Genomic DNA, 288,358 nt, shown 5'->3' with positions numbered 1-288,358 from the left:
TCTGGGGCATACTGTAACTTTAAACTGATGGTGACCTTAAGAAAATTAATTTTATTCTCATTTGACTTGGTATGTATTTGTAAGTCAAAGTAAAATCTTGTACCTTCAAAAGGGAACCAGTTACCTACTTTACATGTGAGGTCTGTTGTATTGTTTAAAAACATGTCTTGGGTTCTGAAAGGGAAGGGTAGTTCTTTGGATGTGCTTTACTTGAGCCTTTTTTTCCCTCCCTAAGCACTACCTTTCCCCCTCAAATAACTTTTCTAATTAAAGATGCAAGTTATTACATAAGGAAATACATTATATTTACCTCCTTCCAATCTCACTAGAATGACAACAAGGTAAAAGCAAGATAATTCTAAGCACTACAAGTACTTAGGAGCTGTTATTGTAGCTAATAAACACAAATACATGTTTTGCAGTCTTGCTCTTAATGCCTCCTTATAATTACTGGAACACAGATGGCAGGTCAGCTTACCTTTGATAAGGACAGACACTTTACAGTTGCAGCTGTAAACTTGTATTTGTATCCCCCTTTCAGATATATAACAAAGTAAAAACAGGAGATCAGCTCAAAGTGGAGCATGTGGTTAGTGTTCTTGAGAAACAGTATCCTTATGTGGAAATCAACAGCATTCTGGGAATTGATTCTGCCTATGATCAAAACAGAAAGGTAAGAATTCAGGAATTAGAGGGGTTTTCACTTTCTTTGCTTCAACAGTTTTAGAAATACAGTTATGTACAATTTCTTGATCCAGTTCTCTTACAAGCCATGTACCTGCTTCGTTGTTACATTGAGTGACTTGTAGTAATACTTCAGTAATTATGTTCAGCACAAAGCTTTATATACTGTAATACATATTTTTAAAAATCTGTATGTATAGCACTAGAACCGAGTAGAAACATTCTTAAAAAATGAAAACCTTCTACCCTGTCTTACATTACAACTGTATTTGCTTCCATATGCAAAGTCAGGTTTTCTGTTGTGCATTTTTTTGTTACTACCAGAAAGTGCTCATTGGAATTAATCTGTTTACAGTCTGAGCTTATGGAATATTTTGCACTACTGTATTATGAAGTAACTTTTTTTTCCTTTGAAACTCTGAAAGACAAGGCCATCTTGTACATATAAGATACAGAAAATGTCTTATACACTGCATAAAATTAGTATTCTAAATATGATATGAAGGTTAGAAGGACATCTCGGTGTCTTTAGCATAGACTTGTGGATATTGCAAGCAGATGTTGTCAACCCTTGTGGTAATGGGCTGATGTGGTAAAGCTACTTCTTTCCCTGTATTTAGGCAGCAAGAGGTTACTATGAGCAAACGGGTGTAGGTCCTCTCCCTGTTGTGTTGTTCAATGGAATGCCTTTTCAAAAAGATCAGCTGGATCCTGATGATCTGGAAACTGTGACAATGCACAAAATCCTGGAAACGACAAGCATCTTCCAGCGAGCTGTGTACCTGGTAGGTGCAGAGCTGAGCTCTGACTTTAGAGAGAAACAACAATGGGAAAAACTTAACTCAAAAGACCCTGAATAAATACTATATAAGACAGCTTAACTTGCGTCAGTTCTTGGTTTGGGTTTCTGTTGGTGGATGTGGGTATTTGTTTGGGGTGTGTGTGTGTTTTACCTTATTAAGGCAAATAAACGTGAAATAACTAATACTACTTTTTTTCTTCTTCCTTCAGGGTGAATTATCTAATGACCAAGATGTGGTTGAATACATCATGAACCAGCCTAATGTTGTTCCAAGAATTAACTCAAGAATTTTAATGTCTGACAGAGAGTACCTAGATTTGACAGGAATGAGTAAGGGATGCTTTTAATTGCATTAAACCTGATAGATCCAATTTAAATACTTCTGCTGTCCCAATGGAAAGCTCTAGTGGCAAAGTATTAACAACACCCCAAGTGATGTTCTAGCCCTGGGTGAGGAGAGATGTTACGTACAACAGCAACATTAATGTCTACGGATTTATCAAAACAGGATCTTGGTTTGATTTTATATAAACCTTTAGGGGAATATGACTCATGAGGCTGAGAAATTAGCAATGCTAGTAAAAGCCAAGTACAGTAATATGATGTATACAGCAACAGCTTGGTTCTTATTTCTAACCTTCTTTTGAGCAGAGATTGACAGTCATCTTTGCAATTAAGATTTAGAATTTGTCATGTCTAAATGTATTAACACCTGGTGGTTTGACTCTGCAGAATACTGACAGCATAGCAAAACCACTTCTAAAATTACTTTTTTTGAGCTGCTTGAAAAGTAGTAACACAGTGGACTTTAAATGTATATTATTTACATAAATTAACTTCAACTAAGTGAGACTTAAACAGTTCTTTCAGTTGACTTCTGCATATTCTGCATATCAAATACGCCATGTAGCTAATGTAACTTAGGAGACAAAAAGGTAACCTATGAGACAACAGAAATATATTCTTCAGCTTAACAGTGGAAATGAAACATAAAAAGCAAAATTGCAAGGAACAAAATGGGATGTGGTCTTAATGTTCAAGTAATAGTAGTGATTTTTCTTTAATTTTACAGGGAATAGTTGCTTTGGCATCTAATACTTTTTCTCTTCCTCAGGTAACTTTTATGTAGATGACTTTGCTCGATTTACCACATTGGACTCCAAAGATAAGACATCTGCTGTTGCAAACAGCATGACCTACTTAACAAAGAAAGGTAACATCTGCAGTGGATTATGAACCTAAATCTAATTTTATGTGTGTTTCCCAGCATGAGTACAGTTCTCAACACACATGTTGAGCTTTGGTCAGGTCTGTGGGTAATGGTACAATCCAAGTGTTAAAGAGAAAGATTTAATTTTTTTCTTATAAGGGTGAAACAAGAATGTTCTCTGCTTTAAACACAGCCCAGCCTTCAATGAATAATGAAGTCCTACCCAACCTGCTCTTGCTATATTGCACATGACTGCCAGAAATGCAGCAGCATAAGCTCTGATCCTGCAGTGACACAGACTAGAAAACACAAAAGGGATTGTAACTCTCCATCCCATATCTCAAAATTACTTAATGTTGCATGGATTCAGAAGAAAATTGTTACTGCCCATTATATGACAACACCCAGTGTGGTCTGTGCTAGTTTTTTTGCTCCAGTGCATGTACTGCTTGTTTTCAGTGACAACATTGTTCTACTGCAGTTATACAGTCTTGTGCTAAATCTCATCTGTACTTCTCAATGTGCAAAATGCATGCACAGACATAATACAGAACTTAATCAGGCCTTCCCTGTATCCATTTCAGTTAGGTATCACAAATAAGCTGCTGTCATTTGAACCGATTTCTCTTGTTCCTACCTGCTGTCTTTACTAGACTCTCAGAAGTTTCACCAGTACTGTCTCCAGCCATTGCCACCTGCATGCACTGCCTTAGACGTTCCCATTGCTCCTTCTGTCTCCTGATTGCCTGCAGTTCATGTTCAGTCACTTTGATCTGAACAAGTCTCTTGTTTTCCCTTTGTAGGTTATTAGTTAAACCTACACTCCTGCATTCTCATGTGAAAGTCTGCATGGCTTGACAGTTCTGGGTCACTGCCTCTTTGGTCACTTAAGATATTTAATAACTGGTATCTGACTACAGCAATTCCGTAGCACATTTATTTTCTAAAAAAATAGGAAAGTTATACATGCTGTTGGCTCAGCAGCAGTACTGAAACAGCACCATTTGGATAGCTTTTAAAGAGGGAAGAGAACATAAATGGGTAACATTCAAGTTGTCATAGCATGGCAGTTTTGCAAAGGGTGTTCAGAATGCCACCTTCAGGGTATGGAACTGGTAAATAAAGCATTGATCTGGTAAATAAAGCATTGATCTACTTGAGGGGAACAAAAAAATCAAAGATTATTCTAATAAAATTAGTACAAACTCGTTGCTTGCTGGACTTCAACTCTAGTTGATTCAGTTACGTCCTGTTCAGTGCTGCAGCTTCTTGATGCACTTTGGGATTACTATCACATTATTAATATTTCTCTCCTTTCCCCCTTTCCTTTCTGCTTTTTGACCAGGAATGTCTTCCAAGGAGATCTATGGTAACTCATGCTTTAGCATTTTATGTGTTGTTCTGGGAATGTTCTGGATCCTTTATAACACTGGCTTTAGAACCAGCGGGAAGTGAAGCAAGCGTTTAAATGCATGTTTGCTTCAGCACTTTTTTCTCTATGCAAAACTGATTTTGGGAACTAACAGCTTCAGTACAAAGAAGCAGAATATTGTACCCTAATTGGAATCTCTATTTATAGGTTCCTTTATTTTTTCTAAATCAAAAAGGTAGCAAACAAAAAATTATGAGCTTAGAAACAGTGGTGCATGCTGTCCTAGGTGGGTTTTCTGAATGAGGCAAATGAAACCAATGTAATACCAATACTATTATCTTGCCAAACGTCATTGCTTAGCTTCATCCACTGCTTTCCTGTGTAATCTTACTTGTTTTGAAATCTCTGCATGTGCATCATATTTTTCCTCCAAATGAGGAAAACCTGAAGCTTTCCTTCCCTTTACCCTCAAATTTCTCCCACCCCTGTTTTAAATTGCAGATGACTCCTTTGTTAGACCAGTTACTTTTTGGATTGTTGGTGATTTTGATAAACCTTCAGGAAGGCAATTACTGTATGATGCAATTAAACATCAGGTAGGTGATGTTTTCATTTGAACAGGTTAGCAGTGCTAATAAAGCAGTAGGTAGAGGATTGAAATACACAGGTTGTGCTTCTTCCTATTGTATGCCCTGGGGAGATGGGTTCTCCCTGCAGCATTTCTAAGTTGCAGCCTCATTTTATCTGTAGAGGCTGGGATACCGCTGACCTTCTCGTACTAGGACAAAATCCCCTCTTGGCGCTATGATAACACAACAAAGAAAAGTTGTTCTTTTAAGCCCATGGTCCAAAATTGAAGAGGTCTGTGTTTTGGTTTGGAGATGAACATGAGCATTGCTCCCTGCCTCCTTTGTTCTGGGAAGGTAACTGAATTATAAAAATAGATAGCACTCCCGAATCACTGTTTTGCCAGACCTCTTAGCGGTGGCCATGGTCCCTGGTCTCTTATGTAACACAGTATTATCTACAGGAGATTACACTGGTGCCTACATGTAAATTAAATACTTGATGTTAAGTTAGTTCACTCATCCTTTTAACCTTGTGCTGTTATTTACCTAATTTGGAATCTTGTTTTCTGGTTAAGAAATACAAAAGCTTTTCCTATAGTGTTTATTGTAATAGTCTTCTCATTTAAACTACACCTGAACTCCAAACCTTTCCTAATGCATGTTTTGTTAAACACAGAAATCCAGCAATAATGTTCGAATTGGCATGATTAATAATCCTAGTAATGATCCAAATAGCCAGAATACTGTTGTTGCTAAAGCCATATGGGCAGCTCTACAGACACAAACATCAAATAATGCCAAGAACTTCATCACCAAAATGGCCAAAGAAGAAACTGCAAAGGCACTAGAGGCAGGAGCTGACATCTTGGAATTTGCTGTTGGGGTAAGCATGTTTGTTGGCAATTACAAAGGCATGGTACTTCACTTGTTCTAATGATTTAGTGTGGTATGCTCATATGCAAAAGATGCAGCAACAAAAGAAAGTAACACTGTTGGGTTTGCTGCTGCTGTTCTTTTTTTGTTCTGAAAGGCAGACTTACCTAAACATAACAGGCCATCTAAAAATAAAGTAAATCCTCATACATATCAAACCTATGTAACTTTGAAAAGCAAACAGAAATGCAGATTCAGGGATCAATTTGAGTCAGCCAGGTGTTTCTTGGGGGGTTAAGAGAGAACTATAATCCTTTTAAAAAGCTAGAAAAATCCTTAGATTTCTCCAAGTAGGTTTAAAAAGAGGCAAGAATCACTTAAGAACAGAAGAATGGAACAACTGGTCTGAGCAGCAACAATTACTAGGGCTGTGGCCATACATGTCAGAAGTCGGGATAACGTTTCAAGGTGGCAGGCAAGAACAAGGTATAAGACGCCAAAGAAGAGGGACTGGGGATAAATTTTAGCAAGACATAAAGATGCTTGTGAACGGGAACAAACAGGGTGCATTTAAACAAACTGTGCAAAGTTGTACCTTTCTTTTGATTTCAATGTCAAATATTCTTTTCTCTCAGGGTATGGATACCAATATTTTCAAAGAAGCCTTTGAATCTCCCAAGGTGGACTTTATTCTGTCCCATGCTGTATATTGCAGAGATGTTCTAAAGCTGAAGAAAGGGCAGAGGGCTGTGATCAGCAATGGAAGGGTGAGCTCAATCACCAGACAGTAAAGGAGATGGATGTTGCACATGTGGGCAAGAAGCAGACCTTGGTCCACAGGGTCTAGGGATCAGATGGAGTGTCTGAGCCTTCTGTAGGTCTCATCAGTCTTTAGGACTGCTTCCAGTTTGATTTATTCAGACCTGCATGACCTGTTGTTTGTACTGTGTACAGTTAGTTGTTGGTGTTTTGCATAAATTCAGCTCTCTGAATAACAGAGTTGCTTTCATGTTGGCATTAAACTGAGTCCAGGGGTGGAAAGGGATGATAAATTTCAAAGACTGTGCTGCTACAATTCACTGGGCAAAACACTGCTCTCTCTGGCCCTGACCAAGGTGCCCTTGTCTCCTTCCACTGGCTCTTTTTACAATAGATTTAGCTTTAGATTAAGAAAATGGTGTTACAATAGTATTTCACTGCAAGTAATGAAACCCAGCTGTGTACAGCATTAAGCTTTCTTTTGTATTCTGATTCCTAGTTAGGGGAAAAAAAAAAAACCTAAGTTCCAGTGGTTACTGTATACTTCAATGGGTTAAAAAAAATCAAGTGATGAGTTGTGGTATTTTTTTTCTCTTATTAGTAAAATAGCAGGAATTGTCTAGGTAGCTTTTAAGTCCTGGAGGCTAGAGGAGTAAGATTTGCTGGAGTCTTGCAGGACTGCTGGAATTGGCCTGGTGTTCTATTGCCCCTTCAAGACGTAGTACTGCAGGTATAATTTAATATGGCTGACTTTTGCAAACCAAGCACTCAGTGAAAGTTTTAAGTGTATGTTTTATGCCTTAGTCTGGGATTCTTGGCTCTAAACAGTAAAGATTTATTTGTTAAACTCTGCTGCTGTTGACATTAATACCAGCCTAAACAGTTAATACCCACCAATACTGGGCTGAAGTATTTATTTCATGTATCTTTGAATTTTGTTTCAGTGTTGCCTTTACCTAATTATGCTGATCCTGCCTTTTTTTGTTTTGTAGATTATTGGCCCATTAGAGGATGCTGAGATGTTCAATCAGGATGATTTTCATCTCCTTGAGAATATCATACTAAAGACATCAGGACAGAAAATCAAATCTCAGATTCAGCAGCTGGGATTTGAAGAAGATCTGTAAGTATAAGTGAAAAAAGTGGTAGTACTCTGATAATGTAACTGACTGCAGCCTGGAGAAAGCTTTATCAAGTACACTCTGGCTGGTGATTTAAGTCAGCTGTCACTGTAAATTTGAGAGAATTAATTAATTCAGGAAAAGCTGACAGACCTTTAAGTTACAGCCCTGCTTCTTGGCAAAGCTGTGATGTACAAATCAATTTTCATTGAACTTTCAAGAGGTTTTGTCTTTAATCTTGAAAATGTATTCTTAAAATATTAGACTGAAAATTTGTGGGAATAATTAAAAGGAGGAAGTTGTCAGAAGTAATTAAATCTCTTCTAGTGATAGGCCCCCTCTTGCTCAAAAGTTTCACCACGTACAGGGTTGCTTCCTAGCTCTTATAGCTGCAGTGTAAAATGGGAAGACTGCTGTGAAATGAGGGTTTGATCTAAATGGCTTACAGGTCTAAGAGAGGTTGGTGAAGTTCAGGAATGCAGTGCCTGTATCATGGTTGACCTCTAAAATAAGCTGTTCTGTAACTGTCACAGAGTTAAACCCTTTGGTACCCTTAGTAATAAGGCAGCAGCCTGTTTAAATTAATGGCAGATTAACCCTAAATATGTTTAATTCTTCAGGACTTCTGTGGATAGGTGTAGCAGAAGTGTTAGCTTGTGTTATCTGAACTCAGTCTGCCTCTCTTTTGCTGCTAACTGGCAGCAGTACATGAATTTTTTTTTTTCTGAGTATCTGTAAACTTCCCCCTACCCCCATTCTTTCTTTTCAGTGCAAGTGACTTGGTCATGAGAGTGGATGCTCTTCTTTCTGCTCAACCAAAAGGAGAGGCAAGGATTGAATACCATTATTTTGAAGAACGATACAGGTATAGGATTACTGGCATTTGCTGAGCAATATGCTTCTCCTTTGTCTTTTATCACTCCCATTGCTTTATGCTGCATTTAACTTAAAAAGTCCAAGTAACAATAGGAAAGTTTCCAACAATTTTCAGAGCACAGTGAGATTCCAGAAATTATTTTTATCTGTCTACCTATCTCTATACATGTACATGTGTATTTTTTTTTTCTCTAACTAGTTTCAGAAGGCACACAGCATTTAGGAAGCAATTTGACTTCAGAATGAGATGGACAGTGTTTTTCCTATGTGTATCCATATGTTTGATACTTTAAAAATGTTTTTTCTTCTGTTTAGTGCAGTTAAACTGAGACCAAAAGAGGGGGAGACATACTTTGATGTTGTGGCTATAGTTGATCCTGTGACCAGAGATGCTCAAAGACTTGCTCCGTTACTTCTGGTATGCATGTAATGTTGTGATGCATTTTATGGCCATTTCAGAAAGTTGTCTCAGTTCTGGAATTTTGGAATGTGTGCCTTCTTCCTTGACTGGGTGGTGACCTGTGGCCTTCTGATAATGCCTCAGAGTTGCACCATTTGTTAGTGAAAACAATTACACTATGCTACACACCAACAAGCTGATGCTTGGATATTGTCTAGATAGCTTTTAGTTCCACCATTTTAACAGTTTAGTTTGCAGTGACTCTGTTCTTGAGGAACATCTCTACATCTCATAGAATTCCTTCAATGTGAGGGAGCAGGCAGATGTTCTTAAAACCACCAATTTAAAGTTGGGTGTGGTAAGCAAATAATGAGAAGGGTGGATGGAGAATGAGCAGGTAACATGCCTCCTGGAGGTCCTGTCTATGAAAACAGTCATCAGCTTTCCTAGTTAGCATTTTAAGGGATATCTTTTTCTCATTACTTTAGGTTTTGAACCAATTGATAAATATGAACCTAAGAGTGTTTATGAACTGCCAGTCCAGGCTTTCTGACATGCCACTGAAAAGGTAAGCAATGCCGGGGTCAACAGGAGAGAGAAAGAAAAACCTGTTGGAACATGCAAGCACAGAAACATGGTCAGGCATCTTAGAGGACATCTCAATAGCTGCACTGAGCTTGTTTATATATAGCATCATTTCCCACAGAGAATTTGTGCATAGCTCGAGGTAATTCTGCTGGTTTACAAGTTGGATGCTTTTTATTATTTATATAGATAAAGTTAACTTACTAATCTTAATGGTCGAGTCTTGCACATTCTGTTTGGTCCTTCAAGATGAACACTGATCTGTTCTAAGGTCAGCACAACCTGTGTTGCTTGGAGACACTGGAGTTCTGGGAAAGCCGATGCCATCGGCAAGTTCATTTGAAAGTGGAATATTTACAAAGTTTGGCAGAAATATGTTCTAACATTTTCTTTCTGAAATTGCAGCTTTTATCGCTATGTTTTGGAGCCAGAGATTTCTTTCACAGCAGATAACAACTTTGCTCCAGGACCAATTGCCAAGTTTTTGGATATGCCCCAATCTCCATTGTTCACTTTAAACCTAAATACTCCTGAGAGCTGGATGGTGGAATCTGTTAGAACCCCATATGACCTTGATAATATTTACTTAGTGGAGGTAAGAGAAATCAACATGTTCGTAATACTGCATTTAAATGGTGTTTTTCCAGGGCTTATTTTTGTAATGGGAAAGAAATACGGAATTTTAAAGTGCTGTTGAACATATAACTGTGGATATTAACACCTTTTACATTTGCACCCTACATGTTTTCTAGATGGAATGCAGGTAAACTGAAGTTCGCTATTCTCAATTACTCATGGGTGCCTGAATCACAGGTTGAAAAATACTGCAGGATTGAAGCAGCTCCTACAGATGCTTTGAGTGTGTATATAACATTTCAGAGTGTCCTGAGCTAGAAACAAAGAAACTCGTTGGGTATTAAATAACTTCAGTTTGCTAGTTGAGGAATTCTTTTGGGTTTAGAGCTCCCTACAGCTCATGGCACAGCTAAAAATAAGACTGTTATGTTTAAAACCTTCTTAGAAATTTTGAGGTAAGATCTAAGTCCTCTTCCAGAGAGTAAATTGTACTTACTTCCCCTTGCTCTGAAAAGCCACCAAACTGGTTTTAGCTGCCCTTTGCCTTCATAGCTTTTGTTGTTGACAAACTTTCCTGTGGCCCACAAAAGGATATGCAGTATAAATAAAACCGTAAAACTGGTTCAGCTGAAATCCACTCACTTGCAGTAGGTTTAGGAGCTGAGTGCTGCCGGAACAGGCCTTGAATTAGATTGTTAGAATAATCATCTGGGCAGTGCTGCCCCACATGCATGGGGATAAGATAAGAAGGAAAGAAAGATTGAAGGGGCTGATGCTAAGCAGAAAAATGAGCTTTAAAAGGAAAAAAGAACATCTGTATGTACAAGTTGATGATTTTTCACTAATCTTTAATGGGATGGATAATTCGGTGCTAATAATCATTAAAATTAGCAGTTAACAGCAAGAGGTTAGTTTTCAGCTCTAGAAATAGTGGGCTAGTCAGTGGTTACAAAACGCACTACACTAACAAGTCATGGTGGGCACTAAAAACAATTCAAAATTAGGACATCCGTATGTGATACAAAGTAGAAAATTCTGGATTTCATGGTACAATGTTACAATAATAAATGTTAAATGAGGCCGTCAAATAGTCTTGTCCTGAAAGAAGCCATTATTTCATTGCCCTTGAAGAACTGCAGATATATATATATATGCATATATGTATATTTATCTGCCATACATGTAATGAGATTGTCAAACCCTTTAAAACTGACCTCTTGAAAAGCAACACTCTGTATAACCTTGTGGTCACTACAAATGTGTGTTACTTTCTCACTGAACATTATATTATTAATCTCCTCTTCTGCATCTGATATTGTTTGGGAATATGATGCAGTATAGTGGTAGAGTCCAATATTACTTATCCTGTACTAGTTATTCCAAAATTTAGGAAATCAGGTGTTTGTTCATGTGTGCTTTATTTTTCTTGTTTAGTTTTGTTTGGGTTTAGGGGTTTTATTTGTTTGTTTTTCATCTCTTAACTGTAAAACCATAAATGAACCACCAAATCGCTGATACTACTATGCGTTTCAAGCTTGACTCCCATGCCCTATCTTAGATTAACTGAAATGAGAGAAAGGGGGATTAAATGCTTCAGGCATTTGAAGTACCATCCAAAGCCTCCAAGTAAACAGTAGCTTTACTTTTGCAGGTGCACAATTTCTAATTCCTCATATGCAGCCTGTTGGCGCTGTAGCAATTAAACTGTCATTTTGGATGTGCAATGGCAGAAGATGCTTTGTGAGACCAGACTGATGTTTTGGTTATGTAGTGTTCTCAAGCTACAGCCGAATTTAGCCTGGTAGGGATCTAAGTTGGTTTTGTGTTGGTTTTTTTTTCTTTTTATTTTTCTCGGCACTTTTTGGTGTAGGAAAAATGGAACTGGTATTTCTGACAGTACCCTAGCACTCTGTAAAGAGTAATGCAGTGCAAAACAAATATTTATTTCAGGTGACAAATACTAGATGAGACTACCTTTAAACAGGTTTAGATTCAAAGTCCTGGAGCCCATCATAACTTTTTATGAGATGCCAGACCTATCACTCGACTACATTCTCAATAAAATGCTTAAAATATAAATAGTAAAATAGAGCAACAGTCCTTCTCTTTTCTTACCCTAACATCTTACCACTTGAGATTCAACTCTTTTTGGTCAGAGACACTCTTAACAATGTGTGTGTGAAGTCTGTCACTTGAAGGAGCTGAGTTCTTTGAGCCTTTTTAGGTATTTGCTGGTAAAATTAAGTGTTATTTAATAACTGTGGCTATTTTAGAGAGTAACTGAATCACTAAAAATTTGCACTTTTGAGCTAGTGCTGAATTCAACAGTATCTTTTCCTTACAGGTGGACAATGTTGTAGCTGCAGAATATGAATTGGAGTATCTGCTTCTGGAAGGACACTGCTATGATATTACTACTGGACAGCCACCTCGGGGACTCCAGTTTACACTAGGAACTACAACCACTCCAGTCATCGTTGATACCATTGTTATGGCCAACTTGGTAAGCATTCAGTTGAAACTGGCAGCAAATAACTGGTCCTCCAGTCAGCACAATCACTTGCATAAACTATGAAGCATTTTCTAGTATGTGGGTTATGGATATGTGGCATTACTTACACTACGAAGTTGCTCACAAATGTACCGGAACCACATCATTCCTAACTCTGATGTCTAAAAGCTTGCAGTGTAGTTAGATGTCTCTTACCTTTTCAAGATGTACCCCTTTCCTTGCAGCTTGCCGAGAAGAGTCTTCTGGAATATCTTAAAATGATGCCAATGTTCTTTAGCAACCTCTTTCCAGGGAAGGTCTAGACAGGGTACTCCTTAGACCATCCATTCTGGTACTGTAAGCCTCAGGTGGGCAGCTGTCTTGTTTTGGGACCCATTTCTTCAGGAGACCTGTGGAACATATGGAGAGAGTCAGCAAGAATAGCTGACATTCTAGAAAATAGCAGAAGTGTGAAAGAATGGGAACTGCTTAATTTAGTTGAGGAAAGGTGATGGAAATCCAGGAGTGAAGGGGTATGAAAAGACCAGGAACATGCCCTGGGCTTTTTTTATTACTTTGTATTTTTTATATATATATATGTATATTATAGAAAGCAGACTGGTTCATGAAATTGCATGCACAATAGAAAACTGGAAGGGACATAGAAGCATGACTACAAATATTCATATCCTCTATAGGTGCAATAGTCTAAATCATAGAAGAAAATGTTCAGATCTGGAACATCAAACTCCAACAAGATGTGTATACAAAATTTGCATTTCACATTGTAATTTCTTAAGTTCTGCAGAAAAGATATCTGTAACTATATGATATGAATTATGTTACTGTTTGCTGTTGTAGATGAAATACCAATCTGTAGAGCTTTAGAAATTATTTAGATTTAGTTTTGTACTTTAGTTTTGACTTTTCATGCACTGGACTGTAGTTACCAATGAGTGTTTTGAAATCCACTTACTCCCTCATGAAGACAAGCTTTTGCATAAAAAAGCTTGCACTGTTCCAAACAAGGCACCCTGAAGACTCTCATCTATCAAACAATGCTAGACTTTTCCATATGCCTGTCTCCAATGGAAAAAACCAACAGTTTTGAATAGAACTTCCGGGATTTTTTTTCTCCTGTTTTTAAGGACTTTAATGCTGTAAGGTTATGTTAATCAGCTGGCTTACAAATAACTATTTCCAGATTTAAACAGTGGGTCAAAATACATGACTTAAAAACTTGGTTTTCTACATTTGTGTTTTCTGGAAACAGACAAATACTCTTTTTGCTTTATAGGGCTACTTCCAGTTAAAAGCTAATCCTGGTGCATGGACTCTAAGACTGAGAAAGGGCAGATCTGAGGATATCTACAGAATATACAGGTAGGACAGTTAAAGCAGTAACTCAGTCTTTCTCTTGTGAAACTTCTGAGCTAGGTAGGCATTGTAATATGTGAATCTAAAAGTTCCCTTGCCACAGTGTAGTGAACTGAACAGCAGGGTACATTTTGTAATGAACATAAGTTATGTGAGATGAATGGAATTCATTCATTTTAAAAAACGCAGTAAGTGCATGTTCAGATACTTGTATTTGTTTCATTTCCACGTCTCAAACCTGTTTTACAATGCTAAGACTTAAAACCATGTAGAAAAATACATAGAAGAAAAAGAACACATTTCTGCATTGTAGTAAAGGTCAGTATTTTACTCTATTTTCAGCCATGATGGCACAGACTCTCCACCTGAAGCTAGTGAAGTTAGTGTTGTTCTCAACAACTTCAAGAGCAAAATTATTAAAGTGAAGGTGAGTTCAAAAGCTAGAGCTTCTCTTAAAAAACATTGTTTGACCAATAGTGGGGAAGAAACTTTGATTAAGGCCTGATGATCTACGTCCTACAAGCAAGCACTTATGGCAATTTATGCAACATTCAATAATAAGAGAATTATCTGTAGACATGGTTTTGGTATTTTGAGACAGGAGAGAATAACATATAGTTGCTGTTCCATTTGTATGCCCATGAGAAACAATTACGCTCATGTTTTACTGACTCAGTTGTGCTTGTGACTTCAGAAAAAAAGTCAGTTTTGTATGGACTGTATACATATGGTAATAAATATTCAGTGTATCCATTGAGCCAGTATTTTATCTGTTACAGATAAATTTTATTCATCTGGCAATAAATTATTTAAATAAAAGAAGGATTTTTTAATTATATATATAAATAAGAGGTAAATTTAAAAAGGTAAATTAGTAATTTGTCTTTAGGGTTGCCTATCAGATAACAAGAGCTGAAAAGATTAAGGAGGTCAACTGGTAAGACAAGTGATGGTTATCATACATCCGACTCAGTAGCCAGTAATACCATTTAGAAACATAAGGGGGAGGGGGAGCATTAGTTGGTTTCTTTTTTTCTTTGCCAGTCTCCGTCACCAAGAACCTCTCTGCATTTTAACTATCTAGACTAACATGCCTTAGGTGTCTGAAAACAGCTTTGCCATCCATTCTGAAAATGCTGATTCTCTAAGCAGCTTAGGTTACCTGTCAGTTCATTCTACTGGGCAGAATTCACATGGATACAAACAGAGCTAGTATCAAAATAACTCTATGGCTGTTTGTGAGTTGTGATTCCAGTCACTAAAGCAGTATTATATGCTTTACAGGTTCAGAAAAAACTGGATATGATGAATGAAGATCTACTAAGTGATGGTACCAGTGAGAATGAATCTGGATTTTGGGAATCCCTCAAATGGTAAAACTAATTCAATAATAACCTGAAACTCTCTTAAAACTGGAAAACTATTTGATGATAGAGTTTCATCTGTGATATTCCATCGCTATCTACTAAGACTGCTTGAATTTGGGGCTATCTTTCATAGGGATATCTTTCGTATCATTTCCTCTGCTGCTAGAGACCAGGGCATTGCTTTGCACCTGCTTGCCTTCCCTTATCCCCACTGCTACCTGGGAGCCTGTGAACATAGTTCATTTCCAGCAGCTGCATCTCTGCCAGCAATCTTTCAATTGATGTTCAGTGTTCACAGATAAGCCATTGGTACCTCCCCCCTTGTCTGCAGTACCCTCTCTTGTGGAGAATAGCCTGACCAGCATGGGGGGAATGATACCAAACCCCACAGTTATACTGTGTTAAACCAACATTGTAGCAATTCATCATCTGTTGCACTCTTTCCTATACAGCTGTCCCTTACTCTCTTGTCCTTTATATAAATACATTTATCCTTTCAGGGGATTCACAGGAGGACAAAAGAATGAAGATGTGAAACAGGATAAAGATGATGTCCTAAATATATTCTCGGTGGCTTCAGGACACCTGTATGAAAGATTCCTACGGTGAGTCCTGCAGTCTCAAATGATAATGTGCCCTGATTTCCACAGAAGAAAGGTTAGAATTTGCAAGAATTTAAAAAAGCCCCAAAACTTTCTCAGCAGCTCAGAAGTCCTCTAGATTGTGTATAACATTCACATGCTCAAACCAGACTTGATTTAATAGATGGCATTGTCTCTGTCCTACATTTTCTCACTACAGTATAACCAAATCCAAATGTATTGTTAGGATACTATAGAATAAGTTGTTGCTTTGGAAAAGAACTTCCATTCTCAAAGGACTGTGAAAGCCAACAGGCTGCATATTCTGACTCATTAAAAGAAAAAGATTGTGAGAGGTTTAGTTATTCTGTAGATAAAACCAAGCAATCTGCAATAGGCTGCAGCTACCCAGTTTTTCTTCATGTGTGAAGATCAAGTTACCTGTCAGTTACTAGACTAACTGCAGCTAGCCTAGCAATGTAAACCAGCAATCTGTAATCTGTGACACAGCTGATTTCTAGCAGCTGTTTCTGTAAATGCTTTATTTTTTTTCTTTTGATAGCATAATGATGTTGTCTGTGCTGAAGCACACCAAGACCCCTTTAAAGTTTTGGTTTCTGAAGAACTACTTATCACCTACATTCAAGGTTTGTAACTCATTAGAAATTTATTCTGTGGTGGGGAAAGGATTTGGTTTTCAAGTTGCAACCTCTGTAACATACTCCTTTGTAAGCACATACACACCTGTCTGTATACCTTCTATTTTGACAAAGAATCAAGTTGGTGTAAGCCGGCAATTGTCTAGAAAGCTGTGAGAAGTAACAGGCAAGTTGACAGTAGACTCATGCTGCGGGTAAATATTTAAGAGAAGAGCACATATTAGGAAAATCATACTTGAAATAATCTGAACTGACACAAGAAAGGTGTAGATTTTAAGATAAAATTCAGGGCTATAAACTTACATCTAACACATAAAGGTTGAAAGACTATAGGAAAAAAGCCTACCAACAAAGCAATACTTGTGACTAGGTGTGGAGGCAGCCCCATAAGAGGAGACAGTAAGACCACATTTCAGGCTGATGAGGTTACATGAGTGGTGCATGGTAAGGAGTGGTGCAGGCTCTAGATGAGTATACCTGAAAATATTTATGGATTATATGTGAGACATCATAAAACAAACAGCAGGATTCAAAATAGAAACCATAGGTAAATGAATGTTAAGAGATTGCAACTTGCAGTATTAGGAAAGAGCATTTCTAAGAGAACCTTACATGTTCAGCATGAACTCAAGGGGAGGAAATTGGCAGTGTCCCTGTTGGTTCAACCATGTGCTGTGCTATGACTGCTGTAGTCAATCACCTCTTGCAGTGGTACAACAAAACGCTTCCTTCCTCTCTTCCTAATGGCTGTGTTGTGTCAGCATCCCTTGACTAAACTATACTCTCTCAGTGTCAGAGGAAGCCTCACAGATGAGAATGTCAATTGCTTTGACTGTGAGGCTAGTTCTAGTGAAGAATTTCTCCAAATTACTTTCTCTCATTTCATTATTCCCAATTTCACTGCTTTGTACAGCCCTAAGTAACAGTTCTCCCATCTGAATTATTTTTTATGATTTGAGTAATGCATTCTTTTAAACTGATCTGCGGATCGCTATAAAATGGCTCATAAGTAATTGTGTGGGGCAAAATGCCAAAATATGTAGTTGTTTGATGGCAGCTGGCTTTATAATTTGTATTGATTGTTCAGTTTGGGGTTATGTCTTTGAAGTAACAAGGAAACTATAGTTTCTCTTTGTGGTATTTCATTTTCTAATGTTCTGTGCCTTACTATAGGACAGAAGTCTGCCTCTTGTAATGAACTTTTCTTTTTCCTGCAGAGGAACAAAAAACTGAAATAAGCTACTTTTTTCCCCCCTCCCTCTGCAGGAGTTCATCCCATACATGGCAAAGAAGTATAACTTCCAGTATGAGCTTGTCCAGTATAAATGGCCACGCTGGCTTCATCAGCAAACAGAGAAGCAGCGTATTATCTGGGGTTACAAGATCCTCTTTCTAGATGTGCTCTTCCCATTAGCTGTTGATAAAATCCTGTTTGTGGATGCTGATCAGGTAACATAGAGATTGAAATTACTCTGCATTTTCTTTTTTCTTTAAGAACAGTATGTTCTTGAGTACAGTTTCTGTTATTGGAAAGGTTACAAGTTTGAGCCCTTTGCAGGCACGATTGATGGTTGATTCTGTAACTATAGCATGCTTCAGTGAGTGTTATTTTTCCTTCCTGTTCCCACAAAGATTGGTTTTGTTGGCCTGTACTTTTCTTTTGGCTGGTTCCTCATTCACTCACTCTGAGTCCAGCCAGTTTGCCAAATAGATTCTTGTTTCACCCTTCCATTTTCCAGTTGTGACTGTTCTCCCAGCCTGCAGCTCACTTACCACATACGGTATTTTCTTAAGTCACTGAACACCTTCCCACCCACCCCACCCCCCCCCCCCCCGGCTTCCCACTTGGCCAGACTTGAGTGGCTTTCAGAGGAGCGGGAGGGCAAATCCCCTGTGCATGAAGCCATATTCTGCTGCAAAGCAAATGCTATAAGGCTTTGTACATGCTTATTGCCTGGAGGGTTTGGAAGTACAGGATACATTATTCCTTCAAAAAGATACATGAAGCTGAGAAGTACAGATTATCAACACGTAAGTAAAAAACGCCTTAGGTGTTTTGGCATATGTACAGTGTGATCCTATGTCAGTTAAAACCATTACAACTTAAGTATCACCTAGTATAGATTTTAATCTATGCTGCTTTCATTTGAGACACTTTTTGTTGCATTTATAGAAGAGATATTAATGCATTTTTCCCACCAGAGTGATATTTTTAAAGTAGTATCACTGCCACATCATCTGCGTCAAGAAGACATTAAAAAGCCTTCATCCCTGAAGGGTGTGTGAACTTTACAAGAGGAAAGGATACAAAGGATCACAGCAGAGTTCATAGTGAGAATTCTTGCTGCTTATTAAGCAATAATTTGGTACTCCAGCTGTCAGACCAACCCCTATCAGTTTATTTTAAGCTCTATTTTAGTTTCTCCAACTCTAAGGGCAGCTTTAAAACACCTTTTGTGCTGTTTCTGTACTACATATGCACAGTGCAAAAGACAGAAGGGTATAATGGGTAATTCTTCTTCTGTTTGCTCAGTTTGAATTAAATCCTGACCAGCATTTCCAAAGAACTGGTGATTGGCTTCTGCCTTCTAAATAAAATGTCCTTTTCCTTCAGATTGTGCGCACAGATCTAAAGGAATTACGAGATTTCAATCTAGATGGTGCTCCTTATGGATATACTCCATTCTGTGACAGTCGAAGAGAAATGGATGGCTACAGGTTCTGGAAATCAGGATATTGGGCAAGTCATCTAGCTGGAAGAAAATACCACATCAGGTACTGAAGAATTCATTTTTTTCCTAATAGCGGGGGGAAGCTTTTGCTACTGCTTAGAACTAACAGAAAACTAGCTGAGGTGAAAACAACGTTGCAGTGAACCACTTGTTGCTTACTGTTGCCTCTTTAAGGTTCCTTTGCCTATGGTCCATTTGAAGCCCTAGGGGCACTGAAGTCACTTTCAGTATGCTACAACTTTTACAGATGAAGAACTGAAGTGTTAACTAACCAGACATCTTCATTTGTTAATAACAAGTGTTGGAAGAAGGGACTGCATGACAGCAAAGCTAAGATAGATTTGTTGGAATTTTTTTTGTATGTGCCATGACCTCGTTAGAACTGCTTTCCTGCCTTGTCTTAGATAATTTGATGTACTGCTACCAAGAGATTGTTTCAGCATACTGTATCTTGGGGTTTACTGGGGCTGCAGTAAGTTACCTATCAGTCAAATGTCATTACTAATTGCATCATCTCCATATAGTGCTCTGTATGTTGTGGATCTGAAGAAGTTCAGAAAGATAGCAGCTGGAGATCGACTCAGAGGACAATATCAGGGTCTTAGTCAGGATCCTAACAGTCTGTCCAACCTCGACCAGGTGTGTTTTTATTGGGTTTGTGTTGCTTTATGGGCTATAATGGCAGATTGTGTCCTCTCCTTCCCTGGCCAAACTTCAGTCACAGCCAGATACCAATAGCAGGTATTGATAGCATCAACCATAACAGCTGGGTGGAAACAACACCTTACCCTTAAATGTCTTAAGACTATCAAATTTTCCAGTATACTTCTAGACAAATACATCACACAACTGGGTATTTGTTTCTTGGGCTGTGCACTGACTTAACACCAAAATAAGACTTGTATTGTGGCAGATGATAAAAATAACACTAATGTTTTAATCAGTTAGGAATGGTTTTCCAAACTTATCCAGTACAGGTTTGATACTAGATTCATATTATTGGTTTACTATTGTTTGCTAAATAACTGATTTTCAACAAAGTAAGATTAACAGTTATAGTATGCAGTTTTTTCCCCAAAGGACTTTGTTTGGAATGAAATGTTGATTCAACATATATTTGCACTGGAAAAAAAAATAAAAAAAAAAAAAATCACACTTTACAAAAGTTAAACTTCTCTATACTATCTGGTTTGAGGGTTATTCCTCCTACCCTGCACATACTAACTCATATTCTTCACACCAGGATTTGCCTAACAACATGATCCACCAGGTGCCAATTAAATCACTGCCACAGGAGTGGCTGTGGTGTGAAACATGGTGTGATGACTCCTCAAAGAAGAGAGCAAAAACCATTGATCTGGTAAGTACAGTATGGCTCCCTCAGTCTTATGTCACAAGAGTGACCAGTTTTAGAGGCACTTCCCTAACTTCAGATCTAGGTGCCTGTACTGTTACCTAAATGTTTCCAGCACTTCTGGTTTTTTCCTTTAGCTTTTGTATTTCTCTTACCTGGAGCAGTGGCATTACTGTGAATTTGGAAAGAGACTTTACCCTGTACTCCGCCTAAACACAGGCATGCGTGGTTCACCAACAACAGATGGCAGTCCAGGGAGGGGGAAGCATACCTCTCTTTAGTAAATTAACCTTTTTCACATGTTAAGTATCTGAGCAGTTCTTATGTTTTGTTTGCAGTGTAATAACCCAATGACCAAAGAGCCCAAGTTGCAAGCAGCAATGCGTATAGTTCCAGAATGGCAGGACTATGATCAAGAAATCAAACAGCTCCAAAGTCTTTTCCAGAAAGAAAAAGAAACGGGAATACCAGCCGAGATGCCAGGACAACATACACACGGTAATCTGTTAGGCAGTTTCTCTACTACTTCGAGGTTTTTCCTATCTGGAGTAGTGTTAAGTTGCATACTTGCTCACTGTTAAGCTTGCACGATGCAAAAGCTTACATGGACAAGCTGTTAAATAATGTGTATTTTAATAGGACAGAAAGACCTTGGTGAGCAAGGCTGGTGTAACTTCACCTGCTTCTGAAACGTAGAGAACAGAGAGCTCTATTGCACGCTTATTCCAGTTCTGTTAAAGACCCTCACTGTTTCTGCAATTTTATGACCTGGCCTTATCTTAACCCTTAATTAAAGTGCCACTATACAGAATGGGTATGAATTGTACTTCAGTCACGGGTAACCTTGCAAAGAACAAGCCTTTGGCTGTTTATGTACTAATTTTCAAACTAATCTCCCAATTGAGGCAGCTGGAAACGGAATGTTCATTTTTCTCTCCTCTTTAACAGATCCAGCAGCACATGTGGAATTATGATCCATGGAGAAAAAATTCAAGTTAGACTGTTTCACAGACAATTTTTATACGGAAAGCTAGGTTTTCTTCTGGTATGTCTGCAAAACTGCTGAATAACTGAATGGGATGATGTATGCATTTTTATTACTTGCCTTTGGGTTAATTTCTGAATATGAAATAGGATCGGGATTGCTGGAATTAGCAGTACTGGTCTTTTGCACCTGTGGTGGAGATGAAAGAGCCCAGGATGGAATTCGGCATTTCAGAAACAAAACTTCAAAATCCACTGGAAAAGCCAAGAGCCTGTTCCTTCAGCTGTTGCTGCCTCCACCACTGATGAAGATCCTGTTAGCCTCAGATCTGACTCCAGAGCTTGGAAATCACAGACCTATTGAGCCACTGGCTAGAACATAAGTCCCAACCTCAACAGATGGAGATAATTTTTCCAGGTACCATTAAAGGTTCAGACTTATGCCTTGAATGGGATACTGTTTTATCTGCAGGGTTTCAAATGGTCTGAATTGCTTCTCAGATTTGTTCAGTATGCCCTTGGTTTTGTAAAAAAAAAAATCTAGTATTACTTAGATTTTCTATTTCCTGTCTTCATTTACTGGCCAATTTTTGATGGTTTGGCTTAATGTAAAGCTATCGCAATCTATTAAAATGTCCACCCAAATACAAATGCCTACACTTACAAAGTGAGCTAAACATGGAATTTGACACCCTAGCCCACCTGACTTGAATCAAAGTGCCCTCCCTCCTTCCTGCTCCAAGTTTAAATTACTCTGCAAAACTGGTAGGGCCTTAGTATTGCTGTGGTTCTCTGATTCACGAATGTGTTTTGTTATGAAATCTGTGGAAGCTTGGAAGTTTATCATCTTGTACATTTCATTAACTTTATTTTTCTTCAAACAGATGTCACATCAATAAAAACTTTGGTGTTCTTAGGTCTTAAGCTTTAGTTCACGCTCAGTCCTTTGGGCATCATTTCTGCTTGCACACTTGACAGTCCTAATTTGATTTTGGGGTTTGTGAATATTTCACCTGCATTTGTTTTCATTCTGTGCCCAGACAAGACACAAGAATTAATCATCATTCATATCATTCATATTCATGTCAATTTTTAAAGGAGATAATGCCACAGTTCTGTTATGAACATACCAATTTAAAAAACTCAAACCCCGTTTCCCTCATTCTGTAGGATTATTGTCTGCTCCCCCAAAACGTCGAGAAGTTGAAGAGTTGAAATTTAAGAACTCAAGTAGTATTTCTAGCAGTAAAATATAATTCCCTATATACTGGGATCGTTTCTGCCTCCCATGTTTTTATACAGATCAATGTTCTGTGCTGTAAGAGCATCACACTAAAGATAATCCTGACTTTATAAATTCTTCTAAAATTCTTCTATTATACATACTGTAGATGTTTTTGAGGAATCTAAACTCTCTAACTGCTGGCTTGAACTGTTCAATAGGGCAGCTGAACAGAAAAGCAACTCTTCTCCAGCCAGCTCAATAAAGGGCCCACATCCCTAACCCAAACTCTTAAAAAAACATGTTAAAAGAAAGACCTGGGATCCCCTAAACACACATTGCTGGCACTAGTGACAAGGTCAGTAAATTAATCAGGAACACTGCCCATACGCCTCTGGTGGGTATCAGAAGTGGGTGATTCTAGAAAGGTATTGGAAAGGACAGGTTTATAATCTCCCCCTCTCCTGAGGAAAAGCCTTGCGAACATGGGGGGCTGGATATCAAACCAGGAACTTCAAGAGTATGAGTTATCAGCTGAGGTATTTTCCACCCTGTGAGTTTCTAAATTCAGAGTCTCCCTACTGCTCTCTAAGTTACAAGTCGCTTATGCTTTCCATCAAGACTGTTCCAGTTAAGGACAAGCAGACTTTAAAGGGATTTTTCTTTCTTCTAGTGCAAAATGCAATTATGTGCCTGCCCACCAATTAATTACATATTATGTTGATTAGCCTGTTCTAAACAGATAATACAGCACATGTAAGACTACCCTTTCTGTGTTCAGCTACCACATCTGCCTCTCTGGAGCACATGGAATGAATAGCACAGGATCAGGTAGGCAGCAGCTGTCCAACAGTTTCATTGAGGGCAGTAGAGGAGAACAGTTTAGGATGAATGGTGTGTGAGCAGGGAAAGACTCTGCCTAAGCCCTCAGAACAAGAGATGCCAGTTTTCTGCAAAACAAGACCCTCTCCTATCTAGAGCCACATCTTGCTGCCTATATTATTTGAAGCTAAAAGATAAAGAAGCAAGTAACCTCTGAAATTCAGCACAAAATTTACAATGGTCTGTTCGGAGTTGAATAGGGAGCAAATATTCTTAAATGTCAGCTATAGATTTCTCTTTTTTTTTTTTCCCCCAGTTATGCTCTTCCATTTTAATAATGAATGTATGTACTTAACTCCCCACTTTCTTTAACTGTAAGATCTAGGAAGCCATGGAGGATATTTTTGTTCCCTCTGGTTAACAGAGACCATGCTCTTCTGGTTCAGCTCTTTTTAAGGAAAAAAGATAGTAATAAATCAATTCACCACTGGTACAGAAAGAAACCATGAACATGTACTGTGATATTTGGAACCTTTTCCAGTATTCTTAAGAGTCCTGGACCTGTTCTCAAGTACATTATAAAATGCACACGGTACTAATCATTTTGAATGTGAACTGCTCCAGTTTCTTCCTGGGAAGCCACTATTTATTTGCACAGAACAGCAGTCATACAGGAGAACAGTCACTTACTGTGAATCTGTGCACAGTGCTCAACTGGGCCACAAAAGAAAATTTCTAACAGGTCCATCTAGAAAGCATCTCAGAGCAAGTTGATTACTGAAATAGAGCTGCTTCTGATCATACCACTGATCGTCTGCTCCTCTAAACTATTAAGACTGATAATCAGAAATAGAAAAGGGGGATTACAGAGGTCACAATGTAATTTTGGATCCCTCAGACTAGAAAGGCCACTTACATGAAAAAGTGATGACACTGTTCCCAGTCTTTGGATACAAGCAGCTTGCCCTCTTGGTGAAAAGAGTCATACTGAAAAACACCCAGTACTTTATTTTAAAAGGAAGATTTCACTGCCTTGCTAGAGAACAAATAGCAGAGGAATATGTTTTTAAGATTTTTCTTTCATTTAGCTCTTGGGATGTAAAGGAAATGTAAGGGGTGGGACATGTACAAAGCAATGACAATCTTAAAAAAATGATTTAATATAAACTGTTTTGCATATCCAAATCTTCTGTAGTCTGTTCAGGAACATACCCTAACTCAGTGTAGCACTGATACCTACTTACCCAAGCCACTGGGAGTTGTTCTGTATTGAATGTTACCTGAACTGAGATTACACTGAGTTTCCCAGTACATTGGCAACAATAATATCCGTCTACCCTAATAAAGCCTTTTCTGTTCTTTACCCTGTGTCTCTCATGTCACTTAACTTTGGGTCTGATGACGGATGTTTTAATGGAGTTGCTTACAGGATATTTTTTACTTGTATTCAAGTGTTAGGATACTGTTGAAAAGCTTCTAGAAGAGAAAATTAAAGAGTTACTCCAAGCCAGTTCTTGTTAATTGTGGTATTAAAGTAACCCCTAAACTGAAAAACTGTCATTAAATGATAGAAGTGTTTTACACTTAAGGTAGATTTATATATTTTTCAACTTTACCTGTTAAAAAAAAAACAAACAACAAAACAACAAAAACCAAAAAAAGCAAACAAAAAACAACCAGGTGCTTCTACGTCAGTTTTGTTCATTTGATTAAGTTTTACACTAACAAATCCATAGCGAGCACTCAGAGAAGTTAGGATTTTCTCAAATAATAATTTCAACTACAAAGCTGTGTCTGCATCTGTTTCTGTGGTGGGAATGAATTCCAAACTCTTATGGGACTCTTGTGAAAAGCCTCTCAACCAGAGTATCTTTATTAATCAAAGAGCTACAAAATAGACTGTTTTATACAGAAAGCTCAGTTGTATGCCATAGAAATATGTATTTGGTTTCCTGCAGCTGTTTGAACTCGCACAGGTTTGGAACTGAGAGCAAATCCTAGCAGACAACTGAAAGGGGATAAAGGAAGCAGCCAGAAAGAATAAATACATGCCATATGCCTATTGCCTCCTCAACCAAGAAAGGGTTTTGCACTACCCTTCTATTTATCAAAGTAAATATTTAAGCATGTGACTGTATATAAACAGAATCACAGAATTACAGAATGGATACATGGGTTAATGTCCGAGAGTGATTTTCCTCCACCCCCAAAGTGGTGGGGGTGGGGAAAGGGAGGAAGGGATGGGGACTAATACAAGGAACTTACACAAGGAGTTAGAACTATAGTTGAGAAAAACCCAGTTTCTTTATGGCTTGGTTCAATTAGAAGGTGGCAAGCACTGCAAGATGCTTGTATTCTCTCATGGTCCTTTTTTAAAGGCCATGAGAGAAAAAGGAAAGCAGGTACTCGAAAAGCAGAGGTCCAAGGTTACCTGAGAGTATTATGAGGTGAAAGGGTACCTGCAGAACCAGAAATACACACTGGCTGCACCCCCTTGCCTCTGGCATATCAGATCTACACTGAGTAAACCTGTGACCACAGCTTTGCTGGAGCACTAACTAATCTCTCCAGAACAAAGCATGGCAAAACTCCTCTCACCTCCGTGTTCCTCCATGAGTAGCATTTGATTTTGATATAGAGAGCCATCCTTTAGTAAGGAAGCATGGTACTTCTACCAAAGAGTTTAACAAAGAATTAAAGCAGTACTTTACCCAAAGCTCTGTTCAGTGCTGCTTCTGGTATATTCAGCACAGCAGCTCAAGTCCCACTCCTATCCACACAGGAGGAACGAAAGGGAGGAAAAAACTCTACACTCATCTCAGGCACTCAATTCATTTCTTGTTTGCCTTGTACCATTTGGGCTCTAATGGGGGAACAGATCTGCAGCTGTGTGAGGGTAAGCAGTGCTTTGCCTCCAGGTAAACAAACCACCTTTCCAGACACTGCTCTTGCTGCCTGTTTCCATCTATTGATCAAATACTTGCACTGACTTAACAGTCATTAAAATGCACTTGAGTGTCATCCAAAGTACAATAGCTAGGGTGCCTTTTACATCAGGGCTTAGAAGTAGTGGCATGTAAGACTCATGCCAGTCTTACAAGCACACATACTTTGCTAAGCCTGAAGAGCTTCTCTCTACATACTTGTTTGGCCTGGATTCCTGTCCAAGACACACAGGGCAGCACCTGAGCCTACGAAAACATCCCTGCAACTGAGCACACAGCACAACCCAGCACCCTCAGCTGTACTACAGGGGCAACAGGCTGTACCACCACCCACCAGTGAGTTACTTGCCTTCTCACAACTCTAAGCCATTCTAACCATCAGCTAACACCAGCACTCCCTGCAGAAAGGGCCACTGGCCTGTCCCTATCAGCTTGCATCAGAACAAAAACCCTGTACCATCAGTGTAGGCCATCACAGTTGGTTTCTGGCTGGAAGCTCATGCTGGGCTTAGATAAGCTTCTCACATCAGTTCTCCCACTACCTCTTGGTGCGGAGTGAAGGTGATCGGAGTGTAACTTCAAACCTTGAAACTGGGAACCAGAAAGAACAGAGTTTCCATCAGTATTGTAACTCCATCTGGCAGCTGTATGGTACCTCTGCACACATCCCACCAGGTTACAGATGTCCAGGAAATGTCTTCAACTACTTTGTCTGACAAGTCCAGCCTGATCTGCAGTCACTGCAGAAACGTCTGAAGTGCACCCCAGGAAAAGAATTAAACCTGTGCCCCCTAGAACCAGGAGACTCACAAACCTGCTATCTGCAACACACCCACAGCCAGCAGAACGCAAAGCTCAAGGTTCCTCAGGGAACTGACTTTCCCAGACCCAGCCACTTCCCCAGAGCGGCCTTGAAAGTCACCACAGAAAGGCTGGCTCTGATGCTGTATTTACGCTTCCACCTTGCCTAGCAGCAACAGTGTAAATATACCAACATTCAAAGCCTACCCACAAGAAAATTCTTCTCCGTTTGCTTTGCCTTCCTCCTCTTTGCCATGTAACTATATTTACCCAATCATGATATTGCCAGTGAGTTATACACTCCATCTGTTTTGATTCAACACGCTGATCTTTGCTGACTTGAAAATAATTAAAGACCTCTCCCTCACTCTCCCTTTCTGTCTGCAGCATGTATGCCAGTTGCTTGCTGGAATCCAGATAACTGAACAGCATTGCCTCATCAGGACACTCAAGGAAAATCACTTGTGACTACTAGGTTCTATTGCTGACTAGACTTTATTAAGATCATTGGTAAGCTAGATTGCCTTGTGCTTGGAATACATTGAATTTGTTCCTTATTAAGCAGCTTGGGGTTTGATGAAGAGTGAACAGCATTTCTTGTGTGTCAAGATCTGGAATAAAGAAATATGCTTGATTACAGCACAGCAGGGTCCTCTTCTGCTCCCAGGCAGCCCAGGAAACACATGATATGCAATCAAGCATTTTTGCTGCTTTAACTCATGCTGTTACTACACCTGAGTACAAACGCACCTGGAGATGCAGGACCTGCCTGACCACAGCCCTGTGCCTGCAGGATACCAGTTTGCTGACAGGACCACTTTGAAAGCCAAAAGTCCTTATGACTGACCTATTTCACCTCCTAGAGATGAGATGTGAGAGGAAGGACTAAGACATACACCCATATTTAAGAGAGGGCAGCTGGTACTTTAGCTGAACAGGGCCAGAGGAGTATACTGTGTTACTAGTTCCAGACTCACCAATCTCACTGCCTGTTCATTGAAGGCTGTTGTACTTTTCACCATTCCCCCTCTATGAAGCACAGTCACCTCGCATACAGCCCTTGGCTTCCTCCTAAAAGATACTACAGAACACAGAACCAACTTCTTTGTTTACTTAACATTAATCCCTAACACTACAGCCATGCATATTTCTCCCTGCTTCTTTCTGGGGAAAATTTCTACCATTCACACATCTCCTTTCTCTGCTGAAAAGGACATGTCTCAGATATTAGACTCTTTAGTTACCAATCTTTTCCCTACCCATGTCTCAGATATTAGACTCTTTAGTTACCAATCTTTTCCCTATTTTTACTACAAAAAATATACAGTAAGGAATTCCAGAGCTCAAAGTAGTTCCTTCAGCCTTTAGACTGTTTTTTTGACATTTCGTGGTTTGCTTGGTTGGGTGTTTAGGTTTTTAATTTTTTAATAAAGAAAAGGAAAATCCTGCCACCCAAACAGGATATATTATTCCAAGCATTCCAGGATCAATTTCATCAACACTGCATGTAGAAAAAATGTTTCTGTGCATGTCTATTTCTGTACATCCACATGCATTCTACTAAGTATTTGCCTTTAATACCACCAAGAACCAGAGGAGGCCTTCTACTTATCCCACTGAGAATTTCTTTTGAACTGCTTGTCCACTACAATCATTAAAACCCTATTTTGACTTAATAATACAGTCCCATATGTGTTGGAAGTCCTTGTGTTTCTCCTTCCTAGATGTTAATTTCAAATTTGCCTTGCTGAAATGCTTTTGTTGTTCCTCTGCAGAAAGAGGCCCCAAGAAATATGCATTGCTGCGTATGATTCACTGCTGCAGAACAGCTGTCACCACAATTGCTTCCAGACCTTTATGAAAGCACTGAACAGCACAGATCACTGCAGAGGAAAAGAATCCCAAACACAGATTTGATACGGATTCCCACTAACTATTCCTACTAAAACTTTGCTAACTGGTCCTTAAACCTTTCAACACATGCTCTAAGGATGTATTAACATTATTTTGAAGCAACAAGGTAGGCGTTTGCAAAGCGATCGTGTATACACTCAGTGTTGCTACTAAACCCAAACCTGTAATTCCTCACACACTTTTTGACAAGAATTATGTCCCATAAAACTCTCTCAAGAGTCATTTCTGCTCTCAAGGCACCACTGATGTCCCCTGTTTTGTTTCAGACAGATGTCTGGACAAGTAACTCTTTGCTGTGCTTTTCTGGAACACGTGCCTTATCTTCCACAGTTTATCAAAAACTAATGTCATTGGGTCAGTGATTTCCAGTCATCTCTTCAGACTCTTTCTAAACACCAGTTACTGAGTTGTCCCTTTGGAAAACACTTGAAGTTATCAACTGCTTCATGTGCACTGCACCAGACCGATGAAGATACCCCAGTACTATCAATAAACAAGATGATTTTTACATACAGCACGCACATACCTAGTAAGTATCCTGGTTTTTTATAAAGCAGTTTTTCCATCTTCACCTAGGAACAAAGCTAAATGAGTTAAGAACATTTTTCCTAATGTTCTACTTTTTGTCCTTAAATTGAACTGTATTTAAGATGTGTTCAAGATTGTGTTTCTCTCTCTTGGGTAAATAAGGCCTTATCTGTTGCTGGACTGGCAGCCAGAGGCCAATTAGCAGACATGCTGACCGAATTATGCTCCTACCCCAGGAATGCATCTCTAACTCTGAATGGAGACACATTGGCAGGCTTATATGGGAAAACTCTTTGCTGCTGTTTATCTGTCCAGATCTTGGTAAGAACACATTGTTGTGTTTTCACAAGCCATTTGACTGGAGTCTTCTAAAGAACCTCAAAAATAAAGAGACTGGATCCTATTGCCCTCTTGAATGTTTTGTTTGTCCCAAGAACACTGTTGACCGCTGCCTTGAAAGGTACCACTCAAGTCAACGAATCCAGCACCTTGATACCACAGCCACAAACTTATCAAAATCACTTTAAACTAGTTGGGTTTCTCACTCCCCCGTCTTACTGCTGGGAAGCTGTTCAAACTTCACACTGACAGTGACTGAAATCATCTTCCAGCTGCCACCTAAACTTACACACAGCAATTTCACACTCATTTTTCCCCTCATGCCAATATTGGCTTTTACCTACCTCCGGGCTACTGCCCCTTCACATGCAGCAACCTTACCCTTTCTCACGGAACCAACAAGACAAGTTGGAAGCTGGTTGTTCACAATCACATTGGTGGACTCATTGGTTTTGGCTACGTGGTCCTTGTATGAACATAACCGAAGGAAAGCACTCTGATCACGCTACACAATGATGACCTTAGCAGACGTTTCAACCTGTAGATGGAGCGCTTGCACTGCTTAAAGAGTCCCCAAGTGCCTGCTCATCCCTTCCCAGCAATTTCTAGCAATTTTTAAATTGGGAAATATTTGTCCCGTGTGGTTTACTCTGGCATTCCATTAAAAAAAAAAAAATAATAAAAATCCAGAAGACAGAAAACTGGAGCTTGGCAAACTCAACTCAAATCAGCTCCAAGTAGGAAGAAGAATGCATTCTCATGCCCCACAGCTGCATGCTGGCTGTGTCGCATGCATGTTAAGACATGCAATGTCTTTACATGCAATGAGAACTCTCTGAAGAACTAATACATTTGCTATATTTGCTACTATTAAGTTAAAAGGCTTTTCAGTGAAGTTCAAATATAGTTACCACAGAAAAGTCTAACTGCTTCCAGGAAAAGAAGCAGCCAGACATGAACTTCTGGATCTGCTGTGGGTGGCTTTTTGTTTGTTTGGCTGCTTTGGTGGCTGGGGATTTTTTTACAATTTATTAGTAATAAAATCTGGTGGAAGCAATTTTATTTCACTTGCTATCAACTTTCTAGTGCAAATCATGAGCCAATTCATTCAAATGAACACTATCATCCCTTTTTAGCACTACACTAGAATGCCTCTTTTACAAAAATGGATTGGTTCTAGGAGAAATGGGCTGGAAACACAGAAATCTTTACACTACATTGAACCAGGTTTATTTGGTCCACCGCCTTGTATCTAATCATGATTATCACAAGCTCTTTGGCAAGACTGGGCAAAAAGTCTTGTAGAAAGCAATTTAGAAACCCCTGCATAGTTCTAAGATCATCTCTCTTCCTCCCACTATGGCAAAGAGGACTCAGACATAAGGGTAGAAGTCTGTATTTCTTACAGCAAGATCATACTTCCAAGAGAAGCTGTCATATCACATCCCACTCAGAGAAACACTTTTGCCTGGGGTACACCAACACCTTAAGAAATCTGGAGAGGGGCTTTTTACAAGTCTTGTAGGGACAAGCCAAGGGCTTTGAACTGACAGAGGGGAGATTTAGATGAGACATCAGGAAGAAATTCTTCCCTGTGAGGGTGGTGAGGCCCTGGCACATGGTACCCAGAGAAGCTGTGACTGCCCCATCCCTGGCAGTGTTCAAGGCCAGGTTGGAAGGGGCTTGGGAGCAACCTGCTCTAGTGGAAGGTGTTCCCATGGCAGGGGTTGGAACTGGATGAGCTTTAAGGTCCCTTCCAAACCAAACCAGTCTGTGACTCTATGATGCATTTTCAAGACCTTCATTCTATTTACCGATATAACTGATTAAGTTTTCTTTCTTTTTGAGGGGTGAGCTCTGAAAAATTCAGTGTATATTGTGAATGAAACCATACCACCCCCCCCATCCCCCTTTTTTAAAAAAAAAAAGCAGCTAAAAGCATTATTGAGCTCCTTCACAAAAGTACATGCTATCATCCGAGTGGCACCTAAGGAGACCTAAAACTATGCTCTGTCTATAATTTGCAGCATATCTTTTTGTCTGAGGTTCCAAATGTGTTTCTGCTTACTTCTCTTGGACAAATCCACTACGGAACAAGATGCAATCCCTCTCTTCTTCCTTGTCAAATTTCCTGCCTTGCCTGCTTCCCTTCCACGAGACAGCTGACTCATGAGAAATCTCTTGCTAGCTCATATCCATGGAACAATAAATGTACCCGATCACTTTGTGTTGCTGATCAATGCAACAACTGCATTTTAAAAGCAGAAATCTGATCTGAAGACAGTGTCAGCCCCGCCAAGCATAAACTGAATATTTAAACATCTCAAAGCTGATTTGAAAAAGCTCTTCCTCAAAGCCTAGTATTTTAGGGATGAAGGTGTCAAGGAATGAGGTATTAGAAAGCTCTTGCTATAAGGAACGCAACCTTGCAACCATTTAAAAGTTGTCCAACTTGTTTGCTCATTCATTCATTTACTTAAGACTGCAGTTTAATGCCTATGTATCAGAAAACAGAGAAGCTCCTCTTCTAAGTGTTGCTTTAGATGTTTCTAAGTATTCTAACCTATCAGTAACTGATTTGAAAATCCTTGAAATAGGCGTATATTTTTTGTTTGTTATCCCTTTCTTATCCCCATTTACACTGGGGAACGACAGGTAAATCCCTGTCTCCACATACCAGCCCTGCTATAGGCAACACTCAACACAGCTTCTGGTATTTAAACATAATTAACATGACAAAGAAAAGGCAACTTTTTAGGCAGGGAAAAATTGTCCAACCCCTTTAACATTAAAATTATGTCCCTCGGACAGACCATTCTACCAAAACAACACCCTAACACAGAGCTCAACCAGACATGGCCCAGTGCCCTGCAGCCAGGACAGTGAGGTGAACAAGTACAGGAAACGGAGGCCACAAAAACTAGAGAGACTCCACATTGCCTGCTAATACATCCAGGCTCTGGCTCTCCAGCAGGCTCTCTTTACACATGCAAAGGAGCAACATTCACACCTTCCCTTACCTGTCCACAGCACAGAACTAATAAGCCCAAAGTCCCCACACTTCACACCCTTACCCGGCCCTAACCTGGGGAAGGAAAGGAGGCATAATGCCAGGAAGGCAGGTGTGGTGCTAGATCAAAAGCCTTTGTGGGGTTTAGGAGGAAGAATTTCTAAACAAAGTCCTATAAGCAGTAGAGGGGGTGAAGGAAAAAGGAGAGGTACACAGTGCTTCCTCCATTTACCCCTCTGAAGTATTCAGCTCCAGAGGATTCAGAAGTCTGCAGGACCAGGGGAGCACCAGGAGACAGCAAACAGTTGCAGGGACTGGAGAATTGCTGGTGAGTATATCCGAATACAGCACTGTGATTGATTCAACTGAACTTTGAAACTGTGGCTGTGCCTCTAGAGGCCTTTGGGGATGGGAAAGGGGAAGGACAACTGCACAGAACAATGCACCCAGGGCTGCTAAAAAATGTAGTAACTATAAGAACACATTTTTCTTTTAAAAGCCAAGAATTTTCCACAGTCACTGCCCTACAGCAGCCACAGAAAGCCAGGTCCTAAAAATAAATACTTCTTACTTTTTATTTTCTTTTATTTTCCTTCTTTCTTCATATTTGAGTATGATACAGAGATCAGAATCTGAGCTACAGCCTTTTCACACGATCCCAGCATGACCATTAGATTCTGACCCAAATTCCCTCCTGTTGGGCTCTCCAGCTTCATGGGATTAGGTGGGAGGGGCCAAGGAGTCATATGCCTGGAACACAGCAGGAACCTGCAACTCGAAAGTATCTTAAAACACTGTTTTGTTCAGCCCACCCAAACATGGAAAAGAGGGGAGTGGTTTCACAAACTATCTCCTATGCTTTCTCCAGCAAGAGTTCAGAGACATCAGACTCACTCAAACTAAGTGCTCTGCATGCTCTCAGTTTGTATGTCACAGGAGAGCAAGTAAATAATTCAAGTCTTACTGAAATCAGTAGCCAGGCTACTCTGATAATAGAAATCCAAAACAGAACCATAAGGGAAGATAAAGAATGAATTCATCATCCAATTAGAAAACAACACACAACCTTCTCTGCCTAAGTGGCAGGAGGCAAAGTGATCAAATTAAAACAAGCACTACTGAATAGCAAAGATATAAAAACCATGCAAGGAAAACCACTGGTATTTAAATGATGGACTCACAACCTGAAAGCAGATACATTATTTATTTCAAGTATTTATGTCCTTATTGATTCCCTTTTGTATCTGATTTGCTGTCACTGGTGAGTTACAAGGTTATTAATTATGCATAGCCATGAATAATATATCCAGTCACACCAACTGAATTTTACCTGCATTTAGAAAGTTTTTATACTTGGGCTTTTTCTGAATGGTAGCTAAGACTTACATAAATAGATTAGTTAAAACCTATAAAACAATACAAATATTTTGAAGCAATTTCTGGAGAAGTAGCAAACAAACATGGAAGTAGGCAGTTGTCAATTTCAGTTCAAACAGCTGCCAGGAGACAGGAATCAAGGCATCAGAGCTTTAGTTAGGAAGTCCCACACAGAATACCTCCTCTGTCATGTAGTCTTTTGGAGCTACAGCTTGCAAGAACATTTTCAGCTGTTTGACTTTATTACAAAAAGTGAAGATCCACACAAACCACAATCCACCACCTCCTATCATCTTCTCCTGCACTTGGAGTTTCATGACAGCAAAAGAGTTTCCCAGGAATGCAAGAAGTGCCATTCATTTAAAGACTTGTTCCACACAGTACCACCCAGCTTTGTTGTGAAGCTTAGTGAGAAAAGAACCCTAAAAGCATAGCCCAAGGTCATGCTCAAGAGTGACCCTTAAGAGCAGAAAGCCAAGTCCTGAGCATTTTAGGATTCCTAAGCATTTGTGTAGAAGATAAAATGCAGTATGGAAAATACCATTTTCATTCATATGAAAGCAACATCATGTGGCCATACTTACATGTCCAGAGCCAAAAAAGACGTGAAGTATACAATAAGAACACAGAAGAGACATGCTAGCTTTAGAAGGTGAAATTCTGATTTCAAAAACCCTACCAACCTAACACTGTACCAGTACTTTTTATTATTAGTAGTAAAGTTGTAAATCAATCCCATCTGAACATCCCAATGTAAGTAAACTGCAGGGTGGGGTACCACAGGTACACTCTGACCTCATCTACCTCAAGTGTAGTCCCAGAGAAGGCTGGTCACAGCCCCGCTCCTTTCACCCACAGAATTAACTACAAACCTTTAAAGCAAATAGACTCAGCAAGTTGATCTGATGAGAAAAAATGTTAGGAGGCTTTTCGGTAGGGTTGTTTTTTACCAGGCCAACTTTCCAAACAGGCAGATTCTAAGGCCACATCATCATTACAGTGGGAGCACATGAATTAAAAAACAGAACACAAAAGAAAACCTATCTGTAGTGGACGGGCAGAGAAGGGGTGGTGTATGGGACTAAACTTATTTTAAGTTAGCAAGCCCCTAGCTGTTGCTGAGAATACAAATGAACTACTTGATGCCTGAGGCAAGTCACTGAATTAACAACTGTTGGTGCCATTAAAGCTGTAAATAAGCAGCCTAGAGAAAATCCCTATGTACACCCCGTGCAGTGTGATACATTCACATTCTAAGTATTTGCTGAGCAGCGCCCACCTATTCTTTCAATGTTTGAATATAGTACAGCAAAGTATGATCACATTCCACAACTGCATCAACTCCCCACAATGAAATGCAGAAAGACTCCAAAGCTAATTGTCATTGAGCTGTAAGCTAATTAATGGGAAGGGGAGCAAATGATAAGATCAAGCACGATACTGCCAACTAATTTCAACAATTACAACACAGCTGCATGAGTGTGCAGAAACAATATTTATCGGACGGTTAAAAAGCAAAGTAACTTAACAGAGATTCAAGGTCCTGCCGGTGGTTTACAGTCAACAGACAATTTTGTGACTAAGCTAAAAGTTGCTTACCTGCAAGGAGAAGAGTGCAACATCAACAGGCAACAGCTTTCAAGTGTTTGCCGAGACCAGATCCAGAAGAGGTGTCCATTTTCTCTGTTATGATAGAGCCTATAATGAAAAACGGAGCTCAATCTAATCAGCAGTTTCAAGGTAATAATTTCACACCACTCAGCTGAAGCAGAACTTCACAGCTCAGGTAACAAGTGGAAAAATGATTTTTCTCCTGAATTAGTTTCTGTTCCTCTAGTGAAGGTACCAGCAAACCTCAGTCATCAGGTTTTACTGAAAGCCTCTCTAGTGCAGAGGCCACGCACAGGGAAGGATTTCATCATGCAGCTCAACAGTCACACTGACTGGTGACTATGAACTCTCACTTTTGCTTACCAGTGCTCTGCAAGATATTAAAATACATCGCTGTGTATAACATCCTATGTATATTCTTAATAAAGAACATATATATGGTCTGTGTGCAATAAACGGAGCATGTGTTCAGGTGCAACACAGCAAAGAAAGAACCCTGCCTACCTCCAAGAGCCTTTATCTTGCACTGCAAGCACAGAGACACCTTGCTAAAGCTGTGCTACCTGAAAACATTCCCACTCTTAGGGGTTTTTTTCTGCTGTTCAACCAACAAAGATGCTCACATGAAACAACACTTCAGGCAAAGCCTGTCTGGTTAGGGAATTTGGATCACTCTGTTAAGGCAGAGGCAAGTTGAGAAACTCCATGCAAACCACTCCTAACCTGTAGGGATACCAATTCCCTTGGCAAACAGCACTGGGAAGTATGGCCTGATCCAAAGATGCTTAAGTTAGCTACAGCCTTCAATGAAGTCATTAGACTTCTGTGATCCCTACAAAGCTCTCAGCAGTGCTTTTTTAACAAATTATTATTATTTAAATCTAACCTAGTCACATTTAAACTGACCATGGGTGAGGTTGTCAGTAATGGACAACAAGCTTCTGGAATAAAAAGCTGCAAATCACAAGAATTTCAATCCTGTAAGGAGCTGTGTAGTGCAGCTCAGCCATGGTAAACCATTCAGCATGATCCACCACAGCTATATTGAAATCAAAATGCCCTACTCTGCTTATTCTGATCTGGCAGCCTGCAGTACAAGCAGAACCCACAGATTCTGAGATTCACAAAGTTTAACCAACAAACCAGAAGCCTGTTCTTTGTACAGTTAAAGCACAGCACAGAATGGTACACAACTGTCTTGGAAACCAAGAACTATTAGCCTGCAAAAATAAAACTTGAATACTGCTGCTCTACACCTTTTCCATAGTCCTTCCCCATAACCAAAGGTGGCAGCCAAATTGGCTTTGCTTACATGCGTATCCAAAAGCAGTAGGGAATATCCAGAAAAAGATGATGCACAATAAATTCCCTGAAAACTGGCTGTTGTTCTAGCTTGTCCCTGTAACATTCTATTACCTCACAAAATCTAGTGCGGCAAGTCCAAAGCCACACGTTTGGTCAGAATCCTACAGACATCAATGCTGACAATGGGGAGAGAAGTCAGGACATTCTGAGCACCAGAGAAAACCCCAGGCTCAAGCAAAGGGAGAAGCTTTGCTAATTCCAGCCTCTTCCCACCCATCAAAGATGGGCACTTTGGGGCCCCTTACACATTTTCTTGCATATGCTATAATTTCAGCAGCATGGCATGGGATTTGACCACCGCAGCAGAAAAGGTGTATGTAAAAGCCAAGCTTTCAGGCACAACCTGAAATACAGAATGTACAGGAGATACACCCCCCCCGCCTTGCATGATGCTCAAACAGCTGCTCTTGCCAGCCTAGGAAGGCATGGTTGTGTACTGTTCTATTCCACCCCAGAGGTAGGGAGAGGCAGGTTTTGCACAGAGTGCAATCAGTCCTTACACTTTAAATAGCCTTTGGATCAGGACCTTAGTTTCCAAGAAACACAAATACTTGTCTCAGACTAACTAGGGGAGCAGAGCCTAAAATTAAATGAATGTGAGACAAGAGTTTCATATAACCTAGCCTGTAAGACTTGACACAATGCTCATGTGGCATGGAGAGTCTAACTTTTCCAATCAGAGCTACAGAAACCCACCCAATTCTGCACTGCACCATGCACAGCATCTAAGGCCCCTTTGTGTATGTAACTGACTCAAAGATGAATTCTATCTTTCTATGCAGAGCATGAAATCAGCAGGGTTTACCCAAGCTTTATCCCAGGTACTTTACATTATATGCAAACGTTAAATTGCACTAAGTTTCTCAGACACCCTCAACGTCTAGATGGATGGGGGATCTAATTTTCAGTACTGGACTTGCACCATCTTCCCTTACTGATGGGGTAAGTTCACATGGCTCTGTGCACGCGGGTACTTTGACAGCAGCATCACAGTCACTCAGCAGCTCACGGACAGGCAGACAGGCTTCCAGACAGGTTAGTTACTCAATCTACTTTTAAATAGTCTTTTCCTTCTTCCCCCTCCCTCCTTTTTCAGGGCAGAGTTGTTTTTCTCCCTCTTGGAGTGAAGGGCAGGGAGGCAGTCATGCGTGCACACATCTAGCAGCTAACTGTGCATGATTCCCTCTGGCAGCCCTGTCAGGACCTCAGCGTTTTTATGTACAAGATGTCACACTGGGAAGGGTTCTACAACACTGAGCCCCTTCAAAATTCAAACCCAAGAAAGCTATTACAAATGAAAAGCCCTTTCTTTTCAATTCTCATTTCTGGCTGGGTTTGTTTGGTATTTTTTAAGAGGAGTTCAAGACAAAAGCTGGCCCTGATGTTCCACAACATCAAATGCAGATTTCCTGAAGATTCTGGTAAAAAATTAAAGTCCTGCAGTAAAGAGCATTACCTCTCCTGATCCTTGGAAAACACACAGCTGCACCCAAGCAGCAGTCTACAAACTCCTCCATAGTATTTCTGTGGGAAATTCCTTGATCTGGAAAGGAGATTACTCCTTGGAGCTACAACTAGAGATCACTTTCCTTCTTACCAGCACACTTCTAAACAGGGAAGCATGAGTAATTTCTCAGCTCTCTTTTCGTTTTTAAGCATACTTACCAAGGTCCCAGTTGGGCAAAACGCTTAGAGGAGTGAACACAAGCCTCTCTGTTTTTAAGTCTGGCAACAACCAGCAGGTACCAATACTTCCTCAGGGCTCCCAGGGAGAAGTCCGGATTTACTGGTTACCTTTGTGAGCCTTCAGCAGGAACAGCCTCAAGTGAAGCAAGTAGAAATGTTCTCAAAGATATTCCTGAGTCCCACAAAACAATATAAATGCATGAGCGCTTGCTCTTGTCACCACACCACTGATACATACAAACATGGCAGGTATTGCACAGAGCAGCATCAAAGGGAGAGGCAATCAGACAAGACAGCTTCTGCTGCCACAGGGGTATGGAACAAGCAGACTCTACTGACTGTTGACTTTGAGAGCACATACTGCCTAATCCTCGCTTAAACCCTGCTCCCTTCCTCTCAGAAAGGATGCAGGCTCACTTTAGCTTTCAGAAAAATTCACTTATTCCTGAATTCTGCATGGGTTTTACCTGGAAGGGTCAATCTGGACTGGTAATTCCTTCAATACTGCATGCTGTGCCAAATCTAACAGAATAAAGCATGGGGTAATTAAAAGGAGCAGGTAATTTTGACTTAAAGGCAATGAAACCTGAGCTTTGAAAGGAGCAAGGATAGATTCATTTGTAAGAAGCTCAAAATAAGCAGGTAGCTTGCAACAGGATAATGTGCTGTCAAACACGCTGGTTCCTGCGCACAGTGTGCTGATAGTTGCAAAAGCTTTGCACTCCTCACAGAGAACATGCATAGAACAGATTTATGTCCTATAAAAAAAAGCTACACAGGTCTGGTTCCCCACACCTTTCATTAGCAGCCACAAATGAACATTACTACTGAAAACAGTCCATGTCTGCACATGGACTTTAATTCTTGAGTAAAAATGTGGAAACATTTTTCTGAAGCTTCACAACTAAAACTGTTGCTGTTGAGGCCATCAGAATTTCCCAACTTGATTATTACAGCCTCCCCTCCTCAGGCACTCCCACACTCATGTTGCCCTCTCCCATTCACAGGGAGAGCTGCTGCCCACAGCTTCCTCAGACTCTGACCTGACCACTTCACCTCCCTCTGTTTTCTGCAACTCCTTCTCCTGCACTGTACCGCATTCAGACTTGTTGCTCTAAATCCAAGGACTACGCACAATCTTACTTCCATCAAACTGTCCTCTGCCACATCCCGCAGTCTGTCCAACTAACACGCACCTTCTGAAAGTCACCCAGGCTGCCTCCTGCCTTGCAAAAAGCAATCCAGGCTCCAGACATAAGTTTTAAGAGCTGATCCACAATGTTTTTTTTTGTAACAGCTTAGTAAAAATCACACCCTAATGCTTATAAAGCAGAGAGCAGCTGCCCAACTACGCTATCACCAGTACTTTCAATCCCAGGATTTTAAAATTATGTTAAAAAAAAACCAAATATTCTCCATATTCTTCACCATCCAAGTTTTTCACCCTTAAAGTGTATGAAATCCTCTGCAACCTAAGGATCTAAAAAAGGTTGTTAAAAAGATCTGCTCTGCTTTAGGTTAATTATTTCAACTTCCTTTTTTATCATACGCTTCCACATACTGAAGTAGAAGGAAAACAAACTGCCAAATTGGTGCCAGCAGCACTGAGAGAGGCACAGTTCACCCCTACTACTCATTAAGTTTTTACATCATACTCATGCTCATTCCTCAAACCTACCTTGCTCTAGCACTGTTACGAGATCTGGAGACGCAAACCACGACATTCCTGCAGTTGTTATAGTGGGTCAGTATTTTTCAACTGCATGCAGGATAGGGAGATGGGGTGAGCCTCTGCAGACTAAGAAAGAAGATTGATCTGTAGAGAACAGCTGCTGCAAGAAGTTAATTTCTGACTCCCCACGACATCCCACCAAAAGATGAATTCCCCTCCAACACTACCGGAACAAACAGTGGACATCCCCACAGACAGATGCCTTGGATGCAGTGCATCTCCTATAATGGAGATGATTTCTGATAGTTCAGCCAAGCTCTCCCACCAATATCCAAGAAAAGCCTGGGCCGCCATCTCCCACATTTTCCTGTGATCTAACAGAACAGTCAGAGCACAACCTGCCCTCCCCTCACTATGTGCGTCCTCAGGCTGTTCATAGCACAGTGGCTTTCCTAAGTGGAAGCCCCCGCAGCTCCGTGGCTGGAGAACAGAAACCCTAAATCACACCCCCATCAATCAGCAGTGCAGAAGCACAGGCAAAAGACAGTGGCTCCAAGAGGTAAGAAAGCACTGGGGGTCTCCACTAAATAAGACAAATTCCATCCCATCTGTGATAAGCCCTATGCTCCTCCTTAGAAGAACACATCAGAACGTGTGGTCCTAACCCTCTACAGTTCCTGCACTGCAGCACTCATTTGGCAGCACACCTCAGAGAGCAGCAATTAGTGGTGTTCAAAATTACCGTCTGAGTAATTGTTTTTCAGGCAGGTTCTAATACCCTCTACCTTGAGTGTAAATCAGAACTCATAATTTTCTGTGTATAATTGGCTATGAAACTCTGAGCTGCAGTTTCAACTCTTTACTTGTACAACCTTGGAAAGTTTTCACACCAAAAAAATTAGGTGATATTTTGTACACTCACAAAAACCTCACAATGTGAGAAAGTTTTCAGGGAGGAGAAAGAACAGTCCATCTGGAGATAATAAACCTGACGAGAGACAGAAATTCCAGGATCAAAGACAGAACTTCATTATATTAATTAAAAATTACTAATTTTTTAGAAAAAAATGTGATTCATGCACCCTAATGGAGTTTGAGAGAGCAGTCTTCCCCATCAGTGTCATCACATCATTGTCCCCTCAAAAATCATGGCTTATTCCCTGCTCTGTAGATGAGGAAAACATGATGGAATAATTATGTATTTAAAGGAAGAAGATAATTTTAATGAAGAATTTTGTATTTTTACATGCCCCAAAAAGCCATTTTAAAATATACTAAAGGAAGATCTTTTGATGTCAGTAACACTCACTTCTGGGGAGAACTAAATGCAGATAGGAAAAGAGCCAGCTTTTATTTGTTCTTAATGAGACAAGTTCACAGGCCTTCACACTGTTAACAGTGAGAAACTCCTAATCTTACCTTAATGTTAATGCAAAGATCACCAATTATGCCATATAATGCCAGGGGTGAGGCAAACCCAATTCTCCTTTCTCCTAATTTAAGTCACAGCATCCTGAGGCAGGGTCTCATTGTGTTCTGTCCTTTATGGCACAGTAAGGGCATACTTAATGAACTACGACACAAATGCTAGAATAAGATGCAGGAAAACCTGCAGCATCTATTATATACCTAGACCAGACAGGTTGTTTGATTGCTGTTTGCTTGTTTTTTAAGCCAGAAGCTCTACAGAGAGGGGAAACAACTGAGTTCTTAGAGGAGAAAACCACCCCTCCTAGGTCAGCTTTTTAAGCAAATTTCCCTGTGTTTCTTTTATTACCATACACCACCATTTAACAACATAAAGGACCTTAAGAAATACAACAGGAAGAATAGTTTGGCTTATACTCAACATTTAAATGGAAGCAACCTGACACGGCTGACAAGTTAAATGTGCCTGCAGTTATCAAGATGGCAGGGAGATCAAGATAGAGTAAGGGAGAGAAGAGGTGGGCAGTTAATCAAGACGACCTTTCCATTTATTTTATCACAGCATCATCTCTGCCAGCAGACTGTGTATCAGCCTGCTTTGGCATATTTCCAGTTCCAACTGTATTTCCAACTGCATATAGACACTTCTCTATATTACCTGTTTTATAAACCACACTGCAGAGTGTGCAGCAACTATGGACATCTCTTGGCTTCTGCTCTTCTCCACTATTCCACAATGAAACCTGCATTATGTTACCTTCATGTAATTCCCAGAAGAAAAGTCAAGGATTCATGTATAAGAAATGGCCCTTTATAACAATGCGTTGCCTTTCTGTCACCCCTCTCCTTGTACAAAGTGAAGGGAATGTAATGGAAACTTAAAACTTTTGTGTTAGCTGTTTTTTGGATATTGTTCAGAGCATAGAAGAATCTATGTATGCTTCAATGGCGTAAGGGAAAAAAAGGCAACAATTTCAGTAGTAATTGAAGCTACAGCATAACAGTCCCATTTCAAGAAGATGCTTAAAGTCAAAGCTCCACCACAGGGTCTTCTGCGCTAGCTGTGATGCAGGGAATTTCCTGTGTGGTCTGACACCAGGGTGAGGAAGCACCAGCATGTCGCACTGGGTTTCAGTCATGGTCCTATACTGTCACCACAAAAGAATGGGAGATTTTGGGGTTCTATCCTACCTTTAAAAAAGGATGACATAGTTTGGTTACCACTAGCTTGTGTGTCTTCATTCCATTACAAGCAACCTCTCCAATATTCATCCTTCAGCTTTCTAAATGTTTCAGCATCATTTCAGTCAAAGGAACTTAGTATGTAAGTAAATTGATGGAAATGCAGAAGGCATCAGACACCTTACAGGCAAAACTACTAGTTCTTCCTGTAAGGCATCTATGCTTAATAAAAAACAAATATAACATCAGTATGAGAAGAGGGGCTGAGGGGAAAACATAATCAACAACTTGAAAAAGCAGGTTTTGAGAGAGAGGAACCCATGCAAGCACTTTTAACACAAAAGGCAGCTCTGGACTACCCAAGAAGTGAATGATAGGAGGCAAGGGCTCCTAAAAAGAACATATCAAGTCCCACCTACCATCTTCCTATCCCACCTCCCCATCCAACCAGAGCTATCTGCTGCCAATTACTGCGGGTTTTGGCTAACCCAGACTTAGGCTAACCTACCTTCACAAAGAATGAGGAAGAAAGACAAAGCAATTTGTATTCATAAAGCTGCCACAGGAGGGTGGGGGGAACACAACCAAGAACCCACAAGCAAAAATGTAAGACAGCTAGTGAGATTCCCAAACAGAGAGAAAACAAAAAAGTAAAATATGCTGATGTGGTTTGTAATTCTAGTCCTGCAACAGATGTCACAGACATTGTGAATTAGAAGTGCTCCTACTTCGTAGAGTTCTTTTCCCTTGTCAAGATGACTAAAATACACACAAAACAAAGAATGGGCTTAGAGGAGAAAGACCCTAACAAGCAAATACTAACAAATGGCAGATCACTTGATGAGGAGGCAGTAAACAAAGTACACTGGCAAGCAAGCAGAAAGCTTTATTTATTGCTATAATTGTTCCTCTCAACACTGTCCCTGCAGATGTATGATTTCCTGTTCTTGTGAAAGTCCTTAAATGTACATATAAAAAGTCAAAGCTTATGATTTCAAAGAACTGGAAGCATTTCTTAACTTTAACCATTGCTTAAAACCAACAGTGAAATAAAGTCCTAACAAAAGCTTTATGCATAGGTCTCATGCACATAGACTGAATTATTACTTTAGGGACATAATTTACAACAATGGAGAACTGACGGAGTACAAAATAAAGCCTAACATTCCAGAGAAATAAAATATTACTAGGAAAGGAAGAATCCTCTCCAGACTTACTAAGGAATCACATGAACAACATCTGCAAAACTTAACTTCCAGGCTAACAGCCATCTCTGCTGCCGGACATCACTGTACCACAACCAGTCCTTGCCACAACTGCTCAGTTTGACCAGCATTCAGGACCCTCCTACATTTTTTGCCCATCAAGGCCTCCCTCCCCCTGTCTTAGTGAGCTATCTTTGCAGAGCTAGTCTTGGGTTCGTTCCTCTGTTGGAGCAGACAGCCATGCTAGTGCCTGTCACTGCCTCACTACCTGTGGGATGCATGGCAATGCCATGGCATGGTATGAGGTACTTGCCAGAACAGAGAGGCAGATGGACAGTGAAAATGATCTCTAACTTAAGACATTGCAAAGAGGAAGCAAAAAGCCTGACTATTTGCTCAGAATGAATGCTGTCTCCAAGAGGTTATAGACTCCTCTCTCCAAGGGTGACCATGAAGAACTAGGGATGAGGCCATGCCCCATCAGGGCCAAGTCTTAAGCCAACAGTCTGGCTCCCAATTTTACACTTTCCTTTGACAAGCCTTCCAGATGGAGGAGAAAAATCATGTGCTTCACAACAGTATTAAAAAAATACATGCATGAGAAACTATGCTAAACAGTTGTGATAAAGGTTCCCATGATAACACCAGATAGGTTCCTATCACGAGATTACTTCTCAAACAGGACCACTGCCTCTACTTCCACCCCCAAAATGACCTAACGCTGCTCATTTTATCTGCTTCAGAAGGTTATACTGCCCTCAAAACAGATGACCACATACTCCTGAATTCCTTGCAACTACTCACCACTTCATCTTGACAACAACCAAAGAAACTAACAGATTTAGAGCAGATCTCTCAATCCAGAAGGCCATACATCTCTCCCAGTGGCACTGTTCCCCAGTACCCAAGTTTTCCTGTCTGGGAGCAAATTAACCACCTCAGAACCCAGTACTCAGCAGCACAGCTTTAACACGTCCAGTAACACAAAAGGTTAAAACTTAACAGCCTTCAAGAAGTTGGAATTAATTGGCATAATTCTTTAAATCCTCATTTAGCATCAAAATATTTGAAATTAAGGAAACAAAGGAACATACCATCAGCAGAAACATGTACTATTGGGGGCTGTTGCAGTAGGCAAAATATCTGAGCACTCACTAATTTGGCTGCAAGCTCTTGTTCAGAAAACAACGTCTGGCAATAATAATATGATCCCAAAGAAAGGGCTCTACAGGGAAGTTATTTACTCTCTCACAAAGGCCATATGATTTATACATGTTGTCACTGCCTATGCCAGAAAATTGATGACTGATTACCACATGTTCATTTCAGTACCAGGTATCCAGCCTGAATTAACTAGATTAGGCCTTATGGAATTTCTTAACTATTTACAGCACAACTGAGTATAACATTTGGTTTAAGTCAACAAAAAGAAGCAGCTTTTAAAAAGAATCCAGTAAGAACAAGAATATATTAAAGCCACATTAATTACATGTTTATTATTTATCACTAGTTCTCATTTATTCCACAAACATCTGGATTCCATTACCATAGCTTGATGGAATGACAATATTAAGGAGAGAAAAAAAGCCCCATATAAATAACATATAGGTCATTAAACATCTCTAAAGCAACGCTATCACTCATCCATTCCCAGCTCCTGAGGACAGGTATTCAACTATTCCCTTGTGCTGTTGGCTGGATATCGATTAAAAAGTTCCGTTATCTCGGTTCTGCAGCTCCCCTTGCAACAGGCACAAGATCCCTGCTTGAAATGTTGCAGGTCCTGTGTAGCAGGACCAGGGAGCAGGCAAGAGTAAGGCAGGGACATGAAAGCACTCAAGAGTAAAAAAAAAAGCCTTTTGAGAGCAGCATCAAAGACAGAAATGAGTAATTTTGTGTCAGGCAAAGAATTTCTAAGACCTAAGAAACAGTATCACATACCAAAGCACCTGAATATGCTATGGGATGGTCTGATTAATATTAGTAGAGACTGGTAATTTTATTCATTTTAGGCTTGTAGATAATGCTTGCAGCATACGAACATGTATGGCTTTTTCCAAGCCCCTTACCTCTCAGATGAATTAAAGCACACAGAGCCTTGCCAGTGAAGCTTTCCTCACTTGCAACCTCCGACTGCTTTACCCAATACCTAGCAGTGATCTGTTAAATACTGTTCATTAATATTTCATTGACTATCACTTTTAATTTGAAGGTTATATCTAAGTAATAACTCTAGTAAAACAGTTTTGTTGTCAAGCCTACAGTGTTTTTAGTCTGTGTATGAACATCTTAGTTTCCCCCTGCAGCAGAGGGTCTGAGTTGATGTGCCCAAACCAGTCATGAACATTTCCAGCTGCAGAAAGCCTAGAATTTTATCTGTATATAAAATTCACATCACTACTGTAAGCACCACTGAAGTACTACATCATAAAGTGTTACGAGCTGCAGTGCATGGGGCTCTCCTAAAGTCTGCTCACTTTTACAAACTCCACAGAAACATTCAGTGATTTCTAGATATATATTATGCAAGAATCTCCATCCCTCCTCCTGCTCTCTGACACAGGCTGTTCAGCATTATATGGACCCACACGCGAACCCTCAATAAGGAAAAAGGAACCTGTACTACCCAGAGATCAATCAGTGCACAAACCCTTAGCCATTACAGTGTTAAAACAGCCTTGCTCTGCTCCTCCTCCTGTAGACAGTGGCAAGAAAGACGCTACTGAAGAGTTAAAAGTAAGTCCGTGTGAGTGCATGAGGCAGAGAAACAAAACACAACCCTCTGACAAGAGCTCTGCAGCACCTCCTCTGACAGCTGTGAGGAGGATCAGCTTTTCCATTCAGGAAGAGCAGGCTGTCACCTGGGGCAGCAGGGCAGCCAGGGGCTGCTTATTATTAGGGTAACAGCAGGATGTAAAGGAGGGCACATTCCAATTAACCTGAGGCAGCATATCCCCCAGAGGCAGCGCTGGATAGTGTAAACCGACCAAACATAACAGGAACATCCTGGACTTGAGCATAGGGAAACTGAACATTCATCAGTATGAGGAGGAAAATATCCCAAAACTAAGAACAAAATACTCTGGAGACTCTACCCTCAGTAACCCATTTCCCCACTTCTTTTAAACTCTGCTTAAGCATCCTTTCTGCTCCTTTCCCCTTCCTACATCAGGTCTTGCAATAGAAGAAGCCTTCCTTCCATCTGCTTGCAAGCTAAGCTCCCCCCTTTTCCTCGAATCTTCTAGCTTTGATACAAAGGAAGAGCTATCATAAAAATGGTGCAGAAAGACTGTATGCACATGAAGGCATTTTGCCTGCACACAATTCTTGTGACATACTTCTTAAAAGTATCTTTCACGCTTTAAGGAATGTAAACGAGGAGAAAAATCATGCTTTCAAACCACAGTACAAGGGCTTCCATGCAGCAGAAGGGCCTGTGTCCACACCCTTAACACCTCCTGGACAGATCACAGGACACCAGCTCGATGGTCTGGACACAGAAGCACCCGGGTCTCAGGAACAGGAACGCACAGCCTACCCCCACTTAGGGTAACCAGGATCTTTGGTGCCTACTCTACTTACTAGAAGAGTGGTGCTGCACAGACTGCAGCAGGCGGCTCAACCACTACTCAAAGCCCTTTTTGGAGGGCAGCACCGCTGCCACAACCACCCATAGCCGGCCACTGAGAAGCCCTGCGCACAAACCCCAGCGAGGGCTGCAGAGCACACCCTGGATGCCGCGGGGACCTCCAGCTCCTCTACTCTGGGCCCGCCGCACCCACAGCACCCAGAGGGGCGCGGAGCCCTCCCCGCCCGCCGCACACGGATCACGGGAGCGAGGGGTGCCGACGGCCCGCTTTCCATTGGGGCCCAGAGAGACGGGTTCACACTTACCGGAGAGGCAGAGACGGCCGCTAAGCGGGGCGGTACCGCGGAGAAAGGTGGCGAAACTGACACGGAGAAGAAGCCGTCGCGGCAGCGCCGCCATTTTGTGGCTGAGGCACTGGGCGGCGCGGGGCGCGCGAAGCCGCCTGGCGCTTCGGAAAGGGTCCGCGCGCGGCGTGAGGCGGCGCGAGCCCGGAATGGCGCTGGGCGTTCACGCGGCTTAACAGCGGCGCCGTTAAACCTGAGGAGCGGAAGGTGAGGGCTATGCCGGCAGCAGGCTCACGGCACGGCCTGCAGTGAACAGCTGAAGCTCCTGTGCCTTTAGTGTGGTTCCCTCACACCAACACCTACCTGGACCGTCCACCGGTGCCTGCATGGGCCAGAGACTGAGTTTGTCAGCAACATGGATTGGTGCAGTGCTGTGTTCCTGCTGTGTAATTATGTATTTCATTTGTGTGGGTTTCCAGTAACACCAGTGGGATTGCTTTCAGAGGTGGGAGAAAGAAAGAACACCTGAGCAGCATGGCAGGGAAGGTTCATATGCTGCATCCAGCTCCTCCAGCATAGATGGTGGAAGGTGTGAAGTGTCATGATGCTCGAGTGAAGTAATGGTGGTATTGCCCACGCTCGCAGGATCATCTGGCTGTTCTCAGGGTACTAAAGCACTTATATCATCATCTTCTTACCCCCTAACTTAGTGACTCGCACTGTCTCAATGAGTTGCACAGCTTACCTCAGCCCTGGAATTGAGCAGCATGCTCACAGGTCATGTTTGGTGAAAGTACTTCTGAAGATGAAACAGAAAACATTGTAATAATTGCTATAACAACCACCATTTATTGCCTGCAAATCCATTCATTGCAATGACTATTAAAAAAAGCTAAGAGTACTGTACACTATTAAAAGGAATTGCTTTTTTAAAGACAAGGTTTAAGGGCTTTTTGTAACGTTGACTCGTTGTTACACATTGTTAAAGTGTAACAATAGTAATAACCAGACTCTGGTTTCTGCTTGAGTATGTATGCCTGTGTTAGGAGGCTGGTTTTGCTAGGAGAAAACAAATACTCTCCATCAGCTTGACTGGCAGCTTTATCTCTCTGCAATACAGGACACAAGTGATATTACACTGGAACAGCATCGAAAGGCCAATGCAAGGACAACACACACGACAGATGCTCAATTGTAGGGTTTATTTCATCCGCTAACATTCATTCTTGATCTAGACAAAAACAGATGATTTTTTTTTTTTTTTTTTTTGTGGAAGAAAAGGGAAAAAAAAACTTTTAACACTTTGTGTAAGATGCTATAAATAAATATATAAAGCTTTAAGTGTTACTTGGCTCAAGTTAAACAGTTGTCTTTCATTTCTTGTTGTTTTTAAGTTCCTGAAGTGGAGGGAAAAGAAAGTGCAAACCATACACATTCAGCCCAATGGAACGACTCCAGCCACAATCACTTTCAGAGGAGCTGAATCTGTTTGATCTACATCATGGAGGATGGAAGGCATGTGGGGGAACGTTTGCATTTGTTTACCCTCAGTCACACAACTCCTAGAAGAGACGAACTGAGTTCCTTGGTACTAGGGTAGGTAAAGCACACAAGAAAAGGGAGAGGAAGAGAGTCCTGCCTGTATTGCCCTCTCCCTTCCCTGTGCAGACTGTGCAGCAGAGAGGAAAGAAGAGACAATCTAAGCAAAGCCTCAGACAAAAGCAGATGACAATGAAAAGTAAAATTGGATACCAGCAGGGAGTGTAAGAAATCCTGTGGCTGTTGTGTGTTTGCCTGGCAGACTACACACAAACACAGACAAACTTCACATTGAGAGAGGGTGGGGATTTCTGTCTTGTCATGAAAAAAAAGATGAAAAGGGGCAATAAAAATAAGTTAAATCATATTCCAATATGTACAAAACAAATCGTGCTCAGTAAACCATTTGAATATAAAATCATTCATTATAGTACAACTCTCTCAACTCAATCTGCAGAATAGACACCTGGGGGAGAAGAGGGAGGGGGAAGTGGGGGGCTTTGAGGGATGAGACAGACTCATTTGCAAATCTTGATTTTCCTCAGCTTGCATGGTTAAAAATTACAGAGAAAACCACCTGCAGCTGGGATGACACAGGCTTTAATACTCACGTGCTTATCAGCACTGCATTCAGTTTGGCAGAACTCCTGTAGATGGGGCAAAATAAACAGCTACAGGGAGCTCAGACTGTGTGCACAGACACGAGCTCCGCTGCTCGGTGGTGTATCTGAACTGCTGCTAACTGACCTGTGCTTTCAAGGCTCGGCTCTACTGCTGATCAGCCAGCAAATCCTGCACTCGCTTCTGCCACTGGGACATGATCTGCTAAATATTAGTAAAGACAAGAAGAACAAGATAACACAGCCAACCCTGTGATTCGATTCCAGCAGATATTGTGAGTTGCATTCCAAGCTATACCCCTGGAAATACAACATTTAGCATTAGTCTGTGTTGCCAGTTCCCGTAGCACTACCCATTTTTGTGACATTCTGAAAATTCTGTTAAGGGGGTCTGAGTAACTCTGAACACCAGTGAGAAGCTAGAGCTGCTTTTAACCCCAGGATATAAATCCCCATCAGGCTGTTCTGTAATGTTAGTCATTACCTTCTGCAGCTTGTTGGGGTGTCTCTGTGAAGTGATTTGATGGGCTCAGAGTGAAAACTTCTAAGTGCCATGTGTCTGTCTGCCACTGTGGTGGTCCTTCTGTCTTGCTCATACTCTCAGCAATGGCGCTGCCCTTTCTGTTCCTACAGGACAGCCCATGGAGAGAATTCAAAAGCTTGTTGGGATCTTCCTTATGCTGCTTTTGTTGCCATCCCACTATTGTAAGCAAACAGGGGACTCTGGGGTGCAAACCCATCAAGTGCTCCACAATATTGGGCATAAAGGGAGAAATTCAGACAAGTCAGAAATTCACTGACCCATTTGTGAGAGGTTTTTTGTTGATGACTTGGAGCCCCATGACAGCCTGGGTTTGCAACTTAACTGGCCAATCCTGTGTTTTGTGACCCGGGTAGGGTACGAGGTGGCATCTGACTGTGTGGAAAACTTTGGAGGAGGCAAACTCCAAGACAGCCAGGTGGGATGAGACAAATGAGCTCTAAAAAGTCTCCTTCAGCAAGAACACCCAGTAAAGTTAACACTGTTCCAGTGACTAAAAGCAACAAAGATCTTAGCGCTGCGGCATGTCTTGGCCTTTCCACCCTCCCAAAGCAAGAATTCTGTTTCTGATTTCTACTGGTAACTCCTCACTCTGAGCATCACCCTTTTTGGCAGATGTGCAAGGCTCTGCACAGAAATACCTTACACAGCTCCAGCCTTTGTAAAGTCTTTCCATAACAGAAACACTGTGGGATGGACAATCATGCAACCAGGTAAAATGTGAATTCCAGGGGAACTGCCTCTCCTGCCCTCATTGTACCCAACACTTACTTATCCTGACCTGGATCATGATGCACTGACAGGCCCCTCAAGAAATACTATGTAGTGAAGAAGGTCTGAGTGCATCTGAAAGTCATAGGAAAAATGTTTTGGAAGAAAGGGGCAGATACTGAACAAGAATGTACTATCTGGCCAATACTTCTGCCAGAGTGACTTAAAGCCATTGTTCTCCATTCATTTTAAAACTACACACACATTTTTTCATGTTCTTGTAGCATCAAATAATCAGTCCTAAAAATTAATTGTACCACTTCAAACTGTAGTACATATAAATCACAAAAACCCTACGTTCACATTATGTTAAAAAAGCTCCCTTAAACCCACTAAAGGAAGAAGATAGTGCCAGGTACGTCCTGCAACCCATGCTCTGGCACACAGCACTTGCAATAAATGAACCCATGGCCTACAGCTGTAAAGAGACCAGCACAGCAGGCAGGGTGAGGGGATGGCTCTTCGGTCATTCACTATATTTCCAACTCTGTTTCAAAGTGCCCTATACTTTTCATGGCTTGGATTACCTCTTTAAAATGCATAAATTTGTTATTCCCAATGTACAGGTGGAGGAATTGAGGCATTTGCTGGACACACATTTTGAGTCTAGACGTTTCTGCCTCAGTGCTTGCTAGACTGAGGTCACCCCTCCTTTTGTGGGTTGAAGTGAAACTGTTAACAAGACAGTTTTCAATATAGTTTCATTTCTTCTGCTTGCTACTGTAATATATTACAAACAGAATGTTGGAACAAGGTCTTCTACTGACATGCTTCTAAGGTCAAAGGCTGCCTCTGATTTAGGGGACCCTGCAGACAGATCAGTTGGAATCCAGCTGGATACTCAGAGCCTGTAACATAGAAACAACTCCGGAAAACCAAGCCAAGAAATGTTACCAGTCCTAATCATGCACAGTCCTGTTTATTGTCACCCTTGAGAGCAGAATTTGGTACAGAATGGCTCTCAGAATCAGTGCCAGCGTATGTGGACCTGCCTGGGCATACACTACACAGCTCCGTGCTCATGTGCACCTCAAATATGGATTAGCTGCAGGAACCACTTGTGCATGATGGATCCGTAACACAGGACGCACAGTGAATTGCCTCTGGGGAAAGCTGGGAACTGTGCATATAAAGCAGTTGCTTTTTATATCTTGTGTATGGGTTTTGTGGGTAAACAGCCTGTAAAATTGCATTTTTTAAAATATAAATGTTTTCTTTAGTTACAGCAACACATAAAAGTGCTGGGAATTAGCAGACATAGCTCCTCCCAGTCTTGGAATTCAAAGATGAGCAAATGGAGTTGTAATACCTTCTGCCCCCAAGCCAACAACCGAAAATTGCTTCATTTTGCTTCCCACTTTTCAGCTAGGAGAAAATGCTTATGGCCAGGCTATACATCTCTGGGAACAGGGGCCATTTTGTGGCAGAAGCACTTACAGAACCTTACAGACAGCAACACCACTACCAAATACTGGTACCAGTTGAATGCATGGGTAACAACATCCTACTGTCCTTGTATATGGATGAGCATTTGCTTGTGTACTTTGCAGCCCCAAGATGCAGACCTGGTCAAAACCCATTTGAACTCACTAGGAAAGGCATTCTCTGCCTTCAGTGGACTTTGGATCAGGGCTGTAACAGGGTTGTATTTGAGCCCAAATTGCTGTTTGCATGTTCTAAGTTTTTAGTCATTTTGACTTTGGAGAAGAACATCTCCAGAAGCAAGGTGTATCCCCCAGGGTGTACACAGAAGAAACAAGGCAGCTCCTCTGCTTAAAGCAGCCCCTCCTTTGCAAAACTCAGTGTGATACGAAACTGTTGGAAACAGTATACAGAGGCAGAGAGAGAAATAAAATACAAAACAAGCAGAACTTCAGTAGCTATGTGTGATGGGAAAGGAACACTGCAAAAGTGACATGCTAAAATTGAATGCATCAGCTCTCTGCCTCCCCTCCAGTGATTTCAATGCCATATTTGATTTGCAGTTAGCATGGCCTTTGAAAATCAAATTATATTCCATCTGGGTCATCGTTTACCCTAAACAGTAGCTGGTTCAGGCCCTACAGGCTCAGTAATAACGGGGTGAGACATGAAACAGGCAAAAAGTGCTTCATTTCCATGCTTCCACCCAAACAAAGAAGTGCTTGCAACAGCAAAAAGTAAGCCATACTTTAATTTGGTGAGTGGGAAGAGGAATTGGAGAAGTCGTTGTTCTATGACTCAAAAGGCAGTAAGCAGAACCTGGTTAGACTGTCACCACACTGGAGGATTAAACTCACATCAGTCCCTAAAAAACAGCATTGAAAGATTTCTGCTTTGAAAGTGGTCTGAGACTAAAAAAAACATCCATGATTCCCCTTTCCAGTTTATGAACACAGCTTGTTCATGTAAAGTAAGAGCTGCAGAACAGGCATGGTGCCAAAAGACAGTGTGCACCATCTCATAATGAGTTCAGACCCACAGTCAGAAATTTTCACAGCTCTGGAAGAGAGCCCCATCCTGTTTCCCTTAAATCAGTCCTGGTGACCTCGCTGGAAGCAGGCTGATGGCCATTATCATTTGATAAAAGCAAGTAAAAATAACTGAAAAAATACAGATAGAGGTACATCTGTATGCTTGTTCTAGTTCAGCACTTCACATAGCAACAAACAAAACAAAATCACCCCCTCATCATCTTCCCATTAATGACTAATTACTTGCAGGCTCTTCCCCGGAACCTGTCGTGCAGATTTATGAGGGAGTATTGCTATTTAAATTCTTCCTTTTTTCTTTGCATTTAGAAAAGGGTTTCCATGTGCTGTTAACACATAATACTGGTGACAGCATGAGCGGCAGTTGTGTAGGATGACAGGATGGCATGTGAGTGCACATTTGAGCCTATGTGGAATTTGGTTGCTTTTAACTTGTTTTGGGACCTACCTGTGAAACAAATCTGCAAGCTCTGTGCATGAATTTCCTATTATCTTTGTGATGAAGTTGCGTATGTATATGTGATACCAGTGCAGTGTATCAAAACCTCTGTGCTAAGTACATATCCTAGGCCACAGTCAATTTGCTTTAATGTTTCTTGTCCTCTGATGTTTTTCTTCTTCTTTTGGTTTTTATGGTGGTTTGCATTCTGGCAGTGGCTGCCAGCTGAAACAAAGTGACCGCCCTTGTGCTCAGATCACAGCCCGACAGGATAGCACACCGTCAGCTTAGTCACCATTATCATTTACTTACAAACAATGCAGTTCCCATCCCAGCTTCAAAAACACCCACAGAAGAAAACCTCCGTTTCCTTGGTTTTTAATTCTGTATCTTTATGTCATTATGCTCAAGGCATAAACAGATCTTAAAAATCCTGCTTTTGCCACTGGTGTTTGAATTGTGAGGATAAGAAACATTCTTTCGTGATTGGCCTTAAGAGTGGGTAACTCCATTTGTGCATGGTTTACCTCTGCAATATCATGTTGACCCTTTTTTTATGTCTTTATTATTTTTTTTAAGAATCTCATTGGTCTTGTAAGAAACAGTAAAAAGACCCCCTGCTTAAGGAAGCAATCTACCTTCTGTTTTACAGACTTGCTTTTAAATAAAATAGTTCTTGTTGGTTTTTGCAATTTTACTTCCATGATCTTTTATATGGAAACCCTAGAAGAATCATTAATATAAAAGTCTGCTTAGGCTACCATTTCTCTATAATATGGCTCATGTAGTCCTCAGTGGGCAAGCGTCCTTGCTCTTCCGTCTCTTCCTTGGGAAGCGCTTCATTGGACCGGTGAAGAAGCCTCTCTTCCCGATTCTTTATCCTCTGCTCCATTCTCTCTAGCTGCCGTTTGTACTGGTAGCGCTGTTGGAAGAGGTCCTTTGCATAGTCATAGAGCTGCATGTCCAAGTCATTGAGCTCTTCAATCCTGCGGATGGTGTCATTATCCACCTCTACCCCTCCTGCCCTGGTACTGTTGTACTGCATAAAGGGCCGGATGAATTTCAGATTAAAAGTTCTCTCAAACAGGTACTGAGTCTTTCTCTGGAACTCTGTCAGGCCGAAGAAGGCCATGTCTTTGAGGTTTTTTTTTGCGCTTTCCAGCAGGATCTGTGCTCGCTTGTTCTCTGGGATGAAAGACATGTTGTAGCAGCCCACTAAGCTCAAGTCAGCCAACATCCTCACTTGGCGGTTGTTGGCCAGATTATACGGGCAATCCATGAACTCCTGCAGTGTGCAGCCTGACCAGTCCGTGCCTTCATAGCATGACGGCAGCTCCTCAGGAGTTGGTGTCCTGCCATCACACATGTGCAAGGAGGTCTTCCAAGTAGCTCCTCGTTGGACGTGACGCCATTCGCTGAGGTAACGGGATACGGGGTCTCTCAGAAGTGTGATGTAGTAGAATTTTCTACAAGAAGAAGAGAAAGGAAAATAAATACTCTGCTAGTAACAAGATGCTTGGCAAGCTGAGATACAGTGCAGATATCAGAAAGACAAGAGTAAATCAACACCACAGCATCCATTCCACTGTACTCTTGGGTCATCCTCTTCTTGCAGTATCTTTGCAAAGTAGTTTGTGCACCATTAGACCTGTGTTTCTCTTTCTCATAGCCCATCATTTTAGTCTTGCCAAGTAGCAATGCTTTCACCAGGACATTTGTTTTCAGCCACAGACTGCAAATGCCAGAACAAATCATCAGTATTCGACCAATCTACCAGCTTCAGAGAGCAGCTGTGACTTCAGGGACTGCCTGGCCTTTCACATGGCCACGTGCCCTCTGAATCAGCCAGGGCTTGCTCTTCACGACAGCTCAGCAATTGGTTTACAAGCTGGGCTATCATTTTCACTTCATGCAGATGCTGACCAGGACACCTAGTGCTTGATTGATCTGGCTGCCGAGTTGAAATGTGGGAGTCTGCAGTAAGTAGCAGGATAGCACCACAGAAACATAAGTGAAAAATAATGGGAAATCGGGAATGCAATATGCTTTGTACAAAGAGAAGGCATGAGTTGACAACCAGTAATAGTAGCCGTAGGTCACTCTCTGCTAGTCTGCTGTGGGTTCCAACAAACTTAAGACACATGAGACTAAAAGGAGGAAAAAGCAAGACAATCAGGAGGAACACACATGGTGACATGGGGCATTCTTGCTGTTCCAAATATAATGAAGTCCCCAAGAATACAAGCTGTCCCTTGAACTGCAAACATGACAGCTGCCTTGTACAGAGAGACCCTCCAGCTTCAGCCCACCTTGTGCCTGGGTAAAGTTCTGGGACTGATCGTGATGGAAGTCTGCAACAGCCCTCTGTAGAGGGAAATGGGCCTGTTCCCTTGACTTCTAGCAGCTTGGGACTGTGGTGTCTCTTGAATGTTTCTAGAACAAGGAAATACCTTCTCTAGTTGCTAAAGCCGGCAGGGAATTAAGCCCACATGTGCTCCCAGTGCACAGGGCTGTGTGTCACTGTGCACTGGGGCTGTGTCAGGATAGCGCACATATGCTACTGGAAATGTTTCATATAGAGGTGGTGGTGGATCATTTCCCCACCGGAAATGCATCTTTGGAATGCTGCTACATGGCTTGCTGCCACCAGCAGGGCTTGGGAGAGCTCAGTGTGATGGCCATTGTGAGGGAACTGCACATATTTTTAGGGAAAAAGAAAGCTAAAAAAGGTAAAAATTCTGCTTTGGCTAATATTAACACACTTGTATTTCCTTAGCACCCTCAATATTATTATCCCTAGCAGAAAACTCAATTACTGCAATAAGCGTAATTTATTTTTAAGTAAATACATCAAAGACATTGCCTGGGAAGTCTAACTTTTAAGGAATGTTTGCTTTCCCAAATGATTATTAACTTGCTGATGGGTTGTTCCAAAGCAGTAAATTTTGTAATCTTTCCAGCAATGGCAGTGGGTGTCCACTTGGACTCCAGCTCTTCTCCTCTTTCTGCCTTCAGAACTAGGCCTGATAAAGACATTTCCTATTTTTGGAAGCTTTTCCATTTCTCTTCATAGCAAGGGTATCACACTGTCTAGGAATACTGTCTAGTACTGTCTGTGTACATGGGGAGAAAGAAGGGGGCAGAGTGCATAAGAGAAACACTTCCCCTAAATTTACCTCTTTTTCCTTCATTTACATTGCAGCCTGTAATGAGTCAACTTCCCAGACTGAGATGCAGCTATGATTTACAGAGACAGTGCTAAGAAACCTCTAACAGATGGGGATAAAATATGACAGTGGAAGGAAAAGGAAAGCAATGATGAATGCCAGATGTTCAAGTGACAGACATTGATGCTAAACACTACCAGCACTTGTGAACTGTAGTGGACTTTTTATTTACACCAATGTAATCTAAAGGCTGCATTTTTTTCCTGTAGCAGGTAGAAGCTAATTATTATTATTATACAGCTTACAGAAACTGCAAGTTTCACCTAAGATCAGGGACTCATTTGTGCGGTATCCAAAGACACAGGAGGAACCGATTCCTGTCTAAACCTGCAGTCTATACAAGTATGGATAAGGAAAAAAAGAACCATTAGAAACTGTATTTTGTACACAGGGGAACTACCAATATAAAATGATGGCCAGATGGCCATAAAGTCAAATGAGTGTCTGTGGCAGAGCTGGCATGAATCTGATTCTTGTAAGCCTGAGTCCAGTTTGTCTTCTTTCACTCTGCCTCTGTTTAAACTTTAGGGATCCATTAGTAAATATGGAATACAAAGCTTGTAGGGTCCATTGAATCACAAACAGCTTGAACAGGACATAGACTGAGAAAAGGTTAGGAGCAAGTATTTCTTCTTTCACACCTGCACTTCAAGAGCTGTTATCTTAGTTGAAGCGATACGCTGGTAAATATTTTACCATGAGCAATCTCTAAGATTCATCTCATGGACAGAAAAAAATAGACAACAGAAATACTGAATAGAATGTTTTTTGAAAATATACTGAATTTGATGTGACCCTTCCCAGGTCTGTCACGTAGAAAAGCAGAAGAAGTGGAGCTTGCCTCCTAAAACAGAAATAAGATGCATCTTTGGAAACTGGAATACTGGCAGTGGAACCAGGCCCCTGGAGGTACATTAGGAAGCTGCCCCAGTGGAGCTTAAATTAAATCCAAGCAAACAAACAAATAAACAGAGACTGCAGTGCAAATGAATAGTTTAAACCGCCTAAGATGAGATGTGCCACTGATATACTGGAAGTTATTCTCCCAAACCTCTATTTAGCTTTCTGGAAGGATACTACTTTCAGAGGTGCAGATTCCCTGGGCTCTCAGGAAAGTAAAGAGCACACCTTCAGGAAGGCCAGGGCCTCGGGAACTGGAGAGATGAGCCACTTTGGTATTAGATGAATGACCATGTAAGCATTCACCTAAAGTACTTAAGATACTGAAGTTTGCATTCATGAACTATAACTTGGGGATTGCCTTTAAGTGCAGAGAAAAGTTAGCTATCTTGCTAAAGCATCGCTCATTAGCAGCAACATTATTAATATCGTGAGCCAGAAAGTGGGGGGAACTTTGTGCCAGCATGGTTGAGAACACGGGTAGTGCCACTTGTCAGCAGTGCCTTGCAATTTATGAGGAACCACATGGCTACTGAGTTCTCTTTTGTCATCAGAGATAAAATAAACCCATAAAATACACGCAGCTGGGAGTGCCCTTCCTTTCAGCATGGTGCCCCAGACAGCTACTTAAGTTAAATATTCCTTAAGACTCATTTCAGAAGTGTGGTCTTCTCCTAGCCCAGATGGTTGCACTCAATCCTGCCTCATAAAAAACCCAAATAGCCCCAGTCTGATCATGCAATGCCAAGTCTCACTGGCCTTCATCAACAAACTTGAAGAAGAAAAATGGACATTCTAGTCGGTAAGATACTTCTTTTCCTGTTCTTCCCATGTGAAGCTTGGCAGAACAGCATTACTACTCTTGTAAGCTCCCCTTCTATATATCCATGGGGTTGTGATCCCCAGGATGACAAAGAAAAGCAGAAGCCGAAGTCCCACCTCTGCCTTTCCTTGCATTATTGTCCCTGCACTCCCAAAAGGAAAATCTACCTGAAGATCCCTGGAGCATTTGCAACAGCAGTGTTGCAACTCAGATCTATATGCAAGCTGCACAGTTTTGCCTGAGGAAAGAATCACTACTGTATTTATTGAACAGAGCAAAATGAAATCATGTGTTTGGTAAACAATCCTGCATTAGAACTGAAGTTTCAGGGAGAAAAAAATCCAGTATTAGAAAGGAAAGGCAATCCTGCAATTGGAGTATACACATCAGTGGAAGCACCCCTTGCGTCAAAATTACCCTATGTGTCCCAGACGGATCTCTCTTTCTGCCTCTGTTTCCCATGTGTGAAGGGCTGCCAATGTCTCCTTTGTCTATCTTGGCAATTCAAAACGTAACATCTTTAGGAGCAGGAGTCTCCTTCAGTGATTATGCAAAGCCCCTGTTTCAGCCTGGATTGAGGACAATAGTTAACTTGAGGCGTATTTTCATGACACAGGCGTCAGGGGCACTGTTGCCTACACGATTCCCACCCCAACCTCTCCTTCCCGTTCTCCCGCAGCAGCACAAAGCAGCCTTGGTTTTGCCAGCAGAGTTGGGTCTGGTTTGGGTTTTTTGTTTGGTCTGGGTTGGGTTTTTTTCAGGGCCATGCTGCACATGCAGTCACAGAGCAGATCTGGGTTAAAAACAACCCTTTCTTGCAGACATGAGGGGGTGGCTGAAGCCCCACTTTAGTTATATTCTGCCTTAATTCCTGTCAGCAGGTTCCTCAGCTAATGAAAGGGAAATTAAACTCTCCTTCTTTTAAAAAAAAACAATTCCTTCTCTTTCGCTAATAACCAGTCAACAACATTCTGATGAAGTGACAGATTCTAAATATGATGCTATTATCTCTCTTCAGTTCATTTCCATTTATGCTTTCCTACATTCCTATTCAGTATACCCTTCTTCCCACTGATAGTCTCTAAAATCTACCAAGAGCTGCTTATTTGACTGTGCAATCCCCTATTCTTCGCTGTGATTAAATGCTTCCCTCCCACACAGCCAAAATATCTATTTCTACGGGCTCTTCACTGAGCTTTCAAGTGTCCCTCACAGGAAAAGTAAAATCTATCAGAAGTCCTTCTTGGGTACTGTGGTGGCCTTCCATCAGATAAAGAGCAAAATAAGGATAGCCACTTCCAATCATAAATGCTTCATTCCGCCTGCCAGGAGGGGGAAAGGGAAGGAAGCTGCACAGGTCAGCTTCAATCATATAACCCCAATCTGTCAAAGCAACATGCCCCCAGGCTACAATTTTTCTACTGCTAAAGAAGAAAATAATAAAAACCTCTTTCTGTGTCCTTGCTGAATTAACTGAACAGAACAGAACAGAACAGGGTGTCCGCCAGCTTGCAGGAACAAGAAACACTCTGTTTTGTTTAAAAGAAGTAGCAACCTCAAATTTGTGGCTGATTTAAGGCATCTTTATAAGCCAAGGCCATGTATTACACACTCCTCAAATCATTTGTGAGGGTCCTTTTTCAGTTCATAGTCACTGTAAATAGTTTATCACTAAAACAACTAGTAATTTTGCCTCCTACCAGCGAAATGAAAATAGGCACCCACCCTGCCATTAGTCTGCAGGGACCAAGGAAAGAACTAGAGCAAGGAAAGAACCAGAGCAGTCAGCACCACTACTGCAATCATGTAAACCCTCACCTTACAGACAGTTAAGAGGATTATTAGGCAATGGTTATCTCCCCTGAAAATGGACAGTGTATTCTAAAGGAACAGTCCCAGCAATGGCATACAGGTAAATAACAAGTAAAGGTGAGTCAGGGGTTTCTACTAATGGATGAGCTGAGAATGTGGCAGGTGAAAGTTTGAAAGGAATTTATCTTCTCACTATAAAGTCATACTATGTGTTACCTACAAACAACAGATGTATGGAAACTGCTCTACCCTTCTACACAGAGCCACAAAATGACCTTCTGCTACGGTGGAGTGCAGAACACTCTCCAGCTATCCCCACCACCTGCTTCAGTACAAGTCCTCTCTTGCCTTATTTACCACCAATACACCAAATCCCTGCTCACCACTTTTAAAACCCAGACGTGGGAAGACTCCAGGTGTCCCTTCTTACTCCACAGTCAGATTTTTTGCATAACAAAACACACTCTCAGTTAGAGATTGGAATTTAATATATGTACAATGATTACTTCCTTTGGTAGCAAATAGCCCTAATTTTCCTCAGTCTATTTCCTCTCATCTGGTGTTCATTTAGACTCTTCCTGCATTTCACACACAATAAACTCTTCAGCCCTTTAAAAGTCACAGAAAAAAAGAAAGAAAACCCCAAACAAACAAATAAACAAAAAACCAAGTCTCTTCTGTCTCCTATGTTTAAATAAAGGTTGCAACACAAAACACCAGAAGCCAAGAAACTTCACAGCAAAGGCAGTTCTCCAGTACTCACTCAGCCTGTGGGTGCAAACACCTACCATCAACATTTTTCTGTTCCGGTAAAGGAAGGGGCTGTCTTTACAGCAAGTCAGTGCTTGCTTTGGTAACTGGGTTTGTTTTGCACAGTTGGGTTTGTTTTGCCTGATGTCGCTGCTCTTGGGACTCTGCTGTATTAAAAGATAGGATGTTTTGAAATGCAACAACCATCACACAGGCTCTGCTGACCCTCCAGATCTTCATTCAGGGACTTCTCCTAGGGTCTGATCTCACTGTAGGCCATGCTGCTGACAGCCCACTGTGAGCTAACCATGAAAAACAACACTGGCGCTGCTTCAGGAGGTGAAGCCAGAAGAGAATACCCTCATACTACTGACAAATTGACATGCTCTTCTTCCAAATGGGAATATTAACTCCTCCAGACTCTCTTGGCTGGATGTAATCCAGAGCACATATTTCCAAATACACGAGGGTGGGTTTCAGCAGGTAAAATTGGGTATTTCAGTCCATCTACCCCTTCTGTAAGCACCAGCAGCTCCTGAAAAAAGAGCACTTCTAGAGCTGGGCATTTATATGGCTTTGAGGGCTGCAGCTTTTCCTGCTGCCCTTCCCGTGCACAGGATAATTGTAGTTGGACTGGATGGTCTTAGGTCTGTGCCAACAGATCTATCCTATCCTATCCTATCCTATCCTATCCTATCCTATCCTATCCTATCCTATCCTATCCTATCCTATCCTATCCTATTTCTCTTTTCCCCTTGGGGAAGAACAGATGAAAAATGGAAAAACAGAGTCAACTCGTAATTCCAGAAGCTGTAACAATACTGGCTGAGGGTGTAAGTAGATCTGTAGCAGATTTCAGAGTGTAAATGAACCTGAGGTTACTTAGGTCTCATGTTCTGGATTTAAATAGCTGCAGACTCAGTTACATATTTATATTTTTTAGCAGGAATTAAAATGTGTTATATTCATTAAATATACACTTAAAAATACCAGTACTATATTAACTTGGGAGTTAAAAAACAATGTAACTGAGTAGGCATGCTTGGAAGGCCACACCTCTCTTTCTTCCCCTGTGTGTTTCCTAAAATGTGGAGGATTTTGAATGCTTCACAATCCTGGTGATGCAGCCTTTCATCATACAATGAACGGTCACACTGCAGTGGCAGGCAGGGAGCGTGAAGCTCCTGTGTGCCTGTACCTGTGTGTACCAAACACAACACATCTTTCTTGCAAAGGCACTATAAAAGATGAGAGAAGCTGACAGTGAAGAAAGAGACAAAAGAGTGAGCAGCATCTCAGGCATTTCACAAGAGGAACAACCACCCCTCCATCCACTCAGAACAACTTCAAACAAAAGCTCTCCTTTTGGTGTTTGCAATAGACACACAGGCTCAGAATCACAGCTTTACGAACACCAGATAGTGTCAAACACTATTGCAAGGGCCTTCTCCATCCTGGTGGCGGTGAAACCTGCAGATGTGGAGCCAAGGAAAACATGAATCTGTGTGCTCCTGCAGCAACTGAGTCTCGATTTTGGAATCTGTAGGAAAGACAATGCTGTGTGTCTGCATGTGCCTCTGCACACATGGTAGCTGTGTGAGACGTCTCTATTTAAAGTTGACCTACAAAGAAAGGTAGGTCTACAAAGCAGTAGTTGGAATACTATTACATATATATTCCTTTTACATAGGTTTGTGTCTGGAATCAAATGCAGCATCAAGACAGGTATGGTTTGCTATCAATTCCTCTGAGACCATCAGAAATGGACACTTCCAGGCTCACTGTCTCCATAAATGAAATGAGGGTGTGTTTGTACCTTAGATCTCAGTATTGTGCAGCACTGATACTCGCTGTGTTCATAACGCATTAGTACACACGCCACCCCAGTTCAGATTTGCTAGCAAAGCACTACCAATAGGCTTTCACCCAGGAAACAAGTACGGTCCTATCACCCTCATGCCTCATGGCTGTTTTATATCCAATTAGCAGAATAGACACAGACTATGGGTTTTAAAAACATCTCTGCTCTTCAAGAAAACTGAGCTGCTGTGTAAGCACAAGAATTTCCTGTTGCAGTGTCTCTTGCAAACAAGTTAATCTATGAAAAGACACATGACATGTTATGAACCTCAGCTCGTTTTTCAAAATGACAGATGTGATGAAAATTGGCCAAAGGCTTGGAAAAAAAAGTGGGGTCAGGGTGAGGGGAGCAGATGGGGGGAGGAGAGGAAGGCATTCCAGAGCCCTCTGGAGCCTTGGACTCCTCTAGGACCCATTAAAAGCTTATGTTACTTACACCGTTTATAAACAAATGCTTTCTTTTGCCATTATAACCTTCCTCCTATCAAGCGCTTAGGAAGTGTTGACTGCTGTCTTCTACTGAAGCAAGGCACCAAAAATGACGGTGAGTTACAAATCATATACCTTCGATTTATTACCTTTCCCAAGTTTCAGGAGGTTTGTTGTGATTCCTAAGTGACCTTAGTAAACCAACTAATCAATAGCACATCTGAATGCTGACAGACTGCAATGGAAAGTTTCACTGCCAGAAGGATTACATCAGTGCTGGCAGAGGACAGACAGTAGAAATGTGGACTGCAACCCATGCTTATTCTTTGCATTCTTTAGCTTTTATTATTGCCTTTGCTGTCATCAAGGTAAGAGGTTCAGGATGAGAAAACACTGCCATTCTCCCTAAGAAACATGTTCTCTCCCTTCACTTATGGGCTCTATTGCAGGGACTTTCATTTTTATTGATTTTAGCACTACACAAAATACAGATCTTAGTCACACACTGCAGCCATATTTACTGTAAAATATTTGCTCTAAGAGTACTGTACCCATTAGGTTTTTGAGTTTCTCCCTGTAGGCTGGACACATTAAAAACAAGCAAGAAACAAATCAGCCCCTGAAGAGACATTTGCAATGAGACTTTTCATCTCTGTGTCAGTGTGGCACTGGAGAGGTAGCAGAAGATAGCGGTTTTTACCCTAGCACTAGACAGGTTAAGTGGAAAACATTTGGGGTCTTATTCTAGCTCCCTGGGGTAAGTGCTGTCCCCTAATAAAGTGCCAGTGGAGGCTGCCATTTATGTCTCCTACTTGTCATCGAGACTGAGATGCACTGGTTCTGCATAGAAATCTGCACAGCTTTGTGCTGTCTTTACCCTGGGAAGAGAGAGAAAGCCAGGGATTCAAGCCTCCCCAGGTGTCAAGATGGATGCAGTGAATAAAACAAGTGCATATTTTACCTAATAAAGCAGGATATCTGCATCTGATTCCTGCAGACTTCAGGACGCAGTTTGGGAACGATTAGGATACTGTCACACAGAAAAAAAGAAAACCAGAAGCAAGTTGAAATAGTGCAAAGACAAAGCAGAAGTAGCTATGCAATATGGAAAGATATTCATCTGCATCAGTTGCAAACAAAGCAGCTAGGCTGGAATTTGCATTTTCTTTTGATCTGTAAGCCAGCTTCTCTTGCGCATCACAGGAGTTCCACTGGCACTAAGATTCAAGAAGTGTAACAGCATGACAGACAGGAAGTATTTCTTCTTGAGAAAGATTAAATTATAAAGAAACCATACGGGAAGATGAAGGGAGCAAGAGTAGTCACAGGAGCAGATATTGATTGCTTATGCAGGACAACTGAATTCCTCAGCAACTGCCTGCCTCAGCCAAAAGGATGCAATATTTGTGTCAGGCAGCTGCAGCTGCAACACAGACACCCACGAGTTGCTTGCGGCTCAATCTTGTTCCAGTCAAAACCTGATGGATGGCTACTTGTATTGATCAGAGTGGGAAGACTCAGGAAACTGAATTGAGAAGCACAGGATTTTGAAACTAGATTGACATGTCCTGGACAGACAAGCAAACATTGTAACTTCCAATCAGCCAGGGTACATAAGGAAACAAGACATCCCAAGGAACTAAAACATAAAAAGCAGTGCAGCCCATTCTTGGAAGCAACCACAATGCAAGCTGTTGCAAGGACTGGCTTCCAAAGAGCATCTCTGTGAGCCAGGTAGGGCTGCTAGAGAAAGGGAACAACTGCTGCCCAGCAAAACAAATCCATGTGAGCTACATGCACCTAATGGCATAGATGACTGGTCCTGATTCCATTTACCCAGTGCTGGGAGGGGTTCCCACACTGCTGCTTTTCTTGCAAATGGTCATATTAGTGGCTTACGAAGAGTACCAAAGCTCCCCCTTCTCAATTAACTGGCTTTCCCTTGCTCAGGAATAGCAGATGCTGTCAAGCAACAAATAGATAATCCCCAAGAAAGCAGAGCTACTAATCAGCCACTTCTACATTTAAGATCACTCGGAGTTGCCACTGTCTTATACTGTTTTTCTAATTAATTGCACTGGAATGCACTTAAGCAAGTCCCGGATCAAAGAATCAACTGCAGAGATTGAAATAAATCCTGTCTGTGCTGCTAATGCCTTGGAAACGGATGACGGATGACTTGCTAAGCATTCCAAATCCTGGGTACCAATGTTTTAAAACTACAGATAGTGTGAGACACTTTGAAAGGAACAGATTTAGGAATAAAAAGGAAAAAATTCCCTTCATTTGCTTGTAAAAGACAATTAAACAAGGGCAATCATTCAACTAATTTATTGTGAAGTTTGTGTATCTTAAGTTCCTTATTCTCTGCTTTCCTATCACTGGAAATCACAGCGCAGGAGTGTCAATTTTTATTATAGCAAAACTTTATCATCGTTACAGATTTCTTTTTCTTTTAAATTTGTTTTTATGAAGGGTTGAAATCTTTTCAAAGGAATGATAAATAAAAATAATTGGGGATGGATGCGTTACCAGTTGGTGCAATAAATCACTGCCTCTTCCTGCATGAGTCTCTCTCTCATGGTTTAGAATATCATCAGAATGCCTTTGACTGATTTACAATTTAGTAATCCAGCCATCATCATCCATAATTCTACAATAAACCACGGTACTTAATGTAGCTGTTACAGATGTGCAGAAGTTCATTCCCTGCCTTTTAGGAGGTGATATCTAGAAGGCAGCTGCAGACACCAGGATTAGCTCAGGAAGAAAACTCTGTCTTCAGCACAGGAAAACATCCCATTTTCCTGTAACAATGCCCTGTCTTTAAACCTGAGAGACAACCTTGATATAGCCAGGTTCAATTATTAAACACCAAATATCTATATGCATATATGCACCCCCTTACAACCTGGCAGGCGTAACAAAATGCCAGGCTTCTGTCTAAAACACATTACTTCCTTGGAAAGCAAGACATTACTGAAAGCTGTATGCAACCAACCCAGCAAAGGGTGTGCATCTAAAAGCAACTGGTCTTACAGGCCAGGCCAGCATCAAGATACCCATGCTGCAGTGCATTCTGCATGTGGCACAGTGTCCGGAGTCAGACCTAAGGCAGGGGTTAGAGTTTGCTCTTAAAAACCCCACAGGAGTGGGGCTCAGGCAGTGCAGCCTGAGAAATAGGGTGCTACTCATTCTGCTGTTACTGTAACCAACACCAGCCCTTCCTGACAGCACAACTGGAGACATCATGGGCACTGTTACTCATCTTTTGGCTGACTGGAAAACAGTAGGTTAATTCTAATTGGTTTCAACTTCTTCTGCTACAGCCTGAGAGCAACACAGCACGAGCTAGCCTGCAGTTAATGCTTTTGTTAATACCGTTTCTTAAAGAAAAGGAAAATATGTAACATGCATAATAGAAGGTGCAGGTATTTTATAGTAAACGGCGCTAGTACTCTCTGCCAACCTCACAGCAGCCACAGTTCATTTAAAGCAGGCATACAGAAATAGCCAGCAGGAATTGTCAAAGTGATGGTCTAGGTCACAGAAACAATTTCTTTCCTTAAGTGAATCAGCATACTGAGGAAGCTAACAAAGACTGCAGAATTCATTAGCAGAATTCATGTGCTGGAAAGGTTCTGCTCTGAATCCATCACTGCTCTGTCTAGGCCAGCCAGCATCCTGTCTCTGACAGTGACCTGTCCCAGGCACTGCCAAGAGAGGTGCAAGGAATAGCAAAGATATTTCTAATTACAGGAATCCTCTTGTTCCCTTTCAGCTGCACTCTCAGGAATCATAAATCAGACTGGTTTGGGTCGTCAGGGATATTTGAGTCTTCGAAACTTCAACCATCACAGGAATTCTCAGCTGGGTCTCAATCAGTACATTATGAGGCTGAAAGAGCTGGCAAATCTGCACGAGTGTAAGGCCCAATGACATACCCAGTGGGTATTTCACAGGGAGAGCACCCGTGGGTGTGGAGAAGGGATATCACGCTCTAACAAACCATGGGTTCATCTGCTTCTGAGGGTGGTAAATGATAGCCCCTGCCTGCAGCTGGCAGGGGCACTTACAACTACCAGAAGAGTGGCAATGTGATTTTGAAAAGCAGCTTTTTGATTAATAAATCCTTGAGATTCTTTTCTTAAATATGGCCCACTGTTATTGCCTCAACTTTTATTTGAAGGACCTTGAAGGTGTCCTAACTGGCTGAAAGGCAACCAAGCTCCTCTGCAGCTCTACTGCAGATAGGCCTAATTATGTGCTTACAAGTGTAGACTACAATTCTCCAAAGCCCTCAGAAGAACCCTTTGCATCTCTTCAAAGAAAGCACAGAGTGGGACTATTCCTCCTGCTCCCCCTACAGCCTGGGAATACCCCCACATCCCTCCACAACGGAGGAAGAACCCCACTCTCCCTGAGAGCCAGACAGGCTCTCGATCACCACGTCTGGCTAACAACTGCCGCCTCTGGTGGGGTGGCATGACTGAGGCTGAGGGTTGGCACAAGCACATCCTCCCAAGGCAATTCTCTGCACACACAACTTTCCTTCCAGGGGGACTTACAGTACTTGCCATTGGTATTTACATTTCCAATTTAACAGCTTATATTCACTGCTTACACAAACATGGCATACAAAGTACCCCTGGCCTGCAGGTGATGTTCACAGAATCACAGAATGGTTTGGGTTGGAAAGGACCTTAAAGCTCATCCAGTTCCAACCCCTTGCCACAGACAGGGACACCTTCCACTACAGCAGGTTGCTCCAAGCCCCTGTGTCCAACCTGGCCTTGAACACTGCCAGGGATGGGGCAGCCACAGTTTCTGGGCACCCTGTGCCAGCGCCTCAGCACCCTCACAGGGAAGAACTTCTGCCTAATGTCTCATCTAAATCTCCCCTGTCAGTTTAAAGCCACTCCCCCTTGTGCTGTTGCATACATAACTGGAACACTGGGGTTTGCATTGAGATTACAATTTTGTATCTATAGAGCGCTTTGCTTAAGTTTGCCTCAGGCTTGACTATGAAATACCGCCTTCAACAAAATGACAGAGGATTTTTCTCCTCATAGGCTTATATTACATGGAAAGGTTTTGCTGGTGTAGCTGTGCTGTGAGAATAATAAGATAAGATGTCAGCCAAATAGCAATACCAGCAAAAACTTGTGGATAGCTATACAGTTGTGTGAATAGCTTATTCTGTCCAGGGAAATGGGTTAAGTTATAGAGGCAGAGGAACACTTGCCAGTGTGAGTTCTCTTCCAAAAGGGGTTTAGCAGCACAGCTCTGCTAAAATAACCACATTCTGAATGCAGAATTGTTGAATAACAATTTACCAATGGCAGTCTGCATCCCCAGAGCATGCTGTGATTAAGCCTCTGCCCACTGAGATCTGCTGGGCTGAGGCCACCAGTTCTTTCAGATACACTGGCAAACTGCTGAGCTTGGAGAGGCTTTCAGTCACTACCAACCTGGGATGATGAGAGCTGGTGACTGTGTTATATGAGGCTCCATATCCCACAGCCTGAGCCATTCAATCCTCTGACTGTCTTTTCACATAGGAATTCAAGTTTTCTTTGAGCATTTTGCCAACGGGAGCTGGAGGATTGCAGGGTCATTGCAATCCACTTCTTTGAATGCTCTGTGGGATCTCAGCTTCGTGTATTACGATTTTTCATCCCAAAGAGAGGGTGTGTACAAAAGCAAGAGATCTGGAAAGCTTTTAGCATCCCAGGAACTGACAATACTGCTTCATTTGTTTGCTCCATGTATCCTGATGATGGTTTTTATTATCCATTAGCTCAAACACAGCAAAGCTACATCTCTCAGTCAGTTGTGGGATGCAGGTATTTGGGTTCAAATTCCCCTCGTTAGACTTCCTGAGAAACTGGGCTGATGCTTGTTGTGCATCCTGTTATTCCAGTCAACCTACAGAAAAGTGCCAGAGCTGGCATGAAAGGCATGGATCAGAGACAGACAAAACCAAAAGTAAATTCCTCCCACTCCACACTTGGGTTTGTTGTACCTGTTGCTACACCTGTATCCTCCTTATGCCAGCCATAACAAAGGCAAAAGCAGTTGTAGGGAGGGACAGAAATGTGATTGCTAAACTAGAAAATTAATACTGAAAGAATCAGTACAGTAAGGGTTCACAATGTTCACTCTGGAAAGACAAGATCTTTCTTCTGGATAATCCCCTGAGGAGAGGAGCACTAGCAATAGATTTGAAGAAGAAAAAGAAAGAAATCCAATCACATACTGTATATATAAAAATTGAGAAGACTACCAGCTGCAATTACATTCATGATTAAAAGATCTAACAGAAGCATATTTACATTCATTAACTTGGTCCACACTTTACTACCTCAGGAGACCAGCTGCTGCTGGAATACAGGGCAGCAAAATACAAACTACATCTTGCTTGTATTTGATCAAAACCTTTCCGAAGCTCCAATGATCTGGCTGTTAACATCTCTTAGGTGATAATTAGACTCTCGGGGCAGTGAGCATTGTTCACAAGAGAAAATGCACTGTGGAAACATAAGTAGTGGAGCCTTCTGCCTTGATGAGGAGTCAGCTATTCCACTGTATAAAGAAAAGGCAGGCAAGGGCAAAACAAGGCCATTTTCAAACAGATACTCATTTTGTCTGTGTAGATCAGCAATCAGCAGATGCTCACCTCTGTGTAAACTGTTTACTTTAGTTTTTGCTCATTTCTGGCAATGTATGTTTTAACCAGGGGATTTCAGGCCTTATGCACTGTGGCTCGTGAGCACAGCTCTCCTCTGGAACAGGCACTGCATGGTTTTTCCATCGCTGCTTGACAGCTGTTTGGTAGCAGGTACCAGCTGGGGCTGAGCAGACACTGCTTCCAGTTCCCGCCCCCCAAACAGGGTCCCTGGTTCGCCTCTGCCTCCTGATCTCTCTGCTCGGGGGATGCTCCAGAGCCTCTGGCTGTAGGATGAGGCTTCAGGGCACTTCCAGAGGTGCTGAGATGAAGCCTGTTAGCAGGGCAGATGCACAACAACGTTCTCCATCTGTCCCAGGAAGGCACTAAATTAACATCAGAGGCACTGACTTCCTTCCTGCTATTGCCATGGGAGCTATTTCCCTGTGACTGAACAGGAAGAGACTTTAATTAAAGAGAACTGTGAATTTCTGTTTCTGGCTGGGTCCAACACATATTTTGCCCTTCCGAAGTCTTTCTCTTTGTATGCTATGCTTGGTTGTGGTCTCCTCCATCCTGCAAGACCAGGCTCACCTCCTCTGGACAGAGACCTTCCTTCTCAAGAGATCTTTGCAAATAATTGTGACAGTTGGAGTCTCTCCTATCCTTCCTGCACAGTCCCCCATAATCAAGTGCAAGAAATCCCAAAGGACAGAGTTATCTTTCAGACAAACAGCTACGTGTGTCTGTCCCGCCAAGGAGGACCCATTTCAGGATTTTAGTTCAGATCCACAGCACAAGTCTACATTGTGGAAGCGTCCGCTGTCCCTCTGTGCCTTTGGGAAGTTGCACCATTCCTGAAGACCTGTAATTCACCTTGAAACCAGCATATTTAGGCACCATCCACTTGTGCCACGCGAACATCAGTTTCTCATTGTCCACAAATGTAACTAAAGTGCCCTGGTGATATGCACAGGAGCAGGAACAGTCTCCTGCTGTTTGTGTCTCTTCGTTCAAATGAAGTCAGCGGAGATGCAGCTACACTGGCAGTGAAATGTCCCACTCAACTTTACTTCTCCTTTGTCACTGAAGGACTGGAGAGATCTATTTTGTTTTGCTTTAAATGCCAATATAAAGCAACTGACTTCCCTTGAAAGAAATCTGAAAGCCAAGAATAATTTGGGTATCAAAATCATAGCTCCAAAATGCTCTCTTTTTGAGGGCTGGCCTGGCCGTATCTCAAAGTTGAGCATATAGAGAGCTACTGCAGTGGATGGAAAAAGAAACTCTTCCGTGATTCATCAGCCACCCTCCCATGAGCAGGGATATAGTGACAGGACTAGTCAGAAACATTGCACGTGACCAAAAGCAAGATGAAAACAGAAGAAGAAAGTAGGGAAGAGGATGGGTACTCTTGGGACCGCTGGTAAAAAAGGTCTTCACCAACTTCCCATCCTAAAAATATTTGCTAGTAACTTAACATGTTTCTATCTCATAATCAGAATTAAACACAGTCACAGATTCTCATTCCGATGAACAGTAAACACATTTTTTCTTGTTAGATATAGGAACATTTGTTGTATTTTATTTCAAATACACAGGAAGATTCCCCTTACTGACATATTTTTGGGACAATCCTTAATATTGATTCAAAAGTAAAAAAAGCACATGCTTAAATCCATTACAGTGTGAGACAGCTTTCCTGAATGGGATCTGGAATTCAAGCTGAGATGAAGTTACTTACAGCAAAACCCAAACATACTTAGCGCAACACCTGTGCTGTGCATGTGACTTGGAAAATAATGGGATTACATTTTGTGAAGGATTAAAATGAAATTGTGAGTGGGTTTTTCTCTTTCCAGAGTACTCAGTCTCGAGAGAAAAGGAGGCTATTTGCATCCAAGAGCAAAATGCCCACTAATACTATGAACACAAAAGCCATTATGGATGAGGCTTCCAATGGCACTTACAGAGACTGGGTGCCAAAGTGTCTTACAAAGAGAGATGTGCCTTGCATTGTTCTCATCATCCAGGAGCCTGTAAAGGCTGCAATGAGTCTTGAGATTGGGTGCTGAAGCTTGTGGATGGCAGATTTATGAACCACATCCCAATTTTTTAACCCAAAAGAAGCTTCAATACCTTTTACTACCCCTTCTCTTCATCAGAAAGTTATGGGTTAGCCTTGACAACAGATAGCTCCATCTGCACTTTTATTCATCCCCAGTGAATACTCGTGTTTTCTTTAAACACAGATTCTCACCTGTCTAAGCACTAAGGAGTAGCAAAATATCCAGGGAGAAAAACTCAGGATGTTTCAGATGACAGGATAGGGAGGACAAGGAAGGAAGACAAGGAAAGAGGAGCTTGAGATGAGTTGTGATTAAATTTGTTAAGTTTAAATTTCATTAGATTTGGTAAGATTAAATTTGCAAAATTACTTAGGAGTATTGAATATCTCAGCCTTGAGTTCACCATCAGGTCAATGTTGTAAAACAAAGGGCTTCCCTTTGGAGAGGTAAGGCAAAAAATCTTAGACATGCCCTTTTTTAAAACCCGTTTACACAGGAGATGTTCTGGCTGCAAATGACATCATTCTGGTTTTGGTGAATATTTGTTACCCCGTACACTCTTCTGCCAAATTCTCATTCCATAATGGCACGATCCAGAGCTCATTGAGCTCAATGGAAAGGTTTGCAGTAGTTCCAAGGGAACTACTAGGTGAGGACACGTGAGGAAACAACATGGGAGAAGCTTGAGAAGACATGGGGAGGGATCAACTGCTGAGGACACATGGGGCTGGAGACACACTCTTGGAAGGAGGGAGACCCCTGAGTGACTGTGGTCCATGGAGGATTCATGCCAGGGCAGGGATAATCCTGATGGACCCTTTCTGGGGCAGCAACAATAAGAAGAGCAGAGTGAACGAAAAAACAAGTAAAGAACCATGGAAGAGGGACAGAGAGAAACAATTACACCATTACACATTAGAAAACTCACACACAGTTCTGCCATTCATGCCCAAACCCTAGTTTCGAAGAACAATCTCTAGGCAAAAGTAGGAACCTGTATCTCCATGTTCTTTAAATGCTGGACCTTTCTCAGAAACGGACAAATGGGACCCCAATGGTGAGATATCATCTTCCTGCAAAAAGGGCAGATATGTTTTACTGAGGACATGTTGACCCTTCTCAATTCATGTTCATAGGAAGAGCTTTTGAAAAGTATTGGCTGGAGCTACTTTGCTTTCTGTGTCCCTGTCAGTTCTCTTAGGCTATGCCTACACCATCAGATCCAGGAACTCTTATCCAGGTGAGATAACCAGTTTGTCCTGATGTACAGGTGTGCCCCAGCCACGCCATCCTGTGGTTTCAATGGGCTGGAGGAGAGCTGTGGGCTGCTTCAGGCAGGTACCTTTTCAGCATGACAGAGGGATTAGGGTATAAGGGATTGCCACAGAATACATATCCCATACCTTAGACAGAAACAGGGTGACACACACCCTTGGGAAGGACAATTTGTGAAAGAAGTGATTTTCAAGCCTTGTGTAGGGAGCCAAATACTGGTTTATCCCAAGAATTATGTCTTATTTGCCATTATCACAACATCAAAGTTCTGTGCCCAGTTTGTCACCTGGTATTCTGCTGATCTCACTGCCTTCAGCAGAAGCCTTGGGGACTCCCAACTGTTCAACAGCAGCCAAAAAAACTGAACACTTCTCCTTTGTCAATTCACTGAGAAGCTAAAAGGTAGAAAAGAAAAACCTTTGTAGGAAGTTGAGGCCTCTTAGTTCAGTCAGTGCTCTCCATGAAAACACCAGAATCTCTCAGTTCATTCATGTGGCATCTGCTGACCCCGAATCCCCTCCTGTCCACATGTACATGCCAAGTGGGTTTTATACTGCTTGTGGCCGATGGTTCTAAAAGCCAAAAGATTTATGAATTGCTAGATTCATGCATTCAGAAAATGTGACTCAGGCCCCTAGAAAACCACCAGACCAGCTGAAAAATTCCACCACATTAAGCTGACCTCATTCTGCTTAACTCCAAGTACTCTGGCAGCGAAGCCTAGGATCCTTCTAGCTCCAAGTCATTCACTCTAATAAGTATACGAAAGCTACAGGAGGTGTCCTCTGCCAAACCTCCTTCTCTCACAGCAGCGATGCCTCTGTTCATCAGCAAGCAGTCATGATTTCTGTTAGTTGTGGCCCAGTTCTGGTCTATTTTAGGATTTCTAGAAGCTGTTAAAAACTAATACCCTCTCACTTCCTCCTCCTAGAATCTCATTTGTCACTCTGCTTCCTGCACAGTTATACTTCTCTGTCTCTTAGCTGGCAATTTCTTTCCTATCATATAAATTTTGGATGACCCTACGGGGTTGTAAGCACATGGGTGCAGTGGACCAGGCTACAAAGTGACAGGAAAGATTTAAACAATTGGGACTGTTAGGAAAGGGGGAATTGTGCTGATTAAAAGGAAAAGGAAGAGTAAATAGCTAGAGACAAAATGCAAAGATCCTCAAGCAGGAGCACCCTGGCAGTAGAAGAGCTCCTTGTGATCTGTCTTGCTTGCAGTGCAGCTCTTCTCCAACAGGGTTATGAAATCCATCATCTTAGTAAGAGACTCTCCAAGTGTATTCAGTATCATGTCGTCTGATTTGAGGTATTTTTAGTACATTTTTACAACTGTTTGCACTACAGTCACTATAGTTTCAAGCATGCCAGTTGACCTCAACTTTGTCTTGTGTCTCATAAACAGAATTATTGTTCATTAAACTTGATAACCAGATTCTATCCCAAATAGCACTTGGTTAGCCACATGGTGGTCTAAAGATGATGAAAAAGGTGCATGCAGGGAGTTTGCAAATATAAGGGAATTATTTTGGCTTATAGAACCTGCACAATAAAGAATGATGCTTAAGACAGTGTGGCTTGATGATCAGCTACCAGGCTGCATTAGTTGGGCCCACATAAGAAGTTCTACCTGCAGTCTCAGTGGACCCATGTATGATTGTGAATCTCATACATAGGGATGTTTAAATGTAAGAAAATGCTAACTACAAATAAGATGTGGAACTAAGAACACGCATTTGGAAAGGGAATTCGTATAGGAAGAAAAGAAGCTTTCCAAAACCACTGGACTAATTACACTTCATTGTTTCTAAATGTCAGCTAAATGTTACTGAACTCTTCCCATATGAACAGCTCAACTTTGCACTAAAATACCAGTTTACCTGCATGTATGGGTACGAGTGTGCACATGCAAGGAAGAACTCAGAGATCCTCTTCCAGAGCAGCTGCTTCTCAGGCTGGATCCTAGTCAAGTACGTGACTTTCTCTCCAAGTCTAACAAAAGGGCTTTTTTCTCACAAGTGGCACCATTCTCGATGCACTGGCAACCCACAGGTTCAAAATGTCAAGGAACACAATTGCTCATGGGACTGTCATTTGGTATAGAGCATTTATACACAACCGATCACCAACCTGCTCTGCCTCCAGGCACCATGGCACATCCGTGGCTACAATCAAGAAATGTGTAATACAGGTCAAGTAAGGGCCAGAGGTAGCTGCTGAATGCCACTAATCTTGAATCTGCCTTATGCCTAGTAGTAAACTGCAATAGTACAAAAGTTAGGTTAAGTTTGAGGGCTGTCAGGGGCTCCTGTGGCCCAATAAAGCACCAGGGGATCAATGGCAGCATGTAGAGAAACTCGCTCTGATTCTCTTAAATTAACACTGGGGAGCCACAATAAAGACTCCAGGATGCAACAGCGCTCCCCTCTACTGAGATGATAATTCAGGGATCAATTGCACTGCTGTAAGTCCCTGACCTAGTACCAATGCAGATCAAAGCTAGCGCCACAAGTCTTCTGTCTCTGCCTGGAAGGGCAATGGAAGGTATATGTAATAGAGTCTACCTGGTGTGAAACACTGCATAATGTCTAACAGACTGATTATGGCACCAAACATCACCGAGCATCCCATTTCATGCAGAGCTCACTGTCTTGCTTTCAGACAATCAATATGCCTTCTGCTTCTTGAGCACATTCACATACAAAAAGCAAACAGACAAAGCTGTATTTTTCCTGCCTCTCATCTCATTATTGAAATTTTCCTTGCAGCTCACTAATTTTATTCTCTCGCAGGTATGAGCACTCCCAGCAGCAGGTTTCCAGCAGGAAATTAGACAAGCTAAATTACTGGAAGTTTACCAAAGGAAAAGGAAATAAAGACCTCAAACACCTTGTGGACTTTTCTCTCCCTCAAATCAGTAGCTTGTTTATTCTAATAATAATAAAGCAGGCAGAAGGATGTAATTAATGTCAAGCACAATTCATTCCTGTTACTTTGAGGTACTAAAATCAAAACCAGAAATCCTGACTTTGCAGCAACATACACCAAAAACACAAGAAAACTTTTATATGTGCAATTTTCTAATTTAGGAACATCCATGTGCAATGTGAACTGCTCAGCAAATTGAGCCAGGAAATACATTAACTGGAAGCTAATTTAGGGCACAACTATTTTACCTCATGTTTGAAACTGTTCCACCAGGTTATTTCACTGCAGAAAGGACATTTTGGAGAGGAGAATGAGCACGCTAAAGGGAAGAGAGAAGGGAGATTTTGCATTATGGGTTTTTGGCTAAAAGGGAAAGGAAGCTATTTCTGGTGAAGTGGACTCTCTTTCACACCAGATTAATGGATAAATCGTGTAAGAAAAATGTCTCCATCCCAAGGCAGACCCAATTACGTTCTGCATTAACTGAAACATATGGGAACATTTCTGTATAAACAAAAACTGCACTGTGTGAGCTTTTTTTCTATGAGCTTTCCAGTTCATTTAACCCTTGCTATGGTGCACATTAAGTACAGCCTGAGATTACTGGTATAACACTCCACTGAGTATTTTCTGGCTTAGGTAATGCAGCAGTAACTCCCAGCTTTTATGAACTGGAAGACTGCTTGCATTTCAAAACACTGTAGGCCCTCTTCTTTATGCCAGATTGTTCAGCTGAAGGAGGTGGATGTTACAGTGGGCTTTCTGAGAGCATCCATTCGGAACAAAAGCCAATCTTTTGAACAGAAGGACGGCAAAATCGTCTATGAGAAAGATGATCTTAAATGCTATTCATGGGAGCTTAGGCTCCCAAATTACCTGACTGCTTTTGAAAATGCTTTGTTTTCGCTTCTCTTTCCTAACTGTGCCCTTCATCGTCACGTTCCAGAAGCACCTTTTCCTGCCTGCCATAGGGAACACGTGCAGTCCTGATGAACTGTGACGACTCAAACCTTTGCTGAAGGTTGTGTGCTTCTGGGCCTCCAGAGCAGCTCAACTTGACCAGGCAATGCAGCAACGTAGCCTGCTTTTGACTCGTCCTTTCATCTCCATGCATTCCTTGTTGAGATCTACCCTGTTGAGATGATCAGCTGCCCCATCATTTTTATGTCAGGCAGATGAAGAGCGATCAAGATTCAGATCTTTTTTTTATGTTAACCAGTCTACTTATGTTTCAATTCTGATGTTTATTATGAGAACTAGTTTACTTTTCACTTTTGAGAGCACACTGACAAAAAAATCACTAAATGTACCTCCAAACTCTCATATCCTCCTGACTGCTAAAACAAGCAAACACCAGCAGCCTGGACACAGCTGTAACAAAAAGCTTCAGGTTTGTATTTTCTTACTCCGTGTGTGGCAGGAAAGAAGCCTCCCAAATCGAAGTGGAAGGTGCTTCTGCCACGGAAAACAAAGGGAGGTATTTCTCCAAGTCAGTGCCACAGTATCAAGTGACAGGATACACACTGATTTTCATGTCTTGACCAAATCTCAGCAAAACCAGGAACTTACTCCTGTTACTGTCATTCACAGAAAGTAAAACCACAGAAGAGTATTGCAATTTTGACTTCTGAATTACAGGGGCCATTGGGCTTCTATGACTTCATTTTTCCTTGAATTCAGCATGTATTCTTGACATAATCTCATATCAATTTAACTGTTGTCAGCAGTGCTCAACCCAAAGCAACCCAGTGAATTTTCTACCAGTTTAGTCGGAGTTTGTATAGCTTCATCTTTCTTCTATCAGTTACTACCAGCTTGCTGATCCCCTCACATGCCACAAATCATTGATTGACCTTTTAGACTTAAGCTTGACCCCAACAGACTGTTTTCCAGTGAATCCTCCCCTGTTTTCTTCTGCCTTCTCCACTGCGGGCACCAGAAGTGAGAAGGGTAAATGCTATGCTCAAAGCTGCAGGAGATACAGTCACAACTCCTGTTGTGTACCTATAGGATAGCTCACATGGGAGGATCCTGGCAGCAGATCCTCCCCACTAACATCCCATGGGCCACTTCAGACGTTGGCATGAGCCTCATGCTGCCATGTTGGGATATGAACTCTGCTCATAAACTGACTATCTCAAAAAGGGTATAAATGAAGTAACCATAAAGAGGAAAATACTGACAGGGATATTATGGTCAAATTTCACACTCTGTTACACTGAGAAAAAAGGATCTGAAATTGCTCAGGATTGAAAATGAGATGTTATAGCATTTGGTTTCAGGAGTTTAAATCAGATGGAGGAGGGTAATGAACAAAACCACATTATCATCTAGCAACCACTAATGAGTTTCAGTGGCTAGATGAATATAGGCCTTTGCTGACTGGCAGTGGCAGCTCCAGTTTTAGCAAGAGCTGTCTTTGTAAGAAGGTCTGGAAAACTAAGTCAAAATTATGAAACCAAGTAATCCTGGGATACAAAATCACTTGCAGAATAGCAAGTGAGGGGTAGTGATTTCATTTCTAAGTCACATATATCACAGCTTATATCCAGACAGGAAAAACAGTAATGGGAAGCAGTTTAGTGTCCTGTGCTTCAGTCCTGAGAGCAAATACCCAGGATGACTACCACAGGTAGCAGCTGCACCAAAAGTGATGAAGGGGTAGATATGTCCAACCCTCTACACTGGTGGAGGCCTTACAGGAGTTTGCAACCATCAGCTTCCATGATTTTATTTTGGCTGGCTGGGACGAAGGGAGGTCAGTATGTAGCTGTCCTCGAAGCAACCGTCTCATAAAGATAACTGGATTCTCAATTTAAAGAGGACTTTCCTTCCATAAACAAAAGTCTTTTTCAAAGATCTGTGATACAAATGAGGAGGGTGCCTGCTCTCCCTCCAAAGGTCTGGACAGCTTTGACAGCGCTGCGACACAGCACAGGTCCCCTTCCTTCTCCTCTATGTGCTCTGTCCTTGGTGTTTGACTGCCTGAGAGATTTTCACCCTTCTTTCCCAAACATGTTTTTCTTTATGGCTATTTTTTCATTCCTACGTTAAGCACAAGCCCAGTAATGTTTGAGAAGATGACAACTGTCAGACCTACAGTGCTCGAGTTGATTAAATGATTTTGCTTGTCCCTGATCTCCACTGCTGTCAGTTCCGGTACTTTTCACACCATTTGAGATTCACTTTCAAATGTGTCATCTTGGCTGAGGCAGGCTCTTTGGCCTCAGAACAACACCCTGCTGCCCTAAATCCTCCCACCTCAGAGCAAACCTACTCTATGGAAAAGCTTTGCTTGGTTTGTGGACAGAATCCACCTACCTCCCACAGACACCCTCTGAGCCAGGGTTAATGGAGGAAGGGGCCAAGCATTTCACTGCTCTGCATTGCTGCTATTGGCAGCAATGATAAACCATGAGAAGGAACAACAGGAAAATTCCAGCAGGAAGTATCTGGGTGAGGCATACTGCAGAATGCGCAGCACAGGACGGCAACTGGATGGAGCCTATGCGGCCTTTGTGATTCTGCTGAAGCACTGGGACAGGCTTGGGAAGAGGAGCGTAACTTTTTCTAGCTATTAAAAATGTGCTAAGACTCTTCTCATAACTGTTTCTCTATACTCCTTGGTTAAACTCTTCTTGATAACCTTCCCCACTCCTTCTGGGGGATGGTGTAAATCACAGATATAAACTTGCACACAGTTCTGCCAGAGCAAGCATTTTTCCACAGCAAGTCCAACTCGCTTCCTAGGTGACTGGAGATATTAAGAGGTTAAATCCTTCAAACTACTGTTGCAAACAGCAGCACTTGACATGGTGACCCCAAACTGGAATAATCTTGGACTCCGATCTAGTTAAACATCCTTGTCTAATAACTGCCTCAGGCTTTCAGAGTGCAAAACTGGGACCATAAAGCTGCATTACAATACAAAAAACCTTTACTCCTGTCATTCCTGCTCACGTTGAGCTGCCAGGTCAAATGGGCAGGTAGCTAGGAGTACTGATGGTTAGGCAGGAACAGACAATTCAGGCTGCAGTTTGTCTCTGAATGAAACCAATTACCCTTCCAATGCTCTCAGCACCTTTGTTTCAGCCTATTACCTCTGCTCTGTGAAGCTTCAGTGCTGGGTGAAGTGGGCTTTACCAACGGTGGGAGTCAGGCTCTGCCTCAGACCTACCAGGCTTCACATCTACACTCACTGCCTGCTTCTGGGAAGCATTTAGATGAATTTTGCTGGAGCACACACAGGAAATCCCTGGATGGTGACATGTGGAAATGGGGTCAGGAAGGACTGTTATCTGGGAGCACAGAGCCCTTTCTGGAAGCAGCATGCTGCCAGCATGTTTGTGGAGAGAGCTGCAGGGTAAGCAAGAGCCTTGGAGGAGAGCTGTGTTACACACTAAATGATCCCTAGAGAGCACGAGGAAACCTAAGAGCAGCGGTTCTTATATAAATAATAAAAAATAAGAAATCTGCAGTAAAATTAACTGAGGCCACACTCAAGGGTGGGAAAAAAATCACAATGCCAGGCCCCATTTCCCATTGGTGGTGGCTACGCTTCCCAGACGGCTCCGCCTTCCAGTGCCGCAGCGTGCTTCTTTCTCTTTCAAACACCATTCAGTGCATTAGCCCTTTGACAGCCGCTCCCAGCCCTGCCAGCCTCGGTTAGTATCCGCTGTGCTGTCAGACAGAGGTCTGCAGAACTGGAAAGCAAAGCTGGAGCAGACACATGCCACCCCATCGGACTCCTGGGCCCCTCAGAAGGCCAGGCTCCAGGACACCGGTTTTGGCTCCCAGTCTTAATGCAGATTACAGCACAGTGCTGTTTCAACCACTGGGATAGGATGGAAAAATCAGAGCCTTTAGGGTTCATTTACCACATGGCAGGTGTAATATTCAGAGTCGTTAAGAGACCTTTCTTTTGCTTTTCAACAGCGGCAGCAATTCAAAAACACCCTTAAAAATTCCTTTTTGTGCACTGTCCTAAGAGCTGCAACTATACACACCCGCTCCTGGATGGGTTCCAGAAGTGTCAACAACAGCCGGAGGGTTAAGTCCCTTCCCTTCTTATGGAAAACAATAGTCTAAAGCTCACCACGAAACTCTTTTGTTCCCTAACCTCTACAATGAGGCCAAATGAGACCCCAGGGCATCCCACAGTGATAATCCAGCCTCGTGTAACTTGCCTGAGGGTCTGTGAATTAACATTTGCAGTGATTGGGTAGGTAAAACTTTCCTCACAGCCATTTTCTGGCACTGCAACACCCATCAGAACCTTAAGTATTCCTATGGTGGCCACACATTGCGTAATGTTTATCGTGGCCTTTTTACTCCATGCACAAGCTTTGGTAGAGACCCAGTATATGATTCCTTCCTTCCATGTTTTTCTGGTCTTCTGTCAATTAACTTTACAGATTCATATCCCGCTTCAAAGCCCAATTTTACTGGAGAAAAACCAATATTCCTAACAAGTTTTTAGTCTATAATGCGCATGAACAACCACCTCCTCAACAAAACCCAGCAACCTTAACGTAGTTAATTCCGTGTGACACACTTGCAGTTCCTATAATTTTGCCTCTGGCGCTGGCAGCCAGCCACAGTGGTGAGTCATTGACAATTCCATTTCAAGGGTTAAATTTACATGTTTTACATAATGAGTACACACATTTTTCCATTCCTACTAATTAAATTCATTGAGTCTTCTGTGACTCCACTGCCACTATGTAAATGGAGGCAACCTACCATTGTTGAGAGAGGCTCAAGGCTTACTGGGTCCAACTCACTCTGTCAGTCACTCTCTGGACCACAGCCAGGCCTTTGCAGGGCTGCGGAGACGACCCAGACACTACAGCATGTACTTCTGGACCTCTGAGAGTGGGGGGAAAGGTATAAAATCTGGAAAAATAACAGCGTCTTCCAGATCTGTCAGAGACCGGGACTGTCTCTGTGCAAGCTGGGAAGCATCAGGACTTCATTATTTGCCACTTGCCACACACGTAAAAGTGCTCATTAAAATGAAATATTCTGGTTTAGTTTCTGTGATTGGAAATTTCCTCCCATCATCTACACGTTTCTAAATGCCCCCTGCAAAAGGTTCTCTTCCCGAAGTGTCCTGCTTCCTGAGGAACAGAAGGTACCAGAAGGCACAAAAAGGCAGCAAACCCTGGGAAGGAATGGTTTGGAGCTATTTCACCTCAGATTTGACAGAGTGACAAGAGTGGCAGAAAAATGCAGTGCAAACCAAAGATGTACTTGTAACACAGCAATAGAAAGGAAACACTGCAAGCTTTCAGGGAAGAGACAATGTTGCTGCCTGTCTTTGTATACCTATCACTATGTATTCTGATCTTGATTGGCATCCCGTCTCTCTATTGTAATTTAAACAAGCCAATATATATGTTATCTTTAAATTGCTGAGCTTCTCAACAGCCATTCCCTGGAACCTCTGTGTGATGGGAAACATCAAGTGATCTTGTCTTGCTCCTTGCAGTCCTGGACAGATTTGCTGCTCCAAGGCTGCTCCAATGCCCCTTCTAATCTTTCGCTTGCCTTGCATTCAGGGAAGCACCGGCAGAGCTGGGAAACAGCAGGAGGGAAACAAAAGCCCAGCACAGCCTAGTGGCACCACACTGTGAGGGGGCCAGGAAAACCCAAGCCTCCTCTACTGAGAGCATCCCTACTTGCAGCCAGTGGTTAGTGAAGACAAAATATAAAATGTACTTCTTAACTGGACTTGTTGCACTCCAAATGGCCACAAATTATTTTGCTTCCTTACTAACCTCTTCCCCAGATGACTTTTAAGTTGCATTTCTGTACCTCTGATACATGTAAAATACTGACTGAGGTAATAATAATCTTACCTTTAAAGTAATGAAGGTGAGAGGATCACACAGGGATATCAAAGCCATCAATAGACAAAGTCAGGTCAAATGAGAACAGGAAAAGAGGAAGAGCAAGAAAAAAAACAGTTAGATTTGTATTTCACTATGAGCATGCCAGCTAAACAGGGGGAAAAAAGAATTCAATTCAGTTTGATTTCTCCAAGCAAATGATAAAGTAAAAACAATGGAGCAAATTAAATAGTGACACAAAGTGCTTTTGTCAGTGGATAAAGATTTCAAAGATTTATGCAAATAATTTTTCACCAGCATTCCTTTGTGACACTGATTTGCTGTCTTCAAAGGAGTAAGAGGAGTATCTTTTATGTACTATGAAATTTAACACAGACACATACCATTCCACTTTTGAACAGTAAGTAAAGTAATGGATGCAGATACAGAGAAAAGGTATCAATACATCTGTCTGCACACACTTAACAGTATTAACTCCTTGGCAAAGCTCCAGCTCTCAGTGGTACCAGCCCAGCCCATTGTATTTGTTTTCTCAAAGCCTCAGGCACAGTTTTAATATCTAGTCACTTTTCTCTGTATTAGCAGTATACTTCCGGCACTCGACCAAGGAAAATGCTTTGGAAACCTGTTAAAGCTAAACCAAAAATCCATAAAACAACAGAAGTTTGGTGCAATGAAGGGGTAAAAAGGGGAGGGGAATAATTACTTGCAAGGGAAGAAACAAAGACTGTTCTAAAGTCAGAAATTCTGCGAGTTTCCTGCAGGATTTATCAGAGAAAATGAAAGATTTCTAGTGCTACTGAAGGAAGCAGGCAAGAGGCTCAAGTCCTTTAATTATCTCTTCATTAGTGCTCCAACACTATAGTAAAAAGTTGGACATAAGTGTCTGTGGCTGAAGGAAAAAACCCAAGCAAACAGGAAATTCTGTCTCATGTCATCTGTGTCCCCCCAATGCCTGCATACAGGTGTCATGAATGTGGCATGGCATGTTTTAACTGCTTTTATAATACTTTCTGTTTCCACTGATGATAAAATTAGAGCCCTATTTTTTTCTTTTAAGCATTAAGAGGAACCTTTTTCAAGAGTGGCAAAATCAGTCTTGCTTTTATGTGAAAACCTTTTAAAAAATGGTGTCTTATCTCCAAAGCTTGACCCTAAATGGCACACATATAGAGAGATGTTCTTCCAGAGAAATTAAGATTATAATGTAAGAAAAAAGACCACAGATGGATACAGAAAGCAACTTTAATGTGCTGGGGTTGTACATCAAACGTGTCTGTGGTGGTGGATGGAGGAAGTTACACACCCTCTGTGTTCATCACAACCTTGCAGGAATATGTTAACTAGACACCCGGTCCAGCTAGGTCAGGGCTATGATTGCTCAGTGCTGCCTCCAAGCTCAATTAGCCTTACTGATGGCAACAAGCTGCTGCCTGGGCATCCCTGCTCTGGCTCCAGTTCACAGGGCAGAAACACTCTGCGATAACAATGAGCTGTGAAATTCCTCTCCTCCCCCAGGCCAGAGCTGCGTGCTGAGAAACTGGCCCTCTAGTCATGAAACACGTGTGGGGACAGGCAGCAGGCAAGTTTCAGCTATGACGCTCGCTCTCACTCATTGTGAGGTTATGACAAAACTAAGGGCCTCCTGCCAAAGCATTTTGCCAGGGTATTCTTCCATCCACCTTTTCTTCTGCTTGTGCAAAAAAGACAGGGAGGAAATGAAATCTTGGATAAAGTCATCCTGCTGAAGGACCCAACAGGGTGGAGGGCCCATAGCTCTAAATACATTCCAGTTATGATCTCACTCCTTAATAACTACTGAGCAAAGATGAATGAGAAAATCCCAAGGGCATGTGTAATGAGAAGTGCATTTCACTGGATTCATATGGTCACAGAAGTAAGTGGGAACATGAACTGTCTCTGACTTTCACCCCAGAACCTTTACATGCTATCTCTTATTGCCTTGGTACTTATCAATGTATTGAATTCACTTAGTGAATTCAATTTTTTTTAAGGAAAGCAGCAAGAATGGAGGAAAGTTGTCCAAAAAGATCACGGTAGGTGGAAGAGTGAGCTTGGTAAGGCAGGAGATCCCAAAGGATCTGGTTTTGAGGGTCTTCTGAAAGCAACAGAGCATTTTGCAAGAACTTCTACATGATTATTTATCTTTTCTTCTGTCTGAACAAGGCCCTGTAACTCAGTTTCTCACAGAAAGAGAACTGGAATGAGCTATAAAGCACATGTCCTTCTGCTATAGGGGACTAGAACACTGCAGAAATCAAGGAAATTGACTCTCTGTATTTCTAAGATCCTCTGATGCCCGAAGGTGCAACATTAAGGCTGCACTATAGAATCAGCAGAAGAAAAGAGTCCTGCACAACTAATTCAAAAAAAAAGATACACTTTTCTAGGTGAATACACGCTTTGTGTCTGACCTGTCTGGGTTTCAATTGAGGGCAACAGTGCTCTACTGGAAGATGAATTAGAAAGACAAAATGGAATTACTAGTCTTTATTCCTGTGCCAAACGCTAGATGAGGTGTGTGAACATATTTGTTTATAAAGGTAACAACATACATGACAATTTCTTGGCACTTAGGAGTACCTTCTACTGCAGGGTCAAAAGGAACCTCACAAGTATCGGTGAATACAGCCCTCCAGTGCCCTTGGGAAACTGGCAAAGACTAGTAATTCCAAAAAGTGGGCAGGAAGACTGCAGTGTAAGAAAGCCGTAGTTAATGATACATAGGAGGTGGGTGTCTTACAGCTACCTCATCAGCAGTAAAGCCCATAGCCTCAGCCCTGGCTTTGGTCAGGCTCTGAGTGCTGGTCGGTTCTAATGCCACATGCTAAGCAGGGAAGGTGCAGTTGGGCTGTGGTGAGGGGCTCAGGAAGGAGGAAAGGATAAGGCACAGTGGCAGCTGAGACCTGCTGCTGTCACCACTCCTGCTGCTGTGTCCACATCACATACAGCTTTCTCTGGCTGCTGCTACCCTTGTGATATGGCTGGAAGAGGCCAGAAGAGACTAGGGAGGTGGGAGCACTCAGGACAGACATGCTGCTCTCACAGCATCCTTGCTGTGGGTCTGGATCCTCCCCTACGAGTTGTAGATGAGTAGCTGAGAGGTAGGAAGTGAGTGAGGCTCGCCATGATGGAGTTCAGTTCAGGCTATTTTAAGCATCATCGCTGTGTTACTCTGGTCCTGCCACACAAGTCAGTGCACAGGCTTGATCTCAGAAGGATTTAGGATGCTCATAAAGATGGCTGAGGTGTCAAAGGCACTTTTAAGTTTTTTTTTGAGTGGCACACTACTGATGGAAATATGTTCTTTTACTAGAGATGAACTGAAGATAGCATTGTTTGCATGGAATTGGACTCTGTCTTCAACACTTGCTCTTAAACAAGAAAGCACTGCTCTCTGTCTGCTGCACTTCGCTCCCTGCTGAGCCCAGGGCAGATGCCAGTCATTCCAAACCTAAAGAAGGTCTTAAGGGTTTAAGATGGAAGCACATCAAAACTCAGATTTCCTTTTAATTTATTTTCTTTTACCCTGTACTGATGGGCACAGTGTCTCCTATCAGCAAAAATAAAAGCATCACCCAGTAAATCTCTTTCCAGGGGTCAACATGAGAGCACAGAACAACTGTCTAGGGAGAGCAAGATTATCTGCTTAATTCAAACCCACTTTTTTCTCATTAGCTGGCAGAGAAAGGGAAGAGAGTAGAAAAATCAATAAATACAATAACTTTAATAACCATCACATAGGGAAAAGTTGAAATAAAGTTAAATAACTGAAGTTTAATAATGATTTTTAATTACAGAGGCTTTCATTTCACTTTTTAAATGTACCTTAAAAACCTTGCCCTTGTAAACCTCACTGTATTTATGAAATAATGAATAATTCAACACAGCTGTAGTTGACGCTTTACACACCACTGATGGTAATAGCATTGCTGTGATCAATCTGCAGAATGCCTTTCTTTAAAGTTCCTACATCTGGCTGCTACTACAGCTCTGAATCACGCCTTTCGCAGTCCCTAATTTTGTGAAGAGATGCACGCAAGCAGAACTGAACTGCTTCCTAAGCTTCTGCATAACAACTTACAAAGGCTGGATTGCTCCATGCGACATCTCATTCAGGGCTGGAGCTGGAAGAATGAAAGAGCAGCCTGAAAATTACAGCGGGATGGATCCTGGCTGTTAGCTTTGGGCAGGGAGAGGAGAATGTTCAGGAATGTGCCTGCAGGATGAAAGCACTTAGATGTGCCCTGGCACGCCAGCTGAACAAGTGAGTTTTGTGTCTCCGAGTTCAATAATCCCTGGAATTTTACAAATGGCAAATTGTTCTTAAGATCTGAACAGGAGAGTAAAGCAAGAGAAACTGCCTGCTCATTTACCATACAAGAAGCCTGCTCCAGCCCCTTTTCCTAGAATATCTCTCCACCATCAACGCTCTGAAGTACTGTTTGTTTGAAATCGACAAGGAGAAAGCTACATATTGCTGAAGAGAGCTCCTCATAGGCTGGTGGATCCTCAGCAAAGCACCAGGGATGTACAAAGCCCTGAGCATAAAAGAAACAAAAAGACTACCGCTAAAAAACAACACCAGCAAAGCAACTTCCAAAAAAGAAACAACAAAGACATTCAAACCTCAGAAGGAAGTCTTCCAGGGAGTGCAGAGCTGTCACTACATGTCATGACAGCAAAGCAGGATACAGCTTTGAAGTCCTGCCTTAATCAGAGCAAAACAATGACTTGGGAGAGTCTCACCTGCACTTCATGCTAGTGTTTTTAAGGAACTGCAAAATTATTAAGAACTTGTGTCATGTTATATATTTAGCCCATTGTGCAGATGGTGGACTCTCTGTGGGAATACCTTCAGGGGACAAACACCCAAGCCACTTACAATCATTTATGCGCATCAATTTTTGGAAGCTTGAATCTGTGGACATTTGGAAACTCAAATGTACACGTGATGCAAACGGTGCTCTGTAAACAGCCATGCGGTTGAATAACTTCATTCACATGATCTGTTTCACTAGCAAGTTAATGTGGAAAATAGCCTCATTCATTTTGACTGGCAGGACTGGTGTGCCTTGATGTAGACAAGGGGGGAAACAGGGTGTGATCATAGTTCCTTGGGTTCAGAAAACTACTCACAGCTTATTAGCCAAAATGGTTATTTTTTCTTCTTGTTCTCCTCTGAAATGCTGCTTTACTCTAACATGTTGTTTGCCATGCAGAAATGCCAGGAGCTGTGCTGTCTGTACATACATCACTTCACGAGTCCTTTCCAAAACCACATCCCACAAAAACTAGATGAAGAGGAGTTCAGATTTCTTTCAGATCCCACTTGTGGGAAATGCCACAAGTCTTCATTCTGCTCAAAGTCAGTCATTTATTGCTTTCGGCTCACTTTCGTGACAACTAAACAGAAAGGCCCTTCAAAATAACCTGCGCACTTAACTTCCAGTCAACATTTTAAAAGGTATCTAGAATTTACTTAGGAAACATTCAAACAGTAATGGCCTTTTTAGCTGGGGCTAATCCTAGGGAAAAGCCCTGAGTCTCTCAGGAGACTTCAGGTTTTATTCATCATTTGGAAAGTCAGACATTTTAATGTAATTCATTAAAAAAGAAAAAACCTGGAAGCTCATTCACCTACCAAACCCAAGAAAGAAACAGTATTAAAGCTTACCAAGCAGCAGAAAAACATACCATTCACAGCTATAGGAAAGGAATCTGTGCTGAGTGCCCTCAGACATGCTGGAGGGTGGTGAGGAGAACCTGCTTTGTAGTGGCATCTACTAAGATGTCCCTGTGGCTGACTCAGGGGCTTCTGTACTGTTTCCCTGTACCAGGCTTAGAGATATCCACTGATATGGAGGGAGGAGAGATTGTGGCTTTGGATCTTCTTTAAAGTCACCTATATTGGACCACCAACTCCAGCAGGGCAGCAGGAGGGAGAACAAACTGTATTCTCAACAAATATTTGGGATTTAATCGTTTCTGTTACTTTCTGCAGTGTCTCATACAAGCAAACCAGGATTTCCTTTGTTACAGGGCAGTAATACAAATCTCAGCCCTCAGGTTTGGTAGGTAAATGTAAAAAAAGGTTGGAAATCCTCCATTTTTCTTTCAAAATTAAAAAAGAAACAACCAAAATCCCAACAAAGTGGGATTTACAAATTAATCCTGCTTTAGGTGTTACACCTGCTCTAGGCCTTCTGTGGGAAGTCATTGTTAAACTCTAGGGGAATGCTTTCAGAGAATGGAAGACTACACACTAACAGGTAATTCCATCATCAATTAGGGATCTTATTGTTACATTTGGGTTTGGTATTTAGAAAGTATCTTTGAAATCAATCTAAATGCTAATAAGAGAAGTAACTGTGGTAAGCTTTCCATGCTGAAGATGCTGTACCAGTTTTGCTATAGCTCCCCGCAAGAGCCAATACAAGAGTGTCTTTCAGCCAGGGTTTTAATCTTACAAAACACAGACATGCTGTTCCACTTGCTAAGTTATTTACCTAGTGATACAAAACCTGGGCACGGAGCTGGCATCCCACTGCGTTTAGACAGACCCATGTACTAAGCAAATGTTAGTACCATGTCCCTGAAGTCATTGAGATAGTGCAAAGCACTGATGTCCTGTGAAAGCTCAAGTGCTGTATCACTTACAAAGAAAACACTCACTTTACAGGAGTGCAAATTCCTGTAAAACTGCCTTTAGATGGAAGTGGAGTACATGAAAACTCCTGCTTGGGAGGCGGGCTGTGGTGCTGCAGCACTGGCTTCCCTGCAACCTGAGTTTTCTTAGCCAAAGAGAACAAAAAGCAGGAAATCTTGATTGAACAGATTTTGTTTTGTTTCTTTTTTTCTCTTTCCTTCAAAAGAATTGCTGATGTCAAAAAATGTCAAAACACAATTAGAGAGGCCTTTCCTCTTCTTCTGTGTGCTTTCTGACAGTATTTAATCACTACCTTACAAATTAGTTTCAGAATGATGGCAAATAAATGGGGAAAAAAAAAAAGTACAACTAGGGATATAGGGATACAGAGCAGACGGGGCTCATGCTTACGTTAGAGCCTGTTCCTCATCCTCCTTGAGTTCAGTGGGTCTTTTGCATGTGCTTTGGCGCTTTCCTGAGAGGTGATGGGCTGCTCACTTGAGATCTCACCTAATTTCAGTGTCTCAGTAGAGCCCATCATTAGACAAGCTAAATGGATGTTGAACCAACCTACAAATAGCAAACCCTGATTCTACAAACCCCTTTGTGTTCTGAGAAACAGTAGCAGAAAGAAAAGTATTATCTTGAAGGAAACTGCAGGTTTCAGGCCAAAGGCAGCACTAGTGCAGCAAAGATCAAAACACAACCTAAGCCACTGCAGTGTTTGACCTTTGATTATAAGGGCTCTGACAAAAGTTGCCTTCACCTGACCTGCCATACAATAGAGTTTCAAGAAAAGCTAACATAAACAAGTAGGAAAGCACTGACAGGAATGTGGGGCTGGAGCCAGCATGGTGTGATTGATGTGGCTTTGCTCCTGTGGAACAGAGTAAGAAACTGTATTTGGAAAAAAACCAAGAGGGGGTTGAAAGCCACGTAATATTCTGTTCTGGGTTCAGCATCCTCACTGAGAGTCAGGCCAAACCGCATCCAAACCAAGTGAGAGAAAAAGGAGCTGGCTTTCACCTACTTTGATTTTTCCCACCTGCAGGCTAAGGCTGCTGCAGACAGTTGCCATGAGCCACCACTCAAGGGATTCCTTTCTGGCAGACAGGAATCCCTGACAGCACTGAACTGCTTTCCAGCTCTGCCTCTTTCCCCACCTGGAATATCTCTGCAGCCCATCCTTCGGGCTAGCAGAGCTTGTCACATCTCATGTGTCTCATTAGGCTGTAAGCAGTTAGAAGCTGGAATAGTGCTACATGTCTTGCAAAGTACCTAGTCCATCCAGGGTGCCATATAAATCAAAACAATCACTTCATTTGATGTAACTTAGTCTTCTGTTGGTATGTGGAAATGTCAGGGAGAAAATGAGGGGAAGGAGGGCTGGTATTTTTTTAATACTTTTCAAATTGCCTGGTTCTGCAGGATGGCATGTGGCTATTACTGGATGCTGAAACTGTTTTCTTTCCTCCTATCCCTTTAGGGAGTCTTTCTTCAACACTTGCAGCTCCATGCTTCACAAATAGATTATCTGCCTTCTATGTCCCCACCTCTGAAATCCTAGTTAGAGGACAGAAACCTAACCAAAGACAGAGCAAAGTATGCAGTTGGAGGGGAGAGAAGCAGAAGAGCACCCCCCCAAAGCTGCCTGCCCTGCTACCCCTGCCTCTACTGCCTGTTGGCCTGGAAGAGGGCTGCCTACAAAGCTGAGCTGGCACTACAGGCGATGACAGCAACGCTGCTGATAATAGATTTGGTAGTAAAGAGCTTTGTCACTTAGCTCTCAAACCCTCTTAATTTTACTGAGCGGGGAATAGATAAAATCTGATCAGCTGGATAATGGGCCTACTGCACACCCCTGGAGAGAGTGCTGCGTGAGCAGTGACTGGATTTTGCTCTTCATGTTACTCTGTCATATAGATTCCAATGAGAATTTAGGCAGATTAGATTCTCCCACTGTCCTCTCTTTGCACACCTGTGTACAATAGTGCCAGGCCAAACAGGGAAAAAATGAATGAGTTAGGACCTTCCACCTACAGCCACGCATGCACACAGTCATAGCTTCTATCAAATAATAAGTCTTGAGTTTTAAAACTGTTCCTTCCTCACTATGGAGGAGTCAAAGTGAAAATATCTTTTCAGCATCTGAGATAAAAGGAAAACCACTACAATGGTGCTATTTATAAGGCCTCCAATTAGCAATACTGCTGTAAACACACACAGGAGCTCCTGATTCTGGTGCATATTTCAACACTTCCAACTCAGTTTATTGAAATTCAACATAACCCCCCTCTATGTACAATACATAGCAAGATAAGCACTACTTCTTACAGGTGAACTCTGTAGTGAGTAATTAAATGAACACATATATATTTCTCTCCTATCCCCCCATGTGTAAAATGCTTGTGAATGTAATTTTGTTTTATGGAGCCTTCACAGCTGGGTTTGTTTGTTTGCTTTCACAAATAAGAAAGCAGACAAGAGAAACATGCTGGCAGGATAAGGACTGCTTTTAAAGCTGAGCTGTAACTTGCAGTAACAGTTTCTCTCAGCTGGTTCTTCAGTCAGTTCAGCTGCAAATGCTGGAAGAGTCACTCCCAGAGCTTAAGACCAGCCTCAACCCACAGTCCTGGGGCTTCTTCTTCTTGCCATAAAAAAGGCAGGAGAAGTTTCCTCAGAATTAGAATTCTCTGTTGCTGAAGATTTCAAAGCAGGAGGAAAGGCTTCTGGGTCACCAGGTCTACCTTTCCTGAAATAACGAGTTCCAACCTGCAATACCCATGGATGTAGACTCTGGCATGAGGTACCTTAGAAGAAGAAATCTCTTTGGAGAATGGGCAAAAGAAATACCAGCTCTGTATGGAGTATGACCCTTCCAAATGTGGACCCTGACCTGGCTGCCCTATGTAGTACCTCGTGTTTAACACAGGTGAAGAGTTTGCTGCACGGACCAGACTGCACACATTGGCATGTGTCTGAAGCAGATGGGAGATGCTGTCTGCCTCCCCAGGGAAAATGCTTTGACATTCAGCGAGAAGAGCTTGCCACCCAGCTGACAGCACTGTAAAAGAAACCTTGGGATCCATTTTGAGAATCTCTGGAATAGGATGGTTTGACTTTCCAATTTCCAGAAATAACCAAAAGGCAGGAAAAAGACTGACCTGTTGAGGCAACAAAGCCAAGTTCGGGATGTGTCCTGAGAACATGCTGAGGGATGATAACTGACAAAGAGACAGACTGCTTAGGTGCAATTTGAACAAGACCCTTGTGGGTCAATAGCTTTTGGCAGTTTGATCACTAACTAGTCCCTGCAGAAAGATATAATTACATCATTTTTAGGGATATAGGACAAAACCACCAGGAGAATTCAGGAGCAGGGATCTATTTAATGAATTGTTCCAGCATCTGCAACTGCATTCTTCCATCTCTGATAAATTATGGGCATATTATGCATCTCTTGTCTCAAATCCAGGACTCGTGCATGTAGAAGAGGCACCGAGAGTTCCCATTCTTCCATGTACTGTGAGAGAATTAGCAAGCCCCAAAGTCTGCACATTTAGAGTCCACTGCTGGGGAATGTGGTGGAGCAGAAGCAGCCAACATACAACAGTAGAGTGAGAATGTCCTGAGGATTCTGAGGGAACTGGGCTAAGCGCATATAAAACTTAGATCAGATACCAGTGAGGCTCTGTTCTGAGCTCAAGCAGAGAGATGGTCAAAGCCACTTTGTGCTTCATGACCTCATTTAGAATCATGTTTTCTCATACACCAGAAAATATTGCTCCTGCAAAAGGGACTCGCAAAACTACTTTCCTGAAGAGCTTCCCATTTGTTTGCTAAAGGTCTTCTGTCCACCTCCTTCTGTAACTCTGCAGCTGGCAATGAAAGGAGATGAGCACATTGCATGACAGCTTTTTCTTTTCCTTAGAGAGACTTTTGAGGTTAGTGAATGATGACAGTACAAAATATATGGAAAGGAAGAGTGATCTGCTGGCACCTAAACTTGCATTTTCTGGCAAGTTTGATGAAAATTAATGAGAAATACATGCACTCGTGGTCATATTGTCCAATATTGACTCTCTTGGACTAGTTACCAGATGAAATCATGCCCTGGAATGCAGCGTGCTTTGCCAGAACCATTATTTCTTTCTGGAATTCAATTTTTCAACCCAAGAAACAACCACGTTCTGTCTAAACTAAAAATACCAGACAAGAGTGTCACATTTTAAGCATGTACTGAAAGTTTGAGTAAAAAGGAAAACAAACAACCCTTCTGCCTCTTTACCTAGCTCTGTCACTTTAGTCAAATACTCCTTTCAAGCTGCAAAGAAAAAGACTGAACACTTTCAAAGATCTGGCTGGCTTCCAGCACTGCCAGAAGTCAGCACAGCCTATTCTGCTGCCACGTTTCCCTTAAAATGAGCAGTCTTCTGGCACGGGAGCAGTGGGGGACACACCAAAAAGTGAATTCTCTCAAGCCTGATTCAGAGGAACACTGAAGCTGACCCCAGACCCATTCCCACTCAGGGTAGGAAGCCTTTAAGCAGGTATTTAACTTCAGGCATGTGCTTAAACCATTTGCTATCCAAGGATGGCCCACTGAACTGGGAGGATGTGCCTGTGCATGTGTGTACAGGGGGTGGACAGGGCCAGGATCATTTCGAAGTCCTGGCCTGAGGACTGACACGCACTGACACTGGCAGGTTTGGAAGAGGCAGCTCTGGGGTGTCCTGTATCAGACCTAGTGCATACTCACAGCTGTCATTTAGCTAAGACCTTAGAGCATCTGCCAGCCAAGACATCAACAGGATGTCACCTAAAGGTGTAATACAGCAGTTTAACCCTGAAACCTCATAGAAGGATATATGTTTAGCTGGGAACAACAATGTAGGTGGGCAAGAACCAGTGTATCATTTTGCTAACTGTAGAACAGAGAAAGATGAGTGAGATCTGGTGATACTAGACTTCTTTCTTTTAAAAGAGCGTTGGTAAACTGCCTGTGCACCACACTGTGAACAACAGCAAGCTGCTTCTGGTCACCTAGTCAGGAAAATCCAAGACCTACGGTTGCCAGCCTATTCTGCATCTATTTGCATACCTGGGAATAAACTTACAGGTTGGAGAATGAGCAAGCTAAGATGCAAAGCTGAGATCAAGAAGGCTGCTGAAGGATGTGCCAGTCATACAACCTAAGAATGCTCTCCTGTGCAAAAATGAACGTGCTTTAATTCCTGCCTTACATTTACAATTTTGTTGGTTTGTCCCATACCTGAGGAAAGCTTCTAGAACATGATCAGAGCAGCAAAATCACTGATCTGGGCCCTACATCTGCATTCAGAACAGTATTTGCTTCCTTTGAATGTAGCCACTGCATTCAGGTAAAGAAAGGGTACTTTATAGTGTGGATGCAGTATTCAGGGACTGCCCAGGACAGGCCAACACACCTGTCTTACACTTGTTCAGACTGATGATAGGGATGTGAACAGAAGCAGCGCTTTTGGGCTGTGGAGGGACACACATAACACTGCAGGAGCTATTTGTTACAAGGATGTGCTGTGGGATCCGGGACGAGAGAAGTCTTTGGGTTTCCACCAAGGTGGCTGGAACTGACTTGAGACCATGAGAAAATTTGCAGCTCTTCTTCTGAGATTTGCTTGAAGCAAGTGAAAATGAGAGTAGGGAAAGGATAATGTGAGATTCACAAGTGTTCAGCCCTGGTCCGGTCCAGCTACTGCTGAACTCAGTGGAGTTTTATCAGTTAATTCAGTGGGAGTGCAGCCAGTATTCAATGTTACTTTATTTGTGGCTGTGCCTTGGGAGGGACAGGTCATCCTTTACATTTACCTCTCCGTATTACAATAAAGCGCCACACAAAGGGAGTTAATCTTCACTTGAGCCAGCAGGAGCCTTTTTGCACTGCCTGGTATGTTAGAAACGTGCTGTCTTTGATATTGAAGGGGCAGTGATTTTCTTGCAGCAAATATGCATATATGTCATGGAGGTGATGTGTTTAGAATAGGGAGTTAGGAAAGAAGGAGAAAAGGGAGGTAGCAGCAATCTTGCTTATCTGTGCCATGCTGTGTTTACAGTTCAGGAGAGCTGATATCTGTATCACTGAGATATGGCCTTATTCCTCTTGGGACTGCAGTAACCATCTTCACATGGGAAATTGCTAACAACATGCTACATGCAAAAGAGCTTGCCACAACTGATCCTCAACTGTTCCACTTGAAGACTATTAATCTAATTTTGTGATTATCTTTTCAGCAATTGGATCCAGCTGTTCAGCAATCTTCAGTGGGAGGTTAATGAATATTGCTGAGCTTGCAGAACAAAATGGTGAGCTTCAAAAAACTTCTGGGTTCATTTTTAATGAAATGTTTTAAAATCTTGGCTTTTATCTATTTTTCAAGCTTCAGAAGTAGCCCTGGCTCTCTTTTAACTTGCATACTTGATATTTTCCGTTAGAAGAAACTCAAAACGCAAGTACTAAAATGCATCACGTTGTTGCCCTTTTAGCTCGAGCAGTATGCAAAATTCAAAGCCTTCCTGTCTTGTTTCCATGAAAAATTGATATGGCCCCACTATTTCTTTGTAAATAAGTAAGACTGTGCAAGAACTTACAAAATGTCTTTTTTTTTACCCCCCTGAACACACAAGGGGAAGAAAAATGAGTAAAACTTCTCTTAGAAACTGGGAAGTTGTTAGAAGCAGGTATCCTACATGCCTGACATATTCATGGCTATCATCATCAGCGCCACTTCTAACTCCTACTAGGGAAACGTGGCTTTGGCTTGACCTGGTGGGGCTGTCCTCTGCCTTTCCCAGAACTCCTTGCTTCACTGACATTCTGCCTTAGGAAGCCCTGCCTTAGTATCCTTCACACCCAAACCCACCCTACTTTAAGGCTGCTTTCACAGAAGGAACTAAAGAGAAGCTGAGAACTCTCTAACTCATCAGCCCTCCTCCACTAAGCAACATCCATGGAAAACACTTGGAACTTAGCTTTGTCTCTGGCCTTCCTTGCCAGACTGCATCACTGGCAGGGCCCTCTCATATTAAACTGTTACAAAGAAAGGAGTATTAAATAGCTTCATTATTTAGTCTCGGTGTAGAATGCTTACTATGTATATAAATGCTTGCCAAGCCTGTGACTGATGGCTATTTTTATCTTCCATCACCACAATGTATTTTTTTCCCCAGGAAAAAGAGAATGCAGCAGCGTAACCACCTCTCTGCGGAAGAGTTTGCTTCTTGGCAAGCACTGCATGTCTAATTCAATGCCCAGGTGCTCCAGCTGAGATGCACAATGCAAACACACAGTGAAGGCACTCCCTGGCTCATAGAACTTCTCATCTTAACACTCAACAGGGCATAGGCAAGATCTCTTCTGAAGATGACAGAAACTTCTGAGGCCCCAGACCAGGTGATATAGGCTCAACCTCCAAGAAGCCCACCATTAGTGGGGCTTATTTTATGGGCGGCTTCTGCTTCACATCTCATGCAGTGATAGGACAGGGGGCAATGGTTTAAAAATGAAAAAGGAAAGATTTAGATATTAGGAAGAAATTGTTTACTATGAGGGTGCTGAGGCGCTGGCACAGGGTGCCCAGAGAAGCTGTGGCTGCCCCATCCCTGGCAGTATTCAAGGCCAGGTTGAATGGGGCTTGGAGCAACCTGCTCTAGTGGAAGGTGTCCCTGCCCATGGCAGGGGGTTAGAACTGGATGAGCTTTAAGGTCCCTTCCAACCCAAACCATTCTGTGATTCTATGTGTATAGTCAAGCTACACAGTTCTGGTGCCCAAAGATTTACCAGTAGTGTCTAGTTATTCACCTGTATATTTACTGTTGGTATTTTACCCTCTTCATCTCCTCCAGGCATTAGATTGGTCGAGTGATCTATGATTATATGCTCTCGATACAACTCTGCTTTAATTCTATATTCTCCTTCTCATTTGCATCACTATCTATGAAGTTCAAAGTAAACCATTAAGGGTGGAGACAAACTTTTATACAAGGGGCTCACTCCCTCACTCACCTTTGGGACCAACTCCAGGCACACCACCATGAATGGCTATGCTGCCACTTCTCTCAGGCCAGTTCTTTACACAGCTCTCTTGCCAGCCTTACAAACCCATTTTGCCAAAGTGAGGAACATATCTATCACTTGTGTATTTTCTAGCATTAGGCATTTACAGATGGACCTTTGTGACAAGTTTATTACTTCTCATGTTTATGTCCCAAGCAAATGCTAGTGGGATAAGTGTGCTGTCTGCTTCAGTCCTTGCTTGCCTACTTCTTGCCAAAATAGTTTTGCAGGATCTGAATCCCTCTGGGTCAGCTCCACGGTTCTCTATAGCAAGCTAGTTCTCTTGTCTGTTTACCCCCTAACTAAACACTGGCAAATACAGAAATGACACTCCACCTTTTTGCGGGAAGAAATAAACTGACCTTCAGTCTGGCATTGCCCTTTGCTGCATAAAATAAAAGAGTTAGAAAAAATAACATACTTGGTGCACAGTCCCAGTGGCTTTAAGGCAAATCTTAAGCAGATCTGTTGTGCACGAGTGGACATAGTTTATTACAACTCTGGCATTTTTACATTGGTTTGCTATCAACAGGAAGTAAACTGTTTGAGAAATGCCAGACAAATCGTTTTGTGAAATCCTCAGCCTCCTAAAGTAATGCTTTTAAGCAGCTAAACTGAGGAAATCTCACAAATGAAACTAAGCAATAGTTTGCCATCAGATGAACTGACAGAAGGACAGAGCACTGTTTCAACCACAAGAAAATCCACCCTACTATCAAGTTAAAAGCTGCACTAGGCCAATTATGAACCAGGATAATCGTGAGAGGAAGCAGTAGAGACTGTTCCTTGTAAGCTGCAAAATGCATTTATCCTGCACAAAACTCCTCTTGCAGCTCTACAGGCACATGGGCTTGCATTCAAATGGCCTGATTTCCAGCTCAGGCTCTGGGGTTAGTGCTTCCTTGCTGGCTTGCTCGGCCCTAAATTGTACCTTGTCAAATCACCAAAACCAAGATGAGAGTGGAAATTCAGACTGTCCCAATAAAAGACCCAGCTCAAGAACCAGCTTTACATAATTGCCTTTGAAAGATACAATGCCTCTCATATTCTGACTACAAGTTTCATGCTTTGCTGGAAATATGCTGCACAATAACCTGATGGATCTCAAATACAGAGAAGTAACATCCTTTCCGAGACTGTAAACCTCACATTTTTATAACTTCTTTCATCTCTGTCTTGGACTGTTGGATAGCAGCTAGGGGAAAGGGTGAGCTCTAATATATTGCAAAGTTCTGCAATGGAGAGGTATCATTAACTTGCATTTCTTCCTTGTGAACTGAGAAATCCAGTTCCAAACACCCCTGTATGTAATACCCTCCTCCTTTGTAATATTCTGTCTGCACAACTAATGTAACAGTACCCAGCACTGCAAATTAGTTACGGGTAGACTCCAATCTCCCAGTTTAATTGCTGAATATTGTGGTATTATAAACATTGGCAGGGACATCACAGGTCAAAAAAGCCTCCTCATATATAAGACTTAAAAAGATCTTACTCTCTATTGACATTTAACTCCTTTATAATGTTAATAAAAAGCTGCATGAGCAGTATGTATTTTAAGACCAGCTCTGATACTCTTGAGTAGGTGCACGCATTTAGAAAGATATAAATTACATTTTAGTTCTGAGTACATGCAACATTTACTGTTTGAAAGAGTTGACTTGTCCTCTATAAATATTTTCGAGGCAACTTCAAAGCCAACTGGAATCTTTTCTATGGAAGACATGCAAACTCTAGGATTACACACAGGGGGAGGGAAGCTCAGATCAGGCGAAAGGTAATGAACAGCCAGGCTCTCCTACCAAGGTCACAGCCTCATATCCAGCCTTGATAGATGTTTCTACCTACAGACTGATCCGTGCTCGACATAAACTGGAGCACTCCTAATCCAGTCCCTAGGCAACAGGTATCTATATTAAAAACAAACCCTTAATACAACTTCATGGACACCTTCCTGCCCTGGCAAGGGCAGGAAAGACGCAAAGGAATGAGGATATGTAAAATAATGACCACTTTGACCTACATGCATCCTCATCATTGTAATAGCTCAGCTAATGTTCTTAAAAGGGTTTCTTCATGCCAAAGAAGAAACGACCTGCTTGCAGACCACAGGGAAAACTATTCTTCTTTCCATAATGAGTCTGAATGATGAAGAGGGGAGCCCATGCACCAGCATTTTCAAGGCAGCACTTCTCAGCTGCGCTGCATTTAGGTGCAAGAATGATCTACATTTCTTTTGGCAGCAGGGTCAACTGAAGTAGCTCCCACCATCTCTTCTTGACTCGCATGCTCTTCACCCCCAAAGCACTCACTTCAGCAGTGTCAGAACAACTGCTTTGTGGGGCTGCATGCTGGGCTTGATCAAGCAACTGAGCCAAGTTAAAAATAACCCAGGAAAGAAATGAGCACACTGCTTTCCTGATCAAGTTCAGCATGCAGCTCTACAGCCAGCAGCTGTAGGAGGCACTGGAGAAAGGACAGGACAGCAAATGAACTGTTAGTGAAGCCACCAATAACCGGATTTACAAACCATGCTCTAATTTGATCCTGATATCCTCCAACCTCATGGAATTGCTCTACTTTTGGCCTCATTTTATATACTGAGAACAGAACGAGTTAGCAAAATATCTCGGTGCTCTGCCTGTGTTGAGAAGAGTTAGGAGCTGATGAAGTGGAATGTCAGATTTCTCTTAACACACAAAAGTGCCAAGGATCCTAGAGGAGTGGAGAGCTGGCATGGGAGGGAAGTGATGTTAATGGCTGATCCTCAGCACCAGGCCCAGGAACTGGATAACAGCTCTGAGGGGGATGGGATGTTGCAGTACAGGGCCCTATTCCCCAGGGCCTCGGCACATACCTGAGCATCCTTGACCCTTCTTAACAATGACTCTTTGGCAAAAAACAGCCCCTGCCTGCTACCTGAGTGCACTTCAAACAGATGACTTCTCCGTAGCAGCTTCTCCAGTCTCTGATGTGCTGTAGAGGGCACGCAAAGACATCACTCCTGCGGTGTGAATGCCCTAGGGGTAGAGGACAGACAGGCTTCTGCCCCAGTAAGGGACCAAACAGGGAATTCTAAAATGCAGCTCACCTTGTGTAGCTCCAACTAACTAAGCAAAAGATAACTGCAAAAACATCATACGAAACTACAGCCTACTCCTTTTCACAATGTTTTGGGTTCTTCCCAGGCAGAACAACGGCGTCTCTCTCCTCCTTGCAGTTCAGCTGTAATTCCCCTTTACATGGGCTTCCCATGGGTCCAACCAAACCCACGGGAAAATCACACTATAAAAATTTACCGAGAAGAACTTCAAGCAAACTCTGCTATCAACCTGCCATAGTACTACATTGCCTTTTCTGGATTAATAAAACAGGCCCAGAATTGTTAGACAGACACCCAAGAGACTCAGTTAATTAGAGAAGACTCAGAAATATCTCAACGCAGGGTATCACAGTCCATCACAACACAGAAAGAGTCTATTAAGCCTCCAGGGCCACATACCAAAACACAGACATCCTCCAACCCACTTTGCTCCCACTCTGTTTTGTATTTCTGAAATCCTGAAGAGGGCAAAGCAACACCCACTGACAGGACAGTTTGTTGTGGGCAAATACCCAGCTAGCAGGGACAGTGACCCAGGGAATCTCCACTATTAGAGGTTTTAAGAAGTTAGATAAGTATCTGTCAGGAGCAGTTTAGTTTGAATTGATTCTGCCTGGGGGCAGTGGGATGGAATTGATGACCTCTTGTCTTTTCCAGGTCGATCTTCTGCAATTCTAATGAAAGCAGAGAGAGCAGAAGCCAGATTCCAACCCTGTCTCTGACAATGACTTTTCATTCATCTTTGCAATTACCATTAGCTTCTCAGACTGCTCTACTTGCCATAAAACTGGGATTAAAGCACTTCCCAATTCACATGAACATGAAAAGTGCATATACACACAGAGAAATACACACACCATATATATCTCTAGCCAATTTTTTATTTTTAAACATATATCTACAAAACATACATACACCATAATCATGAAAACAGTAGATGAGAATGAAAATGGAAAAGCATTAAGGCTGAAGATACCATAATAGTAATTCCAAAGCTCCTACTCACAACTGCTATTTTTAAAGCAGAAACACTCTGCATGTCAGACTAGTCAAGTTTTTCTTCTAAAACAAATGAGTGATTACAACTCCTGAAGCTAGAACAAATAATCAACTGCCATAGTATGCAGGAACCATCATATTCCAAAACATTACACGCATCAGTAATATCTCCCTTTTGTGCCAGTATGTGCCAAGCTGAGTACAACATAAGCTCTAAGAGAAAGGAATATTCTCCAGCTCATGCCATACTGAGAACAGCTATAGAAGAGGGACAGACTTGCATGAGAAAAGTTATGTGTGAAGGCCCCAGCAGGCAGAAAAGGCTTGGCGTATTTCAGTGGCTGCTTGTCAGTTAATGCCTGAGCAGAGTTAAACTTCACTAAAGCACACCAGAGAACACAAACAGAATACAAAATAATCTTCACTGGCTTATCTGTTCAACTCTCACTTCAAACATGCTCCACACCAGCAGCTAAACTATAATATACGGTCTTGCATCTTACATACAAAATGTAGTTTTTACTGAAATGTATTTTACAGGTAAGTACACAATATAGGATTCATACAGCCTCCCTCCACTTAGGTTTTTACAAAACTAAGGGCAGCCAAACCTAATCACTGCTTGTTGAATCACATTCATTCCATCTCAAAATACACTTCTGCTCTATAAAGAGGATGCATGCGCAGACAGTGCAGGCGCATTCATCCAGGCCGACTGAGATATCTGGTGTCCTGAGTGCATCAATATACATTATCCCTAACTGTGCAATAGCTGAATATGTATAGACAAGTTTTAAACACTATATAACTATTACACACACACACATTCCTGCAGAAATTAGATGTCTGCTCTCAAGACATGACAGGAAATGACTGGGGAAATTTTATGAAAACTGAAATAATCACCATGGTGGGTTTGGGATGTAAAGGGATTTAATTCATCAATTTGCACAGATTAGGCAAAACTGAAATTCACTGCATTAAGAGCTCCTATTTATTTCTTAAAACCTTTCTTGGCTGGGAGCCATTAGGTACTTGTAAAAGATTAGAATTACTGGTGTTTGATGGGCTCTCCTAAAAGGAATGGAAGGGAGAAAATGCCAGATTTGTGTCATTACGATCATCTTCTGTTAACTCCTGTATTTTATAAAAATATACTCTAAAAAGCATAAATAGATGACAAATTGCCTAACTATCACCTAGCATGATTCCCGGCCAGTTCCACTGTCAGTAAGCATGCTTCCAGGCAAACTGCCTGCACTTTGCAAGTGCTCCTCCTTACTCACACTGACACATAACATAGGCTGAAAGATTCATCTTACAGACGGTGTTTTGTCCTGCCACGTGAACACTCAACAACTCTTCCAGAATAGCAAACCAACTATTACAGAACACTAAGCGAGCTCCCTTTCTCCTTTAAATAATGTAAGTGGGCTGACTTTATTCAGGATGAAGACCTCCTTCATTAGGCTGCCTTCAAACCTTCCTCATGCAGCATCTGTCAATATATCTCCAAAGCAAGCATCAAATCTTCCCTGTTCTTCTTATCCCAGACCCACTGCTATTTTCCTCCTAGACATCCCTTGCTTAGATGATGCTGCCTGTCCCAAACCCAGTGTGGTTTTGGTAGGCTTCTGGGAAAGAACTACAGTCATTCCAGCCAACTGAATTTACAAGATGGGGCTTAATCACAGGTTTCTACTGGTCAAGAGATTAGTGCCCTAATGTGTTTCATTAACTGTGTGTCAGCAGACCTAATCTGTTGATTGACTGAAGTCACCTGATTTGCAAGGCCTATGGAAAGAAATGCTTATGTTGACCTTGTAGTCCAAGAAAGAAGAAAACCTGCAGCTCTAAGAGAGTTCTACTACACAAAATTCTGCCCAGAGTAGATAAAGCAGTAATTTGTGGTTTTAAAGGAAACTAGTTTTCAAAATTACATTTATACAGACCTGCTTTATTTTATACTTTAAGGAGTCTTTTAACTCGCCTCCAGTACTGCTTCTGCACTAAAATAGTGACAAATGGAACTTGAGAAACAACCAGAACTTAAAGGGCCAGATCCTGGGAAAACTGATTTTGGTAGGCAAGACATCTGCTTAACTTCAGCACATATGGGAGTGTGTATGAGATTGGGATTACTGTTTATTCCAGAAAAATTGGCCCAGGTCTAGTTTGTTACATTGTTTTTCTTTTCCATTAATTTGTCTGTCAGCCTGAGAAATGGTTTTAATTGTTATGCCCATTTGCAGGACTCCCGTAAAAGAATCTGATTGTTTGGTATGTCCAGATTAGGGTGAAAGCCATCACATCCAAATGGAATAATATTAAACTCCTATTGCAAACAGGCTACATAGTGTTTTAAGATATTAATTCTTCTACAGTTTGCCCAACTATGTATTGCATTAGATGCACTAAAATTGCACTATAGATGCATTAAACATGCACTGCTTAGCATGGCTCACACAGGCACTAAGAGAGAACTGGCTATAAATCTGGGTAAGACAAAATGTATTTATCAAGACTAACGTTAACCATAGATATGTGGCTGCTTAATTCTAGTGTTTTGCAAAAAAATTAATTGTATGTTAACATTTCCTCCTTCTTTCATAATTTATATCAGGAGCCAATAGTGACTAAACTGTAACTAAGATTTGTTAATGTCCTTAAGGGATGGGATAAGACGTGGCACAGAAAGAGGAGATCCAGCAGCAATGCATTCAGCAGTCATCAGCTAAGGACCAGTTCTGTGCAACTTGTGCTGCCAGAGGCTCAAACCTACAGCTGTTCTAGAGACTGACAAGACTCTAAGTCTTGTCACCCATGTACTCTTTATAAGATCAGACAGTAACATTAAATAAGAAGGAATCTTGCATTAATTATAAAGGTGTTTTCTTTTCTTGAGAACTTGCAAAGAAACTACACAGAGCTTGTACCTTGTAGGATACATAAATAAGCCTAAATGATAGGTGTTTCTGAGGTTTTCTTTTTGTTTTAGTAAGTTTCTTTCCCTGCTTTTTTTTTGCATAATACAGATTTATGTCTTGTCTACTCTGAAAGGCCATGCAAATGCCAAAAATTGTGACAGCATGAGACTAGCTAGAAAGAAAGCTGTGTAACTGAGAACACCTTTCCATTTAGACTCCTTAAAATATTTTGTTTAAAGAGTTAACAAACATTTTTCAAAAGGGATGTCCCCGTTAGCAATTCAATAGCTCTACTCTTTCAATTATCAAATAGGATCGCACTCATGCTTGAACACCTATGGGCAAAAATGGGAACAAGCCTCGAGCACAAGAACATCCTTTGAAAAGGTCACTTTTAAACGACATTCCAGTATGCAATGTAGGGCTCATGTGGTACCTCCCCAAGAACCTACCACGTTTTCACTCCCTTTAAATATAATTCTGCGGAAATGAACAGGCCTCATTTTTGTCCCTGTTTTTCAGAGAGCTGCAGGTAGTACTTAGCTCTTGTTACACAGGTACTCCTGTTGTATGGCATGCAAAGCAGCCAAATTTTCACATTTGTTTTAATTGCCTGTGCTGGGAGTAAAGCCTTCCTAGCCAGTCAGAGAAGAGAAAGACTCCCCTGGATAGTGAGATAAAGCATGTGAAGCAGAAGCCTATCTGTTAAGAATATAAAAAGCATGAAGTTAGATGCTGCGCTGCTGTTCTGGCTGCAATGCTAAAGTTGCATATTAGCCCCGACTGAGAGTGAATTAGTATGAACATACATCACTGTGCTTAAGCACCTTCAAACCAAGGATACTTTGGAAAATGCTAGATAAAATTCAGTTATGATTTACAATTTGTATGTTCTTATACCTTATGTTCATATGGGTGATATGGTTTAGTGTGAGGTGTCCCTGCCCCTGGCAGGGGGGTTGGAACTTGATGATCTTAAGGTCCTTTCCAACCCTAACTATTCTGTGATTCTATACATACACACATGTATAGCGTCTGTGTCTGAAAGTCTGCACTATTTCATTTGCTCCCAAGTGTAACCAAAGGTGCCAGGTGAGACTTTACAAGGCACAGTGGAGGAATGCAGCTGCATGGCTCCATGGAGGGATCAGCTCAGTCCTGCAGACACTGTGCTGCTGGGCTGGGAGCAGCGCAGGGTGCTGGAATCTCTACCTGCTCACTGAACTCCAGAGCAGGAAGCCATACACGTCATGTTAAATTCAGCTTTGCATTTGTTCTTACCTTCTTGGTTACTTCCTGACGAAACATCAGTGGTGTTAGGGTTGGCAGCCAGCAGGAATGGCTTGTGGGTTTCCCCCCTCCCTCCCATCTAGATCCCAGCCCTGGCAGAAAAACTGTATTTTTATTATTGCTTAAATCCCCTTTTCCAAACTCCTCTTTACTCAGTGTGCTAATAACATTAAAACTATTGATAGCAGTAGTTTTAATAGCAGTAGAACTCTGTGCATCCTGTGCACTTCAACTCCTCTGTTCTACACTTATGACAAGGGAAGGAAAGAAAACACATCTTTTGTTAGAGGCAGATGACGGTGAGGTTGTGAGGCACAGGGTTTTTTCATTTCGGCTACTACCTGTATTTTGGAGTTTGTTTCTATAAACTGTCACAGCAGATAATGTATGAGACACAGAGGAAAAAACAGTATTTTGAAGCAACACAACTTTAAGAAAAGGACATCTGGCTCCTAAACAGATCACAACTTGGGAAGAAAAAAGCATAGGACTTGGAAACTACATTTCACATTGGGACTAAGCTTCACACAGCAGGACAATCAACCACCACTGCTTCCAATAGGGCTACTCCTAAGAAACTGCCCCTACTGCTTTGAGCAGGAAAAACAGACGATGGGGGAAGATTAGCTTATGCAGTAATAATGTATAGATTCAGCATATAAGATAGGTAAGGTTGTTTTCACTGATCTTGGAAGAGCTGAAAAGAAGAATGAAAAACAAGCAAAGGTTCTCTGGATTTGAAAACCCTCTCTGCAAGCTCACTTGCTGCTTCCCTATCTGAAATGTGGGATAAAATGATCTAATTCAGAAAAACAAACTATGTTCAAAGAAACAAATTCACTGGATGCTCGTTAGCCAAGTGGGTCTCCCTCCGCCTTATTATAATGCCATATCCCATTGGGAGAACTCGCTTGCTGCTACCCTGCACTGCAGAGCTTGGGCTCCGTGGGGCTCTTGCGTGGGCCTGCAGTGTCTGCTCAGAGTGAAACCCTTAGGAGAAGCTGGCAGATCTTCTCCTCAGGAAGAAGGAAACAAAGCACCACATTGATTTGTTGCTCCTTTGCCAAACCGTGACATGCAAACAGGCACACTTGGGAAAGGAGGCCTTGCCAGAAAACTAGCTGTCACTGCTTTTCTCTGCTGTAAAAGAAAGCATGTGTATTTGTGCATGTGTGTGTACATGGACTTGGGTGGAGAGAGAAGATGAAGTAATGATTTCCTCTCTCCCCATCCCCAGGCCAATTAACATTCCCTTGGAGGTTTTTAATTAAAGCAAATGTCCACCCAACAAAGAAGGCAAGACTAGAAGGCTGACATCTCATCTCCTCTTAAAACACACAGAGACACACCTCCCAGATAAAGGCTATTTATTATCTGCTCAACAGACTTTCTGGGACTCATTCCCTTTTTTGGCTTCACTGTGGCCAAAGAGTCCCTTTCTTATCTGTCTGACAGGTCCATACAATGCTTAATTGACTTGCCTGGGGTCTTGCGTTTTCTTTCTTTAAGGAAAGCAGGGATTCAGGGTGGTGATGGAGAGAGATCCCGTCCTTTTGGCTTTTAATGAAAAGACTCCTATAATAATGCCATCCATTTGCAACCATGACCCCCTAGAAGATAACTGTGTGGACAACTGTTTTCCTCACAGTCAGTGAGAACTGGGAAAAGCAGCGCTGAATTCTCAACTACTGTAGCTTTTGTTTTCCTAATACCATAAAAAATACTGCATTCAAGAGACGGAACTCCCTTATGCTGAAGCTGGATTTCACAAACTCCAAAAACCTCAGATAAGTGAGTCTTACTCAGATATAAGCATGGCTGACTGCAAACACACTTTTGGCAAGTAAGATGGCTTGAGAAGTATCACCTACTGCTGAAAGCCCATAGAAATTCAAAATAAGGGTCTGAAGGTAGCCAAGATGAGTCCTGAATGCTCACAGATGTGCAGGTATGACCACAAGAGCACTCAGTCCCAAATGGTGGTATCACTGCCATTATTAGTGACTAGGAGATAGGCAACTTCAGTCCATGGAGCTTGGGGCTAACTACATTTAGCCCAGCAGCACTGGACAACAGCATGGACCATGTGAACGTGGTTCAGTGAGAAGAGCTGACAGCTCCTGCTGTCAGCAAGAGCAATGCTGCTCTCCCCTCACCACTGAAACAAGGAGGCACAAAAGCACAAAATGTAATCAGTTCTAAGTCATGTTAAGTTTGATGGCTTTGCAACGGAAAATAACTGCGGTGCTTGCAGGTAGTTGACATAGTTTCAGGCCCCCAGGACCTCAGTACAAAAGGTGTGAGAAAAGCAGAACAGAAGGACAGGACCTGGGGATGGGGAGTATCTGGGACTAGCAGATGTCCAGGGTGGGCACAGATAAACTAACTGATAAGTAAAAGGACAGGATGATTGCTATGCTTGGGGTGTTAATAAACCCATTAAGCTGGCATAAGCATCTACTAGGGAGTATCCTGGACTAGCAGATGTCCAGGATGAGAGCAGTTTAACTGGTAAGTAGAAGGTCAGGATGATGCTATGTCTGTAATGTTAATTAAACTTGCTGGGAAAAGTAAACGACCCTTAAAGACCACCACATTTTTGTCAGCATGCCGGAAACTTTTTGGAAAGTGATGTAATATGCTCAGTGACCATATAAGGATGATCTGTATAGCAATTCAGGGACACAAGTTAGGAGAAGCTATCCCCCGTGTCTCCCGGCGCCCCAATAAAGAATACCTGCTTGTCAACTTGAAACTGCTGGCAAGTTTGTTCTGGAGTTTTCTCCGAATCACCACGCTGGGGCACACGGTCTTGTCCTCTCCTTTAGCCCTGCTCTGGGACTCATATGTGCTTCAGCCAGGTCAGCGTATCAAGTTTTTATACACAGAAGCACAACAAAATCAGTGCACGATTTGCACCCCCACCTTTCTTTTCAGCAATATTTTTTTGGCAAGTTTAGTGAGGCAAATCCACTCACTAAGAATGCCAATCACACCCCAAAGCCAGAGCAAAGGAAAAGGCACGCATGGAGTGGAGAAGACAGACAACCATGCCTGTCCCTTTGGCAGCAGTTAGCTGTCATTTCAGCTCAGAATTTCTGTAAACGAATCCCAAAGCAGTGAAGGGTGGTGGGATGGGGAAGGGGGCATGATTTGAATATACTTCTTTCACATGAAAGAGCACTGCAATGTATCTTCCTTAGCAATCAAATAGTGTTCCTAACTAGTTTACCCACCACAGCAGTCTCATCTAAAACTGCTATAAATCCAGTCTCAGTGGCTGCAGATGAGAATAGCCATTTATAAACTGATCAAGGCTGGCATCAAGTGTGCGCACAGCAGGTAGCTGCCATGAGGGCAGCCAGACAGCACAGCTGATACAGAACCCAAGCTGTGCGGTTCCCAGCTCCCTGCTCACCCATCCTGCCAGCACAGCAGGGCAGCAGCCAGGAGACACTGCTATTGCCCCAAGCAGAGCAACCTGTTGCTATGCTTGCACCCCTAACCAGGGTCAGAGTGGGGAAGAAGTGAGGAGGGCCTTGGCTGCTGCTCTACCCAGACCTTGGGGAACTCACTCCACTTGGTGAAATCTGGCTGTTTAAAGTCTGTTTTAGTTTCCCAGAAGTAAAGGAGGTGGCCAGCCCTGCTGGATGGGACTGGAGGTGGGGAGCAGCCTACCTCATTCACACGTTGTCCCAAGAAATTATTTTGTCTTTGACCCTGTGGCTGTGAAATTCAATTTTTCCTGAACATTGCTCCTGATGGACCTATGAGAGGATGTGGAAATGGTGCAGGAGAGGAATAGTAAATGAACAAGGAAGGAGTGCTCAAGGGAGCTTTCCCCTTCTCACCCCTCACAGCTTTAGGGCAGCACTTCGGAGAGGCTGCTGACAGCATGGGGAATGAGCCATGTGTTGCCACAGGGAAGGTGACAGCAGAACACTTGCCATCTGTGAACATCTGTGAGATTCATGGGCCTTTAATGCACCCTCAGGCTGGCTGAGATCTGTACACACTGCCAATTTTATGGAATAAAGTGCAGGAAATTCTTAATAGAAACCCAGGAAACCTGGGATTCTTACAGCTACCTGCAGTTCAGAGAACTGGCCCATCACCAGCAGTTTGTATTGGAGAACAAGGAGCTGTCCCTGTGACTCCTGTTCGCTACATATACGTACTGTCTATTTGTTGTATTAAACTCAATTTCCATGATTATGTAGCAAAGAAGAGAAAAATGAGAGACAGGAACTCTCTGAGTGCATGCTAGGAAAGCACCCAGATAATGTAATAAAACCAAAAGGAAATCTGCAATTAAGAACTAAAACTGTTTCTCTAATTTGACAGCTTGGTATCTCTTCTCTCTTGAACTCTGAAATTACAAGATGTTGCTTTTGCATCCCCCCAGTGCTCCCACTGCTGTTCTCACGCAGCAGTGTAATTCAATCGCCTCGAAATCTGCCCCATGCCCACAGCTGTACACTGTATGTAGACATAAAGCAGTATGTTCCCAAGATATTAAAATATAGCAGAGGCTTTCTAAAGGCCCCCATCCTCACACAGTATTTTGCACATACCTAAAGGCAGACGAAGTATACTGAAATCCTCATGTGAAAGGATTCAAATGCAAAGAATAATAATTATAAACAAAGTTAATGAATGGGTCCGTTTCAAAAGATAAATGCAACACATATTCTATATTTATATATTAATGTATTATAATTAATTCCCTCTAGCACTAATGCCGGCTTGGCCTGGAACCAAAGCAGCTGTCTTGGGGGTTTCTCTGCATGGCACTCCCTCTTAAATACACTAGAAGCAGACACTTATCCACTTTTAGGCTTTTTATAATGTTTGCATGGGCAAAAATAGAGAAAGAGGCAAAGACGGGAGGCGTGGGGAGAAAAGAATGAAAACAAAGAGAGAAATGCAGTCTGGAAGTCAGGAAAAGCGTTTCCCGCAGCACAGCTCCAGGGGTGCTTTCTAAGGCTCTCAATAGTGATTCAGAGAGCTGACGCTTACTGGAGGAAACCAGGCTAAAGAGCTTATCTGAGTTTGCAATTGTGTATCGGTTTGGTTATTTTACATACGGCTTCTGAGTCCATTTCCATTCCAGAGACAGAGCTAAAGAGCTTGGCTTTGTTTGCTACGGCTCAGAAAAGGGGATGCAGGGAGACAGCTTTTGCAATGCTGCAATGCAAAAAAGTCCATAATCTCCCTAAAGTCCAGTGTTACTTTTCTCTGTAACTTGGCCTTTGTCTGCTGGTATATCAAATCTACACATTCCAAAATGGTTAACAATGTTCCCCTTAATGGGTGCTGCAATGTATTGCTGTGACCTATGGGGATCTGACACCCTGTGTTAGCAAAAACTCCTGTTATTTAACCTCCTCAGCTGCACTCTGACCTGAGCTGGAGGCTGGGAAAGTGCAAAGATCCAGCCACGGTGAAAACAAGTACTTCAAAGACAGACAAAATGATCTTTGCAGAAAATACAGCAAAAATACAGCACAGGAATCATGAATAATGTATTACTAATTTTGCACCAAATAATGTATGTAGCACTGTATTAATAAACTGCAGAAAGCTTTTGCAGAAGTTAACACCAAAAACATTGAACTTCTCAAACTTTAAGGAACATTAACAGATTGGCTGGCCTGTTCAAAGAATTATAACCTAAGTTTAAGAAAATAAGTTACTCAGGTAGAAAGGCTCTCATTAAACTGGATCTCAGAACTGCCTCCCACAAGCAGATTTCTGTGTCAGAGAAGCACCCTCTCATACCATCTAAAGACTAAGGTACATCTGCATGAAGTAGAAAAAGAGACTTTCCTAACTTCAACACCTTGTCTTGAGACAGATCAGAACTATGTTTAGTCTGATGCCCAGAGTGGGTAGGTGACTCAACCTGCCTGTGTATCCTGTGGTTCAGCTAGCTTCTTTGGAGGTGAAAAGTTCACCATTTCTAAAGCTTCTCGCCTCTGATCATTTCCAACTCTCTCTGACCTAGCTTTTAAGGGAAAAGCCTCAATTTATAAAGTATAAAATTTACTTCCTTATAAAGCATCCAAAACCTTACTAGAAGGGTCTACAAGCTCTTACTGGCATTACTGTAGACCCCTGGCTTTTGTATTTGCCCTGCCTGCTCTGCAGGTCTGCCCATCCCTGTGTGCAGGAGCCCTGGCCTACAGTTGAAAATACTACTTATTACTAAGTGTTATTTTTCACATCATTCAGGGCTGTAAACGTATTTTTAAATATGTAAAATAGCAGTACTGGGACAAGGGATTTCATAGACTGTCCTGTCACATTGCTTTACATGAATGGATTCAATTAGTGCAAGCTGACTCCACCACTGAGATGTTTGCCTGCAAGCTGCATCCATACTTGTAGCAGAGTACAGGAAGACACAGAGAGATTAAGGTTATGCTGAATAAACAAGAATAAACATGAAATCCATAAACCTCTCTTTGTAGACAGCTATTTACAACACTGCAAATTGAAGCAGCCACGTAAGAACCATCTGATACTTGGAAAGTTGGGCACAGCCCCAAGTACTCAAACAAGGTGAGGTGATGATTTCATCTTGGCTATTGGTGAAGATCAGGTGTCCCTGCATACCTAGCTAGTGTCTAATGCTGGATTGAGACTGCTAGCCGTGCCATCCTCATAACTTCTCTTAAGGTCCACCAAATGATGGTTTTGTTTCTATTTCAGCACATTCCCCAGACCTGGCTTCGAATGGTGCTGAAGGAGAGATGTGCTGACATCTGGGTTCTCCCTTACAGCACTGAATCCTTCCAGGTCTTTGGAGCACTTTGTTCAGCATTTGGAAGAGACTGTGGCATTGATGAGAACTACTTGGTTACAACAGGATCATGGACAGCAACATGGTGGCAATGAAAGACATGGAAAAATACCTACCAGCTTTTCCTCTCAGAGCATTTGCCATTCACTGGACAGCAGAACTGCAACGCAGTGCTGCTGTCTCCCTAAGATTGCAGCAGATACCAGGTAAGTTTATAGCAACAGCAGTAGGGAAGCCATTTTTCTGTCAGACACCAAAGCTTCTGCATGAGACAGGCTTGTTACGAATGCCAGTTTCAGGCAAAGATTTCCAAATCTTGCTCCACTAAAATATCAATCTACAGGACACAACCCTTTAAGAAACTGGGGTCCATCAGTTCTGTGGCTCGCACAGTGACGTCTGTGCAAAAGCACACAGTCTGGGACAAGACTTCTTACTCACATAACATCCTCTAATGCTACCACTGACAGCTGCTGAAAATGGCAGTGTTTCATTGCATCTTCTTCACCACACAGGAAAAAACACTAACTTCCACTGAAGTCACTATTCCTGGAATCTGAACATCCTTTGCCTAGCATGCACTGTAGATAAAGCAGAGTGGCAGCACTGTCTGTCAAACTGAACTAACAAAGCTCAGTTCCTTTTGGATCTTTTACTGTGCCTGCACCTAAATATACAAGTCAGCCAGTGACATGCCAAGCACTAATCAGAGCCTTCCCTCTTTTATTTTTGGAAACCTTACAGTATTTTGACTGGGGCTTTTTTTTTTTTTTTTGTTGGGAAACTTCAAATCTTAAATCTTACCTCTGCTAAGGCTAATAAATCTCCCCACGTCTTCCTGTTCTGTTCCTTATTTCTCCTTTTCTCTCTGTGCTCATGCATGTTCAGAGAGCAGTGTGTTATTATTTATGACACTACCAACTCTCTTGCCTGTTCAGACATTTTTATGTCTCGTGGCCAAATTCCAAAGCACAACATTAAGGGGCTTGACGGCTGTGGCAGAAAACTTTGCAGATACCACATATGTGTCAGCCTAATATTTTACTCATTCTCTGCTTCAGGTACAACGCTTTGCCCGGCGGGGTTTGCCAGGTTACAGCATACTGATACACATTTCAACAGCTCTTTGCCTCGGGAAGGCTTCATCAAAATTTACAGCAGAGCAGTTAGTGCATTCTGCACAAGGCCATGAGCGGGCATGAATCTTGTAACTTGATCTGCATCATCTTCCCCAGCTTGCAGTTGGCTTTTTTTTCTTTCGTGGAAAATTAATACACCTGACCAAGCCATCTGCACTCCTTATTAAAGTGTATTTCCTAACCTGCTTGCAGCCAGTGTGACAGGGAGGGGTTCGTCCTCAAGTGTGTGAATTCTTGTGGGTCTCCTTGTGCTCGAAGAGGTGGCAGAGGGGAGATTGGGAAGAAGGTGTATTGAAAGCTGGGGTTCCTGGAGTGTGAAGGGAATGGGTTTGAAGGACTTGTTTAGGTGATTCTGCATGTGTTTCTAGCACTTAGTAAGACATTAAAATAGAAGTAGACTAGGATTAAAAACCTGCCAGCTCAAAGAGAAATCCAAAACACAGCCTGAGTGGGATGCCCTGGAGCTGCAGGGAAGGCCCTGCCACGACCCTTTCAGTGCCATCTGGCCATTTCTAAGCACTGGCGCCAGAGTTTTCAACAAGTGCATTTTACAAGGCAACAGAAACTGCAGAAAGCCTTGAGGCACAGATACATACCTTAGCTACTGCCCCTTCAAAGAACTGAAGGCATGGCTCAAATTATGCCAACCATCTCTTAAATGATGGGTGTTGTTCCCCAGAAGTAACCCAAATACCTCCCATGCATTTTTACCCCGCCATCTGCCCAGCCTGACACACTAAATAATTATGCTCTCTCCTCAAAGGTTGGCCTTGATTGTGGAGAGGTGAGGCATGAAAAGGAGGATTAAGTCTCCTGACTCGAAAGCTTTGTAGGAAGGACTGATCCAAGGTCAGGCACACACAACTCTTTCCCACAATGCCCCATGGAAAAAACCGAACTGCAGATGAAATGGTCAAGAGAACTATTGTTTTTTGTTTGTTTGTTTGTTTGTTTTGTTTTTCAATCATTTAAAAATAAAACCTGCACCAAAATTAAAATGAAATAAGCAAGTGGGATAAAAATGTCTCTGGAGCACTGGGAATCATTTGAACACAGGCTTTAGTATCTAAACTGAGAGTAGCCTGAAGGAGAAGCCCAAGTAAAAAACACACCCCAAAGAGAGATGACAAGCATGCTAAGACAGGCTGCATTTGGAGAAGACCTTCCCAGAAACTAGTTCCTGGGGCTGCATTTAAACCAAGTATGATGACAAAAAACTCACAAAGACATTTTATGCCTCAGGATGCAAACACACCTGTCTACAAGATCCCCTGACTATCAAAGCCCAAATCTGCTGCTCTTTCTACTGTAAAGTCCTATGAAAATTCAAGTTTCTTAAGAGTGGTTAAGAGACAAGTTCCTAAGTGAAAACCTAACATACCACTAATTTCACAACTAAATTCATATACCCTCCAATACGAAAGAAACAAAATCAAAAGGACACTGGCTGAATATTACGGAACAAACAAGTTCCAGTTTTACCTTCTATTTTTAACATCCCTCCAATTAAAAAAACACTGTAAGAATATCAAAATGACCACTGTTGGCTCCTTGTGTCCTTGCATGCCAGCCTCCATCTGCAACTGTAGATCTTACACCTACATGAGAAACCATGCAGGAGTGAAAATCCTGGCTGTCTTTCCACTATGTTTGTCCAGCAACCAGCGAAGTTAAGAATCTTGTTCTGCTTACCAGCACAGTGCTGCAATTGGATTGTGAAGCAGGATTAAAGCCAAAGTCAATGCAATGCAGCTCACAGAGGCATGCATCTCAGTGTCTTCCTGACCCAGAACCTCCCACAATGCAAAATGAAGACAGCCAAAATAAACATAATGTAATGTGTACTCTGCATTTATGGAATTACAAATCCACAATGAATGCTCCAGATTGAACAACTATTTCTCAAGAGGAAGGAGGAGTTGAAGGCAAGGACTAGCAAAGGCCAAAAAAGAAGGAAGTCTCAAAAGCAGCACTCTGTGCTGGACAACTGCTTGGCACAAAGGCAGCATTTAGCATAGCTTGAGTGCAACCACCACTCCAACTCTTAGTACGACAGAGAAAGACCCTGTGGTCTTCAATGAGAAAACAAGCACCTCCAGCCTTTGAGGGACAGGGAAAGGACTGTTCCAGCACTCCAAAGAACATCAGAAACAGGCCACTGATCAGTGCTGCTCTCTGCAATGCTTGCAGTCCTTATGAGAAACTGCAGGAAAAGAGAAAGTAATTTTTACAGCAGGAAAACTTAAAAAAAATGCAGTGCTGCAAACCCATACTCTCTCCCCTGCAGGAAGAAGCCTGCTGTTCTTAGTCTCATCTCAGATATGCCCTTTCTGTGTGCTGCCTCTGAGACGAGATGCTTCTGCCACTATCGTCTTGATGCAGAGAAACTATCTCTGCCAACAAATTGACAGAGAATTTCAGTCTTAATAATCATCCTGCCCTGCACTTCAGCCTGATCCACATCCCAGAAGGAAGATTAATCTGCTAAGCCTCTCAGCTCCTAGAAGCGATACTTACAGGCAAACAACTATCCCCACTCATTCTATTCCTCAGATGATAATCAGAAAAATGTCTGTATTTGGCTCACTGTGACAAGCTGATTTTAAACCTCCTAAAGAGCACAAGCTTGTTGGCTCTAGGGATAAACCTGCTCACCCCTCTGTTTTAGCCTAGGAGCCCTGGTAAGAACAAGGCAGGCCATCTTCGGAAGCGTTAATGCAAGCTGGTTCTATAGGCAAATCCTGAGCTCAGCATCAGGCCTCCACAGGCACCATGCAGTTAGATGACTGGTAGAGGAAGGCCCTGGTTAGACAAAGGCCCCATAATCCTTGAGCTCTTTTCTTCTCGCAGACAAGTACAGTCAAGGTGCTGTTCAATTTGACTTCAGTGTGCTCACCGCTATTAATGCATCCTTTTGATTTGCAAACGACAAGTACATATAGAGACATTATGGACATCTTGGCACCTTGGTGAACCAGAATCCATTTACAATTCAGCTTGAAGCTTGATAGGAAGCTTGTTAGGAAGCCATCTAAAGCTTTCCCTATAAAGAAATCAATACCTTTGAAGCTTCATCATGCCACACCTTAGTTCAGAACAGGTATTTTGTAGGCTCTCGGCAAGGAGAAGAAAAGCACTGAATAAAGACATGAAACATCATGGTAACAGCATTAAAAAAAAGAATTGGGTACACTTTCCTGTCCACCCCCCCAGGGTTTTCTATTTTAAGACAGTTCTCTGCCACTTATGCTTTATCCTACAAACTTTGGTTTTCTTGTTCAAACTGTAAACCATTTCAATGATGAACCTTAATTTTTAATACATTTACAATACAATCTAGAAAGACATCACAGGAGATAAAGCTAGAAAGTGATACATTTTTTTTTCATATGCAGGTAATATACACAATTTTTTGGCTGAAGAAAATTGCCTTTCAGTATTTTTTTCTTCCCCGGAATCTATAGGGGCTGGAAGAAGACAGGACAGGCAATAAAACATACGCAACACAAACAGCTTGTGATAGTCTGTGGCTGCTTCACATGAAAAAGAGGTTAATTAGAGCAGTGATATAAATAAGGCAGAACTGGAAGCTACAAGTAGTCCTGCAGGGAGAGGAAACAACTTGCCCAGCCCTGCTAAGCCCTCACCAGGCACCAAGGTAAGCAGAGAGGCTGTACAGTGTACAACAGATGGCCAAGGAGTTACATGCTCTTAAGTATGGGTAAATCTTCTCTAGCTGTGGTTTCAAATGTGCAGTAGGACAAGTCCAAGTAAGCACCTGCATCTAATACTGGATTTAGATTCTATGGGCCATTTTATTCTAGATTCAGGAATACTCTAGATTTTGGCCCATTATTTAAGGTCATCACTGCACTGGCCACTGTTTCTAGGAGATTCAGCAAGCATGATATCTACATAGAACCACAGCTTTGGAGAAAGCTATATCCTCCATTTGAAATGTGTTAACAGAAGCCCTAGGAAAAAACTGTAGGCACCCCATTGCATCAAAATGAAAATGAAAGCACATGCACATAGCAGCTACAGGAGCGGCAGAAGAATACATATGTTTAATTATTTGATAGCTAAGCAAGCTGGAGAAACTGCACAGGCATAGCAGGCCTTCACTTAAAAGTCTTTAAAAAGAAACACCTTTCTTTCAGCAGCTCCACATTTTGTCCTCACTCTTTTGGCAAAGTGCTTAAAATGTTTAGGGATCATATACATCATATATGCCTCAGAGCATACAAGCCAAGCAGGTCATTCAAGAAAACTGCAAACTCTCATTTTGCTCTAATTAATTCATTTCTTTGTAAATCACTCTGAAGAGCCTCGATTACTTCAACACCTTCCTAATCCTGCTCTCGGGCAGCTTTCGCAAACTCGCACCTACATTTTGTAGTCTTCACAATGATCCATTCTGCAGTGAGTTGGTTCATTTCTAATGCATTCTCCTACTCAAATCAAAAGGCTGTGCTGTATCTAATCCTTCTCCCTTCAAACAATAAAAATTTACTCAGCAAGCACAGTAAAACTAATGGTAAAAAACCGTAAGCCTGTGAGTTAAACACAGGATTTTATAACAAACTCTCAGCCCTCCAGCATTGAAATTCAACTACACAGGAGGGCTCCTTTTTTATCCTTGCTTTTCTGAAGGCTTTCTTGATGAAGCTCTGTGACAGGACTAATTCTGTGTAACCAAAGTGTGCTAATTGAAATGCAACCCATCATTTCCTTCTAGGTGATTTGTTCTTAATATCTGTTCTGCATCAGGGTTTTGATACTTAGATGCACCCACTGCGCCATTGGGAGGGAGGAAAAAAACCCTATTAGCTGCAGCAGAGATGATGAAAAGCAGAGAATTCAAAGGGGAAAGGAGACAGAAGGCTTTCTCTCTTCAGTCAAGGCCGTTCCATATTCCCCATGACTCTCCAAAGCTGGGCCAGCACAGACAAGTTGGCACTTGGTGCCCTGAAGGAATAGGCTGGCAGTTTGGCTTGAGGCTTTGAAAGAGCCTGGGTTTGGATCCCATCCTTGCTCTCCAGCTGACACCTGACTTTGGACAGAGCTCAACAGGAAGCAAGGCATCTGGTAAAAAGCCTGCAATTCCTTATCTAGGGAACAATGAGAAGCTAATACAGCAGCCTAAATGAGACATGACTCAATTAATGAGAGCTGATGGGGCTAATGACTAAACAGATGGTATTCCTAAAAAAGGACGAGGGAGGGGAAATATAGCTGTGATAATCGACCTGCTGTAGCGTACATGGCAACTCTAACGCTGTCTCTTGCAGAGCATCGAAACCACTTAGGAAAAAGAGTGCTGTTTGCCTCAAATGCAACGCAGATCAAATTGCAAAAGGAAGCAATATCTGGACTAAGGTACCGCATCCCTCCTTCTGGCAGGCAGAATATGATTTTATTAAAAAGCTTCCTACTACAGTCACCAACAGGCTGGTAGGAATTTTGTTACAACCCTGATTTCTATCTCTACATACATCTATTCTTTATTTTGGACAGACTAGAGTAGAAACACTTTGACAAAGGCTTTCAAAGGCAGAAGAGGTGAAAGTTGAGACATGGCTCACACTGAAGGAGCTTCTAATTGCAGAGTACCATGCAGTGCTGCATCTTTGTGCAATGGTAACTCAAGGATAGAAAAGCTGTCCTCTCCTGAGACACTCTCATACATTCCTGGAGCAGCCCTGTGAAGGTCTGACAGGACTTGATCCCACTTACTGTTGTAACTCTGCTGAGATTACAGGTCAAATCTTATGGGCCACTGGATTGTCAAGGCGAGTCAACATTAGGGCAAAGAGCGGCCTGTCTCCTTTTTGATGATATGTCACCTACAATTATATTTGTGACATTTTATCATAGGCCTGAGCAACTGTAATGAGCACAAACCTACGAATCTCACTCAAATACAATGCTTCCAGCCCCAACTAGCAGCCTCCTTTTAAGCGTTGCCCATATGTTCAGTCATCAGCTCTTCTTCGATTAAGCTGCTGTGATCAATACAGTGTTGCTAAAGCTTCCTGTGGATTAAATACACCACTGTAGCATGTCTGTTCTGATAACAGGTTTTGCAACAATGGCCCCTCTATGGTGTTTGCCAGCAGGAGGGAGGAGGGAATGCTCAGCGATGCATTATGACTGACAGGAGTGTCTGCTCTGGGGTGAACTTTTGATTTCCTCCCCTCCATACTGACATAGTACACAGCTGTCTCCCCCCACAACAATCAGCCTAATGCAGCAAGCATTAGAGGCACTCATCTCTCTTCAGATTTTTGACATTTAGAAACAGGCTAGAGGGAAAAAAAAAAAAAAAGGAATTAAGAAAATGAAATTTTCTATTCCTGAGAAGGGTAGTGCCCAACATATCCCTTTCCTACTTACGGGTATCTCTGAATTTGACACTCAGCATCACTTTCCACACAGGTCTTGGTGATGCCATTGGAGGGCATACTGTTGTGACACCCACAAAAAGCCCATTTGTGGAAGACTCACGACCACCAGTAACCCTTCCCATTACATCAGGGAACTTCTTCCAGAAGAGGAAAGTCAGCAACAGTTAACCATTATCTTGTAGCCAACAAGTGCAGGGTATTTCTGTCTCTGTCTCTGACAGGGGGACAGGGATGTTTGTGAAATTGATAGTTGAGCCATATAATAGCATTTTTTTCAAGGAATATTTAAACAGCTGCCATCCATCCCAATTTCTAAATGCAATCATCTTGATAGGCCTTGTGACTAAAGACAGCCGGTGACAGGAAATTATCTGGAACACAAATGGAATCACGGATTGCCACAAACACACTGGACACAGTAATGACTAATTTTATGGTTAAGATGGGGAAAAAAGAGTTACTCCTCAGGGATGATTCTGGAATGATCTGCTGGGTAGATGACAGGCCAAAGAGATAGGGGAGATTCTACCCTCTTAGCTCTCCTCAGCTCTGACCTGCAGGATAAGGCTAACAGGGAGGTTAGCACACAGATTCTGATCATGTCTGTATTGTCTAGCATGGACTTTCAGTCTCCTCTTAGCTGGAGGAAGAAAGCACTGGCAGCACAAGTTATGTCTAGTTGAGTTCTTTCTGACAAAAGACCATTAAAATATGCACATTAAATTCAGAAAGATTCAGGGACCAATGTAGATACAATTTAGGAAAGAATCAAACCAATAAAATGAAACAAAATTCTCTGTTTCTGTTTGGTACCTGCTTTTCAATGAGTGCCCAAAGCCAAATGAGGGTAACTTGGCTGAACCTTCCTGCTGGCTCTGGCAGGAAGAGGCATGGCCCACCTGCCTCCCAGTGAAAGAACATGTCCACAGAAATTAAGAACAACTGTTCATGGGGGAAAAAAGAGGAAAATGAAGCTCTCACATGATAGTCTGAAATTACAGACAATAAAGCAGGATTCGCTATTGGTTCAGCTTTAGCTAAACAATTGGATCAAAACTAATTTTTTTCCCTTAAAGAAATAGAACATTTTATTTCTTTGTGCCAGTTCAGATTACAGTAAAAGGTTCCTCCATCTCCACTTCCAAAAAGCACATGGTAGCATGGAGTATGCCAAGACTAGTTCAGATTAGCTGTAACAGATCAAAGCAAGAAAGCATCCCTGCAAGGTGGGTGAACCATTCTCCTAAATTAAAGTGTAGAATCCTTCTTAAATAAACAGAGCTGCTCCTTGTACTGCAGTGGAAAGAACTATTTATGAATACAGAAAATCCTAAGCAAAAGGCATAGAGGGGGATTCTTAGGCAGAAGCACAAGAGAATTAAACTGAACATACTGGCACAGCACCAACAAATCTTGCAGAGAAAGGCTGGCAGTCCTGCACAATAAATCTGCTCCCTCTTCGTTACAAGGTTGCCTGCAAGAACACTCTCCACTAAAAGCACTGCTATAGCAAAGTTCTATTTATAGCAATCCTCATGGCAATTCCCTCCTTATCCCCCTTTACACCCCTTGTCAACAATCAAGAAGATTCTCTCTCTTGGATGGTATTAAAACAAGGGTGAAGCTTGTGTTCCCTAATTTTAAGAAATGGTATGCATTAGATGGAAAGACCAAAGAAAAGGTACTAAAATAGTGACACTGAGGTTTTACTAGAGTGAAGTCAGGTCATATATACATATGATTTTTCTTGATTTTGCCCCCTTCTCCCTTTTAAATGCAATCCTTCCTGGAGCAAAACCAGCCACAAGGCTGCTCATCACACTCTAGGGAGAATACATGCAAGTACACGTCATCTTGTGTGCATGCTTTCAAGTTAGTTTTAAAACAGAGGTTTTTGAGGGGCTAATTTGAAGTCCCTGACAGACAGCTGCAAAATCTGTGCTCCTTTATCATGCAGGAACAGGTAGAGCTGAGACAACAGCAGCAGTGTATCATCTCCCCAGCTTTACTTGAGCCGTTGAAAGCCTGGCCACTTTTCCCAGCTGTATTACATATGTGTGCATATATATATATATATATGCACACATATGTATATATATATGTACACACATACTAACTACCCCTACAACTCTTTTTTCTCTTAAATTTTTTGATTATTACAGCCATAACATTATCACTGTTACAACTGATGCTGCAACGTTAGAGATCACATCTCATCAAGGGAAGGTGGTTTGTGTTCTTTATTTGCTCACTCCTTGATCTCTGAAAGAGAACAGTAGTGGTGAGAGTGGCAGGTGGCAGGGGAGTTAAATGCAATTCCCACATTTGTTACAGAATGGAGCACTTCTTGATCACTGTCTTTTTAATGAGCAATGAATCACCCAGGAATGAGGCATTATGTGTGCAGTGCGATTCTCTGGGTCTCCTCTCTTTATCCTCCTATTTTCAAAACTAAAGATTCTTTCTTGCATTTATATTCTCCATATGTAGTTTGAATTTCTGGGCCAGGCCTGCCTGTATTTGAAGGTTACACAGAGAAAACCAGGGCAGGGACACCACTCTTGAGGTTCTGACCCTTAGGTGTGGCTTTTTCAATTGCTGGGAGAGAAAACAGTGGAAACAGAATACACTTTACTGCTGTTCCCAGGAATTTACACTTCTGAACTAAGATTCTGCTGACACACACAGGTTGCTAAGCTTTCACTGTGCTGGGTGCAGCTCCGGTTTTAGTACTCCAACAAAAGCAGCTGTGTCTTTCAGGCACTCGCTGTTTCCCCCTAATCACCCTACCCTGTATGAATGCTGTCCCTGTCACCCCTGCTTCCAAGCACATCCAGGGACCATAAAGCCATCACAAACAGCATCACAAGCTCAGGGCAACACAAAACCAACCTGCACAGTGTAGAAGCAGGATTCTAATTAGCCAAAGGGCAACCCAAGAACCAGGAGCCCCTGTGAGAAGGGTTACTGAGGGATTTTAAAGGTATCTAAAGCATCAACACATTGAGACAAACCAGGGAATAGCTGCACCATCTCTACATATCCCTACCGATTCCATTTGCACTATAGTATTTCAATTCAATTAGGATTTTTTATAATTTTCCAGCTGCAGTGCAAATGCAAACAATACCCTTTAAAACCATTTAAAACAAGCGATGTTTTGACTTCTGTCACAGACTGATACAGGCAGGTATCTGCTTTTATCTTAAAGCTACATTTCCAGTCTGATACTTCCATTAAGCAACTCGAAACTGTGAAGTATTTCAGTTTCACTGTAAACAGCAGAAATAAGGTGGTGACACCTCCTCCCTGACTCCAGCTTGCAGAGTCAGTTTATTCTTAGATAAAGATTATGAAGACCTAACCAGGTGAGTTATTAAAAGGAAACTGGCCAGTTGCCAAATGGACCAGCTCTCAACATCTTTTCCCACCCATCTTTAACGTTGCTTTACCTGGGATTCATGTATTTTCCAAAAACATTCATCCTCCTCAAGTTTTCAATTATTAAACCATAACTGAAGTCCACGGAAACAGGCATGTGTTATTCACAATAGAACTGCAGCACCTTCTGGAGTGTGAACAATTTGCCTTGGGGAGCACTGCTGTTATTATAATGTGGATTTATTCTCCATTTATAAATAGGAGTGAACAAGTGCTAGTGCAAAATTTCTTCTTGTTATCACAGTTAACAGAAAACAAACTATCACAAAGGAATGAGATGTCTCTGGATACCGATTATGCACAAAATTACATCCATTTGAGTTTTGTTTTGGAATTTGAATGAGAAATTATTTAACAATACTGCTGTTTTTCAGTAACCCCCTGGCAAGCAAGTTGGAACTTCTCTTTCTTACAGTAAATGAGACTACTCAAAAATTACCTGCTTGGGGTTGGATTTTTTTTTTACCAAATGACAGTATTTGGTACTACTGCTTACAGATGATAGAATCTGAAAAGTAATTTCTTCCACTCTCCTGACTCTTTATGGGAAAATTGGTCTTTTGTGCTTGTACTCAGTAAAGCATGCAGCGTCGGTCCCGCTGTAACTGACACATGAGCCTCCAGCTGTGAGTTCTTATAAATTTTCACTTACAGCTTCAAATGCTGAGCTTAACAATCACAGATTTAAAACAGCATCTCAGAAAATGAAGAAACATACCCACAACAAAAACATACAGGATTAATGAACATGAGTATGTTCATTCTTTTGCTCAACTTCTTATAAAAGAAGACCTTTTAGCAGCCTTCCAGCACCTCAAGGGAGCCTACAAGAAATCCGGAGAGGAACTTTATACAAGGGCATGTAGTGACAGGACAAGCAGGAATGGCTTTAAGCTGAAAGAGATTTAGATCTTAGGCAGAAGTTCTTCCCTGTGAGGGTGCTGAGGCGCTGGCACAGGGTGCCCAGAGAAGCTGTGGCTGCCCCATCCCTGGCAGTGTTCAAGGCCGGGTTGGACAGTGCTTGGAGCAACCTGCTCTAGTGGAAGGTGTCCCTGTCTGTGGCAGGGGATTGGAACTGGATGAGTTTTAAGGTCCCTTCCAACCCAAACCAGTCTGGGATTCTTTTAATGCTCAGCAATCACACATTTTCAGTCAGAAACAAAGGTGTTACATATGATGTTACACCTTCCTTTACGTATTATAGCTTCTACATAAATAAGAAAGTGTCATATAAGCCTTTGTTCTCCTCTTTCAAAACACTATCCCTTCCATTTATGACCTTAATTTTCAAAGGTTTTTGTGGAAAAACAAACCACCCGAAGTCTCATTTTTACTGCCAGCAACCACTGTAACAAGCTTTCTCGCCAAAGCCAGGGTGGGGGGATGTCAGGAGAGGTGCCAAACTTGGCAGCCTCAAATACCTGTGGCAGCTTCCTGACCCCAGCAGGTGCTGGCTCCTCCAGCTACAGATCTCCATCCATTCACATTTAAGGTGAAACAAAGTAAAACAACCAGAACTTGGGCAGGTGTGAATGAAACCTTCTGAAAGATTAATTAGGAAATCAGGGTTGTATTTTATTGTCTACAGTGCTTCAAAGCCCAGAAAAGAATTAACAATAATAAAAAAAAAGAGAATCCCAGACAGCAAAACCTGCTAAGGTAATGAAGGATTAAGATCACTACTGCATGGAGGCTGCCCACAGCTACTTGGCACAGAACCCTATCTGCTGTGTTAAATGCCCCATCTCAGTGGGGCAGCAGATGTGAAAACGAGCAGTGTTAACGATAAGGCCAGCTAACATCGCCTCCCTCACAGTAAAACCTGCAGTATTTGAGCAGGGAAAGCTGACTACTTGTATTTAATCTGTAACCAATTTTATTTCCTGAAGAGCTCCTTTGAGAGAGGTGCTTAATAAGAAAGGCGCTATAGAAATAAAGAATACAGCTGATTGCCTACGCAAATCTGGCTGTGAATTTTCTTTGGGAGGGGGATTTGCAGCTGAATGGGTTAACGATAAAAGTGATTGCTGGTTTTTTTCCCCTTCCCAAGCTCCACAGCTGAACACGATGCAATGCGAGAGGGGGAAGGATGGTTAGGGACAGGGAGATTAAAAAGTACAAAGCCATTCTGGCAGCTGCTTCAGATGTTTCTGGCACAGTTGACAGTGCTGGTGGCACAGAAACTCAGCACTGTCTTGCAGGAGGACTTGCCTTCAGATGTGACTCCGAGACAACCTTTCTCCTGCAAGCCTCCACTTTTTGCTCTTTGGGAATCAGACAAAGAGCAAGAGAGGAGCAAGCTAGCGGAGGGAGCAGAACGGTTATTCTTCTCTCAGGCGTCGGGGCGCTAATGGGAAGGATGCCTATGCTGTGAAAGGCTGGAAAGGAATAAAGAAACAGGGAAAGAAACAGAGAAATAAAAAGGCAGGAGCCTGAGCCCTCCAAAAGCAATAAACCTTCTTTTCTTTTCCATATCTTTGGAAGCGGCTGCTAAGGCATGCTGAAAGGGGTTTTTGTCAGAAGCCCTCTCTGCAGATGTCTCCTGATCCCTTTGGAGGCATTTCAGCCCCTAATACAGCTGTCACTTTCTCCCCGCTGCTCTAACAAAAAAAAAAAGGGGGGGGGGGGAAATATAATAGTAATAAATTTCTGCCTAACCGACCGACCTGCCACTGACAGCCACCCCCTGGGGACTTTGGCCTGCATGGGACACCCTGCTGACCGAGAGAGGGGCCCAGGGCTTTAAACTGCTTTCACGCCACATTAACACCCTGCCTGGCAGGAGCAGGGTGGAAGAATCCAGGGCTGTCTGATCCCCTGAGCTACTGGGAGCTGCTGCTCTCTCCCACCCTCTGTCTCTCCTGCCCGTCCCTGTACAAGTGCAAGTGAACAACACTTTTGATGCAAATACAAGAGAGAGCGAGGCGAGGAAGCACCTTACCCTCACCCCCTTCCCGCCCTCTCTTCCCTTTTGTGAGCTCAAGCAGATAATAGTGAAAGCCAAGGCCCATCTGGGGCTTCTGAGCAGACTTTGTCCCAGTTACTTAGGCTCATCTCTAAGCCTACTTTAGACTCCCTGCAGTTTAATGCATCTTTAAGAATTGTCATTCCTTGGCTCCCTTGCTCTGCCCCCTCCTTGCTTTCTCCCCTGTTCCAGCCCCCTCTGTTCTCAGCCTCCCCCTCCCCCAATTAAAAATTCTTCACATTTGAATGAGCATATTTTCACCATCACTTAGCTTAGAAACGGGCCCTCCCCCCTCTCCTTCGCATCCATCCTCCTGCTGAATGGAGGCTAGAGGAGTGCTTTTCACATATTATTTATTTAAAAGCTCTCCCTTGCATTTCAGAGGGAGCCATCAGTGTGTCAGGCTGCCCTGGGACAGCACCTGCTTATGAACCTGTCACCTTAACCTTTTCAATGCATTTGATCATCTTCAGAAGTCAATTCTTCTGCCTTTATTTATATATAAGGGTGAGGATCAGGTAGGAAAGATGAAAAAGTGCATTTTCTTATTTTACTTCCCTCCCTTCCCAGTGCTAGCTGGAGAACATTGCAGACCTGATAATTTTTAAAAGCACAGAACCCATGAAATTACCAAGAGCGGCTGTCTGGGCTCAGCACCTCTGAACGGCAGATAAAAGTTGAGCATGAAAAAAATCCTGAATTACCTTTATCTACACCTGTTAATATTTATTTGTAGCAGGATAGCACACAAACCCGGCCACAAACAGAATATATAACGCCCATCCCACTGGTTCCTGATGGAGGCAGGGACAAAGTTTTCTCCATGGCTGAGACCAGGCTTCTTCCTTTGTTCTGCCCTTTTCCATAGCAGGGGGCACAGTTCTTAACAGTGACGTTTTGCTGGACGAACTTCTGCTTGTTTAAGGACTTAAAAAACTGGTGATGCCCACAGTTTCAGGTTTTGCTCCTCGGGGAATGGAAAGGTGTTTGGCAGCCGCAGATCTGTGTATATCTGAAGCAGCTGCTTTATAGGCACTTCTCTACTAAATATTTAGGGTATGACTGCCTGCACCTACAGCTGAAGAGATAATCTTCAGCCTTAGGTTTCTAAATAGATAAAGTAGGAAGAGGATGGGAAGGAAAACAGCAACTTAAGTATGTAAAGTGACTTGCTCGAAGACATGAAAGATCAGGGGTAGGGCAAGGAATAAAGTCCCAGTGGCCCTCTGATGAGGGCCACTTCAGTTTCAGGGGAGGCTGGGAGGGCTTGAGCACAAAGGCATCAGAACCTTCAAGGGCAAAAGCTCAACTATATGTGAAAAAGCCTTATTTCTTGAAGCATTAGAAATCTGTGAAGGAAAAGGCCTTTCTCTGAGGCATGAAAGTCCTTTGAGCTATTACACGGCTGGCAAATCCACTTAATTCCAAAAGCTGGAGAGCCAACTTCACCCAACATCTGCCCACCACCTCTGATCTTCCCTACCTCACATGGAGTCAGACCTCTAATTTCATGCCCTAGGAAGTGACAGTGGCCTTGAGCTGAATCTGGTGTGAAATTAAAGATAGTAGTAGCTTTTCTAATTAAACATCACAGGGTGCATTCCAAAGCTGGGGAGCAGAGTGGAGCAGAAACAGCGCTCCACACCTAACTTTAGGATTTACTTATCTAACAAGTCACTCCAAGTAAGAAAAGAAACTAAGCCATTCATCACCCTCCCTCCTGCTGCCTGCCTGACACTGATACAAAGCACCAGCGACTCTGACAAGTCCTAGGTAAATCCCAGATTGGATTTCTCTACTTCCTCAGCACTATGGTTTTGACTAAGTTCCCATGACACCAGCAAGACACATTTGCAGAAACTCCAGCACAGCATATTTCTCTACACAAATGAAAAAATGTAATACTTGGATCAGAGAGAATGACTTTGTATCAGCATGGAATATACAGCTTTCTCTGGATGGACTGACAATGCTATTTGATGCATGGAAGAAATCCTGCTGGAAACGCACCCGATTCGCTCACAGACCTGATGCTTAAGTCCTAAGACCTCTTTGTATTCAGGACAGGTATGGGCAAAAGGATATATTCCTGAAAATAAAGCCATTTATAATTTTCTTCAACACCGAACAAGACTGACAAGAAGTGGAGATATTCATAACTGCTTTGAAAGAATTGGGGAATTTTATTTTGTGGTTACCGGTGTGGAAGAGAGAACCTGTGTGATAGTCTGTACGCTCACTGTCAGAAAATGCAATAACAGCAATCTATTTTCTGTTCCCTGTTTCTGAGCTGACTGAAAACCAAGTAACCCCCAGTAACAAATTACAAGCCAGGCTACAGCTGCCTTAAGCATACACGAAATCAGGCTGCTCTTTGTAACTCACGCGTATTTCATATTGCATGTATGATATGCTGTAAGGGAAGCCATCTGAAGGTGCAGTTTCTAAAACGTGGCAGTGTGACATGTTATCTGAACATGGTTATGGGGTTCAAATACTGGGTTCCCTCATCTCTCCCTGCTGAGCCCAGCCATAAAACATCAAATGTTCCCTGTGATATAAATGAGCTTGTTTCACAGAAATTTATAGGGTGATACTGATTCACAGAGATGAGTTGGCTCACACTGTCTGCAAACAAAGCAAGGAAGATTATCTACCAGTACACATGATCAGTCAATATAAATACAAGACTGTAGACCTTGAATGAGGCTAAGAGCTACACAGAGTAAGACCCTCAAGCACCTAAGTCACTAAGTTCACTTAGACACTTGTGAAAATTTAATCTACTGAGCCATATACTCCTGTATTGTCCCCAACAACGTGCACTACTGAGTGAAGCAGCTGGAAAGTATATTAAGAGGCAGGTTTAATAGGTTTAGCAAGGATTAATAGGCATGCCGACATTGAGAGGCTGGGGTTCATGAACAGCACTGTGCCACACTACACTCAACATTACAAGGACTTTCACAGAAGTGGATGAATAAACAAGCTCAGCTAAACTAAGGCCATGCATACACCATAGGCTTCTGCTGGCACAGACCTCTCTGTGAAGGGTAGGAAGAGGTGGGTCTTTGCGGGACAGTGCTGTGCCAAGCAGAAGCCCCTCTGTGCAGACATGTTGATGCTGGCAGCACATGCTTTTGGTTGGAAAGCTTATTTCATGTGTGCGCACTCCAGGGAGAAGTGTTATTAAACAGTACAAAGAACAGCTTTGCCAGTACAGCTGATTCCATAGCAAGAGCACTTTGTCAGTATGGTGGATTTTTCCCTGAAAAGGCACTTCCAGAGTAGCCTTCCTAGCAATTCTTAGGTTAACCTTAGTATTGACTCCAGTTTTCACCCAGGACTCGGAACTTGAATTTGGAAAGTTAGAAAAAGCTCCTTGTAAATAAACCACCTCAACCAATTTTGCCTTCAGATAGAGCTCTGTATCTTTGCGCTGTTACACTGCTGGCTGATCCTTCAGCAGCTGCATGAGATAATTAGTACTCAATGCTCACACAGAATGAGAAACTAAAAACGTAACACTCTTAGTATCTGTATCATGGAAGTATCAAAGGCAAATAAATGAGGCATAGGATTTAGTTACGGCACAGGAAGGACTGCTGTCAAGACATCAAGTCTACTTTCCAGATGAGAATGGGCAAGCACTGATCCAGACTGCTGTGCTGCCTTGTTCAATGCTAATTATAATCATACTTCCATTTTCCCACCCTGGCAGCAAGCACTTCTGGGGGGGTTTTAGGCCAGAGAATGGATTAAAGTTGACACTAAAATGTAATATTTTGCTGTCTAACTTCCCAATTTCCTCATAAATAAAATTACAGGAACTTTAAATAATGTATGTCAGATGCTAAGCCTTTGAATGGGAGGCACTCTTCAGTCCAGCCTCATGATGGAGAAAGAAGGAACTGCTTCTAAAAAGAGGCTCTTTCTGAACTACTCTCAACACTGTCTCGGTCTCATTCTCTTTCCCGGATTGAAGAGAAAAATGCAATTGGCCATCAATTTGGAAGATGGAACATGTAGAAACTCAAAATCATTGTTAGTTCATTACATGTGCTCACACATGTAAAGGTTCAATAGGTCTTTTGGGCTCCAGCCCATCAAGAGATCTGTACCTGTTGCCTGTTAAATAATTGCTAACTAACGGGCTTCACTGCCATGTGACTGTCTAAATAAGGAATTAACGGCTCTTCACAATCCACAATAAAATCAGCTGAAATTAAGATAAATCAAAATGTTTTACACAGTATGCCAAATAAGTGACACTTGGAAAAGCACATGTCTACTAAAAATGTGTGATCAGGGAGTTTTCACATGGGCCCACTTCATAGCTATAGCCATTAAGAAGGTGCCTTATAAGATGGTATGCAACATTTCAAAGGGGCAGTGAATCAAACAAGACTTTATAAACCTCTGGAAGCTCCTTAATCTTGTTCTAACAGACTGTTTTAAGTACTCAGAGTTCTAGCCAAATCATTTACAATCCAAACCACATGCACGTTTCCCTCTATTTTTCTTCTCATTTTCACAAAGCGTTAGTAACAAGAGGCATTTATTCAGAACTAGTCAGCACAGGTCTGAAAAGACCATACCATATCTGCCACACATCACTGCACTTTCATTCAGTGATCACTTCCCCTACCTGCATTCACCTAAGGATCCAGTGCCAGGGCAGGAGAGAGATGCACAGAACAGGGTAAAGCAGACTATAGTATTTATATAGAAATAAGCACCTTTGTAACTAGAAGAAAGGTAAATATTTTGCCTGTGGTCCTGGCAGAATACACGTAATATCCTTAATTAGACTAAGGACTCCAACTTCTAGAGAAGGTGCTGGAGTTTGAGTGCGCATAATTACCATCCGTTCCGCCATGCTGCCTACCCTGACTGACAGCTGCCAGAAGAATGCTGGGACAGGCTGAAGAGGAAGCAGACATGTTGCCTCCCCCTCTATAACAGAGACCCCTACCATGCAGAGAGGGATGCATTCTGTACACCCTAGACACTCTTCATGGTGAATTTACCACCTGACAATCAAAAAGGACAGGACTAAACAATAGATGAAGCATAGTAAAACAGATGGGATAGAAGAGGAAGGAGGGGAATGTACTTGGGATTCCACTACTTAAAAACCAGCTCTCTTAGATATTGGATTTTCATCCATTCTAATGTAGTTTCAAAAAGCAGCAGAATAGCATCTTTGAGGATAAAGAAACAGAAAAGCAAAAGGGCAGCTGCAGCAAGCACTGCGATAACTTAAACTGTTACAAGAAAAAGGTTAGATGGTTAGCTAGTAAAGGTACAAGACTAGACTAGTTCTTGTCCCTGAACTAGGCCTCATCTAAAGGTAAACTGAGTTCTCAAACCAGGCTGCAAGGTTACCGGAAATTCAGCAGTTTTCCTCATATATGGCGTCCCCTGGGCTCCTGCAGGATGTTCCATATTTCACACCACTTGTAATTTGGAGAGAACAGGTGATGTAATGAGGAAAGCTGTCTCAGAAACCAGCTGCAGAAGTGACACTGACCAAAGAGTGCTAGAGACTGTGCTCAACTTCCGCCTAGGCAGATATGGGTAAAAATTCAGCAGTGCTCTCCTAAGCATTTTTAACCTTTAGAAAAGACCAAAGGACATGTCTGCCTCCACCATTTCATGTAGTCAAGTTTCAAGACCACCAGCTAGTGTTCCTGTTTGGCACAGACACAAAATGCCACATCAGCAGCATCTTGCAGAGACAGGCTGGCAGAAAGAACAGGCACTCTTCCAAACTCTCACACGGTTTTTCCTGGTATCACCACCCCGGGCAGATGCCTCGACATAAAACGAACAGGTCTGTGGTTGCCAGTTTTCAACTCCTACTGTCCTCCAGGACCCAGGCATGTCTGTCACCTTAATCAAATAACTGCATGTTCTAGCAGTCTCCTTTGCTGTAAAAAAAGCCAGCTATCTGCCTGCAGAACTTGAAATGAAGATGTATGATTCAAGTCCTATCAGCCAATCAGGAGTATAACAGCAGGCTCTAATGGCTTATTACCTTCCTGAAAACTGGAGTCAGAAGACCTCATAGTCCCAAACCCTTTACTGACCTGTGTCCTGGGTTCACCCAGGACAACCTGCAACATGCAAAGCACATTCTCTCAAACTCTCATTTCTCTTTATTTCTTCTGCCTCTCGTCTATTTTCCTGTTGCTTTGCACTGGACATGGTTCTACAGAGAATCGATTAGGGCACCAAACTGCCAGGAAGCCCTCTTGTCTGGACTGTGGTTGATCCTATTAGTCTTAATCTAACACTAGGAATACACCACACAGAAAGTGTAGGATTATAGAGCAAATCCAGTCTCTTTCTCAAAGTACTAATGCAAGCATCAGCTGATGAATGGAAAACAATCTCCAAGTAACAGATCAAAGGACGCTGAGGTACCTTCTTTTGCACAACTTGTATCTCAGAAGTCGTGAGAGGGGTGAATTAATTAAAGCTCATTTGATTTGATTTCTAGTGTTTAACATGCAACAACTTTTCAGTCTGAACTCCTCACTTTTTACCTATGACACCCGAGATTGCCAAGCAGTCTCTTGCCCTGTACTGGAGAAGCCCAAAACAGTTCAGTTTCCAAGATCAGCAGGTGCGTTGAGTGCACTATAATCAGAGCAGCTAAGCCCCCCAGACCACCCAAAACTGCAGCTCTAAAACAGTACCTTTCACACTGTGTATTTTGCTTCCTTACAGATAGCTGCTGTGACATGCTATTACTAATATTATTAGCACTGATACTTTACTCAGTTGTGTAGTTTATAATCAGATCGATACACCATCTTCCCTCCCACCAGAGTCCCACGCTGCTTATCTGTGGCCTCTAATGCACTGTTTGGCTTCAGTTATGAGGCACAGAAAACAGGGGGGGAAAAGCTCAAGAAACTGCTTGATGAAAATCACTTGTTAATTGGTACCATACCTCCAATACTCATGCAGATGAAGAGATACACTGAATTCCTAATTGTAATTTTCTGTTTTCCTGTCATAAGCACCTATGAGCTTATTTCTCCTGCAGGCTGCAGGCTGGAGCAGGCCCATCAGGGACAAGAGTAACTAACTGCGCTGCTGCAGTGGTAGAAGACAGTCAAGGGAGGCAGATGCCAGAGCAGCATGATGCCTGCTCAGGTGACACAGCACATTTCACTGCTCCCAGCAAACGCTGGAGTCATCCTGCCATCTGTTCTTACAAAAAGGTTAATTTACTTCTCAAGGAAAGTTCTTAGTTTTAATGCTGGCTGTGTCGCTGGCTGCTGTGACCAGAGATGAGCTGTGATGGATGAAGTTGACAAGGCTGTAAAACTGCCAAAAAGTCCATCTCAAAAACAACTGCTGAGAGAAGGCCATCAAACCAATACCATTAAAAAAATACATAAACATTGAGGAACCAGCAGCAATTCCATGTATTTTCCCCCATCTACGTATATATGCTTAAAACCAAGGTTGCCAACTCACTCAGGATGGGCCCAACAGAAGTGCTGTGGGATTTTCAAACCCTATTTTGTTAATCTTTCAGGTCCCAGCAAGCAGCAACTATGGAATCCAGGGGATAAAGCCCCAAAGACCCTTCCTGTACATGGACTGTACAATGCTGACTGCTCAGGGTGAACAAAAGGCTTGCAGAGCTATAGAGGTGGGTGCCTACACTGGTTTGGCACTGCAGGGTGGACTCCACTACATTGAAATCATGCATGGCATCAAAAGGCTGGCTAGTGGCCAGTCAGGTCAAACAACTTCCAACTGACTAAGGCCTAGGATAGAGCCTGAGACAAAAGAACAGCATTTTGATGTACAAATAGATAGCAGTCTCTGATCTTCTCACTTGCAGCATGGTACCAGTCACTGCAATTCACTTATTTTGATGGAGAACATCTAGGGATTCCCCCATGCCTGGTGAGAAGGTTTTTTTAGCAATAGAGTAAAACAGTTGGAAACTGCGCAACAACATTAATTTGTATTGTCTTGCAACACTGCCTCCACTCAAAACATTTCCTTACTGGCTTTTTAGAGCAGGATGCCCAGGGAACACTGAGCCTGAGAGCAGTTTGAGGACAGGGCAGAGGAATTGTGGCCCATGTCAGCTGAAAGCTAAACCTAAGGGTATGGCTGAAGAAACCCCAAAGTTAAATGCTTGCTCTCAAGTACACTGTATTCCTGGGTAAGTGACTTTTGAACCTATAACTAGAAACGAGAATTTCCTTACTTTACATGGAACAGATTATCAGCTTCTGTCACCTCCTAATGGCAATAAAGACTCTGGAGTGCTGATGCATCATAACTAGTATTTTAAATGCCAAAGTGGATAATGTAATCTGAAATTAAACTGTGACTTCACAGTCAGCTTTAACAGCTATGGCTAATTCCTGCAACAATCTTACACTGCAAACAACAGAGCATATCACGCATTATTTGCAATCAGGATTCGATTTTGTAACACACTCTTGCTCCTTTTTTTTTCTGGAGACATTTTTGGACATCTGATTTAGGGCTAGAAGGGATTTTCTCCTTCTGTCAAGAGGCATGTCACAATCTTCCTAAAAGTGACTTGAATGAAATACATTTCTGTTTCAGACACTTCAAAAAGGTGATTTTATTCAGCCACTGCAACAAAAACCTAACTAAATATTCTATGAGCTGCTTTTGTTATTGCCCTCCAGCAGGTAAATGCTGAGAGAATCAGATGAGCCTTATACTTGGTTACAAGATTAGGCTTAAGTCTGGAGTTCCCTTGAGCTACAGAAGAAACTATTTGACCTTATCAGGAAGGCTGAAGGTTCAGTGAAAGACCACAAGAAAACTATAATAGGTTCAGGCAAAGGCTTCTGTGCCCACATTCAATGTGGTCAAATTTCTGTGTAAAAAACCTCCCTGCAAAACAGGACCTGTTGTCAGTGCCACCAAATTCCACCTTTCCTAAAGACTTAAAAACTGTTAACCCGCCCTAATGTTTTTACCTGCCAAGCTACTCTTTAGAAAAAAATGAAACTAAAAAGGGGAAAGTCAATACAATTAATTTTCATGTTGGTCTGATGCACCAGTAAATGATTATGTGGACAGAAGAGATTTCTGCAGCATCCTGGCATTCTGTATCTTTAATCTCGGGAAATTCATGATTATCAGTCTTTACAGAACAAGAAAGTAAAATTTAAGAAAGGAACTCACCAGGCGATTTTACTCATTTTTTAAATTTTCAGTCTTTATCTGTAGATCCAAACATTGTAAAATTGAGCTAAACTGAGTCATACAGACTCAAGTGCATCACCAGCCGCATTTGCTTCCAAGAACTCTAGTGAGATGTTTCACTGTGCATAAACCCACAAATATTTGCCAGTCAAGTTTATATTTGCTACTCAAGTTCCTTTCTACATTAAATGATTTATTTATATTAGGTTAGAAAGATAAAACAACACCCCAAGGCAGGAAAATACGCACAGAGACTATACAGTAGTAGTGGGAAAATGAGAGAAAAATACATCTGGGTCTGGAGCAAGACAAACTGGTCATATTCCCATCAATTTCTTGCTATAAGAACCTGGGAAAATTGCAGCAGTGCAGCTTGGTGCTATTTTGCTGATAATGAGGGCTATAATAGGAAAAGAAAAAGAGTTTTTGCAGGGAAGTGGGAAATAAAATGATTTAAAAGGTGTATGTTGGTAAAATCAGATCTGTGCACAAATTTTGAGAGTGGGTCAGTGCTTGGCATGGCAATTCCCAACCCTCTTGACAGGCTTCCACTCTTACAATAGACCAGGGCAGAATGGCCTTTCATCTTCTGACTCGTTTGGCATCTGCTCAGAAACACATTCTCCAGGGAAAGAATACAAGGGCTAGAGATGCAATACTGGAATAATATAAGCCTTTGAGAATTGTAAGTAATGGGTGTGATTTTCTATGAGTTAGTATAGTTTATCTCAGCTGATGTCAAGGGACTTATCCTGGTAAAAAAGGGCAAGATGCTCAGTCTATTGTTACATGCTGATGGCTCACATAGATCATTTCTCTTTGGACATTTGAACTCCCAACACATCAAGTAAGAAAGTTTAGATTTTGGGTTACTGCTCCCTTCCTTTTCTTTTTTCTCTTGGAAGAAACTGATCACTTCTTTGCTTGTCTAACTGGACTATCTGCTGGTATTGCAGGAGTGTGTGTTGGTATTAATAAAGTACATTTTCATGTAGTTTTGCTTGGGAATCAAGCTGAATTGGTTTAGCCTGGTCTCAATATGCGGCCGCCAGCCATTGATATTCAGAAGGAAAAACCATAAATACTTTTCTGAATCTGGTTCATGAAATAGGTGGTAGGCTTTTTTTTTTTTTGAGGTTTTGGTTTTTTTTCTTTAATCAGAATGACTGCCGTGGTTTAGCCTGGGAAATCGCGACTTGCAAAAATGCATTCCAGAGGGATGTAGGAGATTTAAGCAATGCCAGATGTGAAAGCCTCATTTTAGCCAGTAAACTGCCAGGCACTTCCCAATCTCAGTAATTATTTTCAGGACCACAAAACCCACAGGATGAGGAAAAAATTACATTGCACATTTCTGTGAGACACACAAATGCAAAACAGTGTCTGTGGCCCATTCATTGATGCAAGCCTGAGGAGCTCTCATTTCTTTTCTCTTAAAATCTCCTGTCCCTCCAGATCCAAGGCCAGCTCAAGTCTCTCCAAAAATTAATGATAAAAATAAATAATTTTGGAGTCTATACAAAAATGGCAAAGAAAGAAAGAGGCGAAACCGTATTGCCAACCTGTTTTTAACTCAGTGAAGTATCTTTAAGAACTGAGAAACAATGTGGTAAGATACGGCAATATTTTTTTCATCACCATACAGATGATGCAAGTTAACCTGGCTCTTCACTGAGAGTCAATCTGGCTTTCAGGTTGCCCACTTATCAAAGCCAATACCTATAAATGAAGCAACTGTGACATCTGTGTGGCCTGTGTCTTTCCTGATATGGCAGCGATTTGCCTTCAGCTGGACCCCTGGAGTATAAAAATGTGCTGTGGTTGAACTTCGCAAGCTGTGCATGATATGATGTTCTTGGGAAAGCAGCAGGGAAGCCAGCGGGGCAAGGGCAAAGGGGGCCAGTGAAAGACCAGTGTTCCTAATCTGTACCTTGGCAGCATTTCTCCACTTGGACCTTCTCTAGGTTCAAAGCTTTCTACAACGAGGTTTGTGGAAACAAAGCAGCCTTGCTTTGAGAAGGCAAGAGGCTATCCTCTTTGTGGGAGACCCACCAGTCTCCCAACAAGCAGGATTTCAGTGCTGCTTTTTGCAGAGGCCACAGTCACTGAACTGAAAAAAGTAGGCTCTGAAACATCAACTGGGCCCATAACAGTAACTTTTACTCAAGCATTACGATTTTTTTCTTTAACCTAATATAGCACGTGTATCATCACATAACAGCATAGGAAAAACAAAGTCATCCCACAACACAGGCCATTTGTCCACCATATTACCTGTCAGATACATGCTCAAGTGTTCAGACTGAAGAGGTATTTGCAACTCCTCTCCCTCCCACCACAACATCCATCATCAGGATAAAGGACCAAAGTAAGTTGGTAGCAAAACATTTTGCTCTACAGGCCGCATAGGAAAGGCCACTCACGAGCATATCTGAACTCTCACTGAGCCACTGGATCTTCAGGGAAACAAGCTGAGGGAGAAAGCCTGGTCTGTCTTTTAGGCATCTTTTCAACATGCCATTCCATCTTTCCCTTAATCTGTACCATCACAAGCTTTAAAAGTCCCTACGCTTCTTCCTCCCAAGCATTCTTTTATTTCTGCAGTTTGCAGCCAAGTTAAATGCCAGAATAAAAGCAGGGAACAGAAAATACAGAGGTGATACAACAGCATGAAGCCAGTTTACCCGTTCTTATCTCATTGTGATCAAAATCACACCTCTATCTCTGTTTGCAACAATACCACAAGAAACAAAGAAAAGCAGGAGCAACTCTGCCCATGAATTTCTGGACAATTTCATGTAAGAGATAAGAGAATTCAATTTGCAGAAGTAGTTTTTTCCAGTGACGTTCATTTTCTGAGTGCAAGGCTATAAACCAAAACATATTAAGAAAGTGTTACTGTTGTATAATTAATGTTCCAAAGAAGAAAAATATTTATGCTAAGGAATGACGTTGACTGCATTCCCACTTGACCATGTGTTATGGTACAATGTTTAATTACATGCTTGTGTTTCCCAAATACCCATTACAATGTGTCTTCTGCTGGACATGATGCATGTGTATTATTTGGCTGAACAGCATGATAATATATCAAAAGCAATTGCAAGCACTATTTTCCAGTTTTCATAACAGAACGTCGATTCCCTTCCACCATAAACTTGCACCCAAACTGAAGAACCATGGCTGTCCTTCCTCTCACACAAGCCTGCTCGGAGCAGGAGTGCCGTAGCCTCAGAGAGGGGAAATGCTACAAGCAACAGAGAAAAGGAAAATACCAGAACAACTAAGCAACTTTTAACTAGAGGACTTACTGCTAATAGCACTGTATTATAGCTGCGATTCAATGGCAGTGATTCCTATGTCATTGTGATGTAATAACCCAGAAGAAAATCCGGGGTCTTCTGCAATTGATACATGCCTTTTCTTCACTTCCATGAAGACCAGGAACTTAAGCCAATGACACTTAATTCACTTGAGAATATATGATATGTTCAGCTGAGCTTTCAGACAGATTCATTTTAGTAAACTACAGTTTCTGGTTGAATATTCCTATGAAAGGCTGTGAAGTAGCTCTGCAAGAGTATTTAACATGAAAGTGAGCCTCACACACACAATTACATAGGTATATCATAGAATCAACCAGGTTGGAAAAGACCTTTAAGATCATCGAGTTCAACCATTACCCCAGGACTCTGAAGCCCACCACTAAACCGTGGCAGTGAGGGCCAGCTGATCTCCCCTCATGATCTCCAGTCACAGCCACCCCTCATCTGCCCCCCATAGCAGCCCACACTATACAGCTGCCACCCCTACCCCTCATGGCCACACCTCACACACCATGGCTGCCCCTGCTCTCCCCTCATGACTGCCACTCACTCCTCATAGTCACCCTCCATATCCCATGGCTGCCCTTGCTCCCCCTTCACAATCTCCCCTCATGGTTGCCCGTTCTTTCTCCTCACAATCTCCCCTCATGGCAACTCCTTCTTTCCCCTCACAGTCTCCTTTCATGGTCACCCCTTCTTTCCCCTCACAGTCTCCTTTCATGGTCACCCCTTCTTTCCCCTCATGGCCGCTCCTTCTTTCCCTTCATGGCTGCTCCTTCTTTCCCCTCATGATCTCTCCTCATGGCCGCTCCTCCTTTCCCCTCACGATCTCCCTCATGGTCACCCCTTCTTTCCCCTCGCAGCCTCCCCTCATGGTCACCCCTTCTTCCCCCTCATGGCTGCTCCTTCTTTCCCCTCACAATCTCCCCTCATGGCCACCATTACAGCAGCTAAAAGAAGTCCTGGAGGGTCCTGGATAACCAAATCATGCAACACGAGGCTCAGGTAGGAAACAGAACACAGAAAAGCTGTTTGAATGGCATTCAGACTCCTCTAAAACCAGAGTTTCAGTTCAGTCTCAGCATGGAGGTAGTCCTGGCAAAGCCTTTAAAATGCCACCCTCCCCAGGGGGTATCAAAGTTTTGTATCTAAACCAGCAATCCTAATATTTCACTTCAAAGAGGCGCTACTACCTTTGCCATAGCTTTAAACCCAGATGGCTGACACTGTGCTCCTCTGTCACTGTGGGCAATGCAAGCTAAGACTCAGTGATGCTGGATACTAGACTGGGAAAGCTGTAATTGCTTATAACAAAATACATGAAGAGTTAAATACATGCACGAGACAGAAAACACCTTTGATACGTTTCCTCTCTTTTACACTACAATTCATTCAAATCTGCAGGATTCATGCACACTGTCTTCATCCTCCTGTAATCCCACTTGATTTTGTCCACCCTAAGATTTATTTACCTCAGGATCTGCAGATTGCCAAACCGGGAAAAGTTTGGTTCAGTTTTGATATGCTTCAATATAAAGTGTGCTAAAACATCAGAGACTTGAAGAGTGTTCAGGAGCTGGAGAAAAGGAGGATGGGGAAAAACTCAGAGTCATTAAAGCAGCCGAGAGTCAGTGGATTTCTAGAGAGGCAAAAATAGAACCCGGTTTGATATCTTATGGAAAAGTTTGTTATAAATAGGGAGTGTTCCTTCTAAAGAGGACTTTTACGTATTTAAACCTCCCCATCGCAGCTGACAACACAAGAAGGGCAGAGTTTGCCAAAAACGGCAGACAAAATTGTTGGAAATCTTTCCCAAGTACAGCTGGCCGACTGACAGTTCCCATCCCAGGCAACCCTCAGCAATGGATTCATGCTCATTTTCTAAGAATAATAATGGTACTGTTAATAACACTGCTACTTGGCCTTCCCTGCACTTAAATAACAATTACCTTTACTGTTTCTCTAAAGAAGCCTTCACTGAGCATTGTCTTTTTAAGAATACACCCCTCACCTACTGTATTAGGAAGCTTGGTCTTCCATTTTTCAAGAACAATTGAAAAATACCCTCAAAACCAACAAAACCCAAAATAAATCTGCCACATAAGCCCACAAATTGCCACTGTGACATGGGATACAACAGGCAAGCTGCATGTCAAAGGAGCCTCTGCTAGAAGAGTGCAAACGCAGTGATTTCATTCCCAGTTTTTATGAAATATCGTAAGTACGCCTAGCTCCTCTCCTCAGATGTGTGCTTGTTGCCAGCCTTCAGCTTTTGAAATACTACGTTTTGTAGCCAAAGTGAACCTTCACTCTAAAGGACAACAAACTAATTCTGAAATAACTCATTTCACAATGATGACGAATTACTGCTTTTCTATATGAAAAGGGCAGCTATTCATGCTGGTTATGGACTTGAGAACATCACTGGCACAGGAGGATTAAGCTAGGGCTCACAATCCCTTGTGCTGTACGAAGGACAGCAGGTAGATACTGCTAAGAGATTTACCTCTAATGCTATGTAAGCCCGTCACAAAGACTTTGGCATAGACACAGATTCCAGCTATTCCATGCAACTAAACAAACACAGAAATAGTATTCATTAATGGCAAGAGTGGAAGGTAACGAGCAAAAGTCATGCAAGAAGGAAAGCAATGACCTCTCACAGAGCCTTGTGTAGTGCCTTTGACATCAGCAAGAGAAAAGCCTCCCTCTTCCCTAGATAGAGAAGGACTGCTTGGAGTTTTCCAGCACTGACTACAATTTCATTTGATGACTATCACTTACACTGAAATAATTTTAAGAGTGCTGCATCAAAGGAGCCTGTAAACTGCTGCACATGATTCATTTGCCCTCAGGGAAAAAGCTAACATTGGTGGGTGACAGGGGGTACAGATCTGGGAACCTTAAGGAAGAGGGGTCTGGGGGATAGAAAGGAATATGTAATAGTAAGTGATAAGTAAGCAGTGTTTAAATCCTTAGGCCAAACCCTCCATATTCTGTCCCATATTTATCTGGTGAAGTTTAATTTTTACCCTGAATGTCCTACTTCTGTGACACTCAGGAAGTCACTAAACTGAAAATAATTGGAAGCTGGAGAACTATTGGGGGGAAGTACCACATATGCTTGCCCTGTTTTACTCTTCCCTGGGCTATCAGACTAGATGGATTTTTCTCTTGCTCCAGTAGCTGTTCTTACTCTTTCTTCTTTCAAAAAAGCTAACATCCAACATTAACACAGCTCCAAAAGATGAACATGCAATATTGATGGTGTTTTGTTACACTTCATATTTTAAAGCTGTAATATGCACGTGGCTTATAAAACATGCAATTTAAACAACTGCTTTTATACTTGTAATTACCCTCTGCTTAATAGTTCACTTAAGTGGCAAAACAGCTTCTCAAACAATGGGAATTCCTAAGTATTATGGCTGTTGTATTTTGCTGTGCTGTATTAACCACATGTTTGAAAGTAAACATACTTAAAACAAGACATAATCCAACTTAGACAAAATTATGACTGGTGAGTAGTGGAACAATGACAGCTACTCTGCCTTTATAACATCAGCAGACATCTGGAGGGAAAGATGCAGAGAACACAAGGCTGACAACAACTGAATTTTCTGCAGTTGCCTACAAATTGCCATGAAAATAAACTGCACTGCTGGCAAGAGCAGTACTATGGGAGATACCTGCTACACCTACCAAATGACACAGTCGTCACCAGGGAGCTCCAGAGCAAATTCTAAAGCTCTGAGAAAAGATGCAGCTCAGGTCACACAGATGATGGGAGAAGCTCCAGATGTATCCCATGCTACCGGACTCAGGCGCAATAGCCCAGGCTTCAAACGCCTCTCTGAAAGCTCCACTTCCAGATCTCAAACGATTTTGGCTCTCCACACTCCTCCAGAAGTAGAAGAAAAGTTTTTCCAAGACTCCATAATAAATATTTATTATTCTCTTTTATGTTCTTTGTAATTAGAGGTAGGTAGGGGGGAGGGATTTGGGTTTGAATTGTAGCAGAGTTACATATTACAGCAAACTTGTCAACAAACGCTTAGTGGAAGCATGTCAAGTGTTTTGTGCTCAGAGCTATACTGACTGAATGTGCAGGTAAGGTTTTTTACATTTAAAATCCTACTCCCATTTTGAATTACACTTGGAAATTATGCCTATGGAGGAGTAATTTCCTCACTGAAGGAAAGACTTTCTTCATACAGAGTCAGGATTTCCAGTGCTTTTTATTATAACATTGGCACAAAGTGGGGAGTTAGCAATGTCATTGGCAAGAAACTTGTATTGCCTCACTTAATACTGTTTCTAGGTTAAATGAGAAACTTGGTTTTGGATTTTCATTTCTGTTTGTGAAATGGCTCATTGTTTGGAAACATGTATTTATAGAGCACTGGAGATCATACCGTATCTTTCTCACTACTACTTCTCCTTCTGTACAATACAATCCTCAAAAGTCATTTGCAATACAGCAGACAGTCAGGTGAAAAGCAAAGAAGAAAGGCTGATAATGAATATTTATTAAAAAAAGATTTCACACGTACCTGTGTGTTTCAGTTCATGAATGAAGAGAAGAAGGAAAGAAGATCCAACAACAGCAAAAACATGGAAGAGAAAAGAAAATGAGAAGATACACCGTTAATTCAGAACAGAAATCATCAGCTATAGCAGCAAATTCATAGAACACATACAACTTGAACCCTCCTGTAGGAGCAGAGGCCTGAGGATCATGCTCACTGTCTTTTCAGAAACTACATCCCACACACTAGATCTCAGAAGGTGTAAATTCATAGATTTCTACCCCCCCCCCCCCCAAAGTTTGGACAGCAAGTTTATTTTACGCCTGAGGACATAATTTGTGGAAATGAGCTTGAATTGTGGAGTGTGGCAGTTTCTTTCTTATAGCACAATGAAAGCCTAGTCAAAGTATTTACTTTCCTGAATACTCTTTAGATCAGCAGTATCCTCAAGATGATGAGATTTTTGGCATATCTTTTTGTGTGTTCTAGTCATTTTAAGCAAAAGGGCAGAACAAAACACTTTGGCAGGAAAAAGCACCGGTTTTCATCCCTGAAGAGGGCCCTTACTTGTCTGTTTAAAGGTCTCTGTGCTCAGAGAGAATTAACACTTATTTACCATCAGAGTGCTTTCAAGGAGTCTGAAGTTCAGAGGATTTCTCCCCTTTTCCACATGATGAATTTTAAAAGCACTGGACAAAACTAAGCTGAGAGGACTGTCTTTTCTGGAAAATCCTCTTCTCCCTCCCTCCCTCCATCTCACCCTCTCAACATAGCTGAGGAAAATACCAAGATGAAAGACCACACTTTAACTAAGCCCCTCTGTCTCCAAGGCTAAGGCTGAGTTTCAGTTCCTGGGCTGTACACAAAGAGAAGCCATTAGAAGCCCGAGGGTTAGGAGGAAAGGCACTGACAGGTTCCTTTTAATTAGGCTGAAAACTAACTTGGTGAGAATAGCTTGTCTGTATCAATAGCTCTAATTGACTGTTCTGAAGACAGACAGAGTGAATAAAGCAGGGGGCAATTATTGTCTGTGACAATTTGATTGACAAGCTTGTCCCCTGGAGGAGAATCCGGAGAGCCTATTGTCTAGCAGAGCCCCAAAATAAAGCATTCACTTTCAGAGAGCTCCATTAAAAAACGAACTGGAGGACTGAGGGATTTAGCATTTGTGCTAATGGGCTAACAGCAATTTCAGACCGGGAGCCTCTGAACAAATGGCTCAGGTGTATTCATGGCTGGGAAGGGAGGGAGAAGAAACTGAGGACCGGAGTGTTTCTGCCCTGGCTAAAAATGAGAACAGATGACAAAGGTGCTGCCTTGCTCTCCTTGCAATACACACAGTGATAATAAAGCAGCAGATTTTCAATTCAGCATCATGGCCTGTCTTAACAGAGAGCAGTGCTTGAGGTCAGCCAGAAATAAATAGAAAGCAACTGAAAGGCGTGATGTTGTCCAATTTAACTTATCAAACACTGAGAAGCTGCTACCCATGTTTGTTTTCCAGACCACCAGCCACAACCCCAAATGAACACAAGCCATGTTTTTAAATAGCATCTTAGAAACTCTATTTCAGCAGAATCTAAAAGCTCCCCAAAGCACTGTGCTACTTCCCAGGCATCCCATAGCAAAAGTAAGGCTCCTCCAAAAGACAAAGAAAAGTTGGCGGGTGAGAAACAGGAGGGAGAAAGCATCAGTTACAAACCAACTAGATAGATAGGTAAGTTGGAAAGTAACTAATACAGACCCCTGAGTGCTGCCCACTAGCTCATCTGCTTTCAGTTTTCTTTTGCCATCTGAAGAAACAGTACTATGGAAAGTCTCTTTCTCCACCAAGTGCTATCCGCACTTGTTTTCCTCCTTTGATGACTGTGTCAATGTGTGTGTCCAGGGAACAACAGTGAAAATGAAAAGGCAGTATTACTGGAGGTATGAATTTACTTGCTTACCTGTTTAACAAATTACTCCCCCTTTCTGTGAAACCTGTTCTGTTTTTTTTTACCCCTTATTTTATTGTTGATGACAGACCAATTTAACTAGAAGCTCTCAACCACTCTGCTAAGAATACTCCTGCTCTCCACCTCAGGGAAAAAAAAATATTTGGGCAGTTTAATTCAAGAATGAGCCTTCATACCACCAGCTTGTTCTTTCACTCCAAATCAGAGCACAGGAAAAGTCCTGAAACAGAGTAAGTCTACAGCCAGGAACACTGCTAGGGGGTCTCAGGCCCATGGTATGGGGACAAATCTCACTAAAGTCAAAGGGCACAAAAGATATTCTTCAGTTCCAGACTGTCAGTCTGTGTGACAGCAGCAGTCAGACTTCAAAAAGTGCTGGGCACAGGCAGGTACCACATACTTTCCCAGTAAGTGAGGTGGTGTCTTTGATAGCTTATAATTTAAATGTCTGAGACAAAGGATGACTAGAAAACAGAGCCACAGGGTGAAGGCGCCTGCTCAAGGGCTCAAAAGCAGACCAGGGGCAAAACTTGTAAAAACCCCTAGATCTCTTGACCTCAGATTCAGTGTCTAACCACTAGCTCCTGGGTCAGCAGCCCATCAAGTGTCACATGCCAGATAGCTTCCATTTTGTGAAGGAAGAATACAAAGTATGCTGGTTTCATTTCTCTCTTGCACAGAGGCAAATTGTGTCTCTGAGTGGCTGCACTCCTGACCCCTGCAGTGGGAGTTGGGAGCTTCCCTCTTTCAGAGGCAAACGGTTCAAAGACTGCTGGTAGCAGCTTGTCTCCAAGAAAGGCAGTGATGCCTTACCTGTGGCTTTGTGCTCCTACTCAATCCCATCCAGCAGTGGACAGACGTCTGCCTCCCACATACCAAATCACAGAATGACTGAGGCTAGAAGGAACCACCAGGGTCATCTAGTGCAAGCTCTCTGCTCAAGCAGGGTCACCTTAAGCACATTACTCAGGACTGTGTCCAGATGGCTCTTGAATATCTCCAAGGAAGGAGATTCCACAGCCTCTCTGGGATAACTATTCCCATGCTCAGCCACCCTGTGAAGAAGTTCTGCTCATGTAGAACTTCCTGCATTTTAGTTTATGCCTGTTGCCTCTTGTCCTATTGCTTGACACCATGGAGAAGGGTCTTAGCCCTATCCTCTTGATACCCCCTTCTTTCTCCCCTCCTCCCTTCCCCGCCTTGAGATACTTATATACACATATCAGATTGTTTGGTTAAGCATGATTTCTCTTTAGTGAATCCAAATGCTGACTACTCTTGATCACCTTCTACCTTAGAGATGTCCTCCAGGATAAGCTGTTCCATCATCTTTCCAGAGACTGACTGGCTGGCATGAAGCAGGGCTGTTACACATCTTGAGAGGCTCAGTGAGAGTTCAGATTTGGGAGCACATGCAAACAAGGCTTATTTCATGCCAAACAGTCTGCCTCCTTACTGTCTCTAGAAAGGGTGCCACAGGTCAGCAGCGCCTAGAATAGATACCAGACTCGCAGGATGTGGTCTTAAGAATTACTGAGTCACGAACACAGGTCAGTTTGTAAAGTTCAATCTGTTGCTTTGCCTGGGAGGTCAAAGACTTCAAGAGCTGGAACTGTGCTTAGAGGTCATTGCCCAAGCACAAATTGCAACAGCACAACCACACAAACCACAAAATCTCTAGAGATGCAGCTGGAGAAGTCAAAGGGTTAGCGAGCACTGCAGCCTGGGCTTGAGAAATACAGGAACCTTGAGGCATCCTCTGTCTTAGTCTCCTTAGTTGGCAGAGCACAGGCTGAACTCAAAAAAACCCCTTAAACTTGCAACTACATGAGAGAAATTTTGTGGAAGTCAGTGACCAAATCCATGGAGAAGTGTGATTTTTGGTCATACCAAGCCAATTTCATTTTTGGGATCTTAGATTTTTGTCTCTCATACATAGAAAAAACCCCATCTTTTATTTTTTAACTGAAACTGTTTGCCAAACATAACCAGAGTTTGCAAATAACACTGATTCCCCCCACCCTTACTCATATTTCTTGGCCAATTTAGTGTTCACTGAATATTTTGCTGCCATCTGAATATGAGTGACTTGAAAGGAGAAGCTCACCACACTGAAGATGCCAAAGTGAGAAAACACACCTTGAAATAAACCATAGGCTGGATTTCTACAGGAAAGAAAATTACTTAAGAAACAATTTGAGTGATAAGAGAAAAACCCAGCAGGTACTGTGACAAAAGGCTTACAACATGCAGACAGGACTTACTGACCACTGCCATAAAACATAATCCAGCCTAAATCCAAATTAGACTCACAGCAGCAGCTTAAAAACACAACCAGGTCATTATAGCCTAAGTCAGATGAGCCAGGCTACTAAACGATCTGGACTAAAGCCAAAACAAAAATCAGTCTTGAAGATGCAGGAATGTTAGACAAAAATCCCACACTGATAGCAAATTCACTGTTGACTTCTTCTGACCTTCCAAGATGAGGCAGGTACAATTCATCCCTCTTCTAAACTGCAGTTTTGGAACTACTATGATATAAGTGGAGTACTACTTTAAAACCTTCCTGTTGAAAGGTACTTTGGTGTTGGCTGAGGATTGTTTAATGAGCAGAGGCTGGGTTTAGGCATTCAGGTGTAAGCAGTCAGCACTGTGAATTCCTACTTGTCCCAGGCAGGACTGGGAAGCTGGTGTTTTCCCTTCACAGAGTTATGTGCCACCCATCACTCCAGGTACATATCCTCATGGAATCTGTAGTTTCAGAAGCACCTCACATTTTCAAATGTTACTTAATATGCTAACTAACTTAGCAACCACACAGCAACAGATGGACCAGAGATATTTCTGTGTCCCAAAGCCTGGCATGGGTGAAATGTCTGCAGTTTGGTGTGATGGAGGACATTTTAGCTGATAAAATGGATTGAAGCAGCTGCTCCTGCAACAGTAAGCCTCGTTTTTAACAATAGCTGGAGCCAAAGAGCCAGACTCTGTAGAAAACAAAAAAGCTCACAACCCCTAGAAGAGGCACATCTAATACATTCACTGCCTAGGCAAAGGATACTGGTGTCTGTTCTGGAAGGCAGTGAATGTGGATCAAAAAGCTGCTTGGAAATGGCGGATAAGCATCAATGTTGCACCTTCTCAAGGGCAGAGGTGAACAGATGGCTGAGCAAAGGACGAGCATCCTGCTCCAGAGAAATGAAGAGATTTTTCCAGAGTGGACCTTTATCAATGGAAGCAAGCAGTGGGACATACAAAGATTGATTTCCCAGGGCCCGGGGTTTGATTATCCCATGTCTAACAAAAGCAGGAGCTCTACTCAGCATTTGTCCTGAAGCAGAGGCATGTGTGGATTCATGGTGGATTCATTAATGTCTAATAATGTAGCTGAGCTTACCCCTAGCCCTCCCCTCAAGGGGGGAATTAATTTGTGTCTCTTTGCTTTGCCTGGCCACCTATTTTCACTGAACTTTTCACTGAAATTGCCTAGTAGATTCAAATGCTTTTAGAACAGGAGTCACAAGCCATGAAGACAGATGATACAATCACATACACCTCATTCCCTTAAGAATCCAGGCTAAAAGTGGCATAGGACTTTCTTTTTTGCCACAAAGCCCCTAATGTCTGATAATATCAGAACGAAGATTTCCATTTTGATTTTAAACTGTTATGATAAGCAACTATAACAAAGGGATCCAGGCCTGAAATGTAGTGTACACACCAGACATCCGAACTCAGGGGTGACCTAGGCAGAAAGCATTTCAAGTATGAAGAAGCCTCTGCTAATTGGAACCACACTGTCACAAGCAAAGTAAGCATGGCAACAATTCCTCCTGCCACCAAAGTTACCAGGAAATACTTGCTTCCTGAACTGTTTCTGGAAGCACTACACTACTGACTACTGCTAATTTGTATTGTGAACATCTACCAGCAAAGTATAGATGACTCTGCCTATAACCAGGACTCAATTACTGCTGCAGGTCTTGTGCTGGGATGCAGGTTTCCAAGTATGGCACAATGACTGACCCTGTAAATAAAGAGTCACTACTGTCTTGCATGTGCTTCATGCTTTGAATCTATTTGCGTTTTTTAGCTGCTGGCACCATTACGGGAGATGCTGTTCTCAATTAAAACCAGCCCATTGCTTCCCTAGGCTTAATTAGGAGCAGGGCTGAACATTCTGGCACCAGCAGTATTTTCTTTTCAATTAAAGGACTTAACAGGCAGCAGATGCCAGAGTCTTCCTTTCTCCCCTCTCCAGCAAGCACCCCACCCCTATATTAAAATAATCATTGACAATGATTTTAAAGATACAGCTAATTCAGATATTGCTTCTGGAGCCGAGAAGATTTGTTTAAAAACCAAAATCAATCCCACGTACATTTCAAAGCTGACAGAGCCCATAATAATCTTCCATCTTCTCTATACTGTAGAGAAGATAATAAATACTGAATTAAAAGGAGAATGGTGAATTAAAATAACAGTGTGAACCACGACAGTCTAGGATTAAACGTGAGTGATTTACCATCAAGTCCAATGGTAAGGCTAGTAGGGAATGGGACATGCAAAAAGAATGCAGTTATTTTTTCTTACTGAGAGGTCACACATTTCAACTTGCTTGCATTGTTTCCTTGAACACAAGATGCAAAAAGCAAGCAGTGATTCCTCTTAATGGCAAACAGTAAAACTCCAATGAAAAACACACCAACTGTATTTCACTCTTCTACAGTCATTCCTTTATGGCAGGACATTAACCTATGTCTGTGACTTCAGCCAAGCCTTAGTGCTACATAAGTGGAGATTTTGAAATAGGATTTTTATTTGATTAATAGTGTATGCAAGAGTGTAGAAAGATGAAAATTAAAACAAAAAGAAACTTGTTTCTGTGCAGAGTTTCAACTCCTAGGGGGGTTTCTCACCCAGAAAACATCTTCAGCTGCCTCTTTGTACAGCCAGACAGTAACTGTAACAATCAGCTAATGAACATGACACAAGCTTTCCCGGTAGCCTGGGAGCCAGGTACCACTGCACAAGCTCAGGCTGGGGGATGCATCTCCTATTCATAAAGGGACATAAACCAGCTCAACTCATGCCCAAATTGAGCACATTCACAGCAGAACACACAAAGGCCTGGTAAGATCTGTCAAGTTTCAGATAAATGTTCTTTTTCTGATATTGACACAAAACAATGAACTATATGGTTAGGGATATCTTCTGTGGGAGACTAAACTTGGAACAGCTCCAAAAACTGAGCTTCTTCCTAACTCAAAATCACTACAGAAATGAACATTTTAAACCACACATGCAATGTGGTGGTTAAAAAGCATCAAAGAGGCAACCCTGAAGACATGGGGTGAAGACATCTCAGTGAAATATCATATTTTATCTTTACAAAAGCTATCACACAGCTGAAATATTTCTTAATGTTGTGCTTCACAGGTAGCTGTCTGAGGCTACCCCTAAGAAATGTCACCTCCATCTCTGCATTTACTTCAAGTTCAGCTGGCATATTTGCTGAGAATAAAGGGCCACCTATACCTTTAGCATGTACCTGAACAGCATCACCATGGCTGGACTCCTCTCCTGTTGGGCACTGCAGACAGCAGTGAGACAATACGTGGTTCTCAGACACCATCATCTAAATCACATGAATCTCTACCTGCAAATCGTCATGTCTACTTACACTTTGTGAAAATCCTTCTGTGGGTAACAGTCTAATGAAGCCTGGTTTACAGTACATTTGAGTATTAGTTTTATGAGCTGGTGTTGACTCTGATACGTAAGAAGCCGTAGCCATTACCCTTGTGAGATTACTGCCTCTATGTTGTAGCTTGCTTTCAATAAACTTTCTAGACCTTCTTCTCTTTAAGATGACTACTTCTCTTTGGCTGGAATTTGTGAGACTTCTCTACTCCAGCTGCTTGGGTAGGAGATTCAACAGTAATACAGCACACTCACAAAAATCTTGTTCACTTTGAAACTTAGTTCAAGGCAAGGTTGGGGGTATCATTTAGAGCTCAGGATGACAAGCACACTGTCCAGTCAACAGGGACTACAAGCAAGTTTCAGATACACCTGATAACAATGCTGCTTTTTTGTCAGGCCTGGGTAGGAATGCATTTGAGAGGCATGGATGAATCACATGTAAAATCCTGCCCACAGTATATCAGATACAACTTCCTTTTAAATCTCAAAGGCATTTAATAGACATGACGTTAAAGGCTGTTTTCATAACACACTCTGATAGCTGTCCTACTCCTGTTTTCTCCCTTACCTATAAGGAGGAATATATTGCCACAGCAGAGAAGTGTCTAAATCTATGCACTGAACTGCAGTGCCCTAAATCAGGGTTTCTGTTTTACAACAGTGGGCCAGCATTACTTAAGAAAGCAATCTTTAAACCTGATCATATGCAATGCTTGAGAACATCTATCTGTTCTAAGTGCCATGAGGAATTCTGTGATGTGGAGCTCCTTCTTTTACTAAGACTTGTGAGCACTCATCTCTCTGTAAAACTGGCTCCCACATTTCTCTCAGACAGCAACTCTCAGTCACTATCCCCTACAGTCAACTGTACCTGCAAATAAATGGCAACATATGGCATTTTTCAACAGGCTGGCCTACTTTGTTCAGTGTTCTGCACATCTGAAATCTACAATATCTCATGGATTTAATTTTTGAGCACTGTAGTACAAAAGGTCTGGTGTCACTCTTTTCCTGTCCCTACAACTTAGGTCAATACTGGTGTTCATTTCATGGTAGAAAGCCAGGAAGAAAGAGGAAGGGAACAGTTTGCTTTCTTTTAGTCTGACAAAACTAACTTGCCTTTCCATTAAGCAGCTGGATCAGATCAGGTTTAAGAGAAACTGTCCTTAATGAATGTGATAAGATTAAATTTAATTTAGAAAAAGCAAAGGGGCTGCCGAAGGGAAAATCTCCCTCTCCACTCTATAACCCAGACTGGTTCCAACTCCATACTCTCTTTCACAGAAACTGTGAATGTGAAAGATAGGGTCATGCATAGTATTTAAAAGGCAAATATAATTGTTGCTGGCACCAAAATCATTACTCATATTCAAGCAAAGCAGCACTGAGCAATTGGAAAAAGAATAACCAAAAAGAAGGGGAGGGCAAAGGCAGATTGGGGAGCTGTTTTTATGTGGAGTCTCAAAAAGCAAGTCTGCTTTTTGTCAACTGAAAGGAATCTGGGACAGTTTTGCAATCCGAAAGTATTGTTTACATCAGAACTATGCCCTTCTAATGCTTTCTTATGTCTACAGTTATTTTTTTACTGAAAAGAAAGCAAAGCATGTAATTGTGACATGGTTTAGTGTGAGGTGTCCCTGCCCATGGCAGGGGGGTTGGAACTGGATGATCTTAAGGTCCTTTCCAACCCTAACTATTCTATGATTCTATATGCCTGTAAGAGCAAACAAAACAAACAATGAAAAAGCATTTCTTATGCAGAGAGAGGAAAGAGCAGAGAATTGTCCCACCCAACTTTTAGACACTTACCTGAGATACCTAACCTAGAAACTTACTTGATGCCTAAAATCTGAAGCACACAAGTATTCTATCCCCACTGGCTGAAATTCCTTTAAAGTCAAAGGGCACAGAGATGCAGCAGAGGACCAACATCACAGCGAAGCCCCACTCTAACTTTTCCAGTTAGAGACTGGAAAAGGTGCTTACATGGAGGCTGGCCATTATTATCATTACACACCTGTTAATTCTGGCTACCGTACACTGAACAGCTTCTGGGTTTTGTAGCTGTCAGCTTTACTGTTTGCACAGGTAGTTTAAACACCAGCGAAGACTGTTTTAAGATTGGAAAACAAGTACAAACCCATAAACACTCACAAAGAGAAGCTCTACAAAAGGCTTGAGACAGACCAGTTGCAAGTGGCTGATATTCCTTTAAAATGTTGGTGTGAAGAATGAGGAGCTTTGGGATTTGAGTGGGGGCAGACTGTCCTACTCTGAACTAATAACATCCTATTGTAATTCTCATCTCAGCGATAAGATGTCAACTCAATTTCCTAGCTTAAACAGGACCTTCTGGGATCCAGTATTTATATGCCATCCAGAGAAAATGAATGAAAAATTAATGCATGCAGTGAAATATAGGACTGCTTCAACATTACATATTACATACTTCAGAACTCTCAAACTTTCAGTGTTGCTCCTAAGAGTAACTAAATTTGAAAGGAAGAAAAGGTGCATTACAAATTGCTGCTAATCATGTCATAATTTTATCAGATGCTAAACATGCCTGCCAAGAGGCACTGCCTCTTTCCTGCCACAGCTCTAACAGCGGGGAGCCCTCGTAATAACACAGAAATACAACCTGACTGAATTCCCTAGATGGGAATATGCTATACATCCTGTCGCCACACTGGGGAAGTGCATTTGGCAGCTGACTCCCACAGCTTGCCATTAAAAGAAATGGCCAAACATCTGAGGGCAGGCAGGAGAGCTCCTTGTGGAGCATGCAATTTCTTTCCCCTGTACATGATACCACCATTACGTTTTACTCCTGGAGTCCATTCATCAGCTTGAAAAGAGCACATCACTGCAGTCCCACAGCATAGGAAGGACTGCTGCATTTCTACTTGTTTCTCCAGTAATACTCCAAGAACACATAGCAAGGAAACCTTGCAGACATAGTGAGCCTGTTTTTAATGCTTATCAACTTCTTGTGGCAGGAGCTGTAATTCTTCATTCCTGCTGGCTGATTTAAACATACTTTAACAGGAGTCTTTAAAGAGCTACTGAATCATCATGAATGGCGATCTTCAGAAAACAGGATCGCCACACTGTACAGATAAGAGAATGTGCTTTGATATTTCAGCCGATTAAATAACTGTCATCCAAAGCTTGTCCTGCTTTCCCAGGCGTATCAAGTAGGGTAACAAAAGATATCACGTGTCTTTGAAACTCATATACTCTTAGACTTTCATCACGGCAAGACTGCTACGATTTCAATAGACTGTCTTGCAGTGACTTGTCTTGCAATGCCCATTGAAATAAAGGGCATTCAAATGACTGCAGACAAATCTCACACATTCCTTGTCTACTCTGCACTTGTAAAAACCACTCACTGCACCATCAGCTGAAAAGTTGAGTAACCAAGTCTGCAGCTTGACTCTTTACTGTGCCTCAGCTGAAGAACAGTAAGTGACTGAGTGCATGCTCTAAGCTCCCGGCAAACACAGTGTAAGTTCACTTAATTCTCGGAAAAGAGGTGACATTTAACTGCTTAGAATATAGAAAATGACTTTTAAAAAAGACTTATAAAAATAAAAAGAAGACTTTAAAAAAAAAACCAAACCCAAAATAAATCAAAACCAAACCCCTCTGGATTAGGTTTTCAAAACAAGTCAGCATCCAAAAGCTCCTGGACTTTTCAGAAAGATGAGATTTTGTTTTTTTCTAACTAAATCTAAGTGTTGCTTTAACATACTCTGCTTCTCACCTCTTTTTTTGTTCTCTCCCTCACACACAAAAATGGACATTTGCCCTAAGACAAGTATGATAATTTATGTGAAATTCATTCATCTCTCGTGTTTGATATATACAGGGTTTCGATATAAAACTCAAACATGCATTAGATTATTAACGTACTGCTACAGGTAACATTAAATAAAACACATTATCCTCAGGAAAATAGGTAACAAAAGCTAATATAACAAAGCTTGTGGTTTTGAAAAGGCTCTATTACTACAGGAAAACAAACAGCAAAGAGCAACAATGAAGCACGGCAGTGAAACATGGTGCATTTTAGCACATTTATCTGCATAGAAATTGATGATCTGCATTTTCAAAAGATAAAGGCGTATTAGTTTCACCTAGACTTTTAAAATATAACATCAGCAGTATCCTAGCTTAGGTTTTCAGGTAGTTAAATACCACAGGCCTATAGAAAATAATAATCTATACTGCCTAACCAATAATGCAAACGCACCTCTCAAAGGGCATGCCATGGGATGAAAGAAATATGGATTCACTTTTCAATGTAGCCCTTGCAGCCATGTTCTCATGTTGTAACAGAGAGCACCCTGAGGCATGTGAGCAGCACACCTGGCTCAAGTTTGTCGAGAATGTGAGGTTTGGACTTGCTAAGTTCAAAGCCAGGCCAGGCAGCTGCTGATCTGTGTTCCTTCCATAATTTCTGAAGCAATTCTTTCTAAGATTTCTTCAAGACTGATAAATGCTCTGCCTACGACCATAGCATCATCTTGGATTAAAAATGTGCTTACCACTCTGTATAAGCATCCAAAGTCTTGCATTTTACTCTTGTTGTGGTTGAAGCTGAACTCAGGACAACTCTGCACACTGGATTTACAGAGTAAAGCAAAATGTACCGTATGAAAACTGTCACCCCATGAAGTTAAGGGGGTGCTCGTCTTGGCATGACAGATGAAACAGGCTGTGATCCACAAGAAGGAAAACAGCTCCTACTTTCTGGCTACTAACCGGGCTTCCAGAAGTTAAGAGTTAACCAGCAGAAATATCTGAAAAACAACACATCCCCCCCTCAACAACCAACTCAACCAATGAAATCTGTGCAATATAATGTTTACATATTAAACAGTCTAAATTAGTTTATACTGTTTGTGTCTCTCCCATTACAAATCTATTCCCTACAGTATAATAAGTATCATCTGTACCAGTCAAGCTTTATGCATCCATTGGGAGAACCATTCAAAAATTAATCGATTACATTATCAGGCTGCTTCCCTTCCTTCCTCCCAATATCCTCTCAAGCTTTCCTCTTCCTTGATTTCCTCTACTAGCGCTATAAATCACACTCCTCCTTGCGTATCTCATGTTTGCCTTGAAAGTACATTCCTTCCAGCCACTAATTTTGTAAATTAGCACATGAAACAATGGGATTTATCTGGCAAGAGTCACTCCACATAAACTCTGGCTGCTGACTGTTTGTGGTTGTGCTGCTCATCAGGACCAAAGCGCTGGCAGTATGTGCACCACATTCACCTCTATGTTTTCTTTCCCTCAAAATCAGAGCAGCAGCATCTTCCAGGCTCCTCAAGCCAAGCCAAACCAAAAAATATATCCTTCATGTGAGGTGACTAACTGAAGTCAAAGCCTGCGGAGATGCGGTAACCTGCACATGCAATTTCTTCTACAGCATCCCTCACCATGCAGGTGCAATAGTCTTTTAACTGTTAAAGACAATAGAATCATAGACTAGTTAGGGTTGGAAAGGACCTTAAGATCATCTAGTTCCAGTAAGTTGCATTTGAGTCCACCACACGGTAGACACGTGTCACCTGAAAGAACATTTGAGCTTGGTTATCATACCCTGCCCTGTGGCAACCAGTAAAGTGTGACTTAATTTGTGAGAGAGGATTGTTTGCAGAAGGTACAGCTAATTAAAATAATACAGGATATTACAAGATAAAGACCTACAGAAGGCAAGTAGGTAGCAGGTCTAGGACAAAACCTGCTGGAACACACAATCTGCTGCACAGACTCTCAGTCAGCTGGGTAGTTCAGGACATACTGACTCACAGCAATCATGGGAACCCCACTTGCATTTACTCTGGATTAGATAAAAATGCGGAAGAGAAGTGCCCCCATGTAAGACTTAGCATTGCCACTATAACATGAATTACTCTGACAGCGGAGATCACTAAAGAAGCTTATTTCTCTCTATTCCCCTTTAAGTATATTTCTTGAGCAAGCACTCTTGGCAGGCATAATTGCTGCCAAAACTATTCTTTGGAGCAATCAGAAACCGAGCTTTATCCTATGTGAAGAAATGCATACACATGCTTTATTAGCCACCCACATAAGGACAAAGTACAGAGTGAATTTCATTTGGGTTTTCATTTTAAGCCCTGTATCTTAAGCATTACTCTTCATGTTGGTTCAGCTGACCTTGACACTTTTATATTCATGATGGAGTTTACTAAGTAGAGTCTAAAAGATAAAAATCTCTCTTTGGTTTCCTGCTCACTGTTCCTGTGATACTTACAATCAGTGAGGACAGAGCATCTCTGCGGTAAAGTCTTACAAACAAGCTGCGTGTCAGTTTTTAGATAGTAAGCCAATACAAATGTGTTCATCATAATCTGCTTCTATTTTATAACTGCAATTCAGACATATTCTTTGGGCTTATGTCGTGATTTAAACCCAGTCAGGTAACTCATTCACTCACTTTCCCCCTTCTTTCCCTCCCCCTACTCCCCGAGGGACAGAGAGGAGAATCGAAAAGAATGCAACTCCCACGGGTTGAGATACGAACAGTTTAGTAACTAAGGTAGAACACAAACCACTACTGCTACCACCAATAATAATAATGATAAAGGAAATAACAAGGGAAGAGAATATGACATCTCACCACCAGCCGACCGATAACTCGCCCCCCCAGCCTGACCAAGCTCCGACTGATACCTCCTCCAACCCCGCAGTCCACCAGCCCTTCCGGGTAACTCCCAGTTACCTCCTGGGCATGACGTGCTGTGGTATGGAATACCTCTTTGGCTAGCTTGGGTCAGGTGTCCTGTCTCTGCTTCCTCCCGGCTTCCCCTCCTCCCTAGCAGAGCATGAGGCTCACAAAGTCCTTGGCCAAACCAAAACATCATTGTTATCAGCTCTGTTCCCGAGCTGAAAGTCAAAACACAGCACTGCACCAGCTACCAAGAAGGAGAAAAATGACTGCTACTGCTGAACCCAGGACAGCTTAATACCACAATATTTTACTTTCAACAGTATCAGCTGAATGGCAGATAAATAAGCGCAAGAGGATAGAGTTTATCTACATTTTTAATGAAAGCTTCATGAAGTCTCCACTATGAGGCCCTTAAAATAACGCAGAACAAAGAATGAGAAGATCCTGTCACAAACTAAGCAATGGGAGGCATAAAGAGAATCAAAAAACCCTTAAAGAAGATTTCCTTCCTGGGCTCAACCCCTGTATTCCTGAAGGTAAGCAACAAAATCCCCACCAGATTCAGCAGTGTTCTGCCTGGCATTTGAAGATCTGGAAGGAAGGAGGAATACAGTAGCTTACGCTTTCACTTACTACCAAAGCCTCCTAAGTGAAAAAAAGAACATGGGAAGCTTCATGAAAAGAGCCAGCTGACCAAACCAGACTCAACAAAACCTGACCTCCTGGGTACACATTACTAGCAGCTAGCAATCAAAATACTCATAAGGATCTCCCTTCCAGAAACCAAATTGGGACATCATGATGGGCCGTGCTCTAATCAGTCTGCAGGGACAGAGAGATCACAACTAAAACTGAGAGCAATGAAACAAAAAATGCTATACTGGGTAAACCAGTGTGGGTCCTCTACCACATAGAGTCACAGGTTAGTAAACGTATTTGTCAAAACAGTGGTTTTTACCAGATGTTATAACCAACATAGGGAATCCCCTTAATGTGAAAGGGCAGAACCTGGCTCACCCTGTTTGACAGAGCTGGGACTGACCATACAAATGCGAGAGTTCATAGATACCTTAACTAAAGCCCACAACAGACTTCTCCTGAGGGGAGATGGAGAAATCTAATAGAGAACAAGTAATGAGAGTCCCTTGATATACCCTTTAAAACCCAGACAACCCACCTACCTGCAAGCAAACTGTGGCTATTTGTAGCTCTCAAAGAACATAAACAGTATGTGTTTTCACTCTGGGAAATCTACCCAGCTCACTAAAGTGCCCAGTAGGGCTATAATGCTCAGCTCTGCTTCTCCTTCTTAAATAAGGAAAGCAGGCCAGAATGCGTGGGAGTTTAGAATCTCTATGTTCAAACTGCCTAAAGGTTATCATAGACATACGGAAGGACTGGCCAGATCCTAACCATATGTCACACTATAGACAACTACTTTTCTTTTTTAAAGAAATACATTGTCTTAAGATAGTAGCTATTACTGGTCCCGGTCAGGCAAGCACTGATAACAGCAGCACCTCACTCTACCATCGGCTTGCCACGCAAAACCGTCACTTGCAAGGAAATGGAATCCTTCACTCGACATTTATGTGTCTCAGATTTGTAGGTAGCTAAAATGTGACTGTCTACAATTAAGAAAGAAGCCTCCTGTAAATACACTGCCATGTCAACTGCAACACTGACTGCATAAATGTAGGCAAATAATTACTACATATGCTTCATGACAGCACAAAACTGCCAAGAAATTCCAGGCCACAGCTCACCTTCTCCTTATTTTAAAGAGTCAGTAGCTGCTAAGGTCTCTTTACCTGCTTTGCCCTGTCCAGGATTTCTTAGCCAACACAACTACTTTTAAGAGCCATGGGTAGGATCCTGCTGCTCAGTTCAATACCTAGAGGCTAATCAAAGCTTGGAGGAAAGGGCAGCTGGTCTTGGGTACATATTTATACAGTGACTTAAACAGAAAAGATTCTTGGTCCACAGGCACTACTGTAAACATCTAGTGAAGTGAAGTAAGGTCATGGATTTATCACCAGTGTACCTCAGGAGGTGACACAGGGCACATATTACATGTAAATCCTCAAGACTCAGCCCTGAACTGAAACGTTCATCAGGAACAGTTTTTCCTTATTGTTTATACTGTAGGAAGAAAAAACATTGTGGAAACAGTAGCATACCTCAGCCTTGAATTTCAAAAGACCTTTTCCTCTGGCTAAGGGGGGATCCCTTCAAACAAAGATCGAACTCAAACTTCCTCTCATTAGCCACTGTGATTTCCTATTTCCCGAGTAACGCATTTCCCACAGTGATCAGACTGGTTTTCAGGGCAACGCTATTAACAGACATCCTTTGATTTTTTTGGGGCGTGCTTTTCATTGTTATCCTTAACAGTAACCAAGCTAATTTCAAAGCATTTGGATAGGTTGTCTTCATAGCACAAAACTGACACATGTTCCATATGTCAAAAATAAACCTCAGTGCTATTCTTATGCTGCCCTCAATGTGTTTTTCCCTTTCATTTTTCATATCTTTGGAAGTCGCACTGCTTGTACAGAAGTTAAACTGGGATAAGTAGCTCTTTTAAGCAAGGAATGAGGAAAACCTGGGTCACCTAAACTGCAGGTTTAGAGGATTCAGTAGATAGTTGCTGCTTCTCTTCTGCAGTCTACACAATGCTCATCTGGCTATGCTCTTGAGTTGGGACTGCTCAGAGTGCAGTACTGTATCCTTTTCAGTAACTGAAAAGGAGGTGGACAGACATGTGTCACATGAAGTGACATCCTGAAGTGACACGGAAATAAAAAATATTTGCTTGCTCGGCAGATTAATCAAAACCCAGGCAAACAAAACAACAGCATCCATGTATCTGAAGATGTGATTGGTGATGAGCAAGATTCAAAGCAACTGATCAGACTGTGCTTTGCCCTTTGTGGCAGCTGGAAAGGCTGTGCATGAGCAAATGCCACCAAGCTACAGACACCACTCAAATACTTTTAGCTTTGATGTTACATACAATTTGGGATTGTCACATTTGACAGAACTGCAAGACAAGCTTGACATAGTTCCACTAACACACTTCTGGAGCTCAAGCTCAGCTGCTGTATGCTGCACTTCCCCAGGGCAGCACACATCAGCTCCACATGGGCAGAAGCCAGCATGTTGCTCAGTGAAGTGAGACTACTTGGTGCCCACAGATCACATCTGTGAGAGAGGAAAGTTTAAACTGAGGTGAAGTTTCGTTCCATTACACTCAGAACACACAATTTTAAAAGTTACAAAACTCAGTGGATTGTCCCACAGGAGAATCCAAATTCCAGCATTATTATTATTAAACAACCATGACAAAAATAGTAAAACTTTAAAAAATTAGGGTGAATTACCATTTAACCTGCAAAGAGCATGAACTAGCTACATTTTGCAATGCAAGTCTTGGTGAGATTATTCCTTGCCAACATGGAGCTTGACACTGACTGCTCATGCCAGCCTGTGTCCATAAACTCTCTGAATAAATATCCAGATACTACTATTTCTACTATTAATAACAATAAAAATACCTCCCCTGTATCAGGCCCAGTGAGAAATCCCAATCTGAAAGCATTTCAAATGCTGTCAACCATGAAAATCAATCAGTGCCGACAACCTCAGCTGAAGCGGGGCTCACGGAGTCCGTTTTCAACATCGCTGGAGAGCTGCCAGCCTAATCCCCTTGCTGTAAATACAGCACTGCAAGAGTCTCCTGACAAGGGAAAATGAGCAGATTACATGGGGAGGTAACAAGCTTGAACTGCAGCACGTAATGAACGGTGGGGTGGAGAGGAGAAATCAGCCTCCCTTTGTACTCCCAAATTATTTGCTTTTGACCAGTCTTTTGAATAAACCTTCCAGCGAGAGAAGTTACCCCCTATACACATCATTACAGTCTTATTCTGAAAATAAGGTGGCAGTTGTTAGAGGTAAACTCTTTCGCACAGTCAAACAGAAAATAAGCAATGTAGGAGTTCTCAGCTTCTCTCAACTTTACAATACTAGCCTGATCTAGCACTTGATAGCTCCCAGAAAGCAGGTTTGCAGGTAATGGCTCCATCACAGACAGAACACTACACCCAGGGGCCTGAGGAGGCTGTTGAGAGGTTGCACTGGAGCATCCTCTTGGTTTTCACTTTGGCCATGCAGGAAGCAGTCTTTGAAACGGACATGCAATCAAACTGATTACTTGCCCACATCTTTCAAAGTTCAAGGTGCTCTTAAATGAAACCGGCCCTTTAAAGCCCCCTTAGTTCACACTTTCTTATGCTCATGACTTGTTTGAAATGGTGCCTGCTTGTTACAGTAAGAAAGCAAACCTGAACCAAATAATGAAAATCCCATTGATAATAGGGCAAGGAGTAATGGGTTTAAACTAAAACGGGGCAGTTCAGGTTAGATATAAGGAAGAAGTTCTTCACTGTGAGATTAGTAAGGCACTGGCGTGGGTTGCCTGAATAAAAGGTAAATGCTCCATCCCTTGCAATGTTCAAGGCCAGGCTGGACAGAGCCTTAGGTGACATGGTCTAGTGTGAGCCATCCCTGCTCATGGCAGGGGATTGGAATGGATGATCTTAAGGTCCTTTCCAACCCAATCCTTTCTATGATTCACAGATATGTAACATTCCTTAAATCCCATCCAGGACTGCTCAAACATCGCTTGACCCTTAGGCTTTACCAGTGCTACAACCCACATCAGTTACCGCTCACCCTTACACACACGCAGCCTTTGGCCTGTTGTGCAAAGAGCTGGCAGTTGTTCCGCAAGAATTATCCCACAAGCTACAAACTGCAAGTATTTTACAAAGCTTCCTCTTTGTTTTTAAGGACTTCACTGAAAGGACTCTGTGCAGAGGTCTATATGCTACTGAAATCAGCTGTGTGTGTGGGCAGGCATGCATGCTCCCATGGGTTAGTGGAAATAACGCTTACATCAAGTACATCGAAACATCCTCAAACATTCTGTCTTTGTGGCTGTCCATCAGGGCCTTAGGATGTTAATGGCTGCATTTTTTCAAAACACGCATGCTCTTGAACAAAGAGGGCGCCTTGCAAAGCACTGCTTTACATGTTGGTTCTCACCAAACAGCTGTTACACATAATATTCATGCCTGATTATTATTCATGAATGCTCAACTGAGCCACTTTTTTTTTGTTTCCACAAATGTTAGAGAAATGGCTGCTTTCTCCAGAGCTGAAAGGGTGTTTGTGCAAGAACAAGAATCCCCATTATTACCTTGATGATCATTATTCTCAGTTGTTCATTTCCTCCCTTTAGAAATTTAAACCACGCAATCAGAACAGAGCAACAACATCACCTAACTTGTGAGATCACTCACTAGCTCCTCATTTCCAAAGAGAAAATAATTCAAACAAGCTATTTCCAAATAACGGCTTATCCAAACTACTCTGTGAATTAATGCCATGTTTGCTTGAAATAAGGAGTAAAATGGCTTGGGAAACAGTTCAGTCCACAGTGAACACTGGCATAATTTTATAGCAATGAGCCACTGATCAGACTTACTCCTGAACAGCTCTGCACAACCAGCCAGTATGCATGTGGGTACTAGTGATGGGAGCAAGAGGATCATAAACTGCTTAAGAAGTCTGAGAAAATCTTGACACTTGTAGCCATAAATATTTCCTTTTCTACTACACCATTAGCGAACATGATCCATCTTGGGGAGTTTAAATTTACTAGTATATTTTGATGCAAGAAGTTGGCATTCTCCAACCTACTTATATGGCAGATGGACTGATGGGATAAAGGATACACAACCTGTAAAACATCACTAGGAGAAACATACCTATTTTTCACCTTCTTCAAACTTGTTTTCTTGCTTGATACACTAAAGGCTTCCCTTTTTGAAAAGCTTCTTTAACACAGCCTTTGAGCAACAAAGTTGATCCTTGCTCTGCCTGCACAGCTGGAAACCAAATCTTACAGCTAATTCTGAAACTGACAGAGGAGAGATTTAGATTAGACACATTAAGAAGCAGCTCTTCCCTGTGAGGGTGCTGAGGCACTGGCACAGGGTGCCCAGAGAAGCTGTGGCTGCCCCATCCCTGGCAGTGTTCAGGGCCAGGTTGGACACAGGGGCTTGGAGCAACCTGCTCTAGTGGAAGGTGTCCCTGCCCATGGCAGGGGGTTGGAACTGGATGAGCTTTAAGGTCCCTTCCAACTCAAACCAGGCTGGGATTTGATGAACCTTTCAGTGGAGCTCCTGTAATGAAAGCCTCTAGAAGGAAAACCCAAAGTATAACAGGCTTTTTCAACACATTTACAGACCTGTTCTGTTGCACTTGGATACAGAAAGGGTCTCATGTTCAGAATGAGAAAAATGGTCTTAACTTCACAAAAGTAAAATCAAAACAGAAGCTGAGAGAAAAAAATACACATATATCCTCCTCCCCCAAAGTAAGTCCATTACAATAGCATGGCTACAGTGACCTTAAGTGGCTTTAGTTCTTTCGGAATGTTTTGGAACCTTTTTTCCATATGTATAAGAGAGATGAAACACAATTTTACTGTTCCCCACTGTGCGACACAATGATTCCCTTCTATAAATTATTATTCCTCCATACCTTACAGTATCCTTTCAGTAGCCATGTCAGAAGGATACCTACTCATTCTGGCTGGAAAATCCTATCCACAAACTTCTATTCTTCCTACAATAACCCAAACAATACTCCCCACCAGAATCAAACAAGAAGCTTGTACAGAGAGGATTTCTCAGTCTGTAAGAGCAAATGGCAATGATAAAAAGGAAATTCAGAATGAAAAAGCCAAACCCCAGGACACTGACGGTAGAAAAGACAAAGGAAATCAAGGACTGGAAATCAGGAAAAACACCTCTGTGATTCAGAGAAAATACATGATAGAAAAAAAAAAAAAAAAATCAGGAGAACCCCATGCAATCAAGGCAAGAATCAATTGTGTGTGCATTGGGGCAGCTTCTCAAATCACAGGAGGATTCAAGCTGACATTCACATGCTGAAGAGATTTCCAAGAATCAATTAAATTAAATTTCCAAGAATCAATTAAAGAGGAAAGGGAACAAGAAAAGAGGGAAAGGGATATGGATACCTGCAAAGGGGCTGCAGTGAGGGCGCAGGGCAGGCTGGGCAGGGGCTGTGGGCAAGGCAGCCTTTCAAGCTCAAGAGGGGGACTGGCTAGCCTGGTGTGAGACTGTCAGCTGGAGCATGCTGCTCCCCATTCATCATCTGGTGTAAACCTGTGTTTCAGCAGTGGGCCTGACAAGAGAGCCAGGATCTAATAAAACCCTGACAGACAAAGTGAGACAGCCTCCTGCCTGTCTATCCCCCCTTCCCTTTGAAATGTGGAGTAAAGGTTGGGGGAGAACAAAAAGACACTGATGATTGATAACAACTTAATATCTTTGTGCAGCTTTATCAGGCTTTTTAACTAATGACTGAGGCAACTCCACCTCTACAAAATCAATCATCATGTCATAAAAGCCTGAAACACTACAAAATTAAGTGCCTGCCCCAGGGATATAGAGCATGTGCCATGTTTAAAGTGAACCTAATTCTGCTGGGGGTCCCTGGATGTTATTTTTTTACTTTCATTTTCCTTGGAGATACTCAAGATGGGGAGAAACATGCAAGAGAATCCAGAATTAGTGCCTTCCTTTAAAGAAATGATCCAAGTAATCCTTTAACTCACTTATCAGAGCCATGCGCTTATCAGAGAACTGAACTGGGGGATCTAAATAATTTAATCACTCATACACCAGCAGGAATAACCCTGCAGCAGTTGAGCAGGATGGACAATATGACCTTGTTCTTCCCCAGGATGCTCAGTCTTCCACAGAAAGGCAAACAAACCTCATGTATTAGATTCTGTGTCCTTACTGTAAGCACTACAAACTGCCTCTTCTTTTAAATTTAACAATGCCTGGAAACCATCCATTCTTAGCCACCATCCTCAAATACAGACAAGGGCATGTAGGTGAAGATGAGCAGATGGAGTATTTGACAAGTACAGTGTACCTGTCTGAGGACAGATGAGCAGAATCAAGACTCTACTTCTCCAGCAGGTGTATGTAGGTACAGAGCACCCCTTGAACTTCACTGGGAAAACTGTCACCTTCCCCATGAGACTGCACTGTGTCATCAATAGCCTGTCAAGTTGTTTTTGACATCAATGTATTGCTCTGGCAAGACGATTTAGTGTTTGCCACTCAAAGATACAGAATTAGAAGATATTGAAACTTAATACCCATTGTTAAGAAGGAAATAGCTAGGAAATCTTAAGTGATTGATGGCAGGAAAGAGAAGGGGCCAACTTAAATAAGTCCATAATTTAGGACTTAGCAGCTCCTTTCCTTGCTAACTGGGGGTAAGAGGGGGAACCACTGAAACCCCTACTTTCTATCTCCTTCTCCTCTGCACAGTGAAAACAAGAACTCCTCCTGCATTTTACCTCACATTCCCTGCAGCCTCTTCCCGTTGGCAGAAGAGTTGAGCGAGGGCTCCCAGGAACACACAGCCCTTTGTCTGCTTGCTTGTGCAGATGCATCTGTATCGCTGTTGCTCTCCTCCTGCACCACTGAACTTTCTTAATGCCTTTCCTTCCCCTGCCATTTCAGCCATAAACGTTTCTGTGCTTTATGAAAAGGAAGATTTTCCCTCAAAGTGTGTCAGACACCAAACCATGTGCTCAAGGCTTAATTTCCTGAGCGATTTAAATGCTGCAGGAAAAAAAATAACATCATCTTCGAGCTCTACTTTTTGTAATCCTTGACTGGATATTTATGTGACAACGACTTAAACTGTCATCAGCAGCAGCTGTTCCCACTGCCAGGTGAAGGTGAGACCGGGAGAGCTTTTCTCCATAGTCAGAACAGGAGGGATCTGTTTCTATTTCGATCCTGTTTGTGACCACACTAACCTTTTAAACAGGCAGGGCTCCTGCCAAGTCTGAATTACTTGCCAGGGGATTTGGGTTTTTTACAGCTCAAATTTGATACAAGCCTTGGGATTGTTCCCCCTTCCCCTTTCACACAGAGCATTATTCCAACCCCTCCCTGTTCACAAACTTTCCAAGAACTGTATTGAGAGAAAATCTAAACTGGCACATTTTTCATACATTTCATGGCAATATTCCTAACTACTTTTGCAGGCAGCTGGAGATGTGCTTTTATCCTGCCATAAAATCACAAAGTTTAATTTGCAACATCACAGTTGCTTCTATGGCAACAGATGGTGACATCAAACACGGGATCATGACTTCACTATGGGATCAAGAAGGATTAGCTTTGCACCAAGGAAGTTAAGATCTAATACAAACAAATAGGCCGAACAATTGCAAGGAGAATTTACAGCAGCATAGTTTACTCCCTGTGTAAATGTTCTTCTTGTTTACTCCTGTATGAAAATCCCTTTAAATCAACCAGCTGTTTGTAAATTAAGCACAAATGGATTAGCTTTAAAACAAGCTCAAAGGTTTAAGGTGGAGTTTGCACACGTACCCAGTTATGACCGCATTCGGGCCTGTAAGTTCCACCTATGCTAAGAAAGAAGAGGCCAGAATTACAATATCCTTCCCTTACCATAGCCTCAAGGATTTTTACCTGTGTAAACTTTCACCTGCCTTAAGCACTGCTTGCTATCCCTGAAAACCATGTGGAGACAGTTATTTAATTACATGACATTCTTTTTCCCAAGACAATCCTTAAATGGATGAATTCCCTGGCCTTTCACCTTTATGTTACCAAAACAGGACCAAACAGAGGGTTCCTAGCTTTACAAGCCCCTCTAGAGACACCCATTATTAACATCTAGAGACATCTATTATTAACTGTCCCTAACAAGAGCCAGCCCTTAGCAGGACAAGCACATTCAATCAAAGAATCAGCTTCCCCTAAGGAGTAAGGAAAAATAATAGAGATGGATCTTCCCAGGACACAGCTGAGTCTGCTGGTGGGATATGGAAATCAACATTCTGCAGCTGTTCCGAGGACTCTCGCAGGCAGCGGAAGACACAAACCCCTTTTTAGCAGTAGCACAAGAGGGAACTGCCCCTTGGGAACCACCTTTACAACAAGTTCTGAACCAACTCTCCTCTTTGTCAGGTTCCTGGGTGCTGGCACTCAGCAGGTTGATTCTACTACATCTGAAAACCCAATTGCCACATTCATGCACTGGACCGTGCAACTGCTCAGCTACCAATACATTTTTCATCCCAGTAGATGCCAAGTCCTTTCGACAAGTGGCATTTAACTTTCTGATAAGCATTCCAAGGAATTCTGCTGGACTACAGCATTTGCTGTGCCTCAACAGCCAACTTCTCTTTGGAAACTGGGCCAGCTTCCACAGCTTTTCTGCCTCCAGAAGCAGGGAAGTTCAGCACCGCACATGTGCCCTGCCATTGCACAGCCATGCCTGCGGAGAACCACCATCGCAGGGCAGAAAGTGACTTCTGATTTCACACCCAGTCTCATGCCTCTTAGATGAGATGCCAACCGGGGTATGAAATTCTCTTTTACTAGCAGAGTTTTCTTTTATATGGACACATCAATTAGACTACCAGTCCTGTTGCATAAAGCAGATTATTTTGATTAGCACAGCCCTGAAGGAAGAGAAGACTTTGACCAGTTCTCTTAAGAATTAAAGCTAGGCAAAAGCTGAACCACACAGCAGGGCAGGAGAGTAGTTTTAAACCTCACAATCCATTTCCACAGGTTTGTAAGTGCTCTCTAGTTTTGTTAGAGGGAGTCCTCTTTGTCCTAATGATAGTTTTGTTGGACTACCCTTATTTGTGTTAATAAGTACCAACTTACTGTAAGGGACTTGCCTAGGTAAATACCTTCATTTTGCAGGTGTGCAATTAATATAACATCAAATTACATCAGGAAAACAACAGCACGAGGGGCACTGTCGATACTATAGTAGGACACATCAGTGATATTCCCTTCCAGACACAGCTGAAGTACAAATTTTTTGACTTTCTTCCACACACACTTAGGTGATAAGGAGAAATCTTTCAGGCTATGTTGTCACCTCTACTCTTCTTTTCCTGGCCCTTCTCAATTCCAGCCAGCTCCCCTCATGTTCCTACTGAGCCCAGCTTCTGTCTCAGTAAGACTATTAGATACTGTTTCTTCCCCTAATAATTCTAAGAGGAAGCCAAAAGTTTCCATTCCTAAGAAGTTGTTGGCCTGAACTAAAAGCATTTTACCTCATTTAGTGAAAGACTGAATATAGAGGTAGGAAAAGAACTGAACCACCTCAATGCTGCAGAGATTTGACAAGCCATTTAAATTCTATACCCCAGTCCCAAGAGGCAAACCATGGCGATAACACACCCCCTTCCCTGACTCCTTCACTGTTCAGCTATTAAACAGGGTGCTTGCTATGTGATCGACACATAGCTCTTGCCCAAGTAATTCCTGTGCCAGTGATGTGCAAACTAATGAAGCAGAGCAGTGACTCCATCTAACACTGCCTTTGAGACCAGGAACAGAGGTGAGACTCTATGAAGACACACATGCTTCACTGGTGTGAAGAAGGAAAAGATGAAGAAATGTACGACCTGGAAGCATTAAAACTAACATTTAAGTCTTCCCCAAATGGTGTGCAGGTTCTGGCATGAGCTGTGTGCAGGAGTTGCTGGTCCAATTTATCTCTAGGCCAGGAGAAGAGGAGGCGACGGAGTGATCCTCCTTCCCTGCCTAAGACAGAGCAGGAATAATGGCAGGTCCTGCACAGAAAGCTGCCATTTCATCCATGACGTGCTGCTGCGGCTGAGTGACGGTCAGTAGCAAGGTTGCTTTGGCTGTGTTTAAACACATGCTTGTAAAACTTATTAGGATGGTTCGTGGCCTTTGGTCTTCCTAAAAAGACATGTTACAGATCCAAGTTCTTTCAGCCTTCCGAAAATGGCTCTTAAAATGAACAAGCCAGCCTTCATTTGACCCACTTCTACTCACTACTCCCCCAAAAGCAATGCTTTCTCCGAGTCCTGACCAGCAGATGAACCCAGGGCTGGGGCTTGCTTGGATCCACCTCATACCACGCTACCTATTCAAGCATGATCTCCAGAGGCTCAGACCCCTATTCATATTTCATATTCCACAGATGTGTCGTCCCCCCCCTACTTTTGCTGCCTGTTTTTAATGCACCACTGAGTCTCTTTACAACCCCTGCTTTAAATATATCTTATTTTTTGTTGTAAGAAAGCAACGAGGTGAGAAGCAAAACTGAAAGGCCTGACAGTCCCAGCTTCCCACTGACATACTCCCTCGTTTACATCAAAAATCAGGGGCTGTAAGTGACAAGAAAGCTGAAGAGAGCACAGGGTGCAGAGAATCATTTCAAAGGCAGCAGTGACATGACAACCTTAGAAGGCCAGAGTTGATGCTTGTCAGGCCAGGAGGATGGGGCTGCATTAAGCTGCACTTCATTAAGAAAATACTCAAAAACTATTGAAGGGTCCCATGTGGCAGCCTCACCACATTTAATTTAGTGTCTTTACTCTCCAGTGACCAATCCACCCTCTACTTTCTTACAAACGATGACTTGTGGGTCTTAACCTTACAAGCGAAGATACGTCTGACCCATTAGTTACCCTATTTAAGGGCTTTTGTTAACCTATAGTGTAAAGCTTGAGCCATGACTTTACATTGAGGATCCAGATCACAGAAGCAGATGGTGTCATAAAATCCCACCTCCCCTTATTCTATTTATTCAACTTCTGCATTGTAATTGATGTTCATTCTTTATGCACCATTTTCTAGGCAACACGTTATCCCCCAGATCTCAAGCTGGGGCAGTGGGTATCTGAAATGCTGGCCATGGGTAATGCCTCAGGCAGCGCAGGCATTTGAAGCTGGTGTTTCTGGCCTATTTCTTGGGAGGAATGCCCCAGACATCAAAACCCAGACTCCAAAGGCAAAAGCCTCCTTGAATATGTAAATACTCCATTTACAAGTGGGGAATTAGAAATGAAACAGAAGATGAACTATTTCACCTAAAATGCAGCCTTGATGCTACAGTGCCTTCTATGTCAGTTTTAATTTTTTAAGTTTCCTATTCTCATTGCCCAGAACCAGTTTTTCCTCACCAAATGTATTTAGTTTCTCCTTCCAGAAAGAACTGCAGGAAAGATAATAAATCCTGACTCTGCTGGCTACAGAAGAGGATTTCCCGGTAAGCTGCAAAGTTCACAACCTTCAAAATTCATCTCTTAGGAAAGACAGATGACTCAAAAACAAAGTCTGCAGAATGAAGGAATGGAAATAAAAAATCCAAACACAAGTGAGTCTCTCTTTTACATTACTTTTCTGAAAGGAACTGGAAGGCTAAAGGATCAAAAACCCCCAAACAAACCCAATACTCAGCACTGAGAAACTGTCAAGAGGCATCATACAGGTGCATTAATAATAATAAGAAACGGACAATCTGCTTAGATATCATGCTCACAGTCATTTAGGAAAATCCCTGCAGAAAAGATTTCCAAAGTCTCGTTGGTTGGATTTCAGAAGGAAAGTAGATGCCTTGATAGTAAAGCATCTAAAATATAAAGTAATGTTAATTCTACTGCTGTTTACCACTAACAGAACACCACATTTCCTTTTGCGCTGTGGGGTACTGGCCCCAAACCCAAGGAGCATGGTGACTGCCTGACAACAGGCTAGAAGCAGGCTCCTTCCCACCACAGTCTCACTTGCTGAGTTCTAACACGCTGACATGTAAGGCAATGAGCTTTTATTGATTTTGCATTTGGAACTGGTTCAAACACTCAGGCAGTCTCTCTACAGGAAAAAAAAGATTATGTGGGAGCGTAGGAAGGACAGATCTGGTGCTAAAAGTAGCAGAAACTTAAATACTATTTCAACTCTTCACATTAAATGAGTTGTTTCTCTAAAAACAGGAAAAAAGCTATGGAAGTCAAATATACAGAAGACCTAAGAGAAAGCAGAAATACTGAAATGCAGAAAGAGCTACTGAAGGAGGATACTGGCTCAAATTTTCAGTTCAATCTGTTCCAACAAACTACCTTCCTTTGATCAGCTCTTGGCATCCTGTGCAGTCAGTTCTGCTGGGCTGTGGGAGTGCATTTGCACCAGCCCTGCCCTCCTTGTTTCACGTGTGAATACCCACCCAGCCACCACAGACAGACCATCCTGTGAGCATCCTTCCCCAACACAGGTATGCCTTGTGGGAGTGTCAGCAGGGACATCAAGATCTTGCAAAGTGTCCCAGAGGAAGGGATGTTCTGGGAACCACACTAACTTGCCTCTGTAGCTATCTAAAACAGAGACAGGAGGGAAAGCCTGCACTCCTTCAATGGTCAGACAGCGTGTTCTGCAGAAACAGCTTAAGAGTCATCGCCAGAAATCTCAAAGGCCAGAAAGCAAAGTGAACAGTCTATAGAAGACAGCAAACAATGCCATCAGGTAATGCAATCTGTGTTGAGTACACAAAATACCCTTGTCTGCCCCCCAGATTATGAAATAACCCACTTCATGGAGTCCGTCAGCATCAAGTCTGAGGGGCCACTTGGTCCATGGTCCTGGCTACTAGGACCCAGCTGCTGCCCATCAGCAGCTCAGGCAGACCTGATGTAACCAGGTCTCAATAGCTTCAAGTACAGGACATTTTCCTGTGTATCTAGACCAGACACCAGCCTCAACATGCCAGTTCTAGGTTGCTGGTTTAAGAGTCCCTCTCACAGTACAAAAATCAGTGGTGACTGCCACAGCTGAAAACCTCAACAGCTCATCATGGTAATGCACACTGTGCAGACTGGTTACATTGGATAATTTCCACACAGCTGAACATCCACAGGTGGGCAGACACATCCATTGGCCCTGTTCTTGCCGTGACTGGCAGAAACCCTGCACTCCTCCTGCTCCCAGGGCCCAGATGCTGCAGATGCAGAAATGCAGCTGTGGCAGGTGCAGAGCAATGGCAGAGTGCTCATCTGGAAGGCTCAAAGCCAGGCAGAGATTAATGACCCACAATGACAGTGCAATCAGCAGCAGAGGTATCATAAACTCTGCCTCTTTTCTGCACACCATTTATAAGAGCCAGGGCAAGGTGTTTAATAGCCTGTGGGCTCAAAAGGCCATGAGATTTGCAGTGCAGCTGGCATGACAAGCAAAGCTACCTGAGGCTGTGATTGACAGGACTGCTGCTGGAACTGGTTGGTGAGCCAAACTGGAGTTGTGCACACTCTGCATGATTGCATGGGGCAATGGAAAGCATCAAGGCCTGAAGCAGGCCATAATCAGCATCTATTTTTTTTTAAAGTCATTGGTTGGGATCTAAAAAAAAAAAAAAAATTTGTTTTAGCTCATACGAACCTGTGAGAGGAAGTTCAATAATTTGTGAAGTGGTGATAAATAGAGAACATGCTGCAGGCTACTAATAGGCTATTAGCAGAGCAAAAATCACTGCAAATTAGGCATAAGCATACTGCCTAATTGCAAAGCGAAATGTATAACACCTGAAGTGAAATACATGTCCTGAAATCTTGGGTTTCTTTCCTCTACTTATCAGCTTCGTGAAGTTTCATGGTAATCCACAGAAGGAACTGGGCAACACTGGGGAGATGCTGTGACAGCATTTTAAGAGGTAACACTCTAATAAGATAATCCTGCTTCTATTCTGTCAGGTAATCTGGAGTCTTGGAGCCTCTGGAAATACATTTTATGCTAAGCAAATATTTGACATTCCCCCCCTGCCCTGCAAAAATAAGTAAATATAATCATCATCATCGAAGAGATGGATTCAGGTCACAACTGATAAAGTCCACCAGAACTGACCAAGCTAGCAGAGGACTCTGATTTGACTTCAAAGATAGAGAAATCAGCCCATGTAGAGAGAGGCTGTTTTCCCTCTGAGGATCATGTTTTGTCATTTTACACAAGCAGAAGTAGTTGGGGGAAAAGACTTTGGAAAGAATATAAAAGTAGACCATAAAGAATGCTTAAAGACCCTGAAGATACCCTGCTAACAAGAGAGATTCAACTCTACCTAAAACTTCTTTTATAGAACATTTGCCCAGCCAGTGCTTAAACTCTGACCAAATTCCTCCCACATGCCCTCAAGAAACCTATTCCAGTGTTTGCTTAAGCCCACCATTTTTTGTAGCATCAGCACAAGCTCCCTGTCTGAAATATAAGGGCATTAATCCTCAGGTCATGTTTCCCAAATAATAGAACACGCAACACCAGCCCCTCACATCACCAGCAAAAGCTGCAGTGACCGAGTTGGAAGCAATTGCTAGTGCTGCCTGTGGATGGTCTGCATGTTCTTGCTCCTCCTTCATCCCAGCCCTTGCCCATTTGCCTCCTCCTTGAATGAGATGACAAGTTTAAGCTGAGGCAGTCATTAATTACATGGTTTATTTTGAACCTAGCACACAACACAGAGCTAAAATAACCAAGTCTTTTCAGCACTAAGGCAACACAAATGATGCATAGCCCCCTTCTGATCTGTCTCATGCCCAAATGTTCTTTCTCACTGTCTCTGCAACACATGGCCCCTGAGCCGCGTTATGGGACACCAGGATGGGTTTAGACACAACTGCTCTGACGCTGGCCAGCATGGCTGATGACCTCTGTATCCTGCTACCTTGCCAGACTGGCACTCGGCTCCTCAGAACTGCTCCAGCAACAACAGGATGGTTTAGTTCTTTTAAAAGAGAATTATCTTTTCTTTAATAACCTAGAATAGCTCCTGCTCTTCCTAACCACACTGTTAGCAGGAGTCACAGATCTTTTTCCTTTCTGCCTGGCATGACCTCAAGAGCTGTTGATACAGCATGGATTTTCAAACTGGCTGCCACAGAACAGGGTGTTTCAAATTACAGGAGATAGCTGTGCTGAATCTCCCCTTCTCTCCATATGCTCATAAGTAGCCAACCCACAGCCACCTGAAATCCTCCCCTGCAAGGCAGCTTCTGAGAGACAGGCTCCAAAGAGGCTTTCTAAAGAGCATACAACAATGGGTAATAAGTTGGAGCTGTCAAGGAAGTCCAGGTAATGAAATACTGTTCATTTAATGCTGCAAGAGCATGCGGGGACAGAAATTCAACAGGCTATGCCACCTCAGCTGTGGCTGGAGAACATGGGACTGTGGGAGTTGGACAGCTGAGACAAATGAGCAGAACCTGCTGCTGCTGCTTGGGTAGAAAATGACACGATGGCGTGTGACACAGTATTTAGCTTTGCTGAAGCAAGTACAGTCCCTGCAGAAGTACTGTGTAAATGTGCGTGGTTAGTGATACATTTTTCCATGCATCAATGTGATGTACTGTGGCCCAACTGGCACAATTTCTGCAGTAAAAACAAAGCCCTTCTGCTTCTGCTGCTTCTCTGAGCACAGCAAGACAGATGTGGTTAGTGCTACGCCTTCTGCAGAAAACTCTTTTAGAGTTGGAACAAATACCTCCAAAAAGACCCATAGCAACGCTCACAGTCATTAGTTTCTCTGCGTCCAGCCAGTAGCCAGCCCACGTTTGGTTTCCCAAGTTGAAGCTGTACAGAGAGGCAGAGCATCCCATTTGCCCCTGCAAGAGGGCATGGGCAGGTGCACATGTGCCTGCAGTGCTAATGTCCCCTCTCGGCTCCCTACTGGCACGCAGACACACAGTACATGGGGAGATGTCAGCCAGTGTGCAAAGTGCCTCTCAGCCTCATAGAGCTTAGTAGGGTAACTAGCTGGCTTGGCTGTGCACAGACCTCAGTATTAATCCACAACGTTCCTTACACAGTAAATCTAACAAGTAGGCTGTCCTCTATACTTTCTGTTCTTCTCAAGCATATGGGATCCCACATTATGCATGCAGGCTTTCCGTAACTGCATGTAAAGTGATATTTCTCATACACAAATACTCATGAAGGAGACAGTTGATGCATTCTTATTCTGCAATTCAAATGATGCCTGATTTGTATCAGTGGAAATCCATTGCGGTTCAGTGGAGGCTATAACTACTCTATTACATCATGTATGAGTAAAATGCTGCCCTAGTATATCAATATCTCTACATTCTGTACTTTTTTCCCCCAAAAAAAATTCCATTAAATGTCACACACTGATCACAATTAAAGCTGCGACCGCCAGTAGATACAAACACCCAAGTCAGTTCCCAAACCACAGCAAGTGCTTCACTTGTCTCAGTCACATGGCTGTGTTAACATTCTCAATAAATGCCAGCACATTCTCTGTCTAGATACATTAGAAACACAAAAAACCACTTCATTTTGAATTAAAAAAAGAAAAAAGGCTATGTATAATAACATTTTAGAGTCATTATCAGATTGAGCCTTACCACTCAATGGGAAAATGATTTCTGCCTGCATTTATGGCGATACGGATTTATCTCTTCAGAAGTATAGGAATACATTTCCTAAGAGTGTAAGATTTTGAAGGAGCCCTTCAAAAGAAGGCTTCATGAACCATTATTTATTTTTCAGACTGAAGTTTTTGGAGAATTTAAAAATTCCTAGCTCCTATTTAGCTTGCAAGTAGTGTAGACTCTGAATAGATGTGAAGGTCCCACACTAAACACCCGCATCTTTCATCTGTGGGCACAAAAAGAGGGAAAACAACTGACAAAACTGTTTATTCTAGGTAAGAGAAGGTAGCTTTTACACAGCAATCACTCAGGCGCTTTTCTCATCAGCTTTAAGTGGACTAACCCGATGTGGTTTATCACATCCATATTACTCCAAGTGTTTTAGTTAGAGATGAGGGAGTGGCTACCCTCACTAAGGCTAAAGGCCTAATGATGGCATTGTCATAAAGAGCCTATGAGATCATCTTCCTTTCCAAAACTGGGTCTGAAGGGACCTGGAGGGTGTAGCATTGCAGCTCAGCCCCAGTACAATAATGTGACAGATTGCATCAACTGCTTCCTAACTGTGGGACAGACAGTTAGGAAATGCTGTGTGATGTGCAAAAGGGGAGAGAGGAAGGGAATTAAGAAATCCCACAACAAAAATAACCCCATTCCTTTGGATCATATTCACTTACCTAAACCACAAATGGTGAAACAAGTTCATTTCAGGAGACATCAAGGAAACATGGAAAAGAAAAGAAAAAAAAAAAAGAGACTAAATTAGTTCAAAGATAGGCAATTCCAGTTAGCTTGATGGTAGGGGCCAAGAGCACCCCAAACAAAGCAGACTCAAGCTTTATTTCAGCAAGCAAATTTAATAAATTAACTCTACTCAATTGCTGCCTTTTTGCTGTGTGCTGGTTTAGTAGCAGCATGATGCATGCAGATGAGTTGATACAAAAAGCAGAGAAATAAACCCAATTCCTTAGCGCACTATGGATAGAACACAACTCCATCCACAAGGCTCACAGAAGCTGCCCTCCTATCACCGTATCTGTTCAGACCCAAACACAGGTACCTGGGCACACAAGGGCCTGATTTTGCCCTCAGATCCCACTGACTTTGGCTAAGCAGTTTTAGGATCCTGATTCCTATTGAGTCCATTAATGCTTAGCTGTGCTAAGCCTGGAGTAAATGTCAAAAGCAGATAGTCATCAGGAAAAAAAGAAAATTGCTTTAGGAGGAAGGAAGACAAGAAAATAAGTCATCTTCAAAATACCTTTATTCTGCACTGTTTTGTTGGTTTTTTTTCTTACTGAGGCTCCTGTCAGAGTAATATTTATTCAATATAATTTAACCCTATTCTTTCATCCCACTGCATAGCAAAAATCTGAATCTTTAACAAAGATCTTGTAGGGGAAGAGCCAGCACTCAGTTCCACTAGCTGTAGTAACTCACAATGACGGATGTTTCTATTGCAACAAACATCCACTGGGAAAAGGAGGTATGTTGTTTACCTCAACTGCACACATTTTCACTTCAGCCACATCTACCTTTCTGCTTTCTTTCCCTAAATCAGGGATAGACATTTCCTAAAACCAGACGACCATACCATTGCTCCCCAATATCTTCTCTTCCATAGCCTTTCATCTTCTCATTCCTGTCGAAGCTTACTGTGATTTTATCTTGAGTCTTTTTTATAGAAAACTTCCTTGGAACCTATCTGATTAGCTCAAACTCATCACCCTTGCTAAAAATGGCCACCAACTCCCATTGCAAACATCCAGACCTTCAGTGAAGGTCTGGATGTCCATTCTCATTGAACGAATCCATCCCAGTGGACTGAGACGGAATCATCCATTTCAATCATCCCAATCCATGGAACGGATTGTCCATTCTCAGAGCTGGAGCAGAGGATGAAGAGATTGTTAGCTAAATTCAAAATAAACAACAGTAAGTAAATCCTTCATTATGTGGCAATACAGAATCATAGACACCTATGGAAAGTACTGCCAAAGAATAAGCATAGTAATGGCATGCTGGGTAAACTCAAACAGGAAAAGTCCATTGAGAATTACTTAAATACAGTGGAAACTGCATCTAGTTCAGGAAATCTCTTGAGCTAATATAAACTTTCCTAGTTGGAGACCAGGAAAGTTTACTCTGGGGAAGTAGCATACACCCTTGCCTTGTTTTAATTATCCATAGAGATCCCTTTATGATGAGCACTGGAGACTTTGTGTTAAGATAGGCTTTTAATCTGACCCAGGACAGCTATATCCTAGTATTCAAAGGTTAAGCCTGGCTGTTCTCCAGGAATACTCTCTGTGGCTAGAAATCAGGGCAGGTGCTCATGAGGACAAAAGGTGCTGAGAAAAAGAAACAGAAGAGCTCCTCTTACTCCATGAGATTAATCAGAAAAAGATAAACCCCCCAGAAACACTAAACAACAAGAAAACCCCAAAACCCAGAACACACCTCACAATAAAATCACCCAAAACACAAACCCTCCAACTAAATAACTTTTGCATGTTTGGCTCAATCATTAATGTTTGAATTTGGAATCAAAGATAATCCAGACCCTGAATTACAAAGCTTCCTTTATGTAACCATAAACACAAGACAGGAGCCATGGATTGGGATGAGATTTACACCGCCCAAAACAGAGGCAGTGATACAACACCAGTGCTCCAGCTCACAGACCACAAGCATTGCCCAGGGAAGAGCACTTGCTTCCGAATCTGCCTTTTGCATACCTGGGACATTTGTTTTCTCTGGAGCCAGAGGTTTAAAGCCAACCAAGTAAATTACAACCCTCTCCTCAGCAGTTTGAGGGACCCTATCACCTCGCCCCCAGCCCATATAATATTCTGTATCACCCTCTGTTGGCAAAATCTCTATTTTCTTTGCTTTTTTTGTTAATCCTAACATAATTCACAGATTAACTTGATGACTCTTTAGGCCAGGCTAGCACCAGGCAAAGCTCAGATGCTCCTTCAGTACTACTTGGTCTTTATCAGCAATAACATTTTAGTCACTGTATGGTTCTGCTGAAATAACTCAGGACTGATTCACAGTTCCAGACCTGCTACCTCATTAAGGAGGATAAATGTACCTTTATCTTTACAAGGAGGACTTCTGCAGGATTCGAGCTGCAGAGGTATAAAGAGGAAAGACTGTCGCTGGCCACCTTCTGCAGTGTATTAGAGAAACCTACATATGATCTCAGAGCCAGGCAGTAATAGGAATTCAGATTAGAGGTATGTGGCATTGCCAAGGAAATCATGCTAGCTGTCCAAGGTTGACAGATGCAGCACGAGTAGTGAGGAAACAAAAAGGAGACAAAGCAATTGGTAAGAAAAAAAGACAACAAAATTAAACATCTACAACGTGAACTTTTTCCCAGCTTGGATTCTGACTCGAATAATTACAGCATGACACAATATGATACTCCATTTAAAGCCCTCGTTTTTTGCACGTTTTAAACCCTAATCCCTACTCCCTGAGGACTAACTAGGCCTCACACCCAGATCAGATAACGAGCTAAGTACACTATAAGGGAGCAAAGCCCAGTTGGCATTCTCTACCGCAAGGAATTTCCTATGGAAAAAAAAACCATAAAAGGGCCACCTTTTCTGCATACCTGGCCTTGGCTGGGAGTGGCAAGGCAGCAGAACTCCTTGTTTCAGCTTTTAAGCAGGGGTTTAGTTCAAAGCCTTGGGCACAAAGTGACAGAGGAACACAGTTCAAATAATTCTGCAGCTCAGACTCACATGACATCTCCACTTGGCACTTATGTGAAATGCCCCCTCAATCTCCAAAGACTAGTCCAGCACATTGCCTCCCTTCTACAGCAGGGATGAATAAAGCAGAACGTGATATGATCTGGGCAAGATCTCACACAGCATCAGATGCAGAAATCAGTGTAAGGCCAGCTGGCAGAAGGACCTGCAAGACCTTATCCCAACAACCCTTATGCAATCTGAACAGATGAAAACCAGTTTCACTAAAGCCACATTTTTCAAAAGCCTTGATGACTTTCGTTGCTTCTAGAACAAGCTAACATTTCACTGAAATAAAACCATATGGTAAATGCTATGTTTTTATCAGATTACTCATAAAAAGGTTTGTGTGGAATGAAACTACACTGATCCCTTTTTAATTGTCACTAAAGATTTGTCGTTTTCAGTTAGTATATGAACTGAGCTGATTCTATATTGGACAGTAAGGAAATTACAGTTTTCTCTCCAATACACATTAAAAAAGCATCCAGTATCCACTTTGGGAGTTACCATATTTAGTAAACTGAAAAATAGTCATCAGATGTCTCCAAAAACGTTAGCTTTTCAATGATACCTTTTTTCATGGAATTGCTTTTAAGTGCACTATTGGAGTATTGATTTCTTTTACCAAACACTAAAAAGTATTTTTCAGAACCAAGACGAAAATCTACAGATCCAACATGACTGTAATACATCTCCCATTCCTTTCAGCCTTTGAAACCAACAGGCAGATTTGGGGGATAAGAATTTCCTTTGTTTTCCTGAAACAAAGCAAGCACAGACATAAACCTGCTGTTACTGAAATCAGTGGGTTTGACTTCAGGGACCATAGGATTTGATCAGCATCCCGCTCTTTTTAGAATCTCATCTTGCGTTCAGCACAGCGTGTTCTCGAGGAGCAGAACAGAGCACGCCTCTGACAGAGCTACTTCATTACAGAGATGTTTACTTTAGAAAAGCAAAAGTATTTAGTACTACTTTTATTTTCTTGTAAAGTCTTTCTTTTTTTCTTTTTTTTTTTTCAGGTATATATTAGGGTTAAGAGAGTAATTTTGTTATGAGAAAGGAGGACCAAAACGTTTGCTTTGAATGAAAAGTTAGTGACACAAAGAGGCAAATGCAGCCCTGTCTAATTTAGAGAGTGCTGCATCATAACATACAAGGGTTCCCAGAAGCTTGTCCTGTTGTACAGCTAGAGCAGCATCACTTCACCTTCCTGCTGCTATTTTCTTCCCATCTTTGACTACAGCCAGCTGAAAGCAGGAGCTGTCTGTTTCCATGAGCTTATACGACGCTCAGCAGAAAAACACACCCACAGTTATGCCACTTTGTTCCACCAAATTACAATGATTGTGCAGATTTCCCTCAGTATTTCTTCTCAGCATCTCTGACTGCAGCAGTAGACTTGCACTGGTGCAGCCAGAATGCACAAGCATTTCAGTAGCTGCCCTGCTTCAGAGAATTTGTTACTATCCATGAAATCATAATCTTACTTCAAGAGCAAATAAGCTGTGCCCTATACAGGCTCTGGTTTCAGAATGCTGTGCTGGTTAGTCAAATGGATGAAGCTGAGCTCTCAGCAAAGGTTCAGAAGACCACCTCTCTGCTGCCGTCCACTCATGCCACCTCACTGGGTGTCATCATCAATTTAAAAGGTCAGGATTCCCAGTGGTCCGTGCCAGACAGATGCCCTTTCCTCTTAGTTTTGTGTGCCATTTCCAAACTTTGGTGCCAGACTTGTTGATGAACAACAGAAACAACACCCACTGTGGGACAGAAGCCATATGGAGGAAAAACCCAACCAACAGCTAAAGCAAAGATGATCTGAAGTCCCCTTGCTCTTCCCTCCCCTCCACCATAGTATTAATAGCTTAAAAATTACTTAAATACAGACATAGACTACACATACATAATGGCTTAGCACCATTGTCAGGACAAAGAAAACAGTGCTGAGAACATGACTCCCTGACCCTGTGCTTGTCCACAGTTACAGCTCTCAATTGTCTCCTGGATGCTAGACAGCTTGAACACCAGCCTGGTTTCTCCCCCTGCCCTACAAACTGCATTAAAATAAAGCTTTTCTTCTTTTCTGTTTGTCAACTCCAAAAGAAAGGAAAGTCTAAATTAATAAAGGGATGTCAGCTCCTGAAAAGTGTTTTCTCTGTGGATTCTGTGCTTACAAAACCATTTCTAGAGTCTTTCAAAAGGTCTGCCTGAGTTTTCGTCCCCTCTGCTCAGTATTCGCGCTACAAAGCCTTTTGGTGATGAAACGTGTATTCAGACACAGACACTCAGAGATAAAGTAGCTTAAAAGGTTTAGAGATCAGTAGGTATGAAAATTTAAACAGGCTGTTAACTTCCATGTCATGACATGCATTCAGCTTTACAATTTAGAGGAGCTGTCTTAACACTGCAGTAAGAACTTCCTCAAGTCCACCTAGGCCTCACTCTCATTCTTGTTTAGGAACTACAGAAATACAAGATAACTGCAAATACTGACATTTATCAGAGTGAGAACCACGAGTTCTATCATTCACATTCGAACAGCAAATAGAAACATTCCTCCTCCTTCTCTTTAAATCACTTCCCTCTATAAACTACTTCAGCTGTGACATGCCCAGCACATATTTTCATGGTAAAAAAAAAACCCATGGCACTGCTTTGACATTGCTAACCTGTTCTCCTGATCATGCAGCAGAGAAGGGTCTAGTGACCAATTATAACATCCCAAGACACAGTACGCCAAAGCAGCTCGCTGCTTCTCTTGTCTAAATCACCATCACAAATCCTCACTGTTACGAGGATGGTTATTTCACTCATGACACCTTTAACGTAAGGAAAGGAGAAGAGGATGAGAGTTAAAAGCTCAAATTCCCCCCCCCCAAATCCTTTTCGGAGGCACGTGACTCACAGGCAGCTCTGCTGGTGGAACCAGGAGAAAATGGAAGCTTTGGGGACCAGTGATGTTCATGACACACTGAAGGAAGCAGGAAGGACAGCTCAGTCAAAGTGAGTATTTAATGGCCTGTAGTGGCTGTCTGTAAAAATGACTGAACTGTGGTCTCCAAGGAAGTTTTCTATTCAGACTGAGCATAACCCTGAACCAATTAAGTGTGTATATCAGCTCTGCCAAGGGAGAAGGACAGCCATCAGGGACAGAAATGCTGAAGAGAGGTGAAAACACGAGGGCCCTGTGCTGGTTTTGGCTGGGATAGAGGGTTTTCTTTTCCATAGACTTTTGTATGAGACAATGTTTTGGACTTGCGCTGAAAACTCTGTTGATCACAAAGGGATGCTTTTGTTACCACTGAGGGGTGCTTACAGAGTCAAGCCCTTTTCTGCTCCTCATCCCTCCAGCAAGCAGCTGGGGGTGCACAAGGAGTTGGGGGACACAGCCAGAACAGCTGAACTCAATGGACTTAAGGGACATCCCTTATGTTACGATGTCACACTCAGCATATAAAGGTGGGGAAGGAGTGGGGGGACACATTTGGAGTGATGGTGTTTGTCTTACTGTGTTTTTCATGTGTATATAAAACAGCATGTGTATATATATATAAGCAGCCTTCAGGCTTTCTGTGCAAACGCTTCTGACCAGGTGGTAGGAGCATAGTGAGGTAAGGTACACGTGAATTTCAGGTTCCAAACAATAGCGATACCAAAGTGACTTATAGGGCAGCTACTGTCAGAAATTAAAATACCGCACATGAACATACTGTCTTGCGCATCAGCAGAGAAAGGAATAGAACAATCTTGCAACCATTTCCCTAGGGCTGATAAAAACCCCAGCTAACTGTTTTCTATACCATGGTAAACTCATTTTGAACACTCTGTATCGACAGAGTGAAGCATAACATGCCTCCAATTAAACTCAATATAAACTCAAGGGACATGGATCTTGTCCTTCAGCCAGCAGTGACAAACAGCATATTTAAAGGTCCACATCTGTTTTCCAGTGAAGCTACCAAAAAAAAAAAAAAAAAAAAAAAAAAAAAAAAATCACTGTCCACTCGTTTCAGGAAGTTGTTATGAGAAGGTAGGAATGGTGTGGGAGCCCAGCTTGGCCTGTTTAAGGGGAGTGTAATTTTAGCACCTCCATTTTAAGAAGGTGTCTCCACCAGCACAGGTAAACCATCCCAAACTCAGCTGCTCAGCATATGAGCCTGTAAGGAGTAGCACATCTTTATGCTCCTGTATAAACAAAGAAATAATCAAAAGTTTATTGGTGCAAGTCAGTAGATTGTATTTCAACTGAACTCAAAGCAACAGAAAAAGGACAGCTGTCTCCTTGGTTGGGAAAAAGCACTCCAAGAGAAAGAGCTTGCACTGGTTTCAGGTGTGTTGGAGCAGCACACAGACATCCGTTTCCTCCTCACCAATCCAGCTATTTCAGATTCTGCTAGGATAAGTCTACTCTTCCCTATACAAGCATAGAAGGTTTTAGATTTAGAGGTGCAGTTCATTCCAAGATCAGGTAGGCACCCCTTTCTCCAAAGAATAAATGTTGATAAACCCAACCTTTGGGTTTTGTTTTGCCCACCCTAGCCTGACATTCATTAGGTTTGAAGAAGTGTTTGTGAAGAAACAAGTTGTAGAAGAAACTTCAACACACACAATGCTCTGACAACCGAAATGAGCAAAGAGGCTTTTCACCCCCTAGGATTTCATCAGCTGAATATAAAGGTAGGAAGCTCCTATCCTTTGAACCTGCTTCCCAGCCCTTCAGGGTGCTAGCTGAGAGCAGCTCTGGCTGTCTAGGGAGAGCAACCTTCTTCCTAGCCCAGGCTGCTGCAGGCATTCCTTCATCCCCTCTCCATATGCTGCCATGGGGCACAATCTGGCAACACAGAGCTCTGGATCACAGCACAGAGGAGAATTATCCAGAAGTGGAGGCTACAGCATAAACTTTGGCTCAGACAGGGGAATTTATCCCAGGGAGCCTCTGCTGAATTTTCATGCTTCTTGGAAGATCCAGAAACTGACACAAGGGAGTTATACCATGGCTGTAAAAATGGGCAGACAGTTTTCAGCCCACAGCCACAGTGCAGAGGGCAAGGACATAGCGATGCTGGGGCCCCTCTTCACGTTCTGAAGGGGGCTGAGGAGAGAGTGCTTTACTGCTCCTAGGAGGATCCCCCAAGCCCCGAGACGCTACAGCTTCCCTCCCCTGACCAGTCAGAAAGGTAGGCATTTACTATCCAGCCTCATTACTCCTCCTAATGAAATGTCAGCAGCAAAGGCACAGGTGTTTAACTGCTGCTGGAATGCCTGCAGATGCCAGAGAGCCCTCAGGCAGGGAAATCACCACAGTCAACAGCCTCAAAAAGGTCGCAAAGGCAGCGCAAGGTCATAGGGGACCTCTGACCTTCATTTGCCTCACTCGAGGAGCTTCAGCTCTCCCTCCCTTTGCTTTCCCAAGCCCCAGAAGCATTCCCTGCTCCCCCCCAGCCCTCCTTGGCAATGCAGGCTCTCAAGGGTTCTTCTACCTTATTCAAAACAAGTGCAAATGTGTGACCTAAGGGAGACCTGCCTGGAACTCGGCTAAGACAAGTAACAAACAGCTAGACAGCTCTGAATGGAGACACAGCTCTGCCTTCCTCCCTCCCGCTGCTCTCCCCAGCATTCCTGGGAGAGGCTGAAACGTTAATCTGCATTACAAGCCCCGAGCACACTGAAAGCATCCTTCTTCCCAGGGCACAGCAGTGGGCGTGATTTATTGCTGCACTCGGCCCTGGATTGGGAGCCACAGCATTGGCTGTAGGCAATGAATTGGTACAGAAACTAGCTGACAGCAATCCAAGCGGAAAGGACGTATGAAAACCAGGAACAGAAAGAGGGCAAAGAAAGAGGAGACCAATGGACTAATGTAGTCAGGTCCCTTCCACCCCCAGCTTCAAAATTAAAGGTCTTACAGAGTGCCAAATCTTCTACCTGGCTTGCCCCTCATGAAAGTGGGAACGGGGGCAGGAAAAGGGCTGTACTTCTGCACAGATTTCTTCTTCCCTCTGCTATAAGCCACACAACTAAAAAAGCCTGTAGATATTTGGACAGCTAGAGGCTGCCATTGCAACTGCGTGACGCTGTTAGAAAGGAAGACGGAAAGGAAGGAAAAATACAAAGCAACATTTTCACTGAGGCAGCCAGAGCTGCTGGGTTTGTTTTCAGTTCTGGCGTCAGCTGCAAGCATCCAAGTATTTGGCAAGTCCCATTCTGCTCCTTGGTTGCTGCTAAATCAAACCACCTTTGGGCACGATTGGCAGCAGCAGATCAGAGCTTGATCAGGAGGAGTATGGCACAGAGAGAGCTTGTTAACCTAGCTTGGCTCCATCATCCTCTGTAAAACCATGTTAACATGTAACCACTAGCTGCCAGGTTTGCTGTTAACTGCAACATCACCAGCACTATCTTGGACGCTTAGATAAAATATTAATAGTTAAAGCTTTGAATTTCAGTTTCTGCTCCTTTATGTCTGCCTGAAAAATTGTTTCATTGACTTTAAGAGTTTCTGTGTTTAGTCTCACCGAAGAAGTGAGATGAGGAATTGCAGAGGTTTATGAAATCAACCGAATCTTTCTGAATCAGAGGAAGACCAATATCAGCAAAGTCATAAGACTCAAATCTAGGCACAAAAATCAACTGCCCATTTTGGAGTAAACACAATAAAACCCAAAGAGGAATATAATTAATAAAAAGATTGTGCTACAAGGCATTAAACCCCAAATATGTCAATGAAAAGCCAAGGTTCACATGGGCTTGTGTTTTTTTGTTCAAAAGTGTTTTTACCTCAGTCATGGTCCACTATAAAGTAATCTGCTCCCTTACAAACAAAACCATAAGCTCTTTGGGTCTCCTTCGTGATGTATTGCCCTTGGACTTCCCCTCTTCTTTGTTCTCCTACTAAAGAGCCACATGTGAAATGTTTTAAGACACTGTGAAATCCTTACTGGCACTTCCTACTTCTTTCCCAAAGCCAGTAGCATATGCTGTGCCGCTGGTGGAGATGCAGCTTTCCAGAATCTAAGTACAAAGATCTTTGCCAGGCTTCTTGGGAACAAGCGGTGGATGCTGAGGGATTGCTCCAGCCAAACAGCATTCCATCACATCTTGGAGCTACCCAGTTCTCTGGATAATAAACAGTGCACTGTACCCACCTCTCTCCAAAGCACACCATGGTGATCCCCTGGTAAGAGGAGCAGCTCCCTGTCCTGGAACAGTCAGGGATCAGGATCTCAAAGGCCAATCTTTGTTCTGAACTTGCTGTTGAGCAGGCATAAGGAAACTCAAAGAACTCTACCCTGAGCAGCACAGCCGAGCTGGGCTGGCACTCGGTGCTGCTCAGCACATGCAGGGCAGGCCTGTGGGTGGTGAGGGAGCAGGCACAGTGGCTGTGGAAAGTGGTGTTTATACAAACAAATAGACGAAATCTTACAAAAATGCTTGAGCGTTCCCACAAGTTGAAACCTATTTGGGCAACTGCTCAAAGATTATACTAAAAAGACTCCTCCTGTAACTCCAGGGCTTTCACTGACATTCCCCTATGACAGCCTGGTTTGGCTACCTGGGCTGGGTTGTTATATTCTCTTCACAAGAGCCACATTAGGACAGAGCTGCATACACGGCTGCTGGACACAGGATTTCCCAAGTAAATGGGGCTGCCAGAACTGTTGTAAAGTTCTCCCCTCCTTCCCCATTAATCCTTTCTACAGCTCCTTTTCCCCCTTTAAATTTCACCATCGTAGTCATTCATCAGAAGGCAGAAAGTGGCTCAGTGAATTATTCTCAGCTCAAAACACTGAGCTTTCAAATGTGAGTAAATTCCACACCAACCCTGAACTCCCCTCCAGTTTATCAGAGGTCAGGGCAGTAGCAGGCAAAGCAGGGAAGAAAAAGGTCTGACCCCACATTCCTGGCTAAGAATACTCTTTCCCTTCCTCCTTCCAGTCCCCTCACTCACCCTGAGAAATCTTTGGGTTTCAAGAGCAGAGATAATAGAATAAAAATTGAACAGTGATGAGAACTAGAAACTGTGCTCAGTAAAATCCAGCCTGGCCCTTCCTACTCCTCTTGGAAAGGGAACACAAAACACACCGGGCAGCTAAGTTCGCAGACTACACTGCGTAGTTAAGTAATCTCATAGGCAAGCAAAGCAACCAAAAATAAGTGCATATAAGAGGAAGTTTTTACCTCTTTAGTGAGCTGTCTTTTTTTTTTTTTTCCCTATGAAACAGCATAATAAATTACCTGTTTGCTTTGCTTGCTTTTATTTCAGCTTTTTAAATAGCTCACCAGATCATTCATGAAACTCTGTTACGAAATGGCAAATTCATTTCCAGAGCAGAGAGTAGCAGGTGGTTGCGCTGAGATGCGCAGGCTGCTGAGCTATGCAAAATTTACTTTTAAGATTTGAGGTTTCAAACTAAGGATAAAAACAGGAAGCGGTTAACCTACCGCGAGTGGAGCCTAGGGGATGAGCAGCAACAAGCTGCCAGGTGAAAAGTTTAAGTTTCTAAATGGAAAGATTCTTTCTCTCTTCAGACCAAATTCGTAGTTTCTGTAGTTGTGCAAGCCCCATTACAATGAAGGCTATGTGCATTTGGAAGTCTAATTATCATTTATCTATGGCTGTCACTGTTTACAGCAGCATCCTGTCTTAGTGCGATTTCAACAGACAGCTCGGGCAAGCAGAGAAATGAGATCTACAGCAGATCTTTGATTCCCACTAGCTTCTTTCACAGCACTGTACAAGCCACATAACTTTATTAAATCTAGATAATTTGGAAACTCTGTAGGTCTTGGCCCACAGCTCACCATTTATATAGTACCCAGCAAGATTCTTCTGGCACACGAAGCTCTCCACCAACCTAAGAAATAAACTCCTCCAAGATTCAGCATATAAATCACTGCTTTGCAATAAAGACCTTGAAATACTACAGCTCCTAAGCCAGGTCAGTGAGTGCTGGTGAGCCCAGGGGAGGTCAATGCTGGAGGACTCCTGGGCAACCCATGTTTTATTCTCATTAAGATCTGCTCCCCGGCTTGAGGCTGCATGAGGCAGTCCCCAGTCTCTAACAGAGGTCTCTCCTCCCCTTCTGTGGGTACTATGAAATCACACTTGTTAAAGACAAACCTCATATTTAGCCTCACCAAGATGTTTCTCAGACACATTTTCTGTCTTTGCCATGTACCAGGCTGCACTGCTTTCCAGTCAAGGATATCTTTCCCCAAAACTTTAAGTGTTCACAGACAGCCTAAATCCACCTCTAACAGAATGTCCACATCTGCCTCAGGTGGGGCATACCTGCCCCAGGTGGCACTACACCATTTCTTCTGCATTATTTATTTATAACTTTGATAGATATAACTCATCTTCTCAGAATCCACAATACAACTTACAAAGCACAAAGGTGCCTTACTTTCCTTTTTGCGTTCAAATGCAGTAGGGGAATTGTAGGGGAAGTGTAGCCCTCATCATCATGTTCCCTCTCTTAACATGTATCAAGGGATTTGTATTAGCATTTCCATGAAAACACAACCCCGACTGCATCTCAACAAGGACAAAAACTCCCTAACACAGACTTAGCCATTGCTTTTCATTCCAGTATCTCTATCACTGTTCTTCCAGTAATGGCGCCTACTGAGCAGATCCAAACATCAGCTCATGTGGTCATTGTGAAAGCTGGCTCACACATGTTAAGGAGCAGAGATGAAGCTCAAAGATGACCTGAATAATCTACCTAGGAGCAAAAGCTTATGTGTCAGGGAAAAGAGAGTAAGAAGTGCTTTTAACCCCATCATGGCACCCTGTTTCATACTTCCTCCAGAAAAATCAAACCCATCTGGGAAAGTACTGATGGTGATTTTTCTGCATGACAATTGGCACAACTCTTATGTAGGGAAAGAAACAGATATGGCAATATCCTGAATAAATAGGAAATAAAGGAGATAAATTATTTGCACAAGATGGCAATTATATCAGTTCTAGCCAGCAGGTGCTGCTCTGGCAACAGGAAGGGAAGTTAAGGTTACAAAAGCTATGTAAAAAAACCTGAACCACATAAAGACAAAGACACATCACACGGATGCATAAAAATGAGCAACTGAAATTACAACTGTTACTTGAAGAAAGCCATAAATATTTCACCCCTATTATTCACATTCTGTGCTATATCATTACCTCTCCACTAGCTAATTACACAAATATCCTATTAACAAGATGACTTCAAACCATTGTTAACCCTCCTCCTCCCATTCTGTGGTTTTAACACTAATATTGTTCCAAAGACATTAGAAATGTCAGGAACTAAGAAAGATCATTTCTTGCCCCACTCTAGTGTAAAAAGCATCCAAATATGCTTTGAGTAGAGGCAGAAGCATGAAGTCATAAAGAGGGGTGGTTTCTTTTTGGTTTTTAAGAATTAACTAAGAACTGCTTAGCACTTGCCTCATCCCCTCTCTTCTGTAACCTCTTCTCTTTCTGAACCACTTCCAGTCCAGAGGGGAAGTATAAGGAGCTTTCAATTCATGGAATATTTATAGACCTGGAGACCTGGGGCCTTGAAAAGAAGGAAGATTCATACATAATACAAGGATGGGATTTGCCATATGGAAGGATGAATTTACCACACTGGCAGAAAACCCATTAGAAATACAAAAGATAGCTTACAAGTTGTGAGCACTGGATAAAAAGCAAGCATAGCCAGCGTTCACTGTTAACAAAGTAGACGTTTCCTATTACAATTCATTAGCTGATAAATGATCAAGCTTATTAAATTAACCTTCCCCCACTAGCAGCTGACTGAAAAGTTTCATCCTCTCTTAATTACAAGTAGACATGAGAAACCAAAAGATTATCAGCAATAATTTATACAATGAACCCTCAACTCTTCAGTATTACATACTAAGGAAAAAATATCAACCAGCAGGCATCGTCCACTACCTCCAAGAAATGAATGATACAGGGCCTGAGCCACTGGCTGCCAAAACACCAAAAGAAATACCTTCACGCCATCCTTTTACCTTCCTGAGCTTCCACTAGCCATTTGCTCATTCCCATTATCTTCATCAAGGTGTTCAAAGAGCCTCTTGCATAATTCTAGTCTTATGATGAAAGGTATACAAGCAATACACACATTTTTCTAACCTCAGCAAGTAAGAAAATAATGAACTTCAAACAGAACAGGGGTGCAGATGACAGAAGACAGAAGCATGTATGACAGACCACCTACAAAGCCAGCCTATTGAAAAGAGAAGAGACGTGAAGGTTCGATGACTTCCTTCAGCAGTCACAAGCAGAGAAACAGGGAAGGAAAGCCTACTTCTTATCCACAAGAAAGGAAAAGTTCTTTCAGATTCCCAACTCCTTTTGTCTATCAATTGTCTGTGGAGGTCCAAAAGGAAGAGAATATAGATTTACAACTGCAAAAATTACCACATGACCATAATATGTGCCTAAGACTCTTTGCTGCACGAATGTAACCTGATGTTCTTCAATATTGCTCTAAAGGAACCATTACAGTATCACACATCTTTTCCTAAGTACATCCAGTGTCTTCAACTTGTCCATGAGCATTTTATGGGGAAGGTGCCTAGAAAACTTGTGTAAGGAAACAGCTGTGGTATTTCACCTTTTCCAATTTGCACAACTGCTATTTCCTTCACAAACTGCTAATGGACATACGGGAAATAGCAGAGTCCCCAGCCATGGCTCCTTTCTTCAGAGACTTTTGAGTCCCAGATTCTGTGACAGCTACAGAGCGAGCAGAATGGGCTGTCCCCCTGTGATTCATGCAATGGGAGATCTAACAGCCTTGTGCTGAATTCCATAGTGCATTACTAGAGAGCATGGAAGTACAAACAGAGTTAACACACATACACCCTGTCAGCAGGCTGGGAAAGAGGGAGCAGACTGGATGGGTTTTTCTGCTTTGTTCCTGCTTTTTTCCCCCAACTCTGAAGAAGCTCTGAGAACATGAAGGCAACATCATCATTTCAACCTTCTCAGAGAAACAAAATTAGAGCATGCCCTTCAATTCTCTTTGAAAAGCATCTAAGTTCAATCAACTCTTTTATCAGGATTAGAGGTGAGGCTGAAAGCAAATGGTCTCTTTTAGCTGATAAAAAAAGTTGCATTCCATGTCTCAACCTCCCCACCCCCTGGGCTGAGAGTTTCATGCATATTTGACATGTTTTCCATCCAGACAGCGATACAGCATTTCTACCCACTTGCTTTTTTGCTTTCAAGTGACTCAAGTGCACAGAGTTTCTTCCTGAAAGCCAATTTATTTTTTAATCATATCTGAGCACTCTGGGATTTTTATCTTGACTTCACAGATTTTAATTCATTATAAGAAAAAATAAAAGCCATGTATATATTATGAACAAAAGCTGTTTGTGGTAAACTTAGAAAGTGTGTCTAGCATTGTTCTTTACTATTTATGACTTTCAGTACTATTACAGTAGAGCCCAGAGGGTATTAAGCAAGATGGTCATTCTACCGTGCTAGGACATGCACAAAGAAGATCACGGATCAACTGATTTGATCAATCAAGATTTCTGCAGCATTTAATCATTTGGATACCACTGAATTTTATTTTTAAAAAGTACTTAGAAAAATTCAGGCAATTTCAGCCCAAAAGAATTCCCTGACCTAAGGAAAGTGAGTTCTGATTTATGGATCCTATCCTACTACTCAAAGTTGATTTATTTGTTATAAAAACCATCGTATTTTTATTTTCCTTTTAAAAAGTTAGAATGTTTGGATCATTCTTGCAATGACCGGTTTTGGTCAGTAAGGAAGCGCAAGGTTACGTTACAACATACGTGTGGTAATGACAGCAAATACTGATCTAAATGCAAAAAAAGCACTTGTAGAAAATGCTCAGAAAAGGGTAAAGTAGGCAGAAAAATGCTTGTAAGATCATTTGCACTGTGGTGCTTGCATTCAACGTTTCATCTTCTCCTCTGCTAGACCATATTAAGTTAAATAAAAGTTAACTCTTAGTTTCAACATAACAATGTTATCACTATCTGCTAGAGCAGAGTGTAACAGCACTTAAAAATCATGTGGTAAAAGCAGAGGACTACATGTTAACACAAATCCAAAGGCAGCAGTTGGAATTACTCAGTTTCCCCTGCTCCTCCGCCACAGTTTTGGATACAAACTCTGACTGAAAATGAAGTTCCCCAAAGTTTCTTAAATGAAACAGTAATCTAGGATTGAAGGAACTATGTTCTAAAGTGCAGAAGCTGGAAAACAGGTTAAATCACTCAAAAATGTTATTTCACAACCACAGCAAAAGCTTTTTTTTTCATGCTAATACAGCCATGGAGCTCATAGAGCCACCAAATGGTACATTAAGATGATACAACATATATGATACCACCCCCAATTCATTCCCTGTTGCTTTTTTACCCCCAGGTAAATGTGCAGAAAGCATAAGCCACAATCAGTAGGCTAAACCAAGTATTCAGCCATTGCTTGGCTTCTGCACACATTAGCTTGGGAAGAAAAGTTTGTACCCTGCAAACAGGCAACTGCAATGAAATAATCTTAGCAAGATGATGAATCATGCACAGATCTAAATGGAGCTGCTGTTCACACCAGCTCCACCTTTCTTGTTTTTCTCACTCAGATCTTTTAGCTCTCTGCCCCATCTTTCTCCAAGAAGGATTTTGGATCCTGCTGGTGGTGATTTTTCAAGGGAACAGATGCAAACAGCAAGCAAACGATGTACTTCTGTGATCAGCACCAGCCAGAGGTGTTACTTGGTTGCTTTAGCTTTACCTTTTCAAAGCATGTGTAGGAGTCAATGCAACGGCTCCCGTCTACCATCTGAATTAGTGACCTTGTATGTAAGCAGGGTGGTCTCCCTTTTCTACAGCTAATTTGTCTATGAGAGCTCAAGTGCTGTACTCCAGTCTACAATGCCTTTTTGCTGATCCTTTCAGCACTGTTGCCCTTTCCTATTACAGTAATCAGCAAACCTACTGTCACAAGCAAACACTGCTTTTACAAACAGTCTGATGCTCTCTCCCCCACAAAGGTAACACAGCACCCTTTAAATGATTTGCTTTTTCACATCTTGCTACCTTACACTGTTAAAGGTCTTGCATGTTCATAACTAGATTTGTATTAGCAGATTTCAGAGATTATTGCATTAAAGAAAACAGGTAGCAGGAAGGAACAGCATTGTGGAGCCTTCACTAAATTAACAAAGTTAGAGCAATTTGAGCTAATATAGTCCCAGCTAAACTTGCTCCACATTTTTACAAAGCTTATGCATTTACGTCAAAGTAGCATCTAATCCTATACTACACCAACTGAACAATTATTTTAACATACATAAAGTACACATATGCCCTGTTTTCCATCACTAGCAGAGCAGGAACACTTAGTATATGTTTCTATTTGCAGAGGAATTCATTATGGGAAAGGGAAGGCCCTTCTCTGCAAGGAAATTTGTCTTAATGGATGCAGGAGTGGGTTTCTCTCCCCTTCTTCTGCCATTACTCATTAAACAGATAATTTTCTTTTATAAACACTGGAGTCCATATAACATGCAGGCATATTTGGATAGATCACTAATGACATAATAGTTCCCTGGTTTCCCAGCCTGAGAGATGAAACATAAAACCAGGGCTCCAAAAAGCCAACCCTTTCCCAGCTCCCCAGAGGAGGAGACTGGACTACTACATGGTCCCTGCCCAACAGTAAGAGATCCTTGAAGCAGCTTGACTGACCTCTTCTTTTAAATGTCTCTTTGGCAGAATGATGATTTTGTCAGAAACTGCTTATACATGGTCTAGAGAATACAAATCTTTCCCATCTCACTGTTTTGCCCAAGGAAGTTGTGAATGCTCCATCCCTGGCAATGTTCAAGGCCAGGCTGGACAAAGCCTTGGGTGCATTGGTTTAGTGTGAGGTGTCCCTGCCCATGGCAAGGGGGTTGGAACTAGATGATCTTAAGGTCCTTTCCAACCCTAACTATTCTACGATTCTATATTTGGAGACTTCCAAAGAGATCCAAAGCTCTCAAAGAGTAAGCTACGGATTTCAGTCAGCCTTGCAATAGCTAGCTTTTTGTACAGAGAAATTATCAGGTGGGTGCTAAGATGCTGGTTAGGATAACTGAAAGAAAACCAGGCAACTTGGCATATCGGGAAGTTCTCATACAACATGGCTCATCAACTGGTGCGACTCCCAGACTGAAAACAGACACCAGCTTTGGCAATCTCTTACCAAGTTTCAATATTCTTTAATTAGGAAGGGCGCTCAATGTTGTCAAAATCCACACTGCATTGTTCTACAAACCACACTTGGATTTAGTTTCCAAAATGAACCAAGAAAGAAACCGTTCCAGCATTCAAAGGTGCTCAGAAATCACCAAATCAGGTGAGACAAGTGCCTGAAGACATTTAAAATACAAGGGTATAGTAAATGCAGTTTCTCTTTTATGAACTTGCTCTCTGCTGGAAAAGCCATGACAAAACACAGAACTCCTTCCAGCTTTTGTTTGTTTTAACCTAGGATTATTCTCTCTCTCTCTTTCTCAAAAAGACTATTACAAACTCCCATTTGTTACAGGCTCAAAACCACAGAAGGACAGATTGCACTTGGCCCCTTGAAGGGAAAGGAAGCTTTTCTTCCCTCCCTGAGGTGGGCCACATACAGCTTGGGTGGTTTTAGTTCCATGATCTCTTTCTGCAGAGTGTTACCACTAATCCTTCTTATTCAACACATAAGGCCATTTTCCCACCAGGACACAGCCCAGATAATTGCAATCCAATGAGGGTTTTGATTTTTCTTTAAATCGCTACTGAGTACAAGTGCTGGAGCTCAGCTCCTCAGAGAAGCAAAGGAAGGGCTCAGTTTCCTGTGGCCACCATGAAGGGTGTGCTGAAGGGCCATGGTTAGAAGTGCTCCCTGGCATGAGACATCACTGGCCTAAATCCTCAAGTGGAGGCTTAGATGCACGCACCAGACTCCTACCTCTACTGTGTCTTTGCTCTTTGAAATAGGATATATGCTTATTCCCATTTGCTATCCTGTGAGTAACCAAACTAGTCAGGCTGGGTGGCCTCTGAAAGGTAAGACGACAAAGGTTCACTGAAAGGGGTGAAAAGGTTGGTGTGCTCTTTCCTGGGTCCAGGATTGCTGGAGGGTGCTCAAGACAAAAAACCATCTTGCAGGGTCCCTGACAGTCTAAGCAATTCTCCAGTGTTCCTGTTCCGATACCTTCTTTTCCCCCCACCTCCTTTACATCAAATGGACTCCTAGACATTGTAAAATAATGTAAATCTCAATAAATAATGTAATCTCAAAATTAAATGTTTCCAGCTGGTTTGGAATGATGCAATCTCCTGCCTTTAGCAGCAGATATCACAGTATCCAAACATTCCTGCGCAAATTCTTAGAATGAATCTTTGCTCCTGTCTGGGCTCCTCTACAGCCTGCAATGTCACTTCAGACTACTTCTACACTTAGACTTACCCAGTAAATTTTCAGGCAGAAAATTCTCAAGAAAATTATGATGGATGATGCAAAACACAATAACTGTGATCAGAAGAAATTAATGAATTGCCACTTTCTTGCTTTTGAAACCTTTTCCATTGTATTTTATTAGAATTTCTCTCTCTACACCGATTTATTTATTCGTATATAGACACACGTGTATATATCTGTCCAATAACATGTGAAATTCTGCAATATACAGCAGAATGCAAGCTAGCTGGCATGTGCAGACACAGAGATATTACTAGCTAATACATCAGAGGTTTCAAGGTTCTCCAGGTGCTCCTGCCCTTGAATCCCTTTGGCTCTAAACTTGAAAATGAATCAACACAGCTAGGACCTAGAGCTACACAGCACAGCCTGTGTTAGCACCAAGATCCTTAGTTATGATGACTTGAAAGATCATGGGTTGTGCCAGTTCCTTGTGGTCTCCACCTGGAACAATAGCTAACTGCCAGTGATCAGAAGGGTCACTGCACTCCAGTGCACAGGAAGGAACACAGGGACAGTACCCAAGCTGTTTACACTGGAAACTCATCATGAGTAGAATTAGATCACCCCCCCACTTATGCAAAGTATTTACAGTATCTGTTCTCAGGAATGGCATTGACAACATCTGGACAAAACAACAAAACCCATTTTCTCAAAAGGTCAGTAACAGCTTTAAGCTTTACACAGGGAATGCTGCTGGCAAAAGAAGTTGAGGCCCATACTTTACACCCATGCAGTGTATCTGGGCAGGCTCTTAAGGGGTTAAACACCCCACGAAAGTACTAAAATAATGATCAAAATTCCAGCAAAGGGAGGCACAGGAGTTCTTCTAAAGATGCTACTCATGAAAAATGTGACCCTAAAAAAGGATAAGGAGTTTTAAAAGGTATTGTGAAATCGGGGTCATTCCTCCAGAGCAGTTTCTGGTTTCTGTTGCCCAGTCCTTCATCTTTCAATGCAATTGAAACGTTTTGGCTGACTGCTTAGCAGACTCTGATGAACAACATTATCAGCCAAAGATCTTTGTCTCATTATGCACTTGGAACTTAAGCCAGCAGAAACAGAGAACTTCAAGAAAGAAAAAGCATTTGTGAGTTTAAGACACCACTTAACCAGAAAGCTATTATTGCAAGAAGGCTACAGAGCAGAGACTACAAACATAGACCAAAGCCGAGGCAGCCTGATAGGCCCTGACATTCATGCCACAAAGTCTCATGACAAGCATGGCAACAACATGAAACTACACGTGAAGCCTACTGAGTTTCCAAACCTCTGAAAATACAAACCGTCAGGCCTGGCGGGGTGGTGGGGATGCACAGTACACAAAACAATGCACAGACACAAATGGAGCTTCTTTCCTATTTACTCTCCCTCTCTTCTCCTGAAGATAAATAATATAATCTATTGGCCTATTGAGCTTGTATATAGAAATAGGAGGAGCTGCTGCCTTCTGGCCCTGGTTAAAACCAGCTTTAAGTTCTGTGCAGAATCAGAGCTAGGTACTCACTGCAGAGTTACTGACAGAAAAAGTACCAAGTACCTCCTCTTGCTCCTATTAGACCTACAGACTCCAGGTCTGCTTCTTCAAGTAATGCAAGACTCCCTTTTCCATGCAGTACTTGGGCTATATCTTTCACGCTCATTTGATTTCTAGAGTAGAGGCAAGGAGGCATGGTTTCCTGGATGGATCCACTGTGTGCACAAGTATGCAAGATTAACTCAAAGGCTTATTTTTAGAGTTCGATTGTTGTAGAGAAACAATATCATGCCCTACGTTTTTACTTTGCTTTCATGCTTCGCTGGCATTAACTCATTTGTTAATAATGTCCATCTGTGATGGTCCATTTTTATATTCATAAATTTCACAGCAGATTACAGGCTTTTAAGCTCTCCTCTGAACTTCAGCTTCCTGACAAAGTTTTACCCATACTCTGACATTACTTCCATTCTGACAACAAGCTCCAGCATGTGAAATGGTTTTGTATCTGTGGACCCCAACTAGCATTGTGAATGCAGCCACAGGCACGGCACGGTGTCAACAGAACAGCTCACACTCACCACAGTTAAGCAAAGGGTAGGAGAGTGGACTGCTGCTCTCTTTTTGCTAGCTGCTCTATGGATGTGAAGAGAACAAAGGTTGCAGAACTGTCAGTCCCTTACCTTTCAATATCTCTAGATTCAATAAGCAGGAGTTTTAAATAGTTGGAAGAGGAAGAGGAGAAAAGCAGGTAGAAGACAGCAAATTCCAAAGTGCATGGAAACTTTATATAAGGAAATTTTAGGGTCTTCATGCTCTGAGAAGTGCCATTTGCGATGCCACAGCTCAGCTACCAAAACTGATCAACAAGGATGGAACAACAGTAAAAAAAAAAAATCTATTAGCCAGTGGCTGTGGAGCATCACAGGTCTATTAGCAATTGACTGATCAGCCTGTCAGGTGAGAGTCAGACTTGCTCAAATCTCATTTTCAATAAACTGTTAAAAGTCAATAAGACAAAGAGTGAAAATTCAATTCAGGGTAACAGGGAAAAAATAGCTAATTATTCTTTTCCAACACCAATGATCCTTCCAGGACTCCTTTAACAAAGGATCGGGCATTATAATAGACTATTTATATACACATTACCGACAAAGCTATTCTGTGAAATAAAAGAAGAAGGGCACCTAAAGAACAATTCTACATCCCAAACTTCACAGAATTTTAAATACTAAACTACAAATGGCTCTCATGCTATAGGATCTATGAAGAAAGCCAAAGATTCCAGAGCAGGAAATAAAAAATACCATCTTTGAAAAAGTTTTTTAGACAATATATAATCTTAACATTGCAGAATATCAGCTGTGGAACACTATGATCATTATTATTTCAGTACTTCATTTATACATGAAGCCAATTATATAGAAACTATGCACACACAAGGAAGTAAGAATTCAACAACTATGCCTGCAAGAAGCTTTTCAATGAAACAGTAAGAAATAAGAAAGTATTCACAGGGGTTTAGAGCAGAAATCAAAGCTGTAGATAAAAATCTGCCCACACAGTGAACAAGCACCCTTCAGCACCACTCTGAAGGTTAGGGCTCCTTAAGATAACACCACAGGTTTGGGTTGATGTTCATCAGCTCTTTCACATGAACACACTGCTGGAAACAACCCCCCTTGGTTTACCTGCTGTGCTAATGATAATGCTGCGTGCGGCTCCAGGCCCAGTTTGGGAAGCTCTGGAGATACTGCAGATGAAATGAATAGAATGGCCAGAGGGTGTTTATGTTTTAAACTGCATGGGTGAATGAATAAGGCAAAAGGGCAGCATTTCCAAGAATGACAGCTATCTATCATAGCAGTGCCTGCCATCACATAGGTAAATTAAAGAAGGGAAAAGTAACAAAAAAAATATACATCGACAAAGCCAAGAGATTTACAAACATCATTGGGCTCACTGGTTTGGTTTCCTTAGTTACTGTGTGCAGGTGAAAAAGGCAAAGCAGACTTCAAATGCTGTTGATTTTCTGTAAAGATTGGTCACAGTAGCAAAGAGCACACTTAGGGAGATGCACAGTTTGTGTGTATTGTACACAGTGGCGCTCTTTACTCTTGCAGAGCCAGCTGTGCCTGCTGCATTGCACTAGCTCCTGTTACACTGTTTTTTGAATTAACAACTGTTAGTGGTCTTGGGATACAACAACTCTACAGCAACTGAAAATACTGGGTACAGGATAAGATAAAAACAAACCAAGATTTTGTCCATCTTTCACCATCATACTTTGGTCTCTCAGCTGCAAGACCTTGTGTAAAAACCAAAGCAATGTGGATTAGAAAAAATCTGTTTAAATCAGGCTTTTTCAGCAACATAGTTTTAAAGTGGCCCTCAGATACTTCCGTAAGTACAACCAAGATAGTGGTGATAAGGCATAGGATAAAAGCAGACTACAAGAAGAAATGACATAAGTCAATTGAAGAATATAGGTAGTGTCATTTGGTCTGCAGTTCAAGCAAACTGTAAACTGGTGAGTAGAGGTAACGGCATAATTCAGTGCAAGCTGTAAAATCCATTCATACTACTATATAAGATACAGGTACTTTGTCCCAGGCAACATGAGGTACTACTAACACCAAAAATAAGGTACTGTTCAGCTTTGGACTTAGCAGCTGTCATTGTGGTGGCTGCAGTGCAGAGGGACCTGCAGCGAGTGTCTTTGACCCCATCCTTTCACCTCACCCCACTCCCCTAGAGGGCTGTTGGTAAAAAGCATACAGAAAGGGAGGAGGAGTACTGAATGTCAGTCCAGTATTTTGCAGTATTTACTCTCTCACCTTTGACACAGTAGATATTGCTTAGCTTTGGCATGCTAAACACTAAAATACCCTGATAACTTAACTCATCCTAGCTAAAAGCAATGCGAAAACGCGACTAGACAGTAAGAAAATGAAAAAATGAATCCATTACTGATGACATGTAGTGCCACAAATTCAGTGCAGTAAAGTGGGCAATGCATATGTTAAAAATTACACCAGCTTTAAACAGAGGGACATGGGGCCTGAATTCTCCCAGCTTTGTAAACTCAGTTAAAAATTTCAAGGCCTGGACATTAAAGTAAAGCAAATATTTGTTTCCTAAGCTGACATCAAAGTCCACAGTTGTTCTTTTCTCCCAACACTGTCAATCAATTGGGTAACATCAGGGCTGCAGGGCAAAAGTCTTCCAAAAGAAACTCCCTGCCAAACACGTTTGCTTCCCAATTCCTCAAATCAGATTTTCTTCAGGACAGAAACAGATTTCTAGAACCCACCACAAATTCACAGGCTGATGATGAAAGAACAAAACCCAACAACCAACCACCCCCCCCACCCCCCCCCAATATCAGCCCAGGTTTGGTACACCTCACTTGTACTAACTGGTGTGTTTTATTCTGAACAGCTTCTCAGCCAGTGTCTACATAGACACATTGTCTGGGGAAAGGCCTGCAGATACCTGACCAGGGGTGGGCTAAGGACAGGATGAAGTATTACAGAGATATGAAGTCCTTCAACTGGTCAGAATTTCATTTGCTGCTCATCATCTGGTACCACTCTTTCTCATTGAGACTGAGGTCCCACAGGATGATACACATTCCGTTTTACAGACACACCTTCCCCTTCTGTTGAGGGGAAAAATGGTCATAGAAAGAATCAAATCAAAACTTGCAGACAGCAGCATGTCATAGTGAGATAGACAGGGCTACAACTGAAACTCATAAAGAGACCAGCTGGTAAAACACAGGCAGAACGCTCTTGAGCCTGTAAAGACTGAAAGGGACATTCCAGAAGTTCTTTAATTAGTTTGGAAACAGGAACCAGAGTATAAGAGACAAATCTGTGCCTTTAAGACCCAAAAAGGCCAGTCCTGTGGGTTGTCCGCAGCCGTACCAATGCAGTGCAACTGCCAAGGCCAAGCAGCTGAGCAAGAAGCTGAAATTGCAGCATGAGGATTCCCACAGCAACAGGAAGTAAGGAAGATCAGTAACAGCCATTTCAGTGTTTGCTGGCAGTTCCTCTGCTCTCCTCTCCCCCCAACACCAGTTTAAATTATGAGGCGTTTAACTCAGGTGGGCAATTTATTATTCTTAAGACGGAGATGTGCCATTTGGGTAGCAATCAAATAAGCTATACAGTCTGAAATCAGTGATAATGACATTTCCCCTCTGTGAAACTGTATTACTTTAGACCATGCATGCAGTGTTGAAATGAACAAACAAAAACCTCCACAACAACTAAAAAGACCCAAACCCATTCTTCTACCCATTCTTGACAACATCTGCTTCTCTTGTCAACATCTCCCCATGCTCTTTTCTGCCCCCTCCAAACACACAGCCAAGCAGGGAGTAACTGCATTCCCACCTGCATAGGATGAGCATGGAGAAGACACTGAATTACTAACTATCAAGCTGCTTAGTAGTAAATAACATGAATGCTGGCTAAACCCAAGGAAAAGGAGGAGCAGCAGCTGAAGCCAGGGGATACTGACTCTTGCAGTGAAACAAGGGTATGGAGCTGGGGCTTGAATCAATTAGTTTCCTCTTAGCACTTCAAGAAGCACCAAGTCTCATTTCACAGCCCAGTACCCATGTGTGGCTAACAGAGTTGTTTCCCTCTCTCTATTCTTCTCAGCAGAACAGAAAGTTTTCAGATCTAAGGCAAAAGCAAGTCCCGGGGTGGCTCTAGCCCACTGGAAAGGGAATTGGCCTGTGGGACCACTAAGCTTCTCCCAGGTGCAACGAGCTCTCCAACCAACCACTGCAGCTTGTGCTGTCAGGTATGTGCCTGTTCAAAGCCTTGCCATAACCCACTCCCTCCCCTGGTGTGCTAATGCAGTGACAAAATGAAACCAGGGTTGCATTAACCCAGTCTTAAGTTCTGAAGGTTTGGGTTTGTATATGTAAATGTCAGACAAGAACTAAAAGGAAGCTCTACTGGAGAATGCTCATGGCTCTGCTCAAGTTCATTCTCAAGAGAAAGCAATCTTTATGGTGAGTGACAGATGCAAGTCATTTTTCATCACTTCAAAATTGTTGTTTGAATTTCAAAGCTTTCTACTTACAGCAAGGCATTAACAATTAAAAAAAATCACTTGTGTTCCTTTCTGAACATGTCTTCTCAAGTCTTCTATTACAAGGGTGCTCATAGTGACTTTTTGTTGGGTTTTCTTTAAAAAAGATACAAAAAGAAAATCATAGACTGATTACTTTTGGTATTCATCAAGCAGGACTACACAGACTGTGGCTCAGATACTGTTAAACTTGAATAGAATTAGCTCTCCCTCATGCTTGCTAGCATAAGAAGCAAGCACAAATCTGAAATGTAGTAGTTACTCTCAGTGTCCTGCTGCACAGAGGTAAGCCTCCAGACACCTAACCCCGTTTAAAACCAGAGAGCCGTGGGCTCCAAGTAGCATCACTAGGTTGCTTATACTGGTGTCCCAGTGCCCAGGCCTCCTCTGAATCTGGAGGAAGCTGCACCAGTGTCCTCCTCCTCCTGTTGTGCTGCAAAAACCTGGGAATGTGCCCAGATAGCCAGGCTTGCCAAACTGGGACACCCACAAAGCTCATCTAGAGATGAATTAAACTACTCCACACAGAATCTACATACCTCTTATTTTATGCTTTGGGAATGTTAATTTTAGGATGTTTGCTATATTTGTTTTGAAATAATTATTTTCAAGAGAGAAGCTTCTTCCCTCAGGGAGGAATTTTCCAACAATCTGGTATTTTATCACTGCATGTTTTCGGAGTCCACTGGCATTGTTTACTTCCCCTAAAATTATTACCAGGCCCACAGATATGATAGCTGGATGTTTTTAGTATGTTTTTCCACATTTTTGTGGGTTGTTTTTCAGTCCCTTGGCTCTGAACACTCTTTTCACTGTCACAAATCAAGCTGATTACAGCATCTCCCAGCAAGAAGACAACCCAGTGCTCACTGAAATCAATGGGAGCTTTGCCACTGATAGCAATGCAAGTGGGATCATGCACTCAACCTGTGTAACAAAAGTAAACAAACATTTTCATTTTCATGTCTAAACTGGTAATGCTGAAATAAGAAATAGCCTTTTTTTCCTCCTTCTAATAATATGAAAAGAAATCTAAATATAATTGCAATGCAGCTGCTGCCTGACGGAAGGAAAACAAAACCCAATGAACCTTTTTATTTCATTTGCTGTTTGCAGAAAGGATGAATGAGCCATTTGCCTCTTCCTACTCCATTTAGGAAAGATGCCCAACTCTAGTAGAACATTCATGAAACTAAGCTTTTTACTGCAGACATTACTGCCCTAGATCTTACTCATGTAACACACAGGTCCCCTCCCCACTTTCCAGGCTGCACACTGCCTTGTTCCTGTAGCACTGAAAGCATTTTTCAAAGAAGCTAAATTATAATCCTAAATACCAAATCTTTCTGTCAAGTTTTGATTTTAATGGCCTCAGCATCGCCCTGGGTGTAAGAAGAATCTTTTATCTGAAATCCAGAGCTTACAAGTGATGTTAAAAGCAAAGGAAATAGCTTAATATGGTCAATCTGCTTTCCCTTCATCAACACCTCCACAGCTCTTATTTTTTTGCACCAGATTTCTGTCTTTCTCATTGCTGGAGGTTAAATGTACTAATTATGTACTGAAATAGAGGCTGGGTTTTTTTTCCCCATTGTGGTAAGACCCTGGCTCCAGGATATGAAATACCAACAGTGCTTCATTGACTTGTAGCATTTGCTTGCTTCAAACAAGAAATGCAGTTGCAAGAAGCACTCTCTTCTCACTGTTATTTCTATTAGCATACAACAGTCAAAAGCAGTGAAGTTATACAATATTTTGTTAGCTAATGATAAAAGCCTCTTTCTTCTTCTTGCCTTAAAAAAAAAAAAAATAAGGCAGGAGCCAGCCTCAGATCCCAGGCACTGCAGTGCTACTTCTTCCTAATAACTTACAGGATACACAAGACTTGGTGAGCCTCACTGCTCACCCTTTCACACTAAGAATACTACACAAACAAATCATCGCTGCTGTCAGTTAAACTATGCTAGATCTGCCTTCATGCAATGTGGCAGTGTAGGCACTGGGCATGTGGCACAGTATCACTCAACCTTTGCTACAGAAAAGCTCAGTGCTTTCAGCTCTGCACTAAGAGTAACAGTGGTTAATGATGGGATACCTACATCAATTTATAGTAACTGATAAAATAGCTATTTTTCTCTTCTCTTTCTTATCCTTCTCTTTTGAATCATCGGCTATTCAGCTGCAAATACAAACACCCAGTAAGCACAGTGTTTAAGAGAAAGCAGAAAACCAAGTGATCTGTCAAACAGCCCTGTTTAAACCCAACTTCCAAAGACACTCAGCTATTTCAGAAGAGCAAACTCCTTCCTTACATTAACAACAGACAGGACAATCTGTGATCAAGCAATGAATCAGAGGAATGAAGGGTATAAATTCTTTTCTGCCTTCAATTCTATACAGTATCTGATGAGGCTGATTATGCAATGTCCCTTTGCCACCCAAATGTAACCTTTAGCAGCACAGAGCTTCCTCTCTATCCAAGTTAGGGGAAGGATTTGGTTCAGAGCATAAAAGAAATAAACTTTGCTTTTTTACAGATAAACTGTAGAAAGAATGAACACCATCACAGATATTCTCATCTTGAGACACCCTTCACTGGGTGTGTAGCAAGCCACCTTACCAGCAAATGCAATTGCCTAACAAGACTGGACCAAAGGGATACACTCAAAATAAACCAGCCACATTTGTAAACAACACCATGTGGACTCTGTGTGCAAGTCCAACTACAACTGCTCCTTCTTGCAGCCACTTTAGGTGTGTTTTAGGTCATGATTCCTTTCAGAACACAGTTACTGGTCACTGGGCCTAGCTGTTTCCTAACTAAAACATCTGCTTGTCAAACTATTTCTTATAACATCAGTGGCAAGGAGCCAGTTGGGATTTCTCTGAATCAGTGTTAAACTTAAAAACTTGAGTCTCTTTGTAAAACACCGATAAAAACCAGGAAGCAACTTCTCAAACTTTGCCTTCAGTCTATTATTTTTCACTTCCAAGAGAAAGCCATTCCCAGTCCAGTGAGGAGGATTCATTGAAGAACTACAGCAGCAAGTGAACTACCAAAATATGTTAATTTGTTACTTGCAGCTGGATACCCAACCAGGGGGGAAAAACTGGTAACGAGAAAAAGTCAAGACAACAGAACACAAGAAATTTTAAGACAGAGCCCATTACATTCTTTATCATGACCAAGAAAACAAATAAATAAAAAAGAAATTCCAAACAAAAAGGTCAGTGGGATAATTGGATGCTGAAAAGCAAAATTCCTGCATGAACAAAATGCCAGACTGCTCCAGCATTCGCAGCACTGCAATGAACAGAGCAAAGATGGACCCATCTACTCCCACTTGTGTAACTTCTGTTATGTGCACATGTTCTTACAGATATGAAAGAGACAGAGGTAAAATATTGTATTTTTAGATGCTGTAAGACAAACAAAGACCTTAAGGATTCTTAACCTTTAACTCTGCATTTCTCAACTTTCATGAGTAGACATCAAGCTTTTTCATGTCATTTCCAGTGCAAGCAAGTCAGTTGATGCTTGTTTTTCCTTCATCAAGCCTGCATTTCTTCCTGTCCCAGTGAGTATCTAACAATCTTCCGGTGATACCATGTTAAAAACACATGCATGGTACTTTGGCTTAATAATTCTGTCTTCAGGGACGAATCTGCCATAGAAGCCACTTTAATCAGGTGGAAGTAGTCATTGATGGGAGTGTTGACTGGCAAAACGATTGCACTATTTCACTGTGTCTCATTTGACTGCTTTATCGAATGCCAGGTCTTACACCAAGTCATCTGGACTTCAATTAGCTATACTAAGAAGAATGGCTACCCATCAATGGCAAAGCAAAAGCAGGAATCATACAGTTCATGTGTGGGCTTCACTCCTTGTTTGCATTTACCCTATAGACAAGACTTCAGGTTTTATTTTTACTTTCCTTCCTCTTTTCATTTTCCTTCCTCATTGTTTCAAAGTACCACGTGTGGTGGAGGTTGTTCATTGCACATACCTTTGTCCAGAAAATAAGCAGTATCAAGAGTTTTATGCGTATTTTTCCCAAGCTACCATAGAAGTGTTTGCCAACCATCCACCCTTAGTATTCTCTCGCTTCCATCACCAAGCTTTACAAGGAAATACGCTCTATACCATGCACTTCCTAAGTTTAGCCACAAAGAGGAAGCACGATGTTGTCAACTCCTCTAAGGCCCTTGCCTCTCCACCACATTTCCTCTTCCCAATTTCTTCCATTTGTATTTCCCCCTGTGTAACACACTGACTGTTAAAACATGACAGGTATAGCAGAATAAGCTGTGGACTATTATTATAATGCTGCTAAGATTAAAATGAGTAGCAGATTTTAAATACATCATATGCCACATGAACTATCTCAACTATATTCGCTCAGTACCTGCTCTGAGTACTCCTGCCCCACAGCTCCAATCTACTTTGACAGGAGAAAGGAGTTTAGCTGCAGGGATGGTACCTATGTTCTCCACTCATTCTCTCCTCTGTTTCTCTTTTGTTCTCATCTCCTATGTAGCAGTAAGAGCCAGAAAATCTCTCATATGGAATTGATAATGGACCTACCAGAATTCAAATATTTACCATAGGGGAATCAGTCATGTAGTGCTTTTTCCTGCAAGCAATCATATATTCCCAGCACAGGTAACTTTTTCACATATAAATAAGGCCACTTATCATTCTTGCCTCTACTTGGAAAGTATCAAACTTTCAGCTTTACAGCAGCCAGAGGAAAAAAAGTACACTCATACTGCACTAAAACCCACCCAAAACCTTTAGACCTTTATGCTCAACTTTTAACTTACAGAGACTATTCACATGCTCAAAGTCATGCCTGTGTAGTAGTATCTGCAGATTTAAAATCTCATTCTGTCCTTCCCTGAATCATGTAAGACACTACCACCTACAAGCACTGAGGTTGCAAACCCAATTTCCATTAGTTCTGGTCCTGATCAAGCCACTCCATGGAAATATTCCAATTGTTTGTACCTCTTAAATTACCTCAGTCAAATACCTAAATGCATGTTGTCCACCCCATTTCAGCATAAGGCCTCATGCTAGGCCAACACGCTCTGGTCCTTACAGAGGGAAATGGCCTATCAGTGACTGTTTCTTTCAGCATGGAACAGACAATAGGGGAAAGTGCAAACCAATTTAATTTAACAAAGGGATTCACATCATGGCACGAAGTTGTCCATTAACAGAACAACCCCCTGTCCCCCTCCCTTTCTCCTGTTGGCAATTGCAGCAAATCTTCCATGAAAATGCATTTCCTGTAATGTTCTGGTCATGGTCGGCAAGAGCTGCAACCCATTTCCATAAAGCCACCATGTGGAAAATTGCCTTGGCTGTTAAAACAGGCTAATGCAAAGGAATTTTTTCTTTTTTTTTTTTTTTTTAATGTTGAGGGCATCAATCCTGTTAAAAAAAAACCCTCCAGTTTTCAGAATATTAACAGGTCACCTACCTGTAATAGGGCAGAGTCCTACAACTCGAAAGGCAGCAAATCAAAGAGCTTTGAAGAAGAAAAAAAAAAAACCTTCACCCAAGTATCACTTACGTACTGTTAATCCAGCAACATAATGAGAAGACTGAAGGAACTTTGCACCAGCAACTCTGCTCTCACCAGAGTACAATCCTCATGCTACAACTGCAAATCAGCAGACTTCCACAGCATTAGTTTGCCCCCCAAAAGGTAAATCCTGAGTCTGCAGACAAGCAATGGTATATCACAGGACAAGTCAGACTGTTGTAACAAAGGAGACGCATTGAGGTGTTCAGGACTCAAGTCTCATCCTCCAATACTGCCATTACTAGGTGTAATTTACTCTTTAGCTCTCAGTGGCCTCGCACAGATCCTGTTCCTCATTCTTGCCCTATGGGGCTGATCCAAGCCCGTAATGCTTATTTAAACCTATCAACATCCTCTCCTATACTGTTTCTGCATACATGAGCAAAACAATTCTCTCTCACTCTTTTCTCACTCAGCTTTCCAGCTGTGCTGGACTAAGGAAGAGACACATAATGTGCAGGGGGTGAGGGCCTGCAGCTGGCACTGTGTGGAATCTTGTGGCTCAAGGCGCATCCCACAGAGTTGAAGCTGCTTTGTGTTCTGTCTGATCCTGGAAAACCCATTAAACTTCAGGGTGTTGCAAGTGGATTTTACAGAAATTACTGGGATGAGACACAGGGAGAGAAGACACCTCCTTTTTGGAAAGGGGAGCCTCTCCATATGCAAGACTTCAGTGGCACTGATTGATCTCAAGCTAGTTTCTGAACTAGTAAATGCAAACTTGGAGGCACAGCCCTGAACTGGTGCCTGGTTCTGCTTTACAAGTGACACAACCGAATTGGCTACCTGCATAAAATGAGACTGTTGGCTACAATACTTTTGCATGTCAAAAAAATAACAAATTAAGCATTGCCATTGTGTAGAGTAACAAAACAGCACACAAAGGTTATGGCAGGGACCCTGAAGTGCAGGACAGCAGTGGTATTCCTGACACCATTTACAAAACTGGAAAGTCAGAGAAATTTTAAGGATCACATTCTGGAATTTCATATAATAAGCCTGAAAACTTGGAATCTCTGGACATGCACTGCTTGCAATGCATCCACTGGAAGCTTGGAAACTTCTCAAAATCAACCCAAAGGTGTCTCGAGTTGGGCACTATATTACAGATATATTAAAAATAAGGACATCTTTGAGGAGTTAAAGATTGTGTCAGAAGCCCAAGGCTTTGGAAAACTAAAGTAGAACAGAAAATCGGTCTTAGAAATCTGTAATCCTCAGATGCTATTACAGCAATAGGTCAATTTTGGATTACTCTACAAGAAGGAAAGGTAAAGATCATTGTAAACCTTAAGAAAGGTCATCAAAGCAAAAAGAGGAAAGACTTTTAAGGAAATTAAATTGATGTAGCATAGAAAAATATAAGTTTGTGAGCAAACTTTTCTGAAATATAAACGTTTTTGTGATACATTCCCTGACTACTAAATTCTGATAGCTGTGGTTCCAGGCTCAAAGCTGTGTCTAAGGCATTAAAGCAAGGAATGCAACAATGAGCTTTCCAATTTTGTCTTTGCTTGCCCAAGTAAGAAATGAAGAGGTATCTCAACTGTATCTACAGGAACCAAAAAGCTACTTCATGATAATCTTCTGTCTCTTCAGACTTCATTGGTTTCGTTACTGGCAAAAGAACTTCATCGTATTACAACCTTTTTTCATTGCTGAGAGGCAGCAAGGGAAAGAAACATACAAGGAAAGAAACAGGATATACAATATACATGGACACATGTATATTGTATGTGCAGACAGGTGTAGAGTTTTGTTACTGTATGTGGTTAAAAGCTGCATCCATATTTCAGGGTACAGAAAATGCAGTTAGAAGGGTGCATGAGAAAATCCACATAATGCTGGTTTCTTTCTGTATAATCTTGTTTTCTAGTTGTCACACTTCCTATGCAAAAACATGGCCTGTACAGGGTCAGTGAGCAGCTAAAGTAGCTTTACAGAAAACTCTAAGCTTTGCTACTCATCTGTGCTTCCTGTAACCACTCTGTTAGCCGTCTCCCTGATTTATGATTCTAACACTGCCTCTGTGATTAAAAGCATGATGGCTTGTTCGCATTTCTACTTAGGCTGATTATTTTTTGCCCTTCCTCCAGACAAAACCCTGCAGCTGACAGGTCTAATGCTCATTTCAAAAACAGCCCATGAACAGGAAGCTGCCCTACAGTAAGGGGACTCCCACTCATCTACTGCATACCTTTCCACCATACTACAGATCTGAGAGAAACAACACTGTCACTGAGAGTTTCAGCACTGGCCACTGAGTTTCCCCAGTGGCCAGTAACTACAATCAAGCTAGACTCAATTTTTTAGAATGATGAACAACCCAGTAAAAATACATACTTGTTCAGACTTGTCTACCAGCTTATGTCTACGAACTGGCTTAATACCATCTGCTGCAGGTAACAAGAAAAACATCACATTGATGGGGTTTTAGTTCATAGTTTGGCTAACAAAACCAAGTTATCTTCTCTTTCACAATCTCTGGAGCCACAAAAGTCCTCCTTTCTTTAGAAAAGTGCCTGTCAGTGTTAATAACTTTGCAAAGAGGTGTTTTCTTAGTAAGAAGTATCAGCCATTGTTACTGTGCTTCATCAACCTCCTGTCCCGCCCAGACTTGCTTTTCATTTCCCTCCCCAACACAACAAAAACATAAAAAAATTTCCCTTTCTTTCATGTTTTTTGCTCAAAACCAAAGTTGACAACAATCCTTTGCTATCACGATGACATGCCAAAATGACAATACATCTCCTCCCATGGCCATTGTTTTTCTCTCCTACAACTGGACTATTACTGAGTGGTACCTCAAATGTTAGGAAAACGCCATAGTGTCTGCCACGTTCCGTGATGTTATTTCTCTTGTGTAAAAAGAGTATGATGAACTTTAGCTTGTGCTGCATTAGTAATTGTTTTGCAGTCACAGAATTCCCACGTATTTACAGTTCGTGGCATTTCACGAACTTGTGAAATCTGTGCTCCTTTCTGAAGCCAAATGCAGTAATTTCAGCAGAAATATGAATTTCATTATGTATGACTGACAGGTTCAGGCCACACGACTGCCTTCACATACACAAGACATGCTTCCTTTTCCTTTTGATTTATGAGTCTCCACTACAGCCATTTTTTCTGTTGCAACAGAAGCATTTCTATAGCTATCTTTCTACTTTTCCCCCACTACTTTTAATCTGAAACCTTCACACAGATGGTCTGTTGTAGCAAGAGTAACTGAAAGTTACAGTCAACGTGCTGCAGTAACAGAGCTCATGGAGGTCTAATACCAGTACCCAAACCCCATCCCTTCACAGGCAGGATTTCTGACAGACATCAATGCCTTGGACAAACTACTCACAGTTGCAGTAACACTATTTTCTATACAAATCTACTACTAAATCATTCCATCATCTTAAATTTCATTTCAGAGTAACTGCCAGAAAGAGAAGGTTACAGTGTCCTTTTCAACTGCCAGTAAACTATTTCAACTACGTATTTTTTTTGTTACATGATTTAATATTAGACCTTTTTCATTAAAGAATGCACACCTAATACAAAGCAAAACAAAGCTCTGTCACTGACTTGGTTCTAAGCCCAAATACCTGGTCACTTACTTCTGCTCATAGACCTTACATGCAATACTTTAAAAGTCTATTTAAAAAAAAATCACTTTACAAATGGAACAAATTTAACTACATGAAACACACAACAGTGGAGCAACAGTAGAATCCCTTTAAAACAACCACACAAACAGTGGTTCTTGTATCACCAGCTTTCCATGCAAAAAAAGGTTTTTGAAAGGAAGCTGACACAACAGCCAAGTACTGAAAAGAGAGAAAACCCAAACATGACATTTCCACTTCCCTCACACATAGGTTCAGCTTAGAAAAGGACACGGTCAACAAAATAACATGCTTTGGCTACCTTCTGCTTGTTAAACAGGCTCTGATGAAATAAACCAGACCTGTAAGAACCTCATCATGTCCTGTTTCTCCCCCTTCTCCCTGCACATGAGAGGAGACACCAGTCATGTCTGAGAGTGTATCCTTGGACATACAGTTAGTAATGCAACCCAAATAAAACTTCAGACATGACATTTTCAATGCATTTTCAAAACCATACTTGTTAAAGGCTTTTGCTTTTTCATACACCAACCTGAAACGCTTAAAAACAGCGACTGCCAGTGTTTTATGGATTTAACATCAGGTTTGGTAACTCTGGGCTGAGGAAATGTAATGGCAGTTGTAAACAGTTTGCAATACAACATTGAACTAGTTTATTAAGGTAGTAAGTTGTTTTGCCTGTTACCGTTCAACTAAGCCAAACAGAATGAATCACTGAGGCTTTCTTTCCTAATGTGGCATATGCACATTTTACAAGTGGGTTTTTTTTGGTTGTGAATCAGAGGGGAATAAAGAATGTCTCCCTTAAATGCTCCCTTTTCCTCTCCCACCTCACTGTTCCTCCCCAGCTCCCTTAGAAACAACGGAGGATAAAACTGTTCTGACTATATATATACATGCGCACACACACACACACACACACACACACACACACACACACACACACACATCCATCTCTTTAAAACACTTTGCTTTAGAGTTACTGGTTGACTTCTCTTCAAAACAAAGAGTTCCCCAGCAACCACTGGTATAAAAGCTACCATTACATGACATGCCAGCTTTTGGATATGCGCTGCAAGGTACCCACTTGCAATTATTCCATTTTCACTGCTAGCTTTTTTCTCTTGATCTTCCATTTCTTACCCCAACTCATTCCATATTTAACTCTTGGAACTCTTACTTCAAACCAACCACATTCATAGTTCACAGACTGTACTCAATGACCTGACACTGACCATAGCTGAATTGTAAGTGTCAACCCATAAACCAGATCTTCGAAGGACCACCCAACAGCGCCAAGTGCAAAGGTTTTCACAGGACATATAGGGCCAAGATCACCAAATTGTGCAGAAGTGATGTTTCATTTGAAAGAACTTGAACCTTCCTCTTTCCTATCAGCTAATGCAACTGTCCAGCCAGCAAACCTAAGCAAAATAAAACAAAGCTGCCTTGACAAGTCCGCCCGTGACTCAGCTACAGCTCAAACACATTTTGTACAAGACAGTGAAATCAGTGACCTAATAAAAAAGAGGAAATCATGCCTACCTCTCTGCATTTTCCACACAGCAGCCTGAGAACTCAAATGGCAAAGCTAGAAAGCACATTTCTCCTTAATGTTTTAGCTATCGAATATCAAATATCTGCAGAACAAAGGCCTGTGGGGAAGATGCAGCAGGCAAGTAAGAATCGTCTGTGGTTTATCTATCCTGTCATTTCACAGAAAAGCTCCCAATCCTTCCTTATTACATTACTCACTACTTAAAGGGCACCTGTCAAAAACTTCAAGGGTTAACCCAGGGCTTTATTGGAATAGGGAAGATATTGGTCCTGTTCCCTTCTGAGTACTCTACATAAAAATCAGGGGTATTTTACACTTTCATGTGTAAAACTGATTGACAATAGATGGACCAGACAAAAAGAAGTGGCAGCTTCAGATAGCAGAAAGGAAAAGGAAATTAAAGCAAGGAAAAGGAAAAAAAAATTGACCTATGTATCCAGAATTTTCAGTTATAAAGGGCTTGGCCCTATAAGATATTCAGCAGTCTTCCCAGGCAGGAAAAAACATGAGCTTATTGTGATTTCTATGACATAAGTCCAAGCCTATTCTTAGTAGTAATTCTGCCTGAAAACATATAACCAAGTTAAACTACATAGTTTATGATACTCTATGACTAGCAAGGAAAATTTTGTAATAATACAAATTATATTATTCATTGCAACCCACTACTTTGCAGTTTCCAAACTGCAAACACTCCAGAATGCCACAGAAAAGTAAGGGCAGAAGTAGTCCAGGAGAATTTTAATCTGCTGTTCCCAATTAACTCAAAGAAAGTGCCCACTAAAGAAGTCTCTCTTATGCCCCTTTTCAAGAAATTATCACTTTATAGCTATTAAAATATTGTACTTTTTAGGCCTACTAATCAATTTTTCTACATTAGACTTGTGTACTTTCTAAGAAACCACGCCTTTTGTGCTCTCAATATCACAAATGAAGCCCCCAGCCTTCAAAAGCCTTGCTTTGCCACTTCTGAGAGCAAAAGTATGGAGCTTTGCAGCATGGAGCTAATAGACTAGGACCTAGCATGCAGTCTTGGTACACTTTGAGAGAAACAATTCCACATGAGGTAGGAAATCCACAATGATTTTCATTTTGCTCACCACCACCTATTTTGACAGATAAGGGAAGCACAGAATTTCCAATCAGCTTTCTGAAGAAAAAGCAGTGTTTAAAAGGCTTGTCACTGATATAGGCTTGGAAAATACTTGCCCTCAGACAGCAGTTTCTGCCCACAAGTAGTATGAAAAGTTCCTCACACTAGTGTGGAGTCACCTTACAGAAGGTGACAATAACCAGAGCAGGAGATTTAATTCTGTCTTACAGATGCACATTACTATCCTCAGGTGAATCTCACCAAAGCACTCTCAGTTTGGATCAGCTCCTGTATAGTCTATTCAATACTTTGAATCATGCTTCCTGCTTCTAATGTTTCCAAGAAGAAACTTGTAGATATTTTAGCTCATTTTGTAGTCTTCATATATTCAATCATTTGGTTACCAAAGTATTAGTCAAGGATGATAACGATAATTTTGTTCCACTGACAACAATGCGTAGATTGCATTTAAAACAAGACATGGCTGCAGGCACTAAATGCTGCTGCTTCTATTAGAAAAGATTTACCTCCTGCCCACTCCTTGCTTGTTTCAGGACCTTCTGTCTTTTGCAAGTGAGGAGAGAACAACCATAACACACTGAGAAAGATGAGGAAAGCTGCTTGTTTCACATTTAAACACAATTTTATATATGTTATATATATCTATGCATAGCATATAATGCACCCATTTTTCTTTTTATGGCTTAGAAATAAAAATGAATGTAGTGGGTTTTTACTGTGTAATTGCACTGATCATTGGATGCCATAAAATATTTTGTTAGGCACAGCTTTGGAAAAATCAGTAAGCCAGCAGGTGCCAGCTGTGCAGCTCCATGGGCCAGGCAGCCATGCTCCTTAGTGCCTCCTAAATTAGAGGGGCAGAAAGGGATGGCTCCAGAATTGAACTCCATGAAATTTACACTGGGACAACTGGTATTCAGTGTGATTAGATGTCCTAGAAAAACTAACTCACTCTGTATCAATTCCCATTCTTCCCTCATTTGCAGCAAGGTTACATCCCTGGCTTCATCTAAAACATACCCAGTTTGGGCCAGTTAAAGGTGAAGGTCAATCAAACGCATTCTGTAAATACCAGTGTCTCAAGGCAGTCCGAGCAGTCTAAATGGTCCGCAGTCCTCACAAGACATGCTGCACTACATCTCATTAAAACACTTGTGAGAGAAGCAGCTCTTCAGTTACCAAGGCACCAATGGACAGGCTTGAGTAGAATTCTAATGATTTCCAAAACAAGCATCAAAATAGAGTTATTAAAATAGTGAGAACAAGGCAGGGGTAACATTATCCTTCCTGGTGCTGAGGCTCCTATTCTGGGATGACAATGTGATGTCTGTTTGCACCTCCTGACGACAAAAGATGGGGCAGGAAGGGGCATTCTACTGCCTTGCACATGCCGCTGGGTTACTTGGTACTTGTGAGATGCTTTAAGGGTTTCATCTCCACTGAGGACTCTGTGTACCCACCATACAGATGCTTCCCCCAGAGCAGGACGTAAGTGTTTTTCTTCCTCCTTGAAATGGGAAAACAAACAAAACCCAAGGAAACCACAAGGCAGCTGCCTATTTCTGAGTGTTGCAAATGGTCTGTAAGCTTGCAAACAACTTTTCAGTTCCTCTTTCCAAGATCAAAGGTATTTTAGCAAAGGAAGAAGCAAGCATGCCTGCTGGAGCATTAAGAAGTGGTGATCAAGCAACTCTGTCATCCTGGGTTCTCATGCATTGTTCTCATTTTTCTTGAAGGCTGTATTACTGTTTTCCAAAAAGACCAAGGCTGTTCAATTGGTTTGTGATTTGGACATGGAGAAGGCGACTGTGTGTAACTTCCCTCTCAAAAAAGGGGTCATTCTACAAGACTGAAAGACATCACTGTGAAGAAGACCTGATCCCTATGCTGCTCTTCCCATTAGACATGAGGTAAGGTCCTCAGAGTTGACCTAAACCAGCCATGGTCTAAAGATGGAGCCTTGATAAGGCTGTTAAGTATCTAACAGTGAATTACAAGTTCCCAGATCCTTCTTTTGCATGCAAACGGTCCACTGGAAGTGGTCACAGCCCTTGCTACTTCCTGAGCAATGCCCAAAATTTGTTCGTGAGATCACTGACTGGCCTGAATCAAAATCACACCAAGGACTAGCAATTACCAGTGCAATAGAGCAATGCTCTTCAGGTAACATAATTTAAGTGTGTAGGTTTTTTCTCCCTCTCCCCTCTCCTTCCTGATTTATGGTGTCTACCATCTGCAGGGCATATTTAAGGGGTTTACAAGGGAAGTGTCCTATTATCTTCTTTGTATCCCACGCTGCCATGTGGCTGTCCTGTACCGAACTGGCAATCTGCAGAGAGGCTAGTCAATGAAGAAAGCAACCATCTGTTGGAAATGGGAGATGAGTCACTGAAGTGGAAGCTGGGCTTAGTATTGCCTCTCTCTTACTGGTTCTACCCATCCTCAGAAGGAAAATGAAAAGATAGCAATTCTAGACAACTCCAAGTGGGATTTGGCATTTGATTGTAGAGGAAATAAATGTTGCACAAAGGGTCAAAGTTAGTGTTAGCACCATTTATGAGGTTTGGGAATTAATTTATTTTCTGTGACTTCAAATGACTCCTTGCTGCTCTTCCCTATCCAGATAAAGGAGAAGTAGACCAGACCTTCTCCAAATCACAAACAGATTGAACAGTCTTGGTCTTCCTGAAAAACTGATACAGCCTTCAAGTAAAAGAATAATAGGGCATGAGAACCCAGGATGATGACAGAGTTGCTTGATCACCACCTCTCATTTGAAAGTAGGAGAGTAGCAGTGAACACTAAAATTGTGTAATACAAATAAGGAGAGAAAAAAAAACAACCTTCAAGACCAGGAGCAGCAAGTCTTAATTCTCACCTGGGAGGCTACCTGCAGGAAATATACCAAGGTATCTAGATTCCTTGGAAGGAATTACATGTCTGATTTCTGTTCAGCCTGGTAGGTTTATTTGTAGTGGTTTTATGTAAGGTTCAAAAGGCACTGACTCAAACTAAATCCCAGGTCTGCATCTGGTGTTAACAGCCTAGCAACAACAGAGATAAATGTTTATAACTGGGCAGTCAGGACCAGACTTGGTGAGATTCCTGATGATTTAATCTGAGGTACCTATGAGGCAGTTTGTGCCCTTAGGTTCTGAAAGGACGACTGACACTGGGAAAGAGTTCAGCAGAACATGAATGTCACCACAGCACTGGTGACTCCTTCTGTACATAGCTTGAACTGTCCATGGACGAGAGCACGCAGAAAAGCTTCAGAACACCACGAGTCATTACACACACATCTATACAGATAAACACACTCATACAGCAAACACTACAATTAAAGTTGCAAACAATTTCAGTCCAGCCCACTCCACGGAACACGCAAATCCCTGTGGAGAAGGTAGTGTGCTGCGTGCCAAAGCAGACTGTGCTGGAGTTGAAAATGTTGCTCTATTATGTTTTCAGCTCCATGCCCCCATTCAGCAGACACTGACTGTTCTCTTGAAATGTCAGTGTGGGGCAAGAAGCAACAACTGGCAAAGCATATAGAGATGCTGTCTCCACTTGATGGAAGCTCAAGCACCTTTCCAGAGTCCCTTGCCAACATAATTACATTGTGCCATTAGAGATTCTTTGGACAAGGTTTTTAATAAAGGATTTCCTGCCTCATTTCCTGCCAAAATTGAGAAGCGCAAGTCAACATTGTGCAGTAATTCATACGTGCTCTGCTGCAAGGAAGAAAACTTTTCATGCTTTTTCATTTTCTTTCCTCAGTAATGCTGTTGCTGAAGTCAAGGCAAGTGTTTAGCACTGGAATGACATAAACATAAGTAACATCTGTTCTCTGAAGGAGAGAAAATGAAGCAAAAGAATAAACCACGCTCTTTTACTCCACCCCTTCAGAATCCTCAAATTAAAAAAGCAGGGGTTTTTCTTGCTGCTTTACTCAAAAAGCCCAATGAACAAAAACCCCAGCTCCTCAACTCTGAAGGACATGTTTGTTGTTTCTTGCTGAGGATTGACTGCACAGGTAAAGAGGCATGGGAGCTGCTGAACCTGATCATGCTAAATTTTGTACCCACACAGGTAGGGTGAAAAAGATTAGAAATGGGGCAGCCACGTGCTCATGTACAGCAATTCTCATAAAGAAGATCACCCAGTGACAAGAAGGTGTTACCCCAAAGCCACGGTTCCAAATCTGCTTTCTCAGAACCTATGGCACACCCGTCGTGCCTGTCAAAGCTTCTTACAGTCTAAAGCTCCCACATATCTCTGTTCATGGGAACAGCATGTTGTATGAGGACTAGTGAAACCCAAGAAACAACCTGTCTGAGACTGCACAACATAAATTAAATGCATAACAGTGCAGCCTCACTGAAGCCATGCAAAATTGAGCCAGGAAAAGTCTGAAGGCAAATGGGGATTGTTGACCAATGAACTAAGGTACCTCCCAGTGCCCTCTTGCTGCCTCCTTTTTCTACTAGGATACAATCAGATGCAGCACATAAACCAAGCAGTGTTGCCACCCAAGGCCAGACAAAGATTAATTGCACCAGAGCCTCTGTCTTCTTGCCAGTGAAGCCAACTGCTCTGAGCTACAAGTTTGCATGAGCAGCCCAACCCTTTTTACTGTCAGAGACATGAGTCCCATTCCCTCCTCTCCAGATGAGATCAATCCCATAGCAGCGCTTCTCAGCACGACACCTGATCTCCTGACAGCTGGGTGAGCCATAGCCCTGGTCTGAGCCCTCCCACCGACACAAGGGCTCCAAGGAGAGAGCTGCAAGTGAAGTCCTTTAGAGCACTTCTCCTGAGACCATGAACCACAACTGTTACCCGTGCTTGAATTTCATTGCTAAATTGTTGAAACTAAACCCAGACTTTTCTCATAAATGGCTAAGAATCCTGTGACAGGTTCACTTAGTTCTGTGGCTTCCAGCCAAATAAACTAATTCCATTTTTCTCAGGTTGAGAGTTAGCTGAGTGCCTGTGATTACAGTTTTTCCCTGATACTAGAAGAATAGAGATGAAGAGGGAAGATGGCACCAAATGGTCAGAAGAAAAATAAAGAAATTGTGAAAGGATGCTTGCTCTGGTGTGTGAGAAAAAGGGTTAATACATGGAGGCTCTGTACAGCATTTGTACTTGAGCTCCTACCAGTGATGGCACCGTTCTTACCTCTGAAAAAGACTGCTGCAGCAAGCAAAAGAAAGAGCAAATATTTTTGACTCCAGAATATGGCAGAGATGTTCACTAACCTTTCCCTCTGAAGCAGGCCGTAATACTGTAGCTCCTCTCAAGCCAAACACAACAGGTTTTACCTTGTAATCTTGAAGGTATGTTTCCATTTACATTTACAGTATACCCACAATGCCATGAAACCCATGGGCATGTTGTCATACAGCAGGCATGAAGCAGCTTACCCATTTTTGCTGAGGCTGAAACACTGCACCCTACCAGGGAAGAAGAGCAAGCATGGGGCAGGCTGAGCAGAGCCATGACCTGCCAGAGATCCACACCCTCTCCTTGCACCGACTTGTTAATGGAGTCATGCCCCTAACAGAACGTACTTCAGACACGCCTCCCTTCCCTCCCAACAAGGGCAACACTAGGTATGAACCAGAACCCCACCTACTAAACTATATGAATGTTGAGAAAGCTGAACTCCATATCTAAAGCCCAGATCTATGTTTATTTCTGATATGAATGCAGCATCTCTTTCTGTCTTCCTGCCATATGGCATATTGGAAAGCCTCTCCTGTCTCCTAGGCTAGCTTAACAGTCCTCATAAAAACCTTCTGCAGAGCTGTCACTACAAAGGAAAGGAAAAATAAGAGCACCCAGTATCTGCCCAAGCTACTGAAGTGACTCTTGCTGTGACTGAAGTCAAAAAGTCTAATTTCAAAAGCTGGGTTTTGCCTACTCCCCACTTGTGCCTTTGAGGCAACTTTTCTAATCTGCACAAGTTTAAACATTTTTGGTCCTTGTGTCCAAGAACCACTTAGATACAAGTTAGGATACTCCTTATATCACAGAATTAAAATGAGATGATCCATGGAGGCTAGGATTGCAGTTTTGACACAGCTCTACATATGCTCCAACAATGGTGACACACTCTGTACCTGTATCCCATTCTAGCATCACTATTTGATTTACAAAGAGCAGAAGAGCACTCTGGCATGACAGGGTAGCTGATGAAATCAGAAATCATGAGAGGAAGCCTTAATGACATCATTAATGACCTGGCCATTCACCTAGCTGAATTCCTCCATTTACTTCAATCTTACGTGTAAAAGAAACGGGTCTATTTAGTGCCATATGGATAGTTGCATTTGCAGAGAGGACATGTGTCACCTAAGAGCAGCACTGAAAGTACTGACCAGATGGAGATGAGCTTTTAGCACATTAAACATGTTCAGCATTGATCTAGTAACCTCAGGGCAAGAAGCTCCAGGTATCTCCTTACATGACCTCAAGGCACTGGTCCCAGCTCCATCTCTAACCAAGCACAGCACTTACAAATATCACTCTCGTGCTCATATTCCTCCTCCCTCTCCTTTGACACCATCTGTGTGCTGAACAGAATGAAGAATGACTTTCTCAAAGCTTGCCTGTAACCTTCCTATACAGACTTGGAGGTGTGATTTAAAAGCATGGCTTAGAAGCATGTGAACTTCTATAGAATTTAAAGGTAGCCTGAACAACTAGCCCGTTGTTTCAACTTGCATCACCAAGGAGGGTGAAAAAAGAAAAGATGACGTGACACACAGTGTAATTCTAACTTTAGCTGTTAGTACATTTAAATTAGTTTTAAATAAGAAGGGTGAAGAAAGGCCAATAACCAAAATGAATTGGTTTAACCAGCTCCTACTTGGAGTTCCCTCACCACTGTAAACACTTGCTTAATTCTTTTCTGGAGTACAAGGCCTATATTTGTAATTGCAGAAATCCACTAAGATTCAGAGTTCCTATTCTTATCCATAACTGGATTTGTTTGAAGGGAGGACTGTTTGCGCTTTATCCTGTGGGAAGTTGTTAACGCCCAGTCATTTCCCCCTCATATTCTCTCCTCACTGACCCCAGAGAGACCACTTCACATGAAAGTGTTTTTCTTTTTGAGACCGAGATATTAAACAGCATGTGCTATGCCGTAAGTCCTGAAGTATTCAAGAACTGAATAGCTGACATCTTTGGAATTCACTAGCTCTGCTTCCAACCTAGAGCAGGGTTTTAGTTTTTTTTTTGCACAGATTACAAAATTATTTTCAGCACAATTCAAGATGTCATTGCTCATACAGATACAACATCCTGCTTGAGTTCAGTGCACCTATTTTAACTTGGTTTAGTTTAAACTTTCACAAACATCCGAACACAAGCACATATTCCCACAAAAAGAAGGAGTAAAGAGTCATATAAACTCCTCTGTATGTAAGTAATACTACTGACTTCCCTAAGAGAAGGCTGCTCTCGGATCCCTTCTGCACTAAGCAACAGCCTCTAAATTTTGCTTACCCACCATAGTATAGTTGACAAATATAACTGCTCTTTTTGTTCTCATGAGCAGTTATTTCCAGATTTGGGATTGGTTGGGCTTCAATCCAGAAAACAGACTTTTGATGACAATCCCCAAATAACTTCATAAGTCAGGAAATATCCTGGTTAGGAAAGGGGTGGATTCATCCTGCCTGAAGTATCTGGCACACCAAGCATCCCACATCTCCCAAATGTTCAAAGAATCCATCCTTCAATTTCAATGCAAGATTTCCAGCTGGGTGTTACACTGACAATCAGTGCTTTATCACAGCCAACCACTACCCAGGCAAGCAAACTAGTGCTCATCCAGCAAGTTTTACAAATGGCAGTTGCACCCTTCCTATTGTGATTTATACTGTCATTACAGCCCGACTACACCTCAAGTGTCAAGTCCTCCCTTTCCAACACTAGCTAGAGCACAAGGAAGAAAATGCTCTCATCAAGAAGGCCTTTTGAGAGGAAGCCTCAGGGGGAAGTTATTTCCAAATGGAAGCAGTCTAGCTGTGGACAGTCTGCAAGAAGATTTATTTCTGTGCTTGTTTCAGGTTACTTAGAAAACTGATTTAGATGATCTTTAATCATGGAATCTGATTGAGTGCCAGGAAATCTTCTTGCAGTTACGGAGTCCAATCCAAGCTTACTCCTTCATGAGATCCTGAGACAGGAATGACTGTACTGTACAACACTCCTTCGGGTGTAAACACATGGATGAGCACTCAGCATGCACATATAGTAATTCTAGATTTGCTATCCTGGCATATCCCATGGCAAGAGGAATTTGGGCAAAGACAGGACGCACACATACACATCCCACATATATGCTCTTCTAGAACAACAGCCCTTACGTACCTTTGCTAGGTAGTGGCTTTGTCATCTGTGTTTTTAATACTGAAAAGCTAATGGGATACAAATATTCCTCCACTTTTGCGCAGGCAGCCTGTTTCAAAAGAGCTCCACGGTGAGCCATGGAACAGATACTACAATAAAAAACAACTATTGTTAAAATGCTTCAGGTCAGGTGGCAAGTAGCACTTTCCCTGGGTATGAAAAGTAGGTAAAGCTCTCTGCTGCCTTTTGGAGATGATTCTAGGGCTATTCACAAATACAAACTGACTCCCAGGTATAGCAAGAATATTCCCTTTTTATGACTCAAAAGAGTTTGCTGCTTTGGTGATAGTGGGTGGGGAAAAGAGCACAGTTCCCTCAGGTGTCATGAGAGAAGTAACCCCTGCACTTGAGAGCTCAGCTGTTTGGGAGGAATATAAAACCTGTGCTCAACAGCTACAAACCCCAGCCCCCCACCACGCATCATCTTACAGTTTAGCAGCATAAAAGCTGGCTGCACAAATAGTGTGCATAACCCAGTCTTAGCACTGTCAAACAAACAGAAAAGCTTGCCTGAGCAAGCTGGGACAGACACCCGTGTTAAGAACAGTTTCTGCTAGCTTCCCTGGAGTACCTGATAATACAGGCAACAACCTAGCTTTTGTAATACACAACTTCCACACCCCTGGCTAGGCTTTTTGCTGGGATGGAAATAGGATGGACAATTTCCTACTGCTTTCCAGTTGGTGAAATCCTATTAGAGAACACAAAACTGCTTTCATCAACCGATTTCAAAGGTTCAGACAAAACAAGTGTATTTCTCCCACTGACAGCTACTGTTACAAGCACCGTGGAAACATGTCAGCTAACTACAAGAATACTTCTTCCCAGCAACTGCCATCACAGGCAGGTTAGCACCTAGGTAAAGAACTGCTGGCATAAGCATAAACCTGAGAAATCTTCAGTCATGCTTCTGAGAAAAGGCAGTTCAAGGAAGACACAAACATCTGACCCACAGGTCCATGAAAGTGATACGGCTTCAGCCCCTGCCTGAGCAAGCAGGACACACAGAGCCAGCCACCTCTAGGCAGAAAGGACATGTGACTCTTCTCCCTCACGCAACACCATCTTTGGCCACACTGATCCCCTTACCACACAGGAACCTGTATCCCAAACTGAAGAAATGGAAAGGACGGTGTAAAACCTCCATAGCACAGCCACCGCAAGTGAACCCGTTTCAAAGCACACTAATCCTCACTTTTGAGACCTCCCCTGAGCTTTGATTAGGCTTTCAGGAAAAGACACCTTTCTTCTTTAATGCACTGCTTTATCACACAAGCTGCTATAAGCAGCATGTCAGAGCATGGAAAATCTTCAGACGGGCTGAAGGCAAATCCACAACCTTTTCAGTTGTCTAAAGGCAGCAAACACACAGAGAAGAAAGTTAAAAGTTAGACAGAACTTGCCAAATTATTCTTCCAAGGAGTTGCCTAAATCATAAAAACATAGCAGTTGCCAGTTAAAGACCTAAATCTGTTCTAGAAGCCAGGTTCAAATGCCTTTAAAATTTACTAAGTTAGTTGTCTCATATACCATATTTATCCACCTAGACTTTCCAAGTATCTTTCTTGCACGTGGCAGTCCAATATTATTCCTTTAAACAATTACACACACAGTTTCAGCATCAAATCCTACAGAACTCCCAAAGGCAAAGGTATTTACTGGAAGGCAAGGTGAGAAATTCAAACTGTGTCTTTACCAATATCAATGACTTGATGGTTATTTACAAAAACCTTTACTGGTAACTAACAAACCATCTAAAACCTGAAAATCCTAGCCAACACAAGGTATGCATGGTTTCTTCTTTTTTCCTCATCCTCAGCTATGCACCGATTAATTCATTTTTCTTCTATCCTCCAACTTCAGATGCTCCTTTTACAACCAAAAGTTAAATATAAGTCATCCTGTCATTGAACAACTTCCCGATACTCCCTCTTTGGTGGGAGTCACGCCAGTCCTCATGACATATGACCAAACCCAAGTTCATAGAATCATAGAAGAGTGAGGGTTGGAAAGGACCTTAAGATCATCACGTTCCAACCCCCCTCCCATGGGCAGGGACACCTCACACTAAACCATCTCACCCAAGGCCTTGTCCAACCTGGTCTTGAACACTGCCAGGAATGGAGCATTCACAACCTCCCTGGGCAACCCATTCCAGTGCCTCACCACCCTAACAGGAAAGAATTTCCTCCTTCTATCCAACCTAAACTTCCCCTGTTTAAGTTTTAACCTGTTACCCCTTGTCCTGTCACTACAGTCCCTAATGAAGAGTCCCTCCCCAGCATCCCTATAGGCCCCCTTCAGATACAGGAAGGCTGCTGTGAGGTCTCCTTTTTAGTCCCTTCTTGACACACCCCAGTCAGAAGGAAGGGATCACCTCAAGCCAGTCCTCTCTTCTCAGGAATAGTTAAAGACAGTTATGTTTTAAAATCAAAACTCACTTATCATTCAGTGATTTTCGTTTTTTCATGCATGCAAATGCAAACAGACTACTTCACATCACAACTAAGAAAGGTGGATCACAGAGTTATGGAAAAAACCCTTGGTTAAAAAACAAAAAAAAAAGCCAAAAAAACAAGCATGGGAAAACCAAGCATGGGTTTAAGCGAATTATTTCACCCTCTTCTGACTTTCCATAATTTAACAAAGCGTGTGATGTCTTGCAAGAGTAATAACACATCCTATTGAATGCATTTTCTCTTTCTAAGAGAATACAGCTGATTTCACTTCTTTATTAAGTGATTACTTTAGTAGCACCCAAAAAGTGAGCAGATTGTTCAGAGCACATTGTAGGACATTTTGGGTATAGGGGACAACTCAGAGCATGGCTTGCACACCACACAGGGTGAAGACTTAAGCTATGGGCATCTAAACAAAGATGACACAGCCTTCACATAATCTAAGCATCCAACAGAAAAGGACCCTAACATTTCAACTCCTGCCCCAACACCAAACAATTCTGAGGATGTCTAAGCAAAACCCCGAAGCTAACCTTTTCCATTGATAACAGCATGCATCATGTGTACAACAGTGCAGGTCTATGAGCTCTTGGTCATGAAAAACAAGCAAGGAACTTTGCATTTCAACACAGGAAACTTCTCCCTTTGTAAACAGATTAGAAAGTGTGACTGAATTTGCCTGAAAAGTCAAGGTGTGATGGAACTGGTGACTATCATCTGATTCAGAGTTCAAATACTACTTCTAGTAACTACTTCTAGAAGGCTTAGTCAGTAAGAGACCTCTGAAGGGAAAGAGAAAGATTTTTTTAAGTTCAGGAAGATATATTGAACAAGGTACAAGAAGATGCCAACCTGAAAGAAAGCGTTAGTTCAGGGAATGGAAAATAAAGGTTGTCAAGATACCATGAAGAAATAATGCACTGCTCAGACAAAGCCTGTTTGTAAAGTTCAGGAGAAAGATCAGGATTGAATGCTGTGCCTAAATAACAGCCTGAATAAAGAAGGGCAATACTGAGTCACTAGTACTTACTGTAATACCACATTTCAAAAATCAAAGCTACCAGCAGCAACAGTAGAAATCCTGATATATGTAACCATATAGCCATTAAAGATACAGGACCTCACAAGAATGCTGAAATATATGGTAAAGTCTGTGTCCAGACAGGTCTAAGGCTCTACTGGAGTCAGGCTATGTACACACTAGAGAGATGCTGTTGTTTATAAATACATATGGAAATCTGGTCAAATAAAGCAAAGGAAAACTTGAGGGCAAAAAAAGGCTCATGATTTATTTGGAGGAGTTGCAAATAACACCACCAACCACAACTGTATAATCAGTGGCTGGTATATCAGTAAATATACTCAGATGCTTGGAAAAAGTTCCAGTTTTATACCCCTAGAAGACATGCATTTCCCTACCTGAAAGGGTTCCTGTGCATATTTACTGGCTTTCCTGTACAGTATACGATGGATGAAGTATTTCCCTTAATGGGATTTTAATCAGACCCTTACTGTACTTGCTTCAGTAGCCAGGATCAATCTGTTCAATCTTCCTCCTTGCAGAAGTACCCAACCAAAATCTGTCTTTTCTCTTTCAAAGACCTAAAAAAAAGGTACAGGTGGCAAGAAAGTGCTAAAGAACAGAAGAAGGTAATGCTGTCTTTTATGATTTAGGGCATGTTAACAGAAGGGATGGTTGACTGATTGTGATTATACTCTGCGATTTTTGTACTCCTTGTTCTTTCCCCATCTTCACCAGGAGAGAAAACCTGTCAGGAAAGCAGTGAGTCAGCAGGCTGCTGCTGTTTGTCTTAGCTATGAGGCATTGATTTTTTTTCCCAACACTTGATAGAGGGTCACAGGTACCCTAACTGAAATCTTTACTGAGAGCAAGGGGGTCACAGCTGGAAGAACTGTTAGTTTAAACAAAAACAAAAAAAAAAAAAAATCAATTCTACTTTTACACTATTTGTTTGGACACTTAATTCTTCTGAGACACCAGAGAGGAAAACATACAAAAAAAAAAAACAAAACCCACCCCAAAAGACTTCTTTCTTTAACCTATTTAATATAAAAAAGGAAAGAACAAAGCATGCTCCTCATAAAATCTTCCTTCAAAAGTCACTGAATATTTCCCTATAATCAGCTTATACATGTGTATGTCTTAATTAACACAAGTACTAAAGCTAAAAGATGGAGTACCTCCCATACATGGAAGGAGTTTTTAGAAGGCAACACTTACTTGTTTAGCTCTTACTCAGAAACCAGTCCCCTTTCAACATACCTGAAATTAGAGAATGAAAAGTCACCTGGCATTCCGAAACTCTAAGCAATGCTATTTGGCCAGAAAGTCTTAAATCATCTTCTTAGCATTTCAAGATTAACATCAGCCAAAAAGGAAATTCAGTGTATTTTAAAAACAAACTGCAAAGGCAGTTCAGGAAGCTCAGAGCACCACCACCACCACCCCACCCCCCCCCCCCCCCGCTGCATAGAGGAGATCCATAAAAGGAATGATAATATTTCAATCTGCAGTGAGGTGTAATCAAAGCATCTCTGCTTAATAGGCTTGAGATTAGTTATGAAGTAAACACACAGTCAGACCATAAAAAGTTAATTGCAAATCACTGTTTTCTTGTTTAAATTGGCAGGAAATTGTGAAATATTTCCTCTATAAAAACATAGGTGAGCTACTATGTGGAACTTGCCATTTATAGGCTGAAAGGAAGGAAAGTACAGAGCAAAGTAGTAATAGCATGCTAAGAAACCGGTTGCTTCTGAAGGGGACAGTCACTGAGCAGGAAAGGTCAGTACATTAACATGGATGTCTGAGATTTCTGGTCAAGGCCAGTTTTAAGACAGACCACTTCAGAGATGTTTTAGATTGTAAATGAATGTAACACCAGGTGCTACTTACTGTAAGAGGTCTGGAGATACACAGGTGAGAGAGCTCTATAACTAGTACTGCTGAGATATGCAGGTTATAGTTGGAGGTGGACAAGAGGAGGTTTTTTATAATTTCTGGATGCTTCATCAGAACAGAGCTGCCCCAGAATGTTTCATATCCTTATCACTACTCAGCCATTGCAGGGATGAAGCAGCATTCAGCACAGTATATTATACTTCTGAAGCTAAGCACAGAAATGAGAATGGACACATGCTATTTAATACAAGCAGAAACAACTAAGCCCTGTTAAGTATATGATGTGCTTTTCTTTTGACAACCTCTCCCTGCCTGGACCTTTCCTGAAAACACTTCTTCCAGTCATGAGATAATCTCAGGCTCCAATAGCCATGCATTGGTAAATAGCTCCTCCTTTGGCGGTAACACACAAGACTATCTGAAGCATCCTCTTCGGATCTGAAACTTGACATCCTACAGTACAGAGGTGTTTAAGGCTCTTTGTGGTAGTAATCGCCAAAAGACTCTTCAGAGGGATTCTCAAGACTGGATTTTCAGCAGAGTTCTCCATCACGGAAATAGAAGGGTGAACAAAAATAGATCAAACAGCAATTACAGAAACTGTGTTGCCTTGAATCTATGGTAGTGGTTATTTTTCCTCAACAATTCTACTTTAATTCCTTTAGGAAAAGTAGAGATATTTGTCTGGTTGGTTTTAAGGTCAACCACCATTTCAGAATCAAGAGAATTTGTAACGGACTACTTCAGCTTTGTGTTCCTCCTGTACTTTATATACTCCTTAAGCACACTGTCACTTAGATTTTTGTTTAGGAAGACATTTGCTTTCTGATGTTTCCCTTTCATCCACACCAAACAAGGCTCCGTCAAAAAAATAACCTTGACTTGGCAGCTATCACAAGTATGAGGAATTAAAGACCATGCTTCACCTTTGTGTGACAACACACAATTTCAGTCAATAATGGAAAATTTCTATCTGCTCTAAGACTTCCTGGAAACACAAGCATGAACAAAGGTTAGCTTTGTGGAGTTAGACTATGCCACTTTGGCTTTCTAAGCCAAGCACAAGACCAAGTGTTCACTGACAAAATGTTAGCTATTGAAAGCATTACAACCAAAAATCTGGTAAAGCCACTGTCAAATAACTGGAAGTTTAAAACAGAGAGACACAAAGCAGTGACCTTGGTTCTGTGACTGACTGAAGGCAATTGTCCATGCTGCTTTCCAACTTTGGGATGTACAAAAGCCATAGCCTGTAAATGACAGCAGGATGTACAGTAGGGAGACTCAGAACGTGCGCGCTACATTCCATAAGCCAGATGTTCCTAACAATTTAAAATCAGGTGTGTTCTATCTGTACAGTCACTCCTTGCTTCCAGGTCAAAGTAGCTACAACACCACAGCCACAACCCCTTTGACTAATCTCTATCATGATTCTTCTGTAGCTCTGCTTGTCACCGTTGTGACTAGCATTTGGATTAGGAACATGCTGGCAAGGAGTCATCTAGGACTCTGATAAGAGCTGGAAGCATGGGCATTGTGTACAAATACTCAGATAAGGCACATCAATTTCACCTCCAAAACAAACTCACAAAGAAGTTTTCTTAACTCTGGGCCTGCATATCCTGAATCACCTTCTAGAAAACAGATCCCAGGTTACACTGCTCCAATTTCTACCACAGGCAGCCAAAAGCTTCTGCGGAACAAACCCATCAAAGCCTAGCCCTGCAAATCAATGGAGGAAGAGGCCACAAGAGGAGGCTTATCTCTTCCTCCTTCCCAGAAGAAAGAGATGGCCCAGAGGGAAGGTACTACCATTATAATCTCTGAGTTATAACATAATCTTCTCTAGCAGTGCTTTCTTATGAGGTAATAAAACCTCTTGCAATTCACATACTAATATCCAACGACAGATCTTCCCCAGTCTCCTGCAGGGAAGAGGCCTCAACATGTATAGCCAGGCATGCCCCATGCAGTGACGCCAGGTAAAGGCTGCAGCTCTTCCATCATGGAACATCAAACTTACATAGTTGAAGATCACACACTTTTTCACATAAAGCCCCTACAACACTAATGAACCCCAATTTCCTTAAATCACAGCAATTCTCTTGAGTCACAGATTTCTTTCAAGATGTGACATGAAGTTCATGAGGTGGCATTGCTCAAGGTCCCATTAATTTAGAAAAGAGATACACACACGGGAATTGCTCAACAAGCAGTAGGGAAAAGACCTTCAAGTGGCATTTCAAAGTGACAAACCAGGACCATTCAGCAGAGCCTTGAAAACAGGACATGGTCAAGATGTTTCACATGAAATGGTACAAACTGTCATCTCCAAATAAAAAGCCTCAAAAAATTCACATGAACTAGCATGGTGGAACAGCGTATCAGCTGTGCATTTACAGCAGACCATTCCTTAAAGACTGTCCTTACACTGAGAATATGTATCAAAGCATTCAGTTCAGTTAGGAATAAAATTCAAGCCAGCTCCTTTAAAGTATTTATTTCTGAATTGGTAAAAAAAAAAAAAAAAAAAAAAAAAAAGGCTTTCCTCAGAACAGCACAGATTTTTATTTACAGAGTGGAAAATAAGGGCAAAAAGGCAAAATCTGCGGTCTAGGTAATGAGTGTTTGCAAACTTCAAGGCAGAAAAAAAAAAAAACAACAACAGAATTACTATGCCATGATGCAATTTTTGGTTAAAGATTAATGAGAAGCAACCAAATGCATAGTTTTGCAAAACCAGGTTAGTTTAAGTACACACTCAAGTAGGGACATATCTAAAGGCACATCCTTTTGCTCTGGCAACAAAAGAAAAAAATAGGAAGACTAATGAAACCTGGTATACTAGCCAAAAATCTGAAGCTCACCTAATACAGTACCTCGAACACAAGGCACCTACTATTTGAAGAGTTCCAACTTTCAGTTACTATGTCACGTTTTAAGATTTTCACTACCAAACTATATGGCCCCTCAGAATTATTTGGCTCTGAAAGACCAACCTGGCTTTATGGGTGAGCACAACCAGGTGCAAAAGGTTTCGGATCAGACTAGCAGGCCTTTAAAATACTCCACATGCAAAGAATCAGGCTACTGAAAATAGCTTTATATTGATATTTTCCCAGCAGTCTTTAAGAAAAACTAGTTGGAGTCAAATTGGCGAGTGGAAAATATGCCCCTTGCTCCCTGCAGACAAGTATTTCACAACCCCCTCCACACACAGATGCACAAAGAACGATAAGCCTAAGCTTTCAAAAAGTGCTAATATTATAAGAGTGATTTGGTAAAGCCTTTCACTTTCAAACAGTTGGTCTCTTGACAACGTGTCTCTGCATCTCCTAAGCACACATATAATAAAAACCTCATCAAGAACAGATCCCTGCAATGGGACAGATCTGTGGTTGGAAGCTGTGAAAGTTCACACTTCAGAAAAATCAAGCCTAACAAACTGCCGAGCCCTGTTAATTGTTTCTTAAAAAACAAAAACCACAACCCAAAACACAAGCTGTAAACAGCTTATCAGAGAGCTTCTAAACCTTGGACTGATGTATTTAACAGCAGATTTTACTAACCTGCCATAGACTTTTTACATAAAAGTCTGTGGATTACCATTTTTTTTTTATTTCTAAAGCATACAAAATCTTGAGAAAAAACACTGACACTGGAAACACACACGTCTTAAACTCACTGAGAAATACTTACGTCATTCTTTTCTGTCCATAGATGAACTCTGAAACCAAACTTCTATGACAGATGAGCGCAGAACTACACACGCAAAGCCAAGCCTAAGCTAGTGTCTTGAGAAGGCTCACCACAAAGAAGAAATAAATCTACCTGGTGCTTTGAACAGCATAGCAGAAGGCAGAGCACGTGTGTGAGCTGGGGGAGCACAGAGCCAGCAATGCCCTTCCAGCACTCTACTGACTATACGGGTTCTGCACAGCAACAGGCAGCTTGCATAAAACAGTTTAAAAGGAGCTGTATGCCTTAAAATCCTTTCCACATGCATAATGTGTCTCCAGGAAAATCCCAGCTTAGACACTCTTGGTTTCCTGAGGCAGAAGAAAGCAGCAGGATCACAACAAAGCCTAGGCTGGGTTTTGGCTTTGTCTTGTTTGGGTTTTTTTCTTTTGAGAAGAGGTAGTAAAGGAAACATTCCTTCAGCATAGTTTGCTTCTGCAGCACATTACATTAAGAGTCAAGCTCACGCATGAAGTGTCCTACAAGGAACACCTAGCTCCGCTCTAGTGTTGGGAGCGGGGAAGGAGGACATAGCCAGAAGGGCACTGAATCCCATCTCCTTTGGGGGCTAAAAAAAGGAATCTTTCCAACACCTCCAAGGGCTTTCATTCAGGCCTTTAACAAAGGAGACAGCCAAGTTACTAGTGGATCCCTTCAGAGTTTTTTCTAATTCTAGAAGCCAAATTAAAGACCTGAGTTTGGCTTTTTTTCTGCATCAACTGCAGAGAGATTAGATCTCTTACAGTTTTAGGTGAGATAAATTTAAGGGAGCAGTTCACAGAAAGTGCTTAGCCTCTGCTTTCTGAAATATCATCGTGATGACTCAAGCACACACCCTAGTATTACTGCTGCTTAAAAAAGAGTCTTTTCCAGCATTTATGCCCAACAGCACAAGGAATAAGTAGGCCTCCATTCCCAAAATCTTGGAATTTCCCTTCTACTAAAAGCATGATGAGAACTACAGCTAAGAGATTTAATTGAGAAACACAGGTAGCCTCGGAGTTCCTTGGAGTCCCAAGTTTTACAGCCCCCAAACAAATCAATGTCTTTCTTTTACTGGCTGTGTATAAAACATAACATTTGATTCAAGAAGTGCTTGTCCAGAAGTCTCTTGAATACAAAACAGGGAAAATCACTAGCAGTGGGGTGGGAAGGGGAAGAGAACCAGTAGTTTGTTGTTTGGGGGCTTTTTAAAGAGTCCTGACTCTTTAAAACACCCACCTCTGACAGCTTACTCTATCAATGCAAAAGACAGAAAGAAGGAACAACAAAAGGCAGTCTCCGGCAATCTAGGGCTTCTAATCATTAAGTCTAACACAGAACAGCAGAACGATAAAAAGAGCAATTGCATTGTAAATTTATGTACCATGCACAGGTTATGGAATGTAGTGCAACAGGGCACTGTGCAGTGACAAAACCATATTGCTTACCAAGTTAACAGTTTGAAGCTCATGATTTGTACGTGGTCAATACTGAATGACCTTCATGCTTTCCAACATTCACTAGAAGGCAAATTTATTTGTCATCACAAGTCAGCTGTTTTGGGGGCTAAACATACAGTTGGAAGAAAAAAGGTTTAAACTTTGCATTAGGTAGAAAAGGCAGAAGCTCTAAAAGCTGAATTTGAAGACTGTACTCCAAAGCCCAGAGTGGGTAATATTAGAATGTGAGTGAACCCTGCTGGAATGGTGCTTTGCTGCTCCTTTCTCTTTTCCTTGTGAGATATATTTTCATAGCTCAGTTCCATTATAAGATAGTAGCCTCTCTAGCATATGCCTTATGTAAAAACATGCCCTCTTTCAACAGAAGAGAGCCAACATTCACAACAAAGAAATAAAAAGTTACACTGTTCTTTGTGTAATGGGCATAATACAAGACTACCTTTTTCCCAGCAAAGAAAATCCATCAAATTTCTATTTTAAGTAAGCACTGCCTGCCTTATTCCTAATTTTCTTACACATGAAATAAATTGTAGTTTGGAGAAGGTGCCTACTAGCCTGGACTGTAGGACAACAGAGCAGTATCCTAGGACAGTATTATTAGAATAAGCAGCAGCTGTTCACTGCAACACCCCCACCCTCCTCCCCCCCAGGATACAACTAATAGTAAATTCTGGGGTTTATTTACTAGACCAAGGTGATAAACCTTAGATTATCTAAAACTTCCACACCGGAATTCTTATGATGCTGAAAAAAGTTCTAATTTATATTTAAGGGAAGTAAAGAGACCACATAAAGCAGAACTATTTATGCAGAGACACGAGGGAACAGGACAGGATTAATTATTTTCCCTGCACACCCCAAAAATCAAGAGAGTTAAGCAGCATGTAGAAGATTATAGTTCCTGATGTGCCACAAAAAATGGCAAAGAAAATCTTATTTACAAGCATTTGACATGAAGCAATAGGCTTCTGGTTCTCAACTTCTATGAGTTGCAGCAAGGAACAGCTACTTCACAACCTGAAGTGCCCTGTTCTCAGGTACCTCTACAAAATCCCAACTGCTAACTAGGATGAGACAGTTCTATACTGAATACACAGCAGATTTTAGTATAAAACTGCCAATGGAAGCACACAAGATTCCCAAAACTCCAAGACAATTCATAAAACCACACAGGTCTTTATAGCAGGTTAATGGTTTCCCAAGTCAAGTGCCAAGGTTCACAAAACAGCTAATTTTTAATTTTTTTTTTTTAATCAGATTTGAACGTTGGGCATTTGTTCTTAAAACACTTCACTACAATCTTAACTGCAACCAGATGGGCTGAGGATATTTTACTCATAGGTGTTTTCAAGTACCTAATTATAAGAGACCACAGGAAAGCCTGAACACTCGGGCCCTTTAGCTACATAGTTCAGTTTGCTGCTTCTGGATCAGGCAGCATGACAGCAATCTGAGCGTAGTACTTGGACGACTAACACTGAAACGGGTTGAAAACAGCAGCAATCATGAGAGAGACAATAAAGAACCCCAGCAATTGCATGCAGCTCCAGTGAAATAAATAAGAAAGAAAAACAGTTCTGATGCTAGAACATACTTTCTTAAAGGCCACGTTTCACTAACAGGATTATGCATGGTATTAACAATATGCATATAAATAAAGCTTATGGCATAAGCAAATATTAGCGTAAGATCTTGGACACGTTTAAGAACGTAATCTGTTTGCCTTAAAGTTTCAAAGGGTCATAACAAAAACACTGATGTGTCAAGGAAGGTGTGCATGCTGTTAAAAACCAGTGAAAAGGATAGGAAAGACACAAAGGTCTACTGAGCTAAAAGAATATAATCTTTGAAGATCTTGATATAATCCATTGTCTTTACTGGAGTACTTCAAACAGAAAATACCTCTGAAGCTTATAATTTATAGAGACCAAGGTAGAGAAATAATGGAGTAAGAAGGCAGAAATATACTGGGTATTCAACAGGGATGCACTGAGGGGTGCTTTATGATGGCACTCCCTCTCTCCTCGTGCACAGATGGGGGAGACACAAGAACATGTACAGGGTAGCTCCTTTCCCCCAAAGACTTCACCTCAGCTGTCCCATCAGGAGTAAACAGCAAAAAACATACAAAAGGGTGTTTAAAGAATATTTTCTGCAATGTGAAAAAAAATTATCAGGCAGATTAGGCTAGGCAAAAGAATGAGGACTGGTGGGCTGGTATGCCTTTCAGCTGCACTGGAGAACAATTTCAGCTAAAGAAAGAGGGGTGCACAGATCAGGGCACAGCTGATTACAAAGGCAGGCTTGAGGCTAACGATACAGTGAAATGGGGACTAAAAAGTGGCAAGTGAGGTATGAAATAAAGACTAAGCGTTCACAAAAGAGAGTAAGCGGCACAAATACATAGGCTTGCTAAGGGGTCCACCCGGGCTGCTAGAGCAGAAGACCGAGGGCTCAGGGTGCAGCATACCAGTTCCGTGGGAGGAGGCAAAGAGCTATTTATTTGCCTGGGAACGCAGAGGAGAAGGTGCAGGGCACATCCCTGGAGGACGGGAGGGGAGGACGGGACAGGTGAACCAGCTGAGGAAAGGTTCACAGCACGCTGGGGCACGGCACATTACCAACATGCTGCAACGCACAGGGCGGGGGGCTGCACGGGGAAGGGGTTCGGGCAGGGTGCGCGGCCCGGGAGGGAGCAGCGGCGGGCCAGTACCTGGGCGTCTTGGCGGCGGCGCTCTCCCGGCGGTCCAGCACCCCGGGCACGCAGTTGGTGAGCTCGGTCCAGTCGGCGTGCAGCCCGCAGCTCCAGCCGGTGGAGAAGCGGGAGAAGAGCCAGGTCTCCCGGCGGTTGGGGCGGTAGCAGGTGCACTTCTTCTGCCCGGGACGGCAGTCGCAGGGCACCTCCAGCCGCACGTTTTGCACCAGGTGCCGGCCGAAGGTGGTGCCGCCGGTCTTCTGGATATGCAGGAAGACGATCACGTCCTCGCCCTTCATGTCGAAGGCGAGCTCCCGCTCCAGCTCCCGCACGGGGAAGTAGTACTTCTTCACGTAGTGCGGGTCCGGCGTGGGAAAGAGGTCCAGCTCCTCCGAGTAGGAGCGGCCACTGGGGGAACCCAGGCTGAGCCCCGGCCCCACGTACTGGTACAGGATAAGCATGAAGCACACCGAGACGGCCACGATCAGCAAGAACTTGCTGGTCCTCTCAACCATGGTCCTTCCCGCACGCTTCATGTGTCACCATCTCCCGGGGCTGCCAGCGCTGGGCAGACGGCGGCGTTGCCGGGGGGCGGGCGACGAGAGCCCAGCGCCTGTGCCAGCCGCCTCCCCCCCGCTGCTGCCCGGAGCACAGCCTCCCCGAAGGCGGCGGGCCGCTCCTTGGGTCGCCTTGGCTCCCCGCTGTCCCCGCCCGCCCCGCCGCGGGCAGCGCCGGGAGCGGGGCAGGGGCAGGCAGCCGCTCCGGAGGGGCCGCGGCACAGCGCGAACTTAGGAAAGAGGGGCAGGAGGGAGGAGGAGAGGGACCGAAATGCAGAACCAGCCCCCTCCCGCCCACCCCCCGCCGCTTCAGGAAGCCAACCCCATCCCGCCGCTGCCTCGGCCGCGGCTCTGCGCCGTGCCCCAGCCCCACCGGCGCGGCAGCGCCCGCCCCCGCCGCCGGCGGCACACGGGCTCAGCTCGGCCGGGAGCGAGCGCTTCCTGCCCGCGCCTCCCCGCGCCCGGCATGCACAGCGCCGCACCGCACCGCCCCGCCACCGCGGGGCTGCGGGCAGACAGCGAGCCCTGCGCTCGCCCCGCAGCCCTTCCCGGCTCCCTGGTCCACGGGCGCCCCCGGGACTGCTCCTGTCGCTGCGCTCCCCTGAGCCCTGCGGCCGCTTAAATCACTCGCGCTGCAGACCCGGGTGGGCTGCGAGGCGGCTGCGGCTCCAGGGAGCACTGGGCTCTTGCCGCTTTCTCGGGGAGTGTTTATATGGCACCTTAAAATTAGACCCGATAAGCGAGCCTTGGCGCTCCGGTTCCACTCCCTTTTTGAAACAATAGTTACTAGTAACAAAAACGTTTGCATGGGCATAGGAGCAGGGCTTCCCACACGGATGTGCTCCCGCCGCGGCCGCCACACGGGACACCACAAGCCTTCAGTTGCAATGTCGCAACGGGATGCAACAGGAACAAGCTCTGGTCGCACAGAGGAGGAGGAGAGAGGCTAGCTGTGAGCAGGAACAAGCCTGTGCACACCCATAAGCCACATAATTTGGAAATAATAATCTCAATGATGATGATAATAATAGTAGAAGTTGAGGCAACAATCAACAGAGGTGTTATTTACAGAAAACTTTCCCAGCAAAATGCTTCTCACTGATCCGTTCACGGCAGTACTGCTGCTGTAGAATTCGGTTGCAATACAGTAGCTTTACCAATGAAGAAAAGCATTGGAAGACCCAGGAACTGCCAGGTAGGTAGCTGCCTTACAGCAAGATCCTGCAGGGCAGTAGTTAGCAGGGTGCAATGCTGTTGCAAGGAGCAGTATAGTAAGGACCTACACGGGCCAGATGCTGGGCCTACACTAGGCTGAGTTGAATTTCCAGGGCAGAGGCCTCTCTGGAAGGTGCTAGAAAGGTTCTGTGGGTGCTCTATCAGCCGAAAGGCAGATGGGGTTCACCACCACAAAGTGTTGAGGCAACCCCAGAAAATCACCATCTGATGCCACCCTCCTCTGCCTGTAACTGGAGGATGAAATGTGGCCCCAGGTCAGAACACAGTGAGACTCAGTGTAACAGCAATGAGGCTGTAGCTTCACCTAGATGTGAGTTACTGTCTATGCAGAATAATATGAACAATTGTTAATTTCTAGCGCGAAGTCTGTAACTGCAATACTGTATCTCCTGTATTTACTGCTATAGGTGACTGGTTTCTGAAGTTTCTGGTGTTTCTATTTTAAACATAAAAGTTGCAACTAGATTTTAGCACTCTGGCACTAAAATATTCCCTTCAGGGTATACTATTTAAGCCAAGTTGTGTGCACTTGTATAAATGTAAGGGAACACATGCAGATGAGCCATTGTTAAACACTTGATCAAATTTATGAGGACTTAGGAGGAAATGAGATCCTGGATTTTCATTTGAACACCATGACTGATAAATCTGTTGGATTTTGAGATGGCTGCATTACTTACAAGTTGTGGAGCCCCTGTGAGTTATGCAGTTCTTCCCAAACAAGTAACAATAAAATGTTTATAGCACCCAAAAGCATCATATATTGTGTTCAAACCATTTATTTTGTTTGATATTTTCCTCTTAAAAGTCTGCTTCTGATTTTCCCCTTTTCATGTAAGGCTAGTTACTCTAGAAACAATGATGTCATTCTTATACACGAAGTTCAGCTACATCCAGAAGCATAGTATAAACCCAATTTAAAGGTTTGAAATTTCTATTAGGATTTGGGAAATACAGGGATAAACACGGGGTTTATGTACATGGTTGGACTATGCACTGCAGTGTAAAAACCACAGAGCACATTTTCAGATCGCAGTGTGTTTGCCTGCAGTTATAAATGTGTAAATATTTAGAAGTGATAGAACTATGAAGAAATAGGCCAGTAATTCCAGTTGCATGAGCTATTTCTTGTTAATGAATTGCTTTAACTGTAAGATATGAAGTCTACTGGCTTTTTTCTTTAGTTACACAGATGGAGATATTCCAGTGGGTTTCGTTACTGATCTATATTTGTGGTAAGTATAGTGCCTATTAGTCCGTGAAAGAACATTCTAAAGTACGATCCATGAACTATAAACAGACCGCAAAGGAAAAACACAGAGTTATGGCTGAAAATGTGCTGTTTTCTTTACTGCAGCACCTTCCATCAGAAGTGGGGGTGGTGAGCATGCTGGAAGTGTAGGAAGGGCCTGTGCCCTTCCGATCTTCACCCACCCACACAAGTACACGACATCCTGCCTGGGAGACACTGAAAACCAAAGTTCTGGGATCAGCGCTTTTATTTTTACTGCAATGTGGAATTCTTCCCTGCTAATTCCATATGCTGCTCTGAAATGCTGGTATTTCAAAGGTGCTTATATGTATGACTCACCTAAGATGATCACTTAAGCAAATACTTAAATCAATCCCTATTTATTCTTAAGCTAAAATTCCACTGAAGACAATGATAGAGTAGTTCTTTGCTGCATGGGGAGTTAAACATCAAGTACTGCATCAGTGCTAGTTTAGACCAGCATGTTCCTTGTATCAGAGGAGATCTGAGTGCAGTTAAAAGAGCAAGATCTACTCATTCCCTGGACGTTCCATTGGAAACAGCAGTGGGAAGAGATGAGAAATCTGGAAAATACAAGTTGCTATTGCTACCTCCTGTTACTGCCTGCTTATTCTCCGAGTGCACCCAGACGGTCCATTTAGTCATTATCCATCTTTCCAAGTTGAATCTTCCACTCAAGCCAGACCTCCTTGGCTTTCCCATATCTTATCTGGGACTCATCACAGTAGGTCTGACTTGCTCCAGGAACAGAACTCTGTTTCCTGTGAGAAAGCAGAAGTGACAATCTGCCATTGCTGAGATGCCTAAAAACAAAGTGCTTATGTAGAATAAAAGCATTACGGGGGTTTGGGTGGCTGGGGGGAAAGTATTCCTATCTCTATCCTGTGGCCTAGGGGCAATGCATTTCAGATTTCCTATCTCTGCATTCTCCTAGGGAAATGAAAACAGAAGACCCCCTCCACCTTAGCCCACTGAAAAAAGGTCTCTGACACTTCGGTGTCTATCTGATCTTTTCCACCCTAGTTTGGAAAAATAGTTTGCAATCCATTCCTGTCATAAATCCTGCCCCCTGTTGTTTAATGGCTTAGCTTGCAGTCATTGAAGTCTTATGCTGGGATCTGCCATCTTTCCTCTGCCTGTACAAGCCCCAGTAAGTCACATGGAAGGTCTCATATTACAGTCTGAAGAGTGTCCCCTGTTCCCCAACCAAGGCTCAGGCAGCAATACTCCCTCTTTGACTTTGTAACATTTTACATCACCTTCATGTCCGGTACAAAAGATGTTACGTCAGCCACACAGCAGATTGGATCTCCTTTTAAGGATCATACCAAAAGCTGCAGGAACTCCAAAATCAACTGATGGAAGGTCAGGCTGTATTTAAATCTGTACTGATGCAAGCTAGGGCTTAAAAGTGGTGGGGAAAAGAAGTCTTAGGTTCTAGGAGATCAAAACTCAACATGGACTCCGCAGGTTTTATTTTTTCAATAGTTTCCTTTACTCTGTGCTTGATATTAAACAAAAGACCAGTTTTAGCTGTGGCTCAAATTCTGCTCATTTATAGTCACATAAAAGTGAAGTATCTACTGACTTTCAACTCCAGATCTATGTCAAACTGAGCAGAACCCTCTCCCAGTACAAGCAGGAGGGGCTATATATCCCACAAAAGCTATACCTTCTCTGCAGAGAAGCTGAGTGCAGTGGCTTTGGTTTGACTTGGAGTAAACTATCCCATTACAAAGCCATACTGGTGATACACATAGCAAGGTTCAGTGCTCTGTGTTTGCCTGGGACTTCGGAGGTCCTTGCTTGGGTTCTCAGCAAGGCAACCAGTCCCTTTCCTGCTCTTTCAAACTACAGAATGCAGGCAGCAGGACTGAGCCTTCAGATAGTTTAGCCTGCAGCTGCAGTTACCAAGAGTGAGAGCAAGCAGCACTTAGATTTAGCTCTTAAACCAGTATGATGCAATGGGTCCACTACCTCAGGTGTGAATTACTAACACACACCTGAGCACGAGGTTTTTGTATTTACAGTTAGAAATCAGATGAAGAGATGATGAGTTAATACTGAAGTGAGGACAAACTTGGATATAGTGAGAGTACAGCTTATTACAGAAAGCCTCTCACGAGAAAACAGCAGCAGGAAACGTAAACCACATAGCACCTCTGCCACCAAAACCTCAATAAAATACTTATCTCAAAGCCTAATAAATAAATAAATAGTAGCAAAACAAACAGGCAAGGGAAGTCTAAAGGCTTCTCGACACAAAAATGACTCTCGTTTGCTGTGAACTAGTATAGCTTAGTTAACCAAAGCCGTAAAAAAATTCTCTTTAAACACTTGAAAGCCTTAAGAAATACCTCAATAAAGGTACCTTAAATAAATACTACTCACCATTAAGAAAAAAAAGTGTATTTATTTGTTTCCTAAGGATAAGCTCCCTGTTACCCCAAATAGGCTGAAACAAACCACTTGCCTTGTTCATTCCCATCTTTGGTGATACATGTGTTTGTGTATCATATACCAATTAAATCATAGGATTTAGCTGGTGACCTGTAATATCAATGCTCAGACCTACAACAAAGTGTAGAACAGGGGTTTCTAAACTTAATTTTGCTCAACCACTGCTGTTGCAGCATCAGTTTCCAGCCATATACATCTGCATAGAGTGTCAAAACTCTCTTACCATTTTCCTATGATACTTGTACTCCTAGTTGGACACCTGTAGCAGTTTGGAAGCAGGGATGTAAAGACTCTGTGGCTTCAGTGCTAATGCTGAAGGTTAGCCACAACACCACAGAGCTCTCACTGTCAGCGTGGTGATCATTGCTCCAAGTACAGCATGGTTCCATGTCAGTCAGGGAACCAGGTACTGAAAGATGCCAAAATCTATCAGATCTGGCAAGCCTGGTTCTGATTTCAGGCTCTTGTACTACTTTTTTAGGCACACTGGAAAGGTCTGCTGCTTGAGAGGTACCAAAGACAGTCTTAGAACTAACTCTGCAGGAATCAAAACAGCAAAGCCATTCACAGCTATCTTAAACAAAGGGAAGTTTGACTTCAGCAGCTATAGTCACCAAATCTGAGTTTTCAGAATAACTTTGTAGACAATATGGTTATGATATCATTCCACACCCTCTTCTCATGTGCATGCTATGGATCTAAATATCTGTGTCTTAGGAGGAGGTCAGCACAGGACCAGTAAGACAGAGCTAATGATTATCTTTTCTCACTTGCAAAGGGAAGGTAGTTGAAGTAGATCCTCCCCATGAGCTTCTATTTGCAGCTAGTGAGCAAATGCTTTGAGACCTCCTGCAAACAGGCATAAGCAAAAGCTGAACTTACCAAAGCTGCCTATACGTGCTGCCATATAACAACTGCAGAGGGCAGACCCTAATGTCTGTCAGGACCTTGAAACACTGTAAAGAACTTAGCTGATCTCCTGAAATATACAAATGCCTGCAAATCTAAGCAGGGAGCTGGGACTGCAGCTAAAGCATGTACAGTTTTTAAGGTATTAATCCGTCTAAAGGAGGAGTTTGTGTGTCTACAGACAATGCACAAGATGCCAGCTGCTCCTTATTCAAGCTCTTTTTTTTCCTACTTGCACTGCAACAGCTGCAAGATACTGCTGTCTGGACTTGATGGGAAGGACAGGCCTATTCGTTGGTGGCATATTATTTGCATTATTACCCATTCCTTCATGGGGATTAAATACATGTAAGGGGAGCTTGGGTTCTACAAGACTTCCTTCCCTCCAACTCACTCTCATGCAGCAGCTGTCCCTGTGACATGCCTGTTAGCAGGGAACAAGCGTAACCCTTTCAGCATTGCTCTGTAAACCCCCCTTGAACACAAATGCTTGGCTACTGGTGAGGACATCAGCATGACATGTATGAAACACCATGGAGATAAGTCAGTGCAGCCAGCAGAGGTTCTGCATATTGACTCTTTTCATGCCTGTAACAGGTATCTCGACTCAGAAAATGGTGCAGGGATAATTTCTGTATGAACAGCTTAGTACCTTTCTGTAGTGACCTGAAGCTTAAGACTGGCTTACAGCCAAGCTGTGTCATACAAATTAATCTAAACATTGCTGGAAGTATTATTTAGTTTGATTTTTATGCTCTTCAGTAAATGCTACAATGCACGAGAAAGATCATTGTCTCCTTGCCACTGGGACTTACATAAACACATAAATGTCCCTTTAACACATGCACTCTTTCTTAATGTTCTATACCATCATTTCCTTGGTCTTGATCAAAAACCTGACAACTCAGTTTGGATTTTGCATTCTAAAGCAAATGTGCTTACAGGAATTTGACTTGAGATCTTTGTGTGATCCTCCAGGGAAAGAACTAATTAGAACAAGCATTCATCCTTCTTTGCTGATGTTGTAACACAAGTGGTGAACAGACAAAGCAGGGATGCTAAAGTTCATGAGAACCAAAATACATACACAAAAGTAACTAATCAGTTTTCCCAAATTAAGAAGTTACGTAATGAAGGGAATAAGCTGAATGCTATAAAATAAACTGGCAATCATATGCTTACAGATGTGCAGTTAAACTGGAAATGTGCACAATTCGGTTCTTTGAAGGCTTTCAGACAGAAGTAAGCACCTGAAAAGTGTAAGGAATTTGAAGGATTTCTTAAAAAAAGGAATTGACTGGTAAAGCCAAGCTGTGGATGATCACAGCCTCTGTCTTGTGTCCACAAGATCAGCTCTTTCAATTATGCTGCTTCTACAAGCAGCGTAGCCAAAGAGCTGGAGGCTAACAGAAGTCTGAATACTTTCTGAACAAATAAAAGCTGCTGGTTTAAAAGTCCTCTAATGTTGAAAAAAAAGTGCAGAAATACCCCCTCCATTGCACTGTTTGTAGCACCATAAATTCAGCTCTGTGGTAAAGGGAAGAAGTTTGCATTCCAGCCGCCTCTGTGTAGTACAAGCTGTGTGACTGAGAACCAAGAGGTGAAGGGCTTCCCCACACTCTGCCTGCCCACACAGCTGTGCAGGGTGGGTGCCCGGCACTGGGCAGTGTGCTCAGCCAGGGATCCAGGCACTCCCAGATCTGAGGATGCTGCAAACCAAAAGGATTTTCCACATTTGGTTTTATCACAGCTACTGCAATTGTCAGCATCCTATCAAAACAGTCCTATAAAAGATACCCAGTGAACTCTTAAGAGTCAAAGAATTTGATAAAGGTTGTAAGACCAAAATTAACTCCACAACATTCATAACTAAACCTACTGCAACCTGCTCTAATTGATGATGTCCCTGTTTATTGCAGGGGGTTGGACTAGATGACCTTTGAAGATTCCTTCCAACCCAAACTGTTCTATGGTTCTAGGATTCTACAAGGAGCAAGTTAGTGTTAAACAGTTTCAGTCACAACAACAAGGAATTTGGGAGAAAAGGCTGAAATGCCACAAGGCAAAATGGGTAAAATGAAAGTAGTAGGGGACCAATGCAGAATCTAGGGCTGCAGTGAGGTTGCTCTCCTACACTGAACTTCAAGTTCACTTTTCTGGGCTGCTCAGTCCTAGGTGGCACTTCATCCCTTTGGAACCTTGCCACAGGGTGACTTACCATAGAGCACTGATGATCTACCCAAACTATACCTGATAGCAGCAACTTAAAATTGCATCAGAGGAAAGAGTGACCAGCTCCAGAGCAGATCATTTGTTAAGCCAGATAAAGGCACGTAGGGGAAATAACTGTAGACCCAGCACAGTCTCTGGAGTGAGGGCTTATGTATTCCAAGATTGATCTACTTAAGGCATTATCCATAGTATAGTGTTCTCAATTCTTTTTTGATTGGTACACTGAGCATAAGTGATAGCTGGTGGCACAGAGTTTTCTGCCTCTTTGATGTTTATATAAAGTCCTAGAAGTAAGCTTAATACACAGAAGTGCAGCACACTGGTGCTACAGTCAGCTGGGATGAAGGCCTCATAAGAACAATAAGAGAAAAAACAAAGTAAATTCAAGCCTATTAGTCTATACATAGCAGAAATAAAGAATTTTAAACCAGCATAAAAATGCATTGTTTGATCTTACTGGAAACATGGAAGTCCCAAGTACCCTTTAATCAAGTCTCACAAGCCAGTTTAGCATAGAAGTCTGTATGGTTAAAAGAAGCCATAGAACTACACTGAACTTGCAGGATTTTTCCTAGATTTGGCTGCTAGACACTGACAGTTTCACTTAACTGATTGCTCTCTCTGTCACTGCAATGCATCCAAATTTATACTTGCATTAAAAATGCTTGCTGCAATAAAAACAATTCCTGCCTCATTCTCCTTTGTCAGGAGGAAGAAAGGTTACTGTTAACAACTGTTCACAGCCAGAATTACTAAAGAGAATTCCATGTCATTTCCTGAGAGGATGCACCACTACCACTGCCACTTTCTAACCACTGGATGATGCTGGATGGAAACAGGAGAAATTTTAGGACTTCTTCATCACTGACGGTAAAATGGAAACTAAGCAAGACCAGTCCTGCCAGTGCGTGTATATGCACAGAACATGTGCACTCTGCTGTAAGAAGCCCAAGAACCTATTTCCTGTTAAATGTGTATCACAGAAAAGGACAGAGACTGAATGTATAGATAACAGCTTTCTGTTAATTTCATGAGTTTTAATCTCTCCCTCTGATATATTTGTTTTACACAATTGAAATTTTAATATTATTAGGGCCTTTTCTTTTAATTAGCCTTTTTTTCCTCCAAGTTGGTAAAGATTTGTACATCACCAATTACATTCCTTCCTTACACTGCAGAGAAGATTAAAGCATTTGTAACAGAGGGTACCTTGCAGAGGCTTTCTCAAAGACAGCGGCATGAGTCTGTACTGATGATACTGGGTTCTGCATGCTGCTAGCATACAAGATGCTTGTCCCTACCATTTTCTCAGGTGGAGCTCATGTGCACATACTGTGCTCTGTGGCGAAAACCTAACTGTGATGCTGCTGTCCTCAACTGCAAGAGTATTAATTGGCAGTGAAAAAAAATGCTTGCTTCTTGTTTGGAAAAGTGTTACACAAATATTCTTAGTAAAAATGGAAGGGGCTGACTTTGTGGAAACATGGAACACTGTTTTCAAGAACAATGACTATTTCAAACTTGATTTTCTAGATTTGGTGAGTTTTCATGAAAAGGCTGCCGAAGATGGAGGTGAGAGATCATTTTCTCAGCACTGGTTGAAACAGATACCAGTATCTCTTTCACAGAAGCACAGTTATTTTTGCCATAGGAAGTGGACAAGGTAGGGTTTAAGTGCTTCCTAACAGTACATAAGAGCCTGTTGTGGACCAAGCAAACTTAAGGGAAAGGTATGCTGTATAAGAAATGAAAGAAGAAAAATCTATCTTTCCAACCAGAATATTACTGTTTTCCACAGAGCTGTCATTTTGGTAACCTCTTGGAAAACAGCTTTTGAGAACACCAAGATAAGAATCTCTGCACAGAAACAGGCTATCTAATACTATTTCTGCAATGGAAATTGCCTGAAATAACAGTCCACATAGTCTGGATATTTTTAAAAGCATTATTCTTTCTGGTTTGTGCTTTGCAGTGTGGTGAAATGTATTATAATAGTTCCCAGTGAGGACACTCTTCTGTAGTATTATTTATTTTGAAATACCCAGTTTGCTTCAAATGCAGAGTAGGTTTTTTTTCGGTAGAACCTCCCCTCCCCAAGCTGTTTTTCTAGAACTGTGTCTATCTGGAGAACTATTCTGGGATTCATACTGTGGTCATTTACTACCTACAATAGACATGGTGTTAGCTTGTGGAAGAGATTACAGGAGTGATCCATTTTGATGGAGAACCACTTTGACATGAGTGACGTGTCTTCTGTTTTAAGGAGTATAGCCCATAGTCTGGGGCTCTGTATTAATGTTAAACTATTGTATCAGTTCAGAAAAGAGACTGACAGTTGGCTAGATAAATGCATTATTAAACACTGAAATGCAAAACAACAGCCAAAATTAGGGCTGTTGAAAGCAAAAGCCAAGTTGGGTAATTGCAATGCACTGAAGCATTTTAATTCAGAGCTTCTTCTGCTCCTGCTGCTGGCTTGCCAGGTTAACAGTGGATTTTTTTCTTGAGAGAAGAAAGTATATGAAAAAAGATGTTTAAACTGCCCATGATAGAGAAATGGAAATTGGAAATGTATGCTGTATTGAAGCAAAAGCTGTAACAAGGCAGTATAAGTGCACTTGTCCATGGCATTACTTAGAGGAATATGTGAGTCTTGCTGGTATTTGTTGCTACCACCTGTGAAAAGATTCTGAATTTCAGCAAAGCAGAAAGTAAAAGAGGGTGTGAATACTGCATTATCGTTCCTCAGATAATCCAGCAAAACATACTAGAAAAAATTTCCACATAATTCCTGGAGATAAATCCTGGAGAAGGTTTTATGTTGGCTTTACAGATACTCAAGTAAGCACTTTACTCTTTGTAGCATCAAGGAGCAAACAATTGCTTGCTGATCAGGTCAAACCTCTGTATAATGTTTGTTGCGATTGAACTGGCAAGAATTCCTTTAGATAATTGTGAGAGTCAACAATTCCATATGTGAAATTCTAGAAACCATATCATAAATTTATATGCACCAAGCTGGTCAGCAGACCGCTTTGGTTTGGATACACAACAATGAATGAAGTGTGTGGTGTTTTGTTACCACAGCTTTGTATGCAGCCATGCAAAAAGACAGGTGAGGTAACTTGGAATGCTCAGCCTTCTGCTGTCTGCATGAAGCATGAGAGGTCACAGGTGACATGCAGTGACCAAAAAAGTGCCAGAGTGGATGCATTCCCACAGCACAGCCATGCCTGTTCGCCCTGGACTGACAGTGCCTGGTGTCTTTTCTGGATACAACCTGTGACAAAGATGCTGAGCTCTAGAAAAAGAAGCTCAAAGCTCACACATTCCAGCAAGAGACCAACAGCAGCAACTGGAAATCAGCAAAATGGATGTGGTCTCTTGGCTAACAATATTGGTTACACCATGAAAATTCCACCTTTACTAATGTTCATGCAGGCACAGTGGGAGCCTGAGTAGATGGGTGTCTCTGGCTTGACAGCAATGCTCAGAACAGATTTTATAGCAGTTGCACTGAGAACAGCTGTGGAAGGCCAGTTCTCAGGCAGAGATTGGCCTACCAGCACTCAGAGAGCAGCCTATGTGCATACTGACCAGCAACATTCTCTGGCAGCAGCCACAGGAGGAAGATGTACTATTTTCTGATACCTCTGAGCTGCTGAACTGCAAGATGATGTGGAGGGGAAGGTGAAAATGGAAAAGCAAAATACTCTTTCACTGTCTCCCCTCCAAGGTCCATCGGGGCTATTTTCTAGAAATGACTGTCATTCTGGGGAAGGGTCTGGTGCAAGAGACACACAGAAGTGAGCAGCAGGAATAACTGTTTTGGTTTCTGTAGGCAGCTCCCTGTTTCACTGTTCCCTTAGATTTTTAAGAGGTATGTCCTGAAAGACAGTAACTTACAGAATGGTAAACTAGCATTGATTTCAGCTTTCCCTATTGTGTCAGCTATAATCTGCAGTGGTTTGGGAGCTCTTCAAATAACGGAGCCTTCCTCCACGAGGGTGAAGCAAGAACCTCTGCAGAAAAGATAATGTGGGCAAGCTCAGACTAGAAATTAACAGACCTCTCCCTAAGTAGTCCATCTCCCTAAGTATTATGTCCCTTAAACACAAGCTTAAGAAGTACTGTTGTTGGTCTCTAGGGAAAAAGAATTCAGTCATGACATTTGTGGCATGCTGGAAAAAAAGAGATGGGAAGGAAAATGAGCACCTTCCTTCCACTTCAGAGTATCTGAAGAGGAAGAACCAGGATATTTGTCCTGGACACAGGCCTTCATAAGAAGAAGCACTTCTGCCTGTTCCGTACCACTGTGTCCCTAGACCAAGATGAGAAAATTAAATGATGCTCCCCTTTCCCACAGTACTTCCTGAGTCAGATAGTTACATGTTAAACCATAAAACAATACTGCCATAGATCCACACACTAACAATTCTCAACAGTAGACTGCATCATATGCTTTTTAAAATGAGTAATGTGCATAAGGAACATTTTAAATGTGTTGATATGAGAGTGTGAAAACACTAATAAATGATCTAAAGCCTGTTTTCTGAAATGGGTTTAGAAAAATATTTGTTCCTGAGAAGTGAAATGTATTATCAGTGGTTTATGACTTTGGATAAAGAATGATGATCACAGTAACAGGCAGGGAAGTTCTGAGAAAGTATCAAACTCAGAAAACTATCTGAACTAAAGCCATATTACAATGTACTGCCACACCCTGGGTGACTACCTTTTTCACACTGTGGTATGTCTCATAATCTCTGGACCTTGTGCTCTTATGTTTACTAACTCAGAGTGAATTTTATGAACTTCAGGCCATGAGGCATGGTCTTTGCCTACAATTAGTCCAAGCAACTGCTGAAGTCCCAGAATTTGTGCTTGTTGTGGTTTAAACGAGGGGTGGTGAAGCTGCTGTGCTTGGAGCTGGAGTAGCTGCGCTGACTGTTGCTTTGCCCTCAGATCCACCGACATTTTTTTCCTTTTGAAGGTGCTGGATAGTGTTGAACAAGGCCCTGTAAGCATAGGCCAAGCCCCAGCACGTTGCCGTGATTTGTCCATCTCTGGTATGGCCAGAATGACCCCACACCTCATTTAAGTGTTTTACTAATTCTTCTGGATTTTGCAGTTGTTCGGTGGTGAAATTCCAAAGTACTGGAGGGGCCCACTGACCTAGATACTTGCCCATACTATCCCACACACCCTGCCACTCATGGCTGTCCAGCCTCAGGGAAAATCTCGTGGTCCTCCTGTATCGTTGTTTGACCCCAAACAAGACCCAAACCTGACTCTGCTTAACTCTTGAAATCAGTCGTGGGCAAAATACACTCTGTATGCTTGCCAACATGGTGATCCCCATCACGATCAGCAAACAAGTCTCAACAGCATTAAAAGGCCATTCAAAAACTTCAAAACTCTCAAATGATGCTGTAAATGGTCTGGGGGGAGGACTGTGAGGGTAGAAGGATGTCTCCTTCACAGGTTGACCACCTGAGAAGGAGAAAAAAGATGTGTAATTGCTAAGCACTTCTATTATATACCTCCCAAAGTATAAAGGCGGTGACCACACTGGGAACATAAGCCAGATCAGTTTCATGATCAATGATTCTATTGTATTACAAGTCATTACCATAAAGTACAATGGGACAAAAACCTTAGCCCAAGCCCCACACTTGAACCGGATGGAAGTAAGGTACGATATACTGAAACTGTGAGATCAAGAGGAACAACCTTGCGAGCCAATAAATCAGCATTGTGACGAGTGACTATTAATCTGAGTAGATCTGTCGTTATCTCAACCCTTCGGGCCCCACGTTGAGCGCCAAAAGAACTGTTGTGGTTTAAACCCTAGCCAGACAGCTTGTTCACTCACTCCCAGTGAGTGGTGCTGGGATGACAGCAATCGAGCACACACCCCCCCCCCCGCCTCCGGGGGCTCTCCCCTTCCCTGCTCCCGAAGGGATGGGGAGGGGAATCGAAAGAGTGCAACCCCCGCGGGTTGAGACAAGAACAGTCCAGCAACCAATGTACAACACAAATCACCACCGCTACCACCACCAACAACAATGATACGAGAAAATAACAAGGGAAGAGAATACAATACCACCAGCTGAGAAACGAGTCCCACCCGGAAGCCCGTGTCCTTCCGGGTAACTCCCAGTTACCCCCCACCCCGGGCATGACGTGCTGTGGTATGGAATACCTCTTTGGTCAGTTTGGGTCAGGTGTCCTGTCTCTGCTTCCTCCTGGCTTCCCCTCCTTCCTGGCAGAGCATGAGCCTCACAAAGTCCTTGGTCAGGGTAAATATCACTTAGCAACAACTGAAAACATCAGTATTATCAGCACTGTTCCCAGGCTGAAGTCAAAACACAGCACTGCACCAGCTACCAAGAAGGAGAAAAATTGACTGCTACTGCTAAACCCAGGACAGTGCTATCTTGCCCTAGTCATACACAAAGCACGACAGTGCTCCCTAGCAGCTGTGTGGATGGAAAACATACACATATACATAGACATGGCTTGACTTTAGACACTTGAACATCCAGCTTTGACCATATTTTACACACATTTACTTTTGTCTTCTTACAGACACTATAATGGGAGAGAATAAAGGGAAGGTAACTTAGTATTTAATGTTTTCCTGCAAACAACTACCTCCAAACAGACAAAGCTGTTACTGTAGTCACAAATGTAACACAACTCAAATTTGAGCTCATCCCATCTTTTAAGTTGGTGACTAATGTAATTTACTGGAGGAAGAGACAGTGGAAGACTCTTAGGGGCCACTTGAAGAGAAGAATAAATTCCAGTGAAAATAAAGTTACATTTGTGCCGAAGATTAACTTAAATACACATGAAATTTAGGCTATAACAAGACAGAACAGAGTTCTGTAAATTGCCCTGATCTTTACACTCTGGTGAACTAAGCCATTAGAGGCAAATGTTCTCTGATCTGGTGTTCTTGAAAACAAGTTTAGTTTCCCTGTGTCTAATTGAGATGTAGCAGGCTTGTTTCACCCTTTCAGCTCTTAAAATTATCATACCAACCAACTTTTTTCCTTAAAAAGAAAACAAAGCTATCCCAAATTAAAAGATCTGTGTGAATACAGCCACCCCCGCCTCCATGTTTATGTTAAGCAGCTTGACAATCATATTGTTGCAGCAAATGCATTTTTCATTATTTTTGCTTTATAAGTAGTAATGCTTCACTCATTAGAACCTTATCTTTTGGTCTTGTTCTAACTTCTCATCAACTCCACCCCTTCAAAGAACAGAGTTCTTTCTTGTTATCTGGACTTCCATATCACTGCTCACTTTTCACAGTGCATCCTGCTGATACATTAAACTGAGATCATGAATCAGTTAATTTTCTATCCTAGTACTCTTAGTATTTTCCTAGCAGGTCATCTGACTTCAGACTGGTCTAAGTCACTGATATCAAGTTTTTATATGTTGCTTATTTTTAATGTGTTTTGTATTTTATCTCCTGCCATAGACCTCAAATACAGATGTCATGCTCATACTAGCAACATCAACCTAATTGTTTCAAAATACTATGCATCATTGGGAAAGCTGAACACTTAATAAACTGTTGGGTCCAGGACTCATCACATTGGATCCCTGGGCACGTAAGTTTTCCTCAGTTGCTACAGGTTTTGACACTAGCCTCTTCCTTAAACTCTCCGTTGAGCATCCTGGGCATAACTCTTTCCCTTACCTTCACAGAAGTAGGAACCTGCTGCCTAGATAGTACTCTGGTACTCTCAAGTAGCTTGAGAACTCCATTTCCCAGGAGCATTTCCCTGTGAGCATTTAAAGTCTTCTGTCAATTTCTTAGGGAACACACAGTCACCAAAGCAAAAGAGTGCTCGAGATGTCAGAGGGCTCCAAAATACCACCATATTCACGTCTTTAAAACTGTATGCCTAACTTGTCACTAGTTGCTTGCATTCACTTACACACAGCTACTTGCTTTGTGTCCTTCAGTATTCCCAGCTTCTGAGAGTCAGGGCACAACTGAAAGTAACCATTACATCTTCTCTCAGTAATGGAAACTCCTTTTCCCTATTCCAGCAGCCTTTTAGAGCTTTTGCTAATCAAATAATACTTCTTCACCATGAACATGTACCTCTTACCTCCCTCCCCTCTGCAAAGACTTGCTGTACCGGTAAGGAATTCTTTTCATTTCAGTTCTTCATGGTTCCAATACCCATATAACATTTCAACCTTGCTTTGATATTGTTGAGTTACCAAACTTCATCTTCTGTGTTGCGCTCTCTCTATTCTTGCATCTGACTGCTTTAGCTCATCCTCAGTCATTCCTTGCTCACTTTGAAAGGGAATCAGTTTGAGGCTGGCCTTTTAGCAGTGTTTTGATGACTGTAATATGACTTGCATGTCATACTTAATGCAATTTAGGAGGCAGCAGTTTGAGATACTAGAAAACTTGGCAATAAAATGCCAATTAGCTGTGACTTAACACAGTGTTTGAAATACCCAATACTCTCCGACTATTCCATGCTATTGAATTGTATCTCTTTAGTCCCATATTATGCCCTCTTGATAAAAGATTATGCAGGCATTTCCTTGCCTGTCCACTCCATGGTTCTCAGGTGGATTTTCAGGCTCTTCTTAGCTGCACACTGCTGTAACCAGCTGCTCTGGTAATAAACCCAGCTCATTTAAAGCAAACTCTGATTTATCTGTCCTGTAACTATACTATAGCACAACAGCTATGAATGAAGCTGAGACAAATCTACCGATGAAAGAAATCTGTAACAAGGGAAATAACAATTAGATATCATTAAAAAAAATTGAAAATAGTATGGTGAAATACTGGAACAGGGTAGTGGTTGTGGAATCGCCATCCTTGGAGGTTCACAAAAGTTGACTGGACTGACCTTGAACTCTGAGGTTGGTTGCAATTTGGGCAGGCAGTTGAACCAGATGACCTCTATCCATCTATCCTGCTACATCTCAATTAGGTCCTTTCAATTGTATGATTCGATTGTTAAAATAGTATAAACTCACCATGAAGACAGGTAGGCTTGTTTGTTGTGTTTTGTTTTCCTTATTTGCATGTCTTTTAGAAGCATTTTCAACTAAATATACTAGAGTAGGAGAGATTTAATCTCTCCAACTAGATTTTCCAGTTTAGGCATGCTGCACCGACCTCTAGAGTTTCTATTTTGACTATATCATAAAATTAGGTGTCTAGATCCAGCCAACTACTGCTGAGATACATCAACAGTCTAAAGCAGGTGGGCTGCCTCTATCCCTAAAGAGTAGTTCATACATCACTGAGACACTGCTTTGTTAGTAAATCCACGCTCACTTAATTTGTTGTAATTCCCTTCTATTCTTCTCCTCTAACTCACACTATTCCTCAAACTGCTCTTGAATATGTTTTGTATCAATCTTCCTCACTTTGTGTTACCATAACAGTACCATTTAAAGGTAAAGCTTTAGAGTGGTATTACAGTGCACTACACAGCAGATGGTTACCTAGGGATGGGTACTAGCACAGTGTGCTTGCGGGCACAAAGCAAGTGCTAGTTGTACTCTGAGGAACCAAAGCAGAGAGATGTGCTCCTCCCAGTTGATGTGCATCCTCCCAGATGATAACCGACTGCTGTTATCATCTCTGTTTTGCTTCCTGCCTACTTTCTCCAATGCCTTTTTCCTGTTTCCTATTCCCAAAAGACATTCCTGCTGAAAAATAAAAATCACAACACAGAACCTTTTCTTCTGAGGCAGAAAGCTCTCCTTCATTCCTGGCACAGCCTTTACTATTAAATATTGCTGATGTAAAAGAGGTGGTAAAATTTTTCATTCAAAGGAGTTTTGTTGATTTAATGGCAGTCTTAAAAGCATAGAATTTCCTTATGCTCAAGCCATGGTTTGCATGCAAGGCTTCTTCCTCACACCCACCCCTGCCATACAAGCTTATTTTTGGTTTAAATCAAAGGCTTTTTTGTACATATAAGCTCAAGCTCTGGGAAGTGTTTTACATGGGCATAAATACTTAATCAGGCTCCAGTGCCAAGCTAACTGGCAGCAGCTGGTATGTTTGCATAATGTGGACCAGCTCACAGCACAGTGATTTGTTACACTGCATTTCAGCACTTGGGATTTGGAGATTTGGGGTTATCCTATTGAGTGCTAATACTGACAGACAATTAAAAAACCTGGAAGCTCAGTGGAAGACAAGACAGACTACCAGTACAGCATCCCTTACATGTGAATAGTTCACTATTGTGCAGGGAAAAACACACTATTTTTATCATGATCATTTAATGAATTCTGAATAAGAGTGCCTTGGTGTTTTAGGAAGTTACTTTCCTAATACATGGGAAGCCATCCAGTTAAGAAGGAAATACTTTTGACTTGTAACTGCATATTTGTAGCAAGGGGGCAGCTTAAATCTAGGTTTCCTTTTAATTTGTAAATTTCTTTAGAGCAGTCCCTACCCCTGTGGTAACTGCCGTTACTCAAAGGCATTGCAATTTATCAAAGCTCATTTCTTAATTGTGACCATGACATCCTTATGATTACTATATTATGAAGAATAATAAAATCATAGAATCAACTAGGCTGAAAAAGACCTTTAAGATAATCAAGCCCAACCATTCCCCAGCAGTGCTAAGGCCACCAGTAAACCATGTCACTGAGGGCCTCATTTATACAGTTTTTGAGCACTTCCAGGGACAGTGATTCCACCGCTGCCCTGGGCAGCCAGTTACAATGCCTGATGACCCTCTCTGTGACGAAATTTTTCCTAATATCCAGTCTAAACCTCCCCTGGTGCAGCTTGAGGCAATTATCTCTTGTCCTATCACTTGTTACTTGGGAGAAGAGACTGACCCCCACCTCACTACATCCTCCATTCAGGTAGTGGTAGAGAACTATAAGGTGCCCCCTGAGCCTCCTCTTCTCCAGACTAAACCCTCCCCAGTTCCCTCAGCCATTCCTCATGGATGAGTAGATTGATGCAGTTCACAACCATCAGTCTCGTCCCCTGAATATATGCCCACTGGGCTGCATCAAAAGAAGCATGACCAGCAGGTCAAAGGAGGTGATCCTGCCCCTCTGCTCTGCTCTCGTGAGACCTCACCTGGAGTATTGTGTGCAGTTCTGGTGTCCTCAACATACAAAGGACATGGAACTGTTGGGACAAGTCCAGAGAAGGGCCACGAGGATGATCAGGGGACTGGAGCACCTCCCGTATGAAGACAGGCTGAGGAAGTTGGAGCTGTTCAGCCTGGAGAAGAGAAGGCTGCGTGGAGACCTCATAGGAGCCTTCCAGTATCTGAAGGGGGCTTCTAAGGATGCTGGGGAGGGACTCTTCATTAGGGACTGTAGTGACAGTACAAGGGGTAATGGGTTAAAACTTAGGGGAAGTTCAGGTTAGATATGAGGAAGAAGTTCTTTCCTGTCAGGGTGGTGAGGCACTGGAATGAGTTGCCCAGGGAAGCTGTGAATGCTCCATTCCTGGCAGTGTTCAAGACCAGGTGGACAGAGCCTTGGGTAACATGGTTTAGTGTGAGGTGTCCCTGCCCATGTCAGGGAGCTGGAACTAAATGATCTTAAGGTCCTTTCCAACCCCCAACCATTCTATGATTTTAATATCTTCCATAGGCTTATGGGCTTCATGGCTTGGGTCCTGATTAGCAACTGTTAAGAGTATCAAAGAAATCAGCATGATCAGTGAGAGAGCATCAGTAATGCTGGCCATCTGTTACCTCTTGAGTCTGACCTGTAAGAATTTCTTTCTTCCTGTGACAACATTTCAAGGATGTGTCTTAAAGTCATTTGCCTTAGCTTCTTTATGAATTGAGGTACCTCAGAAGGTAAAATGAATACACTTGAGCCAACTACCAAATAAATGGCATCCAGATGCAAGGGCCACAGGAAAAAAATTTCTTTGCTATTACCATAGATTATGAACCAGCTTTCTAGCAGTACACAAGACATGACTCCAAATCAGGAACCGAGATGTAATGTTTTGCCTTCAGGACAGGCTGAGGTCAGTGATCTCACTAAATCTGTGGCCCCACACACTTCGACCACTACAGAGAAGTGTTTCCAACAGGTTTTAAACACTAAGAGAATACAAGAGGAGGATAGCATGCCAAATCTCTCTAAGGCTACAAATTCAGAGGGTCATCTTTCTTTTCCCTGAACACTTCTGATATTAGAGAACTAGTATCTATTCAACAACATAATAAGGTGAATGTTCAACTCCTAAACCAAAACCCCCATATTAGTATTAGTTGTAAAAGTGCCCATAAGTTTTACTTGTACTTGGTAGGTTTTGGAGTATAGCAATTACAATTATTGAGTATAGCAATTTTGAGCATTGCTACTCAAAAAATGCTTGAAATAATACAGATCCTGGGCCCAAAAATATATTGCAGAAATTTATTAAATAAAAAAGGCAAATGAAGAATGCAGATTTTTGTACCTGAAGCTCATCAGTCTTGGGATGCCAGCAAGACTTTAGTATTATTTGAATTACTAGGAAAACTTTAAAGGATTTGGATATTTTAATACCTCGTGAATCTTAGAAATACAAATCAAATCTATCAGTACTGTAAATATTAGTATTTGGGGTTTGGATGTATTAAACAGAAATACTACTAAAACCACAATATTGACAAAGATTTTTAAGTGCTTTTCTTTGTACGAGCACATTTATAGAAAAGCACGTGTGTGGAAAATATTCCCATTGTCCTTGAAACAATCGATAAACTAATGTAATAAAAAGAAGAATGTGTTATTCTGAGTACAGCAAATGCATTGGTATTCTGCAACTTGGTTACATTTTTGCCTTGAGTAAGTAATTTCACCTCTCTCCCTTCTTAGCTTTCCCATCCTGGTAAAATAGAATAGCTTACTTCAAAAGCATTCTGCAAGCATTATCAAGGAATTCTATCACAGTTATTGAGGTGGGTAGGGCACAGTCAGTGTATAGTAAAACATCCTCCCAGCAAGGGGCGCTGTGACAACCTGGCAGTCATGAAACTGAAGATTCAGCATTGTTAATATAGTGAGATTAGAAAGGTCATAACACTGCAAGCTGGCATTATTTTCGTATTTGGCATCAGGAAAGATTGCCTCCATAGCACATTTACCCAGCCGAATATTGATTTGCCTTCTCCCATTACAAATGGAACCTAAACTGATTAGAAAACAATTAGGAGTAAATCTATATGAAAGGGTTTCTTTTTTCTCTTTTTTATTCCTTGGCCAGTTAACTTGATGTGGCATACATTAAGACTGTAACATTGCCACTGAATTGCAAAAGCAGGTAACAAGACCGTAAATTATCATTGCTGATTCAACTATGAACTGTGAAAATAAAAGTCTCTATTCATCCTGTTTCTCAAGCAGGAAAACCTCTGCCATCTCTAGTTGCCTTAAGAGTTGCCGTAAGAGAAACCTAGGTATGGCTTCTAAAGAAAAATACACTGTTATTACATCTGACCTTAGTGTAGTCTTGCTGAAGCTGTACTGCTTAATGCAGTCTCTTGTTTGTCCCTTTAATTGTTTGCTTAACTACTAACTTAATCTAATAGAAAAGTTGCCATGGATTTGCAGTAACTGCCTGATCTGACAAAGAGTCTAATAATGATAAAGGTTTTGCTTTTAAATTTTATCAGCAGGAACTAATGCTTAGTGCTATTCCACTCACAGTTTGTGTGCACTCCTATGCTACGTGAAAAATGTCTTTGGACAAATAACACTTGATTTGTTCTCTGAACAGCAAACCGAACAAAGCCTGGGTTTGTACAGATTTGTACACTATGTTCCTGAATTCACCCCTTGCTCACATAACTCCCATGCTTTTACCATGCTTCCAGTGCTAACTGCCTCCCTCACATCCTGTATCTGCAGTTATACAACATTCCAGCTATACCTGAGATGACTCATTATCTCAAACCACTATATATATCAGAATAGGTGAAAATATGTGCATATATCTATATATAACTGTATATATTTGAACATTTAATATTCTATTTCAGAATCTGCATATACCACAATAGTAGAATTCAACCTACATGGCATCCTTACAGAATATGGCAACTTGTCTCTTTCCTATATATGACTAAAGATTTTTTACAGCGTTTGTAGGAACTTCATGCCTTTGGAAATACCAGTCATCTACATAAGTTAATTGGAAGTGCAAATAAGGCAACAGAGGCAAAAAGAAACAGCTTAATGTTGAAAAAGCTGCTGTAGATACACTTGTAACGTAGCTGACTTACACTGGGATTGTGGCTGAAGACAGTGACAAACCCAAACTATTACCAGGCCATGCTGCAGCTGCTTCTTATCACTAGGCCATAAACCCTACATGCTATTGCCTGGATATTTGGCACCAGTATTTCCTTTAACTTGAAGAATGACAAAGTTACACTGCTACACTGAGATAAGGAGAGGCAACTGAAATTCTTTGTTTGTTACATGAAGGAGCTACTTGGCAGCCAGCTCTCAGTCCTGTTCCCTCCTTTGTTAGTCACTATTTAGACATTTTAAATAAAGATGTCTTGCAAGGAGGGCTCAATGATTCTGGTGGTGTCAAGGACTGCAGAATAAATTCAGAGGGCCAGTAAGTAATTCTGCTTAATCCAGAAGAATTAAAAATATTTGTCTTACTAAGAGGGCTTTTGTTCAAAAGAAGAAAAGAATCTAAAGATCTTAAAGAGTTCACTACCTTAACTTGGTTACTGGGGGGGGGAAATTCCATCTTGCAGAATTAAAAATCTACAGACCTGTTACGTCAGCTGTCCGCTTCTCGTCAATCAGCTTTTCACCCAGTATTTTCTCTGTAAATTGATAAGAACAACCTTCAGAGGTTATGAAAAGTTGGCAGGTTTTACGTAGCTAAACCAGCTTAAACTGTTTCCCTCAAATAGCTGCAGTAAACCAGGATATGTCCTCCACATGTCACACATTCTTCTAAGGAAGGAAGGAAGAGGGCTGACAAGTTCCACATCTGGCTATGTGAAGTATTTTTAGATTAAAAATACTTCATAATTATTATTCTGTTAGAGCTTTATGTACCACTAGTGTTTATGCTATGATCAAAGACCTGCCTTCTTATTTGATTGAAGAAACTTTTGTTGCATGGGAAGCTTAGACTTGTGATGTCCTGGGTTGTTTCTTTACTTCTATTTTCCTAAGTTTTGTGAGTGACATAAGTACATGACTGGCACTTAGCAACCTTGACCAATTCTCAAGACAAAGGATTAGCTTGTGACTATAGGCAAGGGTCCTTATTCCTTTTACCCCTTTTGACTAGAATTTATTCAATCTGGCTCTATGTAATGTATCCCTAAAGCTACCAGTTCAGGCTTTGTGGATCATCTTCCTATGTATGCCACTGACTTTTATCCTTTTACTTTTGTTTTACCAAAACAAACATCTCCTAACCACGTTCTTGATCCCTACTGAGAGTCACTCACACTACAAACAGTTTTCTTTATCACTGCTTTTCTTATGTGGAAGTGAGATGGCAGTGAATTCAAAATATACTTAAAGAGTATGAGGAGAAAAGAGGCCAAGATTTCTTGAAGTTACAGTACTCTAAGCCACTACTGGCAGATATCCTTTGGACCACTGCTTCTTCAATTCTCACAGAGCATGCAGCCCTGAAAAATGAGAGAGTTGTAAATAACTTGGGATGGTAGCTCATGGAAAATGAGGTAGAAGGAGCACGGCGGCAAAAATGAGATAGGAAACATTAACATTTCTGTGATGTAGGTAGATTAGACCATTAACTATGCATTTTCCACTGATCATGGAGAAAACTGGAAGCTATCTTGACTGAAAGAAAACAGTCACATAATGGATTGCTACTTAAGGATAATGGTAGTACTGCACCTTGTATTCTGTAGCTGAAGTACTCTCCAACTGAACAAAGACATTTCATTCTTCCTTCCACCAAACACAGAATAGAAGGTAGACGCAAAAAAAAGATTACTTGTCCTCTTCTAACCTAGACCTAGATCTAAAATGCATATGTAACCTAAAACCCTAAATCAACATAATACAATCAGAAATTCTGACACAGAACACTGGCATGAAAAACTTTGCTTGGCCTTTTAGATTGTCCAGACTTAAAGGCAACAGATGACACACTGTTTCCTTTGTAACTAATAGTTTGAACGATTTTAAACCTCAATTATAGTATCCTTCCTGTCATGCAGTTTGTCCCTCAACTGCAAGGTGGTGATTGTGAATATTTAGACATAAAAGGAGAGGTGTGAAATAGAAGAATCTCACTATCTTAACAGTCTTTTCTCTAAGGGGAGCTCAGGCAGGCAGATACCATATTTCAAACTCAGATAATTCTGGTGCAGGTCCTGCTGCACTATAGTGTGTTCCAGTGCTCTTCCAGAATTCATTTTTTGCAAAAATATCATCAAAATAGCAAAAGTCAAAGCAGAATAAAGCCACTTCCGGAATACTTTTTAATAACAGCCAGGTGAAATCTGCAGCTTTAATTATTTCTAAGCCTAAGTATTTTTTCATTTTGGCTCCCATCTCAGAATAGTATCACGTGTATTGGAGATACAGGCCTTGGTCTTGTCCCGGTTTCCAGAATGTAAGAGGTGGTATTTGTTGAAAGGATTTTAACCAGAACTGAAAACACAGCTTGAGGTGAACACACTAGACATTTTAGCATGCTAAATTTGCTGCTATATACCTGCAGCCACTTCTGGAAAATTCAGCTTGAGAGGCTTAACAATAACTGCAACCTTCGCAGTAAAGACTTCATTGAACATATGGAACTTGTGATGCTCTGATGTATAGATGTAAAAGCACATCATCGCTATTCAACATTTTCTGTTAAGAGTCCCAGGCTGAAACAAGAATAGCATTACTGCTTTGGATATTTATTGGAGATGAAAGAGCAACAGCAGAATAGAGGAAGTGAACATATTTTTGTAAGCATGTGAAAAAAGGGGAAGCATAATTTTCAGTAACTGATGTACCTGCTTCTAAATGTTTGGGTGTGAGAGATGTATCCTGCAGTTTTGCTAAATTTAGCTTGCTGCTTAAGTCTCCTTTATTAACAATCCTTAGAGAGGAATTCAAATATGAACAACTTACAAGGAACTTCTCAATGTATCAGAAACTAAGGCTCATTTTGGTTTATCTACATCTCCTTTCACTTTGTGAACATTCATTAAGCCTTGACTGCTGGCTGTTAGTCTATACTACATGTTCGAGTTTCACATGTGTAGCAGAGAAATATACAACTCCTTTATGAAAAAAGAAAGGAACAACAAGACCCAAATAGAAAACATAGCAGCTAATGCAAATAGAACTGGAAGTCATTATCCTAAATCCTCACAGGGACAGTAAACTGTAGGCCTACAGGCGTCAAGGAATTCCTGGATGATGTTTGCAACTTTGCTTATGTTCTTTTAAATGCCTTCAGTTTCCCAAGGGGTTCAGTTTTATGAGATGTGGTGTGAGCTTTACCTCAAAGGGTTGCTATAAGGTGCTATAAGGTACCAGATTGCAAAAATTAGATGAACATATAGAATAAATGATCTTGGCCTAGTTCTGCAGCATTGAACCTCCAGTGATAGCCTGTATGGAGCAATACTTGCTTTCTCACAGGGACAGTTTGGGCTTTTAAGCTCTTCAATGTATTTTCATCCATGAGATTGCCTCACTGCTGAGTTTTGAGGCTTCTTGGGATAGCCATTACACTGATGTGCAGACTATATATGCAGATCTACTTCTGTCCTAATACAGGGATTGCCTTCCATAGCTGAATGCAGAATACCAACATTAGCATTTGGTCCCATTCTCTCTCCCTCCAAAGGACACAAGTTCTTTGATGGCAGTTTTGTACATCTGCCTGATCCCTACAGACACATGGAAGAAGAATTTGTGAATCCCAGTACAGGATTTAACATTAAGAGGCAAATAGCGTTGTGTGTGTGGAGCAGTGAAAGTTGGCAGCAGGCAACGTCTAAGGAGCCAAGAAAATAAACGTTTCATAGCTACCTGTTCTTCCCCTCCTCATTTGAAAGACTTTCAGGGACTTCAGATACTCTGCAGTGTTATCAGTTAAAAGTTCCAAATCCAGCATCTGAGAGAGAATACATTTGAATGGCTTACATGCTTTTTCATCACTCAAATAGCTCTTGTGTTTTCTCTAGAGCCTGAATGTCCTCACCAAATCACTTAATGAGCTCATCATACATGACAACACATTTGAAACACCCAACTGTCAGAGTCTGTGGCTTATGAGGTCTCTTTAAATCAATTTCTGCAACTACTTTCTCAATATCTAAGTAGAGGTGGAAGTTCACAAACTGTTCTAGCCTTTCAAAGTTGTAGCACAGGCTAATAAAACTTGAATAAATCCGCTTACTATAGCTTTTACCCAGAGAGTAGCTACTCTATGCAGTAGCTCTGAAATTCTGGAGACAAAACAACTATGGGCAACTGCAAAATGCTCAAGAGCCTGATGAAGATATGGGAAGTGGTGTTGGTATTTTGAGATAATACTGTCTCTCTCTTTGCTCAGTAACGGGCATGTGCCGTCTCCCTGCTATGAAGATCTCTGACCATTCGTGGTTATTGAAATTACTATAAGGTAACCAGAAGATGCTACAATATCATAAGCAAATTCTAGCTAAGGGAGCTGCACCTGGCACTCTTCCCTTTCCCTTCCTACAGCTCAAGGTATCCATGTTCCTTTGCCTGTTCCATGATACACTGCAGTGCAGAACAGCTGACCACCTCAACCCCAGACAGCTTTTTTAAAACCTGCTTCTCCAAAGTGACCTTGTGGTGGAGTCCACACGGTGTCTGCCACTTATACTCTGAGCCAAAGATCAGATACTGTATAGGTATGTAATTCATATGGCACATGAACTGATTCTGCTTCCTTACAAAAAAGTAAGCTAGAAAGAATCACTGACTGATTTAATACTGGCTCAGACATGCTCACTGTTACTGTCAGTTATTGTCTTGAAAGAGTCCACATTTATCACACTCTCCCAACATTATCTTCGTTTTTTAAATTCATAGAATCATAGAATCGTTAGGGTTGGAAAGGACCTTAAGATCATCTAGTTTCAACCCCCCGGCCGTGGGCAGGGACACCTTACGCTAAATCATATCACCCAAGCCCTCGTCCAACCTGGCCTTGAACACTGCCAGGGATGGAGCATTCACAACCTCCCTGGGCAACCTATTCCAGTGCCTCACCACCCTGACAGGAAAGAATTTCCTTCTTATATCCAACGTAAACTTCCCCTGTTTAAGTTTTAACCCATTATCCCTTGTCCTGTCACTACAGTCTCTAATGAAGAGTCCCTCCCCAGCATCCCTATAGGCCCCCTTCAGATACTGGAAGGCTGCTATGAGGTCATGTTCTCAGAAACTCATCACTACCCTCATCTTAGCTGAGAAAGATGAGAGAGTTGATCCATGACACTTTGAAAAAGACCTAAATATTCTGGCTCCCTTCTCCCCAGCACTCTTGATCGCTCAGACAAGTTGGTCATGGTGTACAGAGTGATGGGGCTTGCTAACTGAAGCAGGAAGACTGCCTGAAGCATCTGTACAGCCTGGAGGCCTGTTCATACAATTTCCCCTTGGCTGAAGGCAGAATTTTGCTTTTGGATGGCTTTGACATGTCTCTAATATTTACAAATCACTGTGTAGATTGTTTTTTGACTGTTCTAGTGCACCTATTTCAATGCAGTACACTATTTAAATGCATGATCTCGAGCTGAAAGAAGTATCTGCCCTTTTTGTACCAGGAGAGCAGTGTGACTGAGAAATGTACATGCAGGGAACTGCTCTTTACGCTGAACACACACAACCACCCCAGCACATTTCACAGTCATCTCTGCTGCTACTGGATCTACAAAAAGTTTGGAGTGAAGGCACCTGGGGCATTTGAGGAGCCTATTCTACCAGCTCCTCCCAGCGGTAAAAAGGAACTAGAGCACGACACACTTTGTTTTTAACGCCTACATTTTGCTCTGAGGAGAATATAGTTGAATCTACTCTCCACAAGTTTTTCTGGACAGTATCTCAAACTTAGCCTCCCCTTCACCTGACAATTCTGACTGTAGCCTCAGACTAGCAAATAAAACACTCAAGGCAGACGTTTGTAAAACCTCAAATATGCATTCCACCATAACTTGTCAAATCTCCATCAGCAGAGGCACATGTAGCTCACTGTGGTGGTCTCTCTCCTTCACCTGCAATGCTACACATGGGATGGGACCACCCAGCCTGATCATTCGCCTACTGAATGTGATCTGCAGTATTTTGGAATGAGGATGGAAATGAAAATACTACAACTCTTGGATGTTGTGCTGCCCATGGAATATCAAATTGGAAGAGGCTGTGCTGGAAGGTACCTTCTGCACTTGCGATAGATCCCTTCCATTTTCAAAATACTATTTCAAAAGTACAGGATAGGGCCACTCCACCATGGCAATGAATATATTTCAGAGGTCTGCTGACAGAAGATCCTTCCACTGCAGGCAGAATCTTTGCAGCCAGCAAATTTAGCAGCAATGAAGTGACCACACTGTGCTCCGCACGTTTTTCCTATGCAAGATCATCCTTTCCATCTCTATAAAGAGCAGTTTTCTCTGCCAGCCATTCAGCCTCATGCTGCTGCAATGCAAAAGTGAAACTACTATTGAATGGAAGAGGTAGGTGATTTATGAGAGGTTTTTCTAAGAAAAAACAATAATCTAATTAAAAACACCAGTGATGGATGTGTGGTTAAAGATATTCCCAAACTTAGCGTCCTTTGACTTTTCTTGGCTACCACATTTGGCAGCTAAACAACAACAACAACAACAAAAAACCTTCATCCAGCCTAATGGCTTGAGTGGTCAAAAGCTAAAAAGAATCCACCACTTTCTCCATGGGACTAGATTCCAGCATAGACCACAAAGGACTGCTAAGCCCAGCCCTACTCACTGGCTTGCAGTCCCAGGTCTCAGAGGCTGAAGAAGAACATGCACAGGGGAATGCTGCTATTAGCAGTAAAAGCAGCTCTTAGAGATGATGATTCTCAGTATATTTCACAGTAAATTTAGGAATTGCTCTGATTTGAAACCACCAGCAGCCCCATCCACAGTACAAATAACACAAGAGCCTTTCTGTAATCCAGCATCTGAATTTGTTGGGAATCAATGCCATCCAGTTCTCATGGGAAGTGACCTTAGAATGGGGTTACAGGTTTACAAGAAATTTTTTTTTAGTGTAATTATAAAAGATTCCTATTACCTCAACATGCCATGCTTGCAAATGTCTTATCCCATTACTGAGGAGAGGGAAGAAATGCATTAGTAGTAAATCCATATGACAGCACATATAATAAGAGCCAACCTAGTCTTCATACCTGATATAATAATGTCTGTGCAGTCAAGGAAAACTGAACTACTTCATATTTGTGTCTTCCTTGCCTACTAGGGAAATGACTGACATGAATTATTTCCTCCTGCACCTTAGTGTAGCTTTGCTGAAACTATTGATGTTGCACCACTTCGAAGAAGCAATCCCTTTAGTTTAGAGGTGCTTACTTCAACAGTCTGCTAAGGGTGCTGGGGCCTGCACTCGCCCTTATTATTGCTTTAGTAGACCCAGATGGAGAAAGAAAGTAAGAAGAAAAGGAACGAGGTGAGGTAGGCAAGAAGATGATAGAAGAGCATCTTTACTGTGATGCTATATTCATGGTAGATTCTCCTTAACAACAAGCTTGCAGTTTTGGTATTAACTCTTGCTCCACTTGCATGGCTCTGTGTACCATCCTGTTAGCTAATAGAAGCTGGGGACAGTTATTCCAACCAAATGCCTTCAAAATGGAAAATAGAGTTTGTAGCGCTGACCATTACTTGCAGGAAGCATAGAGGTTGTGTGAAGGCTCTGATCTTCCTCACTGAGAGCAAGATCTTCTTAGCACTGTTTCTGACACATTGCCATAAATTCTGCTAGCATTACGTATTTCAGAACTATACTCAGCAGAGAAATAAGCTGGTCTTTCATGCCATCACAGGGGTATGATAAATTTCCATAAGGATGTAGGGAAAGGTATTCCAAGCCAAGTATTTAAGAGTCTGGAAAAGACCAAGGTCTGTATAACATTGAGAAACATCCTGTTCCATTTACCACAGTACAGCAAAATTTCAGAGCCAGTCTGGAGGGCTCTTCTGAGGGAAGGTATACTATCTATTGTGGGACAGGAGATGCTGGAAACCTTATGAGAGCAAAGCAAAACAAACACCATATTTACTACAGCTTCACAAAACAGACACATTGAATGATGAATGTAGAGAGATGTGAACCAGAGAATGTAGAGAGAGTGGGACCAGTAAGGTGAGGAAAAGGTGGCTTTTTTTCCTTCAGACCTTTCCTATACCTTTCTTTATCTCTTCCTTACTGTTTTTCTACATAGGTTCATAATCCTGGGTTCATAATTCTGCTTGGCATTTCCACATTCACCCCTGCCTCAGTGAGGAAGTTTATTTCCTGCAATCCTACTTCTTGAGAGAAGGGAGGCAGCAACTCACCATCAGCATTTCCTCAAGTGTTCATTTAAGAGAATGGAGAAATAGAAAGGGACTTCAAGCTATGCTGCTCCATAGGGAACAGTTTTCAGTGATGCCTTTTCTTTCTTCAAGAGTGGAAATAGTAATAGTGTGTGGAAGGAAAATGAGGTGCTCCTTGATTCCTTTCTCCAGCAATACAGCTTGACGATGCTTCTGCCTCAGTTTCCCCCTTATTCAGACTTTCTATCATCTTAAGATGGTACTAAAGGCCCAAAACAAAGACCAAGACATCTATATTCTGCCCATCCTGAGTTCTGGCCTTGGAAGGCTCTTTTACCCTCAACTGGATTAAAAGGTGTAGGAAAAGGAAATGGACAACCTGTTAGCAAGGCTAAAGTCGGTGCTGGCCTTCAAACCAGTCAGTCATTTTCTGACAGCCCTACTTTGGTGGGAGGAGGGAAAGCTTCATGAAAAGCAGGATTGCTTGGCCCTAAGTCCTGCCCAGTCTGATGTTCTCCCCACTCAGAGCTAAACTGGTTCGCTCCCAGATGAGGAAAGCTCTCCCTTCCTAGAGACTATAAACTGCTGTTCCCAAGAACTATGTACAGTCTCAGCTGCTACATTAACTCTTTCATGTCCGTACTCCAATGCAAAATATGGCAAGTTTAATTGGTATTCCATATAGAGTAGCATTACCAGATTATCCCCTGCTAAAGTCAGCAAAAGGGGAAACCATGAATTTATAAAAGGATGCTGATCTGAAGGCAAAGCACTCTCAGAGTAATAACAGAAGAAACAGATTTCAGCTTGGACAAGTAGGACCAGGAGTGCAGCACAACTGTACTTCTTGCTAGGGTAAGGCAAATTGGGCAGATACTAAAAAAAAGATGGCAATTTATCTTAATTTGTGCAACACTTTCTGGTAAACTGGAAACATGCTGACTGAAGGTTTGTGTCCAACTTGAAGTGCACTCTTCATGCTGAGAGTGAACAGATGGAGTAAGGGATAAAAACTGCAGAAAACAACAACTTCAGTCAGGTGGCACAAAACATTTTACTTGCTGCTGGTAAAAAGTGGCTGAATACATGTCAGAGGAGGTGCTTTATTTTTGGCAAGACAATTAAAAATAGGCTTCCACCTGCACCCGTTTTGTACTTCACATCAGAGTATTTCCTCAGTCTCATTTCCAGTTCTAAGTCCTTTACTGCAGCCACTGACTCTCAGCTGAAGGTCTCAGGTATTAAGTTGTACCTATTGCCGCATTTCTACTAATGCTGGGCCTCTTTCTTGCAGACCAATTTCCACTTGATTTCAGAAACATCTGCCTGGAGCTTGAAAGGCTGTCTGAATTACAGCATGCCAGTTAGCGGTGGCCTGGCAGAGATATGTTTTGTGATCCTAGTGAAATGGCATCCCTTCATTAAGACACTGGAAGAATTCTATGTGCCAACAAGAAAGGAAACACAACAGAAAGAAATGGGAAGCATCACATCTACACATCTTTTAAATACCTCCAGGGGCAGCAACTCCTCTGCTTCCCTAGGCAGCCTGTTCCAGTGCTTGACAACCCTTTTGGTGAAGACATTTGTCCTAATATCCAGTCTAAACCTCTTCTGATGCAACTTTAGGCCATTTCCTCTCATCCTATTCCTTGTTACTTGGGAGAAGAGACCTACCTCCACCTCACTACATGCTCCTTTCAGGTAGCTGTAGAGCAATAAGGCCCCCCCCCACCTCCTCTTCTCCAGACTCAACACCCCAGTTCGCTCAGCCATCCCTCATCAGACATGTACTCCAGGCCCTTTATCATAGTATATCTGATGCTCTTCCATGATTTTACACCATATGAAAACCATCCTCAGTACATTGATAATGAAGCTTCCAAAAAAACTTTACACCAGAAACTCAAGTCATTAAGTTTGATAGGATCCACAATATTAAAACAGCCATTCCAAATGATATCATCTTTCACAGAGTCTGTCATTCATTATATTTATTTACTCATTTGGTCCAACTATTTTAATAAGCTGATGAATTTAGGATGCAACTATCCTCAGGAAGGTCCAAACATGCCACCTATTAGCAGTTTCCATGCTAGAGATGTGACAAGAAGAGGGTTAGTGATGTCTCCTGCACTGGACAAGGACTCTACTGCTGAACTAACCCATGCCTAAGGTTAAACAGACTTCCAGTTTACAAAAGTTTACTGAGAACCAACATACTAGGGAGAACTTCTGCTATTTCAGCTTCTTTATTCTCCTCTCTTACCAGAAGAACATGCAGGAAGTGTGTTTTAATAGCCAAGAGTCCATTCGCCACTTCCCTGTTTTTGTATTCCTGCATTTCATTGAAGTTATTTCAGCTCCTACGATTTCTATGTGCCAAGATTAGCACTAATAGCATAAGACATAATATGGAAAGACTTTAGAAAGAATACTTTGGTACAACTGTCCACTATAATTGGGATTTAAAATTATTATGTTACAAAACAACTAAATTTACAAAGAACATTTAGTTTTGCTCACAAATAATGCTTATGCCCAAAAGCCCTTCAGTGACAAGTGTCACAAAGTAATTGCACACCGGAAGAAAAATATGTGTTCAAATACAGTAAAAGTCCCAAGTATGTTTTTACAGGTACAATGAACTCTCAAGCCAGGGTATGCTAGGATAGAACTCCCAAATGCCTATTCAAGCTGATTTAAAGTTGCCTGTACTGAAAAAATATCCTATATGCCATGCTAAGAGAATAAATATTGCTGTCATAGGTCTTTCATACTAGCCCTGCTCATTCCATTTTAGCAAGCTAATTCCTATTTTCAAGATAAGCTTCAGCCAGGAAACAAGAACTGGAGCTTCTTTTGACCAACAGACTAAAAGTCAGAAAGAGAAGGAACCAAGGGTAAGCTGATTTTTCCAGCTTTACCATCTGTTCTTCTCTCCCACCTAGATGGGACAGTCTTTCTATCCATTACCTGCTGCTTGTTTCACTGCTGCTGGATGCCCACATTCATTTTGCATCATAGTTCTCATGCTATTTGACGTTCCTTATTCCTTGCTGCTAATCTCTTTCTCACAGCAGTCTTTTGCTCTTGTTTTTCTGTTTTGCATTTCTCTTCAGCTGCCTACCCGTGCTTTGAAAAGTAGTTTGAAGGTAAACAAGTTTTTCTCCTAAAGTTGGAGAATTCCCCGAATACAGGCAATTTGGTCAATGTTAGCAATACACAGGACTCAAATCTTATGAATTCTACACAGAGAGGAGGAGGGAGGGAAGTGATTTTGGCTTCTTTCCCAATAACATAAGAAACATCCTGCTTCAGTATCTACAGTATTATTGCTAGCCTCTGCTGCTGGTTCAAGTATGTGTGCGAGTGTAAATAAACAATTTACAGAGTTACACTTTGGATATTATTGGGTAATTTGGGTAACTATGATAAAATATTTATAATATGTGTTTGCATAATCCTGCTGTATTCTTGAAATATCCTTGGAAACGCCATTTACTTAAGCCCTTTAGCCTTGGGCACCAAGAAGCAGGTCTGACTCCAGGGTGTAGAAATGCAGCAGTTTCTACCCTGTCTCTCAGTACATCATCTCCTCGTGCTGCTATATATAGCTACAGCTACAAGGATTGGTGGAAATTATACTGTCAGCAGCACTGGAGCAGGTTAACCCGAGAGGACACTGGAATTGAAGTTAAGCTCGCTTTTAGGTTCAGCCACGTTAAAACAGTTTTGTTGGTTACTGTCTCGAAATACCCCTACTCTAATTCTCTCCTAAACCTCTAGATGTGTTAAAATTCAGCTGAATCTCAATCTCGACGCCCAAGGAAGACGGTCAGAGGCGCGCTCCTGCCGCAGCGCGCCAAGAGATGGCAGCAGAGAGCCCCATCGGAGGCCGCGCCAGCCCTCGGGCGCTTCGGCTTATTCTTTTCAGATCGATCTAAGAAGGTCTAAATGCGTTTTGAATTTAAAGCTAATAGAGGAAATAATCTTAAAATGATCTGCAAAAAATCTCACCTCGTTCAGTGGCTTGTAAAGACATCGGCACTCACCCCTGGAATGATCCCCAAGGCTCTTTCGTAATTTTTTTATCGGGCACAACAGGAACTATAGGAATAACCAGGACTAGCTCCTGCAGTAAGCAAAAAATCCTGGACATGCCAGAGCTGCACAGGGAACTGGGCACAAAGTAGCTCCTTCAGCACTGCGACTGTGGTCCTGCAGGTAAGAGATCCCTCCGTGCTGCAGTGAGCTCCCCAACCTGGCCATCTCTGCAGACAGAGATTCAATGTACTCCCCTAATGTTAACAACACAGCTCCCACATTCCCCTGTTTTGGTTCCTGAACACATTTCTAGTCCTGTTATTTTTTTGCTTGGGAAAACAGTTAATTGCCCTGCTTTAATAAGGAAGTCTGATGACTTCTTTATTTTAGTTACTTAGCAGATAATCATAGAATCATAGAATCATAAAATAGTTAGGGTTGGAAAGGACCTGAAGATCATCTAGTTCCAACCCCCCTGCCATGGGCAGGGACACCTCGCACTAAACCGTATCACCCAGGGCCTCGTCCAACCTGGTCTTGAACACTGCCAGGGATGGAGCATTCACAACATCTGTCAGACCAAATCATGTGTTTCAGATTGTTTGTCTGGATCACATTCGCTGTTAGAGCTCATGGGAGGCTGTACCCGAAATTTTCATTCACATCTTGACATGGTGCTTGTGCTCACACGTTTGCAGATACAAGGTTTGAAAGGGCCACTTGTCCTGTTATCCGTGTGCTTTGGGGTTGCATACATGCTTGGAGAATTTGGAAAACAAGCCCTCTCATCCCAAAGTGCAAAAATGAAGGCACAAGTGAAGAACTAGGAGGCAGCTTTTGTATGACCAGTTGCCTCCAAGTTCCTGAAGAATCATGTTTATGGGAAATACACTTTTCTTACATCAGCTTTGGCAGCAGCTGATATAACGGAAAGATATCATGAAGAGTATAAATGACATTAGGATATGGAATGTTGCTGCTGTTAAATTATTAATTGTACTTTCCTACACAGTATTGTGAGTTTATGCTGTGCACTAAACAGCATGGTATCTCTGCGTTAGCATGGGCTCTTACTGCTCTGATAGCTGTACTTTGCTATGTAACACAAGAGTTGAAGAAGAAGCTTTCTATCCTACTCTGCAGGGTCTCTGCAGTGACATCCTACTCAGTTTCTGTATTACCTCACATAACAGGTTCTCAATATGGTTAAAGGCCAAGATCAACTTCTAATGGGCAAGATTTTTCAGGAGACATTTGAAGAGTCATCATGGAAGGGCCTGCTTCACTTATCAGTCTCCTAGACTGATAAATTCCCCATGTATGCAACACAGGGTAAAGAACTGGGACCGACTCTAAGTAAGAGACCAAATACATTACAGAGTGGCTGGAAAGCTCTGAATACTAAAGAACAGTATCTGGCGCCTTGAGAACTTTCAGCTTTACTAAAGGTCAAACAAGATGAGCGTTAATCTGAAAAGCTGTATAAAACTATTGGTCCCACCATCTGAGTCTCTACCAGTTTCCTCCAGACTTGTCCAACTTTGATATTGCAGGCTGTTTCTTCTTTGATGACACATAAATAAATCTCCAGCTGCGTTAGTCTCCAATTCTGACTTGGGTAAGGTAAGGTGAACATCACTATTTATCTCTGCATAAAATAGGTATGTACTTTCTCTACAGAGCTGGACTTCTACAGGACAACAGAAAGTGAAAGAGTTCGTATTCTTTTGTTTCCAGGCCAGCATAAATAGTCTCTTCTTTTGAGAAGATCCAACAAAGGGTTCATTCTGTCATGCATTATTCTCATGAATTGGTAAGAGTGAGGCATGACAGACTGCAGAGGTTTCTGCAAGATGCAGATGAGGCCAATATTCTAGTTAAGGTAGTAGCACATAAATTCTTTTCTAACACGTCTCCCCTTGGGAACTGCAACCCCACTTACGACTTGTAGAGACTTGTCATCGAGTATGAGACTTTGAAATCTTGTAAAAAGTTAACCTAAAAATAATGCCTCAAGAGTCATGGATGTAAAAGTAATAGAAAGTTAAGAGATGTAAAACCTGTAGAAATCAAGCTATTATAATGCCAGAATAATTATCAGTCCTTTCTGCAAGTTTTTTAAATGGATTATCAAGCACAGCTGTTTTTCTTCTATCACTATCTTCAGCAATCCATTAATATCCTTGACTCACTCTCAAATATCAAATAAAGGCACTGTTTGATTTATGAGGATTAAAAATATCTTGATTAATGGTATTGCTGGGGTTTCACAATAAATGTTGCCCAGGAATAAAACAGCATGTTGCCCAGGAATAAAAACCAGAACCTCATTTACACTTGCAGGTGAGAGTTACCACAATCTTTTAGCCATCAGACTGGGCAAAGTGGTGAACTTCTGGAACAAACAGGTGAATCAGGGACAAAACAATTAGCAGATAAGATTTCATTTAAAAGGGAGCTTTAAAGATTCTTGTGAAAAGGAAGATAAAGCTTTTTCTGTCAGTTACTGCAGTCTATTTGAGAGAGATTTTCATCAAAAGGAACACTGCACTGAAGCTGGGTGGTATGTACTGTCAGTTTCTACCCCTGGTAACACAAAAGAGGATTTGTTTCTTCATGCAACCCTACTAGGCCACTCTCCACAGTCCTAAGGAGACTGAATGTTACTGGGTAGTAGGATCCTGGTAACTGGACAGAGTAAGACTGAGAAGAGACACAGTAATGGTTGGAAACTTAGAGCTAACAGGAGTGTGGACAAAAACACAAAGTTGTTCTTTATGAAAAGCACAAACCTTATCTTGTAGCAAAACATCACTGAGAGGTGTGTGTACACATAATTCAATTCATACTTCCTACCCAGGAAAGCATTACTGAGAAAGGTACAAGGACAACAACTGCAAATCATTCTGCACAAACTGCTCATAGTTTCCCATAGCAAATTTGTGTCCTTAGCTTATGTCATGTAGCTTGTGATGTAGCTCATTTCTTCTTTAGTGGATGTGCTTTGTTTGCTTTAATTACTTCCAAAAATTGTCAAGATGTTAAATTTATTTTTCTAGCATAGTTACTATACATTCCTTTGCCTGAGGAATTGTTACAGAGGACTTCGCTTGTTGTGTTTATTTCTGAAACTTTGTTGTTGGTTTATTCTGAAAAGCATTGATAGGAAAGCTTAAACACACCTGCAAGATAGTTAGCAGGAGAGCTTTACTTGTAATAAATGCCACAATATATTTAAAATTGAAAATTATCCAGCACATTCAGCAGCCATCCTTTAAAACTTGAAGGATAACCTACCTGAAAACCAGTTACCAACCTAAAACATATGCAAATTGTAATCCTCTTTGAACGAGGGATTTAGGAGCCTAAAGCTCTGTATTCCAGTTCAGCAATTTCTGAGTGACATTTGAAGGGATTACATAGAAGAACTGAATTATACTTATCCTTAAGTGCTGTTAGGACCAGGTCACAAAACTTCACTGTACCTTTTGGGTTTCTGCAAAGAGATTGGTCTATACTCAAGTTTTGGTTATTAGAAGATCTTTCCAGGCTTGCTTTTAGAACTCTTGTTCCCTAAGAAACTAGTTTGAATTTTGGAGGATAATATGCACTAGTTTGAATTTTGGAGGATAATATGTAACTATTAAGCGGAAAACACAATACATATTGTATGCGGTTTAAATTCACATTTTCACTTACCAGTGTCTCCCATCTTGTGCAGCATTCACACTTCAACATGCACAGCCTCCAGAGTGTCCTCTCTTCTTCCTATTAAGTGACCCAGAACAACAGATTGGTGATCAGCCTGAACCCTGACAAAAATTATCTTGAATCTGTTTCACAGTTCAGTAAGTAACTGCTTCAAAATTATTTCAATTGCATCTTTATCTTTTTGATCTTTTCTCATCACAGAAAAAATGTTATTCAAAATCACACCTGTGCTATCCATACAACATCACTCTCTCATGTCTGACAGATCAGGAACATGGCCAACAACAGCAAGGGCCACCAAAGCCCTTCCTTTGTCTACGCTACACGCTTCCAAGTATTTTCACTGCATCTAAGCTTTCTATGATTACGGAGATGGGAAAAAGAATTAGACTAGCATTGTTACCTCCCAGTTCCATCACGATTCTTGAAATACTTGGGAGATACTTCTTGATGTCAAGAGCTGAGGCATAATCAGACTACATTTTATTTTAAGTACATTTCCAGCATTTGTAGTTTTGGAGAAAAGCTTGAAGTTGTTCACAGGCAGAATAATATTAGAGTCAGGCAAACAAATTCCCCATTTGGAATCATGAACTTTTAAAACAATCTTAAGATTTTTGCATTAACTTTCCATGAAATGCAGCAAGGACTGTGGTTGAGGATGGCTTTTGGAAAACACTAGGGCTTTGTTAATAATGGTTCCACAGTTAACATATAGTCAAAAATTATAGCTGTCTCAGCTTTTTCCACTATAAGAAAACCTCAAAGTGCTTTCAAACACTACACTCAGCATCCCAACTACACACCTGGAGTCTCAGCTCTCCCCACAAGAACTGCATTCACTCAGCTGCCTGTTGTCATATCAGCAGTTTGTGATGCTAATTAAAAGTAAATTTAAATATCTCAAACTATTAACATTTATGTTTTAACAGGACAGTAATTCACTCTTACGCATTAATTGAGTATCTTGTCTGTCTGGGTTGTCTTTTCAAACTCTTTTTCTTCAGCTATATGGTCACTTGCAACACTCTCATGAGATGTCACACTACATGCTGGAAAGATTATTTTCACAATTTGAATAGACAACAGCCTGATTTATTCCTTGCTCAATTTAAACACTATGACCAGTTCACTGATAAATTCCCAACTAGAATATCATTAGAAAAGTGATAAAATGAGGAGAACCTATTTTATTTCATCCAGGTTCGTTACAAAATATTTATCTTTTATTGATTCATACAGTAAGTACAGCACCCTGAAAGCTGGCCCTGTTAGAGACTGAGAAATGAACGGAGCAGTGGTGTTCTCATGCTGCATGGGAAAGGCCATTAAAAAGGCCTGGGTCTCATGGCATGGTGAGAAAAGGCTAATGTGAAGTTCACCCTGCCATAGAAGCCTTGAAATAATCTCCACTGGCATGGTGAGATAGTTTTACATGTTTAGGCATCAAGATATTTCTCTGAAGCTCATGTGAAGGGTGATGACACTAGAAATGTCGAAGAACAGCAAATGCTTTTCCAGAATATGCTAGGATGGAATATATGCCAGCTAAAAGTACCTCAGTGTATGTCAGTACTGGAAGTTGGATTTGTCTCCGCTTACTATCTGTATAACACTGACTTGCTCTCCTTTTAAGAGGAAATGACACTTGCAATATTTCATCCAGTTATTTCATCCAAATACTAACACATCAAAGTTGAAGTGATGACTTATTTGACTCTTAAACATGATGGACACTCTGCAAATACCTGTTGATGTCGTATAGACAGATCTCTACATATACACAGAATTTCGTATTAATACATTTTCAGGTTGTCCTGCTAAATGTTTGGATCTCAAATTGTACAGTCCAGAGCAGGTGCTATCTTGGGAATCTAATGCAATAGCAAAGCAGAACTGTTGGGAAAGTAACACTTTTCACATATTTCAGGATATTCAAAAGTTTACCTCTACCTGCAATTCATTACAAAACATCACTTCTTAAAAAGAAAAAGTAGAATATTTAATTATAATTCAATACCTTATCCCAGCTTAAGGTTACATATATCGATGCTCCATTCAACAGCTTGTGCATTGAACAATTTTAGATTTTGATTTTTTAAGGAATTAGAATGAATATTAGACCATGTGCACACAGGAGTGGTCAAGAAGAGTACCAGAAACAGAACAGCAAAAGAGAGACAGAAAGAGTAGGTGTGAAATCAGCACCACCTATACCAGATACATGAAATAACTGTGACACCCATGAGGTTTCACAGCAGATATTCACAGTGAAATTATAGAGAGAATCCAAAATGCACTAACTTTGATCTCCTTCAAAACCATCTTGCTATAAGGTATTAAAAGGTTAATGATACAGAGATACAGCAGAAACTTAGTTGCTATGTACAACAGGAACTGTTCACTGACATAATCTTTTACAGCCTAGGTTGCAGTAAAGCCAAGTATACAGATATACGTTACTTCCAAGCAACAGATTGTTTCCCATGTTTCTATCCAAATCAAGATTATTGGATTCCTGGAAAAGAAAGAAAACTGCAAAGAAGTACCACTCCCTTTTCTAGTGAAGTACTTTATCTAGTAATTCTAAAAGGCTGTATAAGGCTAATGATTCTTCTCACAGCAATTATGGAAAAGGAGATGTTGTTAACAAAAGTATCAAAAGGTGTGAATTACTTTCCAGACCATTGTACAGTTAACCTGCTGTAACTCCCATTGACCACAAAGAGACTAACAAATTTGATGTTGTCTGTCTTTATTTTCACAACACATTTAGAAACCAGTTTCACCAGCTCAACCTGGTGCAAGCTTGCAATACTTACAGTACCATTGCACCTCCCTAGCATCCTTTCTGTTCCTTATACTTGGAATCTACAGGACATTTTTCTTGAACTCAAAAAAGCAAATGGCAAAAGGGAATAATTTCATAGTTTTGTTTTGGCTGAATTCCTGCTCTCACTAGCTATGCTGATTTTTTTTTTTACATTCCCCCCCATTATAAATAACAAAACATAACAATCTCAGTTTTTCCTGCCTTCCTTTTTGTCTTTTGCTTCTATTTTAGCTATGCTTAAATACTTCTAACTCCCAATCGGAAACTCATTATTTACCATAAAGTCATATGAATGTCAATGAGCTTTAGATGAAACTTCTAATGTTAACAAAGCTATTTGAGAGCTAATAGTTTTGCTCCACTTTTTAAGTTAAATGTCTATTTTAGCTGATTTATAAAGTGTTTTGTTAGTGCCATTGTCTCCATCCTGTTTAAGTGCCGATAAACCCATGATTTTAGAGAAAAACACCCCATGGAGACCCCAACACCAAATCCATAGACTTCAGTGAAAACTTTCACGATAACTTTAATAGACTTTGGACAAAGGACTTATAATTTGAGGAGCTCTGTTACAAATAGCTCTGTCCAGGGCGATTTGCCAACATAATTCATATGTGAAAGAGGTTGCAGCCTGAGAAAACTGACCTTGCTTGTTGGCAAAGATGAGAACTGCCTCCAAGAAGGAAAATAGGAGTGCTTTGTGCCTCTGCCCTTGCTTCTTATAGGAAAATGAAAAGTGGATGTCAGTATGAGGAAATCGGTTGGCCAACATGCAATTAATTCCTTTTATTTGTCATGTCTTTGATATACAATTTAAGTGTAATTTTCTTCCCATTTTGAAAGGCTCAGTAGACCAATGTTTGTATGTACAGATTCAAAAATGCTACTCAAAATTATTTCCTATTTATATCTGATAGCAGTGCATGCCAACCATTAAGAAAAATCAATAGCATGTTTCCAACACTAATGAAGTGCAGGTATTTTCTGCTCAACATCACATTTTGCTTAGAACATTACTTCAACTCATGCCTATCTGGACTAGTCATAAACTTCAGCAGTCATGCACTGTTTGCTAGAGACAGTATATTATGACTGCCATCACTATGCTAGGGCCCTATAAATGATGTAACTGGAAAGAATACCTGATTCAAGGTATTCTCTGAGGACAGGGAGGTGAGAGCAGAAACAGTTTGCTCACTTTACAGATAAGATGGAAATAATTTCCAGTTCATTGAGGCTTCATTTCTTTGTCCAGCACCTTAAAAAAACAGACGATTTCCTTGTAAAATCAGACTGGTGATTCCCCACTTCCTTTAAGTTATCATATTAGATTAATTTTGACACAACCTCACAAACATAGGGACTTTAGAGGCATTAGGTGATGACAATGGATACCATGCTATATATCACAAAATAGGTGTTCTTGGTACGTGAGTAACTGGTAGAAGCTCTGATGACAAAAACATAAGTTTTGTTGCCATGTGGGAGTTTAAAGCCTGAACGCTTGTTGCCAAAACTATTTCCAACTAGAATTTCTGGCAACAGCGACATCCGTAGGGGTATTTCAGTGTGAAAGTAGATCTCTAGTTGAAGAGATGGATATATGACAAGCAAATCACGTCATTACTCCGAAAACACAGTTTCATGCCAGTCATTTTAACGTGTTAGCATGCAAGATGCATTTGTCTTGCAAGGGTCTCATCAGCAAGGAAACAGACATTCAGTGTGGGCACAGAATACTGGAAATACTGGAAAACTGGAAATACTGGAAACTATTCACACTATTTGCACTATCACCGCCTTCCCTGATGCATTAGATATGCAAAGACGATTCTTTCTAGTTCAAATATGCTATTCAGACTGGGTCTTCTTGACCCTTCACAGCCAAGAAAGGGACTTTCGGCCCTTTTGCAGCAATGAAGCATTGAACTAGTCCAGTAGTTTAAAGCTGCCACAGAGAGTTCTGTTTGTGGACATACCCAGTTGGGTCATTTTTCTTTTGAAAAGGAGGAAAAAAGGAGAAGCTAACTTATGCTTCAAGCACATTATCTTGTACTTAGTTGATGCAATGCATTCTTGGGGAGTTCATTGGTAGAGCATTTCAGTGTAGTCAAACCCTGGAGTTGCCTGTCATGATGTGGAAAAAGTCAGATTTTCACTACTCTCCTCTGGTGAGACCCCACCTGGAGTCCTGCATCCAGCTCTGGAATCCTCAGTACAGGAAAGATAGGGACCTGGAGTGGTTCCAGAGGAGGACTGGAAAAATAACCAGAGGGATGGAACACCTCTCCTACGATGAAAAGCTGAGAGAGCTGGGGTTGTTCAGCCTAGAGAAGAGAAGACCCAGGGAAACCTTATTGCAGCCTTTCAGTTCTTAAAAGGGACCTGTAAGATGAGAAGAGACTTTTCAGCAGGGCCTGTTGCAATCAGATGAAGGGTGATGGTTTTAAACTAAAAGAGGGAAGAGTCAGGCTCGATATGAGAAAGAAACTTTTTACACTGAGGGTAGTGAGATCTTAGCACAGGTTGCCCAGAGAGGTGGTGGATGCATCATCACTGGAGACATTCAAGGCCAGGATGGATGTGGCTCTGGGCAATCTAATCTAGTTGAAGAGGTCCCTGTTCATTGCAGGGCATTGGGCTAGATGATCTCTGAAGGTCCCTTCCAACTATTCTAAGATTCACTGATGCAATTGGTAAAACAATGGGTGACTTAGATGTTATTTAATGAAAAATTGACTAGTTATGTACATCGCATGTTTTAAATATAACTGCTCCTTACCATATGCTTGCTGGTGATTTGCTCCAGAGTTTGCAGTATGGACAAAGAGTTTATCCTTTCTTCCTGGAAACTCCCATCTAAAGTCCCCCTTTTGACATTTCCCTGTCTACTATAACAGTCTCACTTTGACCAGCATTTTTAATTCATTATTTACCATGATGAATTCATTATAAAAAAAAAAGCATTAGGAAGTGCAGAATTATTTGAGCTACACAAAATCATACCCCAAACTAGTACCAAAACTTTAGTATTTGACAAAACTCCTGGCACATGGGCCTTTTCTGTAAAAATAATACAAAGTCCTTACTGTCATCTCAGTTATGACATGTAATTGTTACCTTTTTACTACTTTTTACTATTATTACTCAGTTAATAAAGGTCTTATTTCTGAACCCCTCTTTTCATTTTTCTTTTCATCTGGATAAAGCCAGAACCTTCAGAAAGGGTGGTAAACAAAAAACTAAGTGTAGTTTCTATCTTCCTCTGTCCCCAATATATGGCTGTATTAAACAAGATTTGTGTCTACTGAAAATGTTTTTCAAAGCAAGATTAAAACAAAACAGTTCATTTCTTAGAATGAAACCTATGTTACAGTTGAAGCAAAGCTCTTTGGGCACATTCTATTGCACATTACTGTGCTGCTTGGGTGGTTGAAGGCATGAGACCATCATAACACCCCTGAGGTAGCCTGTTACAGTGGAATAAGGCCCTGTTGTATTTTAGTACTCAGATGAACCACAAAATTACCAAATTAACACTTCATTCACCAGGTTTTATTGAGCCTAAGCCATACCATATTTTACAATTCTAAAAGATTTGAGCTACTGTGGCTGAAGAGTAAATTGCAAAACAGTAGTTTTATGAAGTTCTGCTTTGGCTAAGTGTCCTGGGTTCAGCAGTAGCAGTCATACCTACATAACTTGGTTCTGCTAGCTATAAGATTTGCAGGCTATACAGTTTCATTAATTCAATATCTGAAGTCAGTGGTGCCTGTTGAGATAATTTAAGGATTCAGTGTGTAGAGAACAAATTCCTAAAACTGTTTCTTAAGCAGTGAGATGTCACCTTTATGCCTTTCCTTCCCTTTGTACATGAAACCATTGGATCCTTTACAGCTAACCTTAAAATAGATAAAAACCTAAAAAACATAGTGAACAGCAGAATCTAATACAAAATTTGGAAGTATTATAATATGGAATAATCATTATAATTAGGAAACTAATAGCGCTAAATATGTTAAATCTGTATTTGGTACTACCTATTTTACCAAAGATTACATAGCTTGAAAGGATGAATTAGCTTGTTAAAACCAGCAATAGCTGTAAAATTCTCCACAAGTAAACAACACATTTGAGGAGTATCTCAGTTTTACTTTGAAATTTATGGCCTAGTAGTGAGGACAGACATTTAAGGAAGGCATCCTTTTTTCACCCTTATGCATTTCACACTGAGTCAGGGTTTTAACTGCTACTAGGGGGTTTGCTCAGCTGGAAAATGTGTAATCTATTACAAGGTTTATCTCAGTATTTCCATTTGTTTAGACTCTTTGCCTTACTTGAGTCACAAGTTTTGCTGTGAAGGGACAAAGTCATATCTTGCCAGACACTCCTTTATATGGTTTATTCTCTTCAGGTAAAGTTTAAAACAATTACTTGCTAAAACACTCTACTAATGCACAGATACTTTTACATTCGTGCCTGGGTATTCATATTAAGCAGAATGACATGTCTTCCTAGGAAGCATGGCACACTGGAAATGTGGCAACACATTGTATATGCTACTCAAAATTGAGACTATTAGCCACTTTCCTAGTGTTCCTGAAAGAGTGAATGCCACTGTCCAAAGGCCAGGAACTATGTTCTCCCCATGTATGCTATATAGACCCTTTTCCAAAGCATGCCCTCCCCCCCAAGGATTAATTGTCTCCTTATGCAATTACACAGTAGAAAGCATTTATACTTTACAGTAAATGCTAATTATGATGATTCTCAGGCAAACACTGTAACTAAAGAGAGCAATTTCTCAGCTGATCAAGACTCTATGGAGCTGTGTTGTCATCAGCTAAATCCAGAAAGGGACAAATCTGGAACAAAATATAAAGTGTCTTTATACAGATATGGTCTACCTTTCAAATATTTACAATTCAGAAAACATTTTCTTTGTGTGCATAAACCCCATGAATATTGATTACTTAAGTATTTTAAGTCTGCTGCAGGATCAAGCAGCTTGGGGGGGGGGTGGGGGGGTGGGGGGTAGGTAATCAGTAACTTCAAGGACCTCTTGAAAAATGAAGGATTTTGTCTTTCAGCACAAGGTAGGCAATAATCTGCCCCTGACACTGACATATGCAAAAGTCAGTTTTCCTCTGTGGCTAAAAGTTACTACTGAGCAGAACATGTAAGGTCACTAGCTGAGTGCATTCAATCTCTCAGGTTTCATCCAGCCTTCTGGCCCTCCTCCTGCACACTGGCTAATTGAAAGGAAAGACCAGACTGTTTCTCTCTGCAGTTCATTCAGATATTCACCCCTGATGCTCCAGCAGCATCACTGACCATAGGTAGAAGGACAGCACAGTTCACACCACGCCATTAACCATGCACCCTCAGTAACCAACCAACCTGCCAATGCCAGGTCTGGTGCCTGTATATCCCTGCTGAGCTTCCCCATTTCTTACATTCATGTCCAGTTACGTCATGCCCTACAAGAGAAGATTTATTCTTTTCTTTCCAGTGTGCAGGCCAGGAAGATTTTTAGCCACGAGTTTTCTAAACTTAACAATCAAAAATGTTGACCTAGAGAGGATTTTATCAGCTTTGCCCTAATTGCTAGAAGGAAATAACTAGTGATAGAAATCATGTGCCTTATTAATATATAAATAAATTATGATAGCAGCCTATCTATCTCTAGGAGCTTGGCTGAAAAACAGCTTGTTATGGCTGGGTGGCATTTACTTTTCCATCTGTCAATATTTGGAAGGTTTTATTATTTTGCAGTGCCAGGTTTAAAATGGCTAATGGAAATATTAAAATGGAATTAATTTAACTAAATTAAACTTGTTCTCTGTGTATTATTCCCTTGGAAGTCACTTATTGTGCTTTCTGAAGCAAACCTGTAGTGGCGAATTGGGTTATATTTAAGTTTATATGTTGTTCATTTACTTGCTCTCCAAAACCTTCTTTTCCAAGCCGAGGAAATCTGTGGTGTTTTATAATAACTGTACCTCAAATATTTACACAGATGACAAGGTTACAAGTAGCCAGAGGGCTCCCAGGTCCACTCATTTACCAAATGTTTTTGTGCTTTGGGAGAACAGCAATATTACAGTGGCAACCAATGGCCCATGCCAATAACATTACTGCACTGTACTAAGTCAATGCTACAAAGTTTTGCCAGTCTAACAATGATGGCTTGACATGGAAAATACACATACCTCTAGCTGATACTGCAGTGTTTAACAAAACTCCATGTGTCAACCTTTGTCAAAAGAGAACCCTCTTGTCAAGTTAGATTTGCTGCCTACAGTGACAGCACAACTTTGCCACCTGTGGAATGGATGCAGCTTGCATTTCCTTTGAGGGACTCCATCATAGCTAGAATAGCTGCTGTTAAGAGCCACCAATAACAGGAATATTTCTATGCAATTTATGAAATAATTATAGAATAAGGTAAGTGATTTCACTTGGCACCACATAATTTTGTAACTTTAAACACTGACTTCTATCTTTTTTCAAAAGAGTTTAATGAGTTACTTGCAATAAAGAAATACACAACTCTCCATTTCCACTTTAAAAAGCAGAAAACAAAAGACCTAGGAAATGAAACAAAACTGACAGCACTACAAGCATTGACTGCTGAAAGAGAGCCTGACTCAAGAATCAGCAAAGAACCAGAAGCTGGGAAACACAAAATATGATCTCATCTTCAAAGCAGCAACTAACATAGCTGGGAAAACGCAGGGACCTATGGGAAGTAGACAAACATGCACTGGGTATCTGAAATAGATCTCCTGCTCCATACATACTCACACATAGAGGTGTGGATCATATGGTTGTTAACAGCAAATCTCTTGTAGCTGTTATCACAGATGTGAAGTAGTTTCCATTGGGAGCGTAAGCAGAAACAAGTCAAACTAATAAAGCACATGAATTTGAAGTTGCTTAATGGCCTTTCCCTTTTAGGCATCAGAATACACAGTAGGTGTTTTACAAGTACACTAAGATAAGAGGGAGTGGGAAGACAGCATGGCCCAAATTTTGAGTTCACTCATCTTGCCCTTGCATTGCATCATCCACACAGTTAATTCCAATTACCTGTCATTTAGATGCATTTTACCTTTTTTGTTACACACTCGGGCTCAGTCCTACTGAAAACACACCCCATGTGTGAGTTTTTAACATCTTGGAAAGATTCATGACAATTTCTCTCTCCTTTCCAATACCCTATATGAAATCTTATTCACTTCTTCATTATGATCTTTTAAGATACCACTACCAGCATCTCAAAGTCTTCATTATCACTGCAGGGAGCCTCCTGCAACTACATAGATACATTATTAGTCCACAAGTGATAGATGTAATCCATCTATTTCTAATTTAATACAGAGAACCACCCAGGACATTCAAGTCACAGAACAGGAATGTGAATGAGGCCAAAGGCAGTTTATATTCTAACTTCTTTACCTGTTTTCCTCAAATGCCAATACTTAAAGTGTATCAAGAAGATCAACTGGAGTTGTAACTTCATATAGCTGTAAAGGACAGGTACTCCCTGGGCTACATGTGCAGATTTCCAAGTGGTGGTAGAATCAGAGAGAAATTATTGAGATAGAACTTCATGCATTTCTTAATCTGCTTTAACCTGCTTAACTAATGTGCTGTTATTATAATTTCATAGATGGGAATATGGACACAGATTAACAGAGATTTATCCAAGGTTCTTTATCACTCACTAGTAAATCTGCCATTGAAACAGCTGTCACTTTCTCTTGTTTTCTGACTACAGAGCCATGCAGTCTCTTGCCACCACTGTCTTCAATGGAACCCTTTCCACTCTTCCCCCTGAGCACCAGGCCAATAGACACACATACTGGAGGGATCCAAGTGCAATGACTCATTCCAGAAGAGATGGAACAAAGAGGGTTTACTGGCTCACTATGAGATAACATAACATTTTTTTTCTGGAGACAGTCTCAGTGCCATTACCTTACATGAGAATAAGGCAAAGCCAGTCATTTAGTCACAGGGTGAAGCAATCCTGAATCTTACGATTTCAAATTGTGGCAAATACCAGTGATGACTTTGAAGACTATATCATGAGTCATCAATTTAACTAAGGCAGGAGAGTTCCAGAACTTGGATATAAGAAGCCAAAAT

At 41.8% G+C, this 288,358-nt stretch overlaps 2 protein-coding genes and 2 long non-coding RNA genes across 9 annotated transcripts in view; 2 read left to right on the top strand and 2 right to left on the bottom strand.

Moving 5' to 3' along the window:
- LOC130611824 (uncharacterized) overlaps positions 1–588 on the bottom strand; it is a 14,128-nt gene extending 13,540 nt beyond the window's left edge. The window contains exon 1 of the long non-coding RNA XR_008975327.1: positions 479–588. This is a non-coding gene — a long non-coding RNA (uncharacterized LOC130611824). The remainder of the gene's footprint in view (positions 1–478) is intronic.
- The window catches only part of UGGT1 (UDP-glucose glycoprotein glucosyltransferase 1), a 41,776-nt gene extending 19,480 nt beyond the window's left edge, over positions 1–22,296 (top strand). For 2 of the 5 annotated variants that reach the window (XM_057432991.1, XM_057432993.1), the window contains exons 18-42: positions 542–673; positions 1,305–1,469; positions 1,696–1,816; positions 2,601–2,699; positions 4,042–4,065; positions 4,570–4,664; positions 5,314–5,520; positions 6,146–6,277; positions 7,262–7,392; positions 8,160–8,255; positions 8,582–8,684; positions 9,155–9,234; positions 9,657–9,846; positions 12,172–12,330; positions 13,616–13,701; positions 14,038–14,122; positions 14,980–15,068; positions 15,563–15,667; positions 16,206–16,290; positions 17,569–17,751; positions 18,917–19,077; positions 19,559–19,673; positions 20,278–20,394; positions 20,727–20,886; positions 21,028–21,241. In XM_057432991.1, the coding sequence (XP_057288974.1) occupies positions 542–673; positions 1,305–1,469; positions 1,696–1,816; positions 2,601–2,699; positions 4,042–4,065; positions 4,570–4,664; positions 5,314–5,520; positions 6,146–6,277; positions 7,262–7,392; positions 8,160–8,255; positions 8,582–8,684; positions 9,155–9,234; positions 9,657–9,846; positions 12,172–12,330; positions 13,616–13,701; positions 14,038–14,122; positions 14,980–15,068; positions 15,563–15,667; positions 16,206–16,290; positions 17,569–17,751; positions 18,917–19,077; positions 19,559–19,673; positions 20,278–20,394; positions 20,727–20,886; positions 21,028–21,077 (2,970 nt within the window). In that variant the 3' untranslated portion in view covers positions 21,078–21,241. Of the gene's footprint in view, positions 1–541; positions 674–1,304; positions 1,470–1,695; positions 1,817–2,600; positions 2,700–4,041; positions 4,066–4,569; positions 4,665–5,313; positions 5,521–6,145; positions 6,278–7,261; positions 7,393–8,159; positions 8,256–8,581; positions 8,685–9,154; positions 9,235–9,656; positions 9,847–12,171; positions 12,331–13,615; positions 13,702–14,037; positions 14,123–14,979; positions 15,069–15,562; positions 15,668–16,205; positions 16,291–17,519; positions 17,752–18,916; positions 19,078–19,558; positions 19,674–20,277; positions 20,395–20,726; positions 20,887–21,027; positions 21,242–21,336 lie in introns of those variants that run through there. The other 3 variants (XM_057432994.1, XM_057432992.1, XM_057432995.1) reach the window with 3 other exon arrangements.
- A 32,625-nt stretch (positions 22,297–54,921) lies between these two features.
- HS6ST1 (heparan sulfate 6-O-sulfotransferase 1) lies at positions 54,922–239,351 on the bottom strand. Its single transcript, XM_057432996.1, has 2 exons — positions 238,409–239,351; positions 54,922–56,199 (listed from the first exon to the last, which is right to left on the bottom strand). The coding sequence occupies exons 1-2, from the start codon at positions 238,924–238,926 to the stop codon at positions 55,491–55,493; spliced, it is 1,227 nt and encodes a 408-aa protein (XP_057288979.1). The 5' UTR covers positions 238,927–239,351; the 3' UTR covers positions 54,922–55,490.
- LOC130611825 (uncharacterized) lies at positions 56,208–66,338 on the top strand. 2 transcript variants are annotated; one of them, XR_008975328.1, is made up of 4 exons: positions 56,208–56,712; positions 58,765–59,154; positions 61,387–61,595; positions 65,738–66,338. It is a non-coding gene; the product is annotated as an uncharacterized LOC130611825 (long non-coding RNA). The 2 variants fall into 2 exon arrangements; XR_008975329.1 differs by lacking the exon at positions 61,387–61,595.
- Positions 239,352–288,358: the final 49,007 nt, after the last annotated feature.

Source organism: Pezoporus wallicus, unplaced genomic scaffold (genome assembly GCF_028554395.1).
Source record: "Pezoporus wallicus isolate ANWC-B61680 ecotype Strahan unplaced genomic scaffold, APGP_CSIRO_Pwel_v1 contig_15, whole genome shotgun sequence".
NCBI classification, from domain to species: domain Eukaryota; kingdom Metazoa; phylum Chordata; class Aves; order Psittaciformes; family Psittacidae; genus Pezoporus; species Pezoporus wallicus.
This window is presented reverse-complemented; position numbering and strand designations above follow the sequence as displayed.

Excerpts from the sequence above, each read along its gene's own strand:
- HS6ST1 (XM_057432996.1), bottom strand. The coding sequence starts at position 238,926 with ATGAAGCGTGCGGGAAGGACCATGGTTGAGAGGACCAGCAAGTTCTTG. Across the intron at positions 56,200-238,408 it reads GCCGCCGCCAAGACGCCCAG|AAAATTCTACTACATCACAC; the intron begins GTACTGGCCCGC and ends TTCTTCTTGTAG.